The sequence below is a fragment of the Corylus avellana genome, chromosome 4 (assembly GCF_965113065.1).
Source record: "Corylus avellana chromosome 4, dhCorAvel1.hap1.2, whole genome shotgun sequence".
Taxonomy (NCBI): domain Eukaryota; kingdom Viridiplantae; phylum Streptophyta; class Magnoliopsida; order Fagales; family Betulaceae; genus Corylus; species Corylus avellana.
In genome coordinates this window covers 33,624,749-33,900,033 of record NC_142493.1, presented here as the reverse complement: position 1 = coordinate 33,900,033, position 275,285 = coordinate 33,624,749, and the positions used below count along the sequence as shown (strand labels likewise).

Below are 275,285 nucleotides of genomic sequence, written 5' to 3'. Positions count from 1 at the left end.
ACTGTATCTTTTTTTTCGTCGTTTCTACTGGCTCGTACCAGTTCAAGCAAGAGACATGGAGCAAAATTAAATTGGTATCCATTAATACAATTCATACCAATAAATATAATAATAGATAGAATCAAATAGTGGTAGGTTGAATTTGAAATAATATATTCATAAATGATAATGCATGATTTAAAAAGATGATGCAGAGGTCACATATGTTATATATACTTAAAAGATGGTTTTAAATTAATTAAACTTACGAAAGAGTGTTAGAAGGTATTACAAATTTTTCGGCACTCCTAACAAATTGATATCTCATTCTACATAATATGGGTAGTTTAATTATCCCATAATTATCTCAAAGGGGCCGTTGTCTACTTTTGATGACCTTGATAGCAGTTGAACTATCAAGAAAAACAAACCGTTGGGGTGACTAAATTACTTTTACAATGGCTAAAATGGTGATTATCCATTTTCATAATCGGCATGCATGAAGTAGTGATCAACCACCCTTAATAATTTAAGGGCAATTCGGCCACCTTCAGAATGGGCTATTAGGAGTAATTGAATCATCTAATAGATGCCATAAGAGCGGTTTGACCACTCCATAATTAGCCAGACGGGATGGCCGATAACCCTATAATAATTTAGTCAATTCACAATTACTCAATGTTAAAGAACTCTTCCTTCAATGAAAGTTTTCTCCAGAGAAAATTATTCAAACTTGATCTATAGAAGTACCATAAATTCCTTATTAAAAATACACATTTGTTTAATATATAAAGGACAATCCATTTCGCTGAGAGATTGAGACTTAAAACACGCACTAATGTATTTTCCTCCTTTTACAAGTCTCTGTAGCAGATTTAGATGCACTTCATTGTTCTCATCGATGGATCCAAGGTGCTGATCTAGATTCTTCATATATTATTATATGTAACAGTGTACCGTGCAGATATTATTGCATCTAAGACCCACCATTTTATATGGGAGGCCGGTCTTAAATATCTTCCTTCCCGGCCACGATATTTTTTTTATTTTGATTTAAAATAAGACAAGCACGGACGGTGTTGAATTTAAGAAATAAGTGATTGTTACAAAAAATAAAAATAAATAAAAATAAAGGGAAATAAGTGATGATTAGCTTTGATTATATGTAGGGCATGCATGCGCACCACGTACGTAAGTGTAAGGATAACGAAAGGGATCGTTGAATATTTACAACCGTTCATACCAAAGGAAAGTTTATCGCAGATAGGAAAGGACGACATATTATTGTTTTGCGGACAGAATTTTTTTAGATAAATTTGTTGGTATATAAGAATTCTTTAAAAATATATTATTTTAGAGAATTTCTATCCTTGATTTGCGCCTGGCCACATGATCTAAAATGCGCACACATAAATTAGGGTGAGACACTTTCCCAACCACGCAAGCAATCCTTTATCCCTTTGGCCCAGCTGAAGGCTCCTTGGCGTGCATGCTTTTTTCTTGAAACGGTCGATAACGTACATATGGAATTAGAATTTCGTTTAGATTGTTTCATCGGATGATTGATGGATTGTCTCTGAGCCCTTGGATCATAAGCATCATCAAAGCTCCTTAGGATCAAGCATCAGGTTGTGACATGTGTGGGAGGCCCCACGTAGGAAAGAAGAATGCCAGATTTGAACAACTAAAGTTGTTCACAAACAAATCAGAGAACATCTAAAGTTGCGTTATGAAAGCCGGCCATTTGATTCCGAGTTTATCCAGCTGCTTTGGGAAAATTTGCCACCCAGAAGTCTCTTTAAGAGGATATGTTGTTCATTTTCTTTTCTCTTTCTTTCTTTTTCTTTTTCTTTTTTTTTTCTTTTCTTTAAACTTCATTATTCAATGTGAGCCACTCACTTGTAATAAACTTTGTTTCAGATCTATCCGGATTTCGTCGGCAAGATCATAAACGACCTCAGTTTTTTTTTTTTTTTTTTTTTCATAAACGACCTCAGTTTGATCGTAATCTTAAAATTCTGTAATCTATTACAAATCAAATATTGTAATTACATAATTAAGGCAAATAATCAAGGCCAGTTTTTCTTAATCTTAATTTTATAAATCTTCAAAGGCAGTTGAGTTGATAGATACGACGGCTTAAAAACTAAGAGCATAGATATTTAGTTGTCTTTTGGGAACAACAGATGGCCGGTTTGCTCAAGCTTCCTGCAGAATGTTGTAATATATATAAGCTTCCTGCAGAATGTTGTAATATATATATATATATATATATATATATATATATATATATAGATTCAATACATCCTTAAAAAATTAAAAAAATTAAAAATGAGGCTATAAAGGACATGGACATGAACCATTTTTTCAAAAGTTGTTCTCAATCGGGGCAATATTTCGAGTTGTCAAAGTCAAGAAGTCCATCGAAACAATATAACTATTTTGTAACGCTTGCCCCAAAAATTGAGCATTTCTTATCATTATCTTTTGTTTCGTAATAGAAGTATTTACGAGAAAATATGTTGGTTTAGCATAAACTATTTGAGGGTTTAAATTGATGATTTCTAGAGAAGTAGAGGAAAACATATGTTGGTCTAGCATAAACCATTAGAGGGTTTACATTGATCATTTCTACAGAAGTAGACGGTCATCATGATTAACAGGGGATGGTTTATCATTTGGCCGGCAGATGTCAGCAATTCGAGTCCGCTTATCTCCAACTCGCAAACTTATGCAGAAACAAGACCACATTAAGACTAAGGGGACCATGGCTGCACTGATTTTCAATTTTCATTTTATTTTATTTATTAAATTAAATATGTTTTTAAAAAAAAAAAAAAATTAAGGTTGGCCCTACCAAAATTAAGATTAACCCCTCATTGGCACCCTGAAATGAGAAATCCTAGTTCTGTATATATACTTAGACAATACAAGCTATACACGCACCCGCCCATACTTATATTATTGGTTTTAACTCTACTTTGCTAACAGAATAAGGAGATTGGTAGTAATTAATCCGAAACCCTAACCTCGACTGCTAATGACTTCTTATCTTGTTAGAGGATGCGATAGCTACTAATTAGCTAGCTAGGCATGCAAGGAGATCGAGTACGTAAGAGATATTGGTTCAAAGTCTTCTTTATGTTACCGAAATTGTGACATATAAATCCATCACTTTAATAAGACTGAAAATGTCATCTATAGATGACATTTTTAAACTAGCTAGTTTAAAAATCCTATCTTGCTTTCAGCTATATGTTGCAGTTTTTTATTGATTTTTTTTTATCCAAATTTTATTTTATTTTATTTTTTAAAACAAAAAAACTTTCGTATTTCATTCAAAAAAAGATCTAGAGTATAATAGCTCTAACATCCCAAAGTATAACGCTCTTATATAACATAGCCCAAAGATTTGTTAATACAACATCATAGATACAATCAGTAAAATCTCATAATAAAAAACTATCTATAACAACAACTTCTACTAATCTATGCACAACTTCTCTTATAGAACTGGTCTGTTTCAGCTTCCAAAAGTAGACTAGATTTAAGACATGAATAGCCCAAATTTCCTTAAAATATTATTTTACACGTCATGAGAGATACCCCTCATACCGAAACTATCCCTCCTCAGCGCAGAGGCTAGGAGCAAAAACGAAAATACATAAAAAAATAAAAAAAATTGTAAAACACCCTACTCCCATTGGTGACATATATAGAAACTGGATCGGCAATTGGTGCAATTAGACCGGCGCGTGGGAGATTTTATTAAAACTAGCTACATCGAAACTCACATTAATTAGCATGCATAATGAGACAACATTTGAAACACGTAACGGTCGACTTTTCGTCGGACCCCAACAACATGCATGCCTCAATTAATGGTTGCAGATATGGTTTTTCTATAAAAGGCAAAAATGGTATATTAAGAAATACGGTGAAAAGAAAGTTGGAGAAGATTTTTTTTTTTTTTTTCCTTTTCCTCTTCCTCATCAGTGAATCAGAGTTGATAGATACAAACAGTTGCTAGCCATGTGACGCAAGAGCGCATCGGTTTTGCCAAGGGGATTACTCCTGCCGGATTCAGAGAATGTGTCGTCGCACGTGACGTAGTCATTTAGGGCGGCGGAGAGGTTGATGTTAAGGCTGGCCTTGTCACGTTTCCTGAGGTTTTGTAAGCACGTGTTCAGGTTGTAAATGGCATCGTCGAAGTTCTCTTTACAGGATTTCGCGTACGGGGACTTCCCTAGCCTATCAGCCAACCTCATTGCCTGACGGCTCTGGAAAATCAATTGGTAAATGGCCGACCCCACGGCGGCACGAGCGTCGCTTTGCCCCCTCACGATTGAGCGGCAGAGGGGCTTGTAGTCCGCTTTTCGGCAGAGGTCGCGTTTCCCGATGCGGAGGCCATGAGCGTGGCCGTGGAGGAGGAGGCCATGACCGTTAGTGTTGCCGGCGAGGAGGACGGTGGTCGTTGCCAGAAAGACCAGTGAGAAAGAGATGTAGTGCTTGACAGCCATTGTTTTTAACCACGAGGTTAGTTTTCTTTCTTTAATTTATCTCTTTGTCACCGTCTCTGACCCCATCACGTCGGAAATATTTTTGTTATGGTTGTCAATTGATGTATATATATAAGTGTTCGGGCTACCGTACACGCCTCTCTCTCTTTTAGGTTGTTTTTCGTTTTTTTTTTTTTTTTTTTTTTTTTTTTAAGAGCAAAAATGTTTGTCTAAAAAACTAATTAACTGTTCTTTGAACCTTTTTTTTTTTTTTTTTTTTAAATTGAGAGGACAAAGATGGGTCGTTTTGTGAGGATTGCCTTTATTATAGCAAGCTTTTGTTGTCTAATTATAGCTTTTTAAGAAACAAAATGAAACCCTCTTTTGGTTTTTATTTTTTTTTATAGAATTTATGGCCATCAGTTTTTCCATATTGATGTACGTCTATATCTAACTCTGGTGTGAAAGAATAACACCCTCCCCAAAAACAAAACCAACAGGGGACTCGAGGGATTGGAAATACAGTTGAAGATCTGACAATTTTTCTTCTCCTTTGGAATTAGACAGCTTTAATAGAGCCTTTTAGCCGGAACAAGAGCTTATCTGCCCGACCAAATTATTCAGGCAAGTAATTTCTCTAACAACTCCTTACAATAAAAACAAAATTTAAACGGAATCCCAACCCGTTGAGTAACCAAACTAATTGTGTTTCAATTTGCTTGGTAGGGTAGGGTGGGAACTATAGTGTTCTATTAGTTTGATAATTGTACGGCTAATAGTCCTTATTGTACAGGTTTGTACTGTGAACGTTTCTCTGCATTTTTATTCATTTTGACGCTCAAGTAGTTTAATGTAGTGAGATATATAGATATGTGTAGTCTGTAGACAAATTTTAATTTAAAAAATTAATGGTTAGGATTAAAAATTCTAAAAATGATAAAATACCTTAATAATTATGAAGAATTTGACCCATTTGATTTGTGAGGTTGAGCATCTTATGTCTAATTGTATAGCCTTGCATGCAAGCCATAAACAAGATTTTTGATCGGTGAGTTTTTCATTAAAAAAGCTATTAGAATCCTGAATTAATGGATTCATGGAGATATGATTCATATGAATGAGTGGACAATCAACAATGGACAATCCCGTAGCAAGTAGCAAGTAATCAAGCCCATCGGGGCCCATCCTCTACCTAGAGGGCCCAGATTCAAACACTATAATGGGTCTATCACTCGTAAACTAGGCCGTCAGCAGTGGCCCATTAGGTAGACTAATTGGATACCTAAACGATAAGGATGTGATGGAGGGTCAGAGACAGATGAGATGATTTGGGCCATTTGGCTGAGGCCTGAGGCTGAGGCAAGAAAAAAAGATGCAAATTTTTTTTTTGCATTTTTCTTGTATTACTTAAAGAATGAGATAACTTTTAAACTTATTATTTGATCAAAATTTAATAATAATCAATCAAAACACTAATGATAATTTTAGAAGTCATATCATTTTTTGAGTAATAAAAAGAATACAAGAGTGATTTTTAACATTACCCGTTTTTAGACCATTTATTTTAAATTTAATTGTCCAGATTCAAATTATTGCACCTCGGGACACTTCCCAAGCATCAGCTGGGAATGTGTGTGAATCCAATTACACAGCCCTTTTGCGGATCTATGTGAATCTGTGTGAATCCAATTATGTATCTGTGTGAATCTTGAGTGGATCACAAGACAAATGATAACTTTGGGACCAGTTTCATGTGCTGAGACACTTAAGAAGGTCAATGGTCCTATAGTACATGTTGAAAGTAGCATTGCCACATCATCCCATTTCTGGAGGACCCAGTTGTTTTATAGCATGCCATTAAAACCTGATTTTTTTTTTCACCTCACTTAGGCGTATTGACTCTATTTAACTCCACTAGATAAAGTTTTTTTTTTTCTTCTCTAATTGGATCCACCAATCCAAAACTTGACTTGGCCGAGAAAGTTGGTCCGAAAACAATGCATGTGCACTAATGGACTAACAAGTCAATTTCTTGCTAATTAATCATCTTTTCTATCCCGAATGTGCTTCTCGTGCCTCTTTTGAGTGATTTTTAATAATATTCCAACCCAATCTAGGGATAATAGAGGGTGACAAGTTAATCACATCATGTTTTTATTCACCCATTAATGCGACCAGCTTTTAAATTGAAAAGGACACCAAAAAAAAGAAAGAAAGAAAGAAAGAAAAGGACACCCAAATATTCTCTGATTTCTTTAATGTTCTCTTATAATCAAATAAAACTATTCTCTGATCCATCCTCTTTTGAATGTTTTGTATCCTTTATTTGTTTCTCCAGTAGAAAATTTTTTTCTAATCAAATTATGAGAAATGCTCTCTCAAGAAAATTGCATAAAAGCTTGCCTCTGTAAAAATTTTTTTACCAGTTTCATGAAGCTTGAGGGAATGTGTGACTTCCATCCGAGCATGAGACAATTTTTACCCTATGATGCATTTGGAGTGTGCAAATCAATCGAGTACCGACCGTCACCAATGTGCCACCTATAGCTGGTGGCTAGTAGACAATAAGAAAAATCAATACTAATAATAGTTAGTTCATTAGGCGATAAAGATTATTTGGAAAGTCGGTTTTCAAACCGACAAGATCTATTTTTTTTTTTTTCCTTTTAAAGAAAAAAATTTAATCAAAATGAAGTCGTCTTATCTCCCTATATATTCAGTGCTTGTGAAAACCCTATCTTAGTTTCTCGAACTCAATCTCTCTCTTGCCATCCCGTTTCCTATTTGTCTATTCTCACCATTTTTTTTCTCTCTCTAATGTTGTTCCCTCTCAGTGACCCACCCAATTTGGCCGTTGTGGGATGGAACTAGTGGATTAATTATGCTTGATTCGTGCTAATGTTGGATTTAATTGTGTTTTGCACAATTTGCAGACGTTTAGCCCCTTGGCTTTCCAAAGAGAGTTTATGCCATTTTACTGCTTGTGAGCCAGTTCAACTGGGGATATTTTTGTTGGTTTGGCAGTTAGATTCTGAAGTGCTTAATTAGTTTTATCTGTAAGAATTGATCCAGATATAAATCGCGATTCACATTTTTCCTTTAATTTAAACGCTTCCATTTCATTCTGAAATAATGATATGATTCCTTTTCTTTTCTTTTTTCTTTCTTGAAATGCCAACAAAGATAATGTAAATGACTGATTTCTCTGATTACTGCAGCTATCGGTTTCATTTATATGGTTACCGCTTACTGACCGCCATCATCACCAAATTGATGCTGACAGTTAATTTTAAAAAATTTAATGTTGATGACATTTATAATTTACAAATATTTTGTAGTACGGTGGACGAAACATTGTTATTGTCACCAATTTAGCTGACACTCACCCCTACAAAAAAAACAAAGAGCCATCAAGACATCGGAAAACTCAATAAATAAAATTCACATTCATCCTTTTTTTCTTCTTTTTTTTTTTCCTTTTATGATTGGCATTGAATATCCTTGGAATTATCGAAATGATTCATGATCGTCATTGAATATTATTGGGCCTGATCATTTAATAAGAAAATAGCCAACAAAGACAATGGAAATGGTTGAACACTATTAGAACCGTAGCTATTGAGTTAGTGTCAAGATATGGTGCTTGTATGGATTTTATTTACGTGGTTATCGCCTACAGATCGCTACCACCACCAGCACCAACTTTACGGTGATGGTAAATTTTAGAAAATTTAATGTTGATGAAATTTATAACTTACAAATATTAGGTGGTACGGTGGACGAAACGCCATTACCATCACTAATTTAACCAACACTCACCCCTACAAAAAAACAAAGAGCCACTAAGGCATCAATAAATAAAATTCATATTAATCTTTTTTTTTTCTTTTATTATCCGTATTGAATATCATTGGAATTATCGACGTGACTCATGAACAAAGACAATGGAAATTGTTGATTACTATTAGAACCACAACTATTGAGTTAGTGTCAAGCTAAGGTACATGTGTCGGTTTCATTTATGTGTTTATCGCCTATAGACCGCCACTAACTTGATAGTGATGATTAATTTTGGAAAACTTAATGTTGATCAAATTTATAACTTACAAATATTAGGCGGTGTGGTGCGCGAAGCACCATTAGCGTCACCGATTTAGCCATCACTCACTCGGTCACCCTTACAAAAAACAAAGAGCCATCAAAGCATCGAAGAACTCAATAAATAAAATTAACATTAATCTTTTTGCATTGAATATCCTTGAAATTATTGAAATGGTTCATGAACGTCATTTAATATTATTGGGCCCGATCATTTAATAAGAAAATTGCCAACAAAGACAATGGAAATGGCTGATTACTATTAGAACGGTAACTGTTGAGTTAGTGTTCGGATAAAGTTTTTGACCTGGTAACCTTTTTCCTTATTTAATTAGGAAAAAAAGAAAAAAGAAAAAAGGATAAGGTTCTTGTATAGGTTTTATTTATGTGTTTATAGCCTACAGATCGTAAAAGCCACCGCCACAAAGTTTACGGTGACTGTTAATTTTAGAATACTTAATGTTGATGAAATTTATAACTTATAAATATTGGGCGGTGTGGTAGATGAAATGTCATTATCGCTACTGATTTAACTAATACTCTGACCCCCACAAAAAAAACAAAGAGCCATAAAGGCATGGAATAACTCAATAAATAAAAAAATTTGCCAACAAAAGCAACGAAAATGGCTGATTACTATTAAAACTGTAGCTATTGAGTTATTGTCGGGCTAAGGTTCTTGTATAAGTTTCATTTATGTGTTTACCGCCTACAAATCACCACCGCCACCAGCTTTACGATGACGGTTATGATAACATTTATAACTTACAAATATTAGGCGGTGCGGTGAACGAAACACCATTACCGCTACCAATTTAACCGACACTCACCCTTACAAAAAAAACAAAGAGCAATAAAGGCATCGAACAACTCAATAAATAAAAAATTGCCAACAAAAATAATGGAAATGCCTTATTACTATTAGAACCACAGCTATTGAGTTGATGCTAGTGTAAGGTGGTTGTATTGGTTTTCATTTATGTGTTTACCACTTACATATATTCACAAACTTTAAGCGATGACCGTTAATTTTGGAAAACTTAATATCTATAAAATTTATAACTTACTAATATCGGACGGTGTGGTGGACAAAATACTATTACCGCCACTAATTTAGAAAAGAAGGGGGGCCGTTCAAGCATCACAGAACTCAATAAATAGAGTTCACAAATATCCTTTGTTGTTTCTCTTATGATCTGCGTTGACTGTCCTTATCGAAATGATTCATGAACCTCACTGAATATTCTTGGCCGATCATTTAATAAGAAAGCCAAAAGAACAGTGTATTCCCCAGAATTCTCAAGTAGGAGGCCACCTTCATATTTTATTGCAAAATATTCTTCTCTTGTTTTTCTCTTTGTAGGCCTAAGCTTGACGAACCATATATGCTACTCATTCATTGATATTCTGTCTATTCTTTTGATTGGTTTATCCCATTGAAAGTTGAAGTATTGATTTTTTCTACAAGTATCTCTTATGTTATTTTTATGCCCTCAAATAATGATATGACTTTTTAAAATTATCATTAGACTTATAATTAATCGTTATCAATTTTTGATCAAATATTGATAATTATCATTAGACTTATAAAATTACTAGTAAATTATACTCAAGTCTTTTCTTACACTCTTTAGCAACCACAAAGTCTTATAATATTCACCCGAAAAGTCTTTTACAATTATTAATTTAATTGATCCCACGAATATTTGACCCTGTTTAAGTCTTTAACCACAAAGTTAAAAACACGTGGATAGTTGACTGCCGCCACATGATGCTTCACAAATTTCATATCTGTATTAACTATCGCAGAAATAGATGGTTTAACATAAATCTAAAAAGAATGTTAGATTTATGTTACTGAGGTGCTTTAATTTGCTTTAACAAATAAGGTAGAAGTAGAAGGGATTGAGAGGGGATGGAGATGGCCAACAAATTAAAATTTGTTAATATATATATATATATATATATATAGTTTGCTTTGACATCTCAGAGTTAAATTTTTAGTTCTGTCATGGATAGAGGTAATTTTATATTATTTAATTAAAGTTCGGTGAAAAACTTTGTTAAAAAATGAGCAATACGCATGAAAATATTGAGAGAAGAGTAAGAAATTTGATTAAGACACATTAATTATTGGTTGTTTGTGTTAGAATATACTGTGTGAGATTTGATATTATGAGAATATATTTGTATTGATTGTAATTAATATAACCAAATCAGAAACATTTAATACTGATTTGATTTTATCAATCATATATTTTTGTATCCTCTCCACGTCTCTATAAATAGGGATCATTTGTATTGTAAAATATTTCATTGAATAAATAAAAGCTATTCCTTAGGTCTTTATCTGTGGACTGTAGATGTAGGTCATAAACCGAACTACGGAAAATTTTTTTGTCTCTAAATTCTATTTTATTTCTGCTATTTATTATGAATTTTTTTCATGGTTTTAGAGTCTATCATAGGATGAATGAGCCCACACTACTTACCCCGTGACAAGGATCAGAAAAAATATTAGCCTGCACGTGAGGGAGGGTGTTGAGGAATAATCTCACATTGTTTGTAGACAAAATCTTGGGCATATTTATAAGGAGTTGACAACTCTCTCTTATTAAACCGATTTTATGAGATGAGTTAAGTTCACGAATTTTTTCAAATGTTTCCTATTTGATTATGTCAATTACAATGAATACAAATATATTCTTATAATATAAAATCTCACACAATATATTATAACAGTTTGTTGTCTTGAAAAAGAGAAGGGAAAAATGCAAAATCGCTCTATGTGATTTACTTGATTGACAATTAACTAATTGTAGTATCAAAATGAACTGAAAAGTCTTAAAAGTATGCCAAAAAAATAATTTAGTTTTTACAGTCAAATTCCGTTCATTGACTTAATAGATTATGATAACATGAAACGTTAGAACTAATAAAATTCTGAACTTGTCATATTTAAAAATTTGACTGTGTGGACTAAATTATTTTTTTGACATACCTCAAAAACTTTTAAGTTCATTTTGATACCATAATAAACTAATTGTAAATCAGATAACTACAAGAGACTAATTTTTAATTTTTCCAAAAAAAAACAATTGCATATAAGATTCTCATGACAGACAATGCTATCAAAGCACCGCACGTTCTCAGCGATCTCGCGATAGTCAACGACTATTAACGCCCGTCCAGTAGTAGCATGATACTGATAGGCTGATAGCATCTATTTTCAACGGAAATCTTAGAATTGCATCCAGCAGCCAATGAAAGATCAAACTTTCACGCACAACGTCCCGCCAACAACTGCCCTTTCACACCGTTGAATACCAAACCATCCCTTCGCTCCAGTAGAAGAATGAGACTCGGCGGATATGCACTCTGTTTTCCCCTGCTCCCAACTTGTCTTTTCCACCCACAAACGGTCATCTCATCTCTCAATCAACACAAATATCATCAATACACTCCACACCTCCTTTGCGTCTCTTTATCAACTATTTCATCTGCCATTTTCTCCATTTAGAAAGCTCCATATTCCTTTCTTGGATTCGGATCCCACCCATTTGCTTTCAAATGAAGAGATAAATTTGGTGTCATTTTTTTTTTTTTGCAAATTCACCATTAAATTTATGAAATTTAATGCTCAAATTACTAATAGTCCAAATATATTGCCTCCCTGGATTTAGAGAAAGTCAAGAGTCAACAAACAAGCAAGTAGGAGAGGTTACCTCTACATAAGGACTAGCTTGCTCAATCAATTCCAATTCCAAAAAACAAACATGGAAGAAGAAACTCAGCCTCGCAAATTCGCACTTCCGGTGGACTCAGAGCACAAGTCCACCGAATTCAGGATATTCTCGGTGGCAGCACCCCACATGCGAGCATTTCATCTGTCTTGGATCTCTTTCCTCGCTTGTTTTGTGTCTTCGTTTGCTGCTCCGCCGCTCCTCCCAATCATACGCGACAACCTCAACCTCACATCCACAGATATTGGGAACGCTGGGATTGCGTCAGTTTCCGGGGCAGTCTTTGCCCGGGTTGCCATGGGCTCTGCCTGCGACATGTTTGGTCCTCGCCTTGCCTCTGCCTCACTCATCCTCCTCACTGCACCGGCAGTTTTCTTCACTTCCATTGTCTCATCTCCTACCTCTTTTCTCCTCGTCCGCTTTTTCACAGGCTTCTCCCTAGCCACTTTCGTCTCAACCCAATTCTGGATGAGCTCTATGTTCTCTGCTCCGGTAGTCGGTTCCGCCAACGGTTTTTCAGGTGGGTGGGGCAACCTAGGCGGTGGAGCGACGCAACTCATCATGCCCATTGTGTTTGCCCTCATACGAGACATTGGTGCAGTCAAATTTACTGCTTGGAGGATTGCTTTCTTCATTCCTGCTCTGTTTCAAACATTGTCAGCATTCGCCGTTTTAATCCTCGGACAGGACATGCCAGATGGGAACTTCTATGGGCTGCAGAAATCTGGAGAGAAGGCAAAAGACAAATTTTCATGGGTTTTCTATTACGGGATCACAAATTATAGAGGGTGGATTCTGGCGTTGACTTACGGCTATTGCTTTGGAGTAGAGCTCACAATAGACAACATCATAGCAGAGTACTTTTATGACAGATTCAATCTAAAACTCCATACTGCAGGATTAATAGCAGCAAGTTTCGGGTTGGCGAATCTCTTCTCTCGACCCGCAGGAGGGTTTATCTCGGATGCAATGGCAAAGAGATTTGGAATGAGGGGAAGGCTTTGGGCCTTGTGGGTGACGCAAATGATAGGAGGTGTGCTCTGTTTACTTCTCGGGCGTGTGAGCTCTTTAAGTGCATCCATTGTTGTGATGGTTGCCTTCTCTTTGTTTGTCCAAGCTGCATGCGGCCTCACATTTGGGGTGGTTCCTTTTGTCTCTCGAAGGTATGTTTTCTCCAATTACTCTTCTTTCTCCATTGATATCTGTTAAAATATAGCCTAAACTATGAAAATTGTTACTGATTCATGCAAACATCACCAATCTTCAGGTCACTGGGGGTGGTTTCTGGAATGACAGGAGGTGGGGGAAATGTGGGTGCAGTTCTCACCCAACTAATTTTCTTTAGAGGATCCAGATATTCAAAAGAAACAGGGATAACTCTAATGGGTGTCATGATCATATGCTGCACCCTTCCATTATGCTTGATATACTTCCCACAATGGGGTGGGATGTTTTGTGGTCCATCAACTAAAACGCACGCCACTGAAGAAGAGTATTATATGTCTGAATGGAAATCAAATGAGAAGGAGAAAGGTTTTCATCTACCAAGCTTGAAATTTGCTGAGAATAGCGTAAGCGAAAGAGGCAGAAAAGAAGACTCTGCAACCAGGCCCTCTGATGAGGCCTCACCAGCACATGTTTAGCTCTATAATGGCTAGATTGCTTTGCCAAATAACATGTGTATTTGTTTTTAATTAGCAAGTGCATTTCTTTGTTGTTAGCTCCAAACCTAGTATTTTGTTTTTAGATAGAGATCTTTATTAGGGCTTTTTTATGTTTATGGTCTAAATTGCTAGTCAATTTAAGCAACAAATTGCTGAAAATTCAGATTTTTCGTTTCTTGGAGCGGAAATGGGAATATGTAACTATTGAATTTTCACATGAAAGCCTTTTGAAGCATCACTTATAGAGAGACATTGACTCAAATGTGGCGTGCAGTAGTGAAAGTTGTTCTTGTCCACACCTTTACCTTCTTTAGTCATAAGCCGAGGCACCAGCCAAACAAGGAACTAGAATGTCACCAGGCTGATTACTATTAGAACCGTAGCTATTGAGTTAGCGTAGGCAAAGGTGCTTGTATTGGTTTCATTTATGTGCTTATCGTGTACAGATCGCCACCACCACAGCCACCAACTTTACGGTGACGGTTAATTTAAGAAAATTTAATATTGATGAAATTTATAACATATAAATATTGGATGGTGAGATGGACGAAATGGTGTTATCGTCACTGATTTAGTCGACACTCACTACTAACAAAAACAAAGAACCATCAAGGCATCGGAGAACTCAATAGATAGAATTCACATTAATCCTCTTTTTTTTCTTTTCCTTTTATGATCCGCATTGAATATTCTTGAATTTATTGAAATGATTCCTGAACGTCATTGAATATTCTTCGGCCTAATCACTTCATAACAAAAATGCCAACAGCAAACTTAATGTTGATAAAATTTATAACTTATAAATGTTGAGCGATGTGGTGGACAAAATACTGTTACCACCACCAATTTAGCCCCAAAAAAGAAAGAAAGAAAGAAAGAAAGAAAAAAAAAAAAAAAAAAAACAAAACAAAAGCCATCAAGATATATCGACGAATTCAATAAATAAAGTTCTCAATTAATATCTTTTTTCTTTTCTTTTATGATCCGCATTGAATATCTATGGACTTAGCAAAATGATTCATGAACGTCATTGAATAACCTTTGGCCGATCATTTAATAAGAAAGCCAAAAGCCTTTTACAATTATTAATTTAATTTTTTTTTTTGTAAGTAATTATTAATTTAACTGATCACACGAATATTTGACCTTGTTTAAGTATTCAACCACAAAGTTAAAAACACTTGGATAGTTGACTGCCGTTGCCTTGATGCTACACAAATTTCACTATAACAGAAATAGATAGTTTTCAAAGTTTTTCTTTAAATTTGATTAAAATTTCCTTCAGTGTAGTCTCTTAAATACACGTGTCACATTTTTATTAAAAATACTTGTAATTTTTAGATGCCATTTGAATGTTCACATGAAAGTCATTCACTCAAATGCATAAAGCCGAGTCACCAGGAGAAATCCAAGTCGGCGTGCACGCCTTTATCTTCTTTAGTCATAAGCCGAGTCACCAGACAGCGCAGAGGCATTTTCATTGGGCTGGGTTGAGCCTTTGCCATAACCAGAATCCAGAAAGGAAGTTTCACTGGGCCGATTGGAGTTGTAAGGTGACCTATATACTATACAAGCTTCTCCCCCACTTCAGGCCCACAAGTCTGATTAGAAGTTCACTAAATTTCCTTAAAAACGGAGAAATTTTATTTTATGATTTAAATTTTGTTTTGTAACATTTAATTATTTCGTAATGTGACAACATATTACGAAAGTAATTTGTAAACAATAATATATATATATATATATATATATATATATATACAAGAAAGTAATATGTTGAGTGATTGGAAAAGGCTGGCAGTGGGAGTTTTAGTGAAGCGGGGAGCGATTTGGATAAATTTTTAAGCCCATGCGCGTGCAGTGAAGTAATCTAAAGAGTGAGTTGGGCGGTGCCCGCACCACTCCCTGCACCCACCAAACCTCCACCAAACCAACTCAAAAGGCAACACTCAACAACTAAACATAAATAGAAAAGCAATTGACAAATGGTATTTCAAATCAACTATTAATTTGTCGAGAATTACCATAAAATTGAAAATAACAGCTTTTGCAAAGGGTTGGACCAATGGGAGCAATGGGCCCTTCGGCCGGGCCCTCTAAGCCTTTTCACATTTGGATACTCTATTCGTGCTCTTATATGAACATTTTTTTTTGGTGTTATGAATTATTTGTTAATGTATTTGTATGAAAAATAGAAAATAAAGAGATTGTTAAATTACTAATTATTCAAAAAATTTAAATTAATAATTAAAAAGAATTACTTAATTATTACGTTAATAGAGATAAACAAATAGAGACTTATTTCTTTTTCCATTAACCGAGTAAAATGCAGTATATGAAAGCAGTAATTAAACCATCGCCTTCTCATAGTTAAAAAAAGGAAATGAAGAAGGGAAGCAAACTTGAAAAGAAAAAAGAAAAAGAAAGACCTAGAAAAAAACCAATTTTCAGTAACATACATTACTGGTAGCATGTGACCTGGCTACTCTTTTGACAGAAGCAGGGCTACTACTTCTTAAGCAATAGTCTATGCTTGAAGGAACCAGGGGAGCTCTCGATCTCCCATAAGAGTTCCAACACAAACCCTTTTGAAAACGTTGATTGCTGGGCGCCGCCGCGGCCGATGGCTTCAACTGAATATCAATCAGGTCAATGTCAGTGCACGGAATTTCGCTGCTACATGCCAAATGGATAGGCCGCTCTGAATACGTTCCGATTATCTGATCATATTTAACGCCAGATATTTCCACCGCTCTCGTTTTGTTCTGGCAGAGACCCTTGTCGCAGTAGAATTGGTCTATCATTATCGGGACCTTCACTTCGGAAACTTGAACATTTGTGAATGATACGTTCTTCACAGATCCCATGCCCCCCTGTTCCACGAACCAAAAATTATGAGATTAATTAATTAGTTTCTAATTAAATTTGCAACCAGTTAATACTCATGAAGTTGATTTGATACCTGCCATGTCTTGATCCTTACGCCTGATAGAGCATTTTGAACTGAGATATTCTCGACAACGATGTTGGAGACACAAGCAACGGTTTCGTCCTTCCCTAATCCTCCCAAACTGCAATTATGATTTTGGAGGCGGGGAATGTTAGATTATTATTTAGGAAAAATTCATTTATTTCTCTTAATCTTTTAACACTTTTGTAATTATACCTTTAAACTTTAAAAAATATCAATTTATGGTTACTATCTTTCAGATATTTACAACCATTCAGTCTATTTTCACAGTAATTTTGTAGACATCTTATGTATTTGGGATATTTCACTAATTAAACGTTAGGGTTTAATGCTGAATTTGGACAAAAGGGTTGACATTATAAACTTATGAAAGACAGTAATCTTAAATTAACATTTTTTAAAGTTTAAGGGTATGATTACAAAGTGATGAAAATAAAAGGTGGTAATTAAGTGAAGTTTTTCATATTATTTATGAGCTTAAGATAATTAGTAGTAGTAATTTAAAATAATATGAGAGGAGATACCTAATACCATGTCCAGGGCCACAATTAATATGATGAAGATGGACGTTGGAGCAACCAGTTTGTATGGATATACAATCATCCCCTGTCAAAAAGAGAGAGAAAAAAAAAAAGAAAAAAAGAATTATAATGTGGGCAGCATTCATAATTTCATATTACTTAATAGTGAGCCCGCGGCCCCACAGAAATGCAAAAGCAAAGGTGAGTTGTGTCAGTATTTTTTTTTTTGTTTCAAAAAGTTAGTTTAGTGGGAGTTTACCGCCAAAAAGAGTCATCGAGCCAATCATTATTTTCTCAAGAAATTAATGGGGGGTTGATTGAAGGAAATTAAATAAAATAAAATGGTCGGTGCATGCTTATTCCATCTTACAATTTAAATAATGTTTTTCGAAAACGAAACCTAACAAATAAGAACAGAGAAAAAAAGAAACTTCTTGAGCTTGAGCCATAAGTGGTGGAAAAAAAAAAATAGAAATATTAGATAGAAATGAGTCTATTTTTCAGAGAAGATATAACTAGGATTGGGATCCCAAAAATTTTCGAGTAATTCTAGAAGTCTTTCTATTTTTTCAAAAAATAAGGTGGCTTTTAAAATTATCATTTGATCAAAATTCAATATTGATCGATCACAAGGTCAATAATAATTTTAAAAACCACATAATCCTTAGATAGATATAAGAGAAACTTGTGGTATTACTTAAAATTTCATTCTTGACTTGCACGCAATTTGGTTAGAGACAGCAGAGAATTTCAAATGATCCTCATCCATAGAAATATGTTTAAAAGTGACAAGGATTCCTTGCAATTTTGCAAGCAATTCAAGTCGTCCTAGTCGACCAATCTACCTAAAAGGAACCAGAATAAGGTGCTAATGCGAGCAACTCTCAGGCACCCTATCCAAATCAATAAAAAAAAAAAAAAAGTGTAAAGAATTGATGTTAAGAGCATTTGCATTCGGATCAAATAAATTTTAGCCAAATCTTAAGTAAAAAATTACATTTAAAAAAAAAAAAAAAAAAACTAGCTAGCCCATGAATTAATGCTCTAAAGATCTCCCAAAACGGTCATACGTCATGGGCACCTGACAAATTACTACATAACTAATTAACCTTGCCCAACGTGTAAAGCAAAAAAAGTTAAGGGTATTGGGACGTACGACAGCCTTAACAAATCTTCCTATATTTTATCATTTTATGGGTGAAAGAAAAAAAAAAAAAAAAAGATTCAAATTTGTGGCTTGCTAGCTCTTACCACAACCGATATTAGAATGCTGAATTTCTACGTCGTGGGTGTTTTGCAGGTGAATCCCGTCGGTGTTCGGGCTATCCTCTGGCGTAGAAATCGTAATATTGCTAACTTTGACACCCCCACAGCTGTCAAATTTTAAGTGGCACTGTGGACTGTCTACGATTTTGATGCCGCGAACTGTGACATCATAGCTGGAATAGAATCTCAAAGCCTATATTGGAGATCAAGAAGAAGATTAAAATCATAATCTGCGTATAATGACAACTGACAAGATAATATTGAGAAAATAAAAGTAATATCTTACAGTTGGTTTGGTTTTTGGAACGTGCTTGGATTTCTTCTGCGAATTGCATGGATCACAAAGAAGCTGTTAATTAATGGATTTTTTTTTACGTACATATTAATGGATTTGAGAGGACGATATATATATATAATATAATATAATATAACCTGAGTATAATGGATTTGAGAGATACGCCACCAATTAGAGCCTTGGCCATCAACAGTACCAGTGCCTTGAATGGTAAAATTATGTACCCATTTGAAATTTATCCACTGAAACAAACTGGATTTCGGCCATGAACCAACTTTTGCAGGAGCTAAGATAGTTCCATCGATCTGTTAACCATTTATTTGTTCAAATGTATAAAATATTACAACTAGATCAAAAAAGAGAATATACTCTTCCTTTTTTTTTTTTCTTTTTTTTTTTCATTTCTTTATAAGTAAAATGAGACGAAAAGAAGAGAGAGAGAGAGAGAGAGAGAGAGAGCAAACCTGAAGTACGAGGTGAGGCATACAAGGGCCCTGAAGAGTAATGGGCTTGATCAGAAACTTGGATTCTGATGGGATTTCTACTGTTGCCCCAGCAAAGTTGCATGCAGCTTTCCAAGCTGCTACCAGTGCCTGCTTTGTGAGAATTAATTAGGATATTAATTTTCAATATTGCCTTGTTCTTAATAAGAACATGTTTTTTTTTTTTTGTTTTTTTTTGAATTAATTACCTTAGAGTCGTCTGAGACTCCGTCACCCTTAGCTCCAAAAGACAGAACATTAAAAATGGTGGAAGGGGTGGGATAAGAGCCATTATGATCAGGAAGAGGGGCTGGTGCAGGAGCTGTAAAATTTGAGCCGCGAGTAGTGTCGCCATTGCCACTCTTATTGTGAGATTTGGTCTTCCTAGTGTGATGCTTTCTTGCCTCAACTGAGATTATGGATATAATGACCAGAAAGAATATAGAAAAAAGAACAGATGAATTCTTATTGCTCTTCATTTCTTTGACTCTTTCTTGGAAACTCTCCTTAGAGATCGAAGAGAGAATTCAAGTTTGAAGGTTTAAGGATATTACTGCATGCTTGAGAGGAGGAGTGGCCGTTTATATACTGTGCCCATCATGGAAATAGCCTTGCATTGGTTGTAATTTACATGGAGATCCTTCATTATTCGGTGGTTTAATTACTAAATTGACAAGAATGCCCTTGTTTTGGTGTTATCCAACCTCCTAGTTATTTGAATGTGGTATAGAGTAACAATTTGGGATCAGCATACATAGATTTATAGTGAATATATAGGATCTCGAATTCCATTTCAAATGAATTGGAGATAAATAGATCGATACTCTCAAATTCAAAGAAAACGGAGACAATCATTTTCCGTTTTCTAGATAATGCAAAATCTTGTTCTTTATCTTAAGTCAAATTACGTAATTAGTCTATGTATTTTTTTTTTTTTTAAAAAAAAGGAATTGATTCATATATATCAACGCGCGAGAGATTATTCACCAAAAACTTATTTGCAAATTTAGTTTGTTGGTGAATGTGTTTTGGGGGTATTTTTTATTGAGAAATGTTAGGTGTTCTTCTAGTGTTCTCCTGGTGTCCTCCCAACTGTAATGTAAATTTTAAAATCACCAATAGATTAAAAGTCAATAATGATAATCTCAAATTCAACGGTGATTTTAAAAGCCACATCACAGTTGGGAGGATACTAGGAGATCACTAAAAGAACACATAGTATTTTTATTTTTTTATTTTTAGTTTTAAAAAGTTTTAATATGACAAAAATGTGAAAACAATTTTATTTTTAAAAATGAATTTTTTTTTATTATTATTTTGAGTTTTTTATTAAAATTTTTGGCTTTAAAACAAAAAATTAGGAGCGGAACTAGAATTTTAGGTGGGACAAATTAAGACTAATTAAAAAAAAAATTAAAAGGTTTATAATTTTGGGCTATATATCTCATATAAAATTTATAATTTTTGTTATAAAAATTTAGGGACTACTGCCGCAAGCCTATACATAGTTCCACACTGGCAGAAAGCAAAAGACACAGAAAAAAATAAAGTAGATCACAAACATACCCTGCTTAGTAAAATATAGAAAAGCATGCCATTTCTGGAGACAAAAAGTAAAACATGATCAGTTCTTCCTAGGTCACTGCTATAGTGAATGATAATGAATTACATTAACCATAGCTAGCTTTCATTGCTGGTTAGATACATAGCCACGTAGTGACGTAGGGTTAAACATGCGACCTAAAGCCCACTGGTGGTCTTTATCTCCACCAATTAATGAAAATGACCAAATTGCTTGAGTTATAGTACTATATCTTCCGACGTTTGTGGATGACAAGTTGACAACGTTGTCATTTCAGCTACCTTCAATGAGATAAAGGAGCTCATACGTACCCACTACCCAGGTCACTATATCTTCCGACGTTTGGAAAAACAGGCGTATATATTAAAAAAATAAGTACCCTACTCACTTCTACTTGTTATTTATCACTTCAATGCAAAGGCCAAAAACAATATTGGCAAAAGTTGGAAGGTCGGTGATCCTAGGTTTTTAAATTTCAGACAAATGAGAGTTGGCCATTGAAGCATTCACGTCCGGCCAGTGACCATGAGGGTCGTAGCACTTCCTTTTTAATCCTTAAAAAAATTAAGTGGGGGTTGTTTCATATTATATATAATAAAGAAAGTTGTAGCAGTTTTTTCAGTTAGCAGGTAAATTCGTTTTAGGCCATATTTTGATGATCAGAATGCGTTGTAACATCTTCAATTCCTTTCGTAGCCCAAATCGATGCTATGGTTGACAATGACATTGGCTTTCAGATGTAAGCTTTTATTTTTTTTAATGTACAAGCTAGAGAACTGGTGGTTTGCACGTTCTTGTGAGTGGAGATAAAAAGCAGAAAAAGGTCTAGGAGGAGTATTTAGTTCCATAGGCTGTCTGGGAATGTTGTTGTCGTTGTTGGGATACTCTCTGTCGTTGTCTTCTTCTAGCACGCGGATGGGCCACACGTGGGACCTCTTGGGGCCATTCTTCCGCTGCTGCTATAGATTCAAACTCTTTCAACTTTCCCTCAGGAGGCAGGAACATACACACATTGGAAACTGCTATATATATATATATATAGTAATCTTACTTTCCCACGATAGCATTCCTTACAAGGCCCAAGTTGTGTCATTGATATCCAACTTAGCCCATTAATCATAAAGGAGTCAAAAGTCTAGGCAGTGCCATTTTTTTTTAGCACCAGGGCTTTCCAAGTTCGCAAAAGCATGGGCCTGCCCATCATGCAACTTTTTGTATTATCTTCTTCTTTTTCTATTATTATTATTATTTTTTTAATTTTATAACATTTGTGCCACCATTCTTTTGTTTTTTGAGGGAGCATTCTTACTATATTTATTAATTAGTTAAGAAGTGTACAGATTATCCTCCCCTCCAAAACCGAGAAAGATCCTCTCTATTTAATTTCATTTGAAATAAATAGGATTTCTTTAATTACATTTAAGGGGTATTTTTGCCCAATTAAAAATGGAGAGGATCCAGGTCCCTCCAAAACATACATATAAAAAGTTTTATTGAACTTAAATATCTTCATTTTTTTTTCCTAATTAAAAATGGCAGGAGTGGGTGATTAACTGTGGTTACTCTACCTAAACGTAATCATAATAGTGCATGTCCACTGAAAACTGCTTATGAAAGGTCTAGCCGACAAAAACTACGCGCAAGCACTCCCTCAAAATCAATTGAGTTATATATATCATAACCTAACTCCACCAGAACAAAGATTATTAAGAGAATTCTTCACCATGTACTCATTGAGAGGCAAAATTGTCTTAAAAAACGAAATTACAATTTTACTCCTTAATTTTTAATAAACCAGTTCCATTTGAAATGAAGAAAATCCTATCCTATAGGCATGCACACCTTTACTCTTTCAATTTACTTTCTTTCCTACCCATTCTAGAATGTATATAGTATTGTCGGACTTTTGGTGGGCATCTCTAATCTCCTTAGTCCTTTCAATATTGTTTTAAGTGCTTCGCCGTATGACTGTATCAACATTGAATATGTACCATCCAAATCCATATATCAATTCTCAATAGGTTTTGTTGAACTTGAACCCGTGAGATATACTTCCAAGTCATTTGTGGTCCACTTTGTAGCTAGCTCCAAAGGTCAAGGTCAACTAGTGGATTTGGCTTTTTATATGTTCCAAATTTCAAAACCATTGGCTACGAGTACTACTTCCAAGATTTTTGAGACCCACTACTTCAATTATTCACTCTCAAGTTTCAAGTACTTTCGCATTTGCTGATCCAAAATCATTTTCAAGTCAGGCACCCTTTCTTTACGATATGGTCAATAGTATCCAGAAGAATGATAATTTTCGAGTAAATGCTACGTTGACAGCTACTCTGGTCCCCAAGGAGGCTTGGCAGCTTGATCCACAGAGCTTTCAGCTGTATCTGTAACCGAAGATATTATTTGGACGTGATCAGGTTTGGGTTAAATGGCATATGTGCCCTTTTGCATACTAATAAAATTTATCTAAGTAGTTGAGAATAAGTGTATATATATAAGTAAGTTGTGAATAGGTTTGGGTTGGATGAATTTGTACATGTTATGTTTTATACTCTTGTAATTATAAAAATGAGTAAATCACAGTGGGTGGTACACTAACCACACTTGAAAAGGAAATGGATTCTCTTGATTGAAAAGTATCAATTTAGTGCAATTAGGCCCCATAAATAAATAGACAATATTATCTTCATAAATACTCTAAATAGATTCTCTTTATTTCAAGTGAAATGAAGAAGATCCTTTATCACTTGAAAAGCCTTAGGAGTGGCTACTCAACTACCCCTTCAAGACTTTACAAGGGTGGCCAACCACTATTGGATAGCCTTTGTGATTGATTCGGCTATCTTCAAAAGTCTTGATAAAGTGGCCGATAGCCAATCACAAAAGTCGTAAAGAGGTTGTCGATTACATTCAAAAAGCATTAACAGTGGTTCAGTCACCCTCAAAATATTTTAAAGGGTGGCTGAACCGCTCTTAAAATAAAGTCAAAAATACCCGAGACAAACAAAAGAGGAATACTAATCTTAAAAAATAAGAGGATGTTGAAGAGCCGTTTAATGGCTTCTTTGGCCAGGATCTCATTCTAGACGAAAGTTGTATTCTTTTCAGACTATGATCGCCCACTCGATAATCTGGACACGAACTCAAATCCCTTCGGCTGGAATGGATATTCTCAAATCCTTCTGAATTTGAATCCAACTTTATCGTTAAGTTTTCGTGAAGTCAAAGTTTTGCACCGAATGCAAACAAAGACTGATACACCATCCGTCGTGCAAATTAGGCTACTCCCTCTTTCTGCCGTTAACAATTTTTTTTTTAATTTCGCTTTTACGGGGGACGCGTTATCTGAAACTCTTTTCCCCCTTTTTGTACGTCACTTTGTTTTTTATGAAATAAGTTTGACAAAAGTGACAGATGTATATATATATGTACGGAATGCGGTATCTCTCCAGCCCCCAGGTTCCAGCGTCCCATCGCAGTCGGTGTGGTTTGTAAATAAAAATAAAAATTGCAGTATGAATTCAACGCGTGGCCCTTTGTCTTTAAAGGGTCGCCATTTCACTCCCTTTGCTGTCACCACGCTGTCTCTCTAGCACTCCCGGCCACGGTTGGGTGGCGGGACCCGCTGCGGTTTATGCTGACTCGTTTCGCTGTGATAAACCGGCGATTGAATTCGGAACATCGAAAGCAATTTCACTTCCGTCAAATACAATTTCAGCACGTAAGTTTTTCTCGCTTCCCAAACACCCATTTAAGAGGTTTAATCAAATACTCAACAACTTTTTTGATCCAGCTAGAATGTCTCGTGGCCGCCTGCTCTTACTTCTCCTCCTATTCTCGTGTTTCTTTGTACATCAATGTCTTTCCGACCCAAGAGCTACCGAGGCTGCTCGTGTATGCAGCAACACAACTGCCTTAGCGCAAGACCGCCCAACGTTTGTCGGATACTTCTTGGCAGCCATGGACACCTTGACCTCTCTGATTGCCACCCAAAGATATGCCGCTGTTGTGAACGGGTCGGGTAATAACACGGTTTACGCCTTTGGGGAGTGCATGAAAGATCTTACTCAGACAGACTGTAATCTCTGCTTTGCCCAGTGCAAGACCCAGGTTCTCAGGTGCCTCCCATTTCAGAGAGGCACTCGTGGCGGCAGGCTTTTCTACGACGGGTGTTATCTCAGGTACGATGACTATTATTTCCTAAATGAGACACTGAGTTTGCAAGACATGTCCGTGTGTGGGAACCAAACATTTGTTGGGAATGATACTGTCTTCAGCGCCAATGTTAACCATTTGGTGAGGAATCTGAGCTTGGAAGCACCTAAGAATGATGGGTTCTCTGTGGGGTCTGTGAACAAAGGAAATGTGACGGTTTATGGGTTGGCTCAGTGTTGGGAGTTTGCGAATCGTACCGGTTGCGAGGAATGCTTGGCGAATGCGGTCGCTAAGATCGGTTCGTGTGCTCCGAAAGGAGAAGGAAGGGCCTTGTTAGCTGGCTGCTACATGAGGTATTCGACCCAAAAGTTCTATTATAATTCGACTGAGCCTGTTGAAGAAAGTAATCGAGGTGAATCTGGTTCCCCTGAATTTTTTTTTTTCTTTCCTTCTCTATAGGTACCAGAATCAAGATTCAATTCCACCATTTCAGTTGACCCAAAAAAATAAAAAAAAAAAGTGAAATTGGAATTAGGCCAATATGATCAAATTATATGATTATAGATTGTTTGGATTGGATATAGCTTTTGTATTATCTTAGCTTGGTGTAGTAAATGATTGGCTTCTATTCTGATTAATGATGGTCAAGGTGTAATTAATACATCTTATCTGTCTTAGGACGCCACTTGGCTATAATTTTGGCTGCAACATCTTCTTCTGTGGCTGTTGTTCTGGTTATTGCAACGGTTGTTTTCATTGTGAGGAAGAAATTAAGAAAGAAGAGGAGAGGTACCTATGTTTGATATCTAACATTCTGAAAGTTCATGTCTGGAGTATTAAGTTCATGTTTAGCTTACATTGATCTGGCATTTGTTTCAGAGAGAAAGCAACTAGGTGCTCTGCTGGCCACCGTGAATAAGTCCAAACTCAATATTTCATATGAAATTCTTGAGAGGGCCACAAATTACTTTCACAATTCCAATAAGCTAGGACAAGGAGGATCTGGTTCAGTTTACAAAGTAATGTCAGGTTCCATCATCTAATTTCTTCGAGGGAATCGGATCTTTTGCACATTAAACTAACTAGGTCGATTTCTTTGTGTCAAAGTAGGGAGTTTTGCCAGACGGACAGGTTGTTGCCATCAAGAGGCTTTTCTTCAATACAAGACAATGGGTGGATCATTTCTTTAATGAAGTCAATTTAATCAGTGGCATCAATCACAAAAATCTTGTGAAGTTGTTGGGATGCAGCATTACAGGCCCCGAAAGCCTTCTTGTTTATGAATACGTGCCGAATCAAAGCCTTCATGATTACTTCTCTGGTTGTAATCTAACCTTGAATTCCCATGTATTTAAGATTAGTGCTCTTTCTCATTCAATTCTTATACTTGCGCTTCTTTTGGTTTGATTCAGCTAAAACTAATCGTCAGTTGCTAACGTGGGAGCTGAGGTATAATATCATATTGGGTACAGCTGAGGGCTTGACCTATCTTCACGAGGAATCAAATACAAGAATCATTCATAGAGACATTAAGTTAAGCAATATTCTGCTTGACAAGGACTTCATGGCAAAGATTGCAGATTTTGGACTTGCTAGGTTATTTCCCGAAGATAAGACTCACATCAGCACTGGCATTGCTGGCACACTGTAAGTACAAGGCCTTCTTTGGTTCAGAATAGCGTTTATCATTCCTGTGATTAATTGCATCTGAATGTGAAGAAAATTCTTCTTAATTATTTCTTTATGTTGCAATAACCCATATTTCATCATAATATCAGACCACAGTTTATGCAATGACATGCTTGTCTTGATGCATTTTATATGAATGTTTTTGTGAAACACCTCCTATCTGTCTTAGGTGACAACTCTCTTGATGCCATTGTAACATAGTGTTTCATATAATGTCTGTTGATTCAGGGCAAGATAGATTCAGAGTCAATCTTCTCATTATACACATGTAACTGTTCTTTTCACCATATAGTTATATGTCATGAATATATTAAGAGCAAATCTTTGTTGTATTATTTCCAAGTACTTCTTGTTAATAAGCATTACTTGTTGTAGCAGTTTACTCTTCCTTCTGTTCCATTCGTAGATTCACATTTGAATGCGTTATCGCTTATCACTGCTTACATATACATCTCTAATAGAGAGTCAACCATATTGCGTTTGTAGGGGTTACATGGCTCCAGAGTATGTTGTTCGTGGCAAGTTGACCGAGAAAGCAGACGTTTACAGTTTTGGAGTTCTTGTAATTGAAGTTGTATGTGGAAAGAGAAACAATGCCTTCTCCCAAGATTCACATTCCATCCTACAAAGGGTAATTCATTTCATTGGGGGAACATTTGCCAATCCCTGCTTTGGTAACAAATAATTCTCCTGATCTAATTTCTAGCCTGGAAAAATAACAAAGCCTTCTTTTACCTTTTTTACTGTTTTAAAGGTCTGGAGCCTTCATGGAACGGGTAGGCTATGTGAAGCTGTTGATCCTGTCTTAGAGGGTAAGTTTCAAGAAGAGGAGGCATCTCGCTTACTTCAAATAGGGCTACTATGTGTACAAGCCTCTGCAGAGCTGCGACCATCAATGTCATTAGTTGTGAAAATGATAACTGATAATCATGAAATTGCTCAGCCAACACAGCCACCATTTCTCAATTCTAGCAGTGCAGAAGTCAGCCAAAATATACCACCTCCAACTTACTATTCTCAGCCTGAGTCCTACAACAACTCTTCAGGGAACGACATTACGAATAGCGGGATTGAGCCGAGATGAACACTTTCTTCTTAACCCCTTGTACATTATTCCCTTACCTTTAACTCTGCCTTGCCATACATTCCACCAGGCGCCGCTGTTGCCAGCTTGAAGTCCTCTGATATGCAATTTTCTATCCAGTTTGTTAGTAGCACATTGGAATTTTTTGCTCAAACGATCGGTGAGAGTGACAACGGAGAGCTGTTTGTCATTGTCCCGGGAAGTCGGGAACCCTTGTGATTATGTTAGGACTGCAAATTAAGTGATCTGTTACTCCGGCCTGCACCATCTGCTAAAAATACTGAGTTCGAATTAGGTTGCTGTCTAGTTTGACAATGTTTTAACAGCGTGGATAGAGCCGAATGCCTTCTGTATTCTTTTACAATGGATAATCTACATGTAAAGCTTATAGTTACAAGAATTTGTAAAAGAAAGTCTCATTGTCAAAATTTACAAGTATGTTAAATCTGAGAAGTGAAGTGAGAAGGGGTTGCATAATTTGACTCATACGCATTCAGACCTGCTGATAGAATTAAGGAGATTGAGAATTTGGAGAGTTTCAACAAAACCATAATATAAAATGGTGGAAAATCACTCGACCGACATCTTATATTCAATACTAGAATCGGTCTTTTTTTTTACAGCAAATTGATAAACAACTCCCAAGAACGTGTTTGGTGGCTTTCCTATTAACTTTGCTTATAAATAAGAAAGATCCGCCTAAAAAATTGATCTATTTCATTATTTATCATTTTCAAATGGCGGTGATTTAGCTATTTCATGATTGTTATTTTCAATTTATAGTTGACTTCTTTTATCTCGCACAACATGTGTTATATAACCACATTTCTTGGTTTATAAGAGAAATATTATATATTCCAAATTTTCTTTTCAAAGTTAGTTTTTAAATGATTTGTCACAATTTCATGAGTTGATGACACACTTCTCAAAATAATAAATCTCATTAAATGGTAACACATCGTTTGTGAACTAACTTTTGAAAATAAAATTTAGGATGTGTAGCACGCCTCTGTTTATAATCATATACAGATTAAAAATAAAAAAATAAACGAAGTAGGCTGATTTTACAATATTTTATGCTTAAGAAAACTAAGCAAATACTATAATTTTTACTATGTTTTTTTTTTAAAAAAAAAAAAATTGAACTCAAACCATATTAAAAAAAAAAAAAAAAAAAGATGATTGGGATAAACAATAATTGAGATGCTTCAATTCCATCTCATTTTATTTAAAAACAATGATTAATTTTTGAGTAAATTACATGACATAATTCTTTAAAATTTTTAAAAACACATGCAATTTTACAAATTTAATAATATATGAATATATTGCTACGTCATTATAAATTTTAAACCACTTACCATCATATACGTGATTAAATATAATAAAATAAAATTTTAACTATAAAATAACTTCTCGTTAGTCCCCAAACACATTAACATACATCCCAGCCAGCAATTCTCTTTCTCTAATTAAAACAGTGAACAAGGCCAGAATGGTAAATCTGAAAAGCAAGCCATATCCCCGCAGACGTGATATCTGAACAAAACGAAAGTCGTCGCAAGTCGCAGTCGGAAACCGCGTTTTTCCCACTCTTACCGTTCTGTCATTTTCTTTGGAAATTGAGAGGAAATCTTTCATTTCGATCCTCTCGCCTTGCCTTTTTCTTCTATCACTCATTTCTCTTGCACCATACCTCACACCTTTCAACTCCGGCCTTTCCTGATCAGTTTCAAGTTCCGGTTCAACCACAGAAGCCAATGCATAGAACGGTAAGTACTTCGATCTATAACCTCTTTCCATGATATCTGAGCTTTTTTCTGTCAATCTTGTATGTACGAATCCCTTAATTTTGCTTCCACTGGTGAAATAATATGGAAATTTTGATCTGTATTTGCCGATTTCATACACACAGCTTTATCCAAGTCCACCTTCAACAATGCTGTTACTTGAATAGATTAGTTTTGTTGATTCATAGACTCTGTTTTTCTTTTTCAAAATGATCGAGTTTAGTTGAATATATTTATCCTGTAATCATTATCTCCTATATTTTCATTTTCGCTTCATTTGCCATCTGCGGAGGGGATTATAGACGAATCATGATCTATCTGAGCGTGTTCATTCTTAATGATAAGTTTAAATATTTTATTCATAGAGATATGTCACGGGCATTCTATAACAGTATAACTATAACTTCTAGAGACAGTAACCATTTGAATCCCAGCAACCTTTTGAATCCCATTTTCTATTTCCGTATAATCCCAATTTCTGTGTCATAATTATCTCATAAAGTTGTCAATGATAGGATTGGTGGGGGCCAATGGGCTTGGATATTTATTGGAGGTAGTTATGGTGTGGTGGAGGCATTTATATTTTTGGGCCCGACTTTCGGTTCTGGAAATGTTCAGGGGCCCGCAACCACAGACATGTACGTTGTGGTTTGTCGTGGGGGTCTCTGCTTGCATCACAGTTCATGTCCTTCTGTGTCCCATTTTTCCAGTGTACGGGAAACACCTTACTTGCCAACTTTTCTATGGGTGGGTTAAGTCGTTAAGAGTTATTGATTGTGAAAACCTCTCACTTTTGGATTTTACCCCATACAATGCTTTCCAGTTATTTGCCCTGGCGTCACAACAGTCTGATTTGATCGATTAATTCGAAAAAGGACATCCAATTATCCGTAATTCCAAAAAGGTGATAATTATCCAAAAAGTGTGACATGTGGGTGTAGATTGAGATCCTTGAAATTAGGTGCTCAAATTTTAACAAAATTTAAGCAGCTTAAGAGAGAGAGAGTTACGGAGCCGACGGTGCCTACATGCCTGGAGCACGTAGGTCCTGCTGCCCGTAAAATTTGGGCTGCCTAAATTCAAGGATCCTCATTGTGGACTTAGCCATTTCCTTGTGTGAGTCTCAGCTCAGCTGGCTCTTCTTTTGAGTGGGCTGTGAATGATGCTAGGAGTGTGAAACCAGAGAAATTTTTAACCAAGTGATGCAACTGTCACACGGGTACAATGCAATTGCCAATCCAAGACGTGCCTTTTTGACTCGGGGTGCTGGAAAACTGGTAAAGCAGTAACTTCAAACTTCAAGGACGGTGCCAAAAAAATCAATGCTATTAGTTTTATATGTTTTTGGCTTCAGTTTCAAACCCCTATGCTATTCAGGACTTGGGATTTCCCACCTATAATCATTTTTAACATGAATTTTAGCTTCCTATTTCATTTGAGAGATGCTGAATGTCGGATTCCCACGACTTGAATGTGAGGACTTTTGTGCTACCTACTAATGGTAGTTGCCAGCCTGGGTTGGCACAACAACCACACAATCAATATTAGGATTTAGAAATGCTTTATTATTGCTTGATGTTTTGCCGGTAATTGTCATGCGTTCTCCCAACAAATATTCTTTTCTGTTCACTTGTTCCATGCTCTTGCAGGTCTATACTGAATTTATTTCTTTTTGCCGCAGAGATCAGATACTACTGAAGTTCATTGTTGAATAGCCAGACAATCAGTAGCAGAGATAAACACCCAAAAATGAAGAAGGAATTCCCATCCCTTTCTTCTGGATATGTTATCTTCCTTGTTGTCAAGACTCTATTACTTCTAGAGACAGCAGTGGGAGATCCAAGAACCCAAACTGTCCAAGTAGCGTGTGGGCACCAACTTGAGCACAATGCCACTATCTTTGTTCCAAATTTTGTAGCTACAATGGAAAACATCAGCGAACAAATGCGAGTTTCAGGCTTTGGAGTAGCAGTGACAGGTTCAGGCCCTGATAATAACTTTGGCCTTGCCCAGTGCTATGGAGATCTTCCATTACTCGACTGTGTATTGTGCTATGCTGAGGCACGCACGGTGCTGCCCCAGTGCTTTCCTTACAATGGGGGTCGGATTTACCTCGATGGTTGCTTCATGAGGTCCGAGAATTATAGCTTCTTTCAGGAGTATAAAGGACCGGGCGACACAGCCGTGTGTGGGAATTCAACAAGGAAGAACTCAACATTTGAAGCATCTGTGAGAGAAGCTGTGACGCAGGCAGTGGTGGCTGCACCGAACCAGAAAGGCTATGCAAGAGCTCAGGTAACTGTTACTGGGGCAGTGAATGAGTCAGCTTATGTGCTGGCTGATTGTTGGAGGAGTTTGAATGCAAGCTCTTGTAGGCAGTGCTTGGATAATGCATCTTCTTCAATATTTGAATGCTTGCCTTGGTCGGAAGGGCGAGCATTGTATACCGGCTGCTTCATGAGGTACTCGGACAAAGATTTCCTCAACAAACAGCCCGGAAATGGAAGTTCAAGAGGTAAATGAATTAAAAGTCTGTCAAGGAGGATAACATCTCTAGCAGTAACTCTGGCCTGATCATGGGTTCTTATTGATGGACTTCTGCAGGTACCACAATAGTGATAGTAGTTTCGGTAGTGAGTTCGGTGGTTGTTTTGGTAGTTGGAATAGCTATTGGAGTTTATATCTGGAAGCGCCGACACATACAGAAGAAAAGAAGAGGTAAAAATGCTTATTTTGGAACAATGTAGTTATATTTTATCCTTTAGGATCATCGTAACTAATGTCTATGTTTTTATGGCTCCCTAGGTTCAAATGATGCAAGAAAGTTGGTGAAAACGCTCAACGACAGTAGCTTGAACTTCAAGTATTCCACAATAGAGAAGGCTACAGGAGCCTTTAACGACGCCAACAAGCTTGGGCAAGGAGGATTTGGTACTGTTTATAAGGTAGTTTCTCTGCTTCCACATCCCCATGACCCTCCCCATCCTCCACTCCCTTGACCATATGTTGTCTGAGATTTATAAGTTTCTTCCATCACATCACAGGGAGTTTTGCCTGATGGACGAGAGATTGCTGTCAAGAGACTTTTCTTTAACAATAGACATAGAGCAGCGGATTTCTACAATGAAGTTAACATGATAAGCAGTGTGGAACACAAAAATCTAGTCAGGTTATTAGGATGCAGTTGCTCAGGACCGGAAAGCCTACTTATCTATGAATTCCTACATAACACAAGTCTTGATCGCTTCATCTTTGGTGATTCTCTAGCTAATTCTCTAACCATGCTACTTATGAGTAAAATTGAAGTTGATATTTTATATGAAATCAACAATTTAAATATTCTTTAATTGGATGACAGACACAAACAGAGGTAAAGTACTAAACTGGGAGAAGAGATACGAGATTATTGTTGGGACAGCAGAAGGTTTGGTCTACTTGCACGAGAACTCCAAGATCAGAATCATTCATAGAGATATAAAAGCCAGTAATATCTTATTAGACTCGAGGCTTCGTGCTAAAATTGCCGATTTTGGGTTGGCTAGGTCTTTCCAAGAAGATAAGAGCCACATAAGCACGGCCATTGCAGGAACACTGTGAGTATCATATTTCTATTTGATATGTATTAATGAACATTTTAGCCCAATACAAGAACACGTATATTATGTTCATTTGTTCTCACTTCTCAACACTATAGTGATTTCTTTTTTATGGATTTATAGAGGATACATGGCTCCAGAATACCTAGCCCACGGCCAGTTAACAGAAAAGGTCGATGTCTACAGCTTTGGAGTGCTTGTGTTAGAGATTGTTACGGGAAGGCAAAACAACAGGAGCAAAACCTCAGAATACTCGGATAGTCTAGTCACAATAGTAAGTTTCAGTTCTTCCCCCTTCCAAAAATATGTCTCCTTTTTAAAATTATTGATTTTTTTATGTACACCCTTTAATTAAAATAACTCACTTCTACCCTTTTCCTTACTTGTTCATATGTTATGTTTTTTTTGGACAAAATAGACATGGAAGCATTTTCGATCAGGGACAGTTGAGCAATTATATGATCCAAATATGATGTTGCATAACCACCAGGACAGAAATGTGACGAATGAGGTTTGCAGAGTGATGCATATTGGACTTCTGTGCACCCAAGAGGCTCCGTCATTACGACCAACAATGTCGAAGGCACTACAGATGTTAACAAAGAAGGAGGAGCACCTTCCTGCACCTACAAATCCACCATTTATGGATGAAGGGACCATGGAATTGAATGACACGTGCGAGAACCCATTTTACCCTTTCAAAGCAGGAATTTCTGATTCAATTGCCACCGTTGCCGACAGTTCTTTCTATCCCAGGTGACCATATTGCTACAATCTCCGGCAGTTCTTTCTGTCCCTGGTGAATCTAAGCGGGTTGAGAGTGGCTGTTTTCTCTGAAAAACCAGTGCTCATAAGTTGTCTATTGAAAGAAACCACAAATCTAAGATTGCAACCAGGCGTCAGCTTCTTGTTATTGGCATTTGGCAGTCGACTCAAGGAACTCGAGAAATTCTAGATATGTTAATGAGGGCTTCAACAAACAACTCTCCCAAGTTTGAGTTTGAGGAAGTATATAGATATGTGTATACAGACGTCTCAGCCTGTCTAACACAGGATATAGCTCCCTACATAGCAGTCTTTTTAATTGTTTGAGATATACATGAGCAAAAAAGGAAATTCGGGCAACTATTGTGCCAATTGTTTAACATAACATACCAACCAATAAGAGTACATTATAGTTCTAGAGGGCTTACTCTAGTGGTGAACATAAATATCTAGTACCAAACTACTCGTAAAATCCTTATCTCTGTGTTCTCTCTTTCTTTTCTTTCCTTTACTGTTTCATTTTCTTTTTAATTTACAAACTTGTTCATTAGTTTCAATACCCACAGCAAACCGTCATGGAAATTTATGTTTTTTTTTTCCTCCAATAGAAAGAGGGTTAGGTATATTATGGACATCGGTCAAATACCAATGCCTGCCTTATTTTACCCGAAAGTCCAGCCAAGACCGTTTCCCATTTGTTGAAAAGTATGGAAAATTTGGTCTTTATTGGCCAATTTCTTACGCAAAAGACGAAAGCTTTATCCAAGTCCACAAGCTCTGACTTTGGCAACACCTTCAACAATACTGTTATTTGAATAGATTAGTTTTGTTAATTCATATACTCTGTTTTTCTATTTCAAAACGAGTTTTGTTTAACATGTTTATTCAGTAATTATCATCTTCTATATTTGACATCTACGGAAGCAATTATGGATGAGTTATTCTTTGAATGATTGAGAAATGATGTAACTAATCCCAAAAATGAAGAAAGAATTCCCATCTCTTTCTTCTGGATATGTTATCTTCCTTGTTGTCAAGACTCTGTTACTACTAGAAACAGCAGTGGGAGATCCAAGAGCCCAAATAGTCCAAGTAATGTGTGGGCAACAACTTGAGAACAATAGCACTCTCTTTGTTCCAAATTTTGTTGCTACAATGGAAGATATCAGTAAACAAATGCGAGCATCAGGCTTTGGAGTAGCAGTCACAGGATCAGGCCCTGATACAAACTTTGCCCTTGCCCAATGCTATGGAGATCTCCCATTACTCGACTGTGTATTGTGCCTACGTCCACGGGATGCTCGCATTTGGCAATATGCCTACGTCCACGGGATGTGATCCGATCTCCTTCTTTACTATTGAGAAATATTGAGTACAATGGTACAAGCCTGAACTGCTCAAGTTTAATATCCCAAACCCAAGCCCTTAACCCCTTGTACACCCCACTCAACTGTCCCTCTCAAATACCCAGTAAAGAAAAACTCTCTACACTTTGTAAATGCCACAAAGTGCTCTCACCAATTTGGATTTTCCGGATCCCCACTTAACCAAGGACTGCATGTCCTTTTATAGAGGCTTAATCACAAAAAATATGAGAACAATTTTAATCCAATTGCTATTGGGAAAACGAAACCATCATAAATACAAAGTCTTTTCCATGATGAAGATAAGCATTGCAGCCCACATGTTTATCCACACACGTTTTCTCCAAAAAATACAATTCCAGTTGTTCTTGGACTCCTTTTAAAACTAACATTATCTTCTTATAGATAAATATGACTTGAGCCCACTAACTTGAATATTGATATTTTCCAGCAATTATCTTTACACTTGTTGACAATTTGAGCCATTATCAACAATCTCCACCTTGGCGAAAATTTGGCAACCTCCACCTGAGACTTCAGGTTCGCATCTTGACCGATGCCCATCCCCACGCCCTGGGATGTCATACAAAACACTGTTTACCCCAACAATAATAATTCTACAAGAATTATCATGCTCCACCATAAAGAGCACATGTACTTAGAATTAAACCATTCCAAAAATTTTCATTTTTGGCACATGTCGAAAAAATCCTGCTGAAAAATATGGTGCAACTTCCATGTTTGGTTCCCCTGGAAGTTCATTAGCCATCGACACCCTTTTCCACCACATACCCGACATCAAAAAAACCAAACCAATGTCTCGTATGCAAATGTGGACCCGCTAATAGAACACATCCATTATCCTGACATTTTTAGTGGTCATGCCAGAGTATGTACATGCCCTTCTCAAAGAACATCATCATCTCTCGTTACGAGAGAAACAGTATTAGCATTTTAGGAGCACTCTGCCGAACCTGCTCCTCTCAACGTTTTGTGTAACCCAAATTGGATGTCCTTGACTTGTATTTGCCACAAGCCAAAGTTCATTCTTTTGTCGAACCCAAACTTCAAGGACTGCATTTCTTCTTAACGTGTAGAAATGCGCAACCAAGCTCTGATACCAATTGTTAGGAAAATTGATAATTCATTGGCAACTAATTTCCTACCAGCCCTTTATGCAAAAGACAAGTTTGGAAAGAAAACACACACCAATCACACACGTACACAAAGAATTTACGTGGTTCGGCAATATGCCTACGTCCACGGGACGTGATCCGGTCTCCTTCTTTACTATTGAGAAATATTGAGTACAATGGTACAAGCCTGAACCGCTCAAGTTTAATATCCCAAACCCAAGCCCTTAACTCCTTGTACACCCCACTTAACTGTCCCTCTCAAATACCCAGTAAAGAAAAACTCTCTACACTTTGTAAATGCCACAAAGTGCTCTCACCAATTTGGATTTTCCGGATCCCCACTTAACCAAGGACTACATGTCCTTTTATAGAGGCTTAATCACGAAAAATAGGAGAACAATTTTAATCCAATTGCTACTGGGAAAACGAAACCATCATAAATATAAAGTCTTTTCCATGATGAAGATAAGCATTGCAGCTCACATGTTTATCCACACACGTTTTCTCCAAAAAATACAATTCCAGTTGTTCTTGGACTCCTTTTAAAACTAACATTATCTTCTTATAGATAAATATGACTTGAGCCCATCAACTTGAATATTGATATTTTCCAGCAATTATCTTTACACTTGTTGACAATTTGAGCCATTATCAACAATTTCTTTCTCATGGATTTGTAGTAGATACATGGCTCCAGAATACCTAGCCCACAGCCGGCTGACAGAAAAGGTTGATGTCTACAGCTTTGGAGTGCTTGTGTTGGAGATAGTTACCGGAAGGCAGAACAAGAGGAGCAGAACAAGAGGAGCAGAACTTCAGAATACTTAGACAACCTAGTCACAATAGTGAGCTTCAGTTCTTCACCCTCCCAAAAATGTCTCCTTTTTAAAATTATTGATATTTTTATGTACTCCCTTGATTAAAAGAACTCACTTCTACCCTTTTTCTCAGTTGATCACGTTTTTTTTTTGTTTGGACAAAATAGACGTGGAAACATTTTCAATCAGAGACAGTTGAGCAATTATAAGATCCAAATCTGGTGTTGCATAACCACCAGGACAGCAATGTAACGAATGAGGTTTCCAGAGTGATGCATATTGGACTCCTGTGCACCCAAAAGATTCAGTCATTACGACCAACAATGTCAAAGGCCCTACAGATGTTAACAAAGAAGGAGGAGCACCTTCATGCACCCACAAATCCACCTTTTATGGATGAAGGGACCATGGAACTGAATGACACGTGCGAGGACCCATTTTACCCTTTCAAAGCAGGAATTTCTGATTCAATTGCCATTGTGGCCGACAGTTCTTTCTATCCCAGGTGACCATATTGTTACATTCACCGACGGTTCTTTCTGTCCCACGTGAATCTAAGCGGGGTGAGAGTGGCTGTTTTCTCAGAAAAACAAGTGCTCATAAGTTGTCTATTCAAGTGAAAGAAACCACAAATCTAAGATTGCAACCAGGCGTCGGCTTCTTGTTATTGGCATTTGGCAGTCGACTCAAGGAACTTGAGGGATTCTAGATATGTTACTGAGGGCTTCAACAAACAACTCTCCCAAGTTTTGAGTTTGAGGAAGTATATAGATACGTTTATATAAACGTCTCAGCCTGTCTAACACAGGATATAGCTCCCTACATAGCAGTCTTTTGAATTGTTTGAGATATAAACCTGATGAAGGAGCCAAAACTGCAAAGACAATATATGAGCAGAAAAGGAAATTCGGGCTCCTATTGATCCAATTGTTTAACATAACATTCCAGTTTGGAAACCAAGAAAACACGGAGATATGAAAATGTTCAGAGCTTCAAGTCTACAGTTTTGAGTACTGATCAGATTTCATATACAATGGGGTGCTTCTTTCTGATAAATCAATAATTCAAAGTTGCGAGAACAATACCATCCATGAATTGCATCTAACGTTTGGCTACCAAGTTCCCCATGAGGCCTCCGCCAATCTCATAATGCGTGGCATTAGAGAATCCTACTTGTAAAGCAAGCTTCTCCAATTCCTTCCCTGTATCAAAAGACAGTTTTTGATCACCCAATTAGGCAGTAAATCAACCATTCATCCTATTTGAGTATGGCCTAAGGGATTCCTTGAAATAGCGAGCCCAGCTAAACGTACCAAGTACACCAATTTGATATATATTATTGACAAGATTGAGCCAAATTTTGATTTCAACATGTTCAATTGACAACCAATCCACCTAAAGTAGCACGATTCAAAATTAGTTGAAGGGGAAATAACCTGTTAAAAATTCCCTGATTGAGCTCTTCAAATATTCATACTCCTTCGCAAGCCCATAACCAGTTGCCATTGGGACAACAACATTGTCAATCATCCATTCCTTGCAAAATGAATACATTTTTTAACAAAAATCAATTTAATTTTGCAACAGGTATACATCAATGTTGAAACATAATATCCAATAATCACAGCATTATCAAATATAATCAGAAACAGAACTCATTTGAATGAAAATTACAAACTGCTCCCAATCTGAGACAGTAACTGAAAACAAAACAGAAAGGGCATCCATCGTATAGAAGATTTAAACACGGTCATTCTTAATTAGGGAAGAAACCTTCTTGTCACATTCTATTATAATGTACTCGCTAAATGTGTAGAGAAAAGCAACAATTACTTGAGTTTAAGACATGATTTTCCTTGAAAGAGAGAAAAAAAATGGTATCTCACAGGGACTACCTGAATTGAAGCAGTAAATGGTTGAGTGCTTTTGTTGAAATCAAGAACAGATACTCTTGAACCTGAAAAGCCCACAAGAATAATTAATATCAGGTCTCACTTTCAAATTCACCAACTTTCATATTTTCACACAGACAGAGATTATACTCATTAGACCTGGTTTTAGAACTCTATACATCTCTTGCATGGCTCTGTGTTTATCCACCACATTTCGTAGCCCATAACCCACTGTAATGGCATCAAAGTAACCATCTGAAAATGGCAAATCAAGTGCATCGCCTTCAATCCACCTATATTGACACACATTCTATTAGTGCCTCTGTAGCACTCATTAGTATGGGGAGGAATTTATGGTGGACTTTAGGATCAATTATAGAGAACATTATAGGAAACTAACATACAATTCTTCCAGAACAAAATGGCCTTGAGAACCTCAATATATTGTTAATTAGAATACATATGCAAATCATTTTATTCATTAACCGATAGATTTACCAATGCTCACTCGATATTGTTGCAGCAGGCTTTTGGGACAAAGTTTTGCCGATGAGAAGCAATTGACAGTTGCTCCTTTGAGAAATCAAGACCAGTCACCTGCAAATCGTAACCCCAATAAAATTAATGGAAAAGAGCACCATAACATCTTTCTACGACATTAATTTACAACAATGGTGGTGTTGGAACAGACCTTGCCATTGGACCCGACTTTCTCGGACAAGAGAAAAGCTAAATCCCCACTTCCACAACATAAATCCAACACACAGTCTCCCATTTTAGCTCTGACACCCACAATTCCAAAATCAAAAAATAAATCGAATCCCAAATAAAAAGAACAAAAAATAAAGAAGACCCAACTATTAGAAACCAGAAATAATTATTAATGAATACTTACCCACTCCATGATACTGCCATTCTTTTCCAAACTCGATGCTGACCCAAACTCAGCAAGTCATTCAACTGCATTTTCAATTTTTTTTTTTTTTTAAAAAAAAATATATATAAATTAAACCCGGTCCATAAACAAAGTAAGGAATTTACATTGAAAGAAAGGAAAGAGAGTGGGTAAAGAGGGTGCACATTATCGTAGACAGGAGCTATGCGGTTGAAGAGGCCCTGGCGCTGGTCAGCAGCACAATGAACTGGCCTTTGTCTGAAGCGGCATGTGGAAGGAAGACATAGCTGAAGCGAAGCCATTCCCAGGGGTCCGTATATCCTTCTAGATAGAAAAACAAATACCAGTTCATGAATATGTAGAAGATATGGATTATCCTATGCTAGCCTTCTACTTTTCTCCCTTCCACTACGGACACAACTTTTTAAGGAGTTGAGTTGTAAAAGCCTAATTAGATGATTGGGCTCCCCACCAGTTGGGCCCTCTTCCAGGCTTGGACCATCACAAAGCCCATTATATATATATATATATAGGCGAGACGTGGTCTATATATTTTCGATATCACCTTTAAATTGGGTATGACATGGTAGTACTGTTAGGAGTATAAGGTAAATAGAATAATCTATTTGATAACAGACGAAACTTTAAGGAGTAAATTGATAAAACTTAAACTTTAGGAAATTTTTTGATAAAGTACTATTAATATATTAACAAATATTTTTGATATATTAACGAACAACCTAAAACCCAAAAAAATAAAAAAAACTCCAAATTATTTATCACACCAAAACATTTTTCAAACTAAAATAGAAGGCACATTTCAAAAAGCAATAACAAATGAAGCCAATGTTTCCTTTCCCAGAAAAAAATGGGTCTCCTCCTCCTCAACGTTCCTTCAAGGGATTCCTACTTTGCTCAAGCTATTGTCTTTAGAAACTCTGAGGGCCAAATCATTAAGGTTGTTTGTCATATCACCCCCTTGTGATCTCAATTCTCAAGGACATCATTTTGGAAGAAGACTCTCAAGTTGTCAGTACCCTTGCTCTCCAGCATCCTCACACCACCCAAAGCTCACAAATTGCTCCAACTTTTGCATCCATCCTATGGCTTATTGGACCGTTACTTGAAGGTGGCAAAAAACAAAATAAAAAAGAATTATAGTCAAGACAACCAAGACGGGAGTAGTCAACCAAAACCATGTAAGCATTTCCATTATCAGCGTCGGTCAACTTCCAAATCTAAATGAAAAATACAATTATTTTTCCTTTTAGGTAGGAATTTTAATTAATATATCAATGTCGGTCAAGTTTCCATTTTACAATATACATGAAACTAACACAAGCATCGAACTATGATCGGGAGATACATTTGAGTGTACATATGTACATGCATGTGATCAGTCATCTGCAAAGAATTGTCCTGAAAGATTATCCATAACTGCAAACTGCATATTCTCAGATGGTTTCCAATGCCGCTTTCTTTGATTTATAAACCAATTGTTAATTTGCTTCTGATCTAGCCCCGTCGATTCTGCCAGCGCAATCTTATCTCCTTCCTGGATGTTCAAGTACAGCAAATTAAAGAAGTCAAATTCTTTTCTTTACACTAAAGTCGTCGTTGATAACCTTTCTCAACAGATCAACTGCGACGACTTATAGACTTTTAGCAATAACTTTGGCCAATTTCTTATAGTGAATCCTAGATTAGCTAGTGATCATGCAGGTTTTAAGATGGAGGTGCATTAGAGCGCATGGTTTTCAAGAAATGATTTACCGTTGGGTATGGCCATTTATAGTGAGCATTCCACCATTCAAGCAATGTTTGCCTTGCTTCTCTTGGTAGCTTTCCTTTCTTCTTCTTCTTTGAAAACTCCAGCTTCAAGGAACCAATATGATTGCCAAACCTACGTAAAAGCTTATCTTTAAGATCTCGATCTTCACTCTTCAGTTGAGCTTCCTGAACCTCCATCTCTCCGCCACTTAAATCCTCATCTGATGATACACCACCTTCATCTGCCCAAATGAATTCAAAAAATCTCTCAAGAAAAGAACACACATGCTCACAGAAGCAAGAAAAGACTAGAGCATTAATTATGACCATAATGCGTGGGGATTATAGCTCTAGCCTCTAGACAAGGCCAATATTTCATGTAAAAAAGAATCAAAAGATAAACCTTAAAGAAGCAGAAATTTGTCGGAATAAGTCATCAAACTATAGTCATGTAATTAATTTGCATACATAGTCCTTTCATTTTATATGGCAAAGAAGCATACATGATATATACATTGATACAACATGGATGGTAGGCAAAAATTTGGGAGTGACAATTCATGTTTATATGTCAAGTTAATTAAGTTGTGAATCGATGTATGAATATAAGACTATATAAATTAACCATAATCTAAAGGGACAAACCCTTCAATGCTAGCATGCTATTTTCGTGTTCAATTCATGTTAGGTTCACAAGTCGTGTTGAATTCAGGATGTATCAAAGCATGAGTATAAAAGTATATAAGTCAACCCTAACTCGACTCATTTAATTAAACGGGTCAAATTCCTCAACCATAATTCACTAATTTTGTGTTGAATTTGTATGGAGTTTGACAGGTCGTATCAAAATAATTGTCAACCCTAGGTAAAATATATATATATATTTGAGTTGTAGTTCAAATTTTGGCAAGAGGACGTAAAATATTTATAAAAGAGATTCGCAGAAGATATTCTGGAACCCCACGGCAAGGAGAAATGTGTGATGGGAACAGGAATAAAGATAAAAAGAAGGAATGGGCAATTGGGTCCATTCACATTAATAAACTAGGAAATGTAGAGAGAGGGAAAGGCCACATCAGCATTCTGACAGCAACTCAGTCTGACAAGGATTTGACTGCCGAATAAGGGTACACTGCACACTCCACGCCGAGGTGGCAAAGAAAAGTAAAAGGGGGAGAGCAGTCTCACACTCTCGTCAGGTTGCATCCTTCGTCAGTCGGAGTGAGAGACTCGAAAAAGTCAGGGTGGACAACCACACGAATATCTGATTGGGAGTAGATGGATAAGCTCATATTAATAATACCCACCATAATATCACCCCATAACTCTCCCCTTGTCCTTCTTTTTTGTATATATTATAAATAAATATATTTTTATTAGCCGACAGATATTTCTCCGGCCACTTGGAAACAATTCAAACAAAGGACTCGTAGACAAATATAGTTTCTTTATTGCGTGGTTTCTTATTAAAAATTTTAAAATAAATCTAAACTGTAAAAAGAAAATTATAGTACATACTTTTGTAAGTTTTCTTCTCTTTTTTTTTTTTTTTCAAAAATCAATCTCCACGGTTGGTTTTTTATTTTTAAATTTTAACATGGCGAAAAACGGAACACGTGTAATGGAGACATGATTAAGCACAAAGACCCACAAGGGCCAGAAGAGACCAAATATTGTCCATGGAAATGACAAGCACTAAGCAGGGGCAGGAGTAGGCAGAGGAAAGCTCAGTGCGCGTTGAACACTCCCTTCACCCCATAAAGCTGTGCTTCACAGCGAGAACTGCGGGAGTCCATGTGAGTTACTCTGCAACTCCTCGACCACCCGCTCTATACGGGCTTTACAAAAAGCTAAAAACTTCAACTAAGCATTTATTATTCGCCAGTTCCCCATACTGCCCCTCACGATTACACTAGCTTCCCCACTGAAAAAAATCATTTCAGGCTTCCCATGGAAACCTTTTGAAGCAGAAGAAGAAAGAGTATCCGGGGTCAGACCCAGAAAGAGCAAGTAAGAGGATGGGAAAAAGTGCATGACCATCATATTTTAATACATAAATGCTCCACACTCCATTCTTAGTGCTAAAAATAACTAGTAGATTTTAACGGATCATTTTGAATTCATTGATTATTTTTAGCGCACTTAGGAGTGAGAGATTAAATATGCAGAAGAAAACCTAAGCTTTTTCCCCATTGGCAAAGCATAAGGTGTAGAACAAGGGTTTGTCTGGAAATATAAGAACAAGGATTCGACCCCACTATAAGAAGAAAGAACGCTACCATAGGTCTTCCTGAATCTTAATGGAATCCTTCGGAGGAAAATGCAATATACTATCCAATATACTATATGAAATGAACACCATATATATAGTAAAGGATATAACTATTCACACCATTATTTGAAAAGAAGAAAGTTTCTAGCCTACACAAGCAGATGCATTTCATTGACAGCAGCGGAAAGTTTCTAGCCTATAAAAAGTATATGCAGCAATTCAATTTAATGAAGATTACTCCCGTGTCAATGATAACTGGTTTTGCATATTCTAATCGCATGTCAAGACTGATTATAATCATTGACAGCAGCAGAAATGTCTTCGTTATTAGTGTATGAGGTCACAGGATAACTTTGCTTGATCGAGACACCAGAAAAGGGAAATTAACAAGAAGTTGTGAAATCCGAAATATGGAATCTATTATGTCAAACAAAAGCTTCTCCTACCTGGATTACTAACCCACTTGGAGGGAGGAAAAGCATAGGCTAAAGAAGCAATAATCCAATAAACAAATTATTTGATCAACGAAAAGAGGGTCCAAGAATGCAACAACTTGAGAGTAAGCAACACTAAGATATATTCTCTGCAAATGCTAAAAGTGGTTAAAGAGAAGCCCTGCCAGATAGGTGCATTAAAAATCCAAGCACGTGAATATATGCCCAACTGGACATCAGCAATGGTCGGATATCTGAAAAATGCTAACCCTTTTTTTAATTTTTTTTAACAAGTTAAGGAATCAATAATAGTTGTGCAAAAGAGGAATAAGAGAACCCACTACTAAGCACAAGAAAAGGCCAATATAAAAATGATTAAAAAGCATCACCAAAAAGTTAATATGTACTTCCAAATAAAAACAATAATAGTTGCCAACCCTAACTTAACCAGATTACCGTGGTCTGCAAATCTTTTGCAAAACATCATAAAATATTTTGAGTCATCATCCGAGGAACGTCTAAGGCTGCTACACCCATGCCAATGGCACGAGATACACTCCCTTGCAAATGGAAATTGCAGCAGCCTTTTTAGCTGAGACACTTAAAATAATAATAAGCACAAATCCATTCTGCAAGTAAAGTAATCACAAACACACAACCTTGCAAAGATGTGTAATTAAGAATCAAGAAAATTTGAAGTTCAACAGGATGTCAAAGCAGCAGCAAATTATCATTCCCTTACATGAGTCCTTTTAGAAAACCATTGGTATTCGCTCACGTGATTTGTAAGATTTGTATGCGAATCTCTTCTTGCTGATAACGAGGATGACTAATAAAATGAAAGATTTGGCTTTCAAGACTTAAATTGGGAAAGCTATAAATTAAAACTACAACAGCACATGTACTACTGTATATAGAAGGAACTCCATTTTGGTTGCTTCAATATTATATTTCAAACCACCCAGAACAATTTTCAAGAAGATATAACTGTTACTTTAGCTGTCAAACAGCTTGTCAGCCATCAGACAATTCCCAATAATCATTTTTCATCTCCAACCATCCATAAATATAAATATATATGTATTACTATATCGGAACTTGAAACTCTAATAAAGTAACCAGACCGGACATCATTGCATGACATAACCATCAAAATTTGGGCAGGCCCGTGTAATTTCCAAATTCCAATAGATTGAGTGAAGAGATGCAATAAAGTAGAAGGCATGCATGATGCATCACCATGTTGTCTTTTACACTTTTAACCATTTGCACTAGAAGAGAGAAAGATAAAAGAAAATGCTCCATCTAATCAAATTAAAGACTAATAAATCACATGCTGATAATATTGGGAAGCATATGTAATTATATATGTCAAGCACTTATACTTTACAAACTAAAACTAAAGCAGCAGCAACCAAAAAAAAAAAAAAAACCTTCAAAGATTTCTTGCTACATAAAATGTTTCTGATGAAAATATTGTGATAATCCCAGCTAAAGATTATTATCCCTTTACATGCCATAGGCACACTTCAATTCTTTCAAACATAGCTGTTTTGTTTGGTGTAACATGTCATGAACTTTTTCATGTTGAAACTTCTAGAGCAACATAAAAACATTACTTAATTCAACTCTAAACTTGAAACTCTTTGGTACTCAACAATCACTACAAGACACAAAACCGTTTATAACAAATGACTCAACGACATTCATAAGGTATTTGTTCATTTGACATGCATGAACTTCCCAGACAATTAAGGTAATTTCCATATTAATTCTTTACATATTCTTTATCCATCTGTTAACATTAAATTAGAAACATTTGTCTTCATTCAATACTGATCATCTAAGTTTACATGAATGAGAATGATCCACCATTAGCATAATTTGAGTGAAATTGACATATATACTTTGATTCTGATTAATTAATTATATTATGGATTAAGCCTTTGAGATGGTTACCCAACCAAGCCAGAAAATGGACTCTATAACCATGATTGCATGTATTTCACGCATACTTGTAGATAAAAGCATATATGAAGAAAAAAAATGAAAAAAAAAAAAAAAAAGAAAGAAAACATCATTTGAAGAGCAGCAAAAGGCACCGATCGATCCATAAGAAGCTGAAGGATTCTCTATCACTGGTGGTTATACGGAAAGTAACATTAAATGTCAGCTACTACTATTGGAGATGTACTCATCATTCAAAATGGCTGAAACGTCAAAATCAAAATCTCAAGTTGAAAAAAGTTGACACTTCGGAGCTTCATATTTATCTGGGCACAGAGAAAGAAAGATAAAAAAATAGTGAAAGGAAACAAGGGTAGGAAATGGCATTAGACCAAGCCCCGTGCAAGCAATAGACTGAAAAGAGAAAGGTTCCAAACACTGTAACTAGTTTTCTTGAATAAACAATGAAGAACAACCACTACCCATGTACCAAGAAAGCATTTTTAGCTCATAATCCTCAGAAAAAACACCATTCGCAAATCATCCATCTCTAGGGTTTTTGTTTGTTAGCGTAATAATTTTCTAGAGTCTAGTAAAATCGATATTGCAGAAACGGGAAAAAAGCAATAGTTGTGGGATTGGTATGCTAACGTGAGCCAAAAACAAAATCTGGATAATAATATATCCCATAATTAATAAACAAATAAGAGAGAGAGAGAGAGAGACCTGTGCAGAGATTGCTGAGCTGTGTTTCTATGTTGTTCAAGAAGGTGGTTGCCTCATCAAACGGCCTGGAAAGATCGGATTTGTACTTCACCAGCATGTCACAGTAGGTTTCCTTCACACATACAAAGGAAACAAAAGAAAACTTAGGAAGCAATTTAAGACCAAGGTTTATATATACTGCTTACTACTGCTTAGTAGAGAGAGAGAGAGAGAGAGAGTGGGGGGACCATAAACTCGTCGAGCTCGGGATCGGCTCCTAAATACGTGGAAACAACGTCGCGCTTACAAATGTCGTTTTCTTGCCGGATTTCGTCTAGCAAACTCGCTATCTCCGGAGGCGCCCCTACCTGCACAAACAAGACCATTTTCTCAGACCCCTTAATTCCCCAGAGAAATTGCAGCCAAATTAAGCTTACTCCAAAAGACGAAGTTTTCTTTCCTTTCTAATTTTCCCACTCATTTCCGAAAAAAAATCTTCAAACCCATCAAAAAAAAGAAAATTAAGTGGAAGCAAAATTGGAAAGAAGCCATAATAATCGGCAAAGATAGGTGTAACGCTCCTCTCAGTAGGTAGGTTTGAAATTAAACGCCGCAGCTCAAAATAGTACTACTTGACCCAGACCGACACATAATAATAATCATCATCACAGTTTAAGAACATGTTGTAGCACAGAAACAAGACAATTTAGATTAGTTTGAGAGAAGAAAAAGAAAAGAAAAAAAGAAAGAAAAAAAACACGTCCTTGGGAAGTGGGTGCAGGGTCTTGCACCTTTTGGCAATCGATGTAAGCTTGAAGCAGGCGAGGATAAGAAGGATGGGAGGCGATTCTGGCTTTGATGACGCTCGACATGTCCTCCTCGCGTTGAATTTCGGGCGTGAAGGAGGCGGCTTCCGATATAGCCGAGGCAGCCGAGAGCAACTCGTCGGATCCGAATATCGGAATCCGATGATGATGATGATGATCGCGGAGGGCGGGTGTGGACGAGAGGAAACCCTGGTAGTAATCCGGTGTGGGTAGGATCAGGTCGTCCGGGGACATCAGCGGCTTGTAGTTGTCGGAATACTCCGCCGCTGTGTTCAGACCGTACATTTCATCCATCATGAGGCCCTTCCTATCCTTATCCTTCCAAGTCAAACAGAAATAACAGCAAGTAGTCGCAGATTGTTAGCGTGATGTTACTGTGTTTAATATGGAGAAGAATAATAAAGAGGAGGATTTCTAAACTCGGGAATTTGATGATTTAATGTTTTATATTAAATTTTGACAGGAGGAACGGATCGTTTGCTGGAATTGGAGTAGCAGAAGGTAACTGCGAGTGTTCTTGGGGAGTGTGCTTTTTTGGCGAACAAACAAGCAAAGATGCTTAGAGCTAGAGGATGAAGGCTTGAGAAGCTCCTTTTCTTTCGCTACCTCTTTGTCTTTGTTTTTTCTTATTATTATTTTTTTTTTCTTTTTCTTTTTTTCCTTTTTCTTTTTTTTTTTTTTTACTATTAACAGCACTAGCGATTTTTATTTTTTTTTTATTTTTTTTTAAAAAAAAAGTGATAAATTTAGAGACAGAACAAGCGATGTGCACGCAGTCCCTTTCTTAATTGGCAATATTAAACCCCACTATTCCATAAATAGCAATGTTAAGTTCACAGTCTTTTCGTCGGAACAAAAATAAATAAATAAATAAATTGATTTTCAGCATAAATGGGGCTCAACCGTCATTTCCTCATTGTATAATCATCCGAGTCTCGATCAGCAACAGGATCCTCACCCTTTAGATTGGAAGGAATATAATTTATTTTATGGTTAAAATTTAAAATTGATTTATCTAATTGTTTATTTAAAATTAATTCACATGGTCAAGCAACCGAAGGAGCATGGGGTCAATTGGAAGTTATTTTGCGAGTTGGTTTGAGGATCATGTGGTGGATTAAGCTAACTAGCTGAGTGAGGGTTAGGTGGCCGAGCTAGTTGAATAGGAGTGCCGATGTTGTTTATCGGAGGGTTTCTCATCCTAGTGTTTGGTATTAACTCTTTGTCTCGGAGAATCGCAATTCAAGAAGAAATAAAATGTTTCTCACAAATAGCGCCAACGGATGATATAATGACCACGCTAAGCATTAGGAGAAGGCTTAAAGGTTAGAACAAACAATTAGAGAGGTCCACCAGACGTCTAACAAAATCACCTCCAATGCTTAAATTAGAATGAAAAGAAAATAAAGCAAATCGACTAAATAAGGAAATGAATGAATGCGTACATGGTATAAGGTCTCCCCTCTCCTACCTAGTGTAAGGTCCCCCCCTCCCACTTTTCCTTATATAGGCTTGCCGTTCGCGCCTCTCTTAGGTTGAGTTTAGAGTCTCATGCTCAAATGTTGTTGAGAGCATGAGTGATGGCATGGAAAATTCATTATCCGCGAATATTGGAAGAGGTATCTAACATGAAAGAGTCGTTATCTAACCTAGCAAGGGGGTAAATCGGTTGTTGTACATCCTATTGGGGGCATGGATGTATCTTTATTCTATAATGCGACTAGTTTTGGGCATAACCGACGAGATTCTTCCTGGCCCATTGGCCATGGTCTATGTTGATGGATTGTCGGGACCTTTGGCAGACGAGCCTTCCAACAAGCAAGCCTTATGGGCTCTTCGGTAGGGGACGGTCAAGAGGTGTTAAGGTCCAAGGGCCTTGAGTAGACAAGCCTTACGGGCCCAATGGGGCTTGATACACCAGTAGTCCTCCAATTTCCTGAACTAACTTAACTATGGCTCGATCCACAAAAACTCTAACAAATAGGTGTTTTTTTAATATGTGGGACTTAAGAGCCCATCAGAACGGCGTACACCAAGCATCTCTTCAAAAAAAAAAAGGTGATCGTCTTACCTTATTACGATGGTTTAATTTGTTTTTTTTTTTTTTTTTGTAAACAATTATTACGATGGTTGACATACATGTAGATGTCACGTAGGGAGAGATAATCTCCGACACGTATCCTAATGTGATAAGAGTCCAAAATGTAGTTTGGTTGGTATTAGAAATTAGAGTCAAGTTGTTACTCATTATTCAAGTCTCTTGCTTGTACTCTATTTAAACCCACATTTGGGTGTATCAAAGTATTCAAAAAATGTATCCTCAAACCATGAATTTGTGAAGAGATTAAGGTTTTGTAACAATCTTCATGCAGGCAAGCTACAGCCTGTGGAAGGCAGAGATAGTACTGCGAATGGTTATGAGAGTCTTTTTTTTTTTTTTTCTTTTTTCTTTTTCCTAATTAACAGGCTACTTGATAGGAAAGAAATGGGTAAATGACAAGTGATTCTCTAAGCCAGTACACTTTTTTCTCTCTTCCTTTGAGGAGGGAGCAATATTCTCTAATGGTTTTCACCTACCGCTCGACCCAGAAATAGAATCTAGTCAATTCTGGAAGCAAGGGGGATCCAAAGCCAAGCCTCCCTTCTATTGCAAAAGCTATATAGGCAAGTAGAAAATAGATGTAGGAACCATATATACACTTTGGTTTCCTTACAGGCAAACACCCACAACAAACAAAAGATCACTGGGAACTAATGGAGAAAGAAAATTTGAGTTCATCCCTCCATCATATTGAGTTCAATATCTTGGTTGAACTAAAGCTGATAGTTTACTTTAAGCACAATGAAACCAACCAAGATATTCAAATATTTCGATCTTTTATTCCGATCGGTGAATTACAAACACAATCCTCACCTTATTACGATGGATGGTGTTTGCTAAAGAGGAGCCATAATGAAAAGGAAATATTGCAGCATGGAAATAAAAAAAAATAAAAAAACACTTGGGAAAACTAATTATATTTATCCCCTCAATTTACCACCTAATTTGCAATGTTTTTCAATTGGTTAACAAATATCACTGATTTAGCATTGGGGTTGTAATGTCTCCCCTTTTGCCCCCAAAGTGACAAAAATAAGTTTCCTAAAAATCCCCCCCACCCCCCCCAAAAAAAAAAAAAAAAAAAAAAAATCAGAACGGACAAGAGTAATACATTTTTTTAGTGTTTATTTCTTTTTAAAAACTTTTAATCTTATGCGGGGTATTTTTATCATTTTGGGTTGTGAGAGGGGCGACATTGCAATCCTAATATGGTAGATTAATAGGATACATGCTTCAACCAAACTAAAACATTGCAAAAGTATTGCAAATTACGTGGTAAATTGAGGAAGATAAGTGTAATTTTCCTAAAATATGTAAATAGCGGCACATCCGCCTAATATGTGCAAAAAAAAAAAAGAAAAAAAAAGACCAACACAATACACAACTAAGAATTATTCATCAAGAACGGAAAGATATTAATAAAATGGTTATGTTTAATGGTCGTGTTCACTTTAAATGTAGAAACTAGAAAGCGTTTCCTTTAGCTCATCTTACAACAAAAAATAAAATATTTAACTTTTGATAATTAATATATGGTGGAACAATTACTGTAACATTGTGAACACAAAAATATAAAATTATATGGCTAAAGTTATGGAGTTCCATTATTTTGAATATATCCCTACTTTTTGTATTAGGTTCTATCACTCCCCTAACAAATAACCTCATTATATTATAAGCCTCGAAAAAAAAGTATCTCATTCTTTTTTGTACCTCATTACTTTCAAATAAATTAATATTAAAGTTAGACTTAATATTAACAATTTGGCTTCATATTTCAAATAATTAGCTAATATTATCAATAGAATTTCCTAAATTTCCTCTAATACACAAATAATAAGAAACTTAGTACCTACACCGTAATTAATTAGTGTATCAAACAAATTAAGATCATACTTCTTCACTTTTCATCAATTACCAACTTTTGTTTCCATCACATACTTCCATTTTAAAAAAAAAAAAAAATTATTTGGATAAACTTCCATCTTTTTTTTTTTTTAGAAACATGTTATATTACCTTTGTTATACTTTTTAAAATTATGAAAAATGACTAAAAACACACAAAATATATATATATATATATACTATATTCCATTGAGATAAAATTCCTAGCTTTACTACGTATTTTTCAAATTTGAAACGTTGATGCAAAGTGTGAGGGAAGCTAAGTAAACCTATACGCCTTTAAACGGTGGCCGACACGATTCTGGTTGTCCGAACGGTCCGACACAACTTGATCAACAACTGATTCATTAATTAAAAAACTCCGAGTGCCTGATATGCTGCTCTAAGGCCCACCGACTTGATTGTCTTCGACCAGCTTCAAAATTCTTAATCTGAGAAGTGGGACCCCATGAATTTTACTATCCAGAGACCACATGATTTGTTGCATCATAACCATGCGGGTTGTGGTTGTGACAATCACAATTCACAAACGTGTTGGGAGCTTTAGCGCATTAAAGGCCTGCGTCGACAGCCGTTGATCTAGCCGGTTGGGGTTAACATCGGAGGGCGTTAAGCCAATTTCAACGTCCGACACCTTTCTAGTTGTTTTTGTGTAAGATTGGTGGACAATTGCACGTGTGGGATGGCATTGAAAGTTTGTTCTCTATAAAGTTGTTACAAAATGATGTTTAAGCATTAAAGGAAATTAATATTTTATTTAACAATAATTTTGTGACTCGTGCTACTCGTGATAACCTTTTTTTTTTTAATCAAAATATCTTTTGATGAAAACAAAAACAGAACACTACAAAAATTATGTTTGCAAATCCATAAAGAATGTTCTATTTAATAGTAAGGAAAAATGTTTCAAATGATACTGGCCATGTTTGGGAAGCAAGATTTTCCAGCTCAAACTCAATTTTTTTCTAAATTCATGTTTGACAATTTTTTAAACTCAACTCAACTTAACTCAAAAAATTTCAACTTAACTCAAAAACTTTCAACCCAATTAATAAAAATTATAAATAAAGATTGAGAAAAAAAAAATAATAAATTTAGGGTGGTCAGAACACCCCAGGTGATGGCTAGACCACCCCTAAAAATCTGGTGGTGACCGATCCACCCTCAAGAGGTGGATCGGTCTCCCCCGAAGGCTGAAGCTAATGGGGGTGGTTGACCCACCCCCATCCCATCTAATTTGGGGGTGGCAAACCACCCCCAAGTAACGGCTAGGGATGGCCGAACCACCCCCATTAGCTTCGGGGGTGGTCAATCCACGCACTAAGAGCGGATCGACCATGCCCAAGTAGTTGTTGGGGTTGGCTCAACCACCCCCAAGCAGTTTTTGGGGTGGCTCCAAAGTCGCTGTTGGGGGTGGCTCGACCACCCCCATTAGTTTCGGGGGTGGCTCTGATGGTGACTCAATTACCTTTAGACACTTGGGGGTGGTGGCTCGACCACCCCCATTAGTTTCAGGGGTGGCTCTAATGGTGACTCAGTTACCTTTAGACACTTGGGAGTGGCTGATCCACCCCTCGGTGGTAGTTTGGCCACCCCTAGGGGTGGTTCAAAATTGCCCATAAGTTTTTATAAAAAAAATTAATTTTGTTTTTTTTTTAATATTTTAATATTTTTTAAAATTATATATATTTTTATAATTTTTACTTAATTTTATCAATTACCATCCAAACATAATCTCAACTTTTTTTTCTTCTCGATATTCACTCAAAAAAAAACTCAAAAAATGAATTAAGTTCAAAACCAAAAAATGGCATTCCCAAACAAGGCGACATTTCACCCTTTTTTATCAAATTATTCTTTAAAATTTAAATGTTTCAAATCACTCATAAGATTTGCATTGTTATCAAATAACTCTCTATTTTTCTTCTGTTAAGTTTATAATGGTGATAAGTGATCATACATGGCAATCAGGCCATTTCATGTCCAACCAAAAAAAAAAAAAATGTCAATAGAGATGAAGAGGAGAGACAGCATGTAGGTTAGGGGAATTGAGGATACATGGTGTGGTTACTTATTCGCAAATACGAGGGCTTTGAGAAATCATCCATACTAGAGTAGCCACGCGGCCACCTTCCTCAATACTAGGTTTTCAATCATAGTTGGTATGTCCAAGTTTTAAGTTTTGGCCTGATATGTTAATGGTGTGGTGTGTCCAATGTGACATGTGTTTGAATGGGCACAACAACATGGTCTAAGAGTATGAGTAGCAGTTTTTTTTTTTTTTTTTCTTAGAGCATCTCTAGTAATAAAAGTTACTTTACTTATTGAAAAATTACAATTTTTTACTTTAATTACTATTTTTTAACTATACACTCTACCATATCTTTTATTTTACACTTTACTTTATCTTAAATATTATTTTTTATTCTTTTTATTATTATTATTATTTTGCCAACACTCGATCAAAGGAAAACAAACACATATCATACAAACACTGTTTTAGTAAAGACCAGAAGAAGAGAAAGAGAGAGAAAAAAGAGAGATATGTGACTTTAGATCAGAAGAAGAGAAGTTTTTGGGTGAGGTGAGGAATCGGTGAGAGAACAAGAGAAAGAGGAAAAAAATTTCTTGTGAGATGTGAGAGATTTTGTTGCAGTGAAGAAGAGATTTCGTAGCTACAGATATGAAAAAAAAAAAAAAAAAAAAAAAAAAATTCTGGATGAGAAGAGGAAGAGGATTTCTTGCGAGATGGGAGAGATTTTGTTGCGGCAAAGAAGAGATTTCGTAGCTACAGAAGTGAGAGAGGAGAAATTTTTTTTTTTGAATGTGATGAGAGTTCGTTGCGAGGAAGATGAGAGAAAGAGGGAGAGAGGAGAGAGAAATTATATTATAGTGCTAACAGAGTAACAGGTGATATAGTGAACTTTTAAACACGAAAGCTTACGGTGTTAGAAGGTGAACTTTACAAGCACTTCTGGAGTAAGACAAAAAATAAAAATAATTAAATTTAACTAAAAAGCTAGTTTACGAGCCTTGCTAGAGATAATTTAAGTTTAGAGTACAAAATTACTTTTTACTTTTTTATGAAAATATATTTCACTTACAATAGCTTTTCTTACTTTTTCTTATACTATTAAAATATATTTTTTATTTTTATAAAATACAAGTTTCTTAACTACCCTCACTTTTTTTACAAAATTCTAACACAGTTCTTAATTAAAACAAAAGAATAAAAGATGAGATAGTAAAAAGAAATGTTTATATTATCAAAAAATAATAATAATAATAAATGTTTATATTAAAATAATATGAGATATGCTATAGTGTAATAAAAATATTATTTTTTGTTCGTAAAAGTCTTAGGTGCAAGAGGTCACATGCCCATCAATGAGTGAGACTACAGCAACTACGGATGAAACCTATACCCTCTTGCCATCTAAAACTTTTACGAGAAAAAATAATATTTTTATTGTACTATATCATTTCTCAAATAATATATAAAGAATTATAGAGAGTTACTTTTGGTTTCCTACCCACTGAAAAACAAAGTCATTGAGAGTTGGTTAAATATAAAAAATTTAATGTGAATAGATTTTTATAACTTTTTTGAAATTTTTTCTAAACATAAAGAAGAAAAGTACATATATGATATTTGCTCCTAATGTTCTAATACCACGTATCAAAGGAGGGTGTTTCTTGATTAAGGAAGTCCATGACATGAGTAGAAATGAAACAATAATCAAGACCAAAGAAAGTAAAATTTTTGTGATCTAAAAGATCCTGTCTATGAATCTTAAAAATATCAATTGTCTTACAATATAATAACGAAAAACATATTAAACTTGAGCTCAGGATTCGTTGATGAAAAGTAATTCAAATGGGTGTGGGCACGTAAAGCAGTTGTTGGGTTCCTGTTGCTGGTTGATTGATTGATTTGATCGATCGTTTTGCCTCATTTTGGTCGGAGTAAAAAGCAGTAAAAACTTTCTCTTGGTAAAAGGAAATCCTCCTACCAAAAAAAAAAAAGTAGAAAGTGAATACAGTACTAGTCTTGGTTCTTTTGTTTGTGATGCACGCCGTTGGATTGTCCTCGAAGTTCATAATAAAAGCACATGCACTATTCGAGTATCACCGGACTGTTGAAATCTTGGGCTGCAGGAACACCGTGCATGTACAGTAATATCTTTTAGATTTTGGTTTTTCCTTTTATCCAATCAAGTTAATCTTGATTTAGGTGGATGAAATTCATTAATTAGTTTGATCAGCTACCCAAACCATGTTCTACTTCAAAACGCAGTCGCATTTAATAATATTTAAGTTATGAACGTAAATGCTCAGAAAAAAAACAAACTATATAATATGAACGTACCTTCAACGCATGAATGGCTCTGGCTCTGGGTGAAAATATGGCCTTCCCAGCTTCATCAGTTGCTGTCGTCGGAACAGAGCGTCACGATCGAATCAGATTATACCATCTGGGACTTGATATAAATTTAGACGAGGGAGTAGGGTAGACTTGGAAGTAGAGAAGAAAAGAGTTTTGGAAATTTGCAGTCCTGAAAGCCCAAAGAAAAGAGGCGAGAAAAGGGAAGCATGGCTATTTGGTACCTTGAGACCAAATGGGTCCTTTATATATATATATATATTTTTTAATTTTCTTAAAGGATAACTCCTGTTCCAAATGTTTTCAGGAATATCTGGGGACGTTAGATATATGGCTAGGCTTTTATGGTCAAACACCCACATCTATACATGATTTTTTTTTTTTTCCTGGCAGAGTGCCTTATTTTTTATGTTATCAATGAGAATCAAGACTAAGGAATGTCTGGTGAATTTGTCGTTACAAAGATTTAACGACTACTACACATGTCATGGTCGATTCACTAATTTTTCCATACCAAATAATTTTTGTTTTTTAATAAAATAAAAAAATTAAAAAAAAGAAACATACCAACAACTTCATAAATAAAACATTTTACAGAACACTTAAAACTATTATATAAATGTAAGTTTAGGGTTCAATAAGAGAACATTGATTCAAAAATGGTGCATTATTTTTAATTTAGAAATTTTTTTTTTTCACTCTTTTTTTTTTTTTTTTTTCTAAGAAAAAAAGATGTTGGTATATTAGATTTTATAGAGATCGAGGTACAATTCATTGACTACGTGCCGTCTTGAATGTTGGAAAAGGGCAAAAGGAAACAAGGTGGAAGCCAAAATTTGAGAGAGTTGTCTTTGTACCTCTGCTAAAATTATATTCAGCAAAGCAAAATATTATGTGGTCCACGACCCTGATTTATGTTGTGCTTTAATTTACTTGATTATGAAAAACATCCAATCTGATGCTTTCGAGGACTCCTCTTTTCTTTTGCCAATTTTCCTTTTTCCTTTTCTTTTCTCTTTTTTGTTTTTCACTCTTTCTCCACCCGGCCACTTCTCTTCACATTAGAAGAGGAGGTAGCAGCAAGCATGCACTTTAAGTGATTCCTTTAGGGTTTAATCTGCATCAACAACCCTCTCATCACCTACCAATTATCTCTTGAGTCTTGATGCAGCCTATCAAAGAGTCTTGCTTCACGAGGCTCACAAAACCCCAAAACAAGATCCACAACTCAAAAATAAAATCAAAAACTAAAAAAGTAAATTATTATTATTATTATATGAAGTCATGGACCATGGTTAGGGTGAGATCGATAGCTAGAGAGAGGAAGAGGTTTGAAGCTTTTTGGGTAAAAAAATAACACGTGTTTCTAACGACACCTTAATTAGTGAAAGAACTTCAAAGTTTGGCCGGCATCATCTTTTTATCACCATTCGTCGGAATTTCCGAATAGTCAGCAAAAAAGGGTTGTGGACGACATCCTTAATTAAATTAAATGGTGCATTTTGAGAAAGTTGGTGATCATATAATCTTGAACAATGGAAGTCAACAATTAATGCGCGGTGTTAATTAATCATGCTTTCTTCAAATAGACCTCCAAAGACCAAAGTCATTATCAAAAGATACCCATGTGAAGGAATGTAAGCTCTGATTAGCTGCTTACTAATTCTTTACTAATTGACTCTTAAGCACAATAAACGATTAACCTTAACGCTTATGCCACGTTTCAAAAGAGCAACATCTTAAAAGCTTGTGATTTGCCCCACTGGGGACAGTTTGCAGAGATTAATGACACCTAAACCCGACAACATACATGTTGATGCTGGTGTTTTCTTGGTCCATAATTTCACATGTTGTCAAGGGATTGGCTAATTTTTAAACTAAATTAATTAATTAAAGAATGCCTCTTATCACATGCACCGCCTCTATAACGTCCATCGTCTAATTCGACCTTTTGCTCCTCATTATGCGAATTCTAGACACAAAGATATGCTTGATTTTGGAGAAATCATTTCTGCTTTAGAGAATTTGTTCAAATAAATTAAACACACCTTTAAATGCTGATCGTGTGATATCTGCTGCTTCCTGCAATTTTTTTTTTTTTTTTCCCCCAATTACAGGGTAGTCAAAAAGGGGCGATTGGTCGTTGGTTGTTGACATGGTCCAAGATTGGTCAAAGGCGGCATGCGATTTCTATTTTTTTATACGAAACAGAATTACAGAAAGTTTGGCTCTTTGCTGCTTTGATATATATACATAAAATGCAGGGGGACTGGAGTCTAGCCCACTCTATTTTTTTTTCCAAGCCAGCTGCCTAGAAAAGGACAGCTTCTGGTCAAAAGAAGCCACCATTCCTCAGCCATTTTGGGAGAAAGTAGTGTTTTTCTAAACCATTTTTATTGGTGACCAAAATGGAAGTGCCATGATCAGCTTGAAGGTCTTGCATATTAGAACTTCAATATATAATCAAAAAGCACTTTACTTACTCATTTTTCAATACAAACTTTACTATTATCTATTATCTTCTCTATTTTTTTTAAAAAAAAATATTATTTCATTATATTCTTGTCAATCCAACCTCTTCTTGGAGATGAAAAGAAAAGAGAGAAGAGAGAGATAAAATATTGAAGAAACCTTCTAGTGTGCTACGATGACTGCCCGTAGCACCAATTGTATTTTAGCTAGCCTCTAGCTAATCTGTCGGAGGTGAAAAATGAACAATATTAGCTAAATTTAGTTAATATGAACATTTTACCTAATTTGTTGGGGTTATCTTAAATGTTAACTTAATCATTTAGGTGAGGAACAAAATTCCCACTATCTTTTTGACCATACCCCATTAATAATACATATAAAATAATTCGCTGAGATTGGAACCAGCTTTGCAGAGGGCTACTCTGATTTGTTTAATAAGAATTCAAGCAAGAGCAACGTAGAGGACTCAACAAGATAAGAATTTCGGGCAGTGGCACCCATGCAACGTATGGGTTTTGTGGGGTATGGATTCTTGGAATTGTCTGTGGAAAGGAAAAGTCTACTATCTAATTTCCCATTTTAATCAAACTAAGGTTTCAAGAATCAACCACTCAAAATGAACCCAAATATTGGAGCTCCTATATAGTTGAAAAATTCTTCCTTCTCTAAGAGTGTTTTTGTTTTTTTTTTTAAAAATCCGCTGTCTCTCTTTTGTTCTTATATTTCTTTTATTTTTAGCGTTTCTGGTAAAGAAATAAATTTTCTTTAAACTGAGATAAAAGAATTAGCATGCGAGAATTTTTTTTTTTTATTATTATTTTTATTTCCATGTAAGAATCATATAATTTTTAAAAAATCTATTAAAAATGCACACTCAAAAAACATGTAATTTTATAGATTAGATCGGAGAAAATTAATGTCATTTTTAGTTGTTTTTCACTTTTTCATAAAACTTTGTATGTTAAGAGAAGCTACTAACCACCAAGGTGGTAGTCGAGTTGGTAATGGAATTCCTTTCATCCTAGTGATCGCGTGTTCGAATCCGCTTGCGGTAGTAGATGCGTAAACCAGATGCTACTTTGAAGGGGCTTTACCGGCTTGCACCTTGGTGGGGTTGTGGTGACAGGCTCACCTTCCCCGGCAGTAGCTATGGCTCAAATCGGACATTCCACAGCGGGTGGGGACCCCGATGGTAACGCCCAAGGGGAAAAATTACACTGGTCGCCCCTTCCCACCCTTTTAATTAGAAAAAAAAAAAAGAAAAAAAAAAAAAGAAAGAAGCTACTAGGCCCAACTGGCCCATCCAGCAAGCATTTGGAGAACCCACTTATTAGGAAAATGATGTGAGTTTGAGGCAAGGCTACTCACCGTCCAAAGTAAACCAGCTGAGCCCAAGAAAAATTTCTTTTTGCCGGCCCAATTTCCTCATTATCGATTAATAAATCCTCGTTGTGCTTGGAGGAATAAAGGTAAATGAGCACCAAGGTGTTAACTAAATTAAATAGTATAGGAAAAAAGATGGGTGACCAAACAAATCCGGTGACAACTTCCTTAAAAATTGACGTGATAGTTTTATAATATGCTGATGTGATAAATGTCACGTAAACTTAGATGTAGCAGTTAACTTAAATCAACTTGTGACTAAGAAGGGGGAAAGGCTAGGAAATGTTAAAAGATTTTTGTCACTCTGGTGAAGTACAACTAGGCTTATGTTATGGTGATGTATGAAAAACTTGAGTGGCAATGAGTTGAATGGCTAATTTGACGTCATTTTCCAGGTGAATCAGAGAAGATCTTTGGGAGAGGGAAGTGTGGAGAAAAATGGGCCCAGAACTTGATTCACATTTGAAACAATTCATAGAGGCTATCAATTATTAGGGGAATTCCTATGACCAACAGATAAGTGGATGACATTATTGATGATACTTGTGATGGCGATATTTATGCACAGTAGTTTTCCAAAATCGAACCCGGATTTTACTCGTTACGGTTCTTCTTCCGTAGCAATTGCTATAGAATTTATAAATATCATTCAAATAAACCTCTGCAATTTCTTCAATAAGAGGAAACAAATGGAACGAGGAAAGTGAGATTCTATAAAGTAAGATAAGCGCGATTGTGATGTGTTTGTTTGTTTGCGTCAGAGAAAAAGCAGAGGGAAAAAATAGTAGTGGGTACAGCAACTGGTGTAATTGGGTGCATTTCCAAGGAGGAGATCACTTCGTTTAGCATAAAGTACAATAAGGTCAAGTTGGGTAGCTATAAAATCTTTTCTTATTTTTTTTTTCTGTCTTTTTTTTTCTTTTCTCTCTCAAAAAAATAAATAAATAACAAAAACTATTTTCAGAAGACCCATGTGAGATTATGAGGAGGGTGTGAAATTAAGATTGTGAACTTGCTTAAATCAAATTGGCTTTGACAGAAAATGAGCTCGATATTGGTTCAAATATAAAGGGGGAGGATTGTTAGAATATTGTTTAAGGAGTCAACGAGCCGTCCATGGCTCACGAATGGAAAGCTTGGTTGGCTGCCATAGAAAATGGGGATTAGTGGAGAATTAGGAGAATATGGAGTTGGAAAAAGTAGGAGATGAACATCAGTTAGTGGATCCACTGATTGCAACATAAAAGTAACAAGACTCCAATTATCAATAAAGTAATGCGCCAACGAAAAAAGTAGTTTGGATGCTCATCTTGGGTTATATTGACATTAATATCCCTTTTTGCAATTAATATTTTGCATGGACAAGTAACTCAAAGTTAAGTAATTACTAATGTTTCCTTCAAATTAGGGCGAAGAAAATTCTTCTAACTCACATACATCTATTCTTAATAAAAATGCATTAAAAATCCTATACTTTTCTCACTCATTTCATATTAGTTGACATGATGTATTTTAACTAGGTTTTATGCTATATCACTTATGTGAAATGGGTGTAAAGGATTAAAATAAAAAAATTAATAATAATAATAAAAAATAATAAAATAATAAAATCGTTTTTAGGTTAGGGGCAAGATTGTCATATGAAGGGAACAAGTGCTAATTATTAGGAGCTTTTCCTAACATTGCAACTTTCGATGGTTAAAGCTAAAAGAGAAAAGCAAGAGTTGTGGTTTTGGATAATGAACAGACGACATATGAGAGGTGTATTTTCAGATCACCACTTCTCAGTTCTCAATCATCAGCTATTTAAGGCCTCTAGCCAGAGAGGAACTTCTCCACTTGCTCTTCTTTGAGCCCATTGATATGATGATAGGCAATGAAGCCTATCATTGATAGTAATATGTCCATGGGCTCTAGAAAGCATCGGGTGGGATTTGATGATGGCTACTCCCCCCCCACCCTGCTCTACATTCATAAGTTTGCTGCTGCTCAGCACACGAAGAAGCATTCTATGTAAGTAGCAGTGCTCTTGGCTGAAGCACGGCAAACCGGCAAGTCACAGAACGGCAATGGACTCCTTCATGAGTCTTTCTGGCTCTTATTTATTTTCCCTCTTTAATGTTATGCATGAGAGTAATAAAAGTTGCGTGCTTTAAGAACCTCTTTTAGACCCCACTAAGGTAAGCTTTCAGAATCGTTTGATTTGCAGCAGACTAGCAATTGTTTATTGCCCAGTTTCTGCAGACCAGAGGAATCCTCTGTCTCTGTCTCTGTCTGTGTGTTGTGTGTGTCATAATGTCATGTCAGTGTGAATGCATTTTCGTGCTTCTGTAATTCAGAATAAGAGTGTATTATGTCGTTTCTAAATCCTAAATAAAAGTTTGAGATCTTTTTTTATACTCACTTGAGTTGAAGGCTCTGCAACCAGCAGGGGACTCACATATGAGTAAACTAGTTTGTTCTTTTTCTTATTATTTCTATCAATCGCCATTTCTGCAGGAATAACTGAAAAAACTAGATACAAATTCATCCCCGGCCCACTAGTAAATTTCAGCCTTATGCTTACAAAAAGTTTACTGCAATATGAATTCAATCTGTAAAATCCAATTGAAATTGCAAGTAAATGAAAAGAATCATCTTATTTCGGATGTATTGAAACGTAAAATATACATATCGACTTGTGAGTTGTGACCTATTTATTACTTCACACTTTTCATAGACTAAACAAAGACCCCCCAAATTTTACCATCTGGATTAGCATACAATACTAAGCCTAATTGGGAATTCGCAACTTATATGAGCTCAGACAGGATATATATCTAATGAGCAAAAAGAAGAAAAAGGATAGGACATATCAATATAACGACAAATTAACATGTAACTGGCGGCTAGTTTACAACCTTCAGTTTTTCCAAGATCCCTTTCCTATCTTTAACAGAGAAGCATATAGCAATTCATTCCAAGTATCTGGTACTCCAGGCAAGCACCAATGACTGCAATCCTGAGATCGCTCAGCGGCAATCCGTTCCTCATCTGTCTTGTATATCATTCTGTAAATGGAAGGATGTCCATCTTTTCTGAAATCTGTGAGCCTACTTATGTTTAAATAAACCACAGGAGATCTCATTGCCCAAATCACATGTTGTAGAGCTCTCATTTTTGAAGGGTACTTTGCTAAGTAAGTCTCATTAAAGATCGGTTCGGTTTCTTTGTGGCACTGTCCTCCTGAGTTCCATTGGCCTCCTCTGCAACCACATCAAATGATTCAAAACTTCAGTAGAGGCAGAGGAATATGAAACTCATCTAACTTAATTCATATCTGCCCCCCTCCCTAATGGTGAAAGAAGCAAGGATAAAACTTAAGTTTTTGCTGGGATCAGTAGATCTTCTAGCCTTTTAAATTTAACGCAGTATTAGACATCAAAATAAAATACTACTTTATTTAGTTGTGAGGTTGAATTTGCAATTGACTGGTAAATATTTTCTTCTGAACCATTCGATATTTTTTGCCTCGGCTCTATACAAGCACAGCTTCCTGATATTCTTTGGGTTTTTTTTTTTTTTTTTTACAGCTGATTCCAAATATCAAACTTCCAACAATGAGCCTATGCTAGGTTTCAACAATAAACTAACACATAAAAATTAGGCCCAGTACAGAAGAAAGGCAAGATAACTCAAGGGTGGTTAGGATTGGTGCAGTTATATCTCTGGAAGTTTGCAAGTGAAGATTTTAAATGGTCTAATATGCATGAAACAGAGCAGTGTAAAATTACTTTGTTAGCCTAAAAATTTGGAAAAGCTACCAGAATATGGGACTCTGAGAATGGAGCAAACAGAGAAATGTACATTGTTAGCATATAAGTGGAGGTACGGTAGAGTGAAGAATAGGCCTAAACCTGAAATGGGTAACAGAATATCCTCTGAAGAAAACCTGAGTTCGGTTGACATCAATGTTCTTGTCAATCCATCTGGCCCAAGTGGTGAGAGCCCTCTTATATGCTTCCAGAACTTTTAGTCTTGGGTACACATGGTTGCCTTCTTGGTAATAGTCTTCTCTGTAGGAACACCAATGCAAAAACATGTCAAGAATCAACGATTGGCAGAAAAATCGTGCCATAAGATCGGAAGATAGTAATATCAGGAAATATCAATGTGAATATTAATAATGCAATTTTTTTTTTCCTGTTTCCAAATTACAAAACATAGTTGACCATGGCTTTCACCATTTTCAAAACCACAGCACGATATAGAAGCAAGAATTGTAACAAGCAGAATGACAACTCACCCTCTTGATGTCTTCTCGTGCGTCCACCAATGGCCTGTATTGAAGACTAGGACATCGGCATCATGATACATAGAAGTTGTCCGGTCCATCAAATCCAATCTTAATGTCTCAATCGATCCATTTCTACCTTTGAAAGATGATTCTCTAACAAGGAATGGAGAACTAACAAAATCCACGGAACAATTATAGTCCTAAAAGACAGCAAATGCACACGAATTAGAGGGCTACACAACTTCAGATTAAGTGCTTAGACTATTAGGGACTTCAGAAACTTGCCTCAAATCTGAAAGCATAAAAACCCCCCTTCTTGAATTCCCTCTTTCCTGAGATCTCATGAACTCTAGCCTTGTTTCTGACACCATGGCGGAGTATACACACCATAGATTCCCACATGTTCCTATTCAGTGAATCTCCCACAAAAACGAGCCTCTTTCCACTCAACCTCTCCAGAAAATCAGTTGCATTAAAACTGAGGGTAACATCAGAAATTAACAGAGGAAAAAGAAAAAAAGGAGTTATACTTGAGTTCAATACAAACAACATTCCATACAAAGGTTGGCACAATAAAAAACACTGCACTAGAAACATAATTCAAACATCAACTATCCAGATTACAAATAAACATAGAAAGTTTAGATTTGGTCATTTATCCACAAATGGAGTTGACTAAAAAGAAGTTCAAACAAATCTGGTAAAAATCATAAATGTGACAAACCAACGGAGCCCGTTTGATACTTTCACTACCAAAAAGTGCGTATGACTCCTGCACCTTGCTATAAAATTTATCCAATATCAACAATTTTTACTACCTATGTGATCATGCTGAATGAAAAGGTGACACCAGATTTTCTAAATGCACCCAAAGCAAATTAAAATCTTAAGTTTGTCTAACCAACTTGTAATGGAGATATGGAACAAACATAAAGCTGACCATGAAACTTCCCTGTTAAAAAACTGTTTGATCATTATGAACATTGAGCAATTAATTAAAATTTCATTTTTTTCTAGCATTCAGAATCACCAAAACCACGAAGATCTTACCTTGGGATGTCGCACCCATTTGGCTGCCATTTCCATTTTAGATATCCATCATCTGTCCTTCTATTGTAGTGACAATCAAAATCCTTATCAATGTAAGGGCAAGAACCAGGAGGATAGTAAGGCTTTGAATCATCTCTGACCCATCTACCGTCAAAGATGTCACATGCCTCATAAAAACCATAATTTGAAATTGTGATTTTGTTTTGCTCATCCAAGTTTCCTTGATGATTTGCCTCGGAAGCCTTTTCTTCTCTACTAGAAGAATTGCCGACGTTGTTGTTTTCCCTGCCATTATTCCAAATACTTGAATTCCTTATGGATTTCCCTTCCCCTGAATCCACGTCTTTGCCGGGAAGAACATTTCTTTCTTGACCAAGCACGCTCCCATTCTTCAGTGTCTCGGGTAAATTTTCAGAATTGGTCTTCTCTAAAATCAATCCTCCATCAGAAACCAGAGAATCTCCCGTCTTAGCAACTACTGACCCATTTGCTTCATCAGTAGCAAATCCTCCATTTTTGACACTCTCAGATAAATTCCCCAATTGGGTCTCCTCTGAGCCCTTCCCTTCCCCATTGGCCGCCTTAAGATCTTCCCCTTCAGTGATTCCTGAAACATTTGCTTCGTGGTTTTTGTAAGACGCGTTTCCCTCTTCACTCCCTCGCTCCAAATCCACATAGTTCTGAAACTCTGAAGTAGCATTAGTACTATCGGCAAAAGAAGAATTAGAAGAAGAAGAAGAAGAAGAGGAGGAGGAGTCAGCAGTACTTGAAAATGGCAATGGGGTTTCAACAAACGACGAATTAGCACCGACACTATCTAACCCTTGAAACACTGTGGGAATCTTCAACGACCTGTTGAGGAAGAGTGCAACAAGAACAACGAGAGAAACTCCAACCCCCAAACCAAACCCAGAAACCACCTTTCTTTTTCTCGACAGAAGCTGCTCCGGAAAAGGCAGTTTCTTCACATCCATGTCAGAGGAAAACGCATGTCCTCGTTATCGGCCACGCTAGAAATAGAGGTGAGAAAATGTGAGAGAGGGAATATATTGTGGGCGTGACGGACGGTTGGAGTTTGTTAACGAAACAAAACGAAGGACCACTTGGGGATGTTCGGAGATCACAAGAGTTAAGCATGGGATAACATTCCCTGATATTGTGTTGTTTGAAATACAAGGTAAAAAGAGAATGATAGCTGTGCGGCAAAGGTGAGTGTGTTGGAAAAGGTTTCTCCTACTATCTTACTGCTGTTTTTACGTGGAGGGAGAGACCATCAATGGTGGAATTACCGTAATGCCCGCTCTTTACGTTTTCTCACCGGCAAGAATGTCCTTCCCGTTCCTCAGATTTACGCCAAGAAACTGCCATTCGAATTTTCGATTAACCAACCCAAAGATAGAAGAAAAGGATTATCAACAGAAAACATTCGTGTTTATCCGATTTCTCTAAACAAATTGTATTTTGCATTTGAGTCAAATGCTTCTCCTGATTTGTATTTTGCATTAACACGTAAATGTTTTTATGTTTTTCTCTTTCCTTTTTTTCTGTTTTTTATTATTTCTATCTCCTTCTTTCTCTTTCATCTATCCAATAAAAAAAAAATATTTAAATGGTAGAGAGAAAGAATAGATAATCGAATGGAGAATATATTTAAAAGCTATTAACTAAAATAGAAAAAAGGTAGCGTTGGTGAGTTATTTTAGTTAAAAAAATAAATAAAAATCATTGGAAAATCTATTAAGGATGATTCATATTGCATAGATATTAAGAATCAAAAGCAAAAGGTGGATGAGGGGTGTTCACATATGAAAATATGTGGCAAACTAAATTTCAAAATAATCTTATTGTTGGTTCTTGTCATCTACAAGAATTATATGAAAATATAGCATTTCAACTGCTAAAAAAATATTCTTGAAAAATATACAATTAAATCGTGAATAGTTTTTTTTTTTTCTAAATTGAGTCGGAATAATTTCTTCAATCTAATCTATAAACTAATATACGTTATTAGAGCATGTGATTATCACATATATTTTAAAAAATATATATGAAAATTGAATGTTATAAGGATGCATGTCAGTTTAATAGATATGATTAGATAATGGTTTGAAAAAAAAAATCTAACCTTAAGTAACCATAAAAAAACCCAATATTTATCCATTATAAAATAATAATAATAATAAGATTCAAACTTAAACATTACTTGTTGTTCATAAGCCATAATCTTCTCTTGATTTTTTTTTTTTTCTTCGCTTATCTTCTCTTGATTAGAGAGTGGAGATTCAGGTTTTCAAAATTCACTCTTTTCTTTTAAGAGTAATTCTATTATTCACATTCACCGACTAATATATCGTATTTTAAATAACTTTATATATTAGCCACCTAAAAAAAAAAAAAAAAAGTGTTAACTATTTAAATATGTGGTGTAAAACTTTAGCATAAAGAATAGAATATTACAATTTTTTTTTAAAAAAAAAAAAAAATTCATATTTCATAATCAATAGGATATAGGGTCATGAGATGAGAGTATAGTGCAAGCTTTAAACCTAGTAATTCTAGGTGGCTTACTTGTGTCCTACTTGTATTCTACTAAGAATGATGTGGCTATTAAAATCACTTTTTGATCAAAATTCAATAATGATCAATTAAAAGTCCAATAATAATTTTAATAACCACATCATTTTTAATAAAATACAAATAGGCCACTTAAATTTACACCTTTAAACTCCCATGTAGTTTTGTGCACAAGGGTTTCAGAGTAATTAAGCACGTCATAAATGCACGTCATAAATGCAAAGAGTTTAAGGGGCTGTTATATTTTTAGACTGCTAAAAATTTGAGTGCTCCGTGTCACTGTGTGAGCATCACAAATCGACACAGTTCTCGTTGTCGAACGCGGACACGTGGCATTTCCTGAAACAGTGCAAAGCTTTATAGGTATTGACGTATTGTCGAAGATTCGAAGCGGATTTGGAACATGCTACAGTCCCTCTCGTGAAAGCTTAGGTTGCCGCACCTTGAATCGCAACCACTGATAGTCAAGAGCGTGGCAAAACCTAGGCCGACACCTGCCTTTCTGCCAGAAGCGATTGTTTAGTTGATGCAGGAGCACGCTGTCACTGGAGCACTGAAACTTTCCTTTCAACTCGTAAAGGCTTTTTTCTTTTTTTCTTTTTTTTTTTTAGTAAGAATTAAAAAGAAGAAAAAAATGCCCCATACAATGCATCATGGTACCTAGCAAATTTCAATTAATTTAAATATAACATTGACGGAGAAATATATTTTATGTTGAGATTACCATATGGTAAGGCCTTGTGAGATGACATTTACATAATATTGAGAAGTAAAGCAGCATCAATGCAAATTACTTTTATCCAAAAGGGTAAAGTTTTATTTGGAATTAAGTTGAAATAATCTTCCCTAATCCATTATATTAAACAAATAGGTATTCAAAATGCATGTGAAATTTAAAATACATGTAAAATTTACATACATTTTGTATGCTTACAACTTACAAGTGAATTTAATAGTGGGTTGGAAAAAATTCTTCTAACTATATAATTTCCTAAATCTTGTGAACAACTTCTTAGAACGGTCACAAGAAGGGTTCTTAGAACCCTAAACCCTAACAATTCTATATGTTCATTTAATTAATAATTAGACAAATTATTTGTTAAAAAGATATGAAGAATATTTAGAAACTACTAAAATTCGTATAAGTACTAAATCACCTAATCTATATATAATTATAGGTCAATAGTCCTTTTACTAAAGCATAATTGGGGAAAATTGAGTCATCAACCCTTTTTTTTTCCTGTGCCAGATGGATATGAACCCTTGAGCACCAAAGGTAGAAAAATTCATCCTTCACATAATTTCCAAGACTTCATTTGGCAGAAGCTCAATAGACTTAATTTTAGGAGACAGAAGAGAGATACTTATACATGACTTTCCTTTTTCTTTATACAGATGAATACATGCATTCAGCAGCTATCAACACCAATCACATATTCTACTTCAAACCACTGCAACTTAATGATGGAGCTGTAGAGAGAAGGGGGGGGGGGGGGGGGGGGGGAAACAAAAAAAAAAAAAAAAAAGAGGAAAGAAAGAAAGAAAAGAATCACCTAGGGCCAGAAAGCTCCATTGCTTCTACCACAAGTGAAGATTCTTCTATAAAATCTGAGTATCTTTGAGGAGGGTTTTCAAAAGATCTAAACCTTGGCGTCTCAACCTTCTGTGAAGCCTCCCATTTCTCAGCTAATCCATCTCCTTCCAACATTTTTAATACATCTGACATTTTGGGGCGGTGAGAAGGATTAAATTGAGTACATAAAAGGGCAACTCTAACAATTTCTTCCAACTCAACCCTGTCAAAATTTCCCTTTAGATCCTTGTCCACCATTTGACTTAACTTTCCATCCTGATGGAGCTTTTTAACCTGCAAAAAGGTTGGCCCGCAATGTAAGACAAGTACCTAAAGGAAGAGTAAATCATCTGCTTTCGCTACTCCTCCCAAGCCATGGGAGGAATGCTTAGCATTTATGCAGTGATGGAGATTAACTTTTAAGAACATAATACAATGCAATTCTCCTAATCAGTTCCATCAATGTTTCAAAGAACATAAAATTTACCACAAGGAGGAGAAATACGAAAACAATACAAAACAAGTAATTTCCATAATTACATTGAATTAGAAAAAATTATATGGCACTCCACCCTAGCACGTTTTTCATTTGTGTAAATAATCAACGTCAGACATTTTGAAACTTCTAGTAATTTTTACCCTCACAACATTATTCACATGTTACCTAAACAGTGTGTGTGTGTGCGCGTGAGAGAGAGAGAGAGAGAGAGAGAGTACGATACCCAATCAAGCATTACGCCTTTCTGGTTTGCTGCTCTTCCAAAATCTAGAGCTTTCTGACCAGTGATCAGCTCTAGGAGCAAAATCCCAAAGCCAAACACATCAGTCTTTTCTGATGACTGACCTGTTGACAAGTACTCTGGAGCAATGTGGCCAACAGTGCCACGCACGGCTGTGGTCACATGAGAATCTCTATGATCCAAAAGCTTTGCCAACCCAAAATCTCCAACAACTGCCTCAAAATCTTCATCCAACAAAATATTGGCTGCTTTGACATCACGGTGGATAATTTTGGGGTCACACTGCTCATGTAGATAAACTAGCCCCCTTGCCGTACCTAAAGCTATTCTCTTCCGCCTTGTCCAGTCTAAAGCTGGCCGGCCATGAATATGATCTGAAAAGGAAAAAGTAATAAAAACAAATTGATGTCATTATTTTCGGTTCGCACAAAATCCTGGCCACTTCCTTAGTAATGGAAGGCTGAAAAGCTCATGGCTCAAAAAGTTAGCTGCAGCAATCAACTCAACTTGAAAAAGAATAACAATGAAAAAAAGTGGGCATGATTAGAAATGAGATTAATGTGTCTGAGGAAAGTGGTTCTTTGAACTGAGACTTCGGATCAAATATTAAGAAAACAAAATATTAGACATTCTTAAGAGGCTATATTTGGATACATGGGCATGAACTGAAGCAGCAGCAAAAAGGAATGTTAAATTTAATAAACTATAGAGTGCAGATTTACTGTTCAGACAATTATATTAATTGCTTATGATGGAGGTCTGGAGCAATGTACCACGAGAGTGCATGGCACTGGAATCTAGACGGGTCAAAAATATAGTGGCAGGCTAAGCACCACTTTCATGGTGACAAGCTAGGGGAGGTCATAAGTTGAATGCAGGCAATTGAAGTGATCGTCATAAAATTTGAATATGTGTGGCACAGATTCGGTAGCTGAGGTGATGTCTCCCACTGGACTAGTGCAACAGGAAAGATGCATTGATGGTGTTGCCGGCTGAAAAATGGTCAAAAGCCAACAGTGGGCAAGGACGTAGAGTTTGGTTGGTGTGTGTAGCAGTGATGTAAACAAGGCAATGCAGGTTGCAGTAGGTTCGGTTCCTCACATTAGATGTGGCCAACGATTCAACAATTCTTAGGAAGCGAAACATGCAAGAAGGGTTAGAAAACATAACCAACGACAAGTTGTTCATTAGCTAACCTCTTAGCCTTGAGGCCACACTTCCATTGGGCATATAGGGGTAAACAAGGAGACGTTCATTCTCAGTTGTGCAGAACCCAAAAAGCCTGAGAAGATTCCGATGGACAGCCAAACTTATCATCTCAACTTCTGTCTGAAATTGAATTTCACCAGCAGCTGCATTAAAGTCCTTCAGCCTTTTAACGGCCACCGCAGTTCCGTCATTCAAGCATCCCTTGTATACAATCCCAAAACCACCTCTCCCAAGAATGTTCTTTGAGTTGAAGTGGTCAGTTGCAGCCCGGAGCTCCTTAAATGCATACCTTTTCAAATGGCCCAGGCATACATCTGGGTCATATTGATCTGTCAAGCCACACATTATAACTGAGAATGCTGGGAGAATCATAAAGTGGGTAAAGGTAAAAGATAGCAATCCTTACACACAACAAATCAGTTTCACAAAAAGAGTTCCTAAAGCCAACAAATAATACTATAAAAATATTTGATGTTGGCAGATGCATTGCATAAGACACCAAAATACAGTAACAATAGTAATGTGACCGTTTCAACTATTACGTAGTCTAAAGAGGTGCAAATCGTCTTGAAATTTTTATTGCCCCGATCAAATTTCTCCATATCTTCCTTACAACACTCTTGAATCATGCCTTCTCTTGATTATAGCAATAGTATACTTCTCAACACTGAAGAAGCAACTCAAAATTTCCATTTCGTCTTCAAAATACGCTAATTACAACTCAGTTTTAAATCCCCAGGTTTTGAACAGCAGCTGTCCCAACAGCTTGAAATGCTTTCAGAAGCATATGAAATACTTAAAAGAGAAAAGAACATTCAGCCTCGGTAATGTTTCAGGGAACTATAAAGTGAAAAATATCAGAAAGCGTGAGAACTAACAAAGCACCAATGAATGAAGCTCCTTGCAAAGAGGCCCATGGGTGTCAAATAAACTTCATTTGTTCATTTGTCACTGTTAGATCACAACATAATAAACAAAACTTCAAAACAGTAAATATTTCTAGTGAAGCATTCACATGTGTGTGCACCCTTAAAAATATAATTTCTAAATCAAATCAATGTTCAAAGTAAGAAATGGCTCATTGCAGGTATTACAATGCAAACAAACTATGACAGTCTGACACTGCAGTTAATTAACATTAGGTCCACTACATAATGAATTATTCTTACTTCCCACACAGATACAAGCATGAGAGATCTATAAGACTATCTGTATCAGTGATACTGAAATACTAAAGAAAAGGAAATAAAGCATAGACAGTTACTAACCATTAACATCAAAGAAAATCTGCTGGTTGTGTCTGTATCGCCACCAAACAACTAACCCAACAAGAAGAATTATAACAAAAACAGCACCAAAACTTGCACCAAAAGCCATAGCCACATGCTGGCTTTTTCTTACAGAGTCTGATTGACCTGAGAAACCAAAATCCCGTTTAAAACATGTAAGCAAAGTGTAATGCAGAAGCAAGTTGAAAAACAAAATCATAAAACATAGTTGTAAACACCTTTTATAGCATCTGGTGGGAAGGACAGTGGCTCTGGAAAGACAGCCGAACAATTGTTGTCAGGCTTTGCCCCACAAATTAAAGGGTTACCAATAATTCTGAGAGGGAAAATAGCAAGAGAATGTCAAGGACTAACAATAACCAACTTATAGAGGATAATTAACAATTGATAGAAAGATAGAACAAATGGCTCACTTGAAAGTTCTTGCTGATATTTTTGGTAAGGAGCCACTGAGATTGTTAAAAGAAAGATCCCTGCATATTCATCTTATAAAAGTGAATATCTGAGTTTCTAAAAATTGCTCTGTTTATAAGTTTGTTGATAAAAATATGAGATGGGAGAGTAAATTATTGACTGCAAAGGAAAAGTACATACACGAGAGTGAGACCTTCGATAGTGGAAAGAGACTCGGGACAGGATCCAGTAAGGCTGTTGTTGTTTAACCTCCTGACTTGATCAAAAACAATGTTAAAAGTTATAAGAATCTGAAAGCAAGCACCTAAGCACGCAGCAAATTGAACAATATTCAATTCAAGTATTTTGCAAGATCCAAAAGCAGTATACAGTTTCTGAAACTTACAAATAATTTAGGTTCTTGAGTTGCCCCAAGGAACTAGGTATCTCCCCACTGAATGTATTGTTGGAGAGATCAAGTGTCAGAAGCTTTTCTAACTTTCCTACGGTAGCAGGAATCGGACCTGAAATGGCATTGTTCTGCAGCAACCTACATATATACAAACAATCATGGTTAAGATTCAACTTAAATGCTATAGCACTACACGACCGAACCAAAAGTCCTAAACTGAAGGAGTCGTGATCTCGATACTTGAAACAAGATAGAGGCAGAAGCAAGACCAAGAACAAAAAATAGTATGCAAGTAATACCCAACTACTAAGAACAAGCAAAGCCAAAATCTAAAATCAATGAATAATGAGATAATAACTTACACAGATTGCAAGTTACTGAGGTTTCCAATCCCTGGTGATAAGGTACCAGACAAGCTCTGACTAGGCAGTCCCCTGATTACAAAAACAAAATCCTTTACTCAGAAATTGAGTTCCAAATAAAATTAAAAAATAAAAATAAAAATAAAAATAAAAAGGAAAAAGAATCAATTAAAAATATCGTTCTACAACTTACAAAGCAGAAACATAGCCGTCCGCAGAACAAGTAACCATCCTCCAGCTACAGGGATCTACAGAATTAATATCCCAGTTCTCCAGAACACTATGTGGGTCAACAAGATCATTTTTTATGGCCATCAGAGCTACAACTGCTCAAAGTTCAGGGGAAAAATAAATGCGTAAAGTTATTTTATGGGTGCAAAAAATAATTACGAAATAAAAACCAAAACAGGTGCGCTGAAGCCTCAGCTGTATCCGTCTAAGAACGATGAAATGCTATATAATAAAGATAAAATGGGGGTAGTTCAGCTACTGTAGGGAACCATGAAAGCATTAACTAAAAAGAAACAAAAATTTCCTCCAACCCAAATTTAAAAGTAAAGAATATGCATAACATGAAGGGTTAAACTTATCATTGTTCCCTTTTTTCCTAGAAAAGCCTCCCCAAAAATTATAAAAATAAAAAATGAACTTCTGACCTATCTCTGAATTGCAATTCTAAAGAACAGTATTTCTTACAAAGAAAAAGTAAAGGATGAGTAAACAAGAGAAGGAAAAAAGAGCTCAGTTGAAGATAATCAGAAAAAATCGTCAGAGAACATACCTTCATAGTTTATACCAGTTGGAGAAAGAGTAGCAGAAGAAGTCCCCATCAATGCCAAAACCAGCAGACCCACTTTCCAGAAGATGAAACTACTTTCCATACTCTATTCTCAGTTCAGTAAAAAAATTTACTATCTTTGCCCAGCCAGTACCCACTGATCAAGACCACCATAACCAACAAGCACAAAAGCCATTTTCACATGAACTTCTGAACATTTTCCTTATCTAAACAAAAAGCCGCTCTCAGAATCAGAAACCCATAAAGTATTACCATAACAGGAAGTCATGGGCTGTTTCGTTTAGCTTTTTAACTCAAACAAAGCACTGTTACTTTTTGATAAAACTTAAAGATACCAAAGACCCAGATGCTAAAATAACTTGGCCTCAAAATACCCAGCTCGGAAACAGAGAATTTTGAATCAAACTGGGCGCACTGGGCACCATATGAGCTGAGACAAACAGCAAAACAGAAGAGAATTTTCTCGAAAAAGCAAGCGAGCAAACATCTAAGCCTGAAATTCTGAGATCCTAGAGATCTGGGAATGCTGAATGTGATTTCTATATGTTTTGGGCAATCCCCACAAATTCCATGTGGAAATGCTGTGGGTTTCTATTAGACTGCTCTGCTCGTCCCCTGTGCTTCCCATACCATTATCTTCTTCTTTTCTTTTCACGCTCACAGATAAAGATCTATGAAAATCACTCACGCAGATGGAACCAAACACGCCAAGGCCAAAACAAAAGGCCAAAAGTTGACACAGATACAGATGCAGACCTATTACCGAAATTTTTTCCTGTTTTTGTTTTTACTTTTCTGAAAAAACAGAGAGGCAGTGAAAAAACTGAAAATGGGTTTTCGATAATGATGGCCTATAATAAGAGAATTAAATAAAATTTTTTGGTGCAATTTAAAAATTCAGTGATTGGACTTGAAGGGATGCTTGGGTTTGCTCAGATTCTCAGAAAGAACAATGGGATGGATGTCTATATGCGAAAAGAAATTAAAATTGCAGGTAAGTTTTTTTTTTTTCTTTGGCAGGTCACGTGCTTTCATTGTCTTGGCCTCTGTTGGCTTTTTGGCTTGAGATTGCTTTTTTCAAATTTTAATAATCACTTTCTGTTAAAGTTTTTGCAGGCCATGGCCCACCGCGCTAAAATGCGCTACATTATTTAAATGGTGTTTAAGTTTAACGGAAGCCTTTCCAAAAAAAAAAAAAAAAAGTTTTAACGGAAGCCTTTTTAGCATTACCCAGTTACCCTTTACCAAAAAGGAGCAGTTATGATCAGCTTGCATTTGTTTTTACACAAACCCAACACTTTCAAATTTTGGAAATTTTCCAAAGAACACACACTTTCAATTGCCTGTTGCCGTATTACAACCTGTTCGGACAGTTTTCTGTTCAAATGATGGAGATCTCTATTTCTGATAAGCAATTGGTCTACTCTTACGAAAGAGGTAATACAGGGCAAAGAGTTTGTCGAAGTAAGCCGACGGGATATAATTTTGATGTCTAAATCAATTATTATTGTATAGATAAATAAAGACTCAATGCATTTAGTTCATATGTAGAAAAATGCCAAAAAGATACGTGTAACTTTATTTATATAGGGACCGAGCATTAACTGATATCATGATGGATAATCTCCTCTTCCCCTTAATCCTACAAGGAGATTAACCATCATGAAGGCTAATCTCTTTTGAAATGGAGATAATTCTTTTGGTCATAAAGCCTAGTGCTATGTATCAACAAGTTATGGTGTATGTTCCATTTGGTTTTGGTGGCATATGGGACGTTGATTATGTCCGAGTAAAGTAGCTTAACGAGTATAATGTTTCTGTATTCTGATATAGTTCATTGATAACTAAATTCCAAAGGTTTAATCAATCTTCACAAATATCTTGTGATGGACACTCACAAATGGATTTGGTGAATCGGTCGGGTTGGACAACTAGGTCAAGCCTTCGACCGATAGCAAGTTGTCAATAGCGAGACATGTCAATGGGTTCCAATTGTCATCTAGCCATGAGAACGCGATCATAGTTAACAAAACTTGGTTGTTGATGAGCTTTTGCAGATTAAGTCCCTCGAGTATGAATTGTGCTTATGGTTGACAACCAAATTCCCAACAAATCTAAGTTCTTATGTTGAATTCACTAGCCAGTTGGACAAGGGCAACAATGATAGGTTAGACATAAGTAAACTTTCCATTCGGTGATGGGTTATATGTGATTTTTTTTAGTGGTGTGGTGAGGGTGGGGTGAAGTTAGGAGGCCAGATGAAAAGCTGATTTGGCAGTATTTGATTATTTGGTAATGATTATGTAGAGAAGATACACGTAACGCAATGTGATTAGACCAATTAGCTTTTGGCTTTACACGTGATCACTTTTACAAACTCAACAAATAATTTGATTATTTTGATACCCACCAAAGGCACATCGACCAATTTTTATAATTATCGTGTTTTTTTAAGCCAAATAATAACACTAGTTTTTGTTGATTATCAGCTAGATCTATCCGCCCAATCTTTAACGTAGGGTTTATCAAATGTCTAATTTTGCACCTCATACCAATAACATTGTTATATGAAAAATGATTGATATCAATAATTTGTTCATATTTTTTTAAAAAATTCAATAGATCAACTATTATTTTTGTGAGGTCTACCATTTACTTATGCGGTGTCTACATAAATTTACTAATTTAATAGTTAATTTGTAAGCTGAGATATAACAAATATTGACATCAATCATTTATCTTGTTATATATAAAGACAACCTTGTCACATCAAACAAGGAACGTGAAACGGTGAAATCTCAATTAAATATATAAAAAAACAATAAAACAAAAATAAATATAAAAATGCACGACCCAAAATGGAGTTGTAGGGTGTTTTGACCGCCTACAAAAAGCCTAGAGGGAATGGTAAGGTATAATTGGAATTTCATATTTAATTGACAAGGTGGCTTAAAAAATGGACGGATAAACTTAGTTGGCAAAGCAGCCAAACCCCATAAGTGCCATAGAACCTGATTTGGCAAGGGTGAGCCTAAATGGTCCGATTTGACCCCAAAATGTATATCTTCTTTGGGGTAATTTTCAGGTTTACATCAACATGAAAATTTAATAGGTTTTTACTTTCATTTTTAAACAATTTAAATGAGAACAGTAAAAACAATACTTTTATTTCATTTTACCATAATAGGTATTCAAAAATCAATACACGGAATTTTAATTAATTTGAAAGAAGTTAAACTGAGAAGTAATCTCAATGGAATTCACATCTATTTGCAACAAAGTCCCCAATTTGTAATACATATGTATTCATGCATGTTTTAAATGAAAATCATAGTATATTATATAAATGGGAATGAAAAACAAGAGCCCATATTAAAAATAAAAATTAAGTGGCTAATTAGCAATATTATGATAAAAGTATTACTCTTATTTATCAGAAAGAGATATCACCCGAAAATGATTTTTTCGCGGATAGAAGAGAGAATAAAATGAGAAAAAGATAGGCATGAAAGTAGAGGAGGCAAAAGATGCTTGCATGACGACCCTCCGTTTTGGCTGCATTCGAAAGTCCCATCAACGGATACGATTAATCCAAAAGGCCGGATGGTGGTAGCTTTCAGAGCTACGACTACAGAGCATGGGCATGTGAGTACCAATCTTTGTCTCCCTGTGGGTCAAATCATTTTCCCAAGGAAAAAAAAAAGAAAAAGAAAAAGAAAAACTAATGTACGCCGTGGTGGAGGTGCGTGCTGGTTTTGTACCCTTTGTTATTCTCCGTTGGATACCGTGAGAGAATCTCCAAAATGCGCCCACCGGGACACATGCCGCATGGCTTGGGCCACGTGGAGAATACAGTGATTTTATTATTACATAAGTCTTTTTAGTTTTCATTCAAACTTTATTGGTGTAATTTTTTAATTCGATTTATTTTAGAGTGTACTAGTTTCAAAATTTACTTACTAAAGAAAAAGAGTTTTCAAAGTAATTGTAAATCTTTTTATCCAACAAAGTAAAAATAAAATTAAAAAATATTAAGTAATATGTGGTATGATGTCTGAACATTGGAGGGAATCCTTTGTTATTAAAAACTTTTTTATTTTTAATTTATAATAAGAATAGGGAAAAAGAAAAAAAGAAAAAAAGAAAAAGAAAAGGGGTATTCGTAAATACTTGCAGAGAATAGGGACTTTTAATAATTAATATATGTAATTAGCAAGTATTGGCTAAACCGGAAAGGGGCGTGTAATCGAAAAGTATAATTTGATATTTGCTTGATGCCTTGATGTGATCGGGGCTTAGAAAGTCGAGCCCCAAGGGGTATGTTTGTCGCTTTAGCAAAACTAAATATTCTCCAATCTATTAACCTTTAAATATTCATTTTTCCTTCACCAATAGAACTTAGGATTAATACCCATTACCCAATATGCTCAAACCATTCTCACTAATAAACGGGAGAGAATTCCAAAAACCAAATGATTCCAGACTCGGAACCCAAATCCAACGGGCAAGGGCATTTTGGTCACTTTGAGTTTTTTATTTAGCAATTATTGGCTCGTCACCCGCCACTTATAAGATCATTTCTAATGGAATAGTCAAATGATACTTTTATTTAAAATGATTAATCAGATTTGTAAAAAAACTTATACATTGGATTAGCCAAAAAAAAAAAAAAAAAAAATGCTATAATCTAATAAAAACTTCATATTTTGCCCATAAAAGTCCATGTGGCAGGATGTCACATCATCTTCAGTTTGTTTTGTCTTTTTTTCTAGATAAATGCTTAGCTTCATTAAAAAGTTTATATTTTGGCCATTTTAATCCTAGGTGGCATAACCAATTTTTCATAAATCTATTAATTTATTGTTTAAAATCTATTAATTTTAAAATGGGTCATGCCACCTAGAATTAAAATAACCAAAAGATGAATTTTTTAATGAAGTCAAGCATTTCTCTTTTTCCTCTACCAAAAATATGATGTGGCATCTTGCCATGTGGACTTTTATGGACAAAATATGAAGTTTTTATTAGATTCTCACATTTCTAAAAAAAAAAAAAACGCAAAATGGATATTTGATTGGATTAGCAAAAAAAAAAAAAAAAAAAGCTACATATAGCAGCACTATTCAATATAGTCATTTTATTTTTTATTATTTTTCTCACCCGTTTTCTTTTTTTCCAACAAATTTTCTCACTTTTCAAGAGATCACTATAAAAATATTATTTCATAATTTTTAATAAAAAAAATATTGTATTAATGTGATTGACATTACTATGAGAATATGGTTTTCATATTTAACATTGACAAATACGACATTTGAAAAATAAAACCGTTGAAAAATATTATAGTTACAAAAAATGATTATTTGAAAAATAATAATCGTTGAAAAATTATTGTGTTAAACAAATTACCATTGAGAAAATAAATAGTGAAATACGAATTTTAGGAAATAAATAAATATACAATCAATAAAGAGTAAAAAAATAATATTTAAATTATATAAATAAAAATATAGCTAATTAGACGTAGGAGACCTTTAAAAATTTATTAGCTAAACTAGATAAAATGAGTTTTACTGAGTTATTTTGCATAAAAAATTGGCTCTTCCATTAAGAATGCTCTAAGTGACTCATTGACTCGTTAGATTTAGGGGAGCTATCCTAGAGGAGGTTGGGTGGAGGCGCCCCAAAATGGGTGGCTTCCCAACTAGCAGCCACTTTATATATATATATATATATATATATATATATATTATTAAAGGGTGATACATGTTGCCATTTATTGGGGTTGACATGGCACCTAACGGAATTCGACTCAAATGATTATTATTATTTTTTTGCATATCCCAATGACATTTGAGTTCATTTGGATAAGACAGGAAGCGATTTGTAATTTGGGCCAACTATAATAACTAATTTTACATTTATCAATACTTTTGAAGATTAAAATTGTTATTAAATATGTGCCACTTTCTTATTGGATGTCGTAGAATATTGATTTTACCACACATCTTGATTGAATGTATTCTCATATATATATATATATATATATATATATATAAGAGGCTTACGAGCCTAATTCATCTCATAAAATCAGTTCTATAGTAGAGATACAGGTTAAAAGATGACACGTCTCAAAAAAAAAATTCAAAATATTTTTTGAAATATGTACGTGCTTATTGCCTTGAATGCCTTATGCTTTTCTAATTGTTGGATAAAAAATTGAAAGAGAAATGCTAACGCCATGGGCCCATGGTGATTGTTGGATTAATTGGTTGATCCACATATTAACGCCCGACAGTTTGGGGTGGGTGGTCCGTGTAACCCCAAATCCTCTTGAGGATAGTAAGAGGAGCAGTTCGCCCAACTCTAGGAATATTTTAGGCCATTGGGTTTTTTTTTTTTTTTTTTTTTTTAACTTATATATATACTTTTTGTTAGATTTAACCAAATTTCATACAACTTAATAAAGATGATTGCAACATTCCCTCCCCATACACTCCAACATCCCGGCATTTGGGGGCTCCGATCACTAAATAACGCATTGGGGCCTTCTTTTCTTCCTTTCATCTATAGTGGCTGTCTTGGGGACCAGAAAGCAACATGTGATTTCATCTATATATATATATATATATATAAATAATATTATATATTACATGCTATACATACTCTCATTTTCTTACACTAATTTTTTTTACATCTATAAGTGCATTTTAAAATTACAATTCGATTAAAATATAATAAAAATTAATCTAAATTTTAATGAAAATTTTACAAGCCACCACCTATATATAACATTGCTCAAAAAGAGTAATGGGACGAAAGTATAGGATATAGCATTTCTTAAAAAAAATAATGTTATAACATATATTTTTATCACTCAATTGTCATTATCATAAATAGTGCCATGGTTATTTCAATCCTTAAGATTGTCCATAATGAAATTATTGTAAAATAAAATATAATATCAAGCATTACTCTTTTTTTTAAAAAAAAGAAAAGAAAAAGAAAAAGAAATGAATGGTCCTTTACTTTAAGAAATTAATTTTTAAAGGATGGTCATTGGTCAATATATGATAGGTGGGAGAGGAAAATGAGTGAAGACCATTGACTCCTGTCGCTTGTTTGGTTGAGAAAAATAAAAGAGGAGAGAAGAGATGTCCTTTCCGCCTCACTATTACCAATTATCACATGGAGCCATATCGAAATGAGAAATGATACGGTTTTTTTTTTTGTTCGTGTTTTTTTTTTTTTTGGTGTGTTTTTTTTTTTTTTATTATTATTATACGTGAATTTTAGAACAGTTTTCGATATGGTTTGGACTTCTAGATCTGCAATTTGTCGTCGTGCACTCTAAATAGCTGCAAAACTCTGCAATTGTCAAAAAAACTCTAATGCCTAATTCAGTTTATGATAGAAAAATTATGTTTCAACGCACAAAATTGTGTTTTGGCACACAATAATTCAATAGCCTTATCCTGTATTCTCTAATAGAGGGATGATAGGGGCCCAACTTTTTTGCCAAACAAAAGTTCAACTTTTATTTTTTGTTTTTTGTTTTTTTTTTTTTTAAAAAAAAACAAAATAAAAAATGGAAAAAAATGTCTGAAGCAACCCTATCTATTTTTTGTCTTTCTTTTATTTGGTATTTTTAAAAAAATAAAAAATGGTATTTTTTTCATAATAATGTCATTTTTTTTAAAGAAAATGTCATTATTATGAAGAAAAATACCATTTTTTATTTTAAAAAATACTAAATAAAAGAAATGTAAAAAATAGATAGAGTTGCTTCAAACATTTTTTCCATTTTTTTTTTTTTTTAAAAAAAAGGCAAATGTTAGACTTTTGTTGTGCAAAAAAGTTGGACCTTTAGCATTTGCCTCTTTAATATAGAACCTTAAGAGAGTACGAGAAGATAGTAGATCATTTAAGATGTTTTTGTAATGTAATGGCTTATTTATAGGTTGATGAGTTGAAGTAGACTTAAACTAGTTATCTGGAAGAGTTGAGATAAACTTAAATAACTCTCCTGTAGAGTTGAGATAAACTTGATTAGCTCTCTTGAAGGGTTGAGATAGACTTGAATTAGTTCTCTTTATTTTAATTGGTAAGCTTTTACTCCAATTGAGACTTGTGGTAGGACTCTGTTACCCAGATTATTCCAATAGACCTCTACTTGAATGTCCTACTATTTATTCTACTTTTTAAGAAGTAATATTCACATAACATTTCTCAATTGAAATAGGTTGTGGGTAGCTAGATTTTTTCAAGTTGGATGTGAATTATGAATATAAATTTACGATTTTGCCTTGTTCCCTTTTTGTTCTTGTAATCCCTCTCCTATCGAAGTGACTGATAGACGGACCCCATCTTCTGGTCAGAGAGAAAAAAAACAGAAGGCATGTCGTCACTTTTGTTGATTTTTTTTCCCCTCGTAACTCATATTTTTACTCATTCCTTTTACTTTTGTTTTTGAAAAAAAAAAAAAAATCTTGGGAGGAAAACCCAACTCCTCATAATTTGATTTTTAATAAAATGTTTAATATATATATATATATTCTCAAACCACACTTGATGGGCTTTGTACTTGCGGAGTTGGATGAGCACATGCGAGTGCTGCGATTCAAACAGGAGGTAATGCGAGAGTCTGACACCATCGTCGTCTTCCCTCAAAGCAAATTTGATTGTTGGGTCACCGGAAGATCTTTGACGTGTATGCTTTTATCAAACAAAAAACATAAAGCAATCAAACAGAGAGTCCCCGTGAGGGGCCCAAATCAACAACCACCAAAACTCTAGGAGACTAGAAAAACATTGACGTTGATGAAGATATATATATATATACACACACATATACTCTTGCTGATGTCCCCCACCATTGTTGATTGATCCGGAAAATATAGTCCAACATAGATGCTGCTCTGCATGATTCGGCGATAGCTTTTGAAAACTTTTCCTCCCAAAAAGCTATTGAAATGACGATAAAGCAGACTTTGAATCATGAAAATTGAAAAAGAACTCCCACAAAGAAAAGTAGAAAGTGGTTATTGGTAAACCTAACTAGGCCCAACACAGCAATACTAGGCAATATATATATATATATATATATATATATATATATATATATATATAATTTGAAAGATTAGGGAGATATATACAAATTTAATTTCTTATAACAAAAAAAAAAAATTACATCACATAAATAAGACGGATGTAAATTCTCGAGTCCAGCCAAAAAAACACGGAAAAGAGGACGAGTAACGGCCAATGGATGCCCGTGAATATATATATTTGAATTCTATTTTAATCTTTTAATAATACTCTCTGTAATTCTACACACGGGACTACGGTAGTCGGTAGGCATATGAGAGAGATAGAGAGAGAGAGAGAGAGAGAGAGAGAGTTGAGATGATTTCGAGGGGCCCATGAGTGAGCAAGTTGGGTAGTTTGTTGGGGGTAGTGGGGTCCATTTGGCAGTGATGGATCCATCCTATTCCTGGTGAAGTGTAAACCAACTGTCTATACCTACTCGGGTTATCTTCTTCTTCTTTTTTCTGTTCGGTTGGTGGTTTGGTCACATGGGTTAATATTGTATTAGCGGAAGAAAATGTTTGGTTTTTTTTTAGATGAATAAATTTGTTATTGAATATGTGAAATCACTCGTTAATTTCGTAAATTCAATAATGAATTTGCAGAAAAAATGAACAGAAAATAAACGTAACACTTCTCTTTGTCAAAATATCAAGCTAGAGAAAGTAGGAAAGAAATTAAGAAAATGGAAAGCAAAACGAATTTAGGGATTACAAATGATTGGGCCTCACAACCTAAATACCTAGCCCATTGCCAATGGACTCGAGCACATCCACCAAACATTGCACTTGAACCCGTCCCTTAAGACGTCAACATTGGTGGTTGCGATCCCAACAGGAAGTGATGGTTTGTAGGGGTCATGGGACATGCAATATGGTCAACTGCTATGACAAACTGAGGATAAGAGGTAGGAGACAACAAAGAAAAAGGGACTCTCATCTTCTTCTCTACTCTACTCTACTATATTTATTCCTTAATATTATCACCCTTTATAATACCGACTTAAGTATTAGAGCTATCATCCGTCAACCAACAATGACAAGCTCATATACTTTTCTAACACAAATAAAAATCAATTAAATTGTAAATTTACTAACTTACATTGCCGGCACACAAGGCACAAAGTTTTAAAAAATAAACCACAAAATTTCAAAGGTAAATAGAATTATTTATATTTACATATAAATATAATTATCTTAGTTGGTAAAAAACTTATAATAAAAATGACAGCACCTTTAACATCATCAATGTAAAAAAGCTTGGAAGAAAACCACCATCCTTAAAACCATGTAATAATTTTCTCACGTAGGAGTAGGAGGAACGGCCGGGGACCATCTTACTTCAACATGACATCACACTGTTGGCAAGCCGAAGACTCTCGAAGCCTGAAGGTTTCTACCATGGAAAAGGTTTCAGACCAAAATCACAATGTCAGTCGTGGCCCACGAAGCGCACTCAAACTGTTCTTTTTCTTCTTGTAGATAAGCAATAATAGCTGACCACCTTAAAAGCGAAAACAAAAAAGAATTCAAAGCAAAAGCAAATATGAAATACCTGCCGCTGGCCAGATATCATTTTCTTAATGAGCTCACAACTGAGGTTTTGGGTTTTTGTTGTTGGAATAAACACAATGGTCCAGAGGAAAGGGAACCTAGGATTGGGCCTGACATCAAGTTGGCCCATAGACTCCAAACTGGACCTCGGCCCTTTGCCAAGCCTTCTTTTCAGAGGATAAAAATACACAATATATCTCTGCCGGTCTCTCACTCGTTAATAGCGAATATCAGATTCCCAGACCTGAATGCCTCGTGCAAATCTGCGAGTCCGACATTCGAACACGTGAACACAAAACTCTGCATTCCGCCCCCATCTTTCATGACCACATTCCGTACACTCCCCCACTTGCACACACCCTTGGATACCTCGCACAAAATCAACTCCCTAGGGTCCGACGGATTGTGCAAATACGCGATATCACCCATCCAAGTCATACCAATCGACGGCACGTAACGGCTCTCACCTTTCAGCTTTCCCACAAGCCCCTTTGGCATCTCCCCCATCTCCCTCAGCTCTGACATTTCACCCTTCACTTCCCACATTTTTACGCCGTTGACATTCTCAGCGTCTCCGATAAGACCCACCACAACCATGACGTTATTGACAAATCCAATTAGGGAGGAGAAAACCTTCTTACAGGGCTGCAGATCGTACGGTCCATGCCACGTCTTGGAGCTGGGATCGAAAGAGTACGTCACACCGGAACGCTTCTCCATCACGTACATCCTGTGCTCGTCCGCGGCTATCGACAGGCACGTGGAAGCGGCGGTATCCTCAAGGATCGCAGGCATCGAGTTGCATGTGTCCCACGTGCAGTTCTCAGGTCTTAGGTCTCCATTGGGATCGGCTCGTCCCCGAAGTCGCACTTGCCGCCCCCAAGCATGGCGCAATGACCGACCAAAGCGACGATCGGGTCGGACCGCCACACGATTGGAACGCCAATCCGGTGCCACTTCTCGCGGAGCGGGTCGATGGAGTAGGCGAACGTGTAGGGCGAGAGCATGTAGAGAAGGGTCGAGTGCGACGATCGGAGGGCAGAGATGTGTTCAATCGAGGGCTGTTGGATCTCTACCCACACGTGCGAGCGTGGGTCCGCGGTCGCCTCGTACGGGTGCAAGTTGCTCTACGTGTGGACAATGAGCCACGGCTTGATTTTGTTCGAGTGTCCAAGAGACGAAAGAGCAGAACGTTTCCAAGTGTTGGACACGCGAATTGCGGGCACGAGGTAAATGAGAGGCACGTGCGACAGAACTGCCTCTAGTATGTCTCCATGCATTGGAGCTTGTTAGGTCCCAAATAGATAATAGAAACACAACTAATATTTAATATAATATAAAAATAATATACGTTACAAATCTCCACTTATGGCTGGAGTTCTACCACAATATAAATACATAAACAAGATAATACGTTTTGATACCTCTAGTGGGTCCCAGTCAGAACAAGATAATACTCCACTTAGGGTGGGAGTTGAACCACAACAGAATTAGGACTCTACACAAATCATCATGCTCATAACATAATACAAAGACTCTTAAATACTCTATTACTAGCAGTTACCTATACCACTACCACTTCTCTCACACTATCTCACACCACAACACATAACTGTCCATACTAAATAACCTCATAGTAAATAAACTTCCCACTAACTCCTCTTATAAGATAAGCCTAAAACTAACCCCATTACCCATGCTACATTGCACATCGTGGCCCATGGCAAACACCACTACTGCCCATGATCTTCATGTTGGTTCTCCTTATCCATCTCCATGACCAAATAATGTGGGTTCAGTTGATGTGTATGATGAGTCCTACGTGGAATCCTATCATTCGTCCCCCCTTAAGAGAACCTTGTCCTCAAGGTGGAATGTGTGAAATTGACGTTGACGATTTGTATCTGCCCTCCAGTGAGATGTTGATAACATGAGAAATCCATCTTAAGGTGCTTCAATGGGGGTGTTGCCTGCTGTGACTTGTCTCCGGTGGGGGAGCCAAGAGATATTGTTGATCTTTTTTCCTTTGTGTTGTTGGTGCTCTTCTCGAAGAATTGGTTAACTCTAGCCAGTAAATTCTTGATCTTGTTCAAGGAATCTTCCATGCTTTGCATCTTCTCACATTCCATGCTCTGATACCAATTGTTAGGTCCTAAATTGATAATAGAAACACAACTAATATTTAATATAATATAAAAATAATATACGTTACAAATCTCCACTTATGGCTGGAGTTCTACTACAATACAAATACATAAACAAGATAATACGTTCTGATACCCCTAGTGGGTTCCAGTCAGAACAAGATAAACAAAATAATACTCCACTTAGGGTGGGAGTTGAACCACAACAGAATTAGGACTCTACACAAATCGTCATGCTCATAACATAATACAAAGACTCTTAAATATTCTATTACTAACAGTTACCTATACCACCACCACTTCTCTCACACTATCTCACACCACAACACATAACTGCCCATACTAAATAACCTCCTAGTAAATAAACTTCCCACTAACTCCTCTTATAAGATAAGACTAAAACTAACCCCATTACCCATGCCACGTTGCACATCATGGCCCATGGCAAACACTACTACTGCCCATGATCTTCATGTTGGTTCTCCTTATCCATCTCCATGACCAAATAATGTGGGTTCAGCTGATGTGTATGATGAGTCCTACGTGGAATCCTATCATTCGCCCCCCCTTAAGAGAACCTTGTCCTCAAGGTGGAATGTGTGAAATTGACATTGACGATTTGTAACTGTCCTCCAGAGAGATGTTGATAACATGGAAAAAAAAAAAAGAAAAAAAAGAAAAAAAAAAAAAAAAGATCAACAATATCTCTTGGCTCCCCCACCGAAGACAAGTCGTAGCAGGCAACACCCCCATTAAAGCACCTTAAGATGGATTTCCCATGTTATCAACATCTCACTGGAGGGCAGTTACAAATTGTCAACGTCAATTTCATACATTTCACCTTGAGGACAAGGTTCTCTTAAGGGGGGACGAATGATAGGATTTCACGTAGGACTCATCATACACATCAGCTGAACCCACATTATTTGGTCATGGAGATGGATAAGGAGAACCAACATGAAGATCATGGGCAGTAGTGGTGTTTGCCATGGGCCATGATGTGCAATGTGGCATGGGTAATGGAGTTAGCTTTAGCCTTATCTTATAAGAGGAGTTAGTGGAAAGTTTATTTACTAGGAGGTTATTTAGTATGGGCAGTTATGTGTTGTGGTGTGAGATAGTGTGAGAGAAGTGGTCGTAGTATAGGTAACTGCTAGTAATAGAGTATTTAAGAGTCTTTGTATTATGTTATGAGCATGATGATTTGTGTAGAGTCCTAATTTTGTTGTGGTTCAACTCTCACCCTAAGTGGAGTATTATCTTGTTTATTTTGTTTTGATTGAGACCCACTAGGGGTATTAGAACGTATTATCTATTATCTATTTGGTATCTGAGCATGGCTAATAATCGTGATAGAATTGAATCTTTGGAGACGGACATGTATGACGTTAAGGATGGCATTCGGCGATTGGAGGAGGGAGCAACTGGTTCCATCGATCGCATGCAAATAATTGAAGATGCATTAAAGGAAATCTCAACCCTTCTCGTGGTACCACATGGAACCGTGGGAAGTCAACCATTCAGCACATTTGAGCAGGGTGGTCCTTCAAGAGGTTTTCATCATACAGGGGAGACTGGGCGACAACGAGTGGTGCCACGTTATGCAAAAATGGATTTTCCACGTTTCCAAGGAGATGATCCTACGGAATGGTTAAATCGGGCGGTACAATTTTTTGACTATCATGGCACGCCTCCGGACCAAAAGGTGGTGTTGGCATCTTTCCATATTGAAGGTGAGGCGAATCAATGGTGACAGTGGCTGCAGAAGAGTCATCAAGATGAAGCTATATCGGTTACTTGGAAAATATTTGAACTGGAACTATGGGCTCGGTTTGGGCCAACTAACTATGATGATTTGTGTAGAGTCCTAATTCTGTTGTGGTTCAACTCTCACCCTAAGTGAATTATTATCTTGTTTATTTTGTTCTGTCTGGGACCCACTAGGGGTATCAGAACGTATTATCTTGTTTATGTATTTGTATTGTGGTAGAATTCCAGCCATAAGTGGAGATTTGTAACGTATATTATTTTTATATTATATTAAATATTAGTTGTGTTTCTATTTTCTATTTGGGATCTTTTTCTTCTTCCGCCATTATTGTTTGGAGCTAATTGAGTTAATGGCGTGGGAAAGAAAGCCTTGTTTGGATGTTGGATATATATATGGAAATGGAACAGTGGCTGAATGGGGAGTCGTAGCTCTCGTCCAATTATATTAGTTCAGAGTAATCATTGCAGATAAATATTCTTAAGAGAATCGTGGTGGCAACTCTTTCTTGGTAGTTGGTACTCAAATGTTTCTATATTTTAATTCTTTAGCTTTGTTTTGTACACCAACATACAGAGACAAAGGAAAAGTTGAATGCTTATTCCTTTTTTTTAATTAAAATGATTGTGAAAATAGGATTAAAGAGCATAATATTGGACAAAAGAAAGAATTTTAAAGACAATAAAAATACATGTACCATGCTTGTATTTATTGGGAGAATGCCCATAAGAAATAGTATTTCAATACTTGTTGGACCATGGCAACTCTATTCCAATATTCCTGGTGCATATATAGTTGACAGCACCCCTTCATCTTTGAAATGGACTCATTATGAATTAAACAAATGCAGTTGACAAACACGTTGCCGACGGAAAGGAGCCTATTTCGTCTTTTTGGGTGAGCACTTAATTTATTCGAAAATAAATAAATTTTTGAGATATGAGAAATTTTGGGTCATTGATTGTGGGCTTGGACGAAATTCTTAAATTGAGCTCACGATAAGATTCATTTTATAGGGGGCGACTCTCCAAGAATCTTAATAAAAATAGTTAATTTTAAGGGGTTGGTCTAGTAGTTGACGCTTGTAGTCTTAGGGTGTATCACCCGTTAAATTTTAAATTGGAGATTTATTAGGTGTAAACTCTCCATTGGGGTCACACCCTCGAGCGAAAAAAGTTAAGTTGTACCTTGATCCGTGTAGGGAAATTTTCAAGGGTGTGGTATACGAGTTCAAGGTTTATTTTGCAATAGTGCGTCCGAAGGGCTATGCCTTGTTGATGTTTTATATCATTAAAATATATATATATATATACTTCAAAAATTCATCTGAAAAAAAAAGTACACGTTTGATAAAAACAATTGAAAGCGCTCTTAAGAGTCCAAAAAGTATAAAAATAGCTAAAAAGCACTTTTAACAAAAGCATAAAAATAAAGTTTTTGCCAAAAAATACTTTTTGACTTAAAAATTCTATCTATCAAACACAATCTCAAACATGCTATAAATATTATTGGAGCTTCAAATGAAAATAAATCAAGCAGCCAATTCGTTTTTTATTTTTTTATTGGATATATTATGTACATAGCAGCCAATTTGGAATTTTTAATAAATCTCGAAAACTTTTCTCTCAAATGGTGTAACTGTCAGAACATTTTCAGCAAGACTGTTAAACTAACTTTTAAGTTAAATTTAACAATTTTAGTGTTCCAACAGACCTTTTAGAACAACAATTTTCTTAAAATTTGATATAGTGAACTTTCATATTTGAAAGTTCACTGTAGCACATTTAAAACATTTTGTATTCTTTTTTTCTCATATCTCTCATCTCTCCTCTCTCATCTCTCTCCCTCTCTCTCCTCTATCTATAAAAAGATAGATTAAAAAAAATAGGCTAAAGTCTACTTAAGCCTCTCAAATTACTACCCAATGATAATTTATCATTCAAACTATTAATTGCGACAATTTACCGCACAAACTATCAAAACAATGACAATGTATCCTGAATTTTAACAAAATGACGAAATTACCCTTACTCAAATAAAAATAAAAATACTATTTTTTTTTTTTTCAAATTTTGAAGGGTATGTTTGTTTTATTGAATATTTTATAGGGGTAATTTCATCATTTTATTAGCATTGGGGGTACATTGTTATTATTTTGGTAGTTTGGGGGGTACATTGTTGTGATTGATAGTTTGGGGAGTAAGTTGTTAATGGGGCGATAGTTTGAGGGAGTTAAATGGACTTTATCCAAAAAAAATATTTAAATAAAGTAAATTGTAAAATAGATAGTCTGTTGAAGTTCATTATGAAAAAGTAATAATTAAATTAAAAAAGTTGATTTCGAGTGGCTAAAATAACCATCAACTGCTAAAGATGCTCTCAGATCGTTATTCAAACAACGAAATCATTCATTTTCATGTCGCCCAACCACCCACTAATGACTTTGAGTACACGCAATGTTTTTTTTTTCTTTTAACTTTTTTTTTTAACATGTCCATACAAAGGAATGGAGAAGGGAGATTCAAACTAGTAACCTCCGCTTCATGAAGCGTAGTTCACAGCCGATTGAGCTACCCATTGGGAACTCTTTTTTTTTTTTTTTTTTTCCTTATAATAAATAGCATTAAAAATATTAATTCAATTCAATTAATTTCTATTAATGTGTTTGTTAGCGTGTGTTTGTTAACCTCCTTACATTTTGATAAAGTTTGGCGCATGCAGCAGGCCGAACTAAGTACGAATAAAGAAACATGTTTTTTAATTTTTTTTCCTTTTTAGATAATGTAAAACATGGGGCATTTTTAGATATTTAAGTACCAAGAAAGAGTTGCCAACACGATTCTCTTATGAATATTTCTCTGCAATTATCGCTCCAAAAAGGAGCTATATTTATGAGAAGTGTTAGAGAACTAAATTAATAAATTCAGAAAAAATTTCAAATTGACGTAAAAATAGTTTTTAAATTAAAAAAAGGGTTAAATACTAAATTAGTCCCTAGGGTTTCACAACTTTATTTTTTCCCCCCTGGGTTTTCATTTTTATCACAGGAGGTCCCTGTGGTTTTGATAAGTGACCAAATTAGTCCATCCGTTAGTTGACCGTTAGTTGACCGTTAAACTGGACACGTGGACCAATCAGACGTCGACACGTGGCACATATATTAATTTTTTTTTTAATTTTTTTTAATTAAAAAAAATGTTTTTTTTTTAAAAAAAAATTAAAAAAAATATATTAAAAAAAAAAAAAAAAAAAAAAAAAGAAAAATCGGAAAAAACTGGGGGTGGCCGAGCCACCCCCTTGGCAATTTGGGGGTGGCTCGGCCACCCCCTTTGGCCATGGGGGTGGCCAGGCCACCCCCATCTGGCCGGATGGGGGTGGCCGAGCCACCCCCTTGGGCCCCAAGGGGGTGGCCGAAACCACCCCCTTGGGCCCCAAGGGGTGGCTCGGCCACCCCCATGGAGCCTTGGGGGTGGCCGAAACCACCACCAATGGTGGTTTCGGCCACCCCCAAGGCTCCATGGGGGTGGCCGAGCCACCCCCAGTGGGAACCGGGGGTGGTTTCGGCCACCCCCTTGGGGCCCAAGGGGGTGGCTCGGCCACCCCCTGGTGCCCAGGGGGTGGCTCGGCCACCCCCATCCGGCCAGATGGGGGTGGCCTGGCCACCCCCATGGCCAAAGGGGGTGGCCGAGCCACCCCCAAATTGCCAAGGGGGTGGCTCGGCCACCCCCAGTTTTTTCCGATTTTTCTTTTTTTTTTTTTTTTTTTTTTAATATATTTTTTTAATGTTTTTTTAAAAAAAAAACATTTTTTTTAATTAAAAAAAAATTAAAAAAAAAAATTAATATATGTGCCACGTGTCGACGTCTGATTGGTCCACATGTCCAGTTTAACGGTCAACTAACGGTCAACTAACGGATGGACTAATTTGGTCACTTATCAAAACCACAGGGACCTCCTATGATAAAAATGAAAACCCAGGGGGGAAAAAATAAAGTTGTGAAACCCTAGGGACTAATTTAGTATTTAACCCTTAAAAAAATACAATTATTTCTCCTGCCACGTCAATTTGAATTTTTTTTTTTTAATTCATTTGTTTGAGAGAACTTCTCTACATTTATTACTCTTTTTGTTTTTGAATTGGCATTTCTTTTATTAAATTAAAATCCAAATCAAAGCTAATAACAAGAAGCCCTAACTGCTGTCATCTGCCACGTATGCCTTTGCGAATCTCTGCCGGTCTCTTTGTTCCACGTTTACGCCACGTCCTTTATAGCGAACCTCATATAACCAGACCTCAATGCCTCGTGCAAATCTACGATTCCGACATTGGAACACGTGAACACAAAACTCTGCATTCCGCCGCCATCTTTCACGACCACATTCCGTACACTCCCCCACTTGCACACACCCTTGGATACCTCGCACAAAATCAACTCCACAGGGTCCGACGAATTGTGAAAATACGCGACATCACCCATCGAAGTCATACCAATCGACGACACACGTGGGCTCTCACCTTTCAGCTTTCCCACAAGCTCCTTTGGCATCTTCCCCATCTCCCTCAGCTCTGACATTTCACCCTTCACTTCCCACATTTTTACGCCGTTGACATTCTCAGCATCTCCGATAAGACCCACCACAACCATGCGGTCGTTAATGAAACCGATAAGGGAGGAGAAAGCCTTCTTATCGGGCTGCATATCGTACGGTCCGCGCCAGGTCTTGGAGCTAGGTTCGAAAAAGTACGTCACACCGGAACTTTTCTCCATCACATACATTCTACACTCGTCCACGGCTACCGAGAGACACGTGGAAGCGGCGGTATCGACAAGGATCGCGGGGATCGAGTTGCACACGTCCCACTTGCGGGTACTCAAGTCGTAGATCTCCATTGGTATCGGCTCGTCCCCGAAGTCGCACATGCCGCCAGCGACCACGGCGCGGTGGCCTACCAGCGCGACGACCGGGTCGGACCGCCACACGATCGGAGAGTCTGCCGTGTGCCACATAAGGTGAAATGGGTCGACGGAGAAGGTGAATCTGCATGGCGAGAGTATGTAGAGGAGGGTTGAGTGCGACGATCGGAGGGCCGGGACGTGCTCCATAGTGGGCTGCTGGATCTCCACCCACACGTGCGAGCGTGGGTCGTACGCATGAGTGGCCTCTTTGTACGGGTGCCGGCTGCTCTTCGTGTGGACAACGAGCCACGGTTTTATTTTGTTGAAGCGTTCAAGGGAGGAGAGAACAGCACGTTTCCAGGTTCCGGACACGCGAGATGCTGGCGCGAGGTCGATGAGAGGCACGTGCGACAGAATTGCCTCTAGTATGTCTGCATGCAGTGGAGCTTCTTTTTCTTCTTCCGCCATCGTTGATTCTCTTTTGTTTTCAAAGAATAACTTGTTTGCAGCTTATATACCATATATGGTGGGGGTGATATATATATATATATACATATATAAAAGACAGTGGCGGACTTGGGAAGTCGTGGCTCTCGTCCAATTAAATTGCGCTCCGTAAAAATATATTAGTTTTGAGTAATTATTGCAGAAAAATATGAGAAGGTGGATGGCTAAAAGAATAAAGCTAGCGTTCAGGGTGGATTCACAGTCACAGAGGAATCTTGAGTTCAACTCTTTGTTAATTGCTTATAAACAAAGTAAAATTATGATAGTTGAAAAAAAAGTTTCAGTGGCCCGATTCCAACTCAATCCTGTTCGTTGATGGATGCGATTGGAATGAATAGTAAAAGTCTTTAATTTCATGAAAATTAATTAGCAAGTGGGAAACGGGTTTTGATAATTGTGTTCAACCGCGTTAATCATATATATGAAAGGTGGGCGGCCGGGTTTCACGCCTAGTAATGAAGTCTCTTTCGAGTCATTTCCCACTCGTTTACTTAGAGCCACGTTTATTTAGGCCAACCACTCCAAACTCCGATCACCAAAACAAATTTCCCAAATGGTCAGTTTAAAGAAAAGTAAGAGCTAGTTGAACGGGCCTTTTCCTTTTCTGTTTAATTAATATATCATGTACATCACAATGCAGGACAAAATAAATAGCGGAATCGGATGAACAAGAATTGTTGGGAATAGGATCTTATTCATTTACGGCATCTAATAATATTATATCATATATATTTTTTAAATAATATGACATAGTCAGTAATGTTATAAAATATTGTTTGAACCGCAAAAAGGTTCTTGATTGATCTTGTTTCGAATTTTTTACTAATTGCTTGGGGTTAGGAGAAAATACTTAGATTGAGACAAGTCGCCAATGAGAAGATTAATTTTATTTTCAAAAGTTAATTCTTAAGTCATGTGTTACGGTCCCATTGAAATCGACTATTTTGAGATGAGGCCGCTGTCCACTATGGCTGGTGACGTGCCTGCCCAATGTGCCCATGAGAATTAAGAAACCCAGAGTCACGTTCATGGGCTTTGACCACAGTTGGGCCTGTGAGATAGTCCTTGTTAAGCCGCGAGCCCTTATAGGCCAGAATAGCCTGACCCATTAATTTTACCGGGTTTTGGATATTCAACCCTACACTTATTTCTGTAGTGTACAGTGCACCCATAAAAAATGGTCCATGTCTTCCACATTCACTGCCAGTTGGCCCCGAATCAAGTTATCAACTACCTGTCTGCCTCCTGGCCCAAGAATCGAGTTGAAGAGTTAATCAAAAGGGGCCACAGGGCAATGTTGATATATATATATATAATTTTTTTTTATTTAAATAATAGTAAAATGTGATATAAAAAGTGTAAATGTTTTAATGTTAATTTGTTATTATTATTTTTTAAATGAAGTAAATAGTATTTAATAGAATAGTTCTAAAGCCTGACCTCTTCTTTGTATCATTGATGGTGCCATGGCCCATGGCCGCTCTAGTATATATGCTCATAACTCAAATTTATATATATATGCCCATGCAACATTGTCTTTGTCAAATTTATAGCACTCGTTAACTCAATAATTTTGGTGCAGCATGTACGAATAAAGAAAATGTGTTTTTTTTTTCCTCCTAAAGGCGCAAAACATGAGACACCTTTTCAAGTCTTTCCTCTTCTGGATGACCTAATTCTTTCTTTGGTCCACTTGCAGAATCACATGAATGGCCAACTTGAATCATATCAGATACTTAAATCAAAGTTTAGAAAAAGAAAAAGATCATTAAATCATAGATTCATAGTCCACCATCCTACCAGCTTGAGAAAGGACGCTTTTTTTTTTTCTTCCACATTTTTATTTTTGCATAGATCGTAACTTTTACATAAATTAGATGACTGCTGGTGCCTACATCCAAGGGGGTCGTTGGTAACTTCGGCCCAAACTGGACCCAAAATAAATAAACAAATTCAAAGATTAAAAAAATAAAAAAATAAAAAAGGGGGAAAGCGGAAACTCCTCCGGTTGAGCAATCGTCCTGTGCCACGTATCCCATTACGAATCTATTACTCCATGTCTCCGACGCCCAGACCGGAGTGAGTCCTCCACATCGCCGAGTCCTACGTTCGAACACGTGAACACTAAATTCCGCATCCGAGTCGCATCGTTCACCACCGCATTACGTAAACTCCCCCACTTGCACACACCGTCCGCCACCTCGCACAAAATCAACTCCCCAGGATCCGAGGGATTGTGCAAATACGCGTAATCGCCCATCGAAGTCATAGCAATCGACGTCACACAAGGGCTCTCACCCTTCAGCTTTTCTACAAGATCCGTTGGCATCTCACCCATCTCCTTCAACTTCAACTCTGACATTTCACCCTCCACTTCCCACAATTTTACGCCTTTTACATTCTCGGCGTCTCCGATTAGACCCACCAGAACCATGCGGTCGCTGACGAACCCGATCAAGGAGGAGAAAACTTGCTTACCGGGCCGCAGATCGAACGGTCCTTGCCAGGTCTTGGTGCTGGGATTGAACACGCGCGTCACACCGTTACTTTTCTCCGTCAAGTACATTCTGTGCTCGTCCACGGCCACCGAGAGCCACGTCGAAGCCGCGGAGTCCTTCAGGGTCGCGGGCATCGATCCGCACGTGTCCCACGTGCGGGTCCTCAGGTCGTAGGTCTCCATCGCGAGTGGGTCTTCCCCGAAGTCGCACGTGCCGCCCGCCACCACGATGCGGTGGCCCACCAGCGCGACAATTGGGTCGGGTCGCCACACGAGCGAGGCGTCGGCCCGGTGCCACGTCAGGTTTAGCGGGTCGACGGAGAAGGAAATCTTGAACGGTGACAACATGTAGAGGAGGGTGGAGTGCGACGATCGGAGGGCAGAGACGTAATTGATCGACGGCTGCTGGATCTCCACCCACACGCTCGAGCGTGGGTCGTACGCATGCATGGTCGTGGCGTATGGGGATCGAGTGCTCTGAGTGTGGACAACGAGCCACGGCTTTGTTGGGTTCAAGTGTCGGAGAGACGAGGTAACGGCGCGTTCCCATGTCTTGGAAACGTGACATGAAGGCGCGAGGTCGATGAGAGGCACGTGCGACAGTATGGTCTCTAAGATGTCTCCATGGATTGGAGCTTCTTCTTCTTCTTGTTTCACCTTTCTCTCTTTGGCCATTGAGAAGATAAGCTGGTTGAGTGGTTACTTTAGCTTCTTGTTGATGGGAGGTTGTGGTGTTGGTGTGAGAAGGAAATGACGGTCAGGGTGCTCCTTTTATAGAGCGAGAGGGGGCCGAACCACCCCAGCCCCTTGGGGTTTCCATGCCCTTCATAAAAATTAGAGAATTTATGAAATAAAACTTTTCAAAATTAAATTTTTATCTTCAGTTTTTTTTTGTTTTTTAATCGGCGTGGTTGGGTAGGCTTGTTTGGAAAGATATATCAATATTAATTATCCAAACGCTAGTTGTTTATCTGGTCTAAGCTTACTAATTAAGTTAAGTCAAAGTTAAAAGAAATAAAAATGGGGCGTGCATTTGTAAGCGGCGTAAAATAAGAAATATAATTGTATATGGCAAGCCATAGTGGACCGGACCGGACCGGCAGCCAATCGAGGGGTGGGGTGCTGACTTTTGGGTCAGAGCTGTGGACAAAAGTGAGGGAGAACAAGTGTTTCAATTCTACGTTGATTAGCGACATAATATAATGCATCAAAAGAGGGCCCGGGCCGTTGTCGTGAAGTCTTTTTCTTTATTCCCAGTGGAAAAGGTTGTTCGACCAAATCCCTTCCTTTGCCCAAATTTATGACAGCCAATTTGGACATCGCAATCTGAATAAGAAAGAGATATTAAAAATAAATAAATTATATTTAAATAAAATATAGTAAAATTTAGAGAGTTTATTATTTAATACTTTTGCATAGTTTGTTAAATTATAAGAAATAAATCTTTTAGCTAAAAAATATAAAATTGATTGAGAATGCTCTGATCCAGTTTGGTCTTTTTGCAGGTGGGGGACTGCATGGGTACGTGGCGAATTTCGAAGAAATTTAGTACCAGAACTTTTGCTGTCTCATTCTACCCTACCACGTTTTTCAAACGTTATCCACTCCACTTCAATATATTTTTGTTATTTACTTTATTTGAATTTAATAAAATAAAATAAAAAATTAGGTTTATATTATGTTTCAAATAATGACCAATATTTTCTTAATATTTTTTAAAATTTTATTAACTTGTGCACTTGAGGCACTCAGTAACAAATAACTCCATAATAAAAACGTGCGCCAAAAAAAAAGGAAAAATTATCAATCTTTTCAAGCTTATCAAACTTTGAGGTTTCTGTGGCCGCACAATGAAAACTTCGACCGACGTTTTAGTGTCTCGAAAATATCTCTATGTTTGTTGTTTATTCCACATGGTGGGCTACACATTAGAGGACCAGGACCAGGATGAACGAGGCCAAGCATCTTCTCAATGGCTCATAAAGAAAAGAAAAAAATACTAATAAAAAATCACAGGGCTGGTTGGTCACTTGGTCCTATTTATTTTATGTTATAGTGACAGCAAAAGTTGGTTGGTGGTGTGAGTTGGGAGGCTTTGGATTCCATGGCCACAACTGTCATTTCCCAAGTCAAACTTATGAACCTATCCATCAGGACCATCACCGCCATTAACCAAAAATTTAGTCAATAAATACTTAAAAAATAAAAAATAAAAAATCATTATACTTTCACCTCACGTGGGACGGTAAGGTGCTATCCCATCTCTCTCTTTTTTTTTTTCTTTTTTTTTTGTGGTCTTTGCTTGCCTTTGAAAAAAATTAACCAATATTAATTTCTTGATAATTTGGTCACTTAGAGCTTTGAAAGGCAACAATATTATTTGATCAACACCCAACCTGCCATAAATGATAAGTCCACCTCTTCAAATCACCAACCAATCGATGAACAACTCCTAAAGCCCCTCAACACCAAATGTGGATTATTTGATGTCACTTAAATCATTCATTGCACTACAGTAGTATGACTAAATTACCAACCGAGACTACCAACACTTTACCAACCAATGAAAACCCTCCTGCATCTAAAAAAAATTCTCTAAATACCACCGACCAACTTGCGGGACATGGCCCCCGGATGGCGGCGGACTTGAGATCTTCATCCTTGCAACCCAACTGTGGAGAGATTCTCTCGTCAATATGAGTTGCGAGGGAGATCATAATTTGTTTATTTTATTTTTATTTTTTTATGAGAAAGATATTGGATATTCACTCGACTAATTAAAATAATGAATGCGATTATAAGAACCCATGATATAGGCCAGAATGTTAAAACTCAATTTATGGGCTTACAAAAGTTAATGTGCCAGCGAAACAACCATTATTCAAAAGATATTAATAGTGTGACATAAAAGATAACTATCATCGGTCCTATCCTAAACGGGCTAGTTAGCCTTAATTCAGGGGCCACATACATTAATATATTATCCAAAATTGATGTGTTTGGTTAACAACTTGATCCATTTGGCGTAGAGTTTAAAGGGGGACCACTCGATCTAGTCATGCAACATTCATGTTACAGATAATTAGAACGAAAAAAAAAAATCATGTTACAGATGGGGTTGCCAATACAAACTCTTTATAAAATTGTTTGCGTAATTAAATAGCTTAATCAATAATATAGATATTAAAGAAAAAGGAAAGGACCTCCTGTTCAGAAAATGCGGCACAAATGAAAATGACGGCGAAACATGTTATACGCCATATGGATGGAGTTAGGCCTATTAGGTGTCCCTTTTCACTTTCATTCCTCATGAATATTCATTATATTCTCAACGAACAATGTGGACAAGATTCAATTCAAGTATTCAACATCAAATGAATAGCAATCCAACTACTCACCAAAAAAAAAAACAAAAAAAGCAATCCACCTCATTCCAATTTTGAATATCCAATGTATATAAAATATCTCTACTTTTTGAAATCCAAGATTAAAATGATATTATTATGAAGAAAAATACCATTTTTCGTTTTTTAAAAAATACCAAAAAAAAAAAAAAGACAAAATAAATAGGGTTGCTTCAAACATTTTTTCTATTTTATTTATTTATTTATTTTTTAAATAAAAAAAGGTAAAAGTTGGACTTATGTTGGGCAAAAAAATTGAGTTTGTATCATTCTTCTTAAAATTGTCTTGTGAAAATAGCCATTTTCAAAATGTAATTTTTAAAATTACAATTAAGTGTTTGGTATTCGAGATTTGACTTTTAAAAGTGTAGTTTAGCTTTAAAAATTACGTGTTTTTAAAAACGCACTATATTGTTTGCAATTTAAAACCACATACTTTTTTACGTTTTTAAACCTTCATTTTTAAAAACATAGAGTGGGTTTTTAAAAACATAAGGTGAAAAATAGGAAAGGATATTCGAACTAGTGACTTCTACTTCATGAAGTGTGGTCCTCAACCAATTGATCTACTCTTTAGAGACTAAAAACATACTCTTCTCAAATGAGACACTTTTCACAAAGTTAATTAAAATCGCATGTTTTAACCTACAAAATTATAAGGCCAAACAGTCTCATAATCACATTTCAAATCCTTCTGCAAGCAAATACGACCTTATTGATAGACCCAATGCTATAAACGTGGCTGCATCCTGCATGTCTTTAATCTAAACCCAAAGCCCAATGGATTGGGTCCTTAAACCCATTACGGTGGTCAAAAGCTTTGCAAGTACATGTATAATCTACTCTCCTACAAAGTGGACATGGGCTGCCATATTAGGGCTTAGGCTAATAGAATAACCCTGCAGGGATGGGCTGGGCTCAACTTTTTTTTGTTTGTTATTTTTTGGACTGTGGTCGATATTTCCTTAATTTTCTTTTCATATTAATTTATCCACAGATAATATATATATATATATATATATATATATATATATATATATGGCAAATAGTTATAGTTCATACTATTTAGTTAGAATTTGGTGGTATCATTCCCAAGATACATATAACTCGAGAGACAAAAATGTATCAATGTGATCTATTTATTATGGTAAAACAGTACCATCAGCATTACATCTAATTCTTGGACACCATTATTTTTGGCCCATTAACATATAAAATTACATTTTTCTAGTACATGGAAAATGGAAGTAAGATTTAACAAACACCCGAAACTTGCCACAAAAAAAGAAAATAGAATACAACGTACACAAATCTTCAAGATTTGATCATGCAGCTGCAGTGATGCACTGAATTGCCTGTTTGCATATTCCAGTCATTGTTTCTTCAGGCCCATAAACCTATAAGAGAAAAATTGAATCAAGAAAATATTCGGGTCTAAATAGTAAATACTGGGCTTAAGCCCATCAAAATTACATGCTTTAACCCCGATAAGAAATCCTGGTTTCGTTCCGGCATATCAGCACAAAGCTATGGAGGCCTGGAGGGTTCGGTTATATTATTACCTCAATTGGGATGCCAATTTGATCTCCGAGTGCCCGCATTTTTGCAAGGCCAGTCTGGTAGTTAGGACCTCCTCTCCTCACATATATGTGCATCCGTGCTGCTTTAAGTTTTGATTCCTGATTGATTAACATTCCATAATCAATTTATTCTTATTACAAGTAAAGGAACAGAGTGAAATTAAGCGAAATTTCATTAGGTTAAGCTCACCTTCTCCTTCATGGCGCGAATTATACCATTAAATGTAGCAGCAACATCAGTAAAGTTAGCTATTCCTCCTCCAACGACAAGGGCTCTCTTCCGGCCATCGGGATTAGCAGTTGCACACTGTAGAAGAACAATGAGAGTATTTGAAGAGACAACAGGGAAGAGATTATGAAATTCTGAAGGCACACATACATAAATTGGAATGTGATCCTCATGCTATCTTTAAGAAAATTTTAAGGGACAAAATAAGCTGTTCAAGCACAAAAATAGTGTTTATTTGTTCATTTGACATAGTAACACAAAACTAAATAGAGCGTCGATGGTATGTCCTTACATCAATTACAACCCTGGCATACTGTAACACTTCCTCTTCTTTGGGAGCTCCACTATATTCTGCATAGTTTCCAAGCTCAGAAGCATAGCCAAGATCTCCAACCTGTTTAAGCAATAAGGATCAGCACACAAGAAATTTATGCTAAGGTGAAACAAAAAGTTAAAAATAACAAGAAAGAATTTCACTCCTGTTAAATAGATTTCTAGGTCTAAACGAAGAGAACCACACCGTATCTGCATAGATGACACTTGCACCTCCTCCAGCTACCATAGTCCAAATTCGTCCCTTTGGGTTCAAAACTGTGAATTTCAAAGATGCACTTGTCTGCAAGCAGAAAAAAAAAATTAATTAATGAACTTAATAAGATTTTCATAAAGGAAGGTAGAAACATGTTTCACTGAGATGGCTTAGAAATCATCAATATGAACATACAATAGAGAGAGATGTTGAAATATGAGAATTTTTAATTTTAGAGTTACATATCCAAGGGGTCAAAGATGATTTGCAATGCCTTCTTAAGAACTTAGAGAGGATTAACATGTTTTTGAACACTGATATATAATCCTATAAATACTTTTTACACCAAAAGTTGTAGCAATTTTCACAACCATTTCCACAAATAAACTGCCTAAGGCTAATTGTTGTAGACGTTCTTCACAATAATTATGATGCAGAAAATGATGATGCAGAAAATGTCCATTCAAACTGAAAGGATTCAAAACAGTGTTACTGCATGTATCGGATTGTAAACTTTACTCATTTCATCCATTGACGAATATTTAAGTATTTAAAATGTTTTTTTTTTTAAGCTGTAAATATTTAGTTACTGAGATTTGATTATAAGTTATTAAATGATAAAATGAATAGAAATACACAACTTAGTTTTAGCAATAGATAGCAATCTCAAGATTGAAGAAGAAATAGAGAGGCAAAGGGTGTTTCCTTGAGAGAAATAAAAGAAAACTAAATATTGTTTGAATTTTTCTCAGGGCAATATGATTAGTGAATGGAAACAGATTTCAGATACAGTTTTGAGGCATCAATAGTACCTTTTCATCTAGTCCATGAATAAAGCTCTCTGTAGGACTCATAACTCTTCCAAAAGGCATTGGAAATTCAATATTTCCCCACCTGCAACATCAAGTCATGTAAGATGAGATTAAAGGTGACAATCCATGCACTAATCGTATCAATCTTCAAAAGTTGTTTCATTCACAATGAAATAAAGCAAGAATGGTAGAAGTCAACAAGGAAAAACAGAACATACTTCTTAAAGTTCTTGAAAGCAGCAGTGTCATCCAACTCGCCTCTCATATCTAAAGGATAAGGTTTTCCATTGACCAATGTGAATGGATTCATCTCTAAGAAAGTGAAGTCCAGGTCTGGCACATAAAAACTTAAAAAGTTAACTTTGAATTGAATTGATTGATAAATTTTTCTTCAGAAATACAATATGATATCGATTTGTCAAGTATTCTTAATGTACCTTGAAACAGTGTAAAAACTGTTTTGATAAACTCTTCAATCTCTACTTTGATCTGGATAATGAAAATTTTTTTGTCAGTGATTTAACAGACAATGAGGCTATAATTAAGAACAAGAAGAAATTGGCCCAAGATCGTCAATTAAGTATAAATTACCTCCAAAGGAAGGGTTGCAACAAGCGGAGCACATAATTCTGAGGTAAGAGACACTCCTGTTGGGATGAATACAGTCTTAACCTGGATAAAGTATTTATATTGCTTTGTAAATTATGGAGCTCTAAGGTTAAAATTATATAAGACACCAATTTAAGAATTACAAAGTGATTTAATATAATGAATTATAGTAAGTAATGAATTCATATTCATATCGAAGAGTACCTTGTCCCAGTTCTCCTCAATTTCAATTCCTCCGCATTCTGAAAAGCTCATGCTGTTTCCAAGTCGCTCTGAGACGATGTTAAGGTAAAACTCTTCATTGTGTGGGATGAAAGGTTCAACAATGAATGTCGTTATAGGTCCTCTGCATCCACCCATCTCTACCTATAAACCAAACACATCTAAAATTATGTCCAACACACAAAATCCTTTGAATGAATGAATGTCGTTATAGGTCCTCAGCATAACCTCCTGAAGTATTTCACATACAATCTACTCTCTTTTCCGAATTTTACTCTCAGCAACTCCTATGCTAGAAGCAAGATCTTGTCTAATTAGACAGCGAATTACATGACCGCACCCCCATAAGCTTTTGGCTAAAGCACTGTCTCAACATGTTATATAGAAATCTCATTTAAAGACTGGTAAAATTGTACTTCAATGGTTGTAAAATGATCGAACCCAAAACCATAGGTTTCAAGATCTCGCTTGCGAATGTATAGAACAACGAAATCACATGTAAGAATGATAAAGGAGAAAAGTAAAACACCTCTTTGCCAAGGCGTTCATTGACGAAAGTAGAGACTTGAGACAAATCCAGATTCAAGGCAACCAAACCGCTCTTCCCACGCTTTCCGAACAACATATCAGGTTTCACGACCAATTTTGTCGACAAAAGCCAAGATTCCTTCTTCGCCAGCTCATTGAAATCAGTGGATTGTGTCACCTGAGACACAAACACCAGAACAAACAAACAAACAAACGCATCATTAAATTTCAACAATGTAACCTTAAATCACACACCACAGAACGCCAGCTAATCCCTACAAGACATTTTCTCAAACATCTGGCATGCGATTTCAGATGATTCAACCACCACTTACTTGTGCCGATTTGATCGGTAGCTCTTTGCCAGAGAGCCTCTTGAAGTGCTCCTTCAACAACCTCTTGGAGTCGTACTCTCTGATCTTCTTGCGTGCCATTTCTCAACCTGTTTTTGGTTTTTTCCACCAAATCTCAGCCGTCAATATCCAATCTCAGATCTAGATCATTATGCACACAGATCTTTAAAAAAAAAAAAAAAAAATCATTTGGAAGATAAAGCATAGTAGAGAGACAAACACTTCAAATTACCGTTGAAAGAGAAGCAGAGGAGACTCTTCTATGAAACAAGAACTGAAATCTGTGCGTCTATTGCTTCCTATATTTATAGTTGCCAAGGTTTTCTTTCTTTTTTTTTAATTTATTTTTTCAAGAGTTAGTTGGGTTTAGACTTGGCGTGATTCTTTAGCGGGAAGTAATAATTAGATATAGGGAGCGGAGCTGAGACACATGCGTCACCTACCGCCTTGGACCAACGTTTCAACCACAACTGTTTTTGTGATTTTGTGGCAGAGGCGATTCGGTGCATCGCCGGCGCAGATTGAATGATGAGGTGGACGTGCGCATCAACGTGTGTGCCACCTACTTTTTTACTGTTAAGGCCCGCGCTACGATCCGATAGTGGGAATCCAAGAGGGCAGACAATATTCGGAATCCTTGGTTTTGACTAGGGGTTGTTTACATTTTTTAGGATAAGAATTCTCTAAAAAATAATAAAACTGAATAATTTATTTTAAAATTTTAATAACTCTTAAATTATTCTAATAAATATTAATAGATCAAATCCACTAATCCATTGCAGAGACTTGTCCATTTAAGAGAAGGCCAATGATAAACAGCATGTTGGGCGTGCATAAACAGTCATGCATACTCGATTATTTTTTATTTATTTTTTTAAATATTAACAAAAAATTTAACTAGGCGTGCATGACTGTTCATGCATGCCTGACGTACTGTTTATCATTGGCCTTCTGAAATATATGGTTGTGGTTTGGTGATTAGTTTTTAATTTTACATTGGCATTTACTTCAAGGTCATAGAATTTGCCAAAATCCTCCTTTTTTTTCCGAAGAATTTGCAAAGATCAAGCAAATAAAGAATGATTTTTTTTTTTTTTTTTTTGGAAAAAAGAAAGAAATTAATCTGCCTAAGGATTGAGGGAGTGGGGTTTGAGGCTATGTGGATATTCGATTTTACATATTAGATTATGTTATATTTAACTGTCTATATATAGTGTTATATTTTTTAAAAAATTTAAATGACATTATTAGATATACATTATGTAGCAACATATATATACTATTATATTTGTAAAATTAATTATAGATCATCTTCATTTTATCTAATGTATGATCACTTCATCAAGTAAAAGCAACCTTTAGTTGAATCTAAACTAGGCACTCCTTGCTGCACTCCTTCGCCGATAGTTTGCTGAAGATGGTTTTTGTGCTCATTTTCTGTTTTTCTGTTATTTTTTATGTTTTTGGGTTTTGTTCTTCTTGTTTTTTGTTGTTTTATGTTGTGGAGACCTTTGTTTCTGGAGTGAGTCACTCCTTTTTTACGGATCTGTTTCTGGGATGTGCAGTGCTTCCATTCCCCCGACCCCCTCATAGTGGTCGTTTTCGCCTAACGGAGGTTTGGATGGGGTTAAACCTATCTTCTTCTGTTATGCAGCCTAATCCTTGGCTTTTGTCCAATGAATAGAGGACCGAAAAATTATTGACACTCTGCTGTCAATAACATACCCATTTCCTGATTTGGTGTTTGGTTTTTCCATTCTCATTAGCTTTGCTTATTTCGATCTGGGTTTGTTGTTGTTCCCCAGCCCTGAAATTTTTGTGTTCTTAAGTATGCGTCACATTCCATTCTATTGTTCATAATGGCAATTTAATAATTGGTAGATGGTTTGAAAAATGCCAATCTGTTGCCTTCGTATCTTGCCAGCAAGCTAGAAAATATCAATCTGTTAATTGTCCACAAGAAATGTATTAATTTGTCATCGTTAATAGAATCAAGATTCCCTTTTTAAATTTGCTTTTCAGTGTCATTGCTCCTTTGATAATTTATTGAACCTCAAACCTTTTCTTCAACCTCAAGATTATGCTTCAAATTCATGTAAAATACAAACTGAGCCACTATAAGGCGTTAGCTTCCTAGTTTGAATGGATCGGGATTGGCAACCTGCATATCCAAGAGAAAGGACTCCAATAAAATTCACTTTTCCGAATAAGTGTTAGGACAGTTTAAGACATGTTCGAACCGATTGAGCTCATTAAAATCCTCTTTTAGACAACCAATGGCAAGAAATTTGCATTCGACCAATTACCCACCCTAGTCAAACAAATGAGAGCATGAGACACACGACGCTACCACCCGTGGTCAACACTGTACAGCTGCTCTATCGCATTGACTTTGCACGTAATACAAATTCATACTCAGTAATTATTCCATAAATATATATATTTTTTATTCTCTTACGTTCCATTGGGACCTAAAAGGTACGTAGTTTTAATTAGTTAACAATTTCAGTCGTGACTTTGGAGATACCAGTAGCAGATGTTCAAGGTTTTCATCCTCTTGGATTGAGACTTGCGTGTGATGCAGCATTAACTAAAGACTAGCTAGCTAAGCTAGTGGACATCTTTACCTCCTTTTTGGGTAATTTGGTGAAGTACGAATAAAGAAACATGAAAAACGTTAGATAGTGTGACACGTGGTGGGACATGTTTTTTCCGAGTCTTTTGTATTGTGGGTGTGAAAATCTGAATATTGGTAGGTTTCACTTTCAAGAGCAGATTATGGTGGTTGACATAGTCTTTCTGCGTGTTTATTTATTTAAAAAAAAAAAAAAAAATTGTGGCGTACGTGATTCACAAGTACACTGATTTTTGTTCCACTTGGTAGTCGCCACAACCGTTTTACAAGCATGGCCAAGTTGAAGCTATCAAATCCTTAAATCCAAGTCCACCATATATAGTTTTTTTTTTTGTTTTTGTTTTTTTATTTTTTTTTTCTGTTGACGTGCTCCAGACTCCAGTTGATCAATTAATGCGCCGTCGTTTCTTTTGTTCGAATTAAGTTCACAGCACAAGGCAACGAAAATATTGAAGCAGAACATGGTAAATCTGATGGCTGATGCTACTGTTAGTATACAGTAGTTAGATTTAAGTCTATAAACTTAAAATAGTTACACATTTGCATAGAATAGTACCAAAATCTACCTAACGCCTCTCATCTGGCAATCATCCAATTAAGAATAGAACCTTGTGCCATTCATACCTATTTGAATTGTTATTATTATTAATTTTTTTCAATTTTTTTCACAAATCATTTCAAGGTGGATGCCAACTCATACCATCATGCATGGAATAGATTTTGCTATGCAATGGTGGCCGTGACCACCTTAAGAGCTTCAGGGGTGATATGACCATCTTCAAAAGTTCGACAAGGGCAAATAGATGGTTGCCTATCTATAGAAGAGGTTGGACATTTTTTTTTAGTTATAATGTGACAGTGTCATATCACTACCATGTAAAAGTGTATACTAAAGTATATGTATCACCCCACTATCATGCATGAGGTGGTCTTGCTTATCGGGGACAGTTAGTCACAACCATCTTAATGGCTTTGGGGTGAGTAACACTTCAAAGGTTCGATGGTGTGATGGTGCCATGTCACTACACCAAAAAAGCGGGTAAACTAAATTACAGTTAGCATTTTTCTACTTTTTCTCTAGACCAACCAACCTTAGGAATTTACTTATTTATTTATTTATTTTAATTTTAATTTCAATTGTGGGGGACTAGAGAGGGGAACCTAAGAATTTACATTGATGGTGTTGGTTCAGGCCTGCCGAATCTCAGGTTTGGTGACTTTGGCCTAGACTATAGCCTAAGATAAATTATATAGGCCAGTTCGGTCCATTGACCTTTTGTTTTGGAATAAATGTCAATTCATTTTGTTAGGTTTTAGTAACATCAGGCCGTCCAGCAATATTGTGCCAATTAATGGCAAATCAATTTCTTCGTAATTGGATTGGATGAAATAACATAGTGGTTATAAAATTATCTTTTTGGTTTATGGTAGGGTTGATGGGAGTAATTCGATTTCACATTATTTATTTATTTTTATCTTTTTTAAATTTATTTTATATATTTACATTAAAATATTTTATATTTTTAAATTATTCCATGGTAATTCTATTTAGTAGCATACAATTAAGATGATATAATAAGAAAAATCAGCTTTTAAATTAACAAGAATTTGAAAATAGAAAAATTAAATATTAGTTGTATAAATAACATTTATCTTTTAATTATAAGAATCAAATTTTATCATCTAAATATTTACTATTTTTTTTTTGTACATTATATTGATCAAGTCGAAAACGGGAAGGAGAGTCGAGACCAAGGGGCAAGGGTAATCCCGGGAAAACGCCACTGTTGGCTTTGGCAGGTTTTTCACTCTCGCTACTTGGGGGAAAAAATAAAAAAGAAGAGAGAGAGTGAATTTAGATTTCTAGGGCTTGGCTTCGATACTCTTTGATCTTTTCTCTGGTTAGATCTCCGATTTACTTGTGCTTTTGAATTCAAATTCAAAGGCCTTATTCTTTTTTGTTGGCTAAAGCCCATGGAAGGAGCGGAGCAGTGGAAGATTCAATTGGAGCAGTGGAAGAAACAACTGGAGCCGTGGAAGACTCAACTGGAGCAATGGTTGAACCAAGTGATCGAACATATTCATCAGATTCCACCAACCCAGCTCTACGCTGCTGTCGCTGTCTTGTTATTCACGACCCTTTTGCTCCTATTCAGTACTATGCTGCCCACATTCTTAACTACGTGTTTATAGTTTTATGTTGTGCCGTCAAAATTTAATGGGATTGTGTTTACTGTTTTTGGTTGGCAGTTCGGGTGCTCAAACGTGCGAAATCGAATACCATTGTGCTGACTGGGCTTTCTGGGAGTGGAAAAACTGTTCTATATTATCAAGTAAGCGTCAGCATTGTTGGTTTTATTCCTTGAGATGTGTTGGTTGTGAACAATTTGATAATTTAGTGCATCCAGTTGTGGAGATATTATATGTTTGAACTATGTTTCTACATTAGTCTTACCGCCTGCACTCCTAGTATCAATTAATTGGAAAAGTCATCTCTTGTTGCTTGTTTTTACACCAAATTGACTAAACCAATGAAGGGATTGATGCTACATTGAGAGTCGGCCACACATTTTTACTATGGTTGTGTTGGGTCCTTCAGGTCTCTTAAGAAATTGATATAATCACTAGTTTTTTTTTTTTTTTCTTAAAAAACTAGTGATTATATCAACTTCTTTGCAACTAATAGTTCGCTCCAATCACTTAGTTTTTTGGAGTACATTAATAAGGCATTTAAAAGAAACTACTAGGATGGGAAATTTTGTCAATTTACAGATAAATGTGTACATAGCGTAGTACTGTAGCATCAGAAATAATGGTGTGGTAATGAATGATGTTGTTGGTGCGTGTTTTTATTAAAAAGAGCTGCCAGGAAGCTTAGAAAATATTAGGGGGGGGGGGGGGGGGGGGTCTTTTGCACAGTTTGGCGACCTGGCAGTATCGTTCTTTGGTCTTTGCATTAGTTTTGTTTATTTTGGGTCATGTTCTATTCTGTTATGAAGCTTTTGGAGTATAGGGGGTGCAGTTTGTTGTTTGTAAGGCAGAGCTGTCTTGCTTGATGTGGTGCATTTGCAAAGCATAGGGATTGAGCTTTCAAGGGGATTGGATTTTTTATCCACAAGATTTAGATGGTGTTCCTTGGAATTTATTTTTGACATCATTGGCTCTTGGCGTTTCAAGTGTGATTCTTCTCTGATCCTTTTAATTTTTCTTGATGTTGTCTGTTTTAAAGAGCTGACCTTTCCTTTACTGGCGTCCTCTTCGCTTGGGATGTTCTCTTTTTTCTTCTAACAAAACTTTATTTACAGCATAAAAAAAGATACTTTCCCACGTGTTACTGATATTAGTAGTTACTAATTAATTTATGTACAAAGATATAGTTATGCCTTATGGATGCTAATCTAACTTTCATGCATGATTTTATGCCCATTTCAGCTTCGGGATGGCTCTTCCCATCAGGGTACTGTTACATCAATGGAACCAAATGAGGACACTTTTGTGCTTCACTCCGAAACAGCGAAGGTAATATATTTTAACCTATTTTGGTCAAATGATTGAGCAAAGAAGAATAATATGCCAACTCTTTCAACTGCCATGTGAACATGAGATTGTTTGTAGTGATTTTCCTCTTCATTTTATTGTTGCTTATTTGGATCACAGACTCAATGAACTATCTTTCTACACTTGTATTTGACAGGAGGGAAAAGTAAAACCCGTTCATCTGGTTGATGTTCCTGGTCATTCTCGTCTTCGACCCAAACTAGATGAGTTCTTGCCTCAAGCAGCTGGAATAGTTTTTGTGGTGGATGCTTTGGAATTCTTACCTAACTGTCGTGCTGCTTCAGAGTAAATTTTACTTATTTACTTTTTGTCAAAGCTGAAATATAAATATATGGTTAAAATCACTTCTTACCCCCCCCCCCCCCCCTTGCTCACTTTCTTTGTATCACCCTGGCACCACGGCCTGGACCCTGATGGGTCCCCAATGAGTCGGTGTGTGTTAGCAACACACAGTTGGTGAGCAACTGGCAGTTAGAATTGACAAACAAATATTTGCATGAAAAGATTGTAACATTGATACTTACTTTGCAAAGGTACCTGTATGATATATTGACTAAGGCAAGTGTTGTGAATAAGAAAATTCCAGTACTCCTTCTGTGCAACAAAACTGACAAAGTGACAGCACATACCAAGGAGTTTATCAGAAAACAGATGGAGAAGGAAATGTATGGCTTCTAAATCTTTTATCTCTGTTTTTAGTTGATTGCATTTATTGCACATTTTTTTGCAAGCTGTGGATGGGATTGTACTGCTGCTTTTGCCCATTTTGATAATCATTTGCACTTTAATTTTTATACATGAGGGAGAGATATCAATCTGTTATATCAATTGTTTCCACAAAATGTTTGCTCTCAATGTAGTCATTGCAATTATCTTATGTGAGTCTTATGGAGATAGTTTGATGTGATATCTTTTCTATGGTCCTTTTGTTCTTAGTTCACTGGATGGTGCTCTATGATATTGCACGATATATATGATATGCTTGTATTTGAGTTCTTTTCTCACTTTGTTTTTCATCCTTGGTCACTTTCATTCTTCCTCCTTCATCAGTTTCATTTTTATTACACATTTTTATATGTGGTTACTATTGATTAAATTCAAGTTATAGATGAGAAGAGATTTTTGCATTGCTTCAATTGTATCCATGAAAATGTTGGTAACAGTATGATTATTGTAATTGACAATCATTATCCATCAAGAGTGAGTTGTTGAATTTGGATAATGCACAGGTTGTGGTCATATTTTCGTCGCTCACTGAAAATACCATGTAATACGTTTGATTCCATCTGTTTGAATTCTAACTCGCACGCTTTTTATCACTTAACAGTGACAAATTAAGGACATCAAGAAGTGCAATTTCGGCAGCTGACATTTCAAGTGACTTCACACTTGGGGTGCCTGATGAAGCATTTTCTTTCTCTCAGTGCCACAACAAAGTTACTGTTGCAGAAGCTTCTGGTTTGACTGGTGAGACATCTCAAGTGGAACAGTTTATCAGGGAACATGTAAAGCCCTAAAAGGATGCTCTCTCCAGGTTCTTCGAAATGTAATGTTTTTGTTTTTAGAGCTTGCTTGAGTGTCGCATGCTGTTTGGAAGAGCTCTAGGAAGCTGCAGACACCCAATTGGGCTTAAAGAGGAGGAAAATGTGGGAGGAGGGGTTTATTCGGATAGAGTGAATTTACTTGGAGACACCGACAGACACTGTTGCATATGATGAAATTACTTTGTTTTAAAAGATATTCAAATGATTATTTACCATTTGCATTGCTATTGATTGTAGTTGGAGCAATCTTGCCTCTCCAACCACACCAACTGGTTATTGACTAACTGTCTGACATTTGATTGCATTTGCATTGTCCATCCATGGTCTTTCATTGATCTTTGCCTTTTTGGCTATTCATTCTATCTTATGTGTTTATTCTAAGAACTAATTGGATGATTTCTGGGTCGATGAACATAAAAATGGAGTTGTGATTTCGATACTGCACTCATTTAGGCCTGGGTATCGGTCAAAACGGTCCGGTTAAGGACCTTATCGGTTATTAACCGATAATTTTCGGTTAAACGGTTTATTAACCGATACCGAACCAATAAGAATTTTAACCGATAATTTCGGTTAAAACGGTACACGGTTAAACGGTCCGGTTAAACCGGTTAACCGATTTAACCGATAGCTTTATATTGATTTATTTTGTTAGGCCAAAAACCAAAAATGAGTTTTTTTGACTTTTGAGAGCCCAAATACTTTTTGTTTGGCTAAAATAATTTATTAAAAATGAGTTGTTTTAGGGACCAAATACTTTTTGTTGGGACCCAAATATTTGTTTTTTGGGCTAAAAATTGAAGCTTTTTTATATTGATCCACTTCAACCTTTTTTCTTTTTTTATTTTTTATTTTTTATATTATAAAATACATTTTTCCAAAGCAAATGGACTAATTAACACAATGAATGCTAATTAGACTAGCAAAACTAGTTAATGAAAAATGTTTTTACCAAAGACAAAGAAATCTCATCAAATGCCATAACTTAAAAAAAAAACATCAAACCTACCCAAACCCAAATTAAAATAAAATTCATTAATGAATAATAAACAAAGTATTAACTAATTAAAGTCACTTAGCAAAAGGAAAATAAGTCATGGGCAACACCATTAAAAAAAAAAAAAAAAAAAAAAAAAAAAAAAATCCGGTTTCTTATCGGTTAACCGGTTAACCGATAAGAACCGCTTAACCGGACCGGACCGGACCGGACCGAATTCCGGTATACTTTTTTTAACCGATAAGGATATCGGCATATCGGCTACGGTTTATATCGGTTCGGTCGAAGCCGGTAGACGGCCGGTTAAACGGTAACGGTTAATTTGCCCACCCCTACACTCATTCTCTTAGGTCTGCATTTGATGGCCCACTATTGAGTGCTTGGCTGCTAAGTAAGTGCATAGGGGCATCGCTACGAATGCTTCTTCCCAACCCCCCGGCCCCCTCCTCTTCACAAAAATATAAAAGTAAAAGAAGGGTCTAACTTGTGTCATATTTAAAAGGGAAAAATTCACTTTTACCCCCATAAGTTTCAGGAGTTTTTCAATTTGAACTCAAAAGTTTAAAAATTGGCAATGTACTCCTTAATGTTTCAATTTTTTTTTTAATTTAAACCTTCTGTTACTAATTTTTGTCAAATTGGACGAAAATTTATGAAATTACATAATTACCCTTGGGTTTTTTTATTTATTTATTTTTAATTTTCATTTAATTTAACGGAAATTAGTAACGAAAAGTTAAAATTGAAAATTTTTGAAATATTAGGGAGTATATTGTCAATTTTTAAACTTTGGAGTTCAAATTAAAAAATTCCTGAAGCTTCAGAGGGGGTAAAGTGAATTTTTTCCTATTTAAAATGTGAAGGGCTTGTGTGGATGTATAATGAACTGGGTGAATAGAGGATGAATCATGTGCCAACATTTTAGATATTGAATCATGGGCCACTGTCAATTTTGCAAGATGATATTATCATACTTAAGTGGAGGGAGGAAGAACCCCTTGGTAATAGGAGTTCATCATTGGTAGCATTTCTATCATAATAGCACAAGGAATCCTCATTTGATCGCTCCACATATGTCTATCTAGTACAACACAATACACGAATATGCAGCTGTAATTTATTCTTTACAGTGTTAATATTACTTCGTAATCTACTGAGGCAACAACAGAAGAAAAAACTGAGTATTCCTTAACTTCAAGAAAATAAATTTATCAGCTCATAATCTCAAAAAAAATGTTGTTACACAAAAAGTTGTTGAAATCCTATAAAATCAATCCAAATCAAAAAATCAAATTTTTATTTTACCCTCGAAGGTATATATGCGAAATTTTGAACAGTCATTTCAATCTTCTTAACCAGCCGCTTACCAAGTTATAATGGAGGCACGGAATTAGTAGGAATTACTTTTAAGGAGAAAATTGAAAAGTCTTTATGGATTGATCCAAGCACAAAGATGACTACAGTAATCACCCTTTTCTTTTGTGCACTTCCAATTTGAATTTGGAAACATGCTAGTAAGAGTTTGTCAATGGAGATGCCACAAAGCAATCTAAAATAACTAATCTTACAGATAGATGGCTGAGAATAACTTGGTTCAATTCACTTACAAATCTCGCACTTACACTCGAATGAAAGTGTTTTTGAGGTCAAAAATGAAAAAGTAGAATCAAATTGAAGTAACAATTTACAATGAATTTATTGATTTATCATCCCAGAACAAACATATTTACTACAATTAATGCTCTGTGGAGACAGAAAGACATGCATATCTGATGATCTGTGTCCTGGAAAATATAATGTTCATCGGCTGATCACAAATCTAAATACCAATTTCTTTTCCATTGCTTCCTGATGTAAAGAATAATGCCTTTGCAGCAACTCACTAAGAATAATGCCTGTACTACTAATATTTCGCATGAAATGGTTTGGAGAGGGTAGTGCTAAGCCTGATCTACATCCTCACCGAATACTCTGATAAGAATCTGGGAATGATCTTGACAACGCCGCGCGCTTCAGCCTAACAATTAAAGCGAAGATGCCATAGCTTGGGAGATGCATCAAGCCCACGCCGAAGTACCTGTAAAATCAACAATGGCACAACAATGATAATATCATGAGAAGCAGTGGAAATATTTGAGAGTTGAGTGCAGTGCTTTCATGCACAATAAGGAGGTTGAAGAAGAAGAGTAGTAGTTGCAATCGTAATATCCCATTATAATAACAATCAAATAGATAATGACAGCATACCATAATGGAGCATATGAAGATGACAAGTCGAGAAATGGATATGGCCACCTGTTAAAAAAGAAAAAAAGGAAAAGATATAAATGTAATGAACAATAAGTAAGCATAAAAAAGAACAAAGAAAACAACAGCATTAATAACAACAACAACAAAACAAGAGTAACAATAAATAATCAATAGATTGTGAAAAATATTTTACCATATGGAAACACAAGCATGTATGACCCATTGGAAAATGACAAATATAGCTGTCCAGAGCACAAAATATGCAATCCGAAACATTGGAAATCGCTGAAAATGGGAAATATATAGTTATAAATTTGTAACTGATCATTAAAGATATTAAAATAAGAAAAAAACACTAAAATCGTTAAGGAACCAAACTTACCAAGGAATTTAAGATTGTCTCACCAAGGAGGAGAACAGCATTGATTGAGTGCATACTAATAATCAACTGCAGTTGAAAGGTGAACACATTCATCAGATGCAAGGGGTTTATTATTAGCGATAAAAACACAACTCAAGTTGTATTACCATAAGCAAAACAAAAAACGGAAGAAAAAATAAATTCTGATGGTTGCGACATTTGCATAAAACTGCTAACACTTAGCCCTCCGCCTGTATGGAGGCCTGGCTTGCTAAATTGATGAAACAAGATAATATAGTTGAAAGAAAATGGGTTTACTGCCTTCAGCCCAGAAAAGAAAAAAAAAATAAAAAACTTGTCACTGACAAAATTCCAGAATGTCTTTTTTGAAAAAACACTACTCATTTTGCTGCTTCAGTGTTTGCTTCTGCTAAGTGGTGGAGAAGAACCAAATGTCTTGGTTTAATCACTTTCCAAATGATATCATATATGTCATATCTGTATTCTATGGAAAAAAACATATCCTCCACAAGGGCATTAAAGTGCAACCTTGATAAAATGGCAATGTGGTGATAAGGTTTTTACTTACGAAATCCAGATCATAATCTTTGGCCGTTAGAAATGGATAAAGAATAAGCCAAAATACGCAATCAGTGAGTGTCACAGCACCTGCACTCATCTACAGGTAGAAAACAAGAATGAAAAAGATATCAACATCTTATTATTGAAATGGAGATTTTCTTGTAAACAATTAATTGATATAAAAACACTTAATATATGTTTACTCTTTAGCATCAAAATGTTTTTACTCTTTGACAAGCAAGTTAAAGAAACAGTAGTTGCCAAATGTGATTAAAATCATACAAATCAGCAATCAACAACTGGATAGTACTCGAGCTTTTTTCAAAAGATATTCTATCAAATACTTAAAAATGAGATAATTAAGATGCAACCTCAATCAAAGGAACATGAAGAATAGAATATATGGAACACAAGCTATTGGAGAAGACAAGAAAGAAACTCGAGAATCAGAAGAGTTCAAATTCATAGAGTAACTGTGGCAGCTGAATTTTAGAAGAATAATTACCTGAAAAATGATTTGAAAGATATAACCCCATACACCTGCAGAATGGCAAGCATAAGGTTCTTCATGGGTATCTGAACTCTTGGACAGATTGGACATATCTGTATTCTCCCCCAACGTGGGAGCTATATAGGTGCCTTGCTCTGCATCTAAACTTGCATGATCAGCCACATTGCCACCAACTTTATGGTGCTTGAAACATCCATAAATTGAGAATGAAACTCCAAGCTTCAAATTGAAATTGAAAGCATAAGTGACATATAACAATGATGTACAAGTAAAATGGAACACAAGGAGGCACCATACTTCTAAATCAATTAAAGACATTGAAACATTGACAGACAGATAACTGTTAATTTTTCCCTGCAGGAACTAAATAGCCAAGTAGTGTTATTAAACACCTCTGGATAAGAAGATTAATTAAAAGAACAAACAATTATTGAAGTATTTCCAAAGAACAAAAGAGATAAGAGTTATGTCCCGATTTCATCTCTATCAAACTTTACTACAATATACAAACAAGGATCTGCACAAGAGTGCTTAGAGTTCAAAACTTTACCCCAAAATAGATCGTGACCAAAGTAAATGTCCACCTGTTCAGCAGTCAACGAAAAATCACAAGAAACATAATCAGCAAAAGTGGCATATTCATTATTACTCACTGTCAAACTTGAGAATTCAAAGCTGGTTATTAAAATAGTGCAACACTGGAAACCTACAAAAGACCTGCTTCTTCCCCTCCCCGCTCCCTTTACCTTACCCTCTTTTTCGAGGTATTCAAAACACTCACAGAGCAAAAGAATAGAGAATGTAATAAGGAATTATTCAGCTTTCGAGATAAGCTCTCTGTTGTTGACCAAAGTAGACAGATATTAAGTCCCAAGAGTTCTCAAAAATCCAAACATTGAATTGAAACTGTGCTCCATTAAAGAGTGTAGAAGTATAACGTTAACTATTTCTAGCATGCTGAATAAACCCCTAAAAATAATTTAAGCCCCTGCTTGAATTATGCAATAATAGAGGAATGATGCAGACTATGATCCTTCAAGCGGTAAAGAACCAAGTAGTGACATCTAAATCACCATAAAATTTAGAGAATATTTATTTAAAGTGGGGTTCTTATATGAGCACAGCACTTTCAAACCTAAGTCGACCTTATATATATGGAAGTATTTCCTGATAGACAGATGAAAGATATAGATGAACCAAGGATGGCTTACTGAGTATAAAAGAAAAAAATGCCACCTCCGGCAACAACAACGTCGGCGATGAGCAATGCCAAAAGCAAAATGAAAGCCCCTGTTCTGTAAGCAAGCAGCCAGGCAGGATGGATTCCTCTGAGACATGTCTTCCAGGCTTCATCCTCATACAAAGACCCTGTTGTTTCTCGCTGGTTTTCTCTCCTCTCCTGTCTTGGCCTGTTGAAACCTTCATATTTCCATATTAGAAGTGATGCCAGAACCATTGAGGTTAAGATCCATAAAGCACAGAGGAAGAACCTCCAGTTCAACCAGTAACTAGCAGCGGTAGTATCATCACTAGTCATGACAGGCTGCCAAGTATGGGTTGAGGATCCTGATAAAAAACTAAGGATGTTATTATTACTTGCTCCACTTTTCATCATATTTTCAAGTTTGATTCCCAAAGCCATATATGTTGGAGAAGAAATGGAAGTCTATACCAACTTTCAGATGAATGATGGTGTAAAAAAATTTTAAAGAAAAAAAAAAGAAGGTTATCCTTAGAATTAGGTAACTTCAATCTATACAAAGCGGAGACCAATTTCAGGGAGAAGTGCATACAGTTAATGTCTAAGCGTCTGAAAATAAATACACCCAAAAAAAAAAAAAATCAGAAAAGAAGAATGTGGGTGGTTGTGGAAAAGGAAGTTAACCCAAGAGAAGTCCTATCTCAATGAAGGCAATAAACGGAACAAACTTTACAGTGAAAACAGAGTTCAGAAAGATAAATTTGGATTAAAAAATAAAAATTACAGTGAAACTGAAACATTTTGAATTTCCCACAAACACTTATTCACAAACAAATTCTAGAGATTAAAACCATGAAGACTCCAACAAATTTACAAAACAAGCAAGCATGCGTCAAGGAACAAAAACCCAAATCTCAAAAGTTCAATCCCGCTCACTGTACATGCAATCAAACTCCACTTATATTGAAGCAATAGTTTATCATCAAAATCATTTTTGTTCTTCACATTTCGCGTTACGCACGTAAGGAACAAACACATCAACTAAGGACCAATATGGGTTCTGATTAATATTATAAAATACAACATAGATTCTTTACTTTCAATCAGTTTTACCCAAAAGGTTGTGGTCACATTGAAATATGAAAAAAAAAAAAAAAAAAAACGTACGAAAAAGAAAGGCGTGGCACTTACGGTTTCGCCAAATGAAAATGCGGAGGTGAGAGGTGTCAATGTAAAAGAAGATGCTTTGCTTCTTTCTGCTGCCAGAGAGAAAGAGAGAAGGGTATAGGACAATAACCTTTGTATGAAGGTAGTTTGTGAATTCTGAGAAGGATGTGCTTTTGTTGTCTGATGTCGCAGACGTACTCCTTACTCGTGGGATTGGATCATTGGAGAAGATTCAGTGGAGTAGACAGAATACACTTTTTTTTTTCCTTGTCAATGAATTTTTATTATTTTTCCTTTTTCTTTTTGATCTTTATTTGAGAAAGTATTGGATTGGTGGGATTGGGAGTAGGATATGCAATCCCTAGACGGAACCAGCAGCAGCCACATGCAAATTAGACCGGTATACCGACCACGATGTAAACAGAAAGAACGTTCTTTCGCTTGCTTTTTTTTATTTTTATTTTTGGGTCAACAAAAGAGACTGTCATTCAGCCATTTTCCAAGGATATTATATTGTTCAAAAAAAAGAAAAAGAAAGAAGATATTATATTATTATTATTACTTTCTTTAAAATCAAATTCTAGATGTTAAATTTGTGTCAATCTTATGTTACTCTTTTTTTGTTTTTTTTTGTTGGGTTCTTTGTTTTTCTCTTCATAATTTCACACCAATTTCATAAATAGGTTGATGTGATGTAGTTTAATTGGCTACACTTTTATTTGATTATGTGGTTAACATATATATATATATATATATATATATATATAGCCGGTGTAAAATGCATTTGATAAATAGGTATAAAGAGTGTCATTTATTTGCATACAAACCCATAAATTGGATTACATTAATAATTTACTCTAATTCAGTTTTATTAAACTGATAAGAGTGCAACAATTTCATATATTCATGGCTGAACATATTTGATCGGGCAAACCCATGTGACCAGCCTTGAAGAAAAGAACAAGGGCAGCCTGGTCCTACATATATATACATTTTTACGTTTGCCCAAGGGTAAATTTACATTTCAGTCTTCCCATGTCTCCCTGCAAATATCGCCAATCTAACACTCACCAAGCTCTTCATTTTCTTCTAGTAAAAGAAAGCAACTTCACAATTGAACAGGAATACCTCTGATCTTTCTTAGCAATTTCATTCCCATTTGAGCTTTTCTGCAATCATATCAACAGGTAACGACCCCGGAGGGACTGGTGAGTCCACATCTTCAAATGAATCACTATCATAATCTTCATAATCGTCGTTGTCACTATCACTGTAGATGTAATCATCTTTACTATTATAACCCTCGCTTTGAGGATAATCTTCAGCCTCTGCCACTGAGCTGCTTGTGCCATCGTCACTTGACAAGATTAAGGCTGGATAGGAGTGCTCTGTGGCCTGTGAAATACCCTCAAATTCCTCCACCTTCTTCAAAAGAGCATCAGGACCAAGATCAATCTCATCCAGTAACAACGCTTTGCTGGACTCAATTGCTTGCTTCCAAAGCAGCATCATTTTAGGGCTTGTGCTCACTGTTTTGGGATCAGCCTTACAACAATCATGGTCATCCTTGTCTGTAAAACATCATGAAAAAATTAAATTAAGGCTAGAACATTGCAGAATCTGTCATCCTATCACAATATTAACAAGCAGCGGTGGGGAACAATTAACAAGCCACAATATCAAGCATAACTACCTAGTACTGCTAGGGAGAGTTAATCCTTTGTGGACTGGAAATATCAGATTTTTTTTTTTTTTTTTGAAACATGTACCACTCTTGGAACGAACCTGACAAATTGGGATTCTTTTTGGGGTGGGGGTTGCGACTGTTCTAATTTTCATATGTAACAAAAATTAATTTTGTCCACATGCAAGTTTCAAATTTATAATCAGAAAGCATTAAAGTATTAATAAAATGATCAAATATACCGTTTCTTATTTACTTTAATTTTTTAGATCAATGATAATTTAACAGGAAGAGAACAAAAAAAGCACTGTGGGTAGGTATAGTCAACATGACGCAGTTCTTGGTAATGCAATTTCAAGGAAATTGCTTCTCTTGAATCACTTGGTAAGGACCTGTTTAACTTTTTCCCAAAAGACAGGCTGCAATTGTACTTCCTTTTCCAAATTCATTTGAAACTAGTGTCCAACAAAATTTCAACTAGCTGGCCCTGCCAAGATAAATGTCTAGTTGTCAACTTATACATGGTTGCCACTAATGTATTCTTCCTGAATCTAATAACTGAAATCTAGTGACCAACAGAGGCTTCCTGGAAATTGGAGTGGATATATTTTCTTTTGGAAAAGTTCCTTAAGATATATTACCATGTCTATTTTTGTGCAAAAGGTTTACTATCCATGACACAATGGACCCTGCGAACATGAACATGATGTATCCTGCTATGCCATCATCAAAAACCCATATCAACAACATATTGTCTTCCTATGAACTAAGACAACCAAAATCAAGTACCTTCCCACCCCATGAACAGAATCATCTGGCTACTATCTACACTTTGGGGTTTGCATAATATGAATAACCTAATGTATCAGGCACTAGTGCCCTTGACTGGTGTGTCTGTAGTTTCAATTTTGGTTTCAAAGGAAAATTGTGCAACTGCAACATGGCTTGTCCCATTTCCTTCTCTAATGCATACCTGAACCGTCCAAATCACCTGCGATGCCCACTCCAGGGGGAATTGAAGCCCAAGGAGCATCTTCGTACATTGATTTCCAATCTTGTCCCCTCCACATCAATACTTGCTCATTGTCAAAAGATAATAAGACACAAGGAACCAATTCCTGTTCGAAGTTAAGAAGGAAAAGGTTAAAAGAGAGAATGGCATTGCATCCAGAATGAATGAACGATTGAGGTAACTAGTAAAGAATATAGAGACTATCAATTAGCATTCAAAAGTATAAGGCATGGCCTATTAATTGACTGTCTGATTGCATGACCCGTAAAGGGGACATTTTCTGGTGCAATGGTAAAGTCTGGGCTGCCAGGCACAAGTGCATAGGTTCAAGTCTTGAGAGTAGTCACTTCATACAAAAGATACTGAAGGGTAGGATTATATCCAAGTCACCCCTCCTATGATCCCACTTAGGTGGGACCAGCACTGGCAATGACCCATTCAGTGTCACATAAAACCTTAGAAAGGTACCATTTCCTATGGAGCTACATTAGCTTTTTTGCTAGGCTCCTCTGGAGCCCCGTATACAGATGGACCACTGAGGTTTGTAATACATAGAACTATGATGGGTGAGGAGAGTTTATTCTGCAGTGAGCCAAACCCAAGTGATGGGATGCTCCTGTTACGCAAGCCAAGCCTGTCATTAGGCTTTTATCTCTGTAGTTTGGCTGGGCTATAAAAGTTTTAAAAATTAATCATAATTTCAATAAAAAATGAAAAAGCTCCTTTGTCCAGAAATGTCAAATAAACTATAAGATTTTTATTTAACTTGACCATCTTGTACTTTTACAAACTTCAAAACTAGAAAATGACAACTTCATAGAATAATTTTTAACATGCAGCAGCAATGATTCCTTTCAACTTTTTAAGTTTTTAAGAGCATGTAGAGAAACAATTTATAGAAGTGAAAATTTAGTTGATCTATCACAATCAATTCAAAATAGTATTGATAATAAAGCCACATCTGACGAGTTACTCTGTGAGCATCAATATCATTTTTAAACCCCATCTGAACTACTAGGGGATTCACAGGACAAACCCCGTTTATCATTTTAGTATATTAGGTGAGGACTCAAAAGCCAAAACTCAGGCCTTCAAAGATAAACCTGAAGTTCATATTTCATATAACCCATTAGATATCTATACTAAATTATGTAAATTTCTGTTTGTACTTAGTGTCAGAGCATCCCTTCTTTTAATCTTTTTCTTTCTAATCTGTGAATATATTTCGTTCTTAACTTTAATACCTAATAATGTGTCACATGCTTGGATATAAGATCTGCATACACTATTACTGCCTGAGGAATTAGAAGAACAGAAAAAATTACAAGATCTGGCAACATTATTACCGCCTGAGGAGTTAGAAGAGCAGAAAATGTTACAGACCTTAAGCTTACCACCCAACTTCTTGTAATCAGTTGCATGCATCCCTTTGCAGTCAATTTTCACTAATGGACTTCCTTCGAAAGCATTCCTAACATCTTTCACCAGGGAGATGTATACTCCATTTTTTGCTGCTATGTGAATAAGCAATAAATACTTTGAATTGACAAACAATAAAAATAATAAAACTTGAGTCTTGATGGTTCATATATACTTTGTTCTATAAAGGAACAACTAGTATAATCTCCCCCATGAAAGCAGACCTAAAGGATAGGAACAACTTAGAGCACACACATGCAAATCCATAAACACTTTAGGAAATGGCTTAGTTTATACAAGTATGTATAGCATGACAGATAATGACTAAATTGAGGAATTCTGAGACCATATTGAAGCTGAGATAGCTGTCTGCCATGAGTATAACATCAATGCATCAGCCAATTCATCTGACCATGTCACACAAAAGGCGGTTGATGACCATATGTTGGAGAGGCTGGTACAATTGGCACTAAAGTATTTATCCTATGACCCTTTGGAATGGAGAAACAAATCGTTTAGCTATTTCTGTTTGTCACTTCACATCCTATGGCTCTGGTTAATTGGGACAAACTAAACAAATGGAACTTTCAAAAAATCAGTAAAAAGCAACCTTTATAATAAGCTGATCAATTATAAGAATGAGTGATGGTCCTGGTGAATTTACCTAATTTACATATTGGCAAAAGTCTTTCTCCTTGCTTCCGTAATTTATGGGCCTCAGCTTTTGTCAATCCTTCTGGAGCTTCTTGGATAAGTTTTGGGTAGACCGGAGTAGCTGGTTTCCAGAGCATCACTGGGTACTGTGGACGAGTACGATAATTGTAATTTCTTCCACGGAAAAGATAAACTACACCACCAACTCGATGAATGATTTTCCCCCCCGTTTTTTCCTGGCATTAGGAGCAAAACTTGAGCACAATGCAAGCAAGGGTTTTCTTTAGTAATTTAAGAGTAACAAAGAAATGTGAATTTAGTCTGACCATCAGGCTTAAACTTAATAGGGGAACACAAATTGACGTCTTTCAAGTAAATTAAATGTGGAAAACACCGGCCTCTTGAAACTGTATTCTAAAAGTAAAACAAACAGTTCATGCAAAACAAAAGGCTCTATTTAATGAAACTCAAGTGAAAAAAAAAAAAAAAAAAAAAAACACAAAAACACAAAAACAGTGGCTTCAAATGGGCAATGTGCCAGTGCTCAGTTAGAACAAAGTGGTGGGGTGGCCACACTTGGTCCATAGCCTCATTCTGCAGCCTATTATTGCTTTTCATATCTTACGCCATTGATTCACTCCATCCCCTCAAATCAGTAATGGGATTTTAAGGAATGCTATTGCAATCGTTCCAATAATGAGCTTTTTATCGTTGCTTTCCATTCCTCACAAGCTAATACATTTCTCCAGTCACATGCTTCATACTAGTAAGTAATTAACTCAAGAGTCAAATGAAAATGACGGAAATGGTAAAGATATGTAATAACCTCAAGACGACGGCAAATGTTATTCATATCTACAGTGGGAACCCCTTTACAACGAACTTTACAAACGCGCTGCCGCTTCCAATGCGAATGTATCAACTCCAACATATTATGCGTCAACCCGTCCCTTCCTAAATACCATTAAGACAATTTCACTCAAATTCCAAACAATCAGAGCACATACAGCAAATACAAATAAATGGATTATGAACGGAAATAAAGAAACTCACCAAGATTAATCTGGCGGTTATTGGACAGGTGGGGCTGAACCAGCATTTTGATCTCCCACTTCCTGAGCGGCTCTCCGAGCACCTCCTCCCTCGTCCTCCCCTCCTTCGGAAATCTCCCAAGCGAGAATGGCCCCGGCATTTCCACGTGCTTCACTCCCTTTGTCCCCTCAGGCGGCGGATTAAACGAGTCGAACAGCGGAATCTTATTCTTATCCTTCTTCTTCTTCAACGGCGCCTTTCCGGTCCACGGTCTCGGCATCGTCGGCGGCTCGAAGGGCAAGAAGGCCGGCTCGCGGATGGCCAGGGGCTTCACCTTGGGCGTCTCGGAGTAGCTGTACTGGAACTCGAAGGGCGCGCCGGGGAGGAGGTACGACACGCCGGACTCGCCGACGACGACGGAGCGGTCCCCGTCGGAGGAGATGACTCCGTCCTTGACGGGTTTGAAGTATTTGGTGCGGCGGTGAACGGTCTTGAGGGCCGGGTTGGTTCGGGGTTTGTAGGATTTCTGGCGAGGAGGAGGATATTTGGGGATAGGGATGGGTGGGGAGGGAGGGGTAGAGGTGGTAATTGTGGGGTCCTTTGGGGGTGGTGCTGAAGGGAGAGAGGAGAAGAGGTTGAGTCCTGGTAGTGACGACGCCGTAATGATAGCCATGAAAGAATAAATGTTTCTATATTTACATATAACGGCTACTGTGATGTATGCAACAAGTATGGATAATGTGCTCTCCCAAACGAGAGGGAAGGACCAAGGAGGGAGGGAGATAACTGACGAGAGAGAGAGAGAGAGAGAGGGAGAGATCAATGATATTTCTAAGCTCACTACTGTAAACGGCGTCGTTCTAACATGTTTAAGTTAGGGCTGAAGTTTTTTAATGTGGCCCGGCCATAAACCTGATATAAATCCAACGCGAAATTAAACAATTAATTAAATGAGTTGAGTTACATTAACAATAGTTTTATACATATGCCTTAGGTCCGTTTGGGAGTGCGTTTTTAAAAAAATAATCTGCGTTATTAAATCAAATCGTAATTTTGCAGTGTTTGGGATTGCGATTTTAAAAACGCAAATTTTAAAATTGTGAAAAAATCTGTGATTTCTATAAGTTGACTAGGGGTACTTATTTGAAAAAGTGTGAATTTAAACCAAAATCACGATTTCACTTAAAACAATTTTGGCACAATATTTATATATTTGGCTATGAAACTGCAATTATATGTTAAAGTTATCAAAACACTCAATTTATAAAATTAAAAAAAAAAAACACTTCTTAATATGCTTACGCAATTTTAAAAAGTAACGATTTCAAAAATGTAATTTTTAAAATCGCACTTATTAAAATCATACTCCCAAATGGACTCTTAATATGATTTGAATTTAACATACGGCATAATGACATAAATTTTCTACGTTATATATAAATTCAATACGAAATTAATACAAAATTAAAGAATTATGATTAGCGTGTTTGGCCAATTTAATTAAATTATAAACATATTTCAACTAAATCCACACCCAATGCCATTCACCTTTTTCAATGACAACTTTTTTTCTTTTTTTAGTTTAAGAAAAATCATGAGTATCTCAGGTTTTATCAGCATCGTCCAATCAAACCTCATAAACGGCGCTCACATCAAGCCTACCATGAACCCTCATCGCACCCAACCACCAATTCTCAAACCCTAGCTTTCCCTTCCCACTATAAGAAACCCCCTTCCCATTTCCGCACCTCATATTTCTCATTAACTCGTCGGCGCGGTTCTTGTGCGGCCAGAGCCACCAAGCAACCATGCAGATCTTCGTGAAAACCCTAACGGGGAAGACCATAACCCTAGAGGTTGAGTCCTCGGACACGATCGACAACGTGAAGGCAAAGATCCAGGACAAGGAGGGCATCCCGCCGGACCAGCAGCGTCTCATCTTCGCCGGAAAGCAGCTCGAGGACGGTCGCACCCTCGCCGACTACAACATCCAGAAGGAGTCCACCCTCCACCTGGTCCTCCGCCTCCGCGGTGGCGCCAAAAAGCGCAAGAAGAAGACCTACACAAAGCCAAAGAAGATCAAGCACAAGAAGAAGAAGGTCAAGCTAGCCGTCCTCCAGTTCTACAAGGTCGACGACTCCGGCAAGGTCCAGCGCCTCCGCAAAGAGTGCCCCAACTCCGAGTGCGGTGCAGGAACCTTCATGGCCAACCACTTCGACCGACACTACTGCGGCAAGTGCGGCTTGACCTACGTTTACCAGAAGGCTGGCGGTGATTAGGTTAATTCTGCTTTATTTTTTTAGATTTGCTATGGATCTGAACTGTGCTAGTTGTTGTTCCTCAAGATTTTAGCTAAGTTCGGGATTATTGTCGGATTATATTCGTCTTAATTTTGATGGATTGTGCTTTTAATATTTTATTATACTTGTCGCTCGGTTTCTGTTTCATTCTCTGCGTTTTATTCTGTTATTTTGAGTTCTTTTTCCTTTTTAAATCCAGGGATTGTTTGTGTGTTCATTCTCTGGTCGTTTATAATAGCATAAAAGACCTTGTGGAGTTCTTAGTTTGAGCATAAAGAAATGCCCTCTCCATATCTCACAAATATGAACGTATGTGTGTTTTGTGGGTGTTTACCATTAAAGATGTATTTGATATACAACTGTTTCATTATTAAAGTTATGTTTTCCATTACTTAAGACACATGTTTTTGAATTTATAAATGAATTCACATGGTGTTAGGTCTTGTTTTGACATGGGATTTGAAGACTTCTCAAACATGAAAGTTGGTCTATGTAATTTTGGTGGAAACGAATAATTACAACTCAACTACTACCTTTGATCTGATCAAATGGAACAATGACGATTTGTCATTTTTAAGAAGTTTAAAATTAAATTGATAATTTGATCGAATTAAGTGTGACCATATTGAATTGCTATTTATTTGGTTTTATTTCATAAAAATTGTTGTATACATTATCTTGTGATAATGTGTATGCCATATGTATCATCAATAAAATTTTAAGTTATGGACGGACTATAATTTTCTTACAAACTAACGGGTAGCTCACGTCTCTTACTAAATCAGCCACAAACAACTAAATTTACCTATCAAATTTTGTTGTTCGATTTTTTACACTTGCCACTATGTGATATTAATGTGAACTTTGTAAGGGATGTAGCTAAAGCAGCAGTATTCTAAGCATTATGTTGCTTGATTTTTTACTTTGTGGCACCACGTGACATTCATATGAACTGCTAATTGAGTTTGTAAGGGATGTAGTAAAAGCTATAGTATTCTAAGCTTTCTTGAATTTGTACCCGCATTCTTGAATTTGTACTAGTGGCACCACATGACATTCATGTGAACTATAATTGAGTTTGTAAGGTTGTAGTATTCCAAGCATTCTCCTTTTGTAAGCTAAGCTCTGCGCCACTTAGATTTTGAGTTAGGTTCTGGTGGTAAGATAGAAAGATTAAATAGAAGAGTTTCTTTCTCAATAATTCCGGTGTGCAGTTCAATGCCATTTAGGATTGATCTAGACTAAGTTCAGCAGTCTTTGCCCTTTGTCATTGTGGACTATAGTTTCTCTCATCTTTTTTCCACAAGCTTGCTCTTTGCTTCTTTGAGTGACAATATGGTGCTTGCTACAAGGCCATATGACATCATAGTTTTAGTCAAAGTAATTGCAGAAAATGTTTATTTGCTTGTAAACGGTGTTTTCCCTTGTCTTTTTTCAAATTTTTGTAGCTTTAAATGTGCATTTCTTAATTTTATAGAAAATCTCGCAGGCCTTGTTCACTTTTTAGATTTGTTACACCATTGGATTGATGGTTGTATTGCTTATATACTTTTGGTGGATGAGGCCTCTGCATTTCTTCTAATAAATGTGCTTTGGCATTATGTTGCTTCATGGGTTGATGATTAATTGGAATGATTTTTTGCGCCTGAAGGTGATTACAAGTATTTTTATTTTCTCTCATGTCAGTCTATCATCCAACTCGTGTATTTGTTTTAGCTGCTAATTATGCATGATTTAGTGAATGACTGAGAAAGGAATCTTTGATCAACTGTAGTCATGGAACCAAGCTACAGTGCCCAATTGTCTTGCCCGAGTGTGTTAGAATTTGCTTGAAATGGTTGTCTTCCGATTGGTATGAATCGGATGATAACTTAGTAAAAGCGATTACTAAAATAGAAAGATCAGGCGAGTAAAGTGGAAGTCATAATACTCATTTTCCATACCATTTTGATTTCATTGGGAAAAATGTAGCGGTGCTTATTAGCCCTTGAATTGTGTTTTTTTTTTTTCTCGATTGGCTTATCCAAGGGCTGATGGGGTCACACCAGCCAGGAAGATGGAGGTGATATGGAAGATGAGTATGGAGCATTACTTTGGGAGTAGTAATCAACCATGAAGCAAGACTCTAGTTTAACGTTGAATTAATTGGGCAGCTCGAGCCGAGATTCTGCGCAATAGGACCTGGCGTTTACATCAATTGACGAAAATCCAGTCATTTGATCATTCTTCCACTGTTTTATCAAAAGACTATATTCATTGCTAATCTCTATTTAAGCTTAAATCATAATGGCACTAGGAACACAAACCCAACCTATAAATTATGACACTTCCATTACGGGAATGTGTACTTCACTTTAGCCATGTCTATATCTATGAGTTGCCCTGCCCTGCCTTTCTTTGACGAAAATCCTCGACCTTCTAGATGAACCTTTAGAACAGAAATCATGCACTCATTACAATGTCATAAAGTTTAAAGATATATGCTGCGGGTACCGGAGATGGAGGAATGGGGAGCCGGTATAGGCCATGCTCCCACCCCCAATTCATTAGGAAAAAAAAAAAAAAAAAAAAAATCCATGCCCCTACCCTCAATTCATTAGGGGAAAAAAAAAAAAAAAAAAAAAAAGAATCCATGCCCCCACCCCCAATTCATTAGGAAAAAAAAAAAATTTAAGGATAATTTTTTTTTGCCTATTGACCCCTACCAACTAAATTTTTTTGGCCCTTGGCTTTTGCCCATACTAATTTTTGCCTGTCTCTTATGGGTACCAAATCTTTTATCAAAAGATATGCATTAAAATGATTTTAAGTTTATTTATTAATATCCGTAGCATTTTTCTTTATTAATTGTTTTGACCATCACCAATAAATAAGTTCCACATCATCTTGGTATCCATTTCTTGGTAAAAAAATTTATTATTCTTAAAATTTTTCTTGTTCAAATATCCTGAAAACAATCTTGTAAAATTGAAATGTAGTTCTACTCTGTCAAAGATACTAGCCATGGTAATAAGAAATTAAGATCTCGACAATTTTTTCAGTAATTGGGGTGATTTGACATTCTCAATCAACAACTGTCACTATTCTCTCAACGTATAAAATGGGTTAATGCTACTAAACTTGTAGGTTTGCTTACATGCAAGGGCGGAACTATGATTTGAGATGAGGGGAACCGAAACTAAAAAAATAAATTCTTTTATTGGTAAAAAGTTAGAAATCAAAAAAATATATAATTTAAGATAATTTTTAATTTTTTTTGGAGTTTTTGCAAAATGTCCTCCCCCAACCTTAAGGGTAGTTCCGCTCCCGTCTTTGTGACTTATAAAAGATAACGAGAATTGGCTTAATAACACTACTAAAAACTAATAGTTTCACCTACTTAACTTATGAAAGATAAGGAAAATAGGTTATTAAAAATATAAAGACTCTACTTAGCCATATATTAGTAGAGGTGGCCAAGTTAACCTAACTTATACACATTAGTAGTCACTCTTTACTTTTGCTTCTTTCTTCTTTTTTTCTTTCTTTTTCTTTTTTTTTTTTTTTTTTTGGGATAATTGCAAAATTGGTCTACAAGGTTTGAAGTTTTGATTAAAAATAATTAAACACTATAGGTTAAGCAAAAAAAAAAAAAAAAAATGGTCTATGCTATTAGAAAAATTGACAAAATCTGTTAAGTAAAATGTGTCACATTAAAATTAATTGTTGTTGATGTGACATTAACAAATTCCGTATAGTCTACGCCTTATGCGCTACGCCATTCCTCTTTGCTTTATAGGATTTGTATGCAGAAGCTTTTAATATTTAGGCAAGAGCCGGACCCCCACCCCCCAAAGGAATCAGCATATATAGTCCAATTTTCTACAATCATTCAAGAAAAATATCTTAATATGACTCTATAAGAATAGGCACAAACATCACCCCGAGCTAGCTAACCAATAATGGAAGGCAAATATGACATGGGTAAGATGGAAACTTTGGTTGGGGTTGCTCTGCAGACTGCAATGTGTATATGAAGACAAAAATATGCAAGACCCACCATGAGCCAAGAAAATGAAGTTATATTATGCGATTGCCTGTTAACTTGTTATATTCTCCTGTCTAGAGGCTGCCCCATCTTCTTTCATCAAACGGAACTGCTCACATGCAATTGCAAGCATCAACGATTTTCATCTAATTCATCATCATATATATCCAAACAAGGGCTAATAAGCACTAATTCATCATCATCATATATATGCCTTGTCTTGACAAGATTATCAGTAGCCAAAATATTATTCAATAAGATCAAGGGTAGAACCAAGTCCCTGTGCCTCTTGAGTCTTGATTCCTACCAACCATCATAACCCATTTCATTTCAGTTTCTTCCTTCCAGGACCCATCATAAATTCAAGATTTGTCAGAAACAGTAGTGGTCCCTCTAGATCATAGTACAAACTACAAAGCCTAGGGTCTCCCACTCTAGTTGTGTGATAACAACAGCATTTTTTGTTTTTTCAATGGGTAATTTCAACTTGTTTTTCAGACAAATTGGCTGATTTTTTCCTGAATTCACATTGCTTATTGGTCTATTATTTAGGCATATATAGGAAATGGTTTCAAAACAGTCTCATACATTTTAATGGACTCAATTCTCAACCAAAGTAATTAAATTTGAACTCCACATGGTTTAATTTATGACAGTTGATGATGTGTGGGATTGTTGAGGTAGAACTCACGTGGAAGCACATGGGTGAAAGTCAAGAGCACACAGTAAGGTGGTTGTGGATGAAAAGGATGAGTAGATGGTGGCATTAAGAAGCTAGAAGTGAAAAATAAAGAAGATGGGAAGTGACATAAACAGAGAGCACAGAAAGTGGAGGTGATCCCTTCTCATTGTCAATTATATTTGCCTTCTTTCAGGAAAGACAAATCCTAAGATGCCTCATTTCCTTCTGCGTGCATCCTTCTGGAAACTTCCCCCTCCCTCTATTATGGTAAAACTCACTGCACTTGCACTTTCATGTGAGACACAGAGAGAGGGAAATTAAAGGAGAGTCAAAAAGAAAAGAAGACAACAGCATATGAAACAAACAAGCACTGGTCAATTTTTTCCTACTGCCATAGAACTTTGAACCTCTGCCACCTCAGAAGTGCCGGAAGTTTCCCACTGATAATTTCAAAGAGAAATGGCATCTCAGTTCAGGGGTGTGAGTGTCATTTGCATAGGGACCCAAAAACATTCTGAACAGATTCCTGTCTTATGGTAAATAATTACAATAAGAGTTGTAAATTAAGAAAGATAATGCCCCTCCTCTAACATCTATAAATCTTCCCTTTCATGTGAAGAAACAAACATTCTCATAGTCAAACAAAACAATCTCCTCCTCCCCTCCAAACACACACACACTAATACACATAGAATATGTCAACACTCAATCATCTCTTTGATCTCCCAGAACAGATATGCTATGTAGAATGTGGTTTGTGCACCACCATGTTACTGGTAATGATGACTGCAGTTATTATAGTATATTCACTATCATCTTTTACCCTTTTCTTTTCTTTTTCTTTCTATTTATCTGTTTGAAATGCAGGTAAGTGTGCCATGTAGAAGCTTGTCCATGGTGGTCACAGTCAGATGCGGCCACTGCACAGGCCTTTTATCTGTCAACTTGATGAATGCTTCTTTTGTTCCTCTGCATCTTTTAGCCTCTCTTAAAGATGACAAGGTAAGTTAGTGATTGGTTATGTTCTTCATTGCTTGTAAATGTTTCTTTAATTATTGGTTATGTTCTTCATTAGATATTATTGGTAATTAAGCCCTTGAGATCTTACAAATAGTAGAATTTCTTTGCAGCCAAATCCTGAGAAAAATGATGATCCACAGAAGGTCTTGGACTGGTGCAGCCCATCCGTGGTGGCCTCTGCTGACTATGAAGAAGATGATATAATCTCTGTGAATCGCATTGTTAATAAACGTAAGGCCTTTTTAGTTTTGCATATATAGTTGGTTGAATTTGGTGCAAATCTGATTAACATATTTTATTAATTGGATTGGATACTCTCTCTCTCTCTCTCTCTCTCTCTCTCTCTCTCTCTCTCTCTCTATGTATATATATATAGCCCCTGAGAAGAGACAACGAGCTCCATCAGCTTATAACTGCTTCATTAAGTAAGCTTTTTATCTTTAATTAAAGTAAATTAATCCTATGATTCAAGTAATTATGATCCTTTAATTAAGGGAATGCTACTTTATAACAGAGAGGAGATCCAGAGGCTTAAGGCTAAGAATCCAAACATGGCTCACAAGGAAGCTTTCAGTACAGCTGCAAAAAATGTATGCTTTCTGCATTAATCGAACTACGTGATAAAAGTAAAGAAAACTGAAAAACTATGAATTTCAATGGGCTTTAAACTGACTCCTCACTCCTGGACATGTTTGTCGACCATTTTCAGTGGGCTCATTTCCCTTCGTTTCAGTACAAAGGAGATGGAGACTATAGCCAGACTGAGGAAAACGTGACATGGGAATCCCAGGACACTGAGGTAATTATGACTTCAATTAGTTGAATATCTGCGTGTATATATATATATATAAACGACAACGTTTTGTATGCATAATCCTTTACAGTAGCATTTTGGCATTTCCTTCTCAATCCAAAACTATGAACACTCTTGGTTCAATATGAAAAACCCAGGGTTTTGTTTGGATTTCTATAGTGTTCCAAGTTAGTTTTTAGTTGATCTATCTCCATGGGATCGTTTTCCTCCATTTTAAACAACAACAACGTCAATGTCTGTGTTCTTTTGCTAAGCTAGTACTTTTTGAATATTTCGAAGCTAGTCGCTTTCTTGTGGTGTAAGTCAAATTTATGAGATAACCATTTTAGGGAATTTTAACACACTGGCAAGATTCCACGAAGGCCTAGCTACTGTCTTTGTACTAGTTTATCTACCACTGAAATGGGTGGATTGTTAAATATATTTTCAGGTCCATGAAGATGACAAAGGCTTTCGTGAAAGAAAATGTCCCAAGAAGAGGCCCCAAGAAAATGCCCCAAATTAAGGCCATATGGGCGACGACACCCTTTTAAAAGTGAACATGTCTGCAAAGGTTGCCATAAAAAGAAAGCTATTTCTATCTCAGGGTTGGTGTTCAGATTAAAGTCATATGCCTTAGGCTTAGATGGGTAGTAGAAGTACTGGTTGTCAGGACTAAAAGAACCTTTAGCTTACAAAGTATCAATGACTGAAATTATGTCTAAAAGATAATTTTCTCTTCTAGCTCTACAGGCACTTGCATTGCATTGCATGGGTTCTTTTTTGAGACAATCTGCACTGTTTAATATTTATGTAGAGAAGCTATGGCAAGCCAAACTCAATATATATTTAATTACCAAAAGAAAGTGAGGCGATGAAAGGTAATTTAACTTCCCAGCTTAAATAATGTGATCTCCAGCTCTTCAAATAATTAAAAAAACACTATCACCTGTAACCTAGGATCTTAAAACCCTAATACACTAATTAATTGCTAATTTTGAGCTTAAGATATATCATCTATTCCCTCAGAAATCATCTTCAACAATGCTTCCACTGTTTCCTTCTTGCTAATTGTGGTGCCCTTTGATTAATATATCTACCTGAAAAATAAAGTATGAACTCATATAAATATACAATCATTAACTCATCCAAAGAAAGACATAAGACTCAAGAAAAGCTGATCATTGATGAAGTAAATAAACATATAAAAGGGATTAAATCGGAATATTAATCATCGACCATATATCAGCATTCCTTTCATGCAGTAGTGTTATAGCAATACACAATATTATCTATTAATTGAATGCGACTTCTCAAAAGATATTTTTAAAAAAAGGGTCTTACTCATTAAGGGTCTTGGAGGTATAGCCTGAAAGTATGCTTGAAAGAAGTCTCTATTCTCTTTCTGTAGCTCTCTCCACACTGCAGCCATGCATGCAATATTGTCTTCATCATCAAAACATATAAATCCTTGACGGGCACAAGCAGGTCATACATACATACATACATACATATATGCAGAGAGAGAGAGAGAGAGAAAGACGACCTGTAAGTGTGACAACTGGCCTAATGTTTGCACGCTCTGCAAGCGCCTTTATGCATTGGTCTCTACTCATGTGAAGGAGCAAGCATCTCTCTATAAGATGTTGAACCTGCAGTTTTTGCCATGCAGAAGCTATTAGTGTACATAAACTTGGACCCATTCGGTATCAAAATAAGGATTAATTAATTATATATGCATATGTACTATGATATATATGTCCAGACAAAGCAAAAGATTCTAAACCAAATTTTCAACACATGTACTACTATTACTCGTTTATGCAATTCTAATACTAACCATTCTAATGTAGCTGTGTGGGTGGCAATGCAAACAAGGATAGAGGTGGGGGTTATGGTACATTTCTTTGGAGTATAATTGGACAAAACGAGGATGCATAAACAAATCAAGAAAGGGGAATGAGAAAGCAAACAAAACGCAAAAAGTGCAAGGCAGAGAAGATATTTGGTGGCTTATATATATATATATTGCACAAAGAGAGGAAAAAAAAAATTATTTAATATTGTTATCCACAGATATCTAAGTGAAGGGCCAAAAAAGCACAAGAAATCCAAACGATAGATTCACCTCATCTTCAAGAGATAAGAGAAAGAAATACATAATTGGGGTTTGGAGATTGAAACCTTTGCTTTTCGAATATATATGACACTCGTGGCCAATTGATGAACCATCATCTTAAGGCGCCAGCCAGTGCACCCCATTTGCTGCAATTTCTGGGACCTACATTCTTCAAGTGCTATGAATGTGGCGGTCCCCCCGTGGTGCTGATCATCATCAGTGGCCTCTTGATTTAATTAGCCGCGACATCATGCAGCCAGCCTAATTGAATCCTGATACATGGAATCATATCCACTCGAATACGGAGATCCTTAGTGTACATACATCTGCCACGTCGTCCTCTATTTCGATCCCTAGAAGGGCACACCCAGGTGCTTCTATCATGCATGCTATCATCGGATTAAAAATGATTAATTTGGCCACAAACTGCTTTTTCAACCAACTCATATTATTATTTGATATGATATTTCTACTCTCAGATTGCTTTCATTGCCCTTACATGATACCGACTTCATAACTTATTCCCTATCTAGCTATTTCACCTTACATAAATTAATAACTGCTCAAATACAAAATTTAAATTAAATAAATGGACTCAAACTTCACCTCCAACCCAATATGCACTAGAATACTCTAGTAAAATTGAGTGAATTATAAAGATGAGATTCAAACTTCAAACTCAGAACTTTTGTTTTGATACCAGGTTGAATCACCACTTATTTCAATTATTAAAAGCTTTAGCTAATAAAAAATGATAAATTTAAGCTTAAGCTAATGAATTATGAAGGTTTTTTTTTTTTTTTTTTTTTTTTCCAAGTAAGATGAGATTTCTATTGCATATGATCAAGTTGGGAATGCAAGAGAAATACAAAATAGACAAGAGTGAGGTCTCCTACAGTTATTCTGACCTAACACGTACGTACATTGCTGAAATAAAATTGGAAAATGGCCTAAACATAGAGAAAAAGGATATGGGCCCAACTGCCCAAGCCCGGTCCCCCGCCCAATAAATTGTTTAGAAAGAAGAAAATAATTGTGGAAAATTCATCATTGAGGAGCTGACCCTTTCTTGTGCAAATGTCAAATAACGTGTAGAACGCGCCATTGGAGATAGATGGTCACGTTTGATGGGAACTTGGCTTATCAAAGAGGGAAGAATATGAAAAGCCACCTCTTCGATGATGAAAAGTTTACTCGTGAATTACTTTATTTTAGTATTTGATATTCACTTATTGACCACCATTATTGACCAGATTAACTTGTTCTCCACTCTGACAGCGATTTTTGACCCTTGGAAGTTGGATGCCCGTTCTTGGCTCAGTGGAACATGGAGTATACGCCAAACAACCACGAGTGACATCTAACTCGCGGGTTCCAACTCTTCTTTTACCAAGATCCAGCCAGAGAAATCAAACAATTTCCCCTCCATGATATCTTTCTTGCATAAAATAATGTAAAAGAGGATTTCTCTTGGAACTTGGCTGGCAAAGCAAAGCCTGGCAAGCATAGTCCAAGCTAGAAGCTGTTCTTCCATAAAAGGAGCCTACAAATACGAAGCTGTCACCAGAACATCAGGAGACATTTTGACTATGGTTTTGTTGTAGCAAACCCGTGGAAGAATACAAACGAAATGCCTAAATTGCAGCCCCAGCAATCCAAATATTTACTCCATATCACAATTCACACCAATATATCGAGAAGCATAACCATATCAGGAAACAAACATATTTTAATCTAGTGAGATATGTTCATGACTAATACGTGTCAAGACCACACGATGCTAACTAAAGCAGGATACATAATTTTCTCCAGTGCATTCCATAGATTCTTCGCCTATATCTGGCTTCATCCTATTGGACCAAGAACTAATACAAAATGAAAACAGGGAAGACATAGACGGACCCAAACACAGACAATAACGGGCATGGCATCTAGTAAACCAACTTCTGGTCATTTGTAACCCCATTCTTCAAGAGTTGTCGGTCCTCTCCAAAGCTGCAACAAAGTGCAAGTGTCAGTGGCAGCAGAGCCTTGAGCATTCTACTAAACCAAACTGTTAAGAGAGAGAAAGAGAGAGAGATTACTATTGTAATTAAGAAGTTTCTCGATGAGGTCAACATGAGTCATTAGCATTCGCCTACAGCAATAACGAACCAACCCCAGTGCATCAAGAGCATCTCTGCGAACCAAGTAATGAGAAATCAGTACCATCAAGTAATATTCACCGCAAAGTTAAGCCTATATAGTCAGAACTAATACAAGGTAACAAGGACATCCACACACACGTTTAAATTACCTATGAAATTTAGCAAACATTGATAATAATGCCGCATTAACAAATTGACACAATAATCAACCACAACCATTGATGCATGGTAAACTTGCAGATACACTACCCAATTATTAGAGTATATAAGTGTGAGTGTGAATGTTTAGTAGGCAAGAGTGAGTAATTGAGGAAAGTCTCGACATCTTATGTCAAGATCTTACTTTGAAACTTAACTAGTGGAATTGAAGCTAATAATGGCATGCGGCAAGATGTACAATGGTGGTCTCTTTCATAGTTAAAACTAACACAATATGTGTGCATAGATGACAAGTCAATCAATAGTAAGGTCTCTTTCCCAATTGAAGCTGGGACGAAGTGTATATTATGAACACATCTACAAAACCTAAATAGACAAAAGATCCTAGAAAATGTCCATAATAAAACAATTCGATTGAGCAAATGTAAGCACACAATGGAATGGTAAACTCTTGCAGCTTTCTGACCATCTTCACCACCGTAGAATGGTTAAGAGCAAATCTACTGATGGGTCCGATAGTAGAGGTATTGCAACTCCTATGTTTGGTTTCGAGCATCATTGACAATATCAGGCTCTTGGCGGTGGTGCACAGCACTTGATAGAGTTTAAAAGGCACCAATTTAAGGAAGAGTGTAATCGATGTGACGGTAGACTCACTTGTGAAAGAGAGATGGTTAGAGTACACACGTGATGTGAGTGGTTAAAATCCTCCTTGAGTAGTAGTCACAATAATGTGTGGTGGCATTCCAATCCCAAATGCCCAGTAGCATTATTGTTACTTAACTGCCTTTTGTGGCTCCTAAGCATACCAAACACAAACTTAACATACTGGGCAGAAAATATAGAAAAGCAGTTTTGAGTAAGCATACTAAGATAGAATAAGATCCTTTAGCAAATTGTTTCGTCCGAACCAACTTGTTGTGGGTACTTCTTTTCTCCACTTTTTGAATTTCTCCCCAAGTTAAAAGCTAAAACCTCAACCAACAATTTGAAAAACATCATGTCATCCAAGAAAGCTAAGACACTAAAACTTTGTAAATGTATTATTATTCTGCATGCAGATTGATTTTAGTTTGCAATGCTTCATAATTCGATTACATATTTCATGCCAAATCTAACAAACTATCTTGTCCCCCATCAGGTCTATCATAGATTACTGAAGTTTTTCTATCAACAAGTTTCGAGAATTAGCTGCTGTTCTCTACACAGGGTCCAACCTAACAACACGACCAAATTCTACAACGAACGTATAAGAAGGATAATAAATAATTAACACACAAGTACAAGAGGTTCTCACCCTTCGGAGTAATCTGACTGGAGAAGGTCAAGATATGTGTCCCACTTGTTTCCAATCACCTAAACAACACAGACCAAATTGCACGTTTATGAGACATTGTTCAGGATTAGCGAAGTTAGGGTGTTTTCTGAGCGACAAAATTAGGTTTTATTTTACAATTACATTGAAGTAGTTTTGGAGCATAGGTAATACCTTGCCGCAGGTAAAACAACGAACTGGAATGATCATCTTCGATTGCCTAGGGTTCTTGCTCTGTCACGCACCGCTAGGAAAGAAGAGCTCAGTCAAGCGGCGTCGAAGGGAATTTGCAAAACTGAGGAACGTCTGGGGTTTCCGAGTATGGTCAAAGACTCAAAGGCATGAAGCCGATGGAATGAGTTGGGCTGTTGGGCTGTTGGCCCATTTGTAAAAGAGGATTCACATTTTGGCTTAGCAATTATTTATTTTAGTTCAAACAAAATTTTATTATTATTTTAGCTAGATATTTGCTTTTTTAAAAATATACTAGATATTTTATTTTTTAAAAATAAATAAGATTAAGAATACAATAATTTTTTTTAAAAAAAGAATATTAGTGATAGACCAAATATAATCTCGATCGATTAAGTTAGAAGAACGTGTAACGTCCCACCAAATCTAAATGCGATTAAGGCCAAACCCTTGGTTGAATCACCCAAAAGTTCAATATGCCTCTTAGGTTAAAACTGTCCCCAAACTATAAGGGTAATAGCTTAGATGATTGTAGGGCTCATTCTCGCCCGGTGCGGCTATATCTATAAAATACAAATAATTTAATGTGAAAATGGTGCATCAACGACTTAGTAAGCAAAACAGTCCAAGTTCGAATCCCTCTCCCCCCTCCTTATGTGGACATGTCAAAAAAAAAAAAAAAAAAAAAACAGTCCAATTAATTGTGGGTGTGTGACATGAGCCCCTATTTATTATAAATTGTATCTCTCCTTGTTTATTAAAGTCATTTAAAATGAAGATTAGTCCTCCATGCAAAGTTATACAAAAACTCTTGTGACAACGCGTACAAAGATATTATTTTTTAACATTAAAATGAGAGAGACTTTTCATTCCTAATAAATTATAAAACTGAGTTCCCTATAATTATTGCCATTTCCTCCTTTCTAAAACTGAAAAGTTCTTATGTCCCTAAGAGGTAGCTCAATCGGTTGGGACCACACTTAATGAAGTGGAAGTCACTAGTTCGAATCATTCTCCCCCTGTTGTGCGGACATGTCAAAAAAAAAGAAAAAAAAAATTGAAAGTCCTTATTTGCCATGTGACACGACTCATATGAACGTGAGCGTTTGGAATTAAGGGGAAAATAAGAAAAGTCAGAAAAAAAAAAGAAAAAAAAAAAGAAAGATTATATCAAGCACTAGCAGACATAATGATACGTGTGAACATAATTTTGCACCAAAATAGAAAGCCGATTCTGACGGAGAAAATTACAATTAATGAAATGGAGAAAAGTCATGGTTAAGTAACGCCGTCGCCGTGTAATGGGTACTAGAAAAAGAAGAAAGGGCATTTGGTAGTCTTAACCACGTGATCAATTTTTCTACCAAAACCCCACGGAAAGTTGTCATTGAAGGAGGCCGAAGTTGGTTCGATTCGGGCCCCTCAGTGGTCCAATTTCAAAATCCTTTTCCAAAAAAGGTAGATGGAGTTAGGAACGCTTTCTTTCCATAAACGACGCAATGATAACAAGGAAAGAAAATTCTATCTTAATTCTCCCCCCTGCCCTCTTTCTTTGCATATTTCCCATTATCGATTGGACAGCTCGACATGTTTTGGTGCCACATTATTTGGCTCACATTTGAGGCATGCTGTCCGCAAATCCTTTGTCCATATTTTGTGAGAGGTTCTAGATCGAGTGAGTTTACCTGTTCAGACAGACAGGAGTTTATGTCTTATAATTGTCTGTTTGATTGCAAGAAACACATAATTACAAGGACTGAATTCCCATTTATTATATTTTAGCCTCTTGAATTATAACTATATTTTTATTTACCACTCAAAACCATTTAAAATTTTTTTTTTAAAAAAAAATAGCATAGAGGCCCTTATAGCTTATACTACATCATGCTTAAAATTAGACATTTTTGCATTTTTATCTCTAAACTACTATTAAAGTCAATAATTTGTCCATATTTTTTATATATTTTCATACAAATTCAATAGATAAACTATTAGATTTGTAGGGTCCACTGTTCGTAGAATCTACATAAATAAACAAATCTAATACATAAGTTGTAAAATGATATGAGCAAAATATTAACACAAATTATTTATTTAAAGTTAAATGTTTTAAAAAAATTAAAATTACTACGAAATAAAACAAAAAATAAAATATATTGAAAATATCAAGAAGGGTCCTCATTATTTTTATTTATATGGTTAATTTTTAATAACTTCCAAGATATTTTGAATAGAAAATTATTAAAAGTTTCTAATTTGAGACTTAATCGTGATAATAGTATGGAGGTTGGAGGTCATTTTAAAAGTTTAATGGCGTAGATAAAAATATAATGAAAATTAATGAGCTAAAAATATATATATATATATTTTTTTCTTATTATTATTATATAAACATGGGCTAGTTGGCGGATTAGATATGAATAGAATAGAATAGATGAGGTTGTGTGTGTGCCGTGGGTGGTGAGTCGTTGCATATGATTCCGTGACTTCTGGACCTGCACGGCTCGTCGTTTGCTGACCCGCCAGAATTGTATGCAACAGTCGTGGTTGGCGTGGGACCGCGGGTCCCACCGCGAGTAGTCAGCCAAGCCAACTCCCGTAGCCTTTTTCCCGCTTTATATTAAATTCTTGTTTATGGGCCAGGGCCTTGTACCGAGCTAACCAGCGCAGAGAGTCAGAGACAAGTATTCATTTTATTTTATTTTATTCCCTACACCCCATTAAAATTGAAAATTCAGTAAATCCTTGCTGTTATGACGAGCATGCCCCTCTGTTTCCAATTACCTAAGGGTTATGTCACCAACACGCTCTACCTTAAAATTATGTAAATTTGTCTCTTTGGCATATTGAACTTTTTTTTTTTCTTCATTTGAAAAAATATTTAATGTGACAAAGATAAAAATAATTTAAAGTATTTATATTTTACGTTATTTTTTAATGCTTTTATTTTTTTATTTTTTTTTAAAAAGTGGTAGATGATCTTGTATTTAGTTAGGGGCAATTCAAATATTCAGAGTTTACATAGTATAATCTCGTGATTAACAATAAGTATAAAATTATCCTTATTGCAAATAATAACAATAATAAAAAAGCATGAAAAGAAAACTGGTGCATTTTTAAGTAAGGAGACAGATATTATATATATTTTGATGAGTCATCTCGCACGACACGTGAACAAATGAAGGATTCATGCTTTTGTCCATCCACATTATGCTAATATTTTTTTTTTTCATTTTCTAGTTAGCAAAGCAAAAACTTTGTTGAGTTTTTTGGGTGGTGGTGGGCATAATGGGATTTATATATATATTTCATTGACTTTTATCTTTTAATTATATACCAAACGCCTTTAAAAACTAATTTAGTATTATTGCTGATTCAGAAAGCCCAACTCAGAGCTCGTTAATGAGACGTTTTAACAATAATACGACCAAATAAATGGAGCATAATCCGGTTCAATAATTTGATTTTTCCAACCAAAACAGCATAATGTCCCTTGAAAACATGAAGAGACAGAGAGAAGGAGGGGCAGTATAGTCCCACTGGCAATAAAAAAGAAACCAAAAATAATTATAAAAAAAAAGGAAAAAGTAAAATAATTAATAAATATCAATAAATATGTGCGGATGGATAGGTGTATGAGTATTGAGCAGTACGACTAATACAAGTGAGCGGGATTCCAGAAAACTGCCCCCCACCCCTCCCAACCCCATTTTCCCATCTCTGACTCCTCTGGAAGCGTGGGGTCCGTTTTCCGCTGTTAAGTCGGACGTTTTTCCCTAACCCCGTACACTATTCCTTTCTCTTTTTTTTTTTTTTGTTCATTAAATATATATTTTTTTTAAATCTCTCATTTTTGAATACGAAAAACAGAAGAAAACATTAATAAAAAAACAAAAAAGAAAGAAAAAACAGAACGGAATTCCGTTTCGCGTAACCACTACCACCGATTCAGTGCCTCATTCATTTCTTTGCATTTCATTTTCTTTGGAATCATAATTTCCTCTTACTCTCCTCCAACTCCCTACAGTTCCTCCCTCTATTTTATCTTCCTTTTCCTTCAGTTACTATTGCCTCAACTCTCTCTCTCTCTCTCTCTCTCTCTCTACGCATTTTTCAGATCGGTTTGACGGAACATCCTCTGTGATCGGTCGTTCTGGTTTCTCCTTAAAAAGCATTACACTTTTAGAGGTATTGATTTAATATGTTTTCTTTTTTCTTTTCTTTTTTTGTAATTTTTTTTTTTTTCATCGGAAAGCTGTTTTTGTTTGGGGGGTGGTTGTTTGTTGTGGATTTAGAGATGTCGTGTGATTATAGGACCCGGGGCCGTCGTTGTATTCCTTGAGACTGTGTCAAACTAGTTTGGCACAATAAGGTAACTTGTGTTCTGTTATTTTTGTTGTTGGATTGCTGTTTTTATAGACATTCTGTGGATGTGTACGTATATAGATAAGTTTTGGAGATTGATAAGAATCTTGGGGATATCTAAAATCTTGTTTAGTGTGTGGGATTTATCATCAGAATTTGCTCGCCTTGCTTTATTGTATCTTGATTGTGTCATCTGAAAATCTGGTCAAACTTGCTTTTCTTGTTTCAAGATTCTCTCATCTTTGGTGAGAAGAAAATATTGTCAAGTAGTTTCTTTTTCTGTGGTTTATTCACCATATATTCATATCTCCTCTATTTGCTAATTTGCCTTTCTGGGTATCATTGATCTCTCTCTCTCCCCCCTTCTCCCTCTCGCGCAAGTGGGCTATCTTAGATGCATCTGACTTTGTTGCCTTCGTTGAGTTTTTATTTAGCCTCATCAACTTTGATTCTGTATGCTTCCTTTTGCTCATATGTTTTTCTTTTTGTTTGTCAGTCAATGGGTGACCTGCTTAAGTACCATATATGCTATATTTTGCATATGGTTTTGCCTTTTTAGTAGTGTGGTTTACGAATTTCATTGGTTGCAAAGAAGTTAAATTAGTTGTTTGTGCTTTTTCATTTTTTTTTGGTGATATACCATTTTTAGGTTGTGATAGTGCTACATTAAGGTGAGCAGTGTTTCACGTCTTGCCATAGACTTGAGATGTAGTTCTTGGACCTGTCCTTTAACTACAGCCGGAGTCCTAAGGCCAATTTCATGATTTCTTTTTAGATATGGTTATGGTTATAAAAAAATGTATTCAATGGTTTAGGTTGATAGAGAATTTATGTAAAGAAGTTGCTACATGAGAATTAGTTCGTTATGGGGGGCATGACTTGCGTCCTGGTCCTGTGTGCACGAAGCTAGCCGCACGTCAGACGGTCAAATCAGTAATTGGAAACACATGCACCCCCAACTTGTGGCATGTGTGCACAGGCACATGACACAAACCAAGGCCTCTTTATATTGTCACATTGTGTCTAGAGAAGCATTAACTATGTCATTGTAGTCCTGAGATGTTGTTGGATCTCGATACCTACAAACAACAGGCCAAGGATTGACTTAACTCATTTCCTTTTATAAAGATTCAAATTTTAAATTCTAGTTCTGAAACTTTTCAAGTTTTTACATCCTTACGGATATTTTCATTCCTCCTGAGGGTACATATGGTAAAAGCCTGACAATTATTTTAATCATATCAGAGTTGAGGTAGTGCTTTTCTATTGGAAGTTTTCTCCTAATAAAATATGGGCATGCTACTAATAACAACTGATCTTTAATTCAAAATTAAAGATCAAATTTTGAGGATTCTGAGATATCCTTGTAGGAACTCACGGCCTTCTTTTTCTACACTCTTTACACTTAGACAGCAGCTTAGCTCGCTCCCTTAGTGATTAACTATCTTGATTTCCTTGTTCTTTTCTCTTTTTCTAGTTAGGCGTTTCTCTTGTATACTCCTTGTGTACTAAGGTTGCGCCCCTTTGCGCTTTTGATATATTAACATTACTTTTAAAAATAAAAAAAATAAAAAAAAATAAAAAAAATGATCTTTAATTGCTAACGTTTGAACTTATCAAAATTGAGACTGTTTTTTCCATTAGAATTTACTCTTTTCCAAATATGTATATGCTATTAATAACAACTGGTCTTCAATTGCTAAAACACATCATATAACTAAAGCCAAATAAAAAGCTACACCTCATTTGGTGGGTTTAAATTTTAGTCATCCTTAGAGTTAACCCTGTCTCCATTATTTTGTGGATGTCTACTTCTAAATGCTTATGGATTATCCGAAATTCTTGGGAAATTTTAATAAGTGTTTCATGCAAGGCGCTTTCCTAAGCAACCCACTTTCTTGTAGTGCAGTAAAATATTGAGGTTTTATTTTGTGTTTCTTGACATTGGTGACTTGTTTGACAACATTAGGGTTTCGATTGTGTTCAAGCTACTTCTTGCTGTCTTGAAGTTGATGGCCATGAAGGGTCATCACATACAATCTAAATTCTTGAAGTAAATGTGACTGCTGTGAGTGAGTTGAATACACCATAGGTATTAAATTTGAGCTTGTGATGGGTATTGAAAGGCCTTAAAGGCTGGGGTTTTTTTTGGGCCATAGGAGTCTCATGTGCAATTCGCTTCTCTTGCTTTCATTTCCTTTATGTATGACCTTTAAGAGCATCTTAAGTGATAACGAAGGGACATTTCCACCAGTTATTTAAATTACCCGAAGAGCAAATTTAACCAAAATTAATTGGTCCCTACTCAAGAAAAGATATTTAAGACACATGCTCTGCTTTCACTATTCACTAGAATACCAGCTGTGCCAGCTTTTAATGTTTAATGTTTAGCTCTTTTTTTGGCAGGTAGGATTCCCACCGGTTATTTTACTACTTCAGAAGCAATATAAAAAGCGGAAGATTATTTATTTTCAAGGAAAATGTTGGGAGGCAACAATGGTAATCCTGTGCTTCCTGCTTTCCTGAATGAGAACCGGTTCCAGTATCAGACTAATGCATCGAATCAGCTGCAGTTATTTGGCAGTTGTGAGTCCTCTTCTGCCTCTTTTAGCATATCTATTTATAATTTTTTTTATGAACGTCATGAGTAAAGTATGTGTTATTGTTATTTTTTATCCTATTGTCTATAGTATTATCTTCATTGGGCCTCTGCTCCTCTGCTTTTGTGGTGGATCTTTTGCTTCTGGCTATGGTATATTTGTGGGTTATTAGGTTGATTACTTTATTGTAATTTCCCCTGATTGGAATATTATTTAAGGAGCTGCTTTCCAGTTATTGGTGGAAATAAAACTCATCGTTCCTATCTTTTCCCCAGTTTTGATGACGGAGCTGGACAATGGTGGTAGAGAGCTGAAATCTACCACTTGCCAATCGTCCATTCTCGAAAATGAATGGATATATTGTATTGCGAACATACTAAAGCTTCAGATATGAGTTTGGTAGGCCCATGCAATGATCATGTGCACATCTGCAGATGCTTTTGTGTGAACATGTTGATTATTAGCCAGATTGGGTTCACTTTTTGGGTGTGCCCTTTGCTGGCAATTCATGAATTTAGAGGGCATTTTTACTAATCCACACTGGATGTATCTATCCAGAGAAAGATGGGTTGTCTTATATTGGCCATGTTTGGTAAACCATTTCATCCCCTCAACACTATTCACACACAATTTCCTCAAAAAAATCAACATCAAAATATTCTAACTTTTTTTACTTCTTATATCACATCATTCACTTTTTATTACTATTCAAATAAAAAAAATCACTACAAAACAAAACTTTTTCACTTTTCAATACAACAATTCAAAACTTTATACCACATCAATAATTTTCAGCTACAGTAGCGAAGGCAAAAATGCTTTGCCAAACAAGGCCTAAATATTTTTAAATCAAGATCAGGCAACTGTAGAAGAAAGGGTAATAGCATTATCATCATCATGAGTATTCTCTTACGTTTTTTCTTGTTGGAATTTTTGTTGTTATCATCATCTACATTGCGGGGGGTTTTTTTTTTGGTGTGTGATTCTTTCACTTGTGATCAAAATTCTTAGACTTAGAGATAGAGATGTTTGCAAATCTGTAGTGAGATAAACAAATCAAAAAATTCTATCATGCTGAATAGAGTTTTTTTGTTACTATGACAATTATCGTTTATTTCTTTTTTGAGGTACTTTAAACAAGAGTATCACACTCATATGTTGAAAATAAATGAATACTGTATACTAATTAGTGAGACAAAGAATTAATAAGACATTAGGCAAGTTCCTTAATAGGAATAAATCTGGGCATTATCTAGTTTGTCAAGCATAAGTTACAATGGTGATTATCTATGCCTACCTCTTGCCAGCTATGAGCATAGAATGGTAAACATGTGAATAAAGCTGAGATGGGATGAAAATTATCATTTAACATAAAGGGAGAATATGTTAAGAGGAAATTTATAGTGGTTAGAGTCTCTTGCTCTTATAGGAATTGTATATCATGAGTACCTCTGTGAGAAGAATTTAAAGTTACATTTTTGGTTGATGGTAACAATCTTTTGTGATTTTTTGGTCTTGAATGTCTTTACACATCTTGGGTATCAGTATTTCATCATGTAACAACGTAATTTTCCTTCCTTTTTCTTTTAAATATAGTAATCATATTTTCTCTTTTCCTTTTCTATATCTTAAGAAATTTTTGTTGGTTGAACTGGTTGCTAAGCATAATGACTATGCAACTTGTGTTGCAGTGCCAGCTGGATGTAGTGTTGATCCAGTAAATTATTTTGGGAATGAGCATATTACTCCTATTCTTCGGCCAAATAAACGAGGCAGGGAAACGGAAGATATCTCAAGGCAGCAAAAACTTCAGATATCCTTGAATTATAATGCTTGTCAAGATGAAGCTGATCGCTCGGCAAGCCTTCCAAACCCAAACGTGGTATCAACAGGTTTAAGGCTATCATATGATGATGATGAACGCAACTCATCTGTTACTTCTGCAAGTGGAAGTATGACAGCTGCATCTTCAATCATCTTGTCCCTTGGTGACAATATTACAACTGAGCTTGACCGGCAGAAAGAAGAGTTTAACCAGTTTATTAAAATTCAGGTACGGCAGCCCTCAAGTAAGCATATAACTAAGAGTCCTGCCAACTTTTGTATTGCTATTGCCAATCTTCTGGGTTGAAATTGTTTAATTATAGAGGATCGACTGCTCAATCAGTCAATTCCAATCACCCATTTTTTTTATTGCCCAAAACGATTTTTTTGATTGCTTTTTTCTTTTAAATTATTTCATTAGGCTGTCAAATTTTTTGTATCTGAATTCGATTATTAATTATATCTGATTCTGATGACAGTAGTTATTTCAAATGGAGGATCTTCTTTGACAACTAAATAACAAATTTAGATGTCTAATATTTTTATGGGTTCACAATTTTTATTTATGTTGTATCTTGGAAACCTGTTGGGGGGATTATGAATGGTGGTCTTTTAGTCTCTGGCATCTGTACATTATACAGTCATACTTGACTAAAGCAGTAGTCAAGCTAATTTCATTGGATATTTATGTGATCTTTTTATGCTTTTTTTCTAACCACTGGGAATAATCTTTAATTACTCTTCAATCAGGAGGAATACTTGGCAAAAGGGGTGAGGGACATGAAGCAGAGACACATGGCTTCTTTCCTCGCTGCTATAGAGAAAGGTGTGAGCAAAAAGCTACGTGAGAAAGACATAGAAATAGAGAACATGAACCGTAAGAACAGAGAACTGGTAGAGAGAATAAAGCAGGTAGCTACAGAAGCCCAGAATTGGCACTATAAAGCAAAGTACAATGAATCAGTTGTTAATGTACTGAAGAGCAACCTCCAGCAGGCAATTTCACAGGGCGCTGAGCTTGGGAAGGAAGGATTTGGAGACAGTGAAGTTGATGATGCGGCTTCATATATGGACCCAAACAACTACCTGAGCCTTCCAGTTGGCCCTGCAAAATCAATTTCCAGGAATAACATAGGCTTGAAGGAGCACATGACTTGCAGAGCATGCAAGGCAAAGGAGGTCTCCATCTTGTTGATGCCTTGTCGGCATCTCTGTTTATGCAAGGACTGTGATGGGTTAATTAGTGTTTGTCCTGTATGCCAGTTGATGAAAACTGCTAGTGTCCAAGTGTATCTCTCCTAAATTATGGAGCATGTCACCATACAAATGAAAAAAAAAAAAAATCATTTACTCTTGTTTCATATATCTCCAAAATTATGAACTCGGGGGTAACTAAATTATCTTCATGAAAAGAGCTCCTGTGATTTTCTGTAACCTCAACCTTGTGTTAGTCCTCTCTCTCTCTCTCTCTCTCTCTCTATCTCTCTCTCTCGTGTATAGGCAACTAATACAAGTAATACGATTATCATTTTTTTTATAAAAAAAAAAAAAAAAAAGGCAAGAAGAGCATCTTTTTTAGTCGTTAGATTTTTTAAAATGGGGCTACTCAAGAGTTGATCGGCCATGTATTTCCGAGTTCAGAGAGATGGAAACATAGCTGCATTAGTAGCAATCGCGAAGTCATCATCCTGCACTATATCTAGAACCTGTACCCACCAACTACTTGGAACAAGTTATCTGAGAAACAATACTAGAGATTCTATCTTCTAACCTAACCTCCTCTTATAGCCCAGCCTCCACTTGTGCGTGCACACTAATCATTGGAATCTAGCAGCCATTTTTCGTCATATTCAAGCAAAATATCGGGGCTTATGCACAATAACTCATTTTATAATTCTCTGGATAGTAGTCCCAATTCCGTTCCATCTATGCTCATTTCTGCACTTCTGCATACATCTTTTAACACTAGTGCCATCATGTAGCATAATACACCATTTCCATAAAAGCAGAGGGAAGACAGAAAATGGCACAGCTGAAGAGGAGATGCCATGTCATCATTACTGCAGACAAATGCTCCAGAGTAATCATTCAAAATTTACTGATCAATTACAGCATACATCCCATAGAAAAGCAGTACAGAGATGCCCAATTATAGCCTGTAGGCACTTTTTAGATGTTTTAAGCATATATTAGGAACTTAACTTGGCTTTGGGTAAGCCAGAAGGAATGGAGTAAATGAGACAACAGAAGAATTGGTAATTCCTCTGCATTTTCCATAGAGAATAAATGTAGCCAACTGCCAATACATGACCTCTTTTAACTTTCAAATAGGAAAAATACTACAATCATGTGAAACTTTCTTTATGAATGTATCACAGAAAAAATAAAATTACAATGTCGAATATTGTTCTTACAAAGAATATAAGCACATGGTTTAAAATGCACTCAAAAGGCACACAAAAAAAAAAAAAAAACTCCTCAGAAACTCAAAATAGAAACAAAGAGAATAGTATTTACATTATCAAGATATGATGGATGTAGCTAAACACGTGCAGTTGGCAAAATATGCACGTAGGAGAAGTTAAACAGAGGTGAGTCCCAAAAAATAAAACACCTTTTGGAATCTAATCACTTCCTCCACCATTAACAATCCATTAGATTCTTCTTCTGTTGTCTACTCGTGCTTTCTTTGGCGCGGCTTGTATATGCTCAGAACTTGATTGAATCTAAACAGAAAAAGTTGTGTTTCTAAAACTCGATACATAAGAAAAGCACTTTTCAAAATTCAAGACTATTGAGGACCTTTTGAAAGAAAACTCATGTATTAGTGGATTATCACCTTATTGAGCTTCTCTCTTACCAACTGAACTGTCTGATTCATTGAATGAGATGCAAAATAGTCCTGAAATCAATTACAAGAAGAAGAATCAAATCTTGGCCCCAGGACATACGCAACATGCAATTCTACAACCTTTCATGAAAAGATTCAAGTTTAACTTAATGTAATTGTCTAGTAATATGGAATCATATATATATATATATTGCAAAAATGTTTCCGGTGTGGCATCTAACTATAACATTTAAAGATTCATAAAAAAATAAACGACTATATCAGAGATGATAAACCTCAAAGTGAAATAGTTAGCCAAACGTAAGTCCCTAAATGACTGAGAAAAAGAAAACATAGAATGAATGTCCCCACGGGTCAATCACAATGTGTACAGAAACTACAAAAAAATCCACTTCAAGTTGGATTTCTTGCTTTAAGAAGCTGCTGAAGTAGAAAGCAATTTCCCTCACTTCAAAAATGTAACTTAAAAGTGTAAGAATAAGTGATGGAAGGAAATGTCTGAGATGTCAATGAACAAAATCAGCAACAAACCTTGTCAGAGGAAACCCGTGTGATAGGAGAATAATTATTAATCGATTCTCTGGAGTCCCTACAGAAAGACAAGAAAAACCCATCAATTACTACACACAAAAACAATTGCAGACGGCTCTATCAAGAAACATATCATTGCAAATTCTGAAAAGGACACAGTTTGGTTAAGCTTTTGCAAACTTTGTCTCTACAATTCTCCTCACATTTCAATTACATATGTCAGGTATTGGGCGGCCCTCACTTATTGAAGGGAAATTTGAGTGTTCAAATATTAATTAAATGACACCACCTTTGGTTAGAATTCGTCTGTTGGGGAAGGCAGTTCGTCTGCGAGGGAGAAGCAACTAACGAGTCCTCAGTCGAAGCACCAACCGCAAGCCCTTTGGATCTCCCGGCTGAAAACAGAAACGATGACACACACACAGACTAAAAAGAAGAACATCACACAGATATAGTTACGTATAAAAGAAGCAACACGAAACCGTACGATTTAAACGTGCTAGAACTTCCCTGCTCCTCCATTCTAGCTTATTCTTCGTGTCAGAGAGGCTCTCAAATTGCGGAGCATACGAAACCTGCAGCCGATTTCCCATGAAAACAAACTCGTCCAATTTTCTCTTCGCAAACCTTCAAACAAATGTATAACACACTCAACCCATTGTCCCTCGCTAGCACACATCACAGAGAACAATGACACTGTATAACACAATCACCTGGCGTTGCTGACGAGGCGGAATTTGATCCAGTAAACGTCGGTGAATGGCTCACAGTCCTCGGCATCCATTGGCTTACAGCTGACAAGAAAGAGCAAAATTAGGGAATCAAAGCAATTGATGGTTATAAATTAGAGGGAGGAGATTTTGACGTACTCTTCAACGTCTCCATAGGAAGCGAACAGTTTGAGCAATTCGTCGGCGCACCCCAGTGCCGGAACGTTCTTTACGACCAGATACCTACTCTTATCCCCAAAACAAACAGAAACTAAAATTGCTTTAGGGTTCGCTCGCTCACAAGTTCATTTATTTCCGGTATGGGACAGACCTGGATTCGTCGCAGACCGTGTAGACGCGAACCGCCGGAGGCTCGTCCTTGTATCGAGGCATTTATTTTCTCGTCGTCCTCCTCCTTCCTATGTTCCGAAGTTACTCCAGGGTATAACTTTAATCAGGACCTCATTTACAGCATCCAATAGAATTTTGACATGTCAATTTATTTCACCAAATAGAATAAACACAAAACACCGGATCAACCCACCCAATTCAACAAAACCACGTAATCTCTCTTCTGACTTCTCCCTGAAAAAGTCCCAACGTCGTTGATAACCCAAAAGCCGAAACCGCCAGAAATCAAATCAAATATGATAACTAAGAGAAGACAACAACGTGCTTCAGAAAGGAAGAGGATATTCAAATAAAATCAAATTTCGTATGATTTTAAGCACTGGTGAGTGGTGACCCATAATCCCACAAAGGAACCCAACAACTCTTCTCCAACTTTCCCTTTCCAATTTTACTGATCAGAATCTAATCTCTATCCATCAAAAAGGCTATAAAACAAATAGACAGACAACCCAACAAAGAATTGCAACCCAAAATATGGTGGCCGTTGGGCAGTGGCCAGCGGCGAATGGGCGTTGGGCAGTGGCCGGCAGAAGGTAAGAGAGTCGCCTTAACAATGGAACAATGTCGCCTCAATTTCGGCTGTCGTTGCTCATCGTATGCCAAGTTTTTTTACGCAGGTGTAGAATAAGAAAGAAATAATTATTCCTTTCAAAAAATAGAAAAGAGGAGAGGGGGACTCACTTACCATGAGGGCTTAAGATTGAGGAATGAGTATTTTTGCAAATACCTTTAAATTTGGTTCAAAGCTTGTAGTATTTTGAAAACAGTTGACAGAGAGATAAGATTACAAATAATTAAAAAATAATACACTAAATTAAGAGAAATTAAACTTTAAGGAGAAGATTGTAAAAGTGATAACAATTCGTAAGAGTTAAGTAAAATTTCCCTTAAAATGTAAGAAAAAGAGTACAAGATTTGGAGTGACAAATTGTGTAATAATGAATGGACATCGGAAGAACTATAGATCTGAAGCCATAAATCCGGGTTCCTGCACTTCCTCCTTCAAGGGAAGTTGCCATCTAAATTTTATAGCAAAGCACATTGTAACAATCCTCTATTATACGAAAATTTATGTTTATTAATGATTGAAAAGATGCTCTCCCAATTATAATGCAGTTCCACATTCTACATCACATTCATGCATGGATGACCCAATTCACAAATTTATTTCAAGAAGAATACCAACTCAAACATTGTTCAAAACTCCCAACAACTCAAATATGGTAACCCCAAATAACAAAGTCTTATACAACTTCATCAAGGTTGCAGTTAAAACAATGCGGAGCTCTACTGCAGAGTGGATGCCCATCTACTCACTTCAATAACGGTGCGCCAACTTCTCTTTCTCCTGGTATTGTTGCACATACCTGCATCCATTGCACACAAATATATAGGTAAACACTGGCAAAACACAATGTGATTGCAATATATATGGAAGATCAGAAATGCAGTGTATGAGAACAACATATATAGTTAACAAAAGGGGAAGATCAGGAAGTATATTCACTTGTCTTTTGCCAAGTGAAATCCACTCATTTTCCGACTTCCACAGATAAAAATGATAGCACAATACAGAGACAATAATGTGGAACAGAAGAAAAGCGTGGAGATATCGCAGTACAAAATTTACGTTTATGCTCACAGAAAGTTCATGGATCAACTACCTTAATGACCAGCATAATAAGGAACTTCCACCTGATTCCACTTCAAAAATATTAGTCTCACAACCACAAGTTACTCTTAACATCAGCTAGGGCATCTTGCTATGAATTTGAGCATGCAATTTACAATTACCAGCAACCCAAATATGCTTCATACCGAAAGCTTCTCATTCACATCCAACTTCTAGATTGTCCCTGCAGGGAGATGAAATTTTCTCTCTTTTTGTATATCTATCTTGAAAGATAGGGAAAATTACTTATCTAATCTTTGAGGTTTGCAGTACCAAACAGATCCTTGAGGTACCAATGAAGATCCTTGAGGTAAGTTATGCCGAAAATGGTTTCTGCCATCCAGCCGTTTGACGGAATCGTTAGAGGCACACATGGATCCACGTCACAACTGATCACTGATTGACACGTGACATAGCTAATGACTCAGACTTACTATCACCGTAAAAACACAGTTTTGTCCCAAATAAACAAAAACAAAAACAAAACAAATAAAGCAAAATTGAAATAAAAGAGGTGCCGTCACTTCACTACCACCCCTCACCTAGTGAGAGGTAGCTATGAGGGGCGGCCTCTTTTTTATTTAGTTCGTCTTTTTATTAGGGTTAGAATTGTAATGTTATAATGGCAAAAAATGTGAGTGATCAACTATGCCACATGTCAATCAGCTATTGGCTATAACATAGATCCACATGTGCATCTAACGGTTTCATCAAACTACTGGATGGTAGAGATCATTTTGGACACTTGGTTTACCCCTGAAAGGTCTCCGGGATACTTTTGGTATCCTAGGGATCAGTTTGATACAACTGCAATCCCCAAAGATTAAATATATAATTTTCCCTAAAAGCTATCTACCTTACACCCAAGAATGTCAAACAACTTTTATTGAGAATTGTTAGTAGAAAATAAGTTTCATGATTGAAGTGCAACCTTCAAGGCCTATTTTGAACACATGCCTCAGCAATCATCAATCCAACGGCTCATAGAGGAGGAGGATTATGTAATTGAAAAGAACACACAAGTAGATATACATCAAACAAATTCAGTATACTGATAGCTCGTAACTCTCTCCCCCACCCCCACAACAACAAAAAAAGGTCAAAAAAAAAAAAAAAAACACTCAAATAAAGCAAGGGAATCTTGAACCCTACATTTAAACACCAGTTCCCTTTCTTGTCCATTACGCAGATGGCAGTGAAAAGCTAGCACCAACCATGGTTTGCCCATAACAATTCATAACTTTGTTAAAACGATAAGGCATACCACCTATTCTTCATTTTTTTTGGTAAATAAGGCATACCACCTATTCTTCATGAAATTGCCATATACTAGAAAGCAGCATATATCAGAATCACTAGTAACACAAATTGCCGGTACAGTCCTCCAAATTTGGTCCAATAATGGACAAAATATTTGATACATACCAATGAGCTGTAGCTCAAATGGTAGTTCCTCCCTTTCTAGCAAGTGGTGGAGGATGAGGTCGTGGGTTCAAGTCCCACCGGTTGGGCATGTAACTTACCAATCAAAAAAAATATTTGATACATACACCGACCCATTTGACGAAAATCTAAAATATGCAATATGAAAGCTCAGTTTCTTTGCTTCATCAATACCATTTCCTAAAGTCATTTAGTTATTAATTCTCGAAAATTAATCGATTAGAAGCTGAAGGACAGTCTATAGTCTCCAACCAGCACTGGACTGCAGTACCTTCATCTGGGTCATTCCAGTCTCTCATATACAATATAAATCTCACCTCTAACAGCCAGAAAAAACCCCTAAATCATTTATCTAACAACGCGGTCTAATCCAAGACAATGATTCGCAAATTTCTCAAGCAAACTTTGATCTCGTAAAGCAAAGAGAGATGAGGGTAATAGAGGGATTTACGTGTAGGTGCCGACGAGGGGGGCAAGGAGGAGGACGGCGCCGAGCCAGTTCTCGGAGACCTTGTGGTGGATCTTGCCGGGCAGGTCCTTCCACAACCCAGTCATCACCTTCTGCTGGAACGGCGACAGCGTGTACACCACCGCCTTCAATTTCACCGGCTGCTTTCCCATTTTTCTTCGATCGAACTGAGACGACGATATTTGGGTCTCTCTCTGTTTGTGAACTTTTAGGGCAAACACGGTCCTCTCCGTCTAGAAGCTACTTCTATAGAGAATTCTGTTCGCACGTGCCATTTATATATATATATATATATATGCAAAACCGCTGCTAAATTTACGATTTCATAACGTGCGAAAATTACTCTTTAATTATGCAAATTATAATGCTAAACACACTCTTGGTATCCCTAGCTTTTACAAATTAATGCAATTTTTTTTTTTTTTAACCATTCAATCATTTCGTAAATCATTGATGAACAATACGTTCAGCCTTTTTTTTTTTTGTAACAATTGAACTTCACTCATCATTAAAATCTATAGCCTGAAAGCTCTAAACAACAGAGCGTGAGAGCTATAAACAAAAGAGCTTGGAAGCCCTAGTCAAAAAAACTTAATGCTCTAAAGAGGAGAATGACTAAGTTCTAAGGTTACAATATCACAGGTAAATTTCATAATTTCTTTGATCCATATTTTATCTATGACCTGGCGTGTAGCTTTTTTGGCAAGACTGTGGGCTACCCAATTTGCTTCTCTATGTATGTGTCGAATCTCTCAATGCCGTAACAGATTAAGAATTGATTTTATGTCTTCAAGTACTTGCCCGTATGTACTCCAATTTTGATAATTAGCTGAGATTGTAATAGGTTCAGCTATTACAACATCAAAAACACATTTATGAGTTATTTTTTATTTTTATTTTTATGAATCACATATTCCATAATTGTGAGTGTACTCTTTGCAAGACTATGAACGGATTCGTTCACTTCTCGTTGAATATGAGAAACTCTATAATGTATAAGAGATTGTAGCACAATTCAAGCATTCTCAATTTTTTTTTTTTTTACATATATACACAAGAGATAAAATGGAGACTCAAACTAGTGACCTTCACTTCATGAGATATTATCTCAAACTGATTGAACTGTCCCTTGAAGACTTGAGCATCGTCAATTACTTGGCCATAGCAAAACCAATTTTGTCCATTTTTTCTTGTAAAAGTCTGCATTACCTGGAATACATCTCCTTCAATTTCTAACTTATTCCACCCCATCTCTTTAGTAAAAACAATTGCCTGTAAGCCATCAACTTATTCAACTACAATTGGGTCAGTAATATTAATTTTTGGAGATTGCAAGATATCCACCATCTCTCCTATGGAATCATGTATAGTCACTCCTATGCCTATATTCTTATATAGGCATAGCATCCAAATTGACATTAATAATTCCTTCAGAAGGGACCATCCAACGATAGTAAACCACTATTTCATCTTCCGTCTTATCGTGGTTGACTTGTATGTTCGTATATTCTTAAATAAACTCAAGGGCCTTTCGAACAAGTTGGTTAGGATGGTCAACCAACCCATAAAAAAAAAAAAAAAAAAAAAAAAAAAAAAAAAAAAAACTACGTGATCCATGTAGTTTGTTATTTTAACAAATAAATCTATAGTTTTATAACATGTTTTTTATTTATTTATTGAATTACTGCTTATTTTAACATTTTAAGAAAATATTTAATTAATATTTTAGTAATTTCTTTCCATATGTCAAATATTTAATTGAAATGATCAAATTTATGATTTTTGTTCTTATATATTATCAAATTACTATTTATCATAAAAATGGAAGCTTATAAAAAATTGTAATTTTTTTATTTAATTAATATTATTAATAGAGGTACTTGGATTTTTTTAATAAGAATATATTATTTTAAATTAGAATATCAATTGACCAATGAATAGGGGAGTCATGATACAACTTACGCCGGCGTGCTTCAACAGTGAAGCACGCCAGGCTAAAATTTTTTTTTTTTTTTAAAAAAAAATTAAAATAAAAAAAAAAAAAAAAAAAAAAATCACGGCCGGCGTGCTTCACTGTTGAAGCACGCCGGGCGTGCTCAATATCTTTACCCATGAATAGGGTAAAAAAAAAAAAAATAAATAAATTTTGCACGGGCGTGCCACGCAAACCGCGTGCTGTGAAGTACTTGATGAATAAATGGAGGGGATCATTTAAAAAAGAAAAGAAAAAAAAAAAAGAATAAACGGATAAGCACAACCGTGTCCCTGGTAAGAGACTGATGAGGTGTTTCCGCCGCTTGACACCCTGGCAGTACTATTATTAGAGTTATCGTGGCGCTTTTGCAATATATCTCCGACCCAATGGCATTTGATAACACTGCCCAAAGAAGCTTTGCTCTCTGCTACCAGAAAGACTGCAATCCGTAATTCTTCAACGCTGAAAGAACCAGCGTGATTTTGAAGGGTACCTCTCAATCTTGCTTTGCAATCAAACTTATAATATTTTTGTTTTTGTTTTTGCTTATGCTCATCATGTTTTTTCTGTTTTGGTTAAGCAATATAACTAAGTTGGTCAACTCGCTCTGTTTAGATGATGCTAGATTATTTTCCTACTATACTTTTAATGTTTAAGCTTTCGAGAGTGTGATATTCGAGTTCTGAAGGGAGTTTTGCTTGATGGGTTTGAGTTTATGTTGCTTTTTAAGGAGCAAATGTCTTGAATCATTGGGAATTGTTCTTGTATGAAGTGTGTGTGTGTGTGTTCATGTCACAAAGGAAGAGGACATGCAGCAGAGTTCTATTCGATCAAAATAGAATCTTAAAGTAAGGAAATAATAGTTGATAAAATCATTAAAGCAGATTTCCATGGGAGGTCGTTTTTAACAGGTTTTCTTTGGGGGAATATGCGGAGAATTTGATGTCATATGGTGACTATGTGGTTTGGTTTCTCATAATCCAAGTAGTGTTGGCACTTTCGGAGCTCTTGAAGTAGATGGTATTCGTTTTTCTTTATTTATGTAAAAACTTTGTGTGAAGTTGCAAACTTTAGCTTCACTCCAGGATATAGTGATGGGTGAATCTTCAAGGGCTTTAGTACTGGCCTGGATGTTTTACTATTTAAATTTTTTTCACGTGCATAGTGAACTGCAACTTATCAAGGCTATCAAGAAAGATATGCACTTGCAAGAAAGTAGAACAACATATGATTCAATGACTTTGAGAATATATATATATAGTGAAATGCTTCAATGGGGCCCCATTTTTTGAGCATTAAATTTCTATCCCTTCTTCAATCTAGAGACAAGGTTGGAGGTTTTTAGCCCTCCTGTGTTTGCCAATTGGATTTATTGTCTAGTGTTTGAGTCTTGGGAGTGGTCGCTTCATGCAAGAATTGTCACCGATTGGGAGCATATCATTTCAAAAATCCTGCTTGGTGGGACAAAGACTGAGTACTGCACTTTTATTTTATCTAACAAACTCATTTTAGAGGATCATGTTTGAATTTATATTCGTTTAGAAGTCTATTTGCCTATTTGGTGCAAATGTTTCCTCTGTATTTTATAGGAAATCCAGCGATGGTGCTTTCTTCTTTCATGAAAGAGATCATAATCTTAGTTGGCTTTTCCAGGGGTTGGTGCATCCACAGGCTTTAGCAGTGTTCATAAAAAATAGGGAACTGTATTCGTGTCCAAAACAAGGATATGGGATCTGAAGGACCAAAGGCAGTCACCATTCATGTAACTGGATTTAAGAAGTTTCAAGGGGTTGCTGAAAATCCTACAGAGTCAATTGTTACTAATCTGAAGGATTTTGTTGAAAGGAGAGGATTGCCCCCGGGTGCTACACTTGGAAGTTGTACTGTTATTGAGACTGCTGGAGATGGAGCTCTACCCCTGCTTTACCAGACCTTGGAATCAAGCATCTCAAGTACTACAAACAACGAGCAAGTCGTTTGGGTCAGTAATCACTTCTCATTATGCAACTCCTAATGATTTGATAAATAAATTGCATTTTTAAAAAACTAAAATAAAAATTATTGGGAATAATTAGTTTCTTTTGTGCATTGATTTCTGAAGTTAATTGATATTCTAAGAACAGCTGTCATGGGGCCTACAAGATGGATTTGCTACTTCGGTAATGCCAAAATCAGGGTAGTGCTATTGGTTAAAAAAGAATGTTTAGAAAAGTTCTCAGGATGCCTCTGCAATGGAGTAGTTGTGAGGCTTACCTGAAAATCTGCATAGGACTTACAAATTGCTCTAAGAAAAGTAAGCAGATATGAATTCGGCATTACTCCAATCATTTCAACTCAACTGTATCATAGAGATTTGTCTCCAGAAAATCTAGAATTGTTAACTTAATCATCACCGTACATTGCCCTCAATTTAACTATTATTTAGTTATTTGATTACTCCACATTTACTACATTGAATTCAATTCGTATATGGTAAAAGACTTGGTATTTAAGAAAATGGTTTGCATAAATTCTCGCATTTATCAGTACCACGCAATCAGAATGGATACCCTTAATATTTGATTCATTGACCATCCATATCCTAACCTATGGGAATGACTGGTAATGGAGTGGAAATGAGGAAGGAAATCTTTCAGAAAGTCTAGCATACTTTGGACACCGATGCTGGAAAGGAAGAAAGTTTTACCCAGAATTACCACATACCTTTGGTCTTTGATTTTGCCTTTTGTTTGTAAAAGCTCAAATCTGCCGAACCTTCTCATAGTTTAATGCAGCATTTTGATGCCATATCTAGTCACTCCACTACATTTGGATTCACTCGTAGTTGAAGATAGTGGTCACATTGATATTTCACTTGGTGTAACTTTTCTTTTTCCCTCTCCTTTAAATCATTGCTAGGTTATGTTGCTTTCCTATGGAAATAAAAGTTTTCAACCATAACTAATATGGTCTTTTATGATAGTGTAGACATTTACAAAAATAATTTGAAACAGATTCTGATTATGCGGAAGCCTCTTAGTAAGGTCTCCATTGTTTCCAGGATTGAACTTTGCTGATTCAAATGACTTTTTTACCTTCACTGCTTCTTCAGCTACACTTGGGGGTGAATAGTGGGGCTCTAAAATTTGCCATTGAGAAGCAGGCAGTAAATGAAGCCACTTTCCGTTGTCCAGATGAGTTAGGATGGCAACCTCAGGTACATGTGGTTCTTTTCTTTTAGAGCTATTCCACTGATGCGTTACGGCAAATTTTTTTTATTTTATTTTGTTTTTTTAAAACCTCTATGTTATGTTTTTCTCTTGTACGTTTCCCCAGCAACTCCCAATAGTGTCTGAAGATGGAGAAACTTCCCGAGCAAGAGAGGTACTTTATGATCTCCTTCAAATATATGTATCTTGGCATTCATTCTTTGTTAGATAGTATTAATATCGAATGAATTTTTCTAGTGACAACATCGATATGGCATTAGTTCACTGCTTCAATACTGATAGTCTGATAGAGGAACTTAAAATGTTAAATTAAGTTTATGCTGAAAATTGAGCATTATGCGGGACTATTGAGAGATAATCCTCCATAAGAAACACTTAGCCTATGATATTTCACAGTTCATTGCATTAAGTTTCAGATTCAGCTCTCTCTCTCTCTCTCTCCCCCCCCCACCACATCCAAAAGAAAAAAGCATTGAAGATGGATACTCTAGAACATATGCATGTTCTAAAATTTGTGACTCTATGTTACAAATAAGCATGCTCACATTATCTCTTTTGATCATAAACATTCCAAAGTTTGAGTTTATTGTTCATAACCATTAGTTCTGGCTTTGCTATTTTACCTTGTTCACCGTTAGATGGGAAACACGGATTCATTAATCTCCATGGAGTTAAAGTAGCTCCAGATAAATGAGAGAGCGTATGGTATGATGATACTTGTCATTGGGGGTCAGAGGTGTATTGTGTGGTAATATTGTAATCAAATCGACTAATTTCCTTAACAAAATCATTGAAACAAAGAACAGTCTCTGTAAACAGTGAGAAAGCACTGTAATACTTGCATATAAACATGAGGGTCATTCACATCTGCACGGATCTATTGTGATCAGTTTGCAATGTTTACGGAGATCCTAGAAACTTTTTTAACTTATCTAACCGACTGACAGAAATTGTAATGTGAGTAGACATACGTTTTGCTGCACTTGGTTTGTTCACGTTCTACATGAGAAAATAAAATAAAGAAACCAATAGGAAAGAAAAGACGGGGAATTAAGTTATTTTATTTAAAGAGAATGGAATGAGATTTTACTATCTTTTCTTCTTGACACCTAACTTTCTCTCTAAATCTTACCCATTCAGGGAGGGTTTAGTGGGTCTGAGAGAAGAATGTGGCATTTTCCTCAAACTCTCTTCTTTCTCATTAACAAACCAAACATTTGAAAGTTTTCTCATCTTTTCTTTTCACAAGAGGTGAACCAAATATAGTTTAAGGCAGTTTTTGCAGCCCATTGAAGGTGGAGAGTTGTGGCTACTATGGTTTGATCAGTAGATTGACTGGGTTTGATAAGTACCAAGGCTAATTGAACCAAGCTTGGGGCACCGCTGATTCTTCTAGGAAGTTTCACTGCCAAACTAGGCACAAATAAGTGACTTGCTATGTCATTTCATTTGCGACCTAGGTACTAAAATTGTACCAAATGTGGTAGAATATTGGAGTTTTTGTTTGTCATGCCCTGCTCTCTGTCTCTCGCTCTGCCTCCTTCCATCTTTCTCTCTTTTTCCTTTGTGTTTGAGTTTGACTTTAAAATTTCATCTTTTGGCTGTTGAAGACTTCTTGCTGCACTGCGGAAATCCTGAAGTACTTGAAGAAGGGGGGCTTTGATGTGACGATATCAGATGATGCCGGCCGTTTCGTGTGCAATTATGTGTATTATCATTCTCTTCGTCTTGCTGAACAGAAGGGTCACAAATCTTTATTTGTCCATGTGCCTCTATTTTCGAGAATCAATGAAGAAACCCAGATGCGTTTTGTAGCCTCCCTTTTGGAAGCTATTGCATCTACATGTTAATGTGATTGATAATTTGAGTGCTTATTTGAACATTCTTATTTGTTTGTCAATACCACTACAAATGTAAAATATTTTAGCTGTGTGAACTTGTGGACTGGTGTTTGCTCATTTGTGCCCTTCCTGATCTGGGCAAGTTATTGATGTGTAAAATACAGCTCTATTTTATAATGCAAAAGAACTTGCAGCCGCTTTATCGAAATCTTTTTCATTTTTGCATTATTTTTTGGATCCTTTTTTTAATAAAATTGAATTACTTGAAAAAAATAACGTGTTGTGTTCTAACTAATATGTGAATAATGTCCAGATAATTAAAATGCTACATTTTTACGTTTTAGCCAAAAATGTGCATGATTAAGCATGGTTCAGGCTATCATATTTGTTAATTCATAGTCGCCAAGAAATCGACTGGTACACAAATAAATTTGAGGATTGTAGGCCATGATTCATGAAAGTCTCCTTTTCTAGACGCGTCAGTGTTGTCTCGAGGTAATATGGAAATTGGAGGATACGACGCAAAAATTGGATCTGTGGGGGGAGGAAGTTTGGTTCTTTATGGATGATATCGAGTCTTCTCTACCAATATTTTCGTGGTTCGGAGATGCCCATTTTACGTAAAATGGTCTCATGGACCATGCGCAGCGCTAGATCCCTGTCCTGTGTCCGATCCAGAACAACTTTTACACCGAAGTGCAGCATACCCGTAGCTTCATCAACTGCTTCTCTGGTGTTGGGCTCATATTGTGAAAGGAATGCGCAGGAGGATGTTTACTCAAAAAACCGAATGATTGACTGTTTGATCAAATCCGGGCAGCTAAATTCTGCGCTAAAGTTGTTTGATGAAATGCCGCTTTGTGATGTTGTTACCTATAATATGCTGATTTCTGGGTACGGGCGATATGGGCTTCCAAAACAGGCTCTTTACCTCTATACTGAAATGGTTCTACTAGGAATAAGAGAAAGTCCATCGACGTTTTCCTGTGTTTTGGATATTTGTAGTGATGCGGGGTTTTATAAAGAAGGAATTCAAGTTCACTGCAGGGTGTTGAAGCTTGGCTTTAGCGTGAATTTGTTTGTTGGGAGTCCGCTTGTTGATCTTTATATGCAGATGGGGCTTCATGACGTAGCTTTGAAGCTGTTTAATGAGTTGCCAGAGCAAAATTTGGCCATATGGAATCTGGTATTTCGTGGGTATTGCGAACTGCGTCAACCAGATGAGTTATTAGGATTGTACTCTAAAATGGCATTTGATAATGTGGAGCCAAATGGTCTTACATTTTGTTATTTATTTCGTGGATGCAGTAATGAGAAGCTTTTAGATGAAGGAAAGCAGCTGCACTGCCACGCGGTTATGGTTGGATTGGTAGAATCAAGTATATTTGTTGCTAATGCTTTGGTGGATTTTTACTCCGCTTGTGGGAGTTTAATTGATGCAAGGAAATCATTTGAGACAATTCCAATGGAGGATGTGATCTCATGGAATTCAATTGTTGCAGTGCATGCAGATAATGGTTTATTGGTTGATGCTGTCAAATTATTTTCTACAATGCAGTTTCAAGGGAAGAGGCCATCTATTCGATCTTTTGTAGGCTTCTTGAATTTCTCTAGTGGGACCAAGAATATTCATTTTGGGAAGCAGATTCACTCTTATGTTCTAAAATTGGCCTATGATAATGGAAGCATACATATCCAATCTGCTTTGATCAACATGTATGGAAAATGCGGTGATATTGAGAGTTCGGTAACCATATATGAAAGTGTTCCGGAGAGAACACTGGAGTGTTGCAACTCATTAATGACCTCATTGTTGCACTGTGGCATCACTGAAGATGTGGTTGAGATGTTTGGTTTAATGGTTGATGAGGGAGTTGCACTTGATGAAGTCACTTTCTCCACGACACTGAAAGCATTGTCGGTTTCTGCTTCAACAAGCTTGGCCAGCTGCAGATTGCTGCATTGTTGTACAATCAAATCTGGTTTTGAATCTGATACTGCAGTTGCATGTTCTCTAATTGATGCATATTCAAGATGTGGTCATGTCGATCTTTCTCGTCTGGTTTTTGACAAGATTCCTTCACCAAATGTTGTTTGTTTCACGTCTATCATCAATGGATATGCCCGGAATGGCATGGGAAGAGAGGGACTTGAATTGCTTCAAGCACTGGTCCAAAAGGGCCTGAAACCAGATAGAGTGACATTCTTGTGTGCATTAACAGGGTGCAGCCACTCGGGGATGGTTGAAGAAGGAGGGTTGCTGTTTGATTCAATGAAAACACTACATGGGATTCACCCTGATAGGCAGCATTATTCATGTATGATAGATCTGTTAGGCCGTGCAGGTTTGCTTGATGAAGCTGAAGAGTTGCTGCAACGGGCACCAGGAAAGGGAGATGGTGTGATGTGGAGCTCATTGCTGCGAAGTTGCAGGGTCCATGGGAATGAGATAGTGGGAAGGAGAGTAGCAAAAACCTTGATGGAGCTTGAGCCAGAGAATCCTGCAGTTTGTTTGCAAGCTTCGAACTTCTATTCTGAAATTGGGGAGTTTCAAACCTCAACACAAATTAGAAACAGTGCTATGTTAGGGGAGATCGGTCGTAGTTTAATTGAGGTAAACAGTTGCTGCTAACATTAGCGTCTTATAACGATGAAATCAAGTGAAGCAGAGCCTCAAAAAGAGAGCATGGTCGGTGGGTTTTTGGGCTCCATTTCGATGAAGCTGAACCTATTGTTTATTCTAGATCTTCCGTAGAGATTTAACTGCGGAAGAGTTTCTTTTGCTTAAAAAACTTAGCTTGCATGCAATGAACGGCATCATTTGTACATGGGTTACCCTGTTTGGTCTAACTAACCGATTGACCTTTTTCGTATTTCTTTGCTTTCTTTCGGTGGGGTGGGGATTTCAATAAAATATTTTCCATTTTTTATATGTAAGTGTGAGATTTCCAGAAATAGTAATTCCTTGCAAGATTTATTTTATCTTATTTCTCCCGTAGAGAGAGAGAGAGAGAGAGAGAGAGAGAGGGAGGATATCCATGAACACTATGACTGGTGGATTTTGTGCACTAGTTGAGGAGTAAAGCAAGGAACTTGGGAAAAAAGAATTCCCTTGTACTTAAAGTGTAGGCATGTAGAGAATGTAACACCTTCATCTACTTTCAAGTCAAGCCATATATCCCACAAAAAACCCCTCATTGTCTAGTCTAATCTAATCTCAGCATATATATTATAATCCAATGTGTTCATTGAATTTATACAAATCAATCAATCTTGCAAAACAGACAGAACAAACCAAAAATGGACAAATTCTTCTTGGTTTCCTTTCTTGGTTTGTTGATAGTGGCTCACAGAGTTGCAGGAAACCTGGTGGATGACAACATTGGCGTGCTTGAGGAACTCGAAAGCTGGGACATAGAAGAAGAAAATGAGGTGGAAGTTTCCCCTATCCCTTCATGGACAAGTGAACGTGGCAGCAAGGTTCTTGTGAATGTGGATAGCTTTGGTGCTGTTGGAGATGGAGTTTCTGATGATACCCAGGTGAATAAGTTTGTTCCTTAAGAAATATTTGCGGCACTCAGATGCCAACTCAGTAAAAACTTCATTTTTCACTAAGCTGTGGGTCTGATCTCGCCAACTTCAATTCAATATGTTGAACCATTATTGTCTAACCAGATTTTCTTGTTATTACTGTTATGGTGTTCCTTGATTCTTCTCTATTGTTATTACTATCAGGCTTTCCTAAAAGCATGGGTGGTTGCCTGCTCTACAGCAAAATCAGTTCTTTTGGTGCCTCAGGGAAAACGTTATCTAGTTAATGCAACAAGATTTAAAGGTCCATGCTCAGACGAATTGGTTATCCAGGTGATATATATATATATGCTTTACTCTTAGCACATATCAAAATTATCTTCTAATTAAAGCGTCTATCTTTATTTCATAACTTAATATATTCAAAGGGCTGGAACTATTACCATATATCCCAAAAGCTTAAGTTGATCACGATATTATACTTTTGTTGGCGACAGATTGCAGGAACTATAGTGGCACCCGATGAGCCAAAAAACTGGGATCCAAATTTTCCACGAGTATGGCTTGATTTTTCAAAACTGAACGGAGCCCTCTTCCAAGGAGGTGGAGTAATTGACGGCTCTGGTAGCAAATGGTGGGCATCATCTTGCAAGAAGAACAAATCAAACGTAATATATATTTGAGAACTAATTACACTACATTTTTGTGCCCAAGTACTTTTTATACAACAAATGAAATTAACCCCTCTTTTTCTTTTTCCTGTTTCCAATTTTACAGCCTTGCAGGGGGGCACCAACAGTAAGGATATATCTATCCATCTCTTAGTTAAAGCTGTATTTCCAGAAAAGAATTCATGCTGGCCATCACCAAATAGAATTTAACTTGCATGGTTTATTGCAGGCACTGACCATAGATACAAGCTCAGCTATAAAGGTAAAAGGCCTCACTATCAAGAACAGCCAACAGATGAATTTTGTTATTTCCCGGTGTGATTCTGTGCGAGTTTCCGGAGTGCTAGTCTCGGCTCCGGGAGACAGCCCCAACACCGACGGAATTCATATTAGTGAATCAACTAATGTTGTTCTCCAAGATTGCAAAATTGGAACAGGTTCTCAAATCTTTTCCTTTTTTTTTTTTTTTTTTTTTGTTAAGAGACCATGAACTCGTTTAATAAAACCTTTTAAAGGGTGTTCTTTTTGCTTTTTGGTTGAAAAAGTTTTGCAATGTGATGCGAAGATGAAAGTAATTTTAAGTGTTTTGTATTTGAAGTTTTTTGTTATTGCTAAAAAGCAAATTCAAAATGCATTATCAAATGAACCACATCTCATTCCTTTTCTCATCTTTTTATAGTAGGAATTAGAATGAAGGTGAAGCCCCATAATGCCTTTATTTGATTTGACTAGTCTTCGGAGTAACAAAAGACAATACATATATATATAACTGAAATATTATATGCCACCGAATCGAAGTGTGGTTTCAAATTTTTTCTCAATAAGTGAGACTTAACCCGTAAAATATTTAATTGAAATAATAATAATTTGTGGAGTTAGAATTCATACTTTTTGCTTTAATATTATCCTAAAAAAATTAAGCAAATAGCTAGGAAAGAGTGGATTTAATAATTTAAATTAATATTTTAACAAGTTCCATGGTGATTCTATATGTAATATCCAGGAGATGACTGCGTTTCAATTGTCAATGCTAGCTCCAATATCAAGATGAAGAGAATCTATTGTGGACCCGGGCATGGAATTAGGTACTGTCTTAATTTCGTATATTACAAACTTAAGGCTCCGTTTGTTTTGGCATAAAGTATTTTTCGCTACCTTGTGTGACTGAAAACAATAGTCAAACCGAAAATATGACCAAAAAAGCTTGTTTAGTTTTGGAAAATGGTTTTTCTTTTTAAATTTCGTATACCATCATTTTTTGAGTTTGAGTTTCTCCTTCTCAAACTATCAGAAGTCGTCAACCGTTTTTCGCCTTCGCTCATTTTCTGTACAAGCCAAATACCGATAAATATTTTTTTATATATAAATATATATATATATTTTTGTGAAATACCATTTCGTTAAAATTATTTAACAAACAGAGCCTTAGAGTTTGCCCATCCCATTATCTTCTACTCAGCATTGGAAGCCTTGGGAAGGACAACTCCACTGGTATGGTAACGAAGGTCGTCTTGGATACAGCAATCTTAACGGACACTACCAACGGCCTTAGGATTAAGACTTGGCAGGTAATGCTCCACTTCTTGCCCATTATTGATCGTTGGATGGAAATACCCTGTTTGGCTTGCCTCCGCTGTAAAAATAGATTTTTTTTTTTCGCTTAAATCTATTTAGTAATTTAGTTGTATACATTTTGTCGCAGTAATTTCCATAGAATGACAATAACATAAATTCCTTTCACTGTGTGGTCCTGTAAAGGGAGGTTCTGGATATGTTCGTGCAGTACGTTTCCAAAATGTGAGGATGGAAAATGTATCAAACCCCATTATTATTGATCAGTTCTACTGTGATTCTCCAACCGTTTGTAAAAACCAGGTAAAGCCTCTTCAACTTCCCTTTTCATCACTTTTGAAATCTCCGTCATTTGGATTGAAATATAAATTAAATTAAATAATTAAATTCATCTCTTTATATAAGCTTAATCTGAAACAACATGTTCTTGTTTTTTTGTCAGACGTCAGCAGTGAATATAAGCCAGATAGTCTACAAGAACATCAGTGGGACTACAAGGAGTGAAAAGGCCATGAAATTTGCTTGCAGTGACACAGTTCCCTGCAGCAATATAGTCCTAAGCAACATCAACCTAGAGAAGAAGGATGGCACAGTAGAGACCTACTGCAACTCTGCCACAGGCTCTGGCTATGGAGTTGTGCATCCTTCAGCTGACTGCCTATCTTCCCATGACAAAGAACTTATCGTTACCAATGCTGAAGTTGCAGAAACCAGCAGAGAGGATATTGTTCATACTGAGCTCTAACTTGGCTCTCTATAGGACTTAAATAACGAAGATAATTAGAAAGAAAAATAAAAAATATAAAAATAACGATGATAGTATATAGTAAACCGGGTAAAATGTGTTTAGCGTGCACCACTATGGATTTCTTAGAGGAAGTTTGAGGTGCCCAAGATAAATTTTAAGGTAAATTCAAGATATTATAACTATATAAAAAAAAAAACTGGAGTGAAACTAATTCACAGAAAATAGAAAGAAACATTGTACTATTGAGAAAAGAGAAAGAGAGAGATTATCAATTTTATGAATATTAATTGAGTTATATATTGTTCTACATCTTGGTGATCATTATTGGCGTATAGTAGCAATCATCTTTTTAACATAATCTACTATATATCGAATACCTTTTAAGTTGTAACAAGAGTTTGGTTGGTTTTGAGTTTGTTCGTTTTTACGATTTCGTCGATCAAAAAGTATGAATTTAGAAAAAATTGCTGGTCAAAAGGGTGTTTTTTTAAAAAATTATGTTTGAAAACATAGAAAAATTTACGTTTTCAAATTGCAAGCCAATTTGTGTATTTTAAAATACGCACAATTTTAGAAGTTCAACCGTAATTTTAAAGGCTAAATCATGATTCTACCAAACACTTATCTACTTTTTCAAAAATAATGTTTTCAAATCACACTTTTTGAAATTGATATTTTTTAAATCACACGTTTTGAAACCACAAATCAAACGGATTTGTGTTTTAACACCTACAAAACTTTTTTAAAGCAAAAAAACATGTTTGGTAAAAAAATTTAGGGAAAATTACACTTTCCCCTTCAAAGTTTAGGGCTATTTTCAATTTAACCTCAAATATTTCAATTTTTGCAATCCACCCTCTCAAACTTGCCAAAGTTTTGCAATTCAGCTATTCCATCAGTCAAAGCCGCTTTAACTGACAGAACAACGATCACGTGCGACGCACGTGATCACTTCTGGCATGTTTGTACCCAAAATGCCCCCATCCCCTCCAACTCACTGAAAAAAAAAAAAAAAAAAAAAAAAAAAAAAAAATTGGGTTGCTTCCAAACTCTATAAGACCTGAAAATCACCAAGCTGTGTTTTAGCTTCACCCGGATACCAAAGCCACTACACACAGCAAAACCAGCCTTAAAATCGATTCCCTCATCTTCTTCCTCAACCTCTGTTGTCCTTGTCAATGGTGAGATCTTTTTTACCAAATTCTTCAAACTAAAAAAGAGGCTCGTGCTCTGATTCACACCAAAGCAACAATGGTTTCTATAGAAGACTTCCATTCGAGCTCTAACCGTTTCCCTCTGAATACACAAGTTGCTTTAACAAAGAATTTGTAAGTCCATGAAACTTCTGCTCAAGATATGGAAAAAGAATTGAATGAATCTTACAGTTTGTGAATGTTAAATATGAAGAGAAAAAAGGAAAAAGAAAAGGGGAAATGGTGGAAGATAAACGGTGGAAACACACTGAAAAAAAAAAAAAAAAAAAAAAAAAATTGACCCTTTCTTAGTACCACGAGAACTTGGAAGCAACCCACCTTTTTTTTTTTTTTCAGTGAGTTGGAAGGGATGGGGTATTTTGGGTACAAAAATGTCAGCAGTGATCACGTGCGATGGGGTATTTTGGGTACAAAAAGGTCAGCAGTGATCAAGTGCGTCGCACGTGACCACTATTCAGTTAGAGCGGCTTTGACTGGTAGAATGGTTGAATTGCAAAACTTTGGCAAGTTTGAAAGGGTAAATTGCAAAAATTGAAACATTGGAAGCTGAATTGAAAATAGCTCCAAACTTCAGGAGGTAAAATGTAATTTTTCCAAAAATTTATGAAACACTTATGTAGGTTTGAATAGTCCAAAGTTATATTTCAAAAATAAATAAAATAAAAAACTTACGACACCATACAAGCTTGGATATCGTCATTGATGATATGATACATAATTACCTTAGAATTACTCCAACAACTCTCACATGACAAATAATCAAAGGTTACACATCGCAAGCATCTAACAAACCATTTTTGTGGAGCCACTGTATAAAAAAAGGGCACGCATCTTAGTTACGTAGAATACATTCTCCATTTGGTTTACCATCTTAAATACTTTTACTCGTTTATGCATTGGAGGCTCCTCGATCTCTCGGATCAACAATTTTCAGTGACATTTTTTCTTATTTTATAGGAATCTCGTTGCCAATCTAACTGTTCAAAATGTGTATTTCAACTATCTCTAATGATTCTTGTTGATGCAGTTTTTGGTACAGTTGGACTGGCAATGGATTGCCTACAAAATAACAAGAACGTCAAAGGGTCCCGACCTTGGCTAAAAACTCTCCGATACTTAAGTTAACACTCTTATCTGGAGTTAAAATATAGCATGAGCTAAGGTCCATTGAGAAGGATTTGATCAATCCATTTTATTGGATTTTATGTAACTGCTCTCTCCATATTTCATCTTCAAGTGGTTGATGGATAGTGGGAGGTAGTTTAAAGATAACAGAGAGTGGTCAATAGATCATAAGTTGTTTTCATTCAAATAATGATTGAGAGATAATCTTATGATGCTTTAGTGAAACCCATAATAGATTTTATCCTCAACTCATTACCATGAACAAATGTGCCTCGTCAGCATAGTCTATACAATTATCATCTTAATTATGTCTTCAAAGGTAGCTAGAAATATACCAGACAACAGAGTTGTGTTTCTAAATGATTAAATCCGAATGGGGACGATTAGCCATTACTATGGACCACTGAAATATTCGAATCCAGACCATAATAAGTTGATAAATTTGTAGGTTATTGAGACCCAATGCCGAACAATTTCTGCCCTAAGCTTCGTTTGGAGGCAGAGACATACATGTCAGAAAATATTATCTTAACCAAGATTGATTTCGTGTGTTTTGTTTTATTGCATAAAGCCACCTTTGCTGTATCAGCAAGAAAAGAAAGTCAATACGTGCAGGCTATCTCTCTCTGATGTCACTAATCAGTTTTAATATGTAATATGAGCATGAAATCGTTCCTTCAATTGGGTTTAAAAATCTAAATTGGATTTGATGAAATTCATAAATTGAAGAAAACTTTTTCCAATTTCACATGCCCAAGGATGATGATTGGTATGGGTCGGATCTGACCCAAAGGGATTTCACCAGCTTTATTGTGATTGGGATTGGATTGGAAGGATTGAGAAAGACAAGACCAAAAATTCCAAATACAGATGACAAATGGGCCAGACAGATAACCATTTTGTAATTATCTAACAATATGTAACGGTTGTGTCTTAATCTGATAATTTTCCATCATTCGTTTGGGGGCAGCCCTACGTAGGCACCACACCAGACAAACTCTGGGGCTAATGGCCGGGCGAGGCTATGTTCCAGAGGACAGGGTGGCCTAGCTAGCTGGGCACTCGACGCAGCCGACTTCGTAAGCAAAATCCTTGGAGGCGAGTGACCTATAATGGCTTGTTGATGGTAATTCCAATTCTAGTCGACACGGCTCTTCTTCTTGAATTCGGGATTTTTGCTGACACGCAACTCGCTAAAGACATTACTGGTGATGTTAGATTGACCCCCGTCGGAAAAGAACTCGTCTCCGACCAGTGTTGTGAACCGTAGGTGCAACCCTATTTTTCCAACTAACAAGAAACTTTTGATACCCTCCTCGATCATGCATACATTTTGCGCTAAATGGCCATGGGTGGCCCAACCATACATGTTCCAGGATAATATTATTATTATATATTTTTTTTAAGTGTATATATATATATATTATGGGTGACGTGTCTCAAAATTAGATTGGTGCTAATGTCACATTTAACGGTTTCTGATAAAAAGTTAGACATAAGGTTGTTTTTTGGGGAAAGTTAGACGGAAGTTGGGTGTGTGGACCTATTTGTTATTTTTACATACTACAGGAAAGTCTTATAACATTTTTATACCACATGAAGCTTATTGTAAATTGGTGTAACAAGGGGGCATGGCCTCCCAAATTTTCAATTTTTCTTTTAAATTTTGTTTGTTTTTTGTCTTTATAAAGTTGAATATATATATATATATATATATAAACTTAGAAATCCTATATGGCCTCTACCAAAAATAGGTTTGACCCATCGTTAATACTTTGGCACTTCTAGATAATAAATCTTGGTTCCGTCCTTGGGTGTAATCACATAGATTGATTTTATATATATATTTTTTCTTTTTATATAGAAAAGTTAATCATTAAATATTGTTTGGTTATATATTAATTGAATTATTATATTCACCATTTCTTTTCGTCTTTAAGTTTTTGGGACAATTGATGATATCAATATGGTATTAAAGCATAAATTTTATATTTGAACCATGTCTCATAAGTTTATCTCTCATTACAATTAAATATTGTGGGGCTTCACTTATTAGGTAAAAATTTGGGCCCAAAAAATATTTAAATATTAATTGAATAAATAAATTCATCAATTTTCACTTATCCTAAACTTTTAAAAGAATTTGTGATTTAACGATACATTTATTTGGCCCGGTTTGGGGTGTTCAAGCACCACATATAATCAACTTGAGGTGTTCGACCGAGTAATATTAGAAATCTTTTTTGTGTTACTCTAATAATGATGTAACTTTTAAAATTACCATTAGACTTGTGATTGATTATTATTGAATTTTAATCTAATGGTGATTTTAAAAGTCACCTTATTTTTAGATGGACACAAGAATAACTTCTAAAATTACTTGTATTCGACTACACCAACAAACGCTCAAACCACTTTCTTTTTTCTTTTCTTTTTTACCATTTGCTATCGCGATCTTAGCCCAAAAAAAATGTATTGCACTAAATTCAAATCTCATATGGAAATAGGTTAATTTGTGTGAAACACATTAATTAGCTCAGCACAAACAAACAAACACACGCACGCTAAGTGTATAATTAGAAATGTATAATAATTAATCTAAGGAAATGAAAGACGCTTATTCATTTTCATTTGGTCCACCTATGGCTCCGTGCTCTGCGGTGGGCTCGTACAGATGGTACTTGAAAGGACACCGATCTCGTCAATAAAGAAAATTTGCAACTCACATCTATAGTCTAATGCCGCATGTGTATGCACAGTTAACCACAAATCATAAACTATTGCAATGAGAAAAGAGAAGAAAAATTAAAGAGATATTAAACCACCAAGGTGGTGGTTTAATGACCCAAATAAGTTTTTAAGTGGTCAATGTATGTATTAGAACGTGAGTTCGAATCTTCACAATGGAGAATCTTCACATATGCTTGATTAGTATTAACCGCTTTGAATTCTCATTGATACACGGGTGGGGTTGGGTCAGGCTATGACTCAATTAGACTTGAGGGAGCGTTTGCGGTTCTTACTGTTTAGGTCCATTCTGTGCGGTTTTCAACGGATAGGTGCTATTATGGTTACGCTCAGGTAAGATAGCAGCTATGGCTCAGTCGGACTTGAATGAGCGCTTGATTTTCACCGTCTAGGTCCTCTTTCTTTTTTTTTTTCTTTTTTTTTAAGGATAACCCTAAAAAAAAAAAAAAAAAAAAAAAAAGGGTCATACTATGCTGGCGCTTTAGATCGAGGCCACGTTAGGGGAAGAAGAAGAAGCATGAGGCGAACTTTGGGGGCCTCAGAGAGATCCGTGATGTTGCTTTGATGGCTTTTTGTTGGCCATGAATTCAGGCTCCTTGGAATACAAACAAAGTGGTGGGGACGAATATATATGCACTTCTGTCTTGAATCAATTCAAGAATCAATGGGGATCACGCACACAGGCAAAAGGGTCTTCTTCTAACTGAACATTCACATGCACAAGGACAATGTCCACACAACTATTAACATCATCTACAATGAGCAACCCCCATAGGCCAGCTTAAGATCAAATTAATTGCATTGTTCTTTGCGATTGAACTATTATTATGTTTCAAACCTTCAAATTCTAGAATGATTGGGGGGGGGGGGGGGGGGGGGTGACTACTAATTCTCCTACTCCAATTTAATTTGGATAGTGATGTGGAAACTTGAATGGTCAGTCACATGGTCTTTTGCTTTTGTCATTCTTCTAAGCACTAATACAAGTATATATATATTCCTATGAGAAATGCTACACATTTTAAATTTGTTTTTCAAAAGTTGGTTCTCAAATGATGTGTCACTATCTTATGAGTTGGTGACACACTTCTCAAAATAATAAATCTCATGAGATGGTAATACATTATTTGAGAACTAATTTTTGGGAAACAAATTTAGAATGTGTAGCACTTTTCTATTCCTATATAATATATGATACCAACATGAAAAATAATTGTTGCCCACGCCTTACAAATTCATGTGACATCTTTTTAGTGGTAACAAAATTTGATAGTTGAATTTAATTGTTAAGTAGCTGACGTGCTAAGTATGAGCGTGGCTTAAAAGAGTCCTTAGTGCTTTTACGAATATAACAACTTTCAATTACTCTAGCTCCATAGGGCGAATATTTAAGTGCATTGTGAATAAAGAGTACTCAACTCCTTTCTTGTCGCAAGTTGTTTAACACGGGTCTTCTTGACAATTATGAAAAATGTTGCTTGCTAGCAACAAAACTCGGGACTTGGAATCAAGGTTACTCATGACATTTGTAAGCCGCCACTTAGTGCATTATTTGACGTGCTTGAAAAGTGCCTATGTGGTGTCTCACGTTGTTTGGATGTGAAAAATATCATGATATATATATGCTTATATGAAGCAAATTCTCTCTAAATAGTACAAAATATTTTGGGGGTAAACTCAAGAATAGAAACGTGCGGGCAGAGACCCAAAGCAAGCAATAGTACTATTATAGTCCTCTTTATTGATAATTGTTAGAATATTAATTAAATTAATTATTTTTTGTTAATTTAAATTATGGGGATAATCGGTGATTTAACATAAATCTTGTAAAATTAATTAAAAATTTTCCTTTAATATTGAAAAAATAGTTAACGTACCTAGCATAGAATAATCGCAAATCACACCGATTTGTTGCTTTATTCTCAAGATTGAAGTACCCATACCATTGTAATAGATAATGACATTGAATATGACAACATTCCAGCGAATACAAAGTTTTAGATCTCAATATTTTATTGAGGCTAGGAAAGGGAAACAAATGAAGGTGTAGGTGTTACAAGCTAGTGTATGGAATTTCCACACAACCCCATCTCATGATGGGAAGGGACTGGTAACACCCTTTTTTACCTTATTTGCCCGTAGAATCAAGGGTACATGCCCCTTTCCCCTATATCTGCTCATATCTATTATTATTATCTAGCCGCACATGCTGACGAGTGGTCTCAAAGCACGAAGCATTTCATGCCTTGGCTGGTTACTGACACACTTTCACAAATTAATAATGCAGCACACACAAGAAACCCTAATCATCTGTATGCATGGGGTTCACGAGAGGTCTCCCAAGTTCACGAGCGTATAAGCACAAAAAGACGGCTAAGAAGGTCGTAGTCAAAGCGCTCTTCTTTCCTAATATTGTTTATATCATCATTATTGACCCATTCTTGTCACAGAGAAAATAAAAAGGCATGCAATTAATTAGGATAAAAAATAAAACAAATTATTTGAATTAAAAAAGGAAACATGAGACTTAAGAAATAAATTATGTGTCCCATGGACTATTATGGTACAGGAGAAACAGAAAGGACCCATACATTCACGTACGTAGTAATATGTAACTTCAATTAAATAGAGTGTATATTATAATATTACACAGTAAGATTATCATATTTCACTCTTAAGTCTGTACGTCTGTACGAGTTTATTTGAAGCACTTTACATCTAATATATATTATGATTATTATAGTTAAACAGACATTTCAGGTACAAGAATCACAACGATAAACAGAAAAACACATATAAAATGTCGCTTGTTAACGGTTTTTGCCAAAAAAGATTTATCGTAAGTGCTCTGTCATGCTAAGCAAGCAGCATTGTTAGAATATTAATTAAATTAATTATATTTTATTAATTTATTAGTGATTTAACATAATATCAAACTCTTATTGCCAATGGGCCTCTTTATCGTAAACCATCTAATCACAATGTCATTTGCAATAAGCGGGTGTATAAAATCAAGCAATGCCAAGATGGATATATTGATCGGTTTAATTGATACGTAGCTAAGAAATTATTATTTTCTTTATTTATTATTTTCTTTTCTTTTTTCATTTGGAATTCCCACGTACAGATTAAAAACTTGGGGATGACAAAGTACACGCAAGCACAGAGCTAGAGTTTGATGGGATAATGGAAAGGGACGGGTGGAGGGGTCAAAGAATCTAAAGGATAAACCTTGGTTGGCAACGAAAAGGAGGTGTAGTTCCTCACAGAAGGCACAGCCTCGTGACTTCAGAAGCTCTGAGTGAACAAACGGAAACTAACAGAAATTTTTTTTTTTAAAAAAAAAAACAGCAGAGATGAAATTATTAGCTAGAATGTGAGTTTAGCTTGATGGGCTGTAAGAAATGTGTGTGTTTGAACTTGAGCTTCAGAATAATTTTTGGAACCCCAACCCAGAGACTGCAGCAGTTCATGGGACTGAGGAAAATTAAAAGAGCACTTTAAAACTGGTCCTCTCTGAAGAACAAATATTTCAGGGTTTCCCTGCTGGCTTCAAAGCTGATGCCCTTTTCTGCTGCTACTAAACTGTACTGCTGTTTACATAAAGTAAAAAGTACGCAATTTTTTGAGTGCTGCATCACAATCTTTCTTGTTTGTCCTTTCCAATCTTTCTTTCTTTCTTTATCAATGTCATCGTACACTACACAGGTTCTAAACATGTGATCTGAGAAAAAAGCTATTTTTCCCTTTTTATTGTGAATTTAATTATTGTTAGTTGGGAACTTCGTATATATATTTATTTTCAATTATTAATTAGTCATTTAGAAAAATATTTTAAAAATCAAATAGAGCAAAACTATGGGCGCATGGAGGTGTGTTTCCTTTTTCTATTGAAACCAGAAATTCAAAACTCTGATGAGTGATGGCGCCATGTGTTCTCTAGGAGACAGTTAGTTTCAGTTACTTTTCACCATTTCTCTCTCTTCCATCATTGGGAAACAGGAATTTTTGCTTGGAGAAAGGGAAAGGGAAAGAGAAAGGGAAGGAAGAGGATTGAAGCAAAGTTATAATTTCAAACAGCCTCATATTTCTTCCTAGCCATATGGGGGGAGCGGGTTAAGAAGACAAAGCAATAAAGTCTTAGCCCGTGAAGGGTGCATGTGACCGTGTAGAGCTGTTATAATCAGTGCCGGCTCTTGACACCTTATAGACCCACCCACTCACGTGCCTCTTTTTGGCTTTTACATCTAATATTGCTGAAGCCTGACTTATTGTATTTACTATAAAACAAATAAAATAATGTGCTATATATGCTTGCAGGTTTGAAAACCATTTAGGTGATAAAAATAAATAAAAATAAAAACCCAAAGAAATTTGGAAAGAAGAAGATTATAAGATCAGGATGGGGGAAAAAAGCTTCTAAAACAACATGTTTAATTAATGTGTCTTGAGAGTTTTTTTTTTTTTTTTTTTTTTTTATTTATGAAGTGTTCTGTGAAAACAGTTTTTATAGTTTGAAAAAGTGTTTTTGAGTTATTTGTAGATTTGGATTGCCGTCGCTGCCTTGTGCATCAGAGTTTGGCATATATCGATAATTGATTAACGATGTGTTCGCACAAGCAATTGGATGCGTCACATGCAACGACATATTGACATGTGGGAAAATGGACCAACTGGTGATCGAGCCAAACAAATTCCAACCAAAATTCACATAAAAGAAAACAAGACAATTAATAAACGAGAAAAAAAAAAACAGTGAAGGAATTAAGAATAAAACATAAATGCCTACTATACCAATTTAAAAACTAACTAATGTCTCTGCACAGTCTTCAGCATTGGCGTTCTCTTCCTATATAAACCCAGCCATTACTCATTTTGCCTATCTTCAAAAGCTCACATCCATTTCTCTCTCTCTCTCTCTCTCTTGTCCACATTTATGCTAAACATGAGTGGATTGAGCTTCAGAAGCCTCACATTCATGCTTTTGGTGGCCTTTCTACTTTGGTCATCGAACTTTGAAGCTTGCAATGCTAGAAGAGGCAGGCATTGGAGGCAAAGCAGAGGTTCCTCGGGTTCTCTGGCTAAGAAGAAAGGAAAGAGTCACGGCAAGGGTAATTTCCACCACAGTGGAGGATCAAAGCCAAAACCTCCACCTCACAAAGCTCCCCCACTTCCAACTCCTAAACCAAAGGAAGATTTCCCCCCAAGTCCGCCGCAGAAAGGTTCCAATGGCGGGCATTCTGCCACTTTTAACGTGCTAGATTTTGGTGCCAAGGGTGATGGTAGCTCCGATGACACGAAGGTGATTCTCCACTTCTCTTTTGTGCAATAAAAAACAAAACAAAACAAAACAAAAATTATACAAAACTATACAAGGATTTGCATTTTTTTCAGATAAGTACATTTTTTTTTTCCATGGAAATTCAGGGGAATGCCAGAATTACAAGTGAAAAATGCATTATGGAACATGTATAGTAGGGTTGTTGGGTCAATTAACCGTAGTTCTCTCATCTAAAAAGCAATGCAAGTTGCTCAGGCCATTTTAAGGATCATCAATCAGGGGGTACAATTACAAAATAACAAATAAATGTTAATTTAATAAACTAGATTATAGAAAGAAAAAACTTTGTCCTATAGACCGGCAAGAAAAGGGAATTTATTTTCTCGCTTGTTTTCTTTTTCCAATTAAATTACATTAACAAGCAACTTAAAATACAAAATATTAAAAATTAATTTAAATTACTTTTTTAACAAACTTATTCTGTTTTTTTTTTTTTCTAAAGGCAAGAGTGATAGCAATAGTGTGTTGTATGTAAAAATTCTGAAAGGCATAACAAAATTGTACATTGCGTGGAAGAATTAATGAAAGATACAAAAAGGTAAAGACATAAGAACTAACCAAGCAGGTAGGACCCACAACAGAAAATGATTCCCGTTACGGCAGTTGGGGTGATGATTCCAACAATTATTTAATACAATTTTTGCACAAACGTACACCAACCAGATCACATCATAGTGTTAACAAATAAATACGCATGTACAGTTGATTTATCAGTAGCAGCTTACCTAAAAATTGTTACGGTGCATCGCAGGCATTCCAAGCTGCATGGGCAGCTGCTTGCAAGGTGGAGGCATCAAAGGTAATCGTTCCATCAGCATCCGTATTCCTCGTGGGACCCATTTCATTCTCTGGTCCATACTGCCAACCAAACATTGTATTTCAGGTAAATACCGACATACTCATCTTTCTTTGATTAAATAATTAACACCGCAGGACCCACCCATTAGCATTTCCGTATTACAAATTCACGGGAGTGATCCTGGTGCTAGCTTATTTATAGGACTAATCAAAACTATTTCTCTGTTAGTTATACAGCTTTTTATAATTACTTATAAGTTCAAGTCTCACCTAGTCAAAAATTGATATAAAATTTAGTATTTTTAGAATCTAGCTGCTCTATATGAATTATTTATTTTTCCAATGTGAGACCGAATTGTTATGATTCGGGTAAAAGTCAAAAAGATTTCCATTGTTGTAAAAAGTTTGAATGATTATGATCCAGGCAGTAGACTTCTGATGCTTTCACCTTTGATCATTTTAAGTAATAGGGGTGAATTATGATGGAACTCATCCTCCATTACCATTCATCCAATAATGCATAAACAAAAACTGGTACTTTTTTAAAATTGGAGATTAAAGAGATGATTTGTGTCAGCTGGACGGGACGATCATTGCTCCAACAAACTCCAAAGCTTGGGGCGGAGGTCTGTTACAATGGCTTGAGTTCACAAAGCTGAGGGGAATTAGCATTCTGGGAAAAGGTGTGATTGATGGAAGAGGCTCAGTGTGGTGGCAGGATGCCCCTTTTGATGATCCTGTTGATGACGAATCAAAACTCATTATCCCATTAAATAGCACTCTTGAAAAGCACCCACCAATGCCGGTAACAATCTCTCTCCTCCTCCCTTTGTATCTTTTACCTTCACAATTATCTGAAGCTAATCATTCATGCTTCTCCCACAACTGTGTGGTGTAGATAACAAGCCAGCTTGGGAGGACAATGCCAAGCATCAAGCCAACTGTAAGGACCATTCAAAAACTTTACACGCCTGCCATATTTTCGTGGCCCTGCAATCCTTTTAACATAATTGCTATTTGTTGCATTTTTTATTGCACAGGCACTGAGGTTTTATGGGAGTGTTAATGTCACGGTCACAGGCATAACAATTCAAAGTAGTCCCCAGTTTCACCTCAAGTTTGACAACTGCATGGGAGTGTTGGTCCATGATATAAGCGTCTCATCTCCCGGTAACAGCCCCAACACGGATGGAATCCATCTGCAGAACTCCAAAGATGTTCTAATTTACAGCAGCACTCTCGCTTGTGGTAATTCAATACTTCTACCTGAACAATTCTTGTCATTCTATTTGTTTAAACAATACTGGGCCACAGCTTGAGCTAGAATTAAGAATACAACCAACCTGCAGAGTCAAAGATTGAGATTACATAATTTGAAAGCAATATAGAAATGACAGACGAAAATATTACATAACTGTGATACTTGAGGTAGGATTATGAAAAAAAAAAAAAACAAAAATGGCACAATCTTATCCTGCCAAACCCGTATTCCTCTGAGCAACAATCTCTGACCACTTACACTTTGACACATGGCTCCAGCATTACAGCCACCAGTTATAGGACAAGTGTCATACCCTAAATCTTTAGTGGATCATCCAGTATTGGATTAGGTCTTGAACCCCACAGATAAGAAGAACACTTTTTTTGTTGTATTCTCTCAAATTTTCTTGTCTTCATCAGCAACTAGAATTTCTGCTTCCCAATTCTTGTCTCTTTTGTCTATTTATGCCAGACAGCTAACATGTAATGAACTTATGGTCCATACATCCAGTATAATGTTTTAGCGGGAAATGACTGCATTTATATAAAAATTAAAAGCTTAAATCTTATACATAAATAACATGGAAAGTGAGCAGGACATGGAATAAGCACTAAGACTGAAATAAAATATGATAGTATAAGCTGACTATAACTTTAGAAAAAGAGGTGTTAAATTTCTAATGACATGTGCAGGAGATGACTGTATTTCTATACAAACTGGATGCTCAAATGTATACATACACAACATCAACTGTGGGCCAGGACATGGAATCAGCATTGGAAGTCTTGGAAAGGATGGCACCAAAGCCTGTGTCTCAAACATCACAATCCGGGATGTCATTATGCACAACACAATGAATGGTGTCAGAATCAAGACGTGGCAGGTATTGATACCAATTGTGATTCAAGAAGTAAATAAAACCAAGATTCTGCTCGAGGAAGCAGATCAACTTTTGTTTTTTATAAGTAAATAACTCACGCATTCCATGGGACTTAAAATCCATACTTATAGGGGGTAGAAGTGCCCTCTGAACCAAAGGCAGATAGACTTTGACAGAGTCAGAAAATTGAAGGCTAACACTTTTATCCTTTGTTGGTCACTAATATGGCTCAGCCAGTGACTTTTTGGGACAAAATCCTAAGTCAAATAAATTAGACCAGTTCAACATATAGTTTTCAGGATTTGACAAATTCATAAAGAACTAGGAAAACTTTGAGAAGCCATTTTGATATTCACAAGAGCTTAAAATGAAATCAAATCAAAATTTGGAACCTTTTAAGAACACAATCTGAGTAATAACACCAGACATAAGCAATTCTTAAGCAACTATATTATTCATGAAATCTGTGCTCCTCCAAAACCTCCAAGTTGTTGCAAATGCCAGGCGTAAACCTGCTGTATCTCTTACACATGATTTCAAATGCAAAATCTGCAGGGAGGATCAGGCTCTGTGCAGGGGGTACTGTTCTCAAACATTCAAGTTTCTGAAGTTCAACTCCCAATTGTGATTGACCAATATTATTGTGACAAAAGCATCTGCAAGAACCAATCATCAGCTGTTGCTCTATCAGGAATCAACTATGAGAGGATAAGGGGGACATACACGGTTAAGCCCGTTCACTTTGCCTGCAGTGACAATCTACCATGTGTAGATGTAACACTAACTGCCATAGAGCTAAAACCACTGCAAGAGCAATACCACTTGTATAATCCCTTCTGCTGGCAGACTTTTGGAGAGTTGAGGACTCCCACTTTGCCGCCAATAGATTGTGTACAGATCGGCAAGCCACCGAACAACCGGGTTCAATCCGATTATGATCTCTGTTGAGCTCAAAATTATTATTCAATGATATAGTCGCTTGTGTGGTCGGCATGACTGCCAGACCCCTTTTACACCATTAGCCAGTTACGTAAAGCATGTATATTATGACAGTCCTAGTTTATTTATAGGAATTCTTCTCTAGCAAGGTTGTATGGATTGAGATTGTGATAGAGTATACAGGCATTGCTTTTTGCTAGAGTCCCATAAGAGCGTATAAGGAAAGCGTGCTTATTATTAATAGATTGCCAGAGTATTGGATATTTTACAAATTGCTCCATCCAAATTCCCAACAAAGAGTATCCTCTATACATAGAGCATCGACAAGAAACATGTAATGCTGTGCTGAATGCGCTGAATTAACTTCCATAAATGTTCATAGCAACTAACAAACAAAACATCAAACACGTGATCCACATAACACAAATACTGAAATACACAATGGAAGGAAAGTACCGAGCAGCTAAATCCAGAAGAAGATGATGTGACATTTTTCCTCTGTTTTCACGGATTTTTACTTCTTCGCGTCTGCTTGGCTTCTTCTTTGAGAAAGCCAGTGACGACCCAGAAATAGAATCCATTTGCTAAGCTTCTCCTAGTAACGCAACGCTTAATGGTTTCTTTGACAACTTTTCTTCCAAATTGGGTTGCAGTAACTTTCTTCGACCCGTTTATAAAAATAACATGTGTCTATTTTTTTAATACATGTATATCTCATATATTCAAGTGACGTATATCATTTTTATAGACTGAGTTGAAATAAATTTTTTCAACTCAGTTTGGAAGAAAATTCTATTCATGCTTTTATATGGAGAGAGTGACCCTTTCGCGATCGTGGATTCAGATCGTCAAAATATTCTCTCAACTATAATTTGTTAATTTCTTTTTTCACTTGTGTCGGGTTTACAAGTGTAAAAAATTGTCTAATTCTAAATATCGCGTGTGTGTCGAGTTAGACAATAATGAGGTATGAATATAAAACTATATATATAAATTATAACTCAATATATTTAACTAAATAAATCAAACTTATCAATTTTAACTCGCAAATTTCATAGAACTTGTGAACTGTGTTAAAAATTATCGTTCAAATTGTAGGTCCTTAACTGTGAGTACTAGTTTTTTTGCAAAGAGAATTCGTAAACGACCTGTAGCATAAATGTATTTGCTAATTGAATCCTTAAACGCTACGTTTTTGTTTCTTATCTTATCCAATCCAATATCAATCTCGAGGGAATCCCAACCACGATCTCTCTCAGTCTGCGGCACTAAACTATGTCTTCCCAATCCTTTTCAATTCGTCTCTTTTGGAAGCATACATCTCTAAAACCACACTGTCAGCAAAGAGCTAGTTGCAATGGCACAAATGGCAGAGAAGGACGTGAACACCGCGAGAAGAAGATTGGCCTCCGTTTCCAACCATCTCGTTCCGGTTCATTTGCCTCCCAACTGCGGTTCCATCGGGTTGCGAAACGCGTCGATGAACGATAGCTACCATCGGATACATGGTGCGGTTCCGACTCACGAAGCTGTCTGGGAAATCGCCTGCGATGAATGCGGCAAGGAGTTTCAGTTCACCGACATTATCTACGAGAAGGCCGTTGGCGAAGGCATCGCAAAGGTCTGCTTTTCACCGAGCTTTGCATTTTGATCATGATTCATGATCCTCTGCTTTTCTGTTTTCTTGTAGATTACGATCAATAGGCCAGAGAGGCGAAATGCGTTCCGGCCGCTGACAATTAAGGAACTTATTTGCGCATTCAATGATGCGAGGGATGATAGCTCAGTAGGAGTCATCATTCTTACGGGGAAGGTATCTAACTTTCTTGCATCAAATTATCTTTGGCATGCTAGCACTCTAAATTAAAGCCGCTGTGTTCATCAAATTTTTTTATGCTTGTTGCCTCATATAATTGTCTAATATATAATGAATTCATTCAAAAAACTGAGCAATCTATCAATTCTGGTGTCTGTCCGTTTGTAAGTTCTGCAACTATTTGATTCTATTGGGCTTTGCTATACAAACAGAAATCTTTAACTCCCTTTCTAGCCCTGTGACATGGTTAAATTTAGTGCCCTATAATGGGGCTGCTGTAACACTCCAGTCCCACATTGAAAAGTGAAATAGTCTCTATAGAGTGATGGATTATAAAGGCATTCATAGGTGTTAAGTCTCACATTGGTTGCTTACTAGATTAGACTTTATAAGCGATTACAGGGAGCTTCAACTACAACTTGATTAGTCTCTTTGAGGTGAAACTACATACGTGACTAACACTTTTCCGAAGTAGTTCATGTGGTCCATTTGGAGAATAAAAGTGGGAATATATATATATATATATATATATATATATATATATATATATATATATATATATATAAAGTTACTAATCTGATAGTCATCAAGCCTCTATTCTTGATCTGCAAATTAATTCTTTTTTAAACTTAATATGATGCGACCTTGATTTTTCCTTTTCTGTTGTCTGTGTTGGGGAAGGGCGGCTGTTCATCAAGATGAAATATTTGATTATATGTGTGAAAATTTTGGGTCATGAGAAAGGCTACTCACCTATCCGGCAAGGAAATTAACTATTGAATCCTATGTCTGTGGAGCCTGTATTTAATTGTTGTTGTTGCCAATTAAATGTTAATAGGGAACCAAGGCGTTTTGTAGTGGCGGTGACCAGGCACTGAGAACTACAGATGGTTATGCTGATCATGAAAATTTTGGTCGGCTTAATGTTTTAGACCTGCAGGTGTGTGGTTTATCATAAATAATTTATCTATTTTCTGTATTTAGTTCTTGCATCGGTTCCCAAACCAAAAGTTGGTGAAGCATGAATCTGCACAATGTCCCCTAAATTTCTTCTGATTGCGACGTTTGAGCCTTGAAAAAAACATCAAATGCCTCATAGTTGGTTCCTCATAAATCTTCTAATTTGGTTGTTTTTCTGTTATTTTATTTTGTTAATTATTACCAGGTACAGATTCGTCGTCTTCCAAAGCCAGTGATAGCAATGGTATACTCTTCTTAAGCCCACCTTGCATCTAGTCTTGGTGCTCATGATCTCATGGACTTCCGGTGTACTGAGTTATATATTTTCTCTATCAATAGGTGGCGGGTTATGCCGTCGGTGGAGGACATGTATTACACATGGTCTGCGATCTAACCATTGCAGCAGATAATGCTATTTTTGGTCAAACTGGTCCTAAGGTAGTTTTATCCTTTTCCTTGTTTTTTGAGATCTAGATTGTTGGTTGAAGTTTTAAATAATTGTAATAATATGTAAATGGAAGAGAGTATAGCGGAAGAAGAGGAAGAAAAGACACAAAGATTTTCGGGTGGTTTGGCCTTTAGAGACAATCAAATCCTAGAAATGCCCTCTTTTTGTCTTCAATGTCTTTACAATACAAATGACCCATTTTTATAGGTGAAATGTGGTAGGTAGAGTAAATATAAACAAGATAATCAAATCCTAGAAATTTTATTACAATCAACCAACTATAGTAAATCCTATATTCTAACAGAAGTGTGCTAACATGTCATCAAATCTAATCTCACAAGTCCATTTTCTCCTTTATACACCACCAAATTTCATCTAATCTTTGGTAAATAACTTCTGTTCTGATGCTGTGCTCCTTATAGCATTGTTAAAATTATAGTCTTGCATTGCATATATGGCAGGTTGGAAGCTTTGATGCTGGTTATGGAAGTTCCATCATGTCCCGTTTGGTAAGACATTAAAGGTGAAACATGCCTCATATTCTGTATGATCCAGCTATCACATTACTCTCTTTGATTATTACACGGTCACCGGGGTCTACTTGAAATGTGGTGGCTTTTGTTAAACAGATTGGCCCTAAAAAAGCGCGTGAAATGTGGTTTTTGGCAAGGTTCTACACAGCTTCTGAAGCAGAGAAAATGGGACTCGTAAACACTGTTGTACCGGTGAGTTCATTTTCCAGTCTAGGAGAATCTCAACATTGTTGAGGCAGAACATCAGTACATAAACAGTACAATGCTTCTCCCTCCGTCTCTCTCTTGAGCTAGGAGTCTATGAACATGAATATCTTCATGGTTTTCTTTTATAACGCATGTGGGAAGCTGAAACTTGCAGAAAGCAAAATCATGTTGTCATTTCAATCAATAAACACAGTTATGTTCAGAATTTTCTACTTGTTTTTTTTTTTTTTTTTTTTCTTCAGCTAGAGAGTTTAGAGCAAGAAACAATTCAATGGAGCCGAGAGATCCTAAGAAACAGCCCAACTGCAATTCGGGTGCTCAAGTCAGCTCTAAATGCAGTTGATGATGGCCATGCTGGGCTCCAGGTACTCCAAATATCCATTCATCAAGTTAGTGCAATTGCCTGAGTGGTGTTATAGCCACATTAGCCTATTGCTTAACATAAGTGTCCAGCTACTTGAGTCTAGGGTGGCAATTCGTGTTCGAGTGTTAAAATCAAATTGTATTGAGGCATGAATATAAAACTATATATATCAATATTAACACAATTCATTTAATTAAACGAGTCAAATTCCATATCATAACTCGTTAATTTTGTATCGAGTTCATGAGTCATGCAAGAAAGTGTCACCCTTATTGTAATGTTAGTACTCCGCTCTTTCTCTTTCTTGTTTCCCTTGTATATCCGTACTTTTCAACTAATTTGTTCTTCTGGTGCAGGAACTTGGTGGTAATGCTACGCTCATATTTTATGGCACTGACGAAGGTAACGAGGGAAAGACAGCATATATGCAACGTAGACGCCCGAATTTCTCAAAATTTCCTCGGCGACCTTAATGTTGTACAATTCCTTTTCTTAGTTGCAGATCATGCCATTTGGGAAGTAATTTGAGATCATGCCTTGTAGTTCTCTGCATGTTTTATTTTGTGGTCGGTACTGATTTTTCTTGTAATTAAAGAGATGAACCTCCATGGCTCCATTCAAACAAAAGGTCAAGACTATGGCAAGATAATTCTTTTCAAAACTATCATTTGTATGTTTCTTTTTTCTCAACAAATAATGAGAAAAAAAATATTGGGGAATTTGTATGGTCCTACCGCGACGCTGCCAAAAGATGGCTGCCGGATCTGTATGGCAGCCTTGTGATGACAGCATGTCAACCTCATTTTTTTAAGGACATAAATTTTTTCTAAATTAAATGGGAGGAAGCCGGTCTAATAATCTGTCATGTGTCTTTTTAACACGTGAAAGTCACCTATCTTTTTTTATAAGGACATAAATTTTCTCTAAATTAGATGGGAGGAAGATTTCTCCAACCAGTCTAATAATTTGCCATGTGTCTTTTTAACATGTAAAAGTCACTTATCTTTTTTTAATATACTTAACTGAGTCTAACGTCGTTAACTCATTTCTTCTTTTACCAAATGAAATTATTTTTCAGGGTTAGATCAGCCTTGTTACCCATGGAAGGGGTGGCATAAGTGCCTTGTGGTTCCTCGTGCGATGGTTGGTGGGGTGGATCTCTCCACTACTATTCTTTTTTTAAAAAAAAATTTTAAAAACGTAATTTATTTTTAAAATAATGCTCATTTAACATGGGAGACATTTATTAAATTGTGAAATAATTTAACGTGTCACACCCTTAAATTAAGATGACCACAAATATACATTTGCAAAACAAAATGTCTATTTGATAACAAGGCAAAAGACATGCACTTAAAAAAAAAAATAAATAAATAAAAATTAACCCTATACAAAAACCAATTCCCATGCATTGAGCAAGTTAGTCTAATTCGACAAGAAAAATGTTGCCTCGAAAGCTTGAAAAAAGAACCGGATTGTTCCAAAAACTTTTGTAGAGACGATATTATGATGTTGAGGCGACAAATAGGCGAAGGATAAACGAATCGGTCCTCTTGACCACTTGTCGCTTAATTCTCACGACAAATGTTACATAATTCAAAATCTCTGTAATCGACTGTTCCTTCGACTCAAATTTGAATTTGACGCGAAAGGAATGTGCGATTAATGCGTGTCGTTTGGAATTTAGATCAAACACGGTACCCAATTACTCTATTTGATTATAGGAACGACTAGTTCCTCGATACAGAGTTCCACGCAAACCCTAACTATGATTTTCAGAACTCACAGCTTCTGAACACTATCGTAAGAAGAAGAATTGGAAAATATGAGCGGGAATGAGTTCCGGTTCTTCTTGTCCTGCGACATCAATCTCCCAGTGACCTTTCGCATCGAGAGGTTGGAGGGCAATTTGCCACCTAACAAGTCCCCCAATTCAGGTAACTTATTCTTCTTCTTCTTCTATAATTCCATCTCGAACTTTCTGTTTGATTACCCAGAAAATTCATTAAAGCTTCCAGGATTGTGTACTGCTGTTCTTCGATTTTTTTATTTTTATTTATTTCCTGTTTTTAATGTTGGAATGCGTAGGATTGTCTAAAACAACGATTGGGGCTAATGGAGACGTTATCCTTCTATGTGCTTTGAATTATGCGCTTCCAATTAATTAAATTTTGTTTTCTATGTGCTTTATTTGAACTTAAAGTTGTGCAAGTCTGGTAAGCCCGATGGTGCTGGAACGAAGAAATGGAAAACTGGGTAGGCCAAAAAATTTATTCAGGAAGTTTATGGAATGAGAATCTCTAACTGGGATACATGGCAAAATCAATAAGCCTGGTGTTTATACTGTGTAATCATTGATATCACTTTACAAATTTCTGTGCAACTTTTTGGCAATGTTACTTTTAGCTTTTCATTTGAGTTGTCAACATAATTGTTCTAAATTTTTTCCCCAAATAAGTGATACTGACTTCTTATCATCTGTAGTTTTACTAGATAAATCTGTGGAAAATGCTATAAATCAGTGATACGTGAGCCATGCAGTAAATTTTGTATGCTCATTAAACCTTTAAGTTAAACTGCGTCCTATTCAATTTTACTGCAGAAATCGATTCCACAACAGAGGAGAGAAAAGCAGAGCTATATGTTGAGTGCGCATTGTACATTGATGGCACTCCATTTGGCCTTCCTACGAGAACAAGGTCTTACTTGAATTCTTTTTATGCGCTCTATTTTCAGGAATAAAGAGCTTTTCAATTTTGTTGTATGACCTGAATCAGCTGGCCGGATGTGGACAGCAGACACACACAGCCATGCACACAAACACACACATGAATGCTCATGTCAAATGTTTTAAAATATCTTTCTTCTCTCTTCGCCTTTCGCCCGTCAAAGTGAGTTTCGCCGCATTGTCTGTATTTCAGAACTTCTGTTTACTGGACTGTTGATTTCGTAACTTCTGATTTCCTATATTATTTAGGCAGTTCGAAATAGGTAGGATGCAAGATCTCACGGGCCTTAAAAACTTTTCTCTTGAAGGATTTCTTGTATTTTGATAATTCTTTGCTTATTTTTCTTTTCACATTTGAATCATGATATTGCTGTATTCTATCGATTGACTTTTATTGTGGCTTTTTTATATTATTGCTATTGCTGTCTTATATCAGTTGAAATGTATTTTTTGTGCCAGGTTGGAATCTACCGGACCACCATATTGTTGGAATGAATTCATAACATTGAGTACTAAATATCGAGACTTAACTGTTCACTCGCAACTTGCTTTGACAGTAAGTGGGAAATCATCTACTTATGTAATTGGTACTTCCAAGCTGTCGTTGTATAAAGTCTAGGAACTTGCCTATCAACATGCTCCTTTCAGTCTCATTTAGCCATCCTAAAGAATTCAGGCCCAGACATTGTTCAATTTAGTTGTTGGGTTCAGCCTTTACCTGGAATATTTTGTTCCATTGTTTAGCAATTACTAGGGTGAAGAAATGTCTTTTATTGGTGGTAAAGGTTGATATTTTTTGTTGATATATGGCACTTTTTTTTTTGTCTACTATCTTCTGTGGTTCTACACAGTGCTCGGACTTTTGTTGTTCTACATTTCCGTCATAGCGTAGGCAGTTATATATCTGGTTTATTGTGTTTTTTCATAATCAATAAGTGTCTTTATTTTTTTATCAAGTTCCTTGAGGCTGAGCTTTTATCCTCATTCTTACTGGAAAAAAAATATAGGTTTGGGATGTTTCATGTGGGAAAGACGAGGGGTTGATTGGTGGAGCAACAATTCTTCTCTTTAATGGCAAAAAGCAACTCAAAACAGGGAAGCAAAAGCTTAGGCTTTGGCCAGGAAAAGAAGCAGATGGGTCATTTCCTACAACTACTCCTGGAAAGGTTTTCCTACCATTTTATTAGCAATTAAAATATATGATCTTTTAAGCTCTTTGCCTTGGTAGTTTTATTGAATGATAGATCCTTTTCTCTATACTTGGTTTATCGTCCTATAGGTGCCGCAGCATGAGTGTGGGGAGTTGGAGCGCTTGGAAAAGCTTGTGAATAAGTATGAGAGGGGACAGATTCAACGTGTCGATTGGCTGGACCGCCTCACATTTAAAGCTATGGACAAAATCAAGGAACGTGAAAGCTCTAAAAATGGAAGTTCTCATTTGTATGTGGTTGTTGATTTCTGTAGCTTTGAACATCGAGTTGTTTTCCAGGTACTACCAGTCTGCAGTTTATAAATTTATTTAGCATCTCATTGGTTCAATTAGTTTTGACATGGCAAACTGCATTGAATATCTTTGCAGTTTTTGTATATTTTATATTTTTACATGTATCAGGTAGTTCTATGTTTTTCTAATAGGATCACTCTGAGTTGGTTTTACTTTTAATTTTTTTTCTTCATCTTTTATATTATTGTGTTAGCATTACTATGGCAATTGAAGAGATGATGATTCTAAAGCAAACAAGCTTGAGAGGGTCTTGGTCATTTACCTAATTATGCTTGTCTTTAATTCCGCAAGCACTTAAGTAGGTATTATAAACATTTAGGCACTTGTGAATTCGATCTTGAATGTTATCATATCTTGAAATGAATGCTAGTTTTTACTTGTGGTACTTTGTTGAAATAACGCTTATTGGATTTATTTGATCCAAAATTTATACATGATAGCAACTTTCATTTGGATTTTGTTTTTGGTTAGGAGTAAATTATTATTTTTTTGTTGGAAATGTAGGAATCAGGAGCAAACTTCTTATTACCGTCTCCTATAACTTCAACAAATGAATTTGTTACTGTCTGGGACCCAGAAGTTGGAAAGATAAATCCCTCTGAGCACAAGCAATTAAAGCTTGCAAGGAGTTTAACCCGTGGTATTATTGACAGGGATCTCAAACCAAGCAATAATGAGAGAAAGTAAGCTTGAAATTCTTACATTAAGATTCAGTTAAATCTATTCTTGGATTAATCTGAAATTTTTTTTGATAAGTATTTGTTTTTGTTTCCCTTTTCTCAATATCCTCCATGGTCATTTTATGTTGAGCGTCTCACTCACACCATGATGGAACACAGTTTGGCTGCTGCAATAACAATATATTTTATTTGTCATTGAATCTAATAGCTCCGAAGTCCAAAGTGAATCATGATTGCTATGTAGCAGAAATTCGTTTGCAATAATGTTTCTATTGTAGGAAACCTTAGGTAATCATAATTGTGAATATCTTCATCAATTCTTAAAAATTTGAGAGGATTATATTAAAAGCTGTTTGTTTGCGGGTTTCGTCTTTAAGGTGGATTGATGTACTTAAACATACAGAAAAGTTTAAATAGAGAATTTTCTGTATGTTTAAGTACTTTCATGAAGTTATCATAGTTTTGAGATTATATTTGTCTTTTTTTAAACACATTCTGAATAATTTCATATTTTGAGCATGTTAGTTAGCTATGTACAGGTTTTCGATTTGTGATGCGCCTGACATTTTTAATATTGAGAAAAGGTCTGGAATTATTATTCTTGTTTGAAATTTAGGTTCAGAGTCTGCAATTGGTCCTTAGAGCTCCAAATTCTCTGGCCTGGTTCTGACTTTAGATTAATATGTGGAGTAATATACTCCTGAACAAATACCTCTCCAAGTGAAAGCAACCAAGAGTCATGCCTGCTTGGAATGCATTCAGTGTTTATGTAAAGGTAAACTTAATTGCAAAAAGTAGAAGGTATTTTTGCTTGAGGCATTGAATTAAAAAGGAAAAAGAAATAGATTTAAAATGTAATACATGCTATGTGAATGGATGTTTCTGCAAAATTAATGATTTTGTATTTTGCTGTAGTTTTGTGTTTAAAGCACATTATATTTGGTGAAATCTGAATGATCTTGTATCTTGCTGGAGCTACATTTGGATTTCTCTCTCTCTCTCTCTCTCCTAATAACATCATTTGGGCTGTTGATATATTTTACTTTCAAAATCTCTGCCATATCATTTTATTGTTTATTGGGTCTAAAGAGGTTGGAGTTATATCATTTTCCATACTCCTTTTGTTGAAAGGTCAATACAAAGAATATTAAAATACCCACCGACAAGGACTTTGAATGGAGATGAGAGGCAACTACTTTGGAAATTCCGTTTCTCATTGATGACTGAGAAAAGGGCTCTCACAAAGTTTCTCCGATGTGTTGAATGGAGTGATATTCAGGTACGCCCTCTTTTCTCTTCTATTCAGTCTTCTTCCTCCTAAGCATCCGCTTTTGAACCATATTACTGGAGTATCACACCTTTCTTTTACTTATTATTTTCCCTTTTTTCTGTTCCATCTTTTCCTCGTGTTTATCCTATATTGTATAATTGACCTTTGCGAGTATTTCAGCCTTGTCCCCCCACTCACGAGGGGTATAAAGTAGGGATTGGGTGGTGGGGGGCTGAATGGTGATGATGCTGCATTGGAAGCCATAGATCTTTGTTTTGAATGTGATACCTTCTTGTTAACACAGTGAGACCTTTTAGTTACATCTAAGTTTTAGAAACATAAATTTATGGCAAAACCAAAGGTTATATAAATAAAAAAAGTTCTGTGTAGAAAGAAAAATCCCAAATGCAGTGTTTTTGAAGTTGCAATAATTTGAAACCATTGTCATTATCATCATCATCTCTTGAATTCACCATGCACCTGCAAACCTTTACCAGGAAAGGTGAACTGCTAAAGCAAATAGGATTGATGCTAGCCTACCCCTTGGGCAAGTCAGTTGGAATATCTTAGAGCTTTTAGCTACATTTTTGTGTGAAACCCTTCTGGTTTAGAAGCCATAATCGGAGTGGCACTTTGTTCTTTGGGAGAAGATGTGAAAACTAAATACTAAAAGACCTCATAAGCAGGAATTATGTACATTTCTATTCTGTGGACAACTTATTACTAGAAATATTGCATCCTCAAATATCTAAACACATAAAACCTCTGAATGCGACTGTAAATAGAAACACTGATGGAAATACTCATTTTCAGTTGAATTTCCTAACATGGACTTTCTTCCTTTACACATTAGTTAAAAATCAACAGTACAGGAGAGTTGAACCACCCAAGCAGGGACTCATTCTGACTTTTTTCATGAAGAAAAACATTTTTATTATCTCACCTTAGTTTCAAGTGGATTTTAGACTATCACTGCCTATGTGCAATTGATGCAAGGAATTTGTGCTAGAGCTTATGCTCCTACATGCCTTGATTTATAGGTGTCCCCCATTTTTTTTTATAAGCAAGGTGTCCCGTTTTTGAAGGCATTACCTTGGGGATTGCATAGGTCTTGTGCTATGGACACAAAATGGGACTTGGAACATGGTGTGCTAGGTTTAGAGTTCTCCAGTGCTCATTATGGAGTTCTCCGGAGTGGGGTTAACCTTTTGCCTTCCCGTGTTTTCATGTTTTCCAGTAGTTTCATTTATGGTTATGTTGTTTGTTTCATTTGCTTTTTTCTTTGGTCAAAAGGCTACACAGTAGGGGGAAGCTCCCCCTACCCATTGCCTGTATATGGCTAATAAAGATAGGATAGAATTCCAGGTCTCAGGTACTGAACTTTTGATGTTGTCTACATGTGTTGCTGTTATTTTTCATTGAGAAAATCTGCTTTTTAATTATGGGCGTTGCATTTTTCATTCAATTATCAGTCATTTATTTGTTTTTAGCATAATAGAAACTTATGCGTAGATTTTATATATATATCTCATTAACAAATTTTAGTATAAATTATGTACCAGGCTAGATTTCTGTTGTGGTATGCTATTTATTACCTTATAATTGCTCTTTCCCTAGTTCATGCTACATTTTATCTTAAAGGAGCAAGTTGGATGAGTTTTTTTCTTTTTCTTTTTCCCCCCGGATGAGCCAATTTTGTTCTAACCAAACAGAACATAGTACAAGCTGTGTAAAATAGCTGCTACGCATATCAAAATTAAACTAAAAATAAGTACAAAGTACTAAAAGATTTAGATAGATTTAAAAGATTCTTCTGCTGATGTATCTGCAGGAAGCAAAACAGGCATTAGAGTTGATGGGTAGGTGGCAAATGATTGATGTCTGCGATGCGCTGGAGCTTCTGTCTCCTGTTTTTGAAAGTGAAGAGGTAGGGCTATGAAAGATAAGGCCTTTGTTTAATAATTTTCTCAGTGACTCTCAAAGAAATCATACATCTCTGTGTGCGTCAATGGCTTCATGCACATACATGTTAGTGATTTCCTTTGGCTGCTTCAACTGATATTTTAAAGGGGTTAGTTCTGATTGATGTTACCTCGTCACCCATTTTACCAATGGTCTCATAGAAATCTTACCTTTTAAGAAAAGAAGAATTAGATGTAATATTCCATTATTGACATTTGTAGGTAATATTTAAGTCGTTTTATTTTTAAAAAATAATCCTTAATTGTAATCTCTCTTCACAGGTGCGTGCATATGCTGTTAGTGTTCTTGAAAGAGCTGATGATGAAGAGCTTCTGTGTTATTTGCTTCAACTGGTTCAGGCTCTTCGGTTTGAGCGCTCTGATAAATCTCGCCTTTCTCATTTCCTTGTGGAACGTGGTATGCATTGTGATTGTACATGTATACTTTGTGTGTGTGTGTGAATACATTTTCAAGTGCTACATATAGCAGTTAAGTTGTTGGTGGCATCTGAGAGTCCCCATGAACTTTGACAGCATTGCGCAATATTGAGTTTGCTAGCTTTCTTCGCTGGTATGTTGCTGTGGAACTTTATGATCCAACGTACGCCAAGCGTTTCTATTGTACCTACGAGATTCTGGAAGAGAATATGATGAAGGTTTGAGATCATAAACTTTCATTACCTTAGTGCAATGTCTATTTTGATCAGGATAAATATCATATCATTTATTATTTTTGTTTTCAAGGTATTTTTTTATATCTGTATCTGCGGCTAGATGACAAACTGCTTGTAAATCCTCCTTTGTGCATTCGGCCCTGAACAACTTACAATATTTAAAACATGAAATATCTTCCTTTAATTACATCTGCTTCTTCTAGCATATAGGAATACAGAAAGATAGAAGTTGAAGATATTCATTTAATGAGAGTGTTCATTGTCATATATGATTATTGTAACATTGAACATTATTCTCTATTAAATGCAACTGAGCAATGAAAATTGTATTATCTTAATATATTTCCGTCACATTAAGCTTGATGGTATGAAATGAATGTCTTCGTGGTGTTGAAATTGCTTAATTGGGTACTTACCTCTGCATTCATATAATTACATCCACGTTATAACAGTTGGCAGGAGGTGTAAGTGGAGATGAAGATGGATTTAAATTGTGGCAAAGTCTGGTGCGTCAAACAGAATTAACTGCCCAATTGTGTTCAATTATGAGAGATGTAAAAAATGTTCGTGGTAATACTCAGAAGAAGATCGAAAAGCTTAGACAGCTGCTTTCTGGTCTTCTTAGTGAACTTACCTATTTTGAAGAGGTATTTCTTTGATTTTAAGATCCTTTGCATGTTGTTCTAACTCATCTCTTAATCTATTGAGGGCTTAGCTAATGTTGTCAAAGGCGAGCGAGGCAAGCCAAGGTGCCTCTGAAGCCTTGAGGCAAGGGACCTTCAGTGAGGCACTTGCCTTTAGCACTTAGGCAAGCACCCTGCATAAAGTTCTAGCCCCTTTTTAAAATTTCCAATTTTTTAAGTGATGGGGGCAGTAAGGAAATGGTTGTATTTAAGTTTTTTATTTATTTATTTAATTCTAGGTAATTGGAATTTTTAAGTATGGGCTGTACTTATGGACCGTGGTTCTTGTTGAGTTTTATACATTATTAGGTTTTATCCGTGGGTCTTATTTGTTATTTATCTGGGATTAGTAGTTGGAGCACATAGAGTCCAAATCTTGTTAGGATTAGCTTTAGTTTTCAATAAATATGGATGTAACATTTTTTATTTAGGGGAGAACAAGTCTATGAGAATTTTCGGTAAATATTAGTCTTGAGGATTGTGTATGGCAACACTATCTAAGTTGTGATGCTGGGGAACCCTAGGTGTGATGCTTAGGCTTATCTATCTTCTCTCCTTTCTATTTTCTTTTGATTTTTTTAGAAATTTTCCATCAAATTCCAGCCAAAACTAGATCTGAATTTAGACCTCGTCTTCCCTAAAACCCTAAGCTTTAAAACCTTAAACCAACCACCCATCCCTTAAAAGCTCACAAATGACAACAAAAGCCAATCGCTATTCCCGGGTTTACTGTTCACAGCCAGGATCAGCCACTCAAACCATAAGTTTTTTACTTCGTTTCAAGTGGTAAGGACTTAGGTCTTGGTGGCATTCTATCAAATCTAAGGTTCGAATCCTTTTGGGGGAAAACAATTCCTTCGACGAAGTCGGAGTATTACCCGATTTGTGTGGAGGGGGCGCTTTACACAGGTCCGAAGTTTACCTAACATGAGTAGGTACACAAAGTGGCCCTGTCTTGGAAGGGTTCCTCGTGATTAAAAAAAAAAAACAAAAACAAAAAAGTTTTTCACTTCATTTCATGTATGGTAGAAACCTTTATATTCCCAAATTTTTTTAGTTTTTTCCCATCAAAATCCTAGCCCTAGCTATCCTAAACCCTACAAACCTCTACTGCAAATAAACCCTGGGTAGGTGAAAGGTGCAATTGAAAAAAAAGAAGAAGCAAATTACTTGATAGACCAGCTTCTATCCATTAGGAACAAACTTTATTATAATATTTCAATGTGGTAAATACATATAATTTGAGTTCACAATATGTATACTCTCTCATTTTAGAACTTGGTGCCTTACTTTCACTCAGGTAAGCGTCTTTTTTGGCACCTCACGCTTTGAGCCATAGAAGGCCTTGGTACCTTGAGGTTGCCTTTTGCCTTTGACAACATTGGTCTTAATCAACATCTTTCTATTGTATCCTGTTAATTCTTGACAGCTGCTCAACTTTGTTAGGCTGTTATAGTAAATGTGTTGGTCTGTCACTTTTGTAGCCAATACGATCACCACTGGCTCCAAATGTTCTCATCACCGGAATCGTCCCATCTGAGTCATCAATATTCAAAAGTGCGTTGCATCCCTTGCGCCTAACTTTCCGATCAGAAAATGGCGGAAGTTGCAAAATCATATTTAAAAAGGGAGATGATATTCGGCAAGACCAATTGGTAGCTATTAAATATTCTCTCTCTCTCTCTCTCTCTCACACACACACACACACACACACAAAGACAAACTGACTTAGGTTATATGGATATCTGGTTCCTGTAGGTTGTTCAAATGGTATCACTCATGGATCGATTGCTTAAATTGGAAAATCTTGATCTGCACCTAACTCCATATAAGGTGCTAGCAACTGGGCAAGATGAAGGCATGTTGGAATTCATACCATCCCGTTCTTTAGCACAGGTATTATATCCTTTGGAGATGCTTCAGTTTTGCAAGAAGTGCTGACACTGTGTACAATTACCATTTACTTTGTATAAATTGCTGACATCAACAGAAAATTGATGCCATTCTTAAGTCAGTAGTCTCTATTATATCTGCTAGTCTTGCAAACCTCCGCATATTTTGTAACCATGTCATTAATCAGAGGAAAGATCCAGGGCATTTGGACCACTAGATTTAAATGGTTGAGGCTGAAGCATGATGATCAGCCCCAATATCCTTCGCCTCTTGAATAAAAGACTATTAGATTACATAATTATATACATACTGACATATATAAAGCAATTTATGATTGATCCAACAATCCTTATGAAGACAAGTCAAAGGTTGCAAGAAAGTTGCATTTACATCAAAATCAAATTATATGAAAATAAATACTTATAAAAAATTATATGAAAATAAATATCTCTATATATGCTTTTGTCTAACAAACAGACTCATGAGCTGCCACCACAGAAAAATGTGTCTGGATATCTATTTCTGTGGAGGAATCTTGAATGCAACCCCAAACTTACCAAAAAGTTACTAGTGTTGAGTGTCATTTGGGTGATTTTGACGTAAAAAATTTGGACTTGTCACAAGCGGAAGTTCTGGTGCCTAGGTGGTCATGAAGATACTGGTCCCACTACTTGGTTAAAGATTAAGGAAGTGGCTGTGCTTTTAGTGGGCTAGGCCATTGATTTTTTTGGCTTGGTTGTGATCCAAGCATGTGCATATGTTTTACGAATTGTCAATCTTTGTACCTGTTATCATTACTTTCTATGTATTTTCTGATGGGTATTTTTGGAAAGCTCAGAGGAAAGTAAGTGGAATCTGAAGACTGCATAAAGTAAATGTATTGTGACATTGGAAATTCAATCGCAAACCCTACCTTTTGTTGATTAGCAAATACATTTGCATTGGTCCTTTTTAGTTGTACTGGTGTCAAATTTTCTGCAATGCACATCTTATGTTATTTATCTAAGATTTGTTATATTTGGTCCTATGTTATCCTCTTTTTATAATGCAAACTTTTTGCAATGGGTTTGTCATATGCGTTCCTTCTGTACCCAGATTATCTTAGAGCAGCGTAGCATTATAAGCTATCTCCAGAAGTTTCATCCGGATGAGCATGGTCCATTTGGCATTACAGCCACCTGCCTTGAAACATTCATAAAAAGCTGTGCTGGCTACTCGGTTATCACTTATATACTGGGTATTGGAGACAGGTGACTATTGATTGTTGTGTTCATCTCAACTATCTAAATATGCATCTTGGTACTTGAATTAGCTTTAAATTTACGTGTTTTAATTTTTTCCCTATATACCTCCCACCTTCTCTTCCTATTCTTTTATAAAAAAGAAAAAGGATAAAAGTAGTGAAAAATGCTTCATCCATTCGAAACATAAAACTCTTTTTCCATTCAAGTTCTCTAGTTTTATTGCTAGACCTGATGCAGTTAATATTACTTGTAAAATATATAAGGTACTTGGACATGTTTTATGTTGCAACATTTGGTTCTGTTTTGGGGAATGCCATGGATAGTTCACCAGGAAAACATGTTGACTTTTCCACTTTTGGGCCAGTTTTGAATATGCCAATTTGAAGTGCCTTTGTTAAGACATTAGTTTCTTTGGTCCATAGGCACCTAGACAACCTTCTCCTCTCAGAAGATGGGCGTCTTTTCCATGTTGATTTTGGTTTCATTCTCGGGCGAGACCCAAAGCCTTTTCCACCGCCAATGAAGCTTTGCAAAGAAATGGTCGTGGCTATGGGTGGTCAAGAAAGGTAAATAGTTTTAACTCTTTGGTGCCCTTGTTTATGTCGTCTTAGCTGGACGAAGTTCCATTTGATTTGTGACATCAGAAGCCCATGGAATGGTGCTGTATAATCAGTATACAAGAAAGCAAATTGTTGATTACTTTTTCCTCCTGCAGTCAATATTATACAAGGTTCAAATCCTATTGTTGTGAGGCATACAACATCCTCCGTAAATCAAGTAACCTTATTTTAAATCTGTTTCATCTAATGGCGGGTTCCAACATTCCTGACATAGCTTCTGATCCTGAAAAAGGCATTTTAAAGGTGAGTTTCTTTATGTTTTTGTTGTGATTTTCAGTCTGGTACATATTTGTATGTGTTTCTTGTTTTAACCAGGATTCTGTTGATGCCATACAGCTTCAGGAGAAGTTCCGCTTAGACTTGGATGATGAAGCTTCCATACATTTTTTCCAGGATCTTATCAATGAGAGTGTTAGTGCACTGTTTCCTCAAATGGTTGAGACTATTCATAGGTGGGCTCAGTACTGGCGCTGATTCCGGACAGAAATTGGGTTTCATAAACACCATAGCAAATAGCCAGGTGATTTCTAGCATCTTCTGTTTCAGTTTGCACTTTTTGCATATTCTTCAAAACAGGTTAACTGGAAATGAACCCATTTTCTGGCATAGTTTCTGACTAGGAGTTGATTTGTATGTTTCGCTGAAAACACAAGCTTCAGCTGAGTTTCACTTGTAACCAAATCATTTGACACCTTTTTTTTTATTTTTTATTCTTTTGTTAGGGTTTGAAATTGATTGGTTGGATTTGACAGCTTTGCAGCTGATACTCTGTTTAGACCCTGAAAAGACAAACATAAAGGATAGAAAATATACAGCAATCATCTTCAACATCTATATGGAGCATTATGGGAAATCGCTTCTGTGATTCCTCTGTTCAGTGATTTTGAAGCAATATCTTGGATGCCTTCTTTGGATGAACCCTAGTTGTCATGTTGGTTGGAATAAGTCCAAATTCAAATCTTTTCCATGTATTATATCTATATAACAACCAACTAATTTGGATGGTTATATTCTCCTGACCTGTGTCCTCAACTAGTCTACAGCATGTACATATTTAGGTTTTTCCAAATTCTCCCCAATTTTGACTCTTTTACCAAATCTTGACCGTGTCTTTGGTCCCATGTCTTTTGATCATTTTTATGCCGTCTTACCACTCGAATCATGAAGAGAGGTTAAGAGAAACCTTTGCTTTGTTATCTTCACTTTAAAGTTATATAATTACAATGGCTTATTTTTGTCTTCTGGTATCCTGCCAGAGGGGAAGGGGGAGAGGGTGCTGGGTCTGATATTTTTGGTATATAAATTGAACTTCTGAGATTACTTCTTTTTAAAAATTTCAGATTGGCAGCCGCGAACTACCTGTCATACCAAAGGGCGAGAGCAAAAAAAATTGTGTATTATAGATATAACCTTATTGAATTGTGTATAAACTTCGTAATGTTATATATAAATTTCTTTTCTGATTTTGGTTGAATCCATTTTATATATATATATATATAGAGAGAGACATGTTTCCTTTTCTTCTTGTTCTTGCCGCGATCATACCCAGGGATTTATGGATGGCATTTTAGCTTTCCTGGCCAATATGGCCAAATGACAGGAAAAAGAGAAACTGGTGTTTACTAAAAAGCCCGATAGTTAATAAATTTGCAAATGGTTTTCCAAACAAGAGTTAGCATGCAATGAAGGATAGAGGTGGGAATTTTAGTGCTTTACACTTGTTGAATTTAACTTGATTGCATATTAGGGTTTTTGTTTATCTTTCTCTCCTTGCTTCCAAAAATTTTATAAAACGCGTGTAACATGTGATTTGAGCCATGCCGGCTATTATATGTCGATATTTTTCTTGGGGCCGGTTAGTTTGCAGTGATCATAATCTTTAACGTTGAGAATTGATACAATTGGAAACCTCCCCATACTAAATAGATGAAATAAACCATTCAATAAAAAAAAAAAATAGTACTCATGATTGTAATAACTATAAGAGTAATGTTATATATTAAATTTTTATTATATTTTGTTGATATAGCACCAACTTTTGAATTTTTTTTTATAACCGGGGTTGATTGACGGTTCCGCATGAGCATAGTTGGATAAAAGTATGATTTTTAACATTAATTTAATGCTATATATCATACAAATATCTCGCAAAGTAAACGTTTTAGGTTTAATAATCATTAGATCAACGATTGTTAAAATATATATATATAACCTTTTTTTTTTTGACATGTCCACAGAAGGGAAGAGGAAGAGGGAATTCGAATTAGTGACCTTCGCTTCATGAGGCATGGTTCACAGCCGATTGAGCTACCCCTTGAGAATATATATTCAATAACTGCTAGATCTTTCGATATCAATTTTGTGAAATATTTATAGAATGTTTAATATGTACCGTTACTATGTTCTAAAGACCTTTTTTAGAGAGGTGATTTACGTTGGCTCTCTCTTTCTGATTTAAATTTGTGCTTTTTTAAAAGAGGAATGCTACAATGCATTCTACCCACCATCTCCCCACCATCTCTTCACCTTGTCATCTTGATTTTTTCAAAAAAATAAAAAATAAATAAAAAAACAGAGAGAGAAGAGATGGTGGGGAGATGGTGGGTAGAATGAAGAAAAGCATATCTCTTTTTAAAAACCTGAGTTTGAATTTGAACCAAAAGTTACTTCTTGTATCAGTATTTTCGGAGTCAAATGACTCTTTCGGTCTTTGACTTGGCCACTACCAAATTCGTCGTGCAGCTCATGTTCTATTTTCCCTGATGTTCCAATAAAAATGCAAGGGCATTCTCGTCACTTAGGAATGGCAAGGGACGGTCCGGTTGCTCTGGTACCTCTCCTCATCATTCGCTTTAATGGCGTGGCTATCACCGATTGGACAGGCAACGTAACACACACTCGTAATATCCACGCACGATCCAGGAGGGTATTCTCGTCATTTTTTAAATCTTGTATCGCAGAAAGCACTCTGGAGCCACCCCGTGGTTTCCAATTTATATATCCCCTCTAGTTTGCGATCCTCACCCTCATATAATATATTTAGCGTTGGTTTGAAGCTTCTCCTCTCTCTCTCGCTCTCTCTTTTCCTCAGCGTATTTAGATCCCTCTGCGAAGCTCTCCGAAGGTAAATCCGAAGCCTCGAATCTTAATCGCTTTTTGTACTTTGATAATCGTAGAAGCTTGATCATTAAAACGATATGCATTTCTTTTCCTAGATTTTTTTAGCCCTTTGGTATGATCTCTTCTGTAATTTGAGAATTGTGAGTTTCATTCGAATTCCGCGGATTCGTATGAATTTGGGGGTTTTGTGATGCATTTTGTTGTTTATGTTTGGAATTCGGTTGTTTCGTCATGTCTCTCTTCTGATCTGAAGATCCTGTTGCGGAATTCATTTGGATCTGTTGTGTTTAGTGGTGAAAGCGTATTATTTTCCTAGGAATTCATGGTAAAGGAATCGAAATTTCCTTATCGTGCTTGCTGAGGTCCATTTTCATAGAATTTCGGTGTTTCTGTGGTGATGCTTTTACTTTTACCGACGGATCTGTTCGATCTGCCAAGAATAGATGCTCCATATATGTGTGGCTACGAGATTCTCTTTCGAGTAGCTTTCTAGGCTTATTTTGGGATTTATGGGTTAAGATTTGCATCAGGAAATTTTTACCAGCTAATACGTATTGAGTACATTTTCTGATGAAATATTGAAACTGAATCGTGATGAATAATATAATTTATGTTGCTCTATGCATGTATTAATGATGAATTTTAATATGGATATTTGTTAATTGGCGTGTAAATGTGTAGGGATCAACAGCCAGAAAGAGATATGGGGCTGACATTCACGAAACTTTTCAGCCGGCTTTTCGCCAAGAAAGAAATGCGAATTCTGATGGTTGGTCTTGATGCTGCTGGTAAGACTACCATCCTCTACAAGCTCAAGCTTGGTGAGATCGTCACAACCATTCCTACCATTGGTAAGTTCCTGAATGATCACTTTCAGTATTTCATTTTTTGTGAGTTGTATGTACTGTATAACATAATTACATGTGATCAACATGTGATTATTGTTGTGATACAGTGTAGATGCATGGTTTTTCCTTGAATATCAAAAGCGTCATTATTTATTAGTCTTCTTTAGATTGGTAACAGCCATAATATATGCTTAAATGGTATTAAAGATCGAACTTTAATCAATTTTTTTAGAGTACTTATATTTTTTATCAATGATGATTAAATTTTATGGTTTGGTTGAAGAGAGAATGTGCTAAACCAATCATTCTATTTGGTGATCCTCATCTAATTATCTTCATGTTTTAGCTTTTCATGCTTCCATGTAGTTGACAACATTTATGGTATTGTCTTGGTAAATTTTTATGATGAATTATTGTTATCTAGCAAATATACTTCATTTGCAGGGTTCAATGTAGAGACTGTGGAATATAAGAACATCAGCTTTACTGTCTGGGATGTTGGGGGTCAGGACAAGGTAAGAAGCAGTGATCCTTCTTTGATTCTGATATTTTGTTAATTGATTGAATTTTCTGACTATAAATTATGTTGGACTGTGGTTCCTCACTTTTTTTAAAGGCCTGAAATTTGATATTTTTGGATGAAATCACTTTTCTTTTTCTTTTTTTTTTTCCTTATGAAGTTCCCTTATAATGGATAAACAGTGAAGATTTTGTCTTTTACAGATCCGTCCCTTGTGGAGGCACTACTTTCAGAACACCCAGGGTCTTATATTTGTTGTGGACAGCAATGACAGAGACCGTGTTGTTGAGGCTAGGGATGAATTGCATAGGATGCTGAACGAGGTATGTTAGATAGGAGTTAAATCTTATTATGATTTGGATTTTAATTGGAGGGAATTTGGAGTGGATATTTTCATAATAAATTAAATGACATGATAAAGATATCATAAGCTTGTTAGTCATTATGGAATCTCTTTTGAATTTGATTCTTTTTTCATTCTTTGCCATTTCATTATGTGTGATCCATCATGGTTTTATTAATTGTGCAGCCTAAATTCCTATAGTATATGTGAAGTTATAACTTGTGGAAGCTTTTATGCTTATGACATGTTATTTGTTTCATTTGGAAGAATTGTGCTTTGACTCTCAAGTAGCATTCATTCGGAGTAAATGTTCTCTGATATGAACTTTTTAATTTCTTGTGGTCTTTTTAGATGTACGGTAAGGAAATATATATGTGTATTATCTCTCATACAATTAAAGTAACGTGTGGAATTAATGAAATACTGTGAACGTGTATAAATTTTGAGAAGTTGCTGCATTTATCAGTTTGCTTTTGATCTACAGTGATTTTTCTGCCAAAAAATAATTGATAGAGAAAGCATTTTTAAAAAAAACTTTTTTATCTGGTGGTATTTGCTATAAAAGCAGGTGCAACATTAATGATCCTTTCTACTTGGCATAAATTGTATATGCCCAGAACATGTTAATTAGAATGCTCAAATGATGTATACCTGATTGATGTTAAGAGTCTATCATGCAGTATTGGCTATAAAGCAGGTTCCAGATTAATGACTTTGCCAAACTTATGTACTATTGCTGAGAAAAAATTTCTTGGAGGGATGAATTTTGTTGTCAAAGATATCTGTCCCTTGTTTGAGTGAAGTTTTCTTTGGCATCGACATTGGAGTCTTCAGAAGCCATTTTTCCATTTTCAGCTTCACTTTCTGTATATGATGGATCAAACTACTAATGTCTATTTCTATTTGGTTTCAGGACGAATTGCGTGATGCAGTGTTGCTTGTATTTGCTAACAAACAAGATCTTCCTAATGCAATGAATGCTGCTGAGATTACTGATAAGCTTGGCCTCCACTCTCTCCGCCAACGCCACTGGTAAACTTTCTTATCATGGTTCAATCCTGTAATTCATAATAATATCTTTTGTCTCCATCATACTTGTCCTAATTGGTTCTAATACGTTCCCTGGTTTTTCAGGTACATCCAGAGCACCTGTGCAACCTCAGGAGAGGGGCTTTATGAGGGGCTGGATTGGCTCTCTAACAACATTGCAAACAAGGTAAATATTGAGACCTAATATCCCCCCTACAAGATATAGTAGGTCAAATATATGTGCTCTAAGCAAACATCGCACTGTAATTTGGTTGGGAGTTATTACTTATCAGAAAAAAAAATTTGGTTAGGAGTTAACATTAAATTGTATACGGGTGGTACACTTTTGTTGATGGTCAAATGTACTACATTGGATTTTAGAGCACGGATGCTTCTTTTTCCATCTTATTGCTCCCAATCCCCTTTGTTTTTATCTTTGAATGGGTAATTATTATCTTTAATTTTTGTTTTAAAAAAAAAATTATACGGATATTTTTTGTCTTAATGAAAAAAAAAATTGGGTCATTTTTGTTGGTTTAGGGGTTATATTGACTTTCTTTGGTAGTGTAGGGGAAGATTGACAATAGGGTGGTAATTTGGGAGGTTATGTATGTGTACTTTTGCCTTGTTATTCATTCCATTTTTAATCTTGTTTTCTTCAATTGCAGGCGTGAAGCTCCTGGGGAGTCGTTTTGTGCACGGGAAATTCTGGATGCAGGGGTGAATATTATCTAGTTTTTTTTCTTTTCCGTTCTTTTGAAGACAATTTGATTGTGGCTATGCCTTTTTTCTCCGGGAAATGATCTTTTAATTAGGAACTTTTATGGCCTATAATTTGTAACAGAAAATTGGTATGTTGGATATATATACTTGAGCTTTTTTGTCTGGGGTTGTATTCAATTCTCCTAGCTGTAATCGGAACTAATTTCATTGCAAAGTTCTTGATTGATTTTTATACTTATTATGTTGTTCATTGTTTGTTAATGCACAAAAATTTTGTACTGTTTTGAGTATATTTTTCTTGGAATATTCAAGCATTCTACGTACAAAGAGACCAATACCAGGCAACTCCTCTGGAGATGGGCTTGAAGAAGGTGAGGTGGGGCGTGAGGGGAGGCTGCTCCTCGACAGATGAGGGGCAGCCCACTTGTGTAGAGATGCTGGGCCTTTTTAAAAACAAAAAACAAAAAAAAACAAAATATTGTGATAGACTGTAACCTTATAATAGATTTGAGTCATCAGCTATATAATGTGTTTCGGTGATTGGTAGTGACGTAAATCCATCGGTTTCTATCAAATAACTAATGATAGGTGTTACTCTACGAATCAAATTGGTACAACTGCAAATCACATGACTAAATAAGTAATTTTCTTTAGTTATTCTTATTAGTGATCTCCTTCTGTCCTTTTTTGTCCCCTTGGGAAGCAATTCATCTCTCTTCCCTACCCCTGAATAGGGCTTGTTTGGAAGCTGAAATCGCTGCCAATGGCTTTAGTTCATTCCTGTGCGTGATTTACCAAATTTGCTTGGATACCACTCTTTTTAAGTGATGCCCGAGATCAAGTAGTTATGGAAGATTTGAAATAGGGAGAATAATGCAGCAATGGGTCTTGAAATTTAAATAATATTTTCCCCCTTTGAAATAATATAATATGTAAGCGGTCCATACTCGGAGGGATGGTGCCAAGTTACCAGAGGTATTAAGGACGATTATTTGCACAAAATGAAAGAGTTCTAGTCATCGGAGGATAGCAGTTGACAAGCAATTTCGAATCGATAGTGATACGATTACCTTTGAATGGGTAATTATTATCTTTCAGCCCAATTTAGAATTGTGTTAGGAGGCGTCTGGCTCCTTAAAGTGTCAATTTATTCATTTTCTCATAAAACTTATTAGGGACCGTTGCTTTTAACTTTTTGTATTTGTTTTGCAATCAGAACACCAACCCCCACTTTTAGGCCCAGCATCCATTGATAATCTAGGTAAAAAAAATTTCTAGTTTTTGCCAGCTTCATGATTTTGAATATGTTTGTGGGGGGTATGATTTATATTTACTTATACGGAAATCCATGAAAATTTAATTTTGAAAATGGGTTGAAGGCATTTAGTTAAGGAATAGAGTTAGGCTTGGCTTAGGTGAATTGGATAACGAGAAAGGCCCACCCCTTTTGGAGAACATTAATTGGGTATAAGTAGGTGGCTAATCAATGACGATCTTTGTAAAACGAGCTGATCCAAATATTCTCATATGTGGGGGCTTCGGCTAAGTTTGCTTTGTGAAAAATCTTTGTTTTGGTTTTGGGTAATAACTAATAACCAACACAAAAGATATGTGTATGTCCTGCACGACAAAAACGTTGGGATCAGTCTCACTGGGAATCTGGGATGAGAGGTTCAGCCTAGCTTTTGGGTTTCGTGCACATATTTTCATTATGTAATTTGTTCTCATCCTTCTTTTCCAATCAACGCCGACCACACCTGAAATATAAGGAGGTTGCTACTTGCTGCGCCTCCAACCCCAAGGCTCCAATTTTTTTTATTTTTGGTCTTTAGACTGCCACAAAAATCTCTCATCTCTAGTAAAGAAGGGTTTTTGGTACACATGGTGATTTTAGGGGAAGATAATAAATATAAGAGAATTTTTATTACTAAATTGACAGACTACAGTCAATTTGAACACTTGATTGACAGGAAGCATTGACAGAGCCCACTTGCCCATAAGCCTTAATTCCTTCTTGTTGAAACATGAATATTCAGTTAGTTATATTTAAAGAGTATTTTTGTCTTTTTTATTTTTTGAGCGAACAAAAATATCTTTCTAATATAACTAATAATTTTTATTTTTTTGTGAAAAAGGTCACATAAAAGCTCGAGTACTGATATATAAGAAGACGGTCAAAACGAAAAATTACTAAATAATTTTCACTGTGGTATTATTATAACTATTTATAAAAAAGAAAACTCCAAGAAACAGAAGGTAATAGATGAGATATTAAGCGAAATATCTGGCGGCTGGAATGGGCGAACCTCTTCTGATGTACTGGGAAGTGTCGTCTCCCACTTTGCCTACAAATACAATAATTCGATTTGTAGTCCCCTGGGATGGATGGGATAAGTCACAAAGCTAAACCCACCGCCCCAGAAGTTTGATATTATCGCAACGTGCTTGGAAAATAACTTTATAGGAAGATCCTCTATATAATATATTATATATCCTCCTCAATATAATTGAAGCTGAAAATAAACCCCATTACTTTGTAGAAAAATCAACCGGTTGCAATTAATTACTCTTGCTAGTAACAATAGCAATTACAGAATTGAGTGGCGTATTCAAGAATAAATCCTTGCAAGTGGGCCTTCTGGCCTATTTGATTAGCCCAAACAAGCCTATTTTTTTCATAACTTATGGATTAACTGAACTCAGTCAAGTTTAGATTTCTAATGCCCTTATTCTCTGCGAAACAAGGGATGCTTGCATGATAGAGTTAAGGCTACAAAATCAAATCAGTTATCCCATGAATCCGTCCCTAACTAACCAATTGAGTGTAGGAAAACACTCGGCTCGGCTCACTCACGATGTATGCATCATTCTAGCAGAACACTTTTCTTTCATAAATTCTTTAATCGCATTACTTTCTTCAATAAATACTGACTTAAACATCGGAGTAACTCCCACTAGATCGGATGACATTCTTTTTTCTTCTTTGTGCTCGATTTCTTAATTTTGTTATTTTCTTTTCTTTTGAGATTTGTTTTTTACTCACCCCACCTATGTTTATCCTTTGAGAAGCTTGTGGAAACTGATCAAAATGTGATTTGTACAGAATAAAGGCATAAGATATAGTTGGGTGTGAAAGTACTGAATTGGAATTTTTAACTCAGATAATGTCGGGGGCGGGGTACCTTTACTTATACTTTTGTCCATATAGGGTTAATGGAATTAGGATTTGATATGGTAGGCCATGGTCTTAAGACAGGAAACATTATTTAATTCCATTTCCAAATATTATAATTTTTTGCTTTTATGACTATATCAACCCTAATTTGTCTTTATATCCTCTCCACTGATAATTATTATTATTATTATTATTATTTTATATTATCTGTCATATAAATATGTGTAAAAAATATATATCTATATTAATTTAATACACGTCCCATTTGACCGAAGCTAATTACATTGGTATCCTTAATTAACAAGCAACTCGTTGATCATGCACGAATAGTATTTTTGAAGGTAATATCTAAACTAAAGTCGAGATTTGTGGGGTGCTCGATCTTTATAACCACCCACCTTTACGTTTCTTTTATTTCTGGGTCGTCTACTTCCTAGCCTTTGCTAAAGTTAAAGAGAGGGAGTTCCGTGTTTTATAATTTACAGATGCCGTGGAGCCCCAAAAATCTACCAATGGGATATTGTGGAGTCTGCAGTAAAAAGCTAAAAAGATAAAGGGTCAGAATATCAATATGATAATAGTAATGCTATATATATATATATAACACATTTTTATTTTGTGTTGCTAACGTCACGCTATTAATTCATGTGTACAGTAGCCTAATGACTACTAGACTCTGTTAAAGTAATGATTAAGTGATTAAATTTATATTTTCCTATTAGTTTAAGCTTTTTGGACAATTTGTGATTTAACATGGTATCAGATCTAAAAAAAAATTGAACCTTGACACCGTCATTTACTTCTTATTTCAATTAAATATTTCACGTATTAAACAGAGAGTTTGAGCCTATACGTGAGGGAGAGTAATTATCTGTTATGTTAGTCGTCAGTATAATAAAATAAAAGTGTGGTGTATAGTATAACATTTCTCTTTTTTTTTTTTAACAAGGATTGATCTATTCTCTTTTTTTCTTTTTTTTTGAACGAAAATCTGAAGATTTCATTGATTAAAAATCATGAGTATAAAGGTCTTACAGATACAAACAAAAATTATAGATACAAACAAAAAATTTTACAATCAAATGCTATCTTTGACTTCAATCTTCCGCTAACCCATGTATAAATACAGTTAAAGAGCAGATCTACTCTGAGCAGACTAGATTTAAGACATGTGTAGCCAAATTTCCTAACAAAATTTATTTAAACCGGCAATGAGAGATAACCTGTCACACCGAACTATTCAAGCGTGAGAAATAACCCCTCACACCTAATTATTCAAAACAAAAAATACAAACAAACAACCAACAAGCAGCAGCAGCGGCAAGGGAAGAGATGAACGGCACAACACGGTGAATGGACACATAGCAGATGGGCCAAAGTTTCTGATGTGGTCAGAGAACACTTACAAACATAAGGAAAGAAGAAGAAAAACGAGAAGAGAAGGGGGAGGATAAGAGCGAGGAGTAAAAAGGGAAGGGGAGAGTGAGGAAATCTACTCCCTCCTCTTCTCAGAAAAAGAAAGAAAAAAGAAAAGGGAATGGATCTATTCTAAGTACTGATTAACATTGAAGAAAATCATAAATCAATGCCATCCTCTCATTAAAAATATAAAAGATAAAAGAAGAAAAGGTGTTTCCAGCCAAGGATTTACGTAAATTGCCTGCTAAAAACTTGTTAAACACTAATTAGCTTTCTCATTAACGTATAGCCAGCTGCTACGTACTATTAGATGTTGATAAAAATAATATTTATAATTAACTCAAAATGGATAATTAAAAAAAAAAAAAAAAAAAAAAAAACCCAGAAAAATAGTTTACACAAATCGCCTTTCAAATTGTCACCTAGTATATATGCCGATCGATCGAATTGCATGCGAACAAAAAATTTCAAAAAAAATCCTCATTCGAGAATCGAGTGGGCTCCATTTTATAGCCAGTGGTGCTAAATGATTCAATTAATAAAAAAATATAATAATTGTACGTGTACATGAAATGTGAGGATTTAGAGCATTCACATCTCGCTATCTAAGATGTGAATTTGGGTGCCTTAATCATGTGACTAACTATTTTAGCTACCTTAAAATTAATTGGGCAACATGCATGCTTCCATCCATCTGTATTCACCAAATATTAATAAATAAATAATCTTTATAAGATATATATGCATGTACGTGGGTATGTGTTTTTTTTTAAAAAAAAATTAAATTAAATTGAATAGTAAAAATCAATAATATCTAAAATAAAAAAAATTGTTAAAGGAGAAGGAATGCGTAAGTTCTGTCATGTTGTGTATGAGCTAAACTGGGCTTTGAAAAAAACATCTTCAAGTTTTGTCAGAACTTCAATGATCTAATTTTGGCATTATCCCATGATTTTTATTTATTTATTTTTGAATTATCCCATGATTTTACCTCCGAAAGAAGACCCCACACGAGAGCCGACTAATTCCATTAATTAATGCTACCTTCCTTCTGATTTTGCCCTCCCCGAAGAAAAATGATGACTTCCATTACTTGATGCCTTTACATTTACTTTGTTATAATAAGTATAATTAATTAAACACAAAGTATATCAGTACAAGAAAATCAACCTCCAATCGACTGTGACCTCACTTCATCGAATCTCAGCCCTTCATTTTGACGATAAGGCTCTAGATTGCAGCAAACTATGTTCATTCGTTTTTTTCCTTTCCATTTTTTTTTTTTTTATTATTATTATACCACCCTTGACCTAAACAAAATATTACGATAAAGAAACAAAGGACAACATAAATTGCATTTGAGTTTCATTTGGCGTTCATTTGGCATGCATTAATTTACCTGTCATTTAACATCTATTTAAAGAGACGATGGCTGCCATTGCAGAACTCGGGAGTCAGGAACAAAGGGTATATAGTAGGGACGTGGCATCCTCAAGTTACCAAACAACCCCACCTCCAGTAATCTCACAAAAAAACATATATATATACAATGGCCCCCGAAATCCCTGTAGACGTGTTCACCGGAACCGGCAAGGTTTCTACGCTTCACGCCGGCTACTCTAAGAGGGCGTACATAACATTTTTGGCCGGTAATGGCGACTACGTCAAGGGGGTGGTTGGTTTGGCAAAGGGTCTGCGCAAGGTCAAAAGTGCTTACCCTTTGGTGGTTGCAATGTTGCCTGACGTGCCGGAGGAGCACCGTCAGATCTTGCGGTCTCAAGGATGCATCCTCCGTGAGATCGTGCCGATTTATCCGCCTGAAAACCAAACTCAGTTTGCTATGGCCTACTACGTTATCAACTACTCCAAGCTTCGTATTTGGAGTGTAAGTAATTATATATAAATATATATATTTCTCTATGGATGTATATATATAACACGTACATGCATGTTGCACATTTAGATGGATGCGGGGTTAATATAATTTAATTATATGCTTAATTTACGGGGGCTTTATATGCAGTTTGAGGAGTACAGCAAGATGATGTATTTGGATGCGGATATTCAAGTGTTCGAGAACGTAGACCATCTCTTTGACACGCCGGACGGCTACTTCTACGCCGTGATGGACTGCTTTTGCGAGAAGACATGGAGCCACGCGCTGCACCATCAGATTGGGTACTGCCAGCAGTGCCCGAAGAGGGTGCCATGGCCTGCCGAGTTGGGTCCTGCTCCTGCCTTTTACTTCAACGCCGGCATGTTCGTCTTCGAGCCTAGCCGTTTAACTTACGAGAATCTTCTCGAGGTCCTCCAAATCACTCCACCTACTCCGTTTGCAGAGCAAGTGAGTTATTATTAATTCATTTTGGTTTTCTAATTTGCTGGTTTTTATAATTATATATGTCTTCCCCGCGTATATATGATTTCTTTTTGTTTTATTCATGAATAATTAATCTGCATGATGGGCATGCAATTAATAAGCATATATAGGTGACCATCATTTTGTTGGCTTCATTAAAGCCACGATCGACCTAATTAATATTTCCCCACCATTACCTTGCTTTTATTTGGTTTTAGTATCACCGGCCATCATCGTTACCGTCGTTATCGATCAATTGATTCAATTTGGAAAAAGAACCAATAAAATCTCTAAATAATTGATTGGACTACTACAGCTTTTAATTACTACAAGTTTAATTGACTCATCAATTTAAGTAATTAGTAGTAATTATGAAGTGTCATAATATCAGTTCGTATGAAAAATTGTAGTAAAAGTGATATATATAGTACCCCAAACATTTTTTAATTTATTATTTTATAATATATGTATGTATATATACTGGTGATTAATTAACAAATTTGATTAAAATCTTCTTGTTGTGTGCATGTATGATAGGATTTCCTGAATATGTTCTTCGAAAAGGTGTACAAGCCCATCCCCCCGGAATACAACCTTGTTCTTGCAATGCTATGGCGCCATCCGGAGAACGTGGAGGTTGACAAGGTCAAGGTGGTGCACTATTGTGCTGCTGTAAGAACTCTTCTGATCATCTCATTGATTATAATTATAATTTAATTATCTCTTAATTAACCTTCTCGGCCTCTATATTATTTGCCAAAAACATATATATAGGGATCAAAACCATGGAGGTACACTGGCAAGGAAGTAAACATGGACAGAGAGGACATTAAGATGTTCGTATCAAAATGGTGGGATATTTATAACGACGAGTCACTGGATCTGAAGGATGAAAACCCAGTTGTAGAGGAAGAGGCATTCTCAAAGTCATCGATCATGGCTTCCATGCCTGAGCCCACAATGTCCTACATTCCTGCTCCCTCTGCCGCTTGAAGGGGATCCGGCCGGAGAGTGTTTGGACGATATTGATCGTGATGTTGTAATCCCATCTTTTCTTTTCCTTGTATCTTTTTCCCTATTTTATACTTTTTCTATGCTGCTTGGCCTTTCCATGTTGTGAGAGTTCATAGGAAATTAATACATGTAGAGTTTTTCTTAACATGTTTGATCTTATATATATAACTTCTGTCTTGAATTTATATCGACAACTTCTATATATTGTGAGACTTTCATGTATTACATGTACATTAATTAATAATTACATATTGATCTTCATATATATGACACAAAATTTTAGAATATTTTCTCTTACGCCAACCGCTCCTTAATTTTTAGAGGATTTCCACCGTCTCGTTTTGGAGTTATTTTCTTAAGAAGACTCAACGATGTCCTACAATTCTCAACGAGGCTATATATGTTTAATAAATAATTTTTATTTTTTGTTTTCAAGACAAAAATATTAATAAACAATTCAGAACATAATTTTTTAGTCACATCAGAATTTTTTTTTTTTTAAAAAAAAAAAACTTCTTAAAACACATTAATAAGTCCATATAATACTTTTAGCCCAAAAACAACTTACGGATACTTTGAGGGACAGCTCTTAATTTTTAGGCTATGTTAAGATATACACTAGTTTGCTTTGAATTGGAAATTAGGAATTAAAAATTCTAAAAACTTCTAAAAAGAAAAATGGTGTCAATATCTACGATATTATACAAAATGACGTCAAATAGAGATGGGCATTGCCTTGGCGCCTTCCCCCAAGTTTCAATTTTCTTTTTCCCCTCCTGCTAAAATTACATTTGCTCCATGTTTGGGTGAGAACTGTCTTCACCAAAGACGTGGCAGCTTGTGATGGGTCTGGACCATCATGTCAAAACCATCAGCAAATGAATGGCTTTCAATCATCATAATTATGATAATAATGTCAAAAATAAACCCATAGCGTGAGGAGACAAATCCGCAATATTTGGTGAAAAGGACGTGATTGGTGGGAGGTAAAAGAAAAGGAAAGAAAAGGAAATTCGATGTTTGACTCTACTTTCTAGCAATTTCACACCACTTGAATATAATATCCTTCGCCGGCCCATCTCAATTTGAGCGATTCTTTAAGCTTTTATAGCCAGATATATTATAAAGTACACACCTCAAAAATAAATTCACACGGTCGCAGCTTAAGCAATTTATGATCTCTAGCTTCACAGGACTCGATCGTAATTCTTTTTATTCAGTGAGTTCGATTATCTTTTGGTAGAGATTACCGAAAATGACAGAAATGAGTAAACTATAACCATGTGACCATCAATCACTATGGTTCTGAATAATCACTCCACCTATAACCTGAGACCCTTTTGCCAACTAATCACCTCAAGTCCACATCAAACTGGTAAAATCAAATCAAAAATCAAAAGTTGGACCAACTCAAGGTCACATTGTCATGGTCCATGCGTATTTTCAAGAAATTTGATGGAGGAGAGAGAGGCAAGGCACAACCACAACATATTTGACATATTTTAACTATTGAGAGGGCATGGACAAGAGTAACGTGTGGATCATCCACGCCCACCATAGATATTTCCAATTGCCAAGTTGCAGGTCATAACCAGGCTGGACTTCCCAATACACAGTTGAGAGTATTCTGGGTTTCAACATCAGTTGGTCCAGTTGGCTAAAATACAGACACAAACGGGCCAGAAAACACCAAATCCACACTTATTTGAGGTTAGAAATTATACCTTGGTGTTGTAATTAGCAGAAACCACGACTGGAGCTTGCTGTATTCACTTTCCGGGCTGACAGTGGCATCTTCAACTGACATAAACGTTCATATATATTTTGTAGAACTTTGCAGTTATCTCGGGTTGGCCGAAGGCATTATGCACAGGATACGTCTATATATCCAAGGGACTTGAGGCATCCTCGCCTTCTTCATATTCCTCTTCTTGCAACTCTAGCTCCTGGAGGCAGTCATCTCTAAAAAGAAAAGGAGCAACTTCTTCACTTCTCTGGTGTGACTTTCTGTCATTCATCTCTATAATTGAGATAATCTTTTCCTTGATACAATCTTCAACAATTTCACCTCCAACTCCCTGAAACTGCAAGCCAAAAAGAGAAAAGCATTCTTCCTGGAAGCCTGAGTCATCGGATGACAAGATTAGGCCAGCCATTGTTTTTGCAAGATCAGGGGCATAACTGCAAATCTGAGAATTAAGTTCAAGTCCAACTCGCCAACATGGGTTCGTCAAGATGCTTATTTATGCATCGTGAAAACTACGATCTTCAGACAAGTAGCTAAATAGGGAGGCTTAATAATAAGACAAATGTCCCATTTTTCTCACAGCAATTACAATCATGCAGTATTTATAGTTCATGGAATGAGAGCGAACTTGTTATTAACACAACAAGAAGGGGCAATATTGTTAATTTGATCAAAGTTTTTCTCAAAGCAATGCGTGCGTTTGACAACTATATTTGCGAGTTTTCTCTTGGTTTTGTTGACGGTAAGTACATTGAACTCTTTGTCCAGTAGCAAGAGTTCACGGATTTTATATAGTGCTACACCATTAAGCCATTTGTTGATTGAGTAAAATAACCAAGGCAGTGCAAATAACCACACAAACATAAGGTATATCCCATATAACCAAGACATTTTTAGGTTAATACATAATCAATGTTATGATCGAAAAATTGGAGAAATCGATTTCATTCCAAGCATTATAAATTTATAATAAAAGAAATTTCATGAGCTCTTTTGAATCAAAATTGATCTGCTGAATTTGAACATTGAACACATCGTTTGCTGCAGAAACTAAGTTGTTTTTAATAATGATTGCACATGTCAAAAACGCCCAATGTATATATACAATTGCATAAGAGAATAGCAACATACAATAATATTATTATTTTCTTCTAGTACCCAGTGCTGTAGAAACTTCGAAGATATCATCTTTTTGTGAGAAAAGGATAGAGATTTACCTTGAGGGCATGGGCACTTAGAAGAACTCCTGCATGCTTCTCCTTCAAATCATCGAATGCAAGTTTCACTGCTCTTTTTATAAGATTTCGATCAAGTTGAGTTTTTTGCCCCACCGATGGTATCATGACCTTGGTGAGAAGTCAAGGAAGAGGCATACATATGGCAGCAGCTTACAGGCAAAAAAAAATTAAATCCAAAAGAGACCAACACACATACATATAATAAGAACAACAATCAAAAGCATGAAAGGGTTAACGTTAGCATATTAGGAACTGAAGCATATAGCACAATGTTGGATATTGCTCATGGTAACAGTGGAGGACAATATCAATATGAGCATACGGTGGCAAGCCTTCCCATTCCAGCAATGCATGGCCACCTTGATTCACAATACTTGCCAAAGTCAACCCATAACTTCTCCAGTCAATGCTAGTCAATGCCTTCATAGATGACGGGGAGATTGCAGAAGGTGAGAAATCTTTGAAGTAAAAAACCTGAAAACAAATCCAGATTATACAAATTAAAGACAAACTAGAAAGGAAAAAAAGCAAACTCACAGGACTAATTAGAACAAGCATTACTGAGAATAAAAGGTAGTTTGCTTAGACATTAATCTCTATTTTCTCTGATGACCTTCGGTCCTTACTTCTTTCTTCAGATGGTTACTTTCAAGTTTCAACACTTAACATATCAAACGAACTCTTCTATGCTGAAAGTCATTCGCACATGGTTTGGAGTATGCCAACCAATAATTCCAGTATGACAACGTAAGTGTACTTGATGGCATACCTAAAGACATGGTATGCTGAAAGTCATTCGCACATGGTTTGGAGCATGCCAACCAATAATTCCAGTATGACGACGTAAGTGTACTTGATGGCATACCTAAAGACATGGTATAGGGGTCTTACCAATTCAACAGTAGATTAATTGAGTAGTAATTCAACAACATGCTTTTTTCAATTTGATATATATGAGAAAGTGGTCTTGGATTGAACCATGGGCAGCATAGCCTAAGACTTCTACCTACTTTATTGCATACTTCAACAAACTAAAGTAATAAAAGGAGATGCAAAATCCAAGTTAAATAAAGAGATGTATTGTCTCATAATTTCCCAACCAAGTTTTCCAACACCGAGTAATGGGCTTTAATCCTTCAATTTTCCTATATCAAGGTGGGAGCAGAGTTGAGAAAACTCTAGCAGAACTCCAACTTGGTCCGATGATATCTCTTAAGCATAGATATGGGAACTGAACCTGGGTCACGACATGACAATGTAAGACCTGTACTGATCAACCGAACTATTCAAATGTTTATGCCTGATTTTCTTGATATGCAAAGGCCTTTTGAGGTCTGTATATTACACAAATCCCAAAATTCAACATTTTAGTGCACAGATAAGCTTGTATATAAGTTTGATAAATAACAAGCTTGCAGACTGACTTATTTAGGCTCTCTTGATCTGAAAAGTTTTCTGAAATAATGCTGTCAGCTCTCACTCTATGTGTGTGTACTATGTTACGTTATGGAACTTACATCTTCTGTCAATACATATTTGATTGAGAATTAATGATGAAGAACAAGCATCACCTCAACTATGACAGGTGAGGCCAAAGGAGCAACATTTAACAAATATACGTAGCAGGCAAATTTGTGCATGTAGTGGAATGAATTTATAAATGTAGTTGATCATAAAGTTCTATCACAAGAAACAGGTTACGTAGCTGGGCCTTAATGCACAAGACAAGTAAATGCAGGTGACCCAATTCCCATGCAGACTTCACATTTCACCATAATATATTTGATTGTTATTCTTTATTTAAGAACTGAATGACATAAAACAGAAGAGGTGAAACAAACCTCACTTTTAGCACCACATGTTCTGAAGCAACAACTAGTTGTCTCTGATATTTCACTTATCACTATAATGGCTTCCATCATCCGTCCAGCATTCCTATGGTCTTCTGTGCAGCATGCTATTCCACTCCCAGCCTTGACACACTCCCTATCAAGAGGTTCATAAATAGATAGCTCATCTAGTAGATTTCCAAGTAAATATTTGCGGGTAATGATAAAAGGACTAGAGTATGCAAGCCAAAAGATAAACAGAAACCTAACAATGAATTTGGTATGAACTTACAAACTTGGAAAACAAGAGCCACACTTCTTATTTGAGTTATTTCCATGCTTTAAAACATAATCTTCAAGGCCTGACTTCAAACGTTCAAGATTTGAGGCTGAAAAAGGTGGTGGATAGGGCTCATTTGCTAAAAATAAATTTTCACATCGTGATCCAGAAGCATCTTCATGCTCAACAACCACTTCATAGGCAACATTCTGGACAAAAAAAAGAAAAAAGAAAATCTGATCAATTGAGAATTAAAAGTGTGACCTTCATATTAAATCAAATCAATCAAGCTCCAAAGTCATAGAGAACATTTCTACTGGAATCAACAAGGTTTTGGAGGTGGTGTTCAGAAACACAAGGGGACCTCTCAAAAAAAAAAAGTAAGAAAGTTCTTCAGCTTTTATGATAAAGTTACACTGCAATACACAGTATTTGATAACATGGAAACTTTTATCATATAACAAAGAGTAGCACGTAGAACTCACAGGAATCCTTAGCACAAGCACCTGCAAAACCAATAGGGAATGGATTCTGGTAAATAGAGGAAAAACTAGAAAAGAAATTTTTCAATGGGCACTTAACAGAGAATATATGGGAAGTGGGTTCAGAAATGCAAACCATGAAACAATGTGATATCAATCAATTTGAGCAGCAGAAATTGTTTTTCAATCAACTAAAATTTTTGAGAATCCTAGCATCAGTCTAGAAGTACATCAAACAATAAACTTAATTAAACCACTAGCCCTGCAAAAAAAAAAAATCCCAACATGAGTAATAATAAGTGTTTAACCACAAACTGTGTGAAAACATAAAAAGGATGTCCCAATATCAATAATACTAAGTCGCTATGATCTTAAATTCTTCCTTTAATCATTTGAAAGACCATGTATATGTTTGTTTTTGGTTGCTAGTAAGATGACAATCGTTAATCATAAGCTAACAATCAATCTGAGTATTCACCAGCATTATGTAACAAAAGAGAAACAACTGAATCTGCAGAAAAGAGTCAACAAACCTTTTGAAAGAAGGCATTGATCTCTGGCAGTAAAACCTCAACACTTTCGAAGATGGAGAAAAACACTTCAGTCCCACTGGAGATATGATCATCAAGCAATTAGCAAGATAATCTACAAATCAACAAAATATAAAGTTCAAGTAACTTGCATGCCTGAATTTCACCCCATTCTTGGGGTTTGAAGGTAGTCTGGTCAGCCTTCTGGCAGAAGCACTCTCTTTTAGATTTAACTGATAATGATATACCTCATTATCACATATGCCTGCAATCTCCACAAAAATGTTAGCAACATTGATATATATGCTAAACATGAAAAACAGAGAACTATATTTCTTTATGAACTCAAGCTCCTCAATTCCAATCATTACAATCTCTCATCCACACGGTCGATGAAAATGGATACGCAACGAAACATTTTTGATAAAGTAGTTTTCGGAGAAGTTTCTATATAATAATAAAGCACAGGTACACTGAGAAAATTAAACTTACTAGTTGTTCTGACAGAAAGCACTCCATCTGCGTCAAAATGCCAGACATCGATCAAAAATAGCATGTATATTTTCCCAAAAATTCAAACAACTATATGCGTTTTCGCGAACATGAAAATGAATACAGCCAATGCTAGAATTAATTGAACCTCTTGAAAAGAAGAACAATACAACGATCAAGACCAGGAGCTTCTAGTAGATTTGTGCAATCTCAGTCCTCTACTTACCCCACTTTTCGGCACCGATGCCTTCCCTAGAAAACTTCAAGTCCCGAAACTCCTCCAAGCAGCTTCCGACGCCGGTATCTGAAACTGCTCGTGACGAAACCAAGGAAAACCTCTCGTCATTTCATTTTTCATTTGAATTCTAGATGTTATCACACATATGAACCTTCTCAGCCGCAATTCCCCAAAAATTAATTACAGCTACTCTTGTTGCATTCACTCTGGGTTAAAAGGAAAAATAGGCAAAATCGACGTAGTTTAGCCTCTATTTCCTTCTCTACGACAAGATAAAAAAATCAACGGCTAGTGGAAATTTCAGCAAACATTAAGCACTTTCATATTCATCGAAAAAAAAAAGCGAAGCAAAATCAAATCGATAATGAGAGATGTTAGAGATTTACTTTTTTTTTTTTGTTGATAAGTAGATATTAGAGATTTACTTGAAATTCGAAGAACAAGATGATCGGATGGTGGAGAGCACTTGAGAATAACTGAGAGTCTGCATAGCTCTCTGGATAAGCGGCATCTTTGAATCGCAGAAGAAATAAACTGTAATCGTTTTTTTTCAAAAAAAAAAAAAAAAAATCCGATCGAATGGTTAGAAAAAGAGTGAGTTTGCGATAATCGATTGATGAAGCAATTCGAGCTTTCCCTTACAGATTGAAGAAACTCACATGCAGACAGATTGCATGAACAGAAGCAAATTCCATTGAAGAAGGCTCTTGGGAAGCGAACAGAGAAGAGCTCGCTCTCTCGCGCCCGCGTACATCTTTTTTGAAAAATTGAAATGCTTTGTTTAAAATGGGTTTCAGACTTTCAGTTGCGAATGGAACGGGTCGGGCACGAAAAGCGAAACCTTGGCCCGGACTGAGGTCCCATTTAAGAGTAATGGTAAGAAGTATCACTCCTTCCGAAATCATCCGCAATTGCTGAGCTGGCTAGTAAAGTTAACCCCCGTTGTGGGAAAAAAATGGTTAAATAATTTTTTGAGTAAAGTCTTTATAATCTCTTCAAACTGCCATCTAATTGATAATGTCTTCTCTAAACTTTTAATTGTGACAATATCCTCCTAAATTACCAAAACATTGTCAATGTTCCTCCAAGATTAACAAAAAATCAAAATGCCCTTATACATTTCTTAATAAGACAAAAATACCCTTATAAATTTAAAAAAAATTAATTAATTTCAAAAGAACAATTTTTTTTTAAAAAAAAAAATAATAATAATTTTTAAACGAAAATTTTTAATTTTTTTAGAAGAATTTTTTTTAAAACGGAAATTTTTATTTTAAAAAATTTATAAAACAAAATAAAAAACGAAATTTTTATAATAAAAAAAAATCGAAATTTTTTAATTTTTTTCTTATAAAAAAGGATCTTTTTTTTTATAATTTTTAATTTTCTACCCTTTGGATTTTTTTTAATTAGTTTTAGGTTTTTTCTAGAAGTTTTATTATTTTTTGTTTTTATTTTATCAAGGGTAGTTTCATCATTGGGAGGAACATTGACAATTTTTGGTAGTTTGAAGGGGACATTGTCACAATTAAAAGTTTGAGGGGAACATTGTCAATTGGTGGTAGTTTGAGGGAGTTATGTGGACTTTTCCCTAATTTTTTCCTATGTGATTTAACAACTTTATTTTCTATTTATCGGCTTCATTTAGTATCACAGATGGTCCTTGATAATAGCTAAAAATTGAGATGATACATTCATCTAACTTCTGTCCAAAATTTGACGAAAATCCATGTCATCACCTCTAAAAATTCAACACATATTTATATACCTAATTAAAAATAAAAATAATTAAATTAAATTAAAAAATTAAAACGAAAATGATTAAAATTTTAAATTTTAAAAAATATGGAAAATAGGTGGTTTGAGCCACCCCTGGCCGATTTTGGATGGCCAAACCACTCCTAAGTTGCAAAATGGGGGCAGCTTGGCCACCCCCGTTTGGCCTGGGGTGGTTTCGGCCACTCCAAGGGCCAACCCTAATTCTTTTTTTCTTTTTCTTTTTTAATTGGCCTTTTGAAATCGGCCGGTTTGGGGTGGTTAAAACCACCCCAGGCCAAATGGGGGTGGCTAATAGCCACATTTTTCAACCTACAGAACCATTAGTTGAAGTAATTCCAAAGACTTTGTACGGCGACACCATTGAAGGACACTCACGCCACCACTGTAAAACCCCGAAATTATTTTCTATATATATATTTTGGAAAAAATAATTATTTTGGAGATATCTTTGAGTAAATCGATATTTATTATGATAAATTTTAATTGGTGATATTAAACTATAAGATTTGACTTTGCACCATTGAAGAGTTAATTATAAGTTTTGATTTTCAATAGTTTTAGAGGATTTAATTTGAAATTTGTAGATTTATCTTGCTTTGATAATACTATTAAACCACAAAGACAAAATACAAAAACAAAGAGAGATAACGTGAAGCTAAAGATCAATGGTCCCAAAGCTGTTTCCCTAAGGTAGGCAGCATGCTTCCCACTGGGGATAAATACCCAGTTTTAGTTTCCGGTTATTGGCTAAAACTAACAATTGAAACCGAGGTATCCGGTTTTTGATTTTTGAAAACCGGAACTGGGTACCCAGTTATATAATAACCGGCCGATTCCGGTTGGTACCCGGTTATCCGGACCAAGTAACTGGTTTTTTTTTGTTTTTTTTGCATTTTGAGCTTATTTTAGGCATTTGGCCTAATTTTTGGGCTTAATTTAACCATTTTGTGCCCTTTTTAAACAATAAAACAAGTAAGCTTAAAATGCTCTAAAATTTTATTTTAAAAGCTTGCATAATACATAAGATTAAACTATATCTACATAGATTACATATATGATATATCAACCAATTCAACTACAAATCTCATTCTTATGAGATTAAACACTAAATAGTAAATATTAAACACTAAACCCTAAATATTAACATGTTAAAAACAAGTATGTAAACAAAAAAAATTAAAAATAATAATCAATAGACTAAATTCGAAAAAAATATATATAAAATTAAAAATATATATTATTATTATATATATATATATATATATATATATATACCGGGTTACCTGGTTATAACCGGGTATTTAAAAACTCCAAAACCAGAACCGGGCACTCTGGCTACCGGTTTTTTTTATAATTTTTTTTACACCCCTACTTCCCACGCCGGCCTTCACAAGGAAGGCCTGAGGAGCAGCTGGCTTGAGGACCATCCCCAAGCGTGTATTGGAGAGAGGGGGAACGCACCTGTCATTCTATAAAAGTGGGAAAGAGTGAACCAGAGAGAGAGATCGGGAGAGAAGGGGGGAAGAGAAGAGAAGAGAGAGAGAGAGAGAGAGAGAGAGAGAGAGATTAAGAGGGAGAGAGGGAGATTGTGGGAGTTTGAGATGGGGGAATAATGCCATTCATCCAAGGGCTCCTTTCCCAAAGGACTCTCCAGTGGTTTGTTCAAATTCCTGGCTGTAGTTGTGTAGTTAATGTTCATGTGATGACTTCTCTCTTTCTGAATTTGCTAATAATTTTCTTCTTGAGCCATGACTAAGTTATCATTCTACAGTTGAATTGCCTAGGCAAGGCAAACAAACAGAGCATTAAGATGGGTGTTCTTGCGGAGCTTTTGTCATGGCTCCACAAAAGAGAATCCACCACCAAGAAAACAACCCTATAGAATAGAACCCACCTCGTGCTATTTGTTTGAAGGAAACAAAAAAAGAAAAGAAAGAGACTAGTTTACCTAGTTCATTTACTTCTGTATACATTATCCAGGCTACTGGTCTCATCTTAAAGATGTTCAGCAATTTCGTAATAGTAACTGAAAGTCCCAAATGTTTAAGAAAATAAAGTATTTGTTACTTGAGCAGTGATTTTTGGCATATCAGCGTGTTTGAACAGTAAACACATAAGTGTTAAAATATTATTATTATTATTTTTTACTGTTTAAATATTATTTTAATAATATTTTATAATATTTTAACACCAACATACTTATTGTTCAAGCACCCGGTGTGCCAAAAATCACTACTCTTTCTTCCTTACACTATTTGCAACATAAGCTTCTCCGTCGCAGCAAATTCTGACCGTCAAACACAATGGAAAAATTGCAAAGTAACCAAATATTAGAAAAATCCTAAAAAAAAAAGAAAAGAAAAGAAGGTAGAATTGCAACGTTTGAAAAACATATAAAACATCACTAGGGGGATGGTCCAGTAGCCTTTGGGGTTAGGCCTTAGCCACAGCCCTTGTGGTTAGGCCTTAACCAAATCGGTTTGAAAGACTCTTAACCAAATTTAAGAATAATTTGTGAAGGCATTCCGTTAATTGGGCATCTTTGCCACGTCATTCAATGTTGACTTTTATTCAATTTGGTACCTGTCATTAGCCCATCATGCGCTGCTCTCTTGCTCCGTTCACTACTTGGAAAGTCAAAAAGGTTGAAGAAGTTGGTAATGGCGTCAGTGACTGCGACAATAAGCACTCATCCAAAAGAGAGAAACGCATCGCACGAAAATCCTGTATCTCGTGCGGGTAAGGAACAATATCCTATTAATTAGTAACCGGTCTATTCTATTGATCTATTCCCCCTCCTCCCAAATCCTAAAACGTGAAGAAAATGCTGCGTTAGGAGGCAGCCAGGGGTTAGGTAAGGAGCCGCTCCATACTTCTTAAGCTCAGAATCAGCGAATACAGGAGGTAGATAGAGAGAGCGAGGAAAAATGGATCCAAAAGAGGTTGAAATTCCAGGGAATTCTGACCCAAACCAACCCGGTGGTCGAATATCTCATTTGGCTCTGGATATCGGAGGTGATTCTTTGACTCTCGCTGTTTTCTTTTGGTCCCTCAAGCTCTATTCAATTCAATTCTCTTGAATTTCTTGTTCATCCGTGTAATTGTATGTATTTATGTATTTGATTTCCTCAATTCTTTTCTGTTTCACATGGTATAGTGAGGGGTGCTTTGAACGTATATAAAATCCGTTATTGAGTAGAAGAAGTTCCCGAGATTCAAAATTGATTCGCTAGAATACCTACCTACCAAAAAAAGAATACTCATTTGGCTCTGAATTTCGTCGTTGTGATGATAAATTCGTAACCGTAGTTTATATGTTCGTATTATCTAATTCTTCCTAAAGAAGTCTGTCCATGCGAATTGAAATAATATTGGTGTTTGTTGGCAGGTTCTCTCATTAAGATGGTGTATTTCTCAACGAATTATGATGTTGATGATGAGGTGGGGAGGTCGGGAAAGAAGAGTCTTGGGGTTTCTAGTGGTAATAGGGACCATCCGGTTCTCAAAGGGAGGCTCCATTTTGTGAAATTCCAAACCAGCAAGATCAATGATTGCTTAGAGTTTATAAAAACCAAGCAGCTCCATCTTGGTGGTATGTGTGCAATGCACTTGCATGTTATTGCTACTTCGGTAACTGTTTTTCCTATTAGTGACCAAACTTGCGGTACATTTGGAAATTGGAGTCATGTTGAAGGAAGAGTGATATTTTTAATGGACACTAAGAAATAACTTAACTGAACTAATCACGTGGATGTTCAAGATCAGCTGAGTTAAATATCAAGCTTGAGCTGAGTTTGAGTGTGATCCGAGCTCAAAATAGCCTTTTGAAGCTCGTTTTGTATATGTTTGATTGAGCTTGAGCTTGTTTATAGCCTAACCTAGCTGATGAATCAGCCTGATACACGATTAAATGTTTGTCAGAATCTCACAGTCCTAATTTACGAAGGCAACTTAATAATTACAATATACTCTAGAGCTTAAAGAAATCTTCGTTCTTTGTCACTGACTTTCTATTGTAAACTTTGGGTGAGTCTCTTTGGAAACTCCTTGAAGCTATCTAAATCGGTCAAGGTCTAATCTACTTGATCCAAGTGTTGCTCTAGCTTGGCAGATACAGGTACTTGAACTTAACTTTGATTGGTTAGAAGCTCCTTGAAAACCTAACCTACTCTGCTCGCCTAGTCTCAATGTGCTTGACAGCCCTGTGCCGCTTTCATCACCAGTTTTTATATAATTCCTAAAAGACAGGTAGCACCTGCATTTCCATGGAAAATTATACTTAAGGTGGAGCATGTTATAACAGTCTGATTTTCAAAGAAAATTCTCATTATGTTGCCATTCAGTTTCTCAATCCTTGAGATATATAGATTAGGAGGCTTCAATTTAAGGTCATTTTTTCTTTAAGGTGATTTCTGTTGCTCTTTCACTCTTCTTCATGATGTTTCTGCTACTTCTGGTCATTCTGCTTATTTTGAAAATTAATTCAGGATACCAGCATCTTGAGGCTCCTCCAATTGACAAGATCATAATTAAGGTAAAAATTTCTTTGACATTACCATACAATTTTGAAGTAGTTGGGTCAAATTTGTTGCTCTTTTTTATTCTCTAGATAGGAGCTAGATATCTTTTCATGATTTACTGGCAAAATAGCACATATAATAATTGTGCAGAAGAATGGGTGCATTTGGAGAGAGATTATGTAGTGAGAAACTTGGTTTTATGGTATGTTCTTATGAAGTATGCAAACTTATTTACTACTTGCTGTCTTTGAGAAGGCTACAGGCGGTGGGGCACACAAGTATGCAGATCTCTTCAAAGAAAAGCTTGGCATCAGTCTTGACAAGGAGGATGAAATGAACTGTCTCGTTGGTGGAGTTAATTTTTTACTTAAGGTGTGACCCTAATACCAAATACAAATTTTGGTATTTACAACTTATTTTCTCTCCTTTATATATGATAAAGTGAAGTCTTCTTATTTAGTATTTAGTCTCTTGCGCTTCATTTATCTTGAGCTCTGTTATTCTGATTCTCCTCAAATACGCACTCATTTGCATTGAACAAAATATAATTTGTTTGGGGGGAGGGGAATGGGTGAAGAAATGTTTGTATTGTTTCAAATGTCTGCATGACAAGCATACAACCATTATTGATATTAAAATTATCTCGTTCATGTTTTAAAGCAAGTTCTTCATTGCATCTCTTTTCTTGTTTGCCTTACCAATGTCTTGGCTGATAGTGTCAACTGGCTTTATATGTTTTTTGAGTAGGCAGTCCATCAAGAAGCATTTACATACATGGATGGGCAGAAGGAGTTTGTGCAGATTGACCATAATGATTTGTACCCGTACCTCCTTGTTAACATTGGGTCTGGTGTCAGCATGCTCAAGGTATTGTAGTTATATTATTCACTGCACTTATCCCTTGGGGCCACACCCCCTAGTGAAAAGCCAGAGATTTAACCAGTTCCGTGTAGAGAAACTTTCAAGGGTGCGGTGTACAGGACCGGGGTTTACTCTGCAGAGGTGGGTCCGAAGGGCCCTGTCTTGGAGAGGTTCCTCGACATAAAAATAAAATAAAATTATTCACTGCACTTGCTGCTTTCGTTTCATGTTCATAAAACTATTTGCTTGTTATTCGATCATAATGATTTGTATATATTCCTTGTTAATTTCTGTCTTGTGCTTAATAGGTGGATGGAGACGGGAAGTTTGAGCGTGTGAGTGGAACAAATGTTGGCGGTGGCACTTTTTGGGGTTTGGGAAGGCTCTTAACGAATTGCAAGAGGTAATTGCTATGTTATCTTGTTTCAGTATGATGATTGATCTTCTTATTTTATGGTTTTTAATTCACTGACCACACATTTCTTTTTTTCTGACTCAGTTTTGACGAGTTGCTGGAATTAAGCCATCGGGGAAATAATAGAGTCATAGACATGCTTGTTGGGGACATCTATGGTGGAATGGACTATTCAAAGGTGAATATTCTTCACAAACAGGTCTTTGCTTTAATTTAGGTTTCTTAGAGCTTGCTGGATTTTGTGCTTGTGTGCTTCAAGTTGAAATCTTAATGGAAATTGGTCTAATTAGAGGATGATGATGAGAGATTTTTAGTTTCCATGTCAACTTTTCATCTTATGATTATTAACTGCACTGTATCCCCCTCTCCTTATGCCAACAGGTTGGCCTTTCATCAACAGCTATTGCTTCTAGCTTTGGCAAGGCAATTTCTGATAATAAAGAACTTGAAGATTACAGACCTGAGGATCTTGCCCGGTCACTTTTAAGAATGATTTCAAATAACATTGGACAGGTCAGTTGTGCGACAGATTTCTTGTTTGCCTATATAGTTTGAAGTACAGAAGTAGTGATGCGTGTCTGTCTATACTGGAAGAAAGATTAAGAATTAGCATATTCCTGTATTAAGAATTTTGGAAATCATTTTGGACCAACCCTAGACTTTAGTTTATTTTACTTTTTATTAAGCTGTCCCAATCCTTGATAGCAGTTGGTCATTGCTCCTGTCCATTAGTGCTGTTCGATCTGTTGCAGAAGCTTGGTAGCCAACTGATTACCAAACGAGCAAAGATTTGCTAGTGGAAACCTATTTTCATAACACATGTAATGCATAGTTAATGTATTTTTTCCCCTCTTGCTTCCCTCTTCCGTCTGACTTTTACTGAAAGTAAAAAGCTGAACTCTCAAAGTCGTCTATGCAGTAAAGAACAATCTACTCAAATGAGCTACTTAAAAATTGATACTTTGTCTGTGAGGTTGTGAAATTTATATTTTATAATTCCTTTGCAAACCCTGTAATCATCTCATTTTTTCCTATATATTGTTCTTTTCACAATACTAGCATTTCATTCCATGTTTCTCCTTTTCTTTCTTGCTTATTATTTTTCTTAGTTTCTCCATTTGATTTTATTTTCTATATGCTTGTCAATTTTGAACATTTCCTTTTCATACTGCACAATAGCATGTTGCAGCCTATAAATTAATAGGTAACAAATACAGAAGAGCGTGTTATCTTTGCGAAAACTATCTTGCTGTATGGGTATTTTGGGATATAGTATGTGAGGCTTCTGTTCTTCATTCATCTCCTTTCATGTTCTTAAAGTAATCCCCTTGGATTTTGGGATCTTCCAATTTTTCTAAGTGTTGGTTTTCAGTGGCAAGGTTCAAACCTTGGATTCAGGCTGCACTTAGACTAGACTAGTCTAAAACTTCATGATATTTAGCAGTATAACAAAACCATAAGAATAGTATCATGAAATCTTAATTATGTTTGCTGATCAGGCATCCTTGGTGTGCCCAACACATTAGTTATTCTACCTTTCATTTATCTACTACTGGATAGGTTGAGTTTAAATCTGACATTGCAATTCATTTGTGCATCAAAAATATCAATCAGTCTGAAATTTTACTGAAGCAGGCTTGTGTCCGGGGTTTTAATTTTTATGGTCTTGATCATGGTGTTGAATGCCCCTTCATCAGAAAACCATTCTAGAATCGAGGGTTGGAAGCATATCTACTTAACTAAGTTGATATTCCCTTGCCATGCCTGGAGATAGTAACACCGTTTTCCATTTCCTACGTGTCCTTTAAAATGCAATTTGTAACCCCTGATTCTTCTTTGTCCAAAACAAAATGACAACTTTTCCTCTTTTTTTCTCAGAATTGTATTGTGTAACTATAATTTACCGTCATAGTGTTTCTAATATTGTTTTAGTTTACTTTGTTACTTTCAGATCTCCTACTTGAATGCACTCCGATTTGGGCTCAAGCGGATATTTTTTGGAGGATTTTTTATTCAGGGTCATACTTATGCCATGGACACAATTTCCGTTGCGGTTCACTTTTGGTAATTATGAGAGTGTTTGTTTCATTGGCCATACCTCACATATGGATCATTCTTTCATGTTTTACCACTCCCCCCACAACCCCCTCGGAAATTACAACGGCTGCATCTTCCTCTCTTTAGGTCGCCAAAAAAAAAGTTTCCATTTTCGGTGGTGCTTCAACGTTGGTCACTCTTTGTACAGTAGCTGTTTAAGGCACTAGCATGTTCCTAGTTCTTACATAGAGGAAGGAGACTGTAAGATATTGCAATTTTCAGCTGCTACAGTAATGATAAGGACATTAGCAGACCTTTTAATTATTAAGTGAAACAACATTATTTTGTCAAAACATACCAATGACCCCATACATGCAACAAAATTGACATTTAATTGTCTTCATAAATGTATTGAGTTCATTTTTGGGTGGTGGGTTCATCTTGTTTTTCCCAGCCTTTCCTCTTTTCTTCTCTTCAGGGTCATTCTATTTGTAAATCCCATCTTTGTGAACATTGCCTTTTCTCTTTTCAGGTCTAAAGGTGAGGCTAAAGCAATGTTTTCGCGGCATGAAGGATTTCTTGGAGCATTGGGTGCCTTCAGGAGCTATGATAAGCATGGTCCTGATGACTCGCTGGTCCATCAGTCAATGCGGCCATTCCCATTCACTTCTTTCCTTGCAGGAGATAAGATATGTAGCCCACCAAATGGGGAATTGAATGAGACTGAAAGTGTAGACTGTAGTGTCTATGCATCTTAAGTTTGCAGCGGTTTCTTCTATAGGGCACATAGATACAGGACGCCGGACAAGGCAATGCTTGGTTGCCTGGGTGCACTCTCAGTGAGTCGAAGAATTTAAAATTTGTGTAATGTGTGTAACAACAGTAACATAGCAAAAAATATTGTAGGAAGAATATCTGAAAAGGAAAATTAAGTGGAAAGAGTGAGAGACCGAGAGAATAACAACCCATAACTCATCTGTGTCTAGATTTTGTAATATTCCAACATATTGTAACTTTTGATACTTAACAAAATGAATATCTTACTGTAACTGTAGAGTTATTTTCCAATTTAACATCAACCTTTGTCTCTCTTCTACTTGGACTGATGCAAAATTCGAAAGACAGGTAGAACTCCTGTCTGATTTACGACTTCGGGTGAGTGCTTCAAATGCGGACAAAGTTTTTTTTTCCCAAATTTTTACTAGTGAAAATTACGACTCTAAATATTTATGTGAGTTTAATGGACAAAGTTTTAAAAGGCATAGAATAATCACATACTCTAAAAATAGTTTTCAGTTTAATATAAATTTTTGTCCTTTTGTGTCTCCCTCGCAAGAATTATAGTCTCTCACAGATTTCTTCTCAAAAAATATTTATGGTTTATGATTTACTGAGTTTAGGAGAACGATTGAAAAAACAAAGTATAATTATGTGTAACTTAACATTAATTATTAATTCACAACGGAAATTGCTAAATCAACAAACATGGTATTTGGAAGTAATCCAACAAGATGGTAGCTCACAATTTAACAGTTATTTAGACTCTTCTAATAGTTTTCATTGAAATTTCATGGTTTTCATAACTCAAAACTTGTTATTCAGATAGTTTTGATACGAATATTATTATGAAATATTGTTATTCAGATAGGCTACAATGGATTCAGATAAGAAACGAAGGAGTAAAACAGAAATTAAACACAAGTTCACTTGGCAGTGAGCAGCCGTCTATGACATTGCTTTGCATTTCTCCTATGAAGGGCCCATCTTTCTTTGATATCACATATATTATCATCGATTCCGCGTTCATCGGACATTCCCTTGGATATTACAAGCTCTTTCTCAGAACTTTCAGGTCCAAAACCTCCCCTAATTCTGGCAGCTTCCGCAAGCAGATCGTTTATCAGCATCTCTGTTGTCCTGGAGGTTATTCCCCTAAGATACCAGGAAATGGGTGGAGGTGGGACAATGGCCGGTTGGATCAGTTGCTCCAAGCTCACTTTTGACCCAACCCTTCCTTTGCCTCCCGAACATGCACAATAATCTTTCCATGTCTTAGGCTTGAAGGGAAAGCAAAGTTTTTCATCGACAAACACCGGCTCTACCGTCCAGCACCCTTCAAATTTTTTCATAAACCCCATTTTCACTTGCTTGAACTTCATCTGAAAATCAATTTTAGAAATATAAATATTGATTTTCACTTTGCATAATGCAAGGATGAGGTTGCCCAAAATTTGGAATGTCTTTATGCAGATAAATAAAGAAGGCACTGCGGATCAATATGATGGTAAATACTATAGTAATGTAAACCATATTATAAGATTGAATTTGGTATCAATTAGGTATAGCCAGCATATTTTCCAGAAAGAAACTCCAGGAAACATAAATAGGCATATAAGTCGGTAAGTTTGCTTCCAAAACCTTTGGGTAGGGACTTTTTAGAGTTTGTTTTCCAATAAAAGAAAATCCAGAAACAGTGATCATTTTCTGGCATTAAACCTTTTTATGTTGAAAGAAACACAACCTAAAAGAAAATCTAGAAACAATCCGTTTGCTTTATACTGGAGAATCAGGCTTTCGACAAAGTATCCATTTGTCTGGAGCTGAACATGAACTTACCAAATACAAAATGCAACCACAAACAAAACCCCTAAAGTCTTCTATAAACCAGGTATACAACCAACTCCTGCTTCAGGCCAATAATTGCAAAATCCCAACAATCACTCTATGCAGTGCAACTTCATACCAGAGGGCTTGCAAGTTGCAATTTCCATCCACACGACAACAATAATAACAGCAATTCCTTACCGAGTGATCTTCTCTGTTCTGATCTACTATAACATGAACCGATATGGTTCCTGACCACCAAAGAAATCTCCATAAGGCTGCCTGCTCCAGTTCAACCACCTGCCTCAGACCTTCATCAACCAAAACCCTTCTGGACAGTACTTCCTGAGGCAAGACATTTAATATATCATACAAAAGTTAGAATCTGTGTGAGATGGTAAAGCTTTAAAACCCTTAAGTGCGGGCATCGTGACTTATAAGAGCCTGACAAATATCAAAGACAAATTCTTATTAAGTTAATATTACCATTTCCTTGAGATGGAGTTAATAGTAAAATCTGAAAGAAATAGTGGATGAAAGATACCATTTACCTTAATATTCTTGAAAACCCTCTTATTATCAGGGTCGGTCACAATATTATATACTGCATCTGGAGGCAACCCGACATTGACCTTTACATTGAGGTTGCAAAGAGAACCTTTTGGTACGCTGACCTGCCAAGAGCGTCATTAGAATCCATATACGTCGTGAGTTTGACGGGCGTCAGTATGGGGACAGCAGAGAAGCTGTCAACTTTACAAGATTATCCTAAAAACAGACGCAATAGGTTGAATATTTAACATCAGTAAAATACTCAAGTTTCTCTCAATATTCTTTTCTACACAACCTTTGTTGTTCTGGGGAAACTAATACCAATCTAAAATGTACATCATATTTTCATCCTGCATGCAAAAGCGTAACAACCAAGATTAAACATGTGAGAAACTTGACTCTTATTAAATTTCTAACTGAAATCTCAACTTGAGTCAATTTGTCACAGCTCCTAAGATAACGAAGTTGGAACAGAGAAGAACAATTCTCCAGCTTAAAATTTCCTCACCTTTATTTTTGGAGTTTGATCAACCCATGATGGATTTTCTCTCCACGCTTGCATCTGCTTTTCCACATCAACCTCCCAAGAAATAGATGATCCTTTCTCTTTTCTTAGAAGAGGGTTCTTTGAGTTTACTCCTTCAATATCTTTTGCTAACCTTTGGAACCGAGACTGTGACAGAAAAGGAGAATCCTTTTAACTTTCAACTAATAAGACTAAAAGCCAGTGATCCATTATAGACTTCAAACGAGATGACGAACCTTAACAAAATTCTGAACCCTGTGAGGGAACTGCACAACAAATGTAGAAAATGCTGAATCAAACGCCTTGCCGCGTCCATTTCTCTTGTTGTTGTGGACATCTGCGGTCGTTTTCGAAAACTCTGTCTCCCCCATTAAACCCTGGAATTGCTTGCAGCAGGTTAATTCAATTTAATTACTTAATTACTGGGTAGACAGCAACCAACCCCATTCTAATTATAAGGCCCAGCTACCAAATCACCATTATACATCAACGAAGTATCAAAGACATAATTGCAGTAAGCATTACCCATCAAGGTTTAAAGCAAATTCAAGAAATTTACGCCAATTTCAATCAATATCAAGCATGAACCATTCAAAATTACAATGATAGAAACCCATAACTCAGAGATAAGCAGCACCACAGAAACCCCTGAGAGCTCCTGAAAGCAAAAGGAAGGACCGACAAAACAAAAAAAAGAAAAGCCCATAAAGGGAATCAGAGTGAATAGATTCACTTACCAAGCGGATTTTAATGCAAGAATATCCAGTGCACCGTAGGCTCTCTCTATGGAAGCTGATCCAAGATTTGCAGTTGGATATGAATTATTATTACAAATATAATAGTTTTCCCAAAAAAAAAAAGGGGTGGGGGGGGGGGGGGGGTTTCATGTCTTGAGATTTGAGAGAGTCAATAGCACGTGGTACATATGTTATACACAAGTGCGTGGTGATCCAAGAAAAAAAAGTGCGTGGTGATCCACCAGCACAGCAGCGCTTCACGTTGTCGTTTTGACTGTGATAACGGTGGTAATCAACAGAACTTTCTGCAATCAAGGTAACGGTGGTCTCAAGCAGCAGCTGTGGACCGTAGGGCCCCAGACCCAACAAAGCATATCCTAAAGGAATTGCACTTAGGTACCCCGAAGTTGGACCTCGTGTTGATGTCGATGTCCATGTCCACACAAGCCCAGATTTATCCGGTTGATGTTTCAGCCTATTTCATGCTCCAATTTGGAACACCAATATATTAAAATAAATAAATAAATAACTTTAAAAATACTTATTAAAAAAAAAAAAACAACAACAACAACATTAAAAATAAACAATAAGGGTAGCATACAGATTAGAGTCATCAAATTTAAAAGCAAGTTTAAATTTTTGGGTTCAATTTCAAACCAATGCCGGTTAAATAGTGTTGTGTTGGTGTCCTTTAGGCCCATATGTTTTGTTGGGTCCCCGACAATGTATAACTACTCCTCTCTGGTTCCCACCTCCTCCCTTTGCAAGAAATCTTTGTCAAAGAACTGCTCTCGTCAAAACATTCAATTTTCAGAAGAATGCTCGTCCAAGGGGCATCACTGGGTGCTAGCTACTGCTCCAGCCAACGAGAACAACAATTGAAAGGCACAAATAGTGCAGCATCCATGGCTTTCTTTACTTTTTGGTAAGCAGATATTATTCAAATTGATGTATATACGTAGAACACACAATTTATTCACTTATATGAAACAAGATACAGTCACTTAGAACACAAGCTATTCACTTATATCTCACAGGATACAGTTTACTTAGAACACACGAGTAGGATTACATAGTACTTGAAAGCCACACATTATGTAATTGGGTGCTTTATCAAGCTTTACGGCACACATCTCCTTCACAAACAAATCCCTCTGCTTTCTCATCATCCTTTGTTCCTTCATTCTTCTTCAAAGCACACTTGGGATGGAGATCAAAGTCACACTGCTTGCAGTAAAAAGACCAACCATGCCCCATCTCCCTGCAACCATTGCAAGCATATGAATTGCGACGAGTTTTTACAAGCTCATGCTCCAAATGGAGCTCATGTTTCAGCTTCTCTGGCCACCCCTTTACAATTTCCTCCAGTTTTTCCTCCAAGTGCTTCAGATGCTCTTCAGTGAATGGATAAGCATCCGCACCATGAGCTGTTAATAGCTGCCGGGCTTCCTTATTGACTGTCCTGCCACTGGGGCCAATGGCTACGGCAGCAGGAATGCCTTGAATTTTGAATTTGCGTGACAGGGACTTCTTCCTCTCGTCACCAAATGGGAGGGCTAACCAAGGCATTCCTGCAAAGAAATCATCAAAGGAGGACTGATCACGGTCACTTGAGATGAATATAATTTCAAATGCATTGTCCTTTTCCTTGATCTCTTTGTATGCTTCTATAAGCTTAGGCAGGAATGCGCGACATGGGGGGCACCAGCGAGCTGAGAAATAAAGCAGAATATTCTTTCCAACAAGTTCAGACACTGGCACCTAGCCAAGGAAAGAAGAGAAAATTAATTCACAAGAAAATCACTTAATTGTACCATTCATGCAGCCTCTTATAGCCATAACTTTCAGGGTTGGAAAATTCAATAGAAGAAGGATTCAAAAATCTTCCAATGGTAAAATTAAGAAAAATGGTACCTTGGAATCACTTTTGTCAATCACAAAGTCTCTTTCCCCTGAAACCAAAATTGATTCCAGCGTCTGTGATTCAAGTCTGGCCTTCTCAATCTCAGCAAGCTCAGCAAGCTTCTCGGATGTGAAAGGGTAGGCTTCAATACCATGTTCCTCAATGAGTTCAGTCACATTTGATTGTAATGTCTTCCCATCTGGGCCAATTACAACTAACGTAGGAAGGGTTTCAAGCTCAAAGTAACGAGCAAGCTTTTCGCAGCTCTTATCCTTAAACGGCACCGCCAACCATGGCATTGTTTCGAACCCTTTTTTGAAGTTTTCATCTTCATAGTCCAGAGGTATCAACACAATCTCAAAATTTTCTCCTCTCTCCTTGAGTTTCTTGTAAGCCTCCACAAGTTTTGAGGTAAATTCAACGCATAGAGGGTGAGTCTGTAATGAAAAATACAGGCAAACTATCTTGCCTTCAAGCTCAGGTACAGGAATCTGCCAACAAATGACATTAACAACTAGAAATTATGTCATTCGGATAAAACTAGAAGGGTTGGAAACATATGATTTTAAAAATGTAGTTAAACATTTGGTGAAATCATAGTTTGACCTTTAAAATCACAATTTAATCTTTAAAATTGTGTTTTTTTTTTAAATGTATCCCCTTTTCCTGCGTTTCTCGTATGTTTTCAAATTGCAATTCTTAAAACACACTCCTAAACAATACATTTTCTACGATATGGTTTAAACTTACACTTATGGTATGTGAAAACAGAATGCCAAATGCACTCTTAGCCAAAAGTGTACCTTGTTTCCATCATTTGAAACCAAATAATCGCGGGAGCCAAAAACCAAGATAGAACTCAAGGTCTGATTCTTCTTAGCAGCCTCTTCTTCCTCTTTCAAGAACTGGATTTTTTCTGCAGTAAACGGATAACCATCCGCTCCATATTCCCTGACGATTCTCACCCCTTGATCAGTCGAAACCTTCCCATTGGCATCAAGAATGACAAGGTGAGGGATTCCCCTCACCTTGAACAATTCCTTAAGGCGTTTCAGGGTCTCTGAGTCCGAAAATGGAACGGCAAGCCAAGGCATTTTGGCAAAGTAGCCATCGAATGATTCATCATTTCTATCAGAAGAAATGAAGACCAGTTCAAAGTCTCCTTTGGGCAAGAGCTCTTCGTAAACTTCCACTAAGTTTGGGGTAAAACGGCAACATGGACCGCACCATGAGCCAGAGAAATACAACCCCACCGTCTTTCCGCTCAAGTCACTGATTTTAACCTATGAAAGAAAATCAAAGATTATTCATCTAGGAAAACAAAACAAAAAAAACCAAATATTATTAATCTAAAAAAAAATCAAAGATTATTCATCTTAAAAAAAAAAAAAACTCAAAGATCAATATCTGCATATAAAAAAAAAAAAATCACTTTAATCTTGCTCAGCCTAGCATCAAAGTATTTGATCAACTGGGTTTCTCCTATAATATGAGTTGGTTTACGTTCTACTTTCTCCCTTTACTGGAAAGTGTCCTATAATATGATCTGTGAGATGTATGATACATACATACCAAAGTATCTCCTTTTTTCTTTTCTTCTATTTCTCACGGTTCTCTCTAAAATTCATATACAACGGATCAAATTTAAAAAGGGCAGTCATATAGATTCTTCCCAAAAAAAAAAAAAAAAAAAACCAACAATCAAATGTAATATTTTGAGCATCATAGTTCTGTTGTCGCAAATCTCATACCTGGTCACCGTTGTTGCGAACGACAAAATCCCTCTCATCGGAGGAGAGAAGCGAAATCAGATCGTGAGAAACGCAGTCAACGTCGCCGTTAGCCATGCTTTTAATCGCCCAGTCTGTCTCTGCAGGTTTGTCTTGACTCTTGAGGCTGTGATGAGTAATGAGGCTCTTTTCCGTGAAGCATTTATATTTTCATTAAGATTATAGAGCGCGACGCTTGACGACATTTACAAAAAAACAAAAAACATAAAATAAATAAATAAACAAAAAAAAAAAAAAAATCGTTTAAATGATGAGTCACCGTCTCAATAAATAGACTAGTGATTATGTCTCACGAAACAAAGACCACCAAGAAGAGAAGAAGAGTAAGATTTAAACCAGTAACTTCCATTTTACTAGATATGAGATGGCTCCATCAGTGGCCTATCTCTCCACACCTTTATTCTTTTGTACAAACATAATTTAAATAAATAAATAAAATAAGTAATTGGTCACTATCTCAGGATAATACATTTTTCAAAATTCTTTGGCCTTTACGGTAGAAATGACTTTGAGTCAATGGGACCGGGCTTGACGTCAAGAGCCTGGATTTGTTAAATTGCAAATGGTCTATATATAAGGCTCTAATTTTCTCATATACTTTGGACTACGAGGCCCAAAATTCTATCGTATAAGAAGGCTCACACTTGGTAGCATATACGTTAAGGCCACCACTTCGGCCCATATGAAGGACACTTCGTATGAATCCGCCTGTTCTATTAAACCATTGTTGGTTAAAGGTATTTTTGAGATTACAATTTTAAAATTTATGTTTTTAAAATTATTATTTTTTAAAATCGCATAAGTATTTGGTAAAACATGTTAAAGAATATTTTTTTTTTTATCAATTGAGTGTTTAGATAAAATTAGCATATAATTGCGGTTTCATAGCAAAATAAGTAAATATTGCACGAAATATTGTTTTAAGCGAAATTGTGATTTTGGTTTAAATTCGCACTTTTTCAAATAAGCATCTCCTAATCAGGATATAGAAATTATGAATTTTTTCACGATTTTAAAATTTGCGTTTTTAAAATTGCAATTCCAAACACTCCAAAATTACAATTTAATTTAAAAAATTACTTTTTTAAAAAATGCACTGCCAAATAGATCCTAAACCGGTGCCGATTGTATGGTGTTGGCGTCTGTACGACCTAGTTAGAGGAAGAAGGTGTGGTGCATTCTATTGTGGTATAGGTATATTTTTATTATTTTAGACCTACAATAGGTCTTCCAACCAAGCCAATGGACTTCTTCAGAACCCGCACGCCCTAATATCTTGATAGGCCCACGAGGCGAGCCCATTACCAATAACTCGCGCAAAAATTGTTATAAAAGCCATCCATCCCAATAGCATTCTCGTCTAATTACGAAAAAAGCTCACTCTTGAGTTCAATTTTCTCCAAAATGGCAGCAAAGCAACAAGTTAGAACTTGAGACATCCATCCACAACGTCATATTATTATATTAGCACACAATCGCACACCCAAATCCATATTATAATTTATTAAATACTCCAAAGATACCTTAAGGAGAAGGTAACCTTGGAAGCTTACACTCATATCACAATCACTCATGGAAAGAGAAAAAAAGGATGACTCGTATCACATGCGACTCTGTCAAGCTTTGGAGCAGACTTCCCCATCACAAACCCACCCTTCTTTGGGATTTTCTCCTCCTCCCATAGAATCATCTTTGTTTTCTTCCAAGGCACACTTGGGATGAAGATCAAAGTCACACTCATCACAGTAATAGGACCAACCATTTCCCGGCTCATCGCAACCGTCACATACAAAGGTCTTACGGCGAGAGAGAACAAGCTCATGCTCCTCATGGAGTGGGGTTTTTACCTTCTCAGGCCACCCCTTTGCCATCTCCTCAACTTCTGCCTCGATCTCCTTCATTCGCTCGTCAGTGAAAGGGTAAGCATTGGCTCCATGACTCATGATGAGATCTCTAGCTTCTGTTGTGACGGTCCTGCCACTTGGTCCAATGGCTACAAGCATGGGGATGCCAGAGACCTTAAAAGTGCGACTCAATGATGCCTTCCTTGAGTCGCCAAAGGGAAGTGCTAGCCATGGCATTCCTTTAAAGAATTCATCAAAGGACGCCTGGTCCCAGTCACTAGAGATGAAAATCACTTCAAATGCATCATCCTTTGCCTTGATCTTATGGTATGCTTCAATAAGTTTTGGAAGAAATGCGCGACATGGCGGGCACCAATGTGCCGAGAAGTAAATAAGGATGTTCTTTCCCACTAAATCCGACACTGGAATCTGAAAAAGGAGACAGGTAAATGAGGAAGAAAAGGAGATGCAAAGGGACAGAGAACATAGAATAGAATACGACATGCTATCATAAAGTTTGCAGCATTGAATAAATCATAGATTTTACCTTGGCTCCATTTTTCCCAATGACAAAATCTCGATCTCCTGAAACTAAAATTGACTTTAGCGTTTGAGCTTCCTGTTTTGCTTTCTCTATCTCAGCAAGCTCTGCAAACTTTTCTGGGGTGAATGGGTATGCCAGAACACCGTGTTCTTCGATGGCTTCAGCAACATTGGAATGAACAGTCTTTCCATCCGGCCCAATAATAACCACAGTGGGGAGGGTTGACAACTCAAAGTATCGAGCCAGCTTCTCACAGCCCTTGTCCTTCACGGGCAGTGAAAACCAAGGCATGCTTTTGAAACCTTGATTGAATGATTCCTCATCATCATCAAGCGGTATGAACACGACCTCAAACCGCTCTCCCTTTGCTTTCAATTTTTCATAAACGTCAACAAGCTTTGGAGTAAAATCATCACATGACTTGAATGCAAACGACGAGAAATACAGACCCACTGTCTTCCCTTCAAGTTTAGAGACAGACACCTTCTACATTAAGAACAAATACATATATTAGGGGAGACGAATAACATATTTCAAGGTCACGAATATTTTTATATAATAGGTTGTTGTAGATGTACTTTTTTTTTTCTTTTTTTTTTTTTGTCTAATATTGTACATGTACTTGTGTGGTTTGTATCTCACATTGAGAAAATATAAAGAATACAAGTAATTAAGTAGACATAAGCATATTAGCTTAAGCTTTTGGGCTAGAAATTATGCCATAGTATGTATATTAATCGGGGCCAGTTGGAGCCTTAGGCGGCCACCCAAGGTCCCCAATTTATGGCCAACATTCAATTCTTGAAACAAGTATTACAATAATTGATAGCATTAAATATGAAAATCAAATAATATATTAATATCAAAGTTATTCTTACATAAAATTTTCATGTTGAATGTAGAGATATTTTGGATCTTGTAATGGGCAACCAAAGATTCGCCTCATAATTTACAATGACAGCTAATCAACAATAAATTATGATACCAAATTCCTACGGGCAATTGGATAGTCATTACATATGAGATATGAGTTTTTTTTTTTTTTTTTTTCCTCTAACGTGAGACATAGGTTGCTTTTATCCACAAAATATGAATTTATGATTGGATTTCAACCTTAAAAAAATTAAATGTTAAGAAGATGGAAAGTCTTTAAATAGTTTATTCAATTATAAACTCATATTTATAAGTTTCTATTTTTTTTTCCCTCTCTATTTCTCTATTCAAGTCTCTTGTTCAAATTTAAATTTTTCTCTTTTTTTTTTTTCTCCAGTTTTATTATTTTCCAACAACTAATTGTTCAAATCCTTAAAATCATTTCATATCTAATTAGTGATTAAAAAAGAAAAGAAAAAGAAAGAGATGTTAGAAAAACTTGTATATAAAACCTTAATAAGTAATTTTGCATTTAAAAAAGCGAGAAAAATGCTTTTTAAATAAAAATATAATATTAAAATAAATATCATTTAGTTAATACTTAAATTTAAGGAAAATGCCTCACTAAAATTTTTCACCTTAGGCCCTAAAATGTATCGAGTCGGTCTTGATATTAACTGACTCTTGTCTGACTTCCTTGGTGTTTCTCTCCCCCAACAATTAGTATCAGAGCCCATGGTTTGCTTCTGCTGCTACTGTTATGAGTTTTTTGGTTTAACGTATTTGGTTTGATTCCGGTAAAAAGAGTAGTTTCTCTTCGAGCACGTATGAAACTCTTGTGTGTTGGAGAGTTTGATCAATATGAAAAAAAAACTCACAAGTGATTAGATATTTGTTGTGCATGCATTTGTGATGTTTGTATTCCACATTGAGAAAGTATAAAGAATACGAGTGGTTAATATACTTAAGTTGACCCAAGCCCATTAACTTAGGCTTTTGAGCTAGAAGTGGTGTCTTAATATTTATATTAACTTACTCTTATCCGACTCCCATGGTTTGCTCTCCAACACGGGCAACACCATCGTAATTTGAAAGTTACCCTGTTTCCACTAGGTGAAATTACAAAGTCGCGTGAGCGGGTGACCAAGAGAGATCTCAACGACTGATTCCTCCTGGCTGCTTCCTCTTGATCTTTCAGCTCTTTGATCCTTTCTTCTGTAAAAGGGTAGCCTTCAACTCCATACTCTCGAATGATCTCAACTCCACTGTCACTCACAACTTTCCCATCTTCACCAATGATTACAAGGGTCGGTATCCCCCAAACCTTGAACTCCTCATTCAAGAGATCACGTTTATCTGAATCAGAAAATGGAATCGCAAGCCATGGCATTTTGGAGAAGTACCCATTGAACGACTCCTCGTCCTCGTAAACCGCGATGAAAATGATCTCAAAATCACCTTTTGTTGAGAGTTCTTTGTACACCTCGACCAAACTTGGGGTGAAATGGCGACAAGGGCCACACCATGATGCTGAAAAATACAACCAAAGCTTCTTCCCCTTCAAGCTATCAATTTTAACCTGTAAAATTCTCCACAGAGTCCATCATTGGTTTTGATATATCATATAATAATACATGTCACATGATATACAAAGCCAAAATTTCTCAAACCCTTTTCCAAAAATAACAAGTAACGAAAAAAAAAAAAAAAAAAAAAAAAAAAAAACAAGCACCAAGGCGTCTGATCAAATGATCACCTTAATTATAATCCTCACAAGCTCAATTTCCTTAAACAAACCAACATTAATAAGGCTAACAAAAAGTGTCTCAGTGTGTGTGTACTTTATTAACTTTCCCAGACCATATACTCCCGAGAAAATTTAAAAAAAAAAAAAAATCAAATACCTGATCGCCGTTGTTGCGGACAAGAAAGTCCCTCCCCGAAGAAGAGAGGAGAGAAAGAAAGTCAAGAGCATCCCCATCGTTGATCTGGGTCATGCTTTGTTCTCCACCCGCCATTTCTTTCTCTTCTCTGCTCGTCAAAGTTTTCCGCAAGGAGCTCAGCGTGAGGAAGGTTCAAATAGCCACATAGGGAACCACAAAAGTTTCCAGTGTTTTCTTTCTTTGTGGGCAAGAAATCCCGCTTAGCTTCTGTGGTACTACTAGAGTTGGATACACATCGACTGTTAGAATGGTTTAATAGCATGTTGGAATAATGGAGAGGTATGAAAGAGCGAAAGAATAATAGGAAGAACGGAAGCATATAGTGAACTACATTGTATTGATATTGATTATGATAATGAATATAAATGCTTTTATTTATAAAGAGGCAAAAGACTAAGAAAAGTTAAACTTAGCAGACTAATAATTCTTAAAGAAGTAAATAATATTCTTAACATCGACCAATTGGGACTATTGCTTTATGCAGAAGCTTAAACCGGTACAAATGCAGTTTTGTCTTTTCTGCATTGCTTTTGGTTGAGTCACGTGCAACACCTGCTGGTATATGCTCGGATCCTACGGGATAACATTTTTACTATAATTTTTCTTTTATAAAGCGATGCATTTTTATAATCAATTGGCCAAATAATATTAAGTGTATACTTAATAAGTTAGTTATTAATTAATTAAATTGACAAGATATATTTTTAAAGAAAGTTCACGTACCACATACTTTCACTCAATTGACAATATCTTCTCAAACTTTCAATTACAATAATGTCCTTCTACACTACAAAAAATTAATAATAAAAGTTAATAGTATACGTAACAACATTCATTCATAAAACGGAACGCAAATGCGCCAAATCAACATATTTAAGAAAATGTTTAAACAAATTGAGATGTCATGACGATTCATAGAAGTGTTAATTATATATGTGTGATAAATTAAAACTCTAATTAATTTATAATTAGAGTTGTCTACAATCATTTCAATATTGTAAGTTCATCTAATAAAGAATCATTGAAAATTCACTCTAGTGATTAGGGCTGGGCACGGGTCGGTTCGGGGCGGGTTTGGAGTTTTTTACCACCCGACCCGTGCCCATCGGGTTTGATAAACCCTTACCCGTTACCCGGGTTGTATGCACTAAAACCGCCGGGTTTTCGGGTAGAACGGGGCGGGTAGCTCGGGGCGGGTTGGTCGGGTAGCTCGGGGCGGGTCGGGTATTTTTAATGGGATCAATTTTTAATGGCATCAGTTAATTTAGTTCACTTCCCATAGAGAGAGAGAGAGAGAGATGAGAGAGAAACCTAGGATCGGTGAGGTTAGTGCTCCGGTACGGCGGTACTAGATGGAGCGGCGAGCGAGAGAGAGCGGAGCGGCGAGCGAGAGAGAGCGGAGCGGCGAGCGAGAGAGAGCGGAGCGACGAGCGAGAGAGAGCGGAGCGGCGAGCGAGAGAGAGAGGAGCGGCGAGCGAGAGAGAGCGGAGCTTTGTCGCTGGACGGCTGGAGGCTGGAGCTTGGAGGATTAGAGGAAGTCTGGAGCTTTGTCGCTGGACGGCTGGAGGCTGGAACTGGAAGACAGGAAGAGGAATAGTCGAATAGATATCATATTAGGAATTTAGGGTTTTAAACATTAGGGGCGGGGCGGGTCGGGGCGGGTCGGGTACCCGCCTCTTAAAAAATCTTATACCCGCGAGCCGACCCGACCCGCACGGGTCTGATGTTTCCCAACCCGTGAATGCCAAAAAAAAACTTAAATCCGGCGGGGCGGGGCGGATCGGGGCGGGGCGGGGCGGGTTGGGCGGGTTGGGCGGGTTTTTGCCCACCCCTACTAGTGATGAGATAACAGAGAATGATTTCCTGGTAACAACATCAAAATTTGCTTTTAAAAAGTCCATTAGGAGAGCCTTCCATATATTTTCCACATGAGGGCATTCTCCCAAGCTTGCTCATGGGATTTTACAGTAACTTGATTTGCCTCAAAAGAGAAGAGGTATCAACTTTGTGTGAGTTATGCACAACCTAGTATCTACTGAACCATATCAAATCTAAGACAATTATAGCAAAATAATAATAATAACTTGAAACAAAAACTGGATAGATGTTTTGAAGGGACAAAAATGTTTGCTTTCTAAAAGTCGTTTGATTTCGGACTTTGAAAAAAACAAAAATAGTAAAAAGACGAAAATATCATTCTCGAAAAGCCAAGCACATGATATCATGGGAATATTATATGCTTGCGCAAGCCGATAGAATATTTTTTTTGTAACCGAGGTCAATGTATTACTTGTTTTTGGGATAAAGTACCACTACTTTCCTTGTTGGTCGGTAATTTCTCTAATCTTGTTTGTAATTTTCATTCTTCTTTCTTTAGTATTTTTACTTTATTTTTAAACGGGAAAAACGTGTTAGAGGTCCTGCTTAATACTTTTTAAGAAATCCCTTTTTAATATTTAAAATTTGTCCATTTTACTTCCTAAACTTTTAATCTTTATCAAATGGATTACTCTGAATTTCCTTCGGTTTTTGGTGTGCATGTCACGTAATAATCAATTAAAAGCTGACACATGTCCTAACGGCACAATTAATATGTCTAATTAGTATCTGAACACTCTAACTTGCCACATAATGCTACATCAACATGACACGTCATCATCGTAAGAAAAAAATTAACAAGGGTGCTTTAAATGATGACATGCCATTAGTGACAGAGCTAGGGGGTGGCCGGTGTAGGCCATAGCCCCCAAACACAAGGAAAAAAAAAATAAAGTAACAAAAATATATATTTATAAGGTAAATTTTCTTCTTTTTTTTGCCTATTGGCCCATACCATACCAAACTCTGTCTCCGCCTCTGTATGCCATAGTACGTAACACGATATTACATGGCAATTTAGAGTGTCCAAATGTAAAAAAATTAACGAAATTTTAGTGAAATGATCAATTACGTAAATTTTCAGTCACTCCCAAGCCTCCGCAGTGTCCCAACGTAGTTTACCGCCCACCTAACCACATTTGTGTTATACACCAACGCATTCTCACCATGCGTTGCGTTGCCTCGCCACTGCTTGTTGGCCACCCTGTCTCCATCACCACGATTGGCACTCCCTCAAACCCTGCCTTCTCCATAGGCTCCATTGCATACACAAACATGTCAACACTCGCGTTGAAGAGATTACTATACGCTAACGGACCATCTCCAACCGTGTTCTAGGATTTAAACAATGTGTAATCCAAAGAAACATAGTTCCCATTATTTGCGTAGCTAAAGTAGCCAAGTAGGGGTATACCTTAACCATGAACGGTGAACGAGTCTCATAGGAATTGTAGAAGAAGAAGGATATCGGAAAAAATGTAGGGATCCAAGGTTGCTGAAGATGGAGGGTATGAGTTAGAGACGATAAAGGCTGCTTGTGGCGATGAGAGCTTGATGGAATCGGAGAGGCCAAGGGTTTGGAGTGTTTGGAAAAAGCGTAGTTTGATCTTTAAAATCGCAATTTAACCCTTAAAATTCTACGTTTTAAAGAAAACCTAATTACATACAATTTGAAAATGTAAATTTGCATTTTTAAATCTCAATTTGTCAATTTTTTAAAAATGCAATTCCAAACAATATTTTTTACGATTTAATTTAAAATCGCACATATTGATTATAAGTATTCACTCTCTCTTGACTTCAATTTAAATTGGTGTCGGATGTATGGCGTTAACGTCTTTTAAGCCCTTCTGGTTTTTTGTCCCATAACTATGTACGACCTAGCTAGAGAAAGAATTGGTTGTGGTGCAAAGCAACAAGTTAGAACATAGAAGGCACAAAGACTCTTGACGTCCATCCACAACGTCATATTATTATATTAATACACAATAGCACACCTAAATCCATATTATAATATATTATATACCCCAAAGATACCTCAAGGAGAAGGTAACCTTGGAAGCTTACACTCATATCACAATCACTCATGGAAAGAGAAAAAAAGGGTGACTCGTATCACATGCGACTCTGTCAAGCTTTGGAGCAGACTTCCCCATCACAAACCCACCCTTCTTTGGGATTTTCTCCTCCTCCCATAGAATCATCTTTGTTTTCTTCCAAGGCACACTTGGGATGAAGATCAAAGTCACACTCATCACAGTAATAGGACCAGCCATTTCCCAGCTCATCGCAACCGTCACATACAAAGGTCTTACCGCGAGAGAGAACAAGCTCATGCTCCTCATGGAGTGGGTGTTTTACCCTCTTAGGCCACCCCTTTGCCATCTCCTCAAATTCTGCCTCGATCTCCTTCACTCGCTCGTCATTGAAAGGGTAAGCATTGGCTCCATGACTCGGGATGAGATCTCTGGCTTCTCTTGTGACGGTCCTGCCACTTGGTCCAATGGCTACAAGCATGGGGATGCCAGAGACCTTAAAAGTACGACTCAGTGATGCCTTCCTTGAGTCACCAAAGGGAAGTGCTAGCCATGGCATTCCTGAAAAGAATTCATCAAAGGACGCCTGGTCCCTGTCACTAGAGATGAAAATCACTTCAAATGCATCAACCTTTGCCTTGATCTTACGGTATGCTTCGATAAGTTTTGGAAGAAATGCGCGACATGGCGGGCACCAATGTGCCGAGAAGTAAATAAGGATGTTCTTTCCCACTAAATCCGACACTGGAATCTGAAAAAGGAAACAGGTAAATGAGGAAGAAAAGGAGATGCAAAGGGACAGAGAACATAGAATAGAATAGGACATGCTATCATAAAGTTTGCAGCATTGAATAAATCATAGATTTTACCTTGGCTCCATTTTTTCCAATGACAAAATCTCGATCTCCTGAAACCAAAATTGACTCCAGCGTTTGAGCTTCCCGTTTTGCCTTCTCTATCTCAGCAAGCTCTGCAAACTTTTCTGGGGTGAATGGGTATGCCAGAACACCGTGTTCTACGATGGCTTCAGCAACATTGGAATGAACAGTCTTTCCATCCGGCCCAACAATAACCACAGTGGGGAGGGTTGAGAGCTCAAAGTATCGAGCCAGCTTCTCACAGCCCTTGTCCTTCACGGGCAGTGAAAACCAAGGCATGTTTCTGAAACCTTGATTGAATGATTCCTCCTCATCATCAAGCGGTATCAACACAACCTCAAAGCCCTCTCCCTTTGCTTTCAATTTTTCATAAACGTCAACAAGCATTGGAGTAAAATCACCACCTGAGAAATACAGACCCACTGTCTTCCCTTCAAGTTCAGAGACAGGCACCTTGTACATTAAGAACAAATACAGAGATTAGGGGAGAGGAATAACATATTTTATATAACAGGCAACACCATCGAAATTCGAAAGTTACCCTGTTTCCACTAGGTGAAATTACAAAGTCGCGTGAGCTGGTGACCAAGAGAGATGTCAACGACTGATTCCTCCTGGCTGCTTCCTCTTGATCTTTCAGCTCTTTGATCCTTTCTTCTGTAAAAGGGTAGCCTTCAACTCCATACTCTCGAATGATCTCAACTCCACTGTCACTCACAACTTTCCCATCTTCACCAATGATTACAAGGGTAGGTATCCCCCTAACCTTGAACTCCTCATTCAAGAGATCACGTTTCTCTGAATCAGAAAATGGAATCGCAAGCCATGGCATTTTGGAGAAGTACCCATTGAACGACTCCTCGTCCTCGTAAGCCGAGATGAAAATGATCTCAAAATCACCTTTTGTAGAGAGCTCTTTGTACACCTCGACTAAACTCGGGGTGAAATGGCGACAAGGGCCACACCATGATGCTGAAAAATACAACCAAAGCTTCTTCCCCTTCAAGCTGTCAATTTTAACCTGTAAAAAATCACAACCTTCCCCATTTGTTAAATAGTAAAAACTCGTCTATTTCAGAACTAAATAAAAATTTACATAGCCTTACTATGCAATTAAAATCTTCCCCATTTGTTAAATTTGCTTTCCCCATAAACTTATCAAACTCTTAATTGGTCTTCTAAACTTATCAAACTATTCCATGACAGAATTCTTGCTCATAATTTTTTTTTTTTCTTTTCTTTTAAATGCTCTGTGGGTGTGATCAAAGAACTAATCAGAATTAGAAAATGCCCAAATTTCTCAACCCCTCTTCCAAAAATAACAAATAATGAAAAGACAAAAGCCAAGCACCAAGGCGTCTAATCAAATCACCTTATAATCAGGGGATGACCTGATCACAAGCTCATTTTACTTAAACAAACCAACAACAAGGCTAACAAAATGTGCCTCAGTGTGTACGTGTACTTTATTAACTTTCCCAGACCATATACTACTAGGGGTGTAAAAAAAAATCGGGTACCAACCGGGAAACGGAGTACAAACTAGTAACTGGAAAATCTGTTGGAAAAATTCAGTAATTAGGTATCCGGTTCTGGTTCCCATTTTTAGCACCTGGTCATAACTATATAACTGGGTAACCCGGTATATATATAAAATAATATTTTTTATTATTTTTTTAAATTTTTTAGGGCATTTTAAAACATTAAATTTTTATGGCATTTGTAAACATTGGATTTTAAGGGCATTTTTAAACAACGAAGTTTTATGATATTTTTAAACATTAAATTTTTGTTTTTTTAAGACCAAAATACCAAAAACAAAGATTTTTTAGGATTTTTTTGGGATTTTTTAGATTTTTTGTTTTTTTTTTTTAACAACCACAACAAAGCCCAACTTATTGGGAAACAAAATGCTAATTGTGTTTTTTTAAAAATGGGTAAAAAATTGTTAAATTAAGCACAAAAATAGACCTAATACCTCAAATAAGCCCAATACCCAAAATAAGTCCAAAATGAATTTTTTTTTTTTTAAAAAAAAATGAAACCGGCCGGTTATTGTATAACTGGGTACTTAGTTTCGGTTCCGGTTTTAAAAATTTTAAAAACTGGGTACCCCGGTTCCGGTTCCCAATTTTGGCCAATAACCAGAATTGAGACTGGGTTGACACCCCTAAATGAGAAGTGTTAGAAAGCCAAACAAATGAACCCCAAAAAAATTTCAAACTGAGGTTGCAAACGTTTTTAAATTAAAAAAAAAAAAAAAAAGACGGAGTTTTGAGTTTTCCTTCAAACTGGGTTGGAGGAAATTCCTCAAATCTATTCTATAAAAATGACTTATGTCATTTACATGTGAGAATCACATGCTTTTTTTAATTGTAATGATATAGTTGAAAGAAATTTTATTTAAAAAGTATGTGCTTCTCACATGCTATTTAAAAAACATGTGCTTCTCACATGAAAAGTGACACATGTTATTTTATGAGTCATACTATCCGGCTATCAAGAGTCAGACAAGTGTCTGTCAAAGTCTGATGTGCCTTTATTAAAATATATATATATATATATATATATATATATATATATATATATATATATATATATATAATGACGGGGTGGTGGACTACCGTTCAACAACTAGGAGCTTTATACAGAGAAAGGTTAATAGGGAGCAAGGACTCAGAAAGATCAAAAGCAAGACGATAATCAGGGAGGTTAGAAGATAACAGGGTGTACATCAAGGCAACAAAGAGACCGGAACTCTTATGGCTCTGATACCAAATGGGAGCTCTCGTCCGACAAAGACTCGAGGGGCATGACGCCAAGTTGCTTATGCCTGACCAACCCTAACTCCAAGCGTGAGGGACGGCTTTCCCCGTCATGGCCCACACCCGTACCTACCAAAGCATCCGTGTCCTAGCACTTGAACGAACACGAACCTGCCGTAGGAGAGCCTCTTCGTACCCAACTGGGAAAGTGAGAGGATCGGTAGTCTATTAAGGCTTTGATACCAAATCGAGTCAAAGGCTTGACTGCAACTTGAACATAACCAATATGCAAGAATTTGTAACCTTTAGCAAGATAATCATTAACAAATTTCTTATTAAACAAGGTAATAATTTGATTCTTACCTGAAATAGCAAATGTTTATTCAACAGTTTTTACAGAATATGAAATCTTAAAAGAAGATTTTAACCAAGAAGTAATATAAACATCAGAAGTAGAGAGTTTGGGGATATTCCATTTATCAAATTTAAAATCATTATCACCTTCAACAGAAAATTGTTCGAAATTCACCACGTCAGGTGACAAGCTAGAATTAGAGCTAACAGAGGAATTAGATCTCCACATTTTGACATACAAAATCACTCACTGGGTAAAGTCTTACAGAATCTGATCATAGGTACTCACTCACAAGGCAAACTTCCTAAGCATATATATATATATATATTTGTGGAAAAATCTCTCTCTTCCGAGTCCTGTTATGCATTGGACATATATTAAAAAAATAAAAAATAAAAATTTTCTTAGTTAAATTTCTATGAGTTAATATTTAATTTCTAATGCCTCTAAACTTGTTTTTTGATTCAAAACTAAAATCTAGGGGTGAAAGGTTAACCTTTTAGAGATTGTATCACCCAAAAGGGATTCGAACATCTTAAATTTGGTGCTAATGTCTCAAATTTGGTGTTAATACCTCAATTTTAGTGCTAATACCTCAAATTTGGATTTTCTTTTAATATATCTCTTCTTCAATTAAAAATAAATAAATAAATTTGGCCACGTCAAACTTTCGCAGACGCTGGGATGACCCCAGGCTGCCGAAAATCTCTACTCTATTTTTATAGAATATGTTACAAGAATTTCATCCAACACAGTTTGGAGGAAAACTCTATCCTTAAAAAAAATGCAATTATCTCTTCCTTTTCTGCCACTCACGATCTGCCAAGTCACGGTCTGCCATGTCAGTTTGAAAATTTTTCTGGGTTCATTTGTTTGGTTCCACAACCCTTCTCCCCCAAAATTATTAATGAGAAAATGGAAATTCAAATACCTCTGAACTATCGAAAAAAAAAAAAGTGAAAATTATAGTTTACTCTCTCAAAGTTGACAGCGTTTTTCAATTCGAATATCAAAGTTTCGATTTTTGCAATCCATCCCCACAAAGTTCTAATTTTTTTCAATTCGACCAATATCATCTCAAAATTACCATATTGCCCCTGATTTATTTTGTATTTTTTTTTGAAAACGAAAACAAATTTGGGGTGCAAAAATGACCAGATGACCAAAGGGGTGGCTACGACCACCCCAAATTTTTTTAAATTTTTTTTATAAAAAATAAAAAATAAGAATTATGAGTAATATGAGAAGTTTTGGATAAAATTGGTCAAATTGCAAAAATTTGAAACTTTGGGAAAGTGGATTGCAAACATTGAAATTTTAGTGTTCGAATTAAAAAATGGTGTCAACTTTGAAGGGGTGAACTGTAATTTTCTAAAAAAAAATCACGTACCTGCTCACCGTTGTTGTGGACAAGAAAGTCCCTCTCCGAAGAAGAGAGGAGAGAGGGAGATTCAAGAGCATCCCCGTCGTTGATCTGGGTCACGCATTGTTCACCACCCGCCATTTCTTTTTCTTCTCAGTGCTCGTCAATGTTCTGCGCAAGAAGCTCAGTGTGAGAGAGGATCACTTATAAGGGAACCACAGAAGTTTCTAGAGTTTTCTTTCATCGTGGGTAAGAAATCCCGCTTAGCTTCTGTGGCCCGTGGGTACTATGTGGAGTTGGTGACACATTGACCAATTGGGTCTATTGGCTGTATGCAGAAGGACAAATGCAGTTTTGCCTTTTTCTGCAATGCTTTTGGTTGAATCACGTGCAATTCCTGACGGAATATGCTCGGATCCAACGGATGACATTTTTTTACTATAATTTTCTTTTATAAAGCGTTGCATTTTTATAAGAGGCCAAATAATTATTAAGTGCATACTTAATAAGTAAATTAAGTATGCTGGATCCGTGGCAGCCGCCGCCGGCAGCAGCATTGTGGTGCATGGCTTGGTAAATAAATAGGAAAAGTGAAGGAAAGGTTTTTATATGAGAATAAAAATTCAATGTTTTTGCTTATTTTCCTTAAAGTGTTCTTCGCTGATTTGTCAAGTCCTTATTGGTTGGCACAAATGTCTTGATTTGTACCAAGACCTTATAGAAGTTATTCTCAAATTATTAATTAATTAAATTGACAAGTTATATTTTTTGAGAAGTCCACATACTCCCTCAAATTATCACACAATTGACAATATCTTCTCAAACTTTCAATTACCATAATATCCACTAAACTACCAAAAATTAATTGTAAAAGTTATCAAGTTATCATGGGAAGGGTTGTGGGTGGGGGGGTCCCCAAATATTTTCTAAATTTTCTTAATATATAATACTTTTAGAAATATGTCTTCCCAAAATTATATTTTTGCCCTTTTTAGGATTTTTTTTTTTTAATTTTACTTTTATCCCCCAAAATTATATTTTTGCCCTCCTAAAATTTTCGGTTAGTTTTTTCCCTTCTATTAACTTAAAAAAACCGAAATTTCTCCATTTAATTAATGACTTTCGGTTTACTACATTATTTAGACTTGACTCTGCCATTTTTTGGAGCTCCGGGGGATCTCATTAAAATAAAGGGTTTAATTTATATTAACACATGTAACTTTTGTATGCAATAATAGCTTAAATTTAAGGCTTCTCTATATTTATTTTATATAAACACACAAATAGATATATAGGGATACTATAGTATATGTATCTATGTATTTGTGTAAGTTCGTCCCTCCAAGTTACAAATCTTGGGTTTGCCCCTAAAAGTTATAGTATACATTGCAACGCTTATTCCTAAAACAGAATGTGACCAAGTGTCCTATTCAAACTCCGTAGAAGTGTTAATTATATATGTGTAATAAATGAAAACTCTAATTAATTTATAATTAGAGTTATCTAAAATAATTGTAAGTTCATCTAATAAAGAATCATTTAAAATTCACTCTAGTGATGAGATAACAGGGAATGATTTCCTGATAACAACATCATAAGTTACTTAAAAAAAAATAAGTCCATTAGGACTTAGGAGAGCCTTCAATATATTTTCCACATCAGGGCATTCTCCCAAGCTTGCTCATGGGATTTTACACTAAACTTGATTTGCCTCAAAAGAGAAGAGGTATCAACTTTGTGTGAGTTATGCACAACCTAGTATCTACTGAACCATATCAAAATCCAAGACAATTATAGCAACAACAAAAAGCAAAAGGCCGGAAACTAAGAATGTTCTTTTTTTTTTTTTTTTTTTTTTTTGAGGAATGTTACAATGCATTCTACAAACCATCTCTTCAGTTTAACATTTTAATTTTTTCAAAAAATAAATAAAGGTTAAGAGAGAAGAAATGGTGAGGAGATGGCTTGTAGAATGCAAAAGAGAATATATTGGATGTTTATTTTAAAGAAATAAAATAAATGATTTTTTTTTTTTTTTGGTCTAGGACGACTTTGAAAAATTCCATGTCATTTGATTGAAACAAAACGAAAAGTTAAACACATGATGTCATGGGAATATTATATGCTTGCGCAAGCCGATAGAATCTTTTGTGTAACCGAGGACCGAGGTGAATGAATTAGTTGTTTTTGGGATAAAGTTCCACTCCTTTGCATGTTGGTCGGTAATTTCTCTAATCTTGTTTGTAATTTTCTTTCTTCTTTCTTTAATATTTTTATTTTATTTTTAAACAGTAAAAACGTGTTAGAGGTCCCTGATTAGTACTTTTAACCAAATCTCTTCTTAATATTTAAATTTTGTCAATTTACTATCTAAACTTTTAATCTTTATCAAATAGATTATTCTGAGTTCCCTTCATTTTTTTGATGTACATGTCATATAATACTCGATTAAAAGCTAACGTGTCCTAATGGCATTATTAATATGTCTATTTAGTATCTGAACACACTAACTTGTCACATAATGCTACATCAACATGACACATCATCATCGTAATTTAAGAAAAAAATTAACGAGGGTGCTTTGATGATCACATGCCCATGCCATTAGTGCCGGAGATGGGTGGCCGGTGTAGGCCATGCTCCCTTCCCCAACACAAGATTAAAAAATTATGGTAAAAAAAAAAAAAAATCTTAGATTTTTTTTTTTTGTTGATTGGCTCTTACATATTAAAATTTTTGGCCCTTAGCTCCTACTCATATCAAACTCTGCCTAAATCCCTACATGTCATGGTACGTAACACGACTTTACATGGCAATTTAGAGTGTCCAAATGTTAAAAAATCAACGAAATTCTAATGAAAGGATCAATTTGATAAAGATTGGAACCCTAAAATTGACAAAACTTAAACCTAGTGATTTGATAAAAAAAGATGATAATTTAGGGACCATTGGGAAATCCCCCTATCCTACAAATTCTTCCGCGTGGACTCTTTGACCCATGCTTTCCAAAGTTCACATTGGCCCATCGTGTCCAAGTGAACTTGGACATAGTTTCTTCAATAGCACATGATATCTCCATTAATTTTCATTATTGCTTTTGTTTTCTTATCTTTTCCTTGGACCACGTCAATGTTTACTTTTTGAACGAGGAGCACATGCAAAAATTAGAAGACTACATATGGGTGGAGAGCAGTGGCGGAGCCACGTTGGTGGTTGGGGGTGCCGTGGCACTCCCTTCCCTGCTCTGTGGCCACTTGCATGTTGGCGCTCTGATCTTATATACACACCAAGAAAATAAGAAGAAATAGTTAGTAGAAGAAGAACTCAATAATAAAACCTTCATATATATATATATATATATATATATATATATATGAATACAAGTTGCTGCTAGGAGACTGATGGTGAACACAACTGGGAGAGAAGTAGAGTTTTGCATTTTTTTTTTATCATTTCGTGGGTGGTCATGAACTGCAAAGTATAGATTTTTGTGTTTTAGGGTGTAAGAATCTGCTTACTTTTTTTATTCTGGAAGTGTTATATTTGTGTTATGATATTGTTTAGCCTCTTTAGGCTTTGATCAAATTAAGAGAAGAATATATCTTAGTAATTACCGAACTAGCATTTTCAGCAATAAAAATTGTTAAAACACGACTTTGACTTTGCAACAAAATTGAGGATGATTTTCTTGCAAATAGTTCATTTCTCTATATTGAAAGGGAAATTGCTGAGAGCTTTGATTTAAATTCGATACTTGATGATTTTGTACTTTTAAGAGAACGTAAAGTGCAATTCTAGACACTTTTTTTTTTTTTTTTTTTTGTATTTCTGTCTTTTTGATATAGTGTCGACATGTTACATTTCTAATATATCAATTTGAGCACATATTTATGAATTTTTATGTATATATTTTTTTTGTGATGCATATATTGTGTAAATTACAAAATTTTTAGGGTGAAAAAAATTTTTAAGACGCCAAAAAAATTTTAGCGGCACCCCCAATATGAATTGTCTGGATCCGCCACTGGTGGAGAGTTTCCAATGGTTAAGTCCAAAATTTTTTCTAACATATTCTATAGCGTTTCAGATTTAAAATCTTCATTTAAAGATATTATTTTGATGATAAAAGACTATTTTCATATTTATATTAAATAATGATATTTATTTTGAGAAAAATTCGATGTTATATAAATATTATAGGTCTGAATATTGATTTGAGATGATTTTTTTTTTTTCTAAACAGATTGATTTGAGATGATTATATCATAAGCCTTGATTATTTTTATGAGGTTATCTGCAGATTATTTTATTTGGTGTTTTAAGAGATATGATGATTTTATTAGGTTAACAGAATATTATACTATCAATTTAGAGGATGATTTTATAGTGAATGATTTATTAGTAGAGAGAATTAGAGAAATTATTTTAAGAATGATGGGTCAGTTTTGGGAAAACCTGCACCCGAATCATTTCCACTTTTCCCATTTTTCTTAACATGGCCGACACTCTTTTACTATTTTATTATTTTTCCTCAATCACGCATGTTCTTTCTTATTTATTATTTTTCTTTCTTTCTTTTCTTTCCCCCCACCCCACATCTACCGACAACCACTCTTAACTACTCAATTATTTCTTTTCTTTTCTCATTTTTCTCATATTTCTTTCTTTTCTCCCTGTCGGCAGGCTTTTCTCCTTCTTAATTCTTTCCTTAGTCTCACTTCGAACACGGAGCAAGAGGGAGAGAGATGATATGAGAGAGAGAGAGAGAGAGAGAGAGAGAGCATACGTCAGGGTCAGAAGCGAGAGAGAGAGAGAGGGCTGGCGTTTGAGAGAGAAAGAAACAGTGACCATGGAGAGAGAGGTTAGATGAGGGAAAGGGGTTCGTATCTGCAAATCAACCTTCTCTTTCTTTCTTCACCGCGCGGTCACACCTTCCCTTCAATTTCACTTTCACTTTCTGAAAAACGTACGTATACCGACTCTAAATGTGTGTTTATGACAATTAATGCGGAATTAATAAATAATTGAAGTACTAAAATATGTAAAGCAATAAAGTAAATAGACACAAATATTTTGATGATAAAAAGAAAATATTTTAAAAGTCGTTCTAAAAGTAAAACTTTTATGGGGCAATCAAATGCAAGAAATTATTATAAAAAAATTATCGACAAGCCTCAAACTTGTTGCCTTGCTCACAATCTTCTTTAAATGTGATTCTTTTTTATCGAACCTTGCCGATAGATTTCTCAACCGTAATTTATCAATGAACTACTGCAAACCACAAATCACTTTAAGAGAAATGAGTTATAGATTACAAATAAGATAACTCCCTTAGCTCAGCTTATCACGAATTCCCTGATGGAAATACGTACCTATATATATATATAAAAGCTTAAAGACCCCTAGTTTAGTTAAAGCATAATTACATTGTAAAATAAACCTGGAAGCTACGAGCCGTCCAAAAGGTAATTTAACATGCTCTGATACTATATTAAATTATTATTTATCCCAAAAGCTTAAGCTGATAGAAATAGGTAAATTTAATTACTTAATCAACACTTTAACACTTCCTCTCACGTGTGAACTCAAACTCTTCCTTTTAATAGGTGCGGCCCAACACGTGAAATATTTAATTTAAATGGGGGTTGATTTGACGAAGTTAAGGTTCGATCCCAGTACCTTTGGATCTAATACCATATTAAACTATCAGTCCCAAAAGTTAAGTTTTTTGGATAACTGACAATTTAACAGATTCTTGTTACTTGAAGTGTCCGTTTTAATCATCGAATTTAGCCAACAAAAAAACTAACACTTTCTATCTTCTTCCCTTCCCTTCCTATATCAGCCGATCATAAGAGTGAGAAGACAAGAAATTAACGAAAGAGAGAAGAAGAAGAAGAAAAGTAGTAAGTGAGTTTGGCCGAGTGGATTGACTAGGTCCTTTAAAGGTTAAGTTCATCATTTTTATTTATGATTCTTGATTCAGTTAGATTTTCAAAGATTTTTTTTTTTTCCTAATCAAAGAGGGATTCGGGAAAAGGGAAGATTTTCAAAGACTTGAATTGCTGAAGGTTTGGACGATTGTTGGTACTTTAAGTTGGATATTTAATTTTGGTATTTCTGGTTAGATTTATTGAGGCTTAGCCGTAAGGGTTGCTCTTGGTTTTGCTGGGTCTAAACCGAATGGGTGTTAATTTGAAGGATCCAGCTTCTATGCCCGCATAGATTTTTGTTATATTGAATCGACACTGTTTTGGGACTCACAGCAAAAGTGAATCTCAAAACTATGTCGACTTTTTAGGATAGCAAAGGTCTCATAAATTAAGTTGACGCCGTAAGACTAAATTTACGGTGTATATAATACAAGCAAAAATCTTGTTTTGATTGACAATCAGGGCAGAAAAGTTTTAAAATTCTTCTTAGAATATGTCATTTTTTAAAAATTGTTCTGTCCCCCTGTTAGGTCATGAACCAGCCTACTATTTATTGAGCAGTCCTTGGGCCCAACCAGAAGGGACCCAAATCCGGGACCTGCTTATGGGAGGCCCAAATCCGAGACCTACTCATGTGATTCGAGACGAGACCTACTCATGTGATCCGAGACCACGAATCCGAGGCAACCTCTAGCCGAGACCATAAAGTCCGAGAATAATTCAGGACATGTAAGTCTCGGTAAAAGGAATAACTCCAATATCCTGAAAGATGTTACTTTTAATATCTAGGTAATCTTGTTATCATATTTTTTACAATCTAGATCTTGCATATATCCATGAAGATATGTCAGTTGATATCTAAGATCACAAAGGCGATCAAGTCCTACTCGAACGCTCTAATTTAGCATCGCCTAAAAGGTTACAAAGTTGATCCTCTGATCTCAAGTCGCTGAAATCGTGGAACAACTAACAAACATGATCTTTCATTCAAATGTTTGTTTAGCCGATATGAAGGGATAAGATTCCTTGATGAATGGGAAATCTAATTATCTCAGATGCCTATAAATACAAGTCATATTATCAAAGCAAAGGTAATCGCAACTCTTGCTCTGTAGTTGTTGACAATATCATCTTTCTTTCTCATTCTGACTTAGGCATCGAATTGTTCCCGCCGGCTCACCCCGGTCACTTCGATCCTTCTTTCTTCTTCTTTATTGTGCAGTCAAATGGTTCGTGCCTTGGTCAGCTCAAGCTCGGCAGGCGTACCACGTCATCATTTGGAAAAACTGTGCATCAACACCTCCCATAATTTTTCTTTTCACATTTTCCCCCCTCTTGCAACGTAGAAAACCGGAAATACCCCCATCCAATTAGTTTCTTCCCGTTGGCTTCTAACCAAACTCCAGACCTAATTTGAGACTTGAAACTACTTTTTTGTAGGACTTTGAGCTCTGCACTCTGCATAGCATCAAGTCATTACGCTCAAGAAATAACATTTCTTTGTTGGGTCCAATACACTGGATTTGCTATTTCAGGTGATTTATTTTTTGCTCAAAGCTGAACCTACCATAATCAAGTCCCACAAAATTTCCAATTTTTTTTCTTTTAAAAAAAAAAAATTGCAAAATCAGTTGACGTGGTTTATTTGATTTGCAATTAATTTTAGGTGGAATCAAAATGAATTCAAAGGTCCTTAAGTTATCCAAAAAATAATAATTTGGTTCCTATAATCAAATTTCGTTCACTGACTTAATAGATTCTGATAGCGTAAAATATTAAAATCAATAAAATTGTAATACTTGTCATATTTAAGTGAATGTCATACTAACAGAATCTGTTAAATTAGTAGACAAAATTTGATTGTAAGGACTAAATTATTTTTTTGGCATATCTCAGAGACCTTTGAGTTCATTTTAATACCATAGGAAGCTAATTGTAAGTCAGCAAAATCATAATGACTAATTTTACTTTTTTTTTTTTTTTTTTTTTTTTTCATTTGCTTGAGACCAAGTCTGAAATTTAATAAGGAAACGTCTAATCAACTACAATATTTGCTAGATACTATAGTTGGTGCATAGTATAGAATATAGTTGATTGCTGAGTGAATTGTAAATGTGAGTTTTTGTATTTTGATGTACAAAAAAACAGAGTATAGGAGTGTGCTTATTTTTCTACTAATTGCAGTTAGAATGTTTTAGAGTCGAGTGGTAAGCTTGGCTTAGGTAACTGAAAGTCTGAGACCACACGACACATTGGGTATAAAAATAGAGGGGTATTTATCGGCTTGCCATATTGGACTGTACTTTTTTCATGTTTGCCTCCTACTAATTGTCAAAGAAAATGGAAACTAAATTTTTAAGCATTTTCGATTTGTTTTTTTTTTTTTTTTGTTCTTTTATATATTCGGTCAAATATTTTGTAACTTTTGAGTGCATATATAGGGAACACACTCGGCATATATAAATACAGATTATATATTTCTATGTAATCTTGTATTTATTTAAGTTCATCTTCCGAGTTGAAAATTCTGGTTCTGCCCCTGCTGACAATTTGCCAGATGACTCTTGAGATCATTAAGACATCCTGAACGGAGATTTTTCGGAACTTCATAGATGCAGATGAGGAATGCTAGAGTGAGAAACGCGAAATTGAACATGTCTTTGAGGTTGGACATGGAATCTAGTCGAGAAGGAGTTGTTCTTGTTTGAGCCAAGGACATCTTCAATGAAATTGACCAAGATGTTGAACGACATGGTTTCCTCATCTATCAACTTTGTTGATTTGGAACCGAGCTTGAATGGTTTTGAGGTTCACAGAGCGACAGGGAGATTCAAATCTGCAATGATAGAAAAACAAAGTGTTGGGGTTTGGTTATTTTTGGCAATGGAGAGATTGAGGGATGGTTGGGATGAACTGGAAAAATATATGCAGAGAAACAGTGAAATTGAAAATGAAGTTTAATATCAACAGATTGAGGCGTGGTTTCCTCGTCTATCAACTTTGTCGATTTGGAACGGAGCTTGAATGGTTTTTTAGGTCCACATAGTGGTGATAGGGAAACATATCAGGAAAGTTCTGAACCCAGCAAAATATATCAGGAAAGGCACAAGAAGAAGCCAATATTATAGATTCGTCTCTCTCTTCCTCTGTTTTGTGAGGACGATATGAAGATAACCTCCATGTATAAATGTTGTTTCATGAATGGAAGTAATGCTGAGATTCTGCAGGGATGGACTGATGGAGTCTTGAATCGTAAAGTTAGTCTTACGGCGTCAACTCACGATTTTAGTCTCATAAAAGGGACCTTTGCTATTCTAAAAAACGACACAGTTTTGAGACTCACTTTTATTGTGAGTCTCAAAACAGTGTCGTTTTAGTTTAACAGCACCTATGCGGTAGTTTGTGACTACTGTATAGAAGCCAAATCCATATAGAGATGAACAGGAAATTAAATTTCATTAGAGCAAGAAAAGAGAGGCCCTGTATTTGCGTACATGAGTAAATGAACATCATGGAAGGGGTTGAGAGAAACCTGTTGAAGGTGGCAGAAGGATCAAGAGGAGATGAAGATTGATGAGGATGAGAAAGGTGAGCTGATCATCAATTCTTGTGGACATTATTGCATTGTGAACAGCGAACGATTGTCGCATAGGAATTGTAGAAGAGGAAGAATATTGGAAAAAAGGTAAGGGTCAAAGGTTTCAGAAGATGAAGGCTATGAGTTAGAGACGATAGAGGCTGCTTATGGCGATGAGAGGTTGATGGAATTAGAGAGGCCAAGGGTTTGAAGAGCTTGGAAAAAAGCGCAGTTTAACACTTAAAATTATGTGTTTTAAAGAAAACGTCTTTACATACTATTTGAAAACATAAATTTGAGTTTTTAAATCGTAATTTTTTAAAAATGTAATTTCGAAAAGTATTTTTTACAATTTAATTTAAAATCACATATTTTGACTATAAAACCGTAATGCGAAACGCACTATAAATCGTATTCACTCTTTCTTGGGTTCAATTTTAAACCAGTGCTAGTTCAGTTGTATAGAAAAGAGATTCTCTCGAGTTGAATTTTGAAGAGGAACCAATCCCTTCATTTAGAAAGGCAAAATTGTCAATTTATAATTTTTTTGACAATTCTATCTTTCATTTAGAAAGTATGGAAAAAATCTTAAATTCAACTGGATCCTTATGCAATTATATAATGTTGGCCTTTTAAGCCCTTATGTATTTGGTCCGATAACTATGTACGACCTAGCAAGAGGAAGAATTGGGTGTTGCGCATTCTATTGTAGTATATGTATATTTTAGTCCTAGAATAGGTTTTCGAACCAAGCCAATGGACTTCTTCTTAACTAGATGGCCCTAACACCTTGATAAGCCCATGAGGCGACCCCACCACCAATAACTTGCGCAAAAATTGTGATAAAAGCCATCCATCCCAATTGCATTCTCGTCTAATTACGAAAAAAGCTCATACTCTTGAGTTCAATTTTCACCAAAATGGCGGCAAAGCAACAAGTTAGAGCTTAGGAGGCACAAATACTGTGACATCCATCCACAACATCATATTATTATATTAACACACAATCGCACACCCAAATCCATATTATAATTTATTAAATACTCCAAAGATACCTTAAGGAGAAGGTAACCTTGGAAGCTTACACGCATATCACAATCACTCATGGAAAGAGAAAAAAAGGATGACTTGCATGTATCACATGCGACTCTGTCAAGCTTTGGAGCAGACTTCCCCATCACAGACCCACCCTTCTTTGGGATTTTCTCCTCCTCCCATAGAATCATCTTTGTTTTCTTCCAAGGCACACTTGGGATGAAGATCAAAGTCACACTCATCACAGTAATAGGACCAGCCATTTCCCTGCTCATTGCAACCGTCACATACAAAGGTCCTACGGCGAGAGAGAACAAGCTCATGCTCCTCATGGAGTGGGTGTTTTACCTTCTTAGGCCACCCCTTTGCCATCTCCTCAAATTCTGCCTCGATCTCCTTCACCCGCTCCTCATTGAAAGGGTAAGCATTGGCTCCATGACTCGAGATGAGATCTCTGGCTTCTGTTGTGACGGTCCTGCCACTTGGTCCAATGGCTACAAGCATGGGGATGCCAGAGACCTTAAAAGTGCGACCCAGTGATGCCTTCCTTGAGTCACCAAAGGGAAGTGCTAGCCATGGCATTCCTGAAAAGAAATCATCAAAGGACGCCTGGTCCCTGTCACTAGAGACGAAAATCACTTCAAATGCATCATCCTTTGCCTTAATCTTGTGGTATGCTTCAATAAGTTTTGGAAGAAAGGCGCGACATGGCGGGCACCAATGTGCCGAGAAGTAAATAAGGATGTTCTTTCCCACTAAATCCGACACTGGAATCTGAAAAAGGAAACAGGTAAATGAGGAAGAAAAGGAGATGCATGCTGCAAAGGGACAGAGAAAGTCCTTCACAGAGAACATAGAATAGAATACCACATGTTCAACCAAAGAGTTTGGATAGAACATATGAAATAATAAACATGCTATCATAAAGTTTGCAGCATTGAATAAATCATAGATTTTACCTTGGCTCCATTTTTCCCAATGACAAAATCTCGATCTCCTGAAACCAAAATTGACTCCAGCGTTTGAGCTTCCCGTTTTGCCTTCTCTATCTCAGCAAGCTCTTGAAACTTTTCTGGGGTGAATGGGTATGCCAGAACACCGTGTTCTTCGATGGCTTCAGCAACATTGGAATGAACAGTCTTTCCATCCGGCCCAATAATAACCACAGTGGGGAGGGTTGAGAGCTCAAAATATCGAGCCAGCTTCTCACAGCCCTTGTCCTTCACGGGCAGTGAAAACCAAGGCATGTTTCTGAAACCTTGATTGAATAATTCCTCCTCATCATCAAGCGGTATCAACACAACCTCAAAGCCCTCTCCCTTTGCTTTCAATTTTTCATAAACGTCAACAAGCATTGGAGTAAAATCACCACATGACTTGAATGAGAACAACGAGAAATACAGACCCACTGTCTTCCCTTCAAGTTCAGAGACAGGCACCTTGTACATTAAGAACAAATACAGAGATTAGGGGAGAGGAATAATATATTTTATATAACAGGCAACACCATCAAAATTCGAAAGTTACCCTGTTTCCATTAGGTGAAATTACAAAGTCGCGTGAGCGGGTGACCAAGAGAGATGTCAACGACTGATTCCTCCTGGCTGCTTCCTCTTGATCTTTCAGCTCTTTGATCCTTTCTTCTGTAAAAGGGTAGCCTTCAACTCCATACTCTCGAATGATCTCAACTCCACTGTCACTCACAACTTTCCCATCTTCACCAATGATTACAAGGGTCGGTATCCCCCTAACCTTGTACTCCTCATTCAAGAGATCACGTTTATCTGAATCAGAAAATGGAATCGCAAGCCATGGCATTTTGGAGAAGTACCCATTGAACGACTCCTCGTCCTCGTCAGCCGAGATGAAAATGATCTCAAAATCACCTTTTGTTGAGAGTTCTTTGTACACCTCGACTAAAGTTGGGGTGAAATGGCGACAAGGGCCACACCATGATGCTGAAAAATACAACCAAAGCTTCTTCCCCTTCAAGCTGTCAATTGGAACCTGTAAAATTTCACAATTCCAGAAATGATTCCCTCTTAACTCATCCCCATAACATTCATATGGCTACAACTACCCATACTCAGTCAACGGAACTGATCATCCAACCAAAAGGAAAACTTAATGCAAATTAACAAATTCATAATATTCTCTACCGAGCCCATCATTGGTTTTGATATAATAATAGATGTCACATGATATTCAAAGTCCATCGATGAATAAATAGCCAATCCTACTTCAGCATCTTCAACTTTTTTTCTTAGTTTGGTACAGAATACAGTAAAAAGTAAAAAACTGGTCTATTTTAGAACAAAATAAAAATTTACATAGGCCTACTAGGCAATTAAAATCTTTCCCATTTGTAAAATTTCTTTCCCCACGAACTTAGATAACTGCTGCGATTTTTCTCAAAATTTCACCTGAGAGCTGAATTTCTTTACAAATGGAAAGATCATTTTCACGAAAACATATCCTCAATGGCATTGAGCAGCCTAGCCTCATCCAAAATAAAAAGCACTATAAGATACGGGGTTCTACTGTAAATCTCACGATCTTCGTCAAAGAAATATTTGAATTAGCCATGATAGAAGCTCTTGCTCACAAACTCTTTTTTGTTTTTTCTTTTCAATGCTCTGTGGGTGTGATTGAGGAACTAATCAGAATTAGAAAATGCCCAAATTTCTCAACCCCTATTCCAAAAATAACAAATACTGAAAAGTAAAAAAACCAAGCACCAAGGCGTCTGATCAAATCAACTTATAATCAGGGTATGGCCTGATCTCACAAGCTCAATTTACGTAAACAAACCAACAACAAGGCTAAGAAAAAGTGCCTCGGTGTGTGTGTGTGTGTACTTTATTAACTTTCCCAGACCATATATTCCCGAGAAAATGGAAATTCAAGGAGAAAACTCAAATACCTGAACCATCAAAAAAACAAAAAAAAATTAGATACCTTATCACCGTTGTTGCGGACAAGAAAGTCCCTCTCCGAAGAAGAGAGGAGAGAGCGACAGTCAAGAGCATCCCCGTTGTTGATCTGGGTCACGCTTTGTTCACCACCCGCCATTTCGTTCTCTTCTCAGTGCTCGTCAAAGTTCTGCGCAAGAAGCTCAGTGTGAGAGAGGTTCACATATATATAAGGGAACCAGAAAGGTTTCTAGAGTTTTCTTTCTTGGTGGGTAAGAAATCCCGCTTGTCTTCTGCTGGTACTACGTGGAATTGGATACACATTGACCAATTGGGTCTATGGCTTCATGCAGAAGCTTGAACTGGCACCAATGCAGTTTTGTCTTTTCTGCAATGCTTTTGGTTAAGTCACGTGCAATTCCTGACGGAATATGTTCGGAATCGGATCCAACGGTATCACATTTTTACTATAATTTTTCTTATAAAGCGATGCATTTTTACAATTGGCCAAATAATATTAGGACTTAGGAGTAATAGTTGATATTTCAGAAATCAAGATAGGGCAGATTATTCTGTCAAAACAATATTACGGATAAATCATTGAACTTCACTTATCCAAGACCTCTTAATGACGTGTTTACAATTTTCTTTGGTCAAACCATGTGCCGCATAATTAATCTTATGGGGTAAATGATAACACACCCAGTTTGAGAAAGAGTTTAGGAGCAATTTCGTATCATCTATGAGCTGGCCATATCGAGACGTTTGGATCTCTCGTGACTTCATAGTTGTTACCACCTGCCATATTAAGTTAATTATTAATTAATTAAATTGACAAGTTATATTTTTTTAGAAAAAGTTCACATACTTTCATAATTGACAATGTCTCCTCAAATTCTTAATTACGATAAAGTCCTCTTAAACTACTAAAAATTGATAATAAAAGTTATGGTATACGTAGCAACACTCATTCTTAAAACAGGATGTGACCAAGTATCAAATGCAAACGCACCAAGTTAGCATATTTAATAAAATGTTTAAATAAATTGAGATGTGATGTAGATTCATGGAAGTGTCAAATATAAAAAAAAAAAAAAAAAAAAAAAAAAAAAAGAAAAAAAAGAAGACATTATTATGAAGAAAAATATCATTTTTATTTTTTTAAAAAAAATACCAAACAAAAGAAGGACAAAAAAATATATATTATTGCTTCACACATTTTTTTCATTTTTTATTTCATTATTTTTTAAATTAAAAAATAAGGCAAAAGTTAGTTTAAAGTTGAGTAAAATAATTAGGCCTTTAGCATTTTCCTTTTAAGTATAAACCAATTTTTAGCTAATTTCTATACATTTTGAAAGATTAATAATCACTTTTATCCCTACTCAAAAAAATAATGATGAATTTGATCCAAAAGGCATCAATGTCAGCTGGCTTCTTTATCGCCATCAAGGCATCAATTTGGCATCTTTTCCTTTATCCTGAATCTTTATTTTAAGAGAAATGATATAATGTAATAAAAAGATTATTTTTTGTTTATAAAAGTTTTAGATGACAAAAGGTTATAAGTTCCATCCATAGTTATTGTGGCTCTATTTATTGATGAACTTATGGTCTATTATTATTTAAGACTTTTTGGTCTAAGTGGACTTTGAAAAATTCTAAGTCTTTTTTTAAAATATATATATATATATATGGGTGGATGGAAACAGTACACAGCGTACGTGTGCGCGTGCAAAATTTTTTTTTTTTTTTTTTGGCATTAAAATATTAAAAAGAAAAATTTCTAGCACGCTGTGTAACGTGTATCACGGCTATATATATATATATATATATATATATATATAAGTCATTTGATTTCGTGACAAAAATAAAAAGACGAAAACATCCTTCTCTTCTCGTAAAGCCAAACACATGATGTCATGGGAATATTATATGCTTGCGCAAGCCGATAGAATCTTTTGTGTAACTGAGGTCAATATATTACTTGTTTTTGGGATAAAGTACCACTACTTTGCTTGTTGGTCGGTAATTTCTCTAATCTTGTTTGTAATTTTCTTTCTTCTTTCTTTAATATTTTTTATTTTATTTTTAAACGGGAATAACGTGTTAGAGGACCCTGCTACAGAGCTTCAACAGGCTTTTAAGTTTAAAACTAATTTTTAAGTTAAATTTAAGCAAATTTAGTATTCCAACAGACCTTTTAAAATAGCAATTTTTCTAAAACTTGCAATTCATATTTAAAAGTTTGTAGCACTTTTTAAACATTTTTTACTTTTTCTATCTCCTCTCTCTCCCTCTCCCTGTTCCTCTCTCCTCTATCTATAATAAAAAATAGATTAAAAAAATAGTATTTAAATGAAGTAAATTGTAAAATAAATAGTGAGTTCATTGTGACAAAGTAGTAGCTAAACTAAAAAAGTTGATTTTGAGTGGCTAAAATAGCCATCAACTGCTAGAGATGCTATTGGATCTAGATTCTCTCCGGTCCATTTTAGACCATAAAATATCAAGTTAATGATTAGGATCTGAGGCCATAAATGAAATATCTGTCCCATTAATAAAAATAATAATAAAATATTTTAAATTTAATTAAAAAATGAAATAATAATTTAAAAAAAAATATAATAAAATATTAAGGAGTGGTCGAACCACCCCAGTTGGGGCTGGGGGTGGCTTCCATGGCCCTTGTGGGTGGTCCAGCCACCCCCAAGGGCAAAATCACAATAAATAAATAAATAAATAATAAATAAATTGATTTGGCGGTTGGGGATGGCCGGAGCCCTCCGGCCACCCTACACCAGTCCTTGGGGGTGGATCGGCCACACCCAAGGGCTAACTCAATTTTTTTTATTTTTTTTTTAGGTGATATTGCCCTTGGGGGTGGCCGAACCACCCCAAAGGGTCATAAGGTGGCTTCCGCCACCCCCAGCCCCAACTGGGGTGGTCCAGCCAGCCATCCTTTAATTTTTTATTATTTTTTTTACTTTTTTCATTATTTTGTTTTTTTAATTAAATTTAAAATATATATATAATATATTATTTTTATTTTTATTAATAGGACATATGAGAAATCCTGACTATTAACTGAATATTCTCCAATTTAAAATGGATCGAAGAGAATTTGTTCCGTGCTTAATACTTTTTACCAAATCCCTTCTTAATATTTAAATTTTGTCAATTTACTATCTAAACTGTTATTCTTTATCAAATAAATTATTCTGAGTTCCCTTAATTTTTTGATGTACATGTCAGATAATACTCAATTAAAAGCTAACACGTATTCTAATGGCACAATTAATATGTCTACTTAGTATCTTGAACACTCTAACTTGCCACATAATGCTATATCAACATGACACGTCATCATCGTAATTTAGGAAAAAAAAATTAACAAGGGTGCTTTGCATGATGACATGCCATGCTAACTTACATGGCAAGCTAGAGTGTCCAAATGTTAAAAAATTAACGAAATTCTAATGAAATAATCAATTTATCAAGGATCAATTTGATAAAGATTGGAACCCTAACATTGGCAAATTTTAAACCTAGTGATTTGATAAAAATATGATACTTTAGGGACCATTGGACATTCCCCCCTATACCACAAATTCTACCGTCTCTTTGACCCATGGGACATTTCCCACCCCACCCGGCGGACATCCCCCTACACTACAAATTCTACCGTGTGGACTCTTTGACCCATGCTTTCCAAAGTTCCCATTGATCCATCGTTTCCAAGTGAACTTGGACATAGTTTCTTTCCTTTTTAATACCTAAGAAACAAACAAACAAAACCGAAGGAAACAACAAGAGAAAAACTAAAAGAAAAGAAGAAGGTGAGGGGGATCTTTCCCACTAACAATGATAACAAGGAAAGGAATACATCAAAATGCGGTCGGAAAAAGATCTGGCTGCTTACATAGTTTCTTCAATGGCACATGGTTTTTCCATTAATCTTCATTATTGCTTTTGTTTTTTTATCTTTTCCTTGGACCAACGTAGATGTTGACATGCATAAATTAGAAGACTACATATGGGCGGAGAGTTTCCAATGGGTAAGTCCAAAACATTTTCTAACACTCAATAATTTTTTTTTGATGCTTAATGTGACATGCTTTTACTGGAGGAGAGTTAATTGTGATCCTTTCAATTTCTAATCTAACATTAAATTGTCCAAATTTGAGCAGTAACTGTCTCAAATAAATTATGAGAAACTTCGTAAAGGACTCTGAATTATTACGCGTTTCGAAAAAAACTCATAAAATTTCAAAAACTCCTAATTTTACCCTTCGAACTTTTAATTTGATGCAATTTACCTCATCCGTCAATTTTTGCGGCTAAACCCTAACGAAAACCCCCTAAAAAAAATCAAATTACCCTTCGATTTTCATTTTTTTTAAATGAACAAAATGAAGAGAAAAAAAAGGGTCACACGGTTCGGTCACCTTGAGATTTTTTTTTTTAATTTTTTTAATAACCTTATTTTTTTTTTTTTTTTATTTGAAATTAAGGGTAAATTTAGAATTTTAGAAAAAAGTTAGGGGTATAATAGTCATTTTATCACTTTTAACGTTTAAAAAACTGACGGATGAGGGTATGTTGCATCAAATTGAAAGTTCAGGAGTTGAAATTGAGTTTTTTTGTTTTTTTGTTTTTTTTTTTAATTTTTATAATTTGAGG

General features: G+C 36.1%; 36 protein-coding genes and 2 pseudogenes across 52 annotated transcripts; 16 read left to right on the top strand and 22 right to left on the bottom strand.

Moving 5' to 3' along the window:
• Window positions 1-3,722: 3,722 nt before the first annotated feature.
• On the bottom strand, window positions 3,723-4,499 carry LOC132177313 (uncharacterized). The gene has a single exon (XM_059589580.2). It carries the CDS (start codon window positions 4,497-4,499, stop codon window positions 3,972-3,974), a length of 528 nt encoding a protein of 175 aa, XP_059445563.1. The 3' UTR covers window positions 3,723-3,971.
• Window positions 4,424-14,227, top strand: NRT2.5 (nitrate transporter2.5). 3 transcript variants are annotated; one of them, XM_059589578.2, is made up of 4 exons: window positions 4,424-4,515; window positions 5,042-5,102; window positions 11,033-13,482; window positions 13,587-14,227. In XM_059589578.2, exons 3-4 carry the CDS (start codon window positions 12,353-12,355, stop codon window positions 13,960-13,962), a joined length of 1,506 nt encoding a protein of 501 aa, XP_059445561.1. In that variant the 5' UTR covers window positions 4,424-4,515; window positions 5,042-5,102; window positions 11,033-12,352; the 3' UTR covers window positions 13,963-14,227. The 3 variants fall into 3 exon arrangements, with proteins under 3 accessions (XP_059445561.1, XP_088371513.1, XP_088371512.1); XM_088515387.1 differs by having other exon boundaries at window positions 4,432-4,515; window positions 5,046-5,102; XM_088515386.1 differs by having other exon boundaries at window positions 4,450-4,515; window positions 4,979-5,102.
• Window positions 14,228-16,430: 2,203 nt separating this feature from the next.
• Window positions 16,431-19,997, bottom strand: LOC132180011 (Pectin lyase-like superfamily protein). The gene is made up of 8 exons (XM_059592845.2): window positions 19,728-19,997; window positions 19,501-19,629; window positions 19,174-19,341; window positions 19,028-19,063; window positions 18,727-18,934; window positions 17,479-17,560; window positions 16,946-17,054; window positions 16,431-16,856 (listed from the first exon to the last, which is right to left on the bottom strand). Exons 1-8 carry the CDS (start codon window positions 19,995-19,997, stop codon window positions 16,431-16,433), a joined length of 1,428 nt encoding a protein of 475 aa, XP_059448828.2.
• Window positions 19,998-24,654: 4,657 nt separating this feature from the next.
• On the top strand, window positions 24,655-28,514 carry LOC132176971 (cysteine-rich RLK (RECEPTOR-like protein kinase) 3). Its single transcript, XM_059589147.2, has 8 exons — window positions 24,655-24,821; window positions 24,894-25,667; window positions 25,934-26,044; window positions 26,135-26,274; window positions 26,366-26,576; window positions 26,668-26,902; window positions 27,431-27,575; window positions 27,699-28,514. The coding sequence occupies exons 2-8, from the start codon at window positions 24,899-24,901 to the stop codon at window positions 28,026-28,028; spliced, it is 1,941 nt and encodes a 646-aa protein (XP_059445130.1). The 5' UTR covers window positions 24,655-24,821; window positions 24,894-24,898; the 3' UTR covers window positions 28,029-28,514.
• Window positions 28,515-29,519: 1,005 nt separating this feature from the next.
• On the top strand, window positions 29,520-34,625 carry CRK2 (cysteine-rich RLK (RECEPTOR-like protein kinase) 2). Its single transcript, XM_059591025.2, has 8 exons — window positions 29,520-29,800; window positions 31,500-32,333; window positions 32,423-32,536; window positions 32,624-32,763; window positions 32,863-33,073; window positions 33,177-33,411; window positions 33,538-33,688; window positions 33,833-34,625. The coding sequence occupies exons 2-8, from the start codon at window positions 31,568-31,570 to the stop codon at window positions 34,172-34,174; spliced, it is 1,959 nt and encodes a 652-aa protein (XP_059447008.1). The 5' UTR covers window positions 29,520-29,800; window positions 31,500-31,567; the 3' UTR covers window positions 34,175-34,625.
• A 3,762-nt stretch (window positions 34,626-38,387) lies between these two features.
• On the bottom strand, window positions 38,388-40,664 carry MENG (S-adenosyl-L-methionine-dependent methyltransferases superfamily protein). 3 transcript variants are annotated; one of them, XM_088515762.1, is made up of 8 exons: window positions 40,493-40,664; window positions 40,285-40,349; window positions 40,081-40,171; window positions 39,898-39,986; window positions 39,549-39,682; window positions 39,393-39,454; window positions 38,934-39,033; window positions 38,388-38,699 (listed from the first exon to the last, which is right to left on the bottom strand). In XM_088515762.1, the coding sequence occupies exons 1-8, from the start codon at window positions 40,634-40,636 to the stop codon at window positions 38,599-38,601; spliced, it is 786 nt and encodes a 261-aa protein (XP_088371888.1). In that variant the 5' UTR covers window positions 40,637-40,664; the 3' UTR covers window positions 38,388-38,598. The 3 variants fall into 3 exon arrangements, with proteins under 3 accessions (XP_088371888.1, XP_059447009.1, XP_059447010.1); XM_059591026.2 differs by having other exon boundaries at window positions 40,470-40,662; XM_059591027.1 differs by lacking the exons at window positions 40,081-40,171; window positions 40,493-40,664 and adding an exon at window positions 40,470-40,489.
• An 802-nt stretch (window positions 40,665-41,466) lies between these two features.
• Window positions 41,467-56,826, bottom strand: KNAT6 (homeobox protein knotted-1-like 6). Of its 2 annotated transcripts, XM_059591423.2 has the most exons (6): window positions 56,615-56,826; window positions 48,204-48,557; window positions 47,661-47,780; window positions 47,434-47,545; window positions 42,058-42,296; window positions 41,467-41,839 (listed from the first exon to the last, which is right to left on the bottom strand). In XM_059591423.2, the coding sequence occupies exons 2-6, from the start codon at window positions 48,534-48,536 to the stop codon at window positions 41,681-41,683; spliced, it is 963 nt and encodes a 320-aa protein (XP_059447406.2). In that variant the 5' UTR covers window positions 48,537-48,557; window positions 56,615-56,826; the 3' UTR covers window positions 41,467-41,680. The 2 variants fall into 2 exon arrangements, with proteins under 2 accessions (XP_059447406.2, XP_059447405.2); XM_059591422.2 differs by lacking the exon at window positions 56,615-56,826 and having other exon boundaries at window positions 48,204-48,822.
• Window positions 56,827-63,104: 6,278 nt separating this feature from the next.
• TBL2 (trichome birefringence-like protein (DUF828)) lies at window positions 63,105-67,281 on the bottom strand. Its single transcript, XM_059590098.2, has 5 exons — window positions 65,811-67,281; window positions 65,046-65,238; window positions 64,770-64,960; window positions 64,381-64,539; window positions 63,105-63,729 (listed from the first exon to the last, which is right to left on the bottom strand). The coding sequence occupies exons 1-5, from the start codon at window positions 66,782-66,784 to the stop codon at window positions 63,387-63,389; spliced, it is 1,860 nt and encodes a 619-aa protein (XP_059446081.2). The 5' UTR covers window positions 66,785-67,281; the 3' UTR covers window positions 63,105-63,386.
• A 2,380-nt stretch (window positions 67,282-69,661) lies between these two features.
• NIK3 (NSP-interacting kinase 3) lies at window positions 69,662-76,089 on the bottom strand. The gene is made up of 11 exons (XM_059590097.2): window positions 75,144-76,089; window positions 74,556-74,688; window positions 74,363-74,434; window positions 73,995-74,138; window positions 73,790-73,861; window positions 73,609-73,668; window positions 73,414-73,511; window positions 73,175-73,321; window positions 71,894-72,235; window positions 70,680-71,071; window positions 69,662-70,251 (listed from the first exon to the last, which is right to left on the bottom strand). Exons 1-11 carry the CDS (start codon window positions 75,241-75,243, stop codon window positions 69,934-69,936), a joined length of 1,878 nt encoding a protein of 625 aa, XP_059446080.1. The 5' UTR covers window positions 75,244-76,089; the 3' UTR covers window positions 69,662-69,933.
• A 9,922-nt stretch (window positions 76,090-86,011) lies between these two features.
• Window positions 86,012-87,579, bottom strand: LOC132180094 (F-box/kelch-repeat protein At1g23390 pseudogene; annotated as a pseudogene).
• Window positions 87,580-93,966: 6,387 nt separating this feature from the next.
• LOC132178455 (F-box/kelch-repeat protein At1g23390 pseudogene) lies at window positions 93,967-95,079 on the bottom strand (annotated as a pseudogene).
• Window positions 95,080-96,943: 1,864 nt separating this feature from the next.
• On the bottom strand, window positions 96,944-98,343 carry LOC132179181 (F-box/kelch-repeat protein At1g23390-like). Its single transcript, XM_059591843.2, has one exon. The coding sequence runs from the start codon at window positions 98,288-98,290 to the stop codon at window positions 97,157-97,159; it is 1,134 nt and encodes a 377-aa protein (XP_059447826.2). The 5' UTR covers window positions 98,291-98,343; the 3' UTR covers window positions 96,944-97,156.
• Window positions 98,344-102,140: 3,797 nt separating this feature from the next.
• LOC132179086 (ATP-citrate synthase alpha chain protein 1) lies at window positions 102,141-106,231 on the bottom strand. The gene is made up of 13 exons (XM_059591716.2): window positions 106,114-106,231; window positions 105,864-105,970; window positions 105,530-105,706; window positions 104,983-105,144; window positions 104,761-104,841; window positions 104,607-104,658; window positions 104,388-104,502; window positions 104,170-104,251; window positions 103,349-103,444; window positions 103,121-103,222; window positions 102,790-102,906; window positions 102,582-102,698; window positions 102,141-102,416 (listed from the first exon to the last, which is right to left on the bottom strand). Exons 2-13 carry the CDS (start codon window positions 105,960-105,962, stop codon window positions 102,345-102,347), a joined length of 1,272 nt encoding a protein of 423 aa, XP_059447699.2. The 5' UTR covers window positions 105,963-105,970; window positions 106,114-106,231; the 3' UTR covers window positions 102,141-102,344.
• Window positions 106,232-110,284: 4,053 nt separating this feature from the next.
• On the top strand, window positions 110,285-113,833 carry LOC132177682 (uncharacterized). 2 transcript variants are annotated; one of them, XM_059590109.2, is made up of 7 exons: window positions 110,285-110,417; window positions 110,488-110,671; window positions 110,767-110,849; window positions 111,949-112,035; window positions 112,211-112,359; window positions 112,608-112,739; window positions 113,402-113,833. In XM_059590109.2, the coding sequence occupies exons 2-7, from the start codon at window positions 110,491-110,493 to the stop codon at window positions 113,589-113,591; spliced, it is 822 nt and encodes a 273-aa protein (XP_059446092.1). In that variant the 5' UTR covers window positions 110,285-110,417; window positions 110,488-110,490; the 3' UTR covers window positions 113,592-113,833. The 2 variants fall into 2 exon arrangements, with proteins under 2 accessions (XP_059446092.1, XP_059446091.1); XM_059590108.2 differs by having other exon boundaries at window positions 110,286-110,671.
• Window positions 113,834-116,161: 2,328 nt separating this feature from the next.
• LOC132178826 (uncharacterized) lies at window positions 116,162-120,801 on the bottom strand. 3 transcript variants are annotated; one of them, XM_059591384.2, is made up of 9 exons: window positions 120,712-120,801; window positions 119,531-119,896; window positions 118,870-118,903; window positions 118,314-118,538; window positions 117,816-117,905; window positions 117,248-117,313; window positions 117,059-117,150; window positions 116,863-116,910; window positions 116,162-116,692 (listed from the first exon to the last, which is right to left on the bottom strand). In XM_059591384.2, exons 2-9 carry the CDS (start codon window positions 119,854-119,856, stop codon window positions 116,575-116,577), a joined length of 999 nt encoding a protein of 332 aa, XP_059447367.1. In that variant the 5' UTR covers window positions 119,857-119,896; window positions 120,712-120,801; the 3' UTR covers window positions 116,162-116,574. The 3 variants fall into 3 exon arrangements, with proteins under 3 accessions (XP_059447367.1, XP_059447366.1, XP_059447365.1); XM_059591383.2 differs by having other exon boundaries at window positions 119,531-119,885; window positions 120,712-120,794; XM_059591382.2 differs by lacking the exon at window positions 120,712-120,801 and having other exon boundaries at window positions 119,531-120,505.
• A 678-nt stretch (window positions 120,802-121,479) lies between these two features.
• CAF2 (RNA-binding CRS1 / YhbY (CRM) domain-containing protein) lies at window positions 121,480-127,271 on the bottom strand. 2 transcript variants are annotated; one of them, XM_059592713.2, is made up of 6 exons: window positions 126,510-127,271; window positions 126,283-126,410; window positions 125,467-125,692; window positions 124,767-124,897; window positions 123,345-123,489; window positions 121,480-122,258 (listed from the first exon to the last, which is right to left on the bottom strand). In XM_059592713.2, exons 1-6 carry the CDS (start codon window positions 127,159-127,161, stop codon window positions 121,837-121,839), a joined length of 1,704 nt encoding a protein of 567 aa, XP_059448696.2. In that variant the 5' UTR covers window positions 127,162-127,271; the 3' UTR covers window positions 121,480-121,836. The 2 variants fall into 2 exon arrangements, with proteins under 2 accessions (XP_059448696.2, XP_059448697.2); XM_059592714.2 differs by having other exon boundaries at window positions 124,767-124,894.
• A 959-nt stretch (window positions 127,272-128,230) lies between these two features.
• On the top strand, window positions 128,231-128,935 carry LOC132180037 (Ribosomal protein S27a / Ubiquitin family protein). The gene has a single exon (XM_059592883.2). The coding sequence runs from the start codon at window positions 128,297-128,299 to the stop codon at window positions 128,765-128,767; it is 471 nt and encodes a 156-aa protein (XP_059448866.1). The 5' UTR covers window positions 128,231-128,296; the 3' UTR covers window positions 128,768-128,935.
• A 4,709-nt stretch (window positions 128,936-133,644) lies between these two features.
• On the top strand, window positions 133,645-136,060 carry INO (Plant-specific transcription factor YABBY family protein). 2 transcript variants are annotated; one of them, XM_059591427.2, is made up of 7 exons: window positions 133,645-133,764; window positions 134,365-134,499; window positions 134,628-134,748; window positions 134,894-134,942; window positions 135,032-135,107; window positions 135,227-135,316; window positions 135,762-136,060. In XM_059591427.2, the coding sequence occupies exons 1-7, from the start codon at window positions 133,708-133,710 to the stop codon at window positions 135,834-135,836; spliced, it is 603 nt and encodes a 200-aa protein (XP_059447410.1). In that variant the 5' UTR covers window positions 133,645-133,707; the 3' UTR covers window positions 135,837-136,060. The 2 variants fall into 2 exon arrangements, with proteins under 2 accessions (XP_059447410.1, XP_059447409.1); XM_059591426.2 differs by lacking the exon at window positions 133,645-133,764 and adding an exon at window positions 133,771-134,273.
• Window positions 136,061-136,264: 204 nt separating this feature from the next.
• LOC132178857 (uncharacterized) lies at window positions 136,265-137,305 on the bottom strand. Its single transcript, XM_059591428.2, has 4 exons — window positions 137,151-137,305; window positions 136,857-136,962; window positions 136,655-136,732; window positions 136,265-136,410 (listed from the first exon to the last, which is right to left on the bottom strand). The coding sequence occupies exons 1-4, from the start codon at window positions 137,247-137,249 to the stop codon at window positions 136,349-136,351; spliced, it is 345 nt and encodes a 114-aa protein (XP_059447411.1). The 5' UTR covers window positions 137,250-137,305; the 3' UTR covers window positions 136,265-136,348.
• Window positions 137,306-139,138: 1,833 nt separating this feature from the next.
• LOC148586627 (DNA-directed RNA polymerases I, II, and III subunit RPABC5) lies at window positions 139,139-141,396 on the bottom strand. The gene is made up of 4 exons (XM_088515813.1): window positions 141,225-141,396; window positions 141,033-141,091; window positions 139,514-139,608; window positions 139,139-139,424 (listed from the first exon to the last, which is right to left on the bottom strand). Exons 1-4 carry the CDS (start codon window positions 141,258-141,260, stop codon window positions 139,399-139,401), a joined length of 216 nt encoding a protein of 71 aa, XP_088371939.1. The 5' UTR covers window positions 141,261-141,396; the 3' UTR covers window positions 139,139-139,398.
• Window positions 141,397-145,141: 3,745 nt separating this feature from the next.
• LOC132180029 (SBP (S-ribonuclease binding protein) family protein) lies at window positions 145,142-151,455 on the top strand. Of its 2 annotated transcripts, none has more exons than XM_059592872.2 (4): window positions 145,142-145,430; window positions 148,014-148,193; window positions 149,899-150,260; window positions 150,782-151,455. In XM_059592872.2, the coding sequence occupies exons 2-4, from the start codon at window positions 148,088-148,090 to the stop codon at window positions 151,331-151,333; spliced, it is 1,020 nt and encodes a 339-aa protein (XP_059448855.2). In that variant the 5' UTR covers window positions 145,142-145,430; window positions 148,014-148,087; the 3' UTR covers window positions 151,334-151,455. The 2 variants fall into 2 exon arrangements, with proteins under 2 accessions (XP_059448855.2, XP_059448856.2); XM_059592873.2 differs by having other exon boundaries at window positions 147,999-148,193.
• An 816-nt stretch (window positions 151,456-152,271) lies between these two features.
• Window positions 152,272-155,138, bottom strand: LOC132178621 (RNA-binding (RRM/RBD/RNP motifs) family protein). Its single transcript, XM_059591084.2, has 8 exons — window positions 154,455-155,138; window positions 154,283-154,366; window positions 154,127-154,207; window positions 153,901-154,040; window positions 153,703-153,808; window positions 153,414-153,471; window positions 152,871-152,933; window positions 152,272-152,757 (listed from the first exon to the last, which is right to left on the bottom strand). The coding sequence occupies exons 1-8, from the start codon at window positions 154,514-154,516 to the stop codon at window positions 152,686-152,688; spliced, it is 666 nt and encodes a 221-aa protein (XP_059447067.2). The 5' UTR covers window positions 154,517-155,138; the 3' UTR covers window positions 152,272-152,685.
• A 543-nt stretch (window positions 155,139-155,681) lies between these two features.
• Window positions 155,682-158,359, bottom strand: LOC148586626 (cytochrome b-c1 complex subunit 8-like). The gene is made up of 2 exons (XM_088515742.1): window positions 158,101-158,359; window positions 155,682-155,901 (listed from the first exon to the last, which is right to left on the bottom strand). Exons 1-2 carry the CDS (start codon window positions 158,268-158,270, stop codon window positions 155,853-155,855), a joined length of 219 nt encoding a protein of 72 aa, XP_088371868.1. The 5' UTR covers window positions 158,271-158,359; the 3' UTR covers window positions 155,682-155,852.
• A 2,126-nt stretch (window positions 158,360-160,485) lies between these two features.
• On the top strand, window positions 160,486-165,345 carry LOC132179725 (Peptidase C15, pyroglutamyl peptidase I-like protein). The gene is made up of 5 exons (XM_059592488.2): window positions 160,486-160,582; window positions 161,747-162,074; window positions 163,185-163,289; window positions 163,409-163,456; window positions 164,913-165,345. Exons 2-5 carry the CDS (start codon window positions 161,820-161,822, stop codon window positions 165,150-165,152), a joined length of 648 nt encoding a protein of 215 aa, XP_059448471.1. The 5' UTR covers window positions 160,486-160,582; window positions 161,747-161,819; the 3' UTR covers window positions 165,153-165,345.
• Window positions 165,346-165,692: 347 nt separating this feature from the next.
• LOC132179684 (PPR superfamily protein) lies at window positions 165,693-168,025 on the top strand. The gene has a single exon (XM_059592439.2). The coding sequence runs from the start codon at window positions 165,709-165,711 to the stop codon at window positions 167,773-167,775; it is 2,067 nt and encodes a 688-aa protein (XP_059448422.1). The 5' UTR covers window positions 165,693-165,708; the 3' UTR covers window positions 167,776-168,025.
• Window positions 168,026-168,421: 396 nt separating this feature from the next.
• Window positions 168,422-171,962, top strand: LOC132180066 (Pectin lyase-like superfamily protein). Its single transcript, XM_059592911.2, has 9 exons — window positions 168,422-168,683; window positions 168,879-169,007; window positions 169,172-169,342; window positions 169,452-169,472; window positions 169,575-169,782; window positions 170,349-170,430; window positions 170,805-170,913; window positions 171,104-171,220; window positions 171,360-171,962. Exons 1-9 carry the CDS (start codon window positions 168,444-168,446, stop codon window positions 171,660-171,662), a joined length of 1,380 nt encoding a protein of 459 aa, XP_059448894.1. The 5' UTR covers window positions 168,422-168,443; the 3' UTR covers window positions 171,663-171,962.
• Window positions 171,963-181,607: 9,645 nt separating this feature from the next.
• LOC132180065 (Pectin lyase-like superfamily protein) lies at window positions 181,608-186,356 on the top strand. The gene is made up of 7 exons (XM_059592910.2): window positions 181,608-182,054; window positions 182,845-182,976; window positions 183,469-183,696; window positions 183,790-183,834; window positions 183,932-184,139; window positions 184,845-185,035; window positions 185,588-186,356. Exons 1-7 carry the CDS (start codon window positions 181,689-181,691, stop codon window positions 185,978-185,980), a joined length of 1,563 nt encoding a protein of 520 aa, XP_059448893.2. The 5' UTR covers window positions 181,608-181,688; the 3' UTR covers window positions 185,981-186,356.
• Window positions 186,357-187,220: 864 nt separating this feature from the next.
• Window positions 187,221-190,961, top strand: ECHID (enoyl-CoA hydratase/isomerase D). Of its 2 annotated transcripts, XM_059589942.1 has the most exons (9): window positions 187,221-187,592; window positions 187,662-187,784; window positions 188,626-188,727; window positions 188,953-188,991; window positions 189,087-189,185; window positions 189,657-189,704; window positions 189,825-189,920; window positions 190,178-190,300; window positions 190,656-190,961. In XM_059589942.1, the coding sequence occupies exons 1-9, from the start codon at window positions 187,329-187,331 to the stop codon at window positions 190,770-190,772; spliced, it is 1,011 nt and encodes a 336-aa protein (XP_059445925.1). In that variant the 5' UTR covers window positions 187,221-187,328; the 3' UTR covers window positions 190,773-190,961. The 2 variants fall into 2 exon arrangements, with proteins under 2 accessions (XP_059445925.1, XP_059445926.1); XM_059589943.1 differs by lacking the exon at window positions 188,626-188,727.
• Window positions 190,962-191,842: 881 nt separating this feature from the next.
• On the top strand, window positions 191,843-205,022 carry VPS34 (vacuolar protein sorting 34). Of its 3 annotated transcripts, none has more exons than XM_059590094.2 (18): window positions 191,843-192,236; window positions 192,902-192,998; window positions 193,487-193,583; window positions 194,035-194,193; window positions 194,307-194,516; window positions 195,036-195,214; window positions 196,343-196,490; window positions 198,313-198,408; window positions 198,725-198,860; window positions 198,977-199,098; window positions 199,569-199,763; window positions 201,284-201,454; window positions 201,558-201,695; window positions 202,788-202,942; window positions 203,359-203,502; window positions 203,652-203,799; window positions 203,893-204,076; window positions 204,897-205,022. In XM_059590094.2, the coding sequence occupies exons 1-17, from the start codon at window positions 192,125-192,127 to the stop codon at window positions 204,028-204,030; spliced, it is 2,445 nt and encodes an 814-aa protein (XP_059446077.2). In that variant the 5' UTR covers window positions 191,843-192,124; the 3' UTR covers window positions 204,031-204,076; window positions 204,897-205,022. The 3 variants fall into 3 exon arrangements, with proteins under 3 accessions (XP_059446077.2, XP_059446078.2, XP_059446079.2); XM_059590095.2 differs by lacking the exon at window positions 204,897-205,022 and adding an exon at window positions 204,309-204,796; XM_059590096.2 differs by lacking the exon at window positions 204,897-205,022 and adding an exon at window positions 204,279-204,796.
• Window positions 205,023-206,551: 1,529 nt separating this feature from the next.
• On the top strand, window positions 206,552-210,301 carry LOC132180115 (ADP-ribosylation factor 2). 2 transcript variants are annotated; one of them, XM_088515218.1, is made up of 7 exons: window positions 206,552-206,680; window positions 207,368-207,527; window positions 207,969-208,039; window positions 208,248-208,367; window positions 209,301-209,419; window positions 209,522-209,603; window positions 210,085-210,301. In XM_088515218.1, the coding sequence occupies exons 2-7, from the start codon at window positions 207,380-207,382 to the stop codon at window positions 210,088-210,090; spliced, it is 546 nt and encodes a 181-aa protein (XP_088371344.1). In that variant the 5' UTR covers window positions 206,552-206,680; window positions 207,368-207,379; the 3' UTR covers window positions 210,091-210,301. The 2 variants fall into 2 exon arrangements, with proteins under 2 accessions (XP_088371344.1, XP_059448955.1); XM_059592972.2 differs by having other exon boundaries at window positions 206,555-206,680; window positions 207,358-207,527.
• A 5,874-nt stretch (window positions 210,302-216,175) lies between these two features.
• Window positions 216,176-218,251, top strand: GOLS4 (galactinol synthase 4). Its single transcript, XM_059592969.2, has 4 exons — window positions 216,176-216,618; window positions 216,757-217,077; window positions 217,630-217,764; window positions 217,867-218,251. The coding sequence occupies exons 1-4, from the start codon at window positions 216,283-216,285 to the stop codon at window positions 218,083-218,085; spliced, it is 1,011 nt and encodes a 336-aa protein (XP_059448952.2). The 5' UTR covers window positions 216,176-216,282; the 3' UTR covers window positions 218,086-218,251.
• A 1,293-nt stretch (window positions 218,252-219,544) lies between these two features.
• Window positions 219,545-225,806, bottom strand: LOC132179335 (type 2 DNA topoisomerase 6 subunit B-like). The gene is made up of 13 exons (XM_088515715.1): window positions 225,784-225,806; window positions 225,585-225,696; window positions 225,368-225,476; window positions 224,931-225,014; window positions 224,705-224,731; window positions 224,369-224,477; window positions 224,216-224,291; window positions 223,686-223,706; window positions 223,213-223,409; window positions 222,933-223,077; window positions 221,373-221,565; window positions 221,071-221,201; window positions 219,545-220,295 (listed from the first exon to the last, which is right to left on the bottom strand). Exons 1-13 carry the CDS (start codon window positions 225,804-225,806, stop codon window positions 219,987-219,989), a joined length of 1,536 nt encoding a protein of 511 aa, XP_088371841.1. The 3' UTR covers window positions 219,545-219,986.
• Window positions 225,807-229,341: 3,535 nt separating this feature from the next.
• On the top strand, window positions 229,342-235,643 carry PANK1 (pantothenate kinase 1). Its single transcript, XM_059592065.2, has 11 exons — window positions 229,342-229,460; window positions 229,558-229,736; window positions 230,110-230,313; window positions 231,209-231,255; window positions 231,497-231,613; window positions 231,989-232,108; window positions 232,411-232,505; window positions 232,602-232,695; window positions 232,899-233,030; window positions 234,469-234,581; window positions 235,087-235,643. The coding sequence occupies exons 2-11, from the start codon at window positions 229,649-229,651 to the stop codon at window positions 235,310-235,312; spliced, it is 1,236 nt and encodes a 411-aa protein (XP_059448048.1). The 5' UTR covers window positions 229,342-229,460; window positions 229,558-229,648; the 3' UTR covers window positions 235,313-235,643.
• A 485-nt stretch (window positions 235,644-236,128) lies between these two features.
• On the bottom strand, window positions 236,129-239,076 carry LOC132179832 (uncharacterized). The gene is made up of 6 exons (XM_059592616.2): window positions 238,974-239,076; window positions 238,473-238,613; window positions 238,219-238,383; window positions 237,710-237,832; window positions 237,360-237,503; window positions 236,129-236,713 (listed from the first exon to the last, which is right to left on the bottom strand). The coding sequence occupies exons 2-6, from the start codon at window positions 238,605-238,607 to the stop codon at window positions 236,258-236,260; spliced, it is 1,023 nt and encodes a 340-aa protein (XP_059448599.2). The 5' UTR covers window positions 238,608-238,613; window positions 238,974-239,076; the 3' UTR covers window positions 236,129-236,257.
• Window positions 239,077-239,928: 852 nt separating this feature from the next.
• LOC132178742 (putative nucleoredoxin 1) lies at window positions 239,929-242,801 on the bottom strand. The gene is made up of 4 exons (XM_059591264.2): window positions 242,628-242,801; window positions 241,680-242,159; window positions 240,888-241,367; window positions 239,929-240,734 (listed from the first exon to the last, which is right to left on the bottom strand). The coding sequence occupies exons 1-4, from the start codon at window positions 242,721-242,723 to the stop codon at window positions 240,087-240,089; spliced, it is 1,704 nt and encodes a 567-aa protein (XP_059447247.2). The 5' UTR covers window positions 242,724-242,801; the 3' UTR covers window positions 239,929-240,086.
• A 1,342-nt stretch (window positions 242,802-244,143) lies between these two features.
• On the bottom strand, window positions 244,144-247,945 carry LOC132179245 (putative nucleoredoxin 1). Of its 2 annotated transcripts, XM_088515733.1 has the most exons (5): window positions 247,832-247,945; window positions 247,027-247,506; window positions 245,058-245,537; window positions 244,547-244,939; window positions 244,144-244,378 (listed from the first exon to the last, which is right to left on the bottom strand). In XM_088515733.1, exons 1-5 carry the CDS (start codon window positions 247,943-247,945, stop codon window positions 244,283-244,285), a joined length of 1,563 nt encoding a protein of 520 aa, XP_088371859.1. In that variant the 3' UTR covers window positions 244,144-244,282. The 2 variants fall into 2 exon arrangements, with proteins under 2 accessions (XP_088371859.1, XP_059447905.1); XM_059591922.2 differs by having other exon boundaries at window positions 244,144-244,939.
• Window positions 247,946-251,783: 3,838 nt separating this feature from the next.
• Window positions 251,784-257,286, bottom strand: LOC132178967 (putative nucleoredoxin 1). Its single transcript, XM_088515714.1, has 4 exons — window positions 257,173-257,286; window positions 253,204-253,731; window positions 252,654-253,115; window positions 251,784-252,535 (listed from the first exon to the last, which is right to left on the bottom strand). The coding sequence occupies exons 1-4, from the start codon at window positions 257,284-257,286 to the stop codon at window positions 251,879-251,881; spliced, it is 1,761 nt and encodes a 586-aa protein (XP_088371840.1). The 3' UTR covers window positions 251,784-251,878.
• Window positions 257,287-267,592: 10,306 nt separating this feature from the next.
• LOC132177433 (putative nucleoredoxin 1) lies at window positions 267,593-270,858 on the bottom strand. Its single transcript, XM_059589757.2, has 4 exons — window positions 270,649-270,858; window positions 269,218-269,697; window positions 268,650-269,129; window positions 267,593-268,464 (listed from the first exon to the last, which is right to left on the bottom strand). The coding sequence occupies exons 1-4, from the start codon at window positions 270,760-270,762 to the stop codon at window positions 267,808-267,810; spliced, it is 1,731 nt and encodes a 576-aa protein (XP_059445740.2). The 5' UTR covers window positions 270,763-270,858; the 3' UTR covers window positions 267,593-267,807.
• Window positions 270,859-275,285: the final 4,427 nt, after the last annotated feature.

Excerpts from the sequence above, each read along its gene's own strand:
- LOC132177313 (XM_059589580.2), bottom strand. The coding sequence starts at position 4,499 with ATGGCTGTCAAGCACTACATCTCTTTCTCACTGGTCTTTCTGGCAACG.
- NRT2.5 (XM_059589578.2), top strand. The coding sequence starts at position 12,353 with ATGGAAGAAGAAACTCAGCCTCGCAAATTCGCACTTCCGGTGGACTCA. Across the intron at positions 13,483-13,586 it reads GTTCCTTTTGTCTCTCGAAG|GTCACTGGGGGTGGTTTCTG; the intron begins GTATGTTTTCTC and ends ACCAATCTTCAG.
- LOC132180011 (XM_059592845.2), bottom strand. The coding sequence starts at position 19,997 with ATGAAGAGCAATAAGAATTCATCTGTTCTTTTTTCTATATTCTTTCTG. Across the intron at positions 17,561-18,726 it reads GCATTCTAATATCGGTTGTG|GGGATGATTGTATATCCATA; the intron begins GTAAGAGCTAGC and ends TCTTTTTGACAG. Across the intron at positions 17,055-17,478 it reads GGCCCTGGACATGGTATTAG|TTTGGGAGGATTAGGGAAGG; the intron begins GTATCTCCTCTC and ends TCATAATTGCAG.
- LOC132176971 (XM_059589147.2), top strand. The coding sequence starts at position 24,899 with ATGTCTCGTGGCCGCCTGCTCTTACTTCTCCTCCTATTCTCGTGTTTC. Across the intron at positions 26,275-26,365 it reads GATCTGGTTCAGTTTACAAA|GGAGTTTTGCCAGACGGACA; the intron begins GTAATGTCAGGT and ends GTGTCAAAGTAG. Across the intron at positions 26,903-27,430 it reads ACTGGCATTGCTGGCACACT|GGGTTACATGGCTCCAGAGT; the intron begins GTAAGTACAAGG and ends TTGCGTTTGTAG.
- CRK2 (XM_059591025.2), top strand. The coding sequence starts at position 31,568 with ATGAAGAAGGAATTCCCATCCCTTTCTTCTGGATATGTTATCTTCCTT. Across the intron at positions 32,334-32,422 it reads CGGAAATGGAAGTTCAAGAG|GTACCACAATAGTGATAGTA; the intron begins GTAAATGAATTA and ends GGACTTCTGCAG. Across the intron at positions 32,537-32,623 it reads CATACAGAAGAAAAGAAGAG|GTTCAAATGATGCAAGAAAG; the intron begins GTAAAAATGCTT and ends ATGGCTCCCTAG.
- MENG (XM_088515762.1), bottom strand. The coding sequence starts at position 40,636 with ATGAACTGGTATTTGTTTTTCTATCTAGAAGGATATACGGACCCCTGG. Across the intron at positions 40,172-40,284 it reads ATGGCAGTATCATGGAGTGG|AGCTAAAATGGGAGACTGTG; the intron begins GTAAGTATTCAT and ends TGTGGGTGTCAG. Across the intron at positions 38,700-38,933 it reads AATCAGGGAATTTTTAACAG|GGAAGGAATTGGAGAAGCTT; the intron begins GTTATTTCCCCT and ends CTTTTGATACAG.
- KNAT6 (XM_059591423.2), bottom strand. The coding sequence starts at position 48,536 with ATGATGGATGAAATGTACGGTCTGAACACAGCGGCGGAGTATTCCGAC. Across the intron at positions 47,781-48,203 it reads CTTACATCGATTGCCAAAAG|GTAGGGGCGCCTCCGGAGAT; the intron begins GTGCAAGACCCT and ends TTGTTTGTGCAG. Across the intron at positions 42,297-47,433 it reads GCTCAGCAATCTCTGCACAG|ATGAAGGTGGTGTATCATCA; the intron begins GTCTCTCTCTCT and ends TCATTTGGGCAG.
- TBL2 (XM_059590098.2), bottom strand. The coding sequence starts at position 66,784 with ATGGATGTGAAGAAACTGCCTTTTCCGGAGCAGCTTCTGTCGAGAAAA. Across the intron at positions 64,961-65,045 it reads TTTATGCTTTCAGATTTGAG|GACTATAATTGTTCCGTGGA; the intron begins GCAAGTTTCTGA and ends GCTGTCTTTTAG. Across the intron at positions 64,540-64,769 it reads CACGAGAAGACATCAAGAGG|AGAAGACTATTACCAAGAAG; the intron begins GTGAGTTGTCAT and ends GTGTTCCTACAG.
- NIK3 (XM_059590097.2), bottom strand. The coding sequence starts at position 75,243 with ATGGAAAGTAGTTTCATCTTCTGGAAAGTGGGTCTGCTGGTTTTGGCA. Across the intron at positions 73,669-73,789 it reads ATCGAAGGTCTCACTCTCGT|GGATCTTTCTTTTAACAATC; the intron begins GTATGTACTTTT and ends ATGAATATGCAG. Across the intron at positions 72,236-73,174 it reads GATTTTCTTTGATGTTAATG|ATCAATATGACCCAGATGTA; the intron begins GTTAGTAACTGT and ends GTGGCTTGACAG.
- LOC132179181 (XM_059591843.2), bottom strand. The coding sequence starts at position 98,290 with ATGGCCAAAGAGAGAAAGGTGAAACAAGAAGAAGAAGAAGCTCCAATC.
- LOC132179086 (XM_059591716.2), bottom strand. The coding sequence starts at position 105,962 with ATGGCACGCAAGAAGATCAGAGAGTACGACTCCAAGAGGTTGTTGAAG. Across the intron at positions 104,842-104,982 it reads TTGAGGAGAACTGGGACAAG|GTTAAGACTGTATTCATCCC; the intron begins GTACTCTTCGAT and ends TACTTTATCCAG. Across the intron at positions 102,417-102,581 it reads AAATTGGCATCCCAATTGAG|GTTTATGGGCCTGAAGAAAC; the intron begins GTAATAATATAA and ends TTTCTCTTATAG.
- LOC132177682 (XM_059590109.2), top strand. The coding sequence starts at position 110,491 with ATGGAAGGAGCGGAGCAGTGGAAGATTCAATTGGAGCAGTGGAAGAAA. Across the intron at positions 110,672-110,766 it reads GACCCTTTTGCTCCTATTCA|TTCGGGTGCTCAAACGTGCG; the intron begins GTACTATGCTGC and ends TTTGGTTGGCAG. Across the intron at positions 112,740-113,401 it reads AAACAGATGGAGAAGGAAAT|TGACAAATTAAGGACATCAA; the intron begins GTATGGCTTCTA and ends ATCACTTAACAG.
- LOC132178826 (XM_059591382.2), bottom strand. The coding sequence starts at position 119,961 with ATGGCTTTGGGAATCAAACTTGAAAATATGATGAAAAGTGGAGCAAGT. Across the intron at positions 116,911-117,058 it reads CATGCTTGTGTTTCCATATG|GTGGCCATATCCATTTCTCG; the intron begins GTAAAATATTTT and ends CTTTTTTAACAG. Across the intron at positions 116,693-116,862 it reads TCTTCATATGCTCCATTATG|GTACTTCGGCGTGGGCTTGA; the intron begins GTATGCTGTCAT and ends TTGATTTTACAG.
- CAF2 (XM_059592713.2), bottom strand. The coding sequence starts at position 127,161 with ATGGCTATCATTACGGCGTCGTCACTACCAGGACTCAACCTCTTCTCC. Across the intron at positions 126,411-126,509 it reads TAACCGCCAGATTAATCTTG|GAAGGGACGGGTTGACGCAT; the intron begins GTGAGTTTCTTT and ends AATGGTATTTAG. Across the intron at positions 124,898-125,466 it reads TTTGCCAATATGTAAATTAG|CAGCAAAAAATGGAGTATAC; the intron begins GTAAATTCACCA and ends TTATTCACATAG.
- LOC132180037 (XM_059592883.2), top strand. The coding sequence starts at position 128,297 with ATGCAGATCTTCGTGAAAACCCTAACGGGGAAGACCATAACCCTAGAG.
- INO (XM_059591426.2), top strand. The coding sequence starts at position 134,193 with ATGTCAACACTCAATCATCTCTTTGATCTCCCAGAACAGATATGCTAT. Across the intron at positions 134,943-135,031 it reads GCTTATAACTGCTTCATTAA|AGAGGAGATCCAGAGGCTTA; the intron begins GTAAGCTTTTTA and ends ACTTTATAACAG. Across the intron at positions 135,317-135,761 it reads GGGAATCCCAGGACACTGAG|GTCCATGAAGATGACAAAGG; the intron begins GTAATTATGACT and ends ATATATTTTCAG.
- LOC132178857 (XM_059591428.2), bottom strand. The coding sequence starts at position 137,249 with ATGCATCCTCGTTTTGTCCAATTATACTCCAAAGAAATGTACCATAAC. Across the intron at positions 136,963-137,150 it reads CACACAGCTACATTAGAATG|GTTCAACATCTTATAGAGAG; the intron begins GTTAGTATTAGA and ends CAAAAACTGCAG. Across the intron at positions 136,411-136,654 it reads ACCTCCAAGACCCTTAATGA|GTAGATATATTAATCAAAGG; the intron begins GTAAGACCCTTT and ends TTTATTTTTCAG.
- LOC148586627 (XM_088515813.1), bottom strand. The coding sequence starts at position 141,260 with ATGATCATTCCAGTTCGTTGTTTTACCTGCGGCAAG. Across the intron at positions 139,609-141,032 it reads CAGTCAGATTACTCCGAAGG|AGATGCTCTTGATGCACTGG; the intron begins GTGAGAACCTCT and ends CTTGGTTCGCAG. Across the intron at positions 139,425-139,513 it reads GAAACTTCTTAATTACAATA|CTTTGGAGAGGACCGACAAC; the intron begins GTAATCTCTCTC and ends ACTTTGTTGCAG.
- LOC132180029 (XM_059592872.2), top strand. The coding sequence starts at position 148,088 with ATGTTGGGAGGCAACAATGGTAATCCTGTGCTTCCTGCTTTCCTGAAT. Across the intron at positions 148,194-149,898 it reads GCTGCAGTTATTTGGCAGTT|TGCCAGCTGGATGTAGTGTT; the intron begins GTGAGTCCTCTT and ends CTTGTGTTGCAG. Across the intron at positions 150,261-150,781 it reads ACCAGTTTATTAAAATTCAG|GAGGAATACTTGGCAAAAGG; the intron begins GTACGGCAGCCC and ends CTCTTCAATCAG.
- LOC132178621 (XM_059591084.2), bottom strand. The coding sequence starts at position 154,516 with ATGCCTCGATACAAGGACGAGCCTCCGGCGGTTCGCGTCTACACGGTC. Across the intron at positions 152,934-153,413 it reads CACGGGTTTCCTCTGACAAG|GACTATTTTGCATCTCATTC; the intron begins GTTTGTTGCTGA and ends AATTGATTTCAG. Across the intron at positions 152,758-152,870 it reads TAAGAGAGAAGCTCAATAAG|ATTCAATCAAGTTCTGAGCA; the intron begins GTGATAATCCAC and ends TTTTCTGTTTAG.
- LOC148586626 (XM_088515742.1), bottom strand. The coding sequence starts at position 158,270 with ATGGGAAAGCAGCCGGTGAAATTGAAGGCGGTGGTGTACACGCTGTCG. Across the intron at positions 155,902-158,100 it reads CCCCTCGTCGGCACCTACAC|GTATGTGCAACAATACCAGG; the intron begins GTAAATCCCTCT and ends CAATGGATGCAG.
- LOC132179725 (XM_059592488.2), top strand. The coding sequence starts at position 161,820 with ATGGGATCTGAAGGACCAAAGGCAGTCACCATTCATGTAACTGGATTT. Across the intron at positions 163,290-163,408 it reads AGTTAGGATGGCAACCTCAG|CAACTCCCAATAGTGTCTGA; the intron begins GTACATGTGGTT and ends ACGTTTCCCCAG. Across the intron at positions 163,457-164,912 it reads AAACTTCCCGAGCAAGAGAG|ACTTCTTGCTGCACTGCGGA; the intron begins GTACTTTATGAT and ends TGGCTGTTGAAG.
- LOC132179684 (XM_059592439.2), top strand. The coding sequence starts at position 165,709 with ATGATATCGAGTCTTCTCTACCAATATTTTCGTGGTTCGGAGATGCCC.
- LOC132180066 (XM_059592911.2), top strand. The coding sequence starts at position 168,444 with ATGGACAAATTCTTCTTGGTTTCCTTTCTTGGTTTGTTGATAGTGGCT. Across the intron at positions 169,008-169,171 it reads CAGACGAATTGGTTATCCAG|ATTGCAGGAACTATAGTGGC; the intron begins GTGATATATATA and ends TGTTGGCGACAG. Across the intron at positions 169,473-169,574 it reads CTTGCAGGGGGGCACCAACA|GCACTGACCATAGATACAAG; the intron begins GTAAGGATATAT and ends GGTTTATTGCAG.
- LOC132180065 (XM_059592910.2), top strand. The coding sequence starts at position 181,689 with ATGCTAAACATGAGTGGATTGAGCTTCAGAAGCCTCACATTCATGCTT. Across the intron at positions 183,697-183,789 it reads AAAAGCACCCACCAATGCCG|ATAACAAGCCAGCTTGGGAG; the intron begins GTAACAATCTCT and ends TGTGTGGTGTAG. Across the intron at positions 183,835-183,931 it reads TGCCAAGCATCAAGCCAACT|GCACTGAGGTTTTATGGGAG; the intron begins GTAAGGACCATT and ends TTTATTGCACAG.
- ECHID (XM_059589942.1), top strand. The coding sequence starts at position 187,329 with ATGGCACAAATGGCAGAGAAGGACGTGAACACCGCGAGAAGAAGATTG. Across the intron at positions 189,705-189,824 it reads GTTCCATCATGTCCCGTTTG|ATTGGCCCTAAAAAAGCGCG; the intron begins GTAAGACATTAA and ends TTTGTTAAACAG. Across the intron at positions 190,301-190,655 it reads ATGGCCATGCTGGGCTCCAG|GAACTTGGTGGTAATGCTAC; the intron begins GTACTCCAAATA and ends CTTCTGGTGCAG.
- VPS34 (XM_059590094.2), top strand. The coding sequence starts at position 192,125 with ATGAGCGGGAATGAGTTCCGGTTCTTCTTGTCCTGCGACATCAATCTC. Across the intron at positions 192,999-193,486 it reads GGCCTTCCTACGAGAACAAG|GTTGGAATCTACCGGACCAC; the intron begins GTCTTACTTGAA and ends TTTTTGTGCCAG. Across the intron at positions 203,503-203,651 it reads GCTATGGGTGGTCAAGAAAG|TCAATATTATACAAGGTTCA; the intron begins GTAAATAGTTTT and ends TTCCTCCTGCAG.
- LOC132180115 (XM_088515218.1), top strand. The coding sequence starts at position 207,380 with ATGGGGCTGACATTCACGAAACTTTTCAGCCGGCTTTTCGCCAAGAAA. Across the intron at positions 207,528-207,968 it reads CACAACCATTCCTACCATTG|GGTTCAATGTAGAGACTGTG; the intron begins GTAAGTTCCTGA and ends CTTCATTTGCAG. Across the intron at positions 209,420-209,521 it reads TCTCTCCGCCAACGCCACTG|GTACATCCAGAGCACCTGTG; the intron begins GTAAACTTTCTT and ends CTGGTTTTTCAG.
- GOLS4 (XM_059592969.2), top strand. The coding sequence starts at position 216,283 with ATGGCCCCCGAAATCCCTGTAGACGTGTTCACCGGAACCGGCAAGGTT. Across the intron at positions 216,619-216,756 it reads CCAAGCTTCGTATTTGGAGT|TTTGAGGAGTACAGCAAGAT; the intron begins GTAAGTAATTAT and ends CTTTATATGCAG. Across the intron at positions 217,765-217,866 it reads TGGTGCACTATTGTGCTGCT|GGATCAAAACCATGGAGGTA; the intron begins GTAAGAACTCTT and ends ACATATATATAG.
- LOC132179335 (XM_088515715.1), bottom strand. The coding sequence starts at position 225,806 with ATGGGACCTCAGTCCGGGCCAAG. Across the intron at positions 221,202-221,372 it reads CCTCCACTGTTACCATGAGC|AGGTCATGATACCATCGGTG; the intron begins AATATCCAACAT and ends GACTTCTCACCA. Across the intron at positions 220,296-221,070 it reads TAAGTGCCCATGCCCTCAAG|ATTTGCAGTTATGCCCCTGA; the intron begins GTAAATCTCTAT and ends CTTAATTCTCAG.
- PANK1 (XM_059592065.2), top strand. The coding sequence starts at position 229,649 with ATGGATCCAAAAGAGGTTGAAATTCCAGGGAATTCTGACCCAAACCAA. Across the intron at positions 232,109-232,410 it reads CTGGTGTCAGCATGCTCAAG|GTGGATGGAGACGGGAAGTT; the intron begins GTATTGTAGTTA and ends TGTGCTTAATAG. Across the intron at positions 234,582-235,086 it reads TCCGTTGCGGTTCACTTTTG|GTCTAAAGGTGAGGCTAAAG; the intron begins GTAATTATGAGA and ends TTCTCTTTTCAG.
- LOC132179832 (XM_059592616.2), bottom strand. The coding sequence starts at position 238,607 with ATGGGGGAGACAGAGTTTTCGAAAACGACCGCAGATGTCCACAACAAC. Across the intron at positions 238,384-238,472 it reads GGGTTCAGAATTTTGTTAAG|TCTCGGTTCCAAAGGTTAGC; the intron begins GTTCGTCATCTC and ends TTTCTGTCACAG. Across the intron at positions 237,504-237,709 it reads GGGTTTTCAAGAATATTAAG|GAAGTACTGTCCAGAAGGGT; the intron begins GTAAATGGTATC and ends GTCTTGCCTCAG.
- LOC132178742 (XM_059591264.2), bottom strand. The coding sequence starts at position 242,723 with ATGGCTAACGGCGACGTTGACTGCGTTTCTCACGATCTGATTTCGCTT. Across the intron at positions 241,368-241,679 it reads TTTCAAATGATGGAAACAAG|ATTCCTGTACCTGAGCTTGA; the intron begins GTACACTTTTGG and ends ATTTGTTGGCAG. Across the intron at positions 240,735-240,887 it reads TTGACAAAAGTGATTCCAAG|GTGCCAGTGTCTGAACTTGT; the intron begins GTACCATTTTTC and ends TTCCTTGGCTAG.
- LOC132179245 (XM_059591922.2), bottom strand. The coding sequence starts at position 247,945 with ATGGCGGGTGGAGAACAAAGCATGACCCAGATCAACGATGGGGATGCT. Across the intron at positions 247,507-247,831 it reads TCCGCAACAACGGCGATCAG|GTTAAAATTGATAGCTTGAA; the intron begins GTATTTGATTTT and ends AGAATTTTACAG. Across the intron at positions 244,940-245,057 it reads TTGGGAAAAATGGAGCCAAG|ATTCCAGTGTCGGATTTAGT; the intron begins GTAAAATCTATG and ends CTCCTTTTTCAG.
- LOC132178967 (XM_088515714.1), bottom strand. The coding sequence starts at position 257,286 with ATGGCGGGTGGTGAACAATGCGTGACCCAGATCAACGACGGGGATGCT. Across the intron at positions 253,732-257,172 it reads TCCACAACAACGGTGAGCAG|ACGAGTTTTTACTATTTAAC; the intron begins GTACGTGATTTT and ends GTTCTGAAATAG. Across the intron at positions 252,536-252,653 it reads TTGGAAAAAATGGAGCCAAG|ATTCCAGTGTCGGATTTAGT; the intron begins GTAAAATCTATG and ends TTCCTTTTTCAG.
- LOC132177433 (XM_059589757.2), bottom strand. The coding sequence starts at position 270,762 with ATGGCGGGTGGTGAACAAAGCGTGACCCAGATCAACAACGGGGATGCT. Across the intron at positions 269,698-270,648 it reads TCCGCAACAACGGTGATAAG|GTTCCAATTGACAGCTTGAA; the intron begins GTATCTAATTTT and ends GAAATTTTACAG. Across the intron at positions 269,130-269,217 it reads TTTCACCTAATGGAAACAGG|GTGCCTGTCTCTGAACTTGA; the intron begins GTAACTTTCGAA and ends TTAATGTACAAG.